The sequence below is a fragment of the Lynx canadensis genome, chromosome B1 (assembly GCF_007474595.2).
Source record: "Lynx canadensis isolate LIC74 chromosome B1, mLynCan4.pri.v2, whole genome shotgun sequence".
NCBI classification, from domain to species: domain Eukaryota; kingdom Metazoa; phylum Chordata; class Mammalia; order Carnivora; family Felidae; genus Lynx; species Lynx canadensis.
This window is the reverse complement of record NC_044306.2, coordinates 64,673,068-64,961,425: the sequence shown is the minus strand read 5'-3', so window position 1 is coordinate 64,961,425 and position 288,358 is coordinate 64,673,068. Positions and strand designations below refer to the sequence as shown.

Sequence of the window (288,358 nt, the reverse complement as noted above, 5' to 3'; positions counted from 1 at the left end):
TACTGATATATTATAGACAGTTTGTGTTTCATCAGGCAATACTGTCAAATCTCCAATATGTAGCAATAAATAAGAAATACCATTATGCTATTAATAATATTACATTATTAATTTTGTTTGAAATGAAAAAACTTATTATGGGGTATGATATTGGTATTATACATTTAACTTTAAGATATAAATTTTCCTTTGGCCATATGAATGTATTCAATCTTTTTAAAGCTGAAAATTATTTTCACTTTTTAAATTAAAAAGTAAACAGGTAATTTTTTTTTAAACACTAGCAGACTGCTGGCCAGTGGCTATCCTAATTCATGATAATCTGGCACCTCTTAAAGGACTAAGAATTGATCATGGAATGACTGCCATCCAGTATTGTGCACACGGAGTCAACAGTACAGCTTGATAAACACGTATTAAGTGCCTACTATATACACCTAAGTCCTGGGGTGATCTTTCTACACTTGAGAAGCTTAAATTTGAACAAGATAATATTTAAGATACTAGACACTTGTTTGAATTTTTCATTTTTCCATAAATATTTATTTAGCACCCACGATGGTGAAGTTATTGGGCCATGGATTGTGGTAGATGCCACAGTGAATAAAGGACAATTTTCCGCTTTTCCATTGCTTATAAATAAATAAGGGACGCCGCTATGCATTTTAATTGCATAGCAAAGCAAATTGTGACATTCGCATCAGACAGCTATAAACAGCAGTATGGGGGTTCCAAAGAGGAGATCACATCCAGTTGAGTAGACTAAGGAATACTTTAGCATAGGTGACTTTTAAGTTTGACCTTGATTGAAGTTGGAAATGAAGGAATATTTAAGGTAAGATTATGTGACCACACCATGAGTAGGCACCGTGACAGGATAAATAATAGCAATGAGCTGTTGTAAATTAGGTATCTTGAAACTCTTACATATATTTGCCTTTTCCTTCCCTTTCGTCATATCTACATAAATTTAAAGAACAAGGTTTGCTATTTTACAACACATTAACACACCACAGAAGTGATGGTAGGCTTAGGTTTACTGTAATTGTTATTGGCTGATATTTGCTGTGCTCTTAGAACCAGTTCAAGACCTCCCAAAACTTTTTTGGGAGATTAGTAAGGTAACAGGAGCAAATTGTAAAATTTAGTTTCCCTCTCAGTGTATTAATTTATAGTGGTCACGTAACTTTTTTTTTTAAGTTGGTAACTAATGTCTTTTTATTCCAAGCAGGACTGTGATATGGATTTAGAGCTCCAGGACTTTTATAACAAGACACTTGCCACTGAGAACAGTACTGGGGCCCCTCGGAGCTCTGATTTCCCAGTGTGGGATGACTATAAAAGCAGTGTAGATGACCTGCAGTATTTTCTGATTGGACTTTATACATTTGTAAGTCTTCTTGGTTTCATGGGGAATCTCCTTATTTTAATGGCACTCATGAGAAAGCGTAACCAGAAGACTACAGTAAACTTCCTCATAGGAAATTTGGCCTTCTCTGATATCTTGGTTGTGTTGTTTTGCTCACCTTTCACACTGACCTCCGTCTTGCTGGATCAGTGGATGTTTGGCAAAGTCATGTGTCATATTATGCCTTTTCTTCAGTGTGTTTCAGTTCTGGTCTCAACTTTAATTTTAATATCAATTGCCATTGTCAGGTATCATATGATAAAACATCCTATATCTAATAATTTAACGGCAAACCATGGCTACTTCTTGATAGCTACTGTCTGGACGCTAGGTTTTGCGATTTGTTCTCCTCTTCCAGTGTTTCACAGTCTGGTGGAACTTCAGGAAACATTTGGCTCAACATTGCTGAGCAGCAGGTATTTATGCGTTGAGTCGTGGCCATCCGATTCATACAGAATTGCTTTTACCATCTCTTTATTGCTAGTTCAGTATATTCTGCCCTTGGTGTGTCTAACCATAAGTCATACCAGTGTCTGCAGGAGTATAAGCTGTGGGTTGTCCAACCAAGAAAGCAAACTAGAAGAAAATGAGATGATCAACTTAACTCTTCATCCATTCAAAAAGAGTGGGCCTCAGGGGAAACTTTCCAGCAGCCAGAAATGGAGCTATTCATTCATCAGAAAACACAGAAGAAGATACAGTAAGAAGACAGCGTGCGTGTTACCTGCTCCAGCAAGACCTTCTCAAGAGAACCATTCAAGAATGCTTCCAGAAAACTTTGGGTCTGTAAAAAGTCAGCTCTCGTCATCCAGTAAGTTCATACCAGGAGTCCCCACCTGCTTTGAGATGAAACCTGAAGAAAACTCAGACGTTCATGAAATGAGAGTAAACCGTTCGATCATGAGGATAAAAAAGAGATCTCGAAGTGTTTTTTATAGACTAACCATATTGATATTGGTGTTTGCTGTTAGCTGGATGCCACTACACCTTTTCCATGTGGTAACTGATTTTAATGATAACCTTATTTCAAATAGGCATTTCAAGTTGGTGTATTGCATCTGTCATTTGTTAGGCATGATGTCTTGTTGTCTGAATCCTATTCTGTATGGATTTCTTAATAATGGGATCAAAGCTGATTTAATTTCCCTTATACAGTGTCTTCATATGTCATAATCCCAAATGTTTATCAAGGAAAGAACAAATGTTGGGATGGTCTAAAACACATTCACAACAACTATTTATGTATAGTAAACACGTTTTAGTAACATGAAATTCAATTTATGTATAAGAGTTCTGGATTTGAATGTCAATTCATAATATATGGAAGATAATTTTCATGTGTTATATATAATATGATGAGTTCATTTAGTTACATAAAGTCAATGTCAGTACACTCTGTAATTTCATTTTAAATATGGGGCACCTGGGTGGCTCAGTCGGTTGAGCGTCCGACTTTGGCTCAGGTCATGATCTCGCGGTCCGTGAGTTTGAGCCCTGCGTCGGGCTCTGTGCTGACAGCTCAGAGCCTGGAGCCTGCTTCAGATTCTGTGTCTCCCTCTCTCCCTGCCCCTCTGTCACTTGTGCTCTGTCTCTCAAAAACTAAATAAACATTTAAAAAAATTAAATAGTAGTTATATTAAGTTTCATTTAATCTTGTCTTGTAAACAAATAAATTGTAATTTTTATTTAAAATAAAAGTTATATCGAACCAACTCAGTATTTTTGGTTGAAAATTATAATAAGCAAAAATATTTTTCCTAAGGATCATTTAATTTCAAATGTGAGGAATATATATTATCTATTTATCTTCAATTCCACTTCACAGGCTTCTTAATATTTAGGTTGTGAAAATACCAAAAACATTTAGGATGCTCAGCAAATCATAACAAATGATACATGTATGCCCAAGTCATGATCAAAATTGTAAGCATTGGGTACAGTTTTGGCAGGAAAACACTTATTTCCTGTTATTGATAATTGGTCAGATTGTTCATTTACTCCCACTATCCTAGTAATACACAATTAATTTACCAAATAAAAGTGGATTTTAAATCTTTTCTAGTCTTATACCACATTGACACTATCGAAGAAAGATTGTTTTCATGTACATCTTTTATAATCTAAAATGTGAAGTGTAAATGGTGTATGTATTTCTAAATATTAAATAACTTTTTAAAAATACTTAGTGTCCACAAGAAAAAAAGGTTAATTTTTTTGGCCAAGATATAGAATGATTCATATACTTTGTGCTATTTCAGTAGTGAGGTCTCATATACTATCTTACTAAACTTTACAATTGAGACTTTTTGTTTATTCCAGCCGGTTTTTTAAAAAAACTGAGCCCCTGAAAATTGAATATTTTCACATATGGCTCATATGTGCAAAATGACATTGCTGTCTTCATTTCGTACAACTGATTTAACGTCCCTTGTAGTGATTTCTGTTCACAAAGGAAAACAACAAAACAAGAAACATCTTAGGTTTGCAAGTAGGTAATTCGGGTAGTTTTTTAATCTATTGAAAATCCAAAACCTCTATGGCGGCTTTCTTTCGCACACCCTCCGCCTCCTTTGCTACATGTTGTCTACACATGGGGGAAGCTGAAAATGGTGCTAGTCCACATGGTATCCCAAGCTCACTCCTACTGAACTCCAGCTGAGGAGTAACTGTTTTGCCCGGTCTCCATGTTATGTACGCCTGTGTAATTGTATGGTCCGTCCTAAGCAAGGTCAGGAGCTGAGAGTCCAACCCCAGTATCCTCCACCCCTACTGACACTGCATCGATTGTGTAGTTGCATAGACACTCCACCATGCCCTCCATTGTGTTCTCAGCCGGGCTCTTCTGCTCTATCGGGTCTTGTACCTGCCAAGTCTGGCGACTGCTGGGAAACTTTAAATTCGTGACCAAGAACTCTGCAGGAGCTTATGAAATTCTGTTCCTCACATAGATCACTGAGAACTGAAGCAGGCAGCATGGATGTACTGAGTTCTTCTCTGCCCACACACTATGAGCTGCCATATCTACATTGCTGTGCTCACCCTATGTTGCCACAAAAGCACTCTGCTTTTCAGTCTTTTTCTAGATTTTCAAATATGAAACTGTGTACACTCCCCTCTACTTTTAGCTTCTCTCTGATCTATCTGATGCTATATTAATGTCCTCCCCAAGTTTTTATATGGCCACAGATAGAAAAAATGAAAGAACTTTGGTTCACTTTTGCTTTTCTTTTTCTCTCCTTTTTTTTTTATTCTAAGAGCCTCTATTTCTTTCTGCCTACAAAGGTTGTTCCCTACTTATAATATCTTCGTTTTTCTCTTCACTATGCCTTACAGTAAAATTACGTTCGGAACATCAAGGTTTGCTTTTGGAAAAGGAAGCTTTTGTGATTTAAAACCCGTTTCCCCTCATCAGTGCTTAGATTCAAGTGTATTAAGCAATAAACCTTGACCAAAACCAAAAAGTCTAGGCTGAAGAATGACTTCTTATTTCTAAAAGCAATAGGATAGATAGATAGATGATAGATAGATAGATAGATAGATAGATAAATAAAAGCAATAGGTATTTTCACTTTCACTAGGGCAGTCAATTTCAAGGCATAATTTTAGTGGCTAGAGCGGGATGGGGGTGAGGGGGAACTCACTGATAAGTGCAAATATAAATGTATAAGGAGGTATTTTATCATGTTAGAATGAATTATATTAGTAAATGTACAATACCTGTCAAACTTCACAGATTTTATGGTTGCTGAGAGATGAGTTTAGTTAAACTGGATAGACTAATTTGAAGTATTTATTTTAAAGTTTATTTATTTTGAGAGAGAGAGAGAGATCGAGGGAGGGACAAAGAGAGAGAATCCTGAGCAGGCTCCATGCTGTCAGTGCAGAGCCCGACACAGGGCTTGATCCCACAAACTGTGATACCATGACCCGAGCTGAAGTTGGTTGCTCAACTGACTGAATCACCCATGCTTCCCTGAATGTTCTTAATAATTGAAAGTTGAGAAGTTTGACGGTATTGGTGGATAGACACCATAATGGTTTGGGAAGTTTATTATGAATAATAATTTCTTCCATGGAGTCTTGGTTAGAGAGTTAAACAATTTATGTTCAGTCAACTCTCTATTGCTCTGGAGCTGATTATCTTAAATCTCCTATTCTTTTCTGGTGTCTGACTTGATCACTTATTCCACAGCATCTTCACAAAGCATGGCTAGGGGAAATAAAAAGAGATGAAATTATAAACAGTCAACCTCATTACTTTTAACAATTATTCTTAAATATTTATTTCAAAAAGAGATGTTAAATTGAGTTTTAGTTGTTATTTAAATTCTTCTTGCTAGCTATGTTGTCCATTACTGTGGGTAATAAAACACTAAAACAAAACAAAAACTGAGAAGTCACAAAGAACAACTAAAATAATTAAATGACGAAGCAATGTATGTGAGGATTACTTCATTCAGATAGTATTGAGTACGTACTGTGTACCAGAAACTCTTGTAGGTGCTTTGGGATATAACAATGAAAAAGATCCCTGCTGTTCTTTGTTTGCCTTCTGGGAGAAAGGGGTCAGTGGCAGGAGGTGGACAAACAATAAACAATAAGACAATACAAAGTGAATTAGGTAGTAACGATATATAGATATATAGATATATAGATTAGTATATAGATAGACGCATTCATTTCCTAAGGCTTCCTTAACAGAATGCCACAAGCTGGGTGACTTAAAACAACAGAAAATTATTGTCTGACAGTTCTGAAGTCTAAAAATCCGAAATCAATGTGTCCACAGGGTAACGCTCCAATGAAAACTTACAGAGGAATCCTTCCTTGCCTCTTCTTAGCTTCAGGGTTAGCCAGTGGTCTTTGGTGGGTTTTGCAGGTGCATAAATGGTCTCTGTCTTCGTCATCACATGATGTTCTTCCTATGTCTGTGTTCAAGTTTCTCTCTTCTCTGTAAGGAGATCAGTCATGTTGGAGTAGCCCCCACCCATGCCCCCATTCCAGTAAGAACTCCTCCTAATTTAACTAATTACATCTGTTAAGGATCCTATTTCCAAATAAGGTCACATTCTGAGGTTCTGGGGTTAGGGTTTCCGCATTTCTTTGGTGGGGTATGTGTGTAGAGGGAGTGCAGGTAACTCCTAACAAAATGGTAGTGGATATTAGTAATGATAAGAGCCTTAGAACAATAAAGAGCAGAGTCATAAGGGGTGTGCATTTGTCAGGAGAAGCAAGAGAGTTGGATGTAATTTCTAATGGGATGCCTCCATCATCCTCATTGAGAAGATAACTTTTGTGCAAAGATTTGAAAAAGGCAAGAAGCTGTGTGGCAGTAAGGAAAAAGAGCACTCCAGGCAGAAAATATGGCCAATGCAAAGGCCTTGAAGTTGGAGCACATTTCAAGTGTTAAAGAACAGGAAGGAAAGCACTATACCAGAAGTATAGTCAAGAGAGAGAAATTAGATAAGGAGCTAATTCAAGGACGGCTCTTATAGGTTCTTACAGGCATTTGGAAGGACGTTGATTTCTACTCTTCAGAAAATTGAGAGCTATTGTGAATTTTGACCAGACTTAGGATACAATATGACTTACATTTTGAAAGGATCACTCTAGCTATGAGAAGAAACTATGTTCCTCTGTCTTCTTTTATGATGTCAGCAAACATGAATGCTTAATATCTATCTATCTATAGATATACACATTAAGGCATTAAGTAGAAGTATGTGTGTATATATACATACATAGGAACTAAGCATATTTATGTATGTGTAAAGAGAGAGACATTAAGCATTCCTTTTTTCCTAAATCATATATATGCGTATGTGTGTGCTTTAATTCCATAATTTCTTTTACACTTTTTACATTAAATGCATTAATGGAATGATACTTTCCTGTATCCATCATTTGGCTACCCAATGGTATAGTTCTTTCAGGAAAGACAAGATGAATACTTACTACTACCTCTTTATTTTTTGGATATCAGAAAATAAATGATATTTTATTTAAATGAAACATATTCATGTAAACTCATTTGATAGGTTTGGATACATTGCCTTTATTGTTATTATTAATAAGAAGCTCAAATAGTTTCATCTTTGGCTAATGGAAGTCTCCACAAATCGGCTCTGGGTCATTTTTTTTTTTTTTTGATCTAGTATTTGTAATTGTTATCTGTGGGAAGATCAGGTCCAATAGCTAGTCAGTCATCCACATCTAATGTGGAACTTCATTATGCACATTCTAAGTCATAGGTGACAAAGAGGAAATCTGAAAAAATGATAATTTCTCAACCATGGGATTTCAAATCTCTCTTTCTTTCTCTCAGAAGGTGTACTAAGGCATTGAATTTCAAGAGCTAGGCAGTATAATGTAGAACTTAGATAATTTAGGAAGTAACTTTTTCACATACTGTGGTGGCCAGAGTCCTGCACCACTCTCAAATTTACCACAGAAGTATTTTTGAGGATAGTGATTTAAGGAAAACTGTCTCTCTACCCAAAGAATATTTTGACACCAAATATGTGGGGTTTTCCCCCACACCAACCACCAATTCTCCAACTCTTGGGGTAATAGTTGAGTGTTCAATAACTTAATTCAATTCTGACACTAACTACCTGGAGTTAGCACAGATCTCACAGGCAAGGACTCAGTCCCAAAAAACTGCTCCTACTTCAGACACTAGTCAGAAATCTGAGGTTGTCAAATAATTGACTATAAATCTCGGGTTCCCACAACCCTTAGAGACCAAATATATATTTAATATTATATTAATATTACTTTACAGTGATAAAAGAATGCCAAGGGGTGCCTGGGTGGCTCAGTCAGTGAAGCGTCCAACTTCGGCTCAGGTCACCATCTCGCAGTTCATGAGTTCGAGCCCCTCGTGTCAGGCTCTGTGCTGGCAGCTAAGAGCCTGGAGCCTGCTTCAGATTCTGTGTCTCCCTCTCTCTCTGCCCCTCCCCCATGCGCACTCCATCTCTCTCAAAAATAAATAAGAACATTTAAAAAATTTAAAAAAAAGAATGCCAAGATATTATGACTTTACTCTTATGCATCATACATTAAAATCTTACTCCTAGTACTCTATTCTAAGTAACATGTCAACAAATTCTTATCTACAATTACTGACCTGATATGATCTAAACTTACATAAAGCTATGTATAGGCTTTATTTATACCACTTAGTAGATATATTCATGCATTTTGCTCCAGAAATATTCATATTTTTGATTGTAGAATGCAACCCCAGACCATACTGAAGGTAATAGATAATAGGTGGTATGATATCCTAATACTAAATATTTTTCTAAATACACTTGACTTCAGAGTTTTGGATGAATGCTTGTGGTTATATAATCTATATATGTACTACTTATTAATTCCCCATCAACCACACTTTAGCAAATAACTTCTTTGAATAATCTCTTTATCCCTTGTGTATATATGTATGTATTTAAAAGGATTCACCGTGGGTTTGTCACACAATTCTAAATCTCCTAGTTCTCTCAAGTTCTAAGCTTCACATCCTTTCTAGCTCAGGTAATCTACTGCCATTTAAATTCCCTAGTCCTTGGGTAAATTCCTAGCAGTGCTATTGCTGGGTCATAGGATAGGTCTATTTTTAATTTTCTGAGGAATCTCCACACTGCTTTCCAGAGTGGCTGCACCAATTTGCATTCCCACCAACAGTGCAAGAGGGTTCCCGTTTCTCCACATCCTCTCCAGCATCTATAGTCTCCTGATTTGTTCATTTTGGCCACTCTGACTGGCGTGAGGTGATATCTGAGTGTGGTTTTGATTTGTATTTCCCTGATAAGGAGCGATGTTGATGCTAAGTGAAATAAGCCATACAGAGAAAGACAGATACCATATGTTTTCACTCTTATGTGGATCCTGAGAAACTTAACAGAAACCCATGGAGGAGGGGAAGGAAAAAAAAAAAAAGAGGTTAGAGTGGGAGAGAGCCAAAGCATACGAGACTCTTGAAAACTGAGAACAAACTGAGGGTTGATGGGGGGTGGGAGGGAGGGGAAAGTGGGTGATGGGTATTGAGGGGGGCACCTTTTGGGATGAGCACTGGGTGTTGTATGGAAACCAATTTGACAATAAATTTCATATATTGGAAAAATAAATAAATAAATTCCCTAGTCCTTGAATCTCAAGTAGCAATAGCTTTTATCAGGCATAGCAAAAATTAGTCTTGGGTGCTTGGACACCATCTAGTAAGGGTTGTAAAGGCTCCTCTGGTCTCTGGAGGGAGGGGTACAATCACTGGTGATCACTGTCATCCCCAGAGGAAGAGAAGCCAGAACACAGAGCAGTGTTATTTTTGACCATCTCCAGTTGATTCTCTAATCCAGGCACAATCTCTAGTATGTCTTAAAAAATACTGAATTGAAACAACACTGCTATAGCACTGTGCTAGTAAATAGCAAGATTAAAAAACCGAGTAGTCATGTATATCATCTTAATCACCATCAACAATAGATGCTTATTATTTGCCAGACACACTGGAGGCACTTTACATGAATGTTCTCATGTGCAACGTTGCCTTCGAGGACAGTGCTATCTGGTACTCCTTTGACCCAGTGTATCCTTATTGTGGTCTGTAGACCTTCATGGAACTCATGGAAGGGTTTCAGGCCATTGAAATCACTGAAGATACAAATAAGTGCTGTTTAAGTGTCTATTAAAATAATATTTATTACACTGTCCACTTTCTTTTAAAAGACAGCTTTTAGAGATCCTGAATGCATACTGAGCCAAAGTTCATGTTAGGCAGTGTAAGCCAGAGGAGATACTGGTAACACAATAAGTCTGTTGATAAAATACTCAGCGGAACACTGTAAACCACAGTGGCACTTTTCACCATTAAAAAGTCTGTAACTCTTTAGTCTTAGACTCAAGTTGTTTCATATGGACTATTATTTCATAGGAAGCATAAGGAACACTGGTGTTAAACTACAAGTTAATGAGAGGGATGAACATGAAATTTTGCAAATTTGTCTCAAGATGCTCTTCAACAGTTTTAGAAGTTGCATTATCTAGTTAAAAATTTTATGTAGCAAATTAAGATGTCTCTATAACTAATAAAAACATTGTTAAAATAGAAAATAACCTGGCCTGTTTGGTGTTTGATTTATTGGGGGATAATGATTATCCAAATCCATGATAAAGTGTTGGAGTGAAGTGATCTAAATAGAATTACCTAGAATCAGATTGCTAAAATATTCTTATTAAAATGTTGAATTTATTAAGTGCAAATTGAGACAATTTGAAACATCAGATTATAAAAGCAGGGATTTTTTTTTGTATATGATTGACTTCACAAACATTTTGTTGTATCTAAATCTATAGGTTAATATTCATGTACCATTAAAAGTAAAATTTTGGGGACACCTGGGTGGCTCAGTTGGTTAAGTGTCCGACCTTGGCTCAGGTCATGATCTCGTGGTTCATTAGTTCGAGCCCCGTGTCAGGCTTTCTGTTGACAGCTCAGAGCCTGGAGCCTACTTAGGATTCTGTGTGTGTGTGTGTGTGTGTGTCTCTCTCTCTCTGCCCCTCTCCTGTTCACGCTCTGTCTCTCTCTGTCTCAAAAATAAACAAGCACTATAAAAAATTTTTTTAAAGTATAATTTTCATTTGTGAATTTGTGAAGCTATTCTGACTTAAAGTAAGTTAAAATATGTGTTAAATATAAAAAAATCTAAATCTCTCTAGAGATATAGTGGGTATTGTTAAAGCTCATCAAAAACAATACTCGCCTTTCCCATAAAATAAAATAAAATAAAATAAAATAAAATAAAATAATAAAAGTTTACCTTGAGCAATAGCTTTGGCAGTATCTATAAATACTTTTGTTGTGTACATGTTCATAGTGCTGAGCTAGGAGTTTTGGTGGCAATTCAGGAGATGGGAAGGAAAGGGGCAAAGTGGCTCACTATAATCTTGTGCTTTTTGATTATTTGCTTTTTTTCTCCATTCAAGCCCGCTGACTCAGGCTTCCCACACTCAATAATAACTGATTTGAAGTCCTCTTCCCCAATTAATCTGTCTCACCTCTCTTTTCTCCTAGAGTTACCCATCTTTTGTCTCGTTTCCTGTTACTCTTCCTACATCTTTTTCTCTTATTCTATTGTGCACCCTGAAAAAGCTGTGACAGGCTGCTCCCTGCCCTGATTTTGATGACTTTCCTTAAAGAATAGGATTCTTACCAGAAAGAGTTTCCTTCTTCGACTTATTAGAATGTTATAATGGAAAGATTTGATTTGAGTTGAATCTAGCTCTGTTTTCATAGGAGATTTTGGTCAGAAACAGTAACTCTTTTGAAATGACCATACTGATGATCTCAGAGTTTAGACAGCAGACACTTGAATTTAGATTCTCCCTGCTTAAAGGAGTATATGTCTACTCTTTCTAGCTACACTTTAACCAAAACCAAAGTGTCTTTGCTTCCTGTCTTTCAACAAGACAGATCATTTCAGACATGCATAAATAGAATTTTCTCATCCTATTTGCAAATATTTTAAAAGCTATAGCAATTTGATATGGAATCAGAAGTAATAGAGATGGGGGAAGGATGACATAAAGACACAGATAATCCAAAGATCATGTCCATTTGACTTTGCTAAGCCTTTTTCACTTTGGAAAAATTATTTTTTTTTAAATGTATTCACTTAGACTCTTGACAAAATAGGTATGTTTATTAACTTGAATAAGTTCTGCCAGGTTGCAGTAAGGAGCAGTAAAGAGAAGTCCTTCTACTGCTTATGTGGATGATGAAGGGTTTGTGGTGGTTAATACCAGACACTGATATTTCCACTATGTTATTTTCAGGTAGCTACAGAAAGCTATAACTACCTGATAGAAAAAAGTCAACTCACCAGGAGTATACTCATTTTACTCCTATCCTAAAAACCAAATTGAGATATGTTTTTTAATGACAACATTTTTGAGATGTAATTAACATGCTGTAAAATCCATCCTTTTAAAGGGTACAATCTGGTGCCCAGGCTGGCTCAGTCAGTAGAGCATGTGACTCTTGATCACAGGGTCACCAGTTGAAGCCCCACATTGGGTGTGGAGCCTACTTAAAATGAAAAGAAAATTTTTTTAATGAAATAAAATTAGATTTCAAATAAATAAATAAATAAATAAATAAAGTGTACAAGCCAGTGAGTTTTCTTACATTCACAGAATTGTGCAACCATGACCACTATCTAATTGTCGAACATTTTCATTATCCTAAACATCCCTGTACCTATTAGGAGTCACTCCACATTTCCCCCTCCTCCCTTCCTCTGGTAACCACTAATCTACTTTCTGTTTTTGTTTATTTGTCTTTTCTGGACATTTCATATAAATGGAATCATAAATGTAGTCTTTAATGATTGGCTTCATTCATTAGTATATGTTTTCAAGGTTCATCTGTCTATGTGGTAGCATGTGTTGGTATTTCATTCACTTCTATTGCCAATTAATATTCTTCTGAATTACTCTACCACACTTTATCAATTCATCTTTTGATGGACATTTAGGTTGTTGGCATGAAGTAGTGTCTCCTATAATTTTAATGTGAATTTCCCTCATGACTAATGGTGTTGAGCATCTTTTCATATGCTCACTTGAAATCAGTCTTAGGAATAATGTCTATTCATTATTTGTCTTTCGGTTGACTTGTAAGATCTCTTTATATATTCCAGTTAAAAGTCCCTCACAAAATATAGGATTTGCAAATATTTTTCTCATTTTGTAGGTTATCTTTTCACTTTCTTGATGGTGTTCTTTGAAGCACAAAGTTTTCTAATTTTGATGAAGTACAATTTATCTACTTCTTCTTTTCACTTGTGCTTTTGGTGTCATTGCATAATCCAAGGTTATGGAAATGTATTCCTAAATTTTCTTTTAAGAGTTTGTTGGGTTTAGATCTTACATTTTGTTCTATGATCCATTTTGAGTTTGTATTGTATATGGCTGTGAGGCAGAGATCCTTCTTCATTATTTTGCATACATACATCCAGTTGTCCTAGCAACATTTGTTGAAAAGACTGTTTTCTCCCCATTGAATTCTTTCTGTACTCTTGTTAAAATCCATTGACCATTAGTATAAGTATTTATTTCTGGACTCTGAATTCTATTCCAATGATTTGTAATTCTAGACTTAGTACCACACCATCTTGATTACTAGCTTTGTAGTAAGTTTTGAAATCAGAAAGTGAGTTGTTCAACTTAGTACTTTTTCAAGATTGTTTTGGGTCCTTGCATTTACATATGAATATTTTGCTCTCTCTTCTCTTTCTGGAACTCCCATTACGCCTATTTTGGTCTCATGATAAATTAAATTTGTTTTAGAAAATTCTCTATATTTTAATACATTTGCAATTTTTCCCAGGCAATTTTTATTATTTCATTTTGTTATGAAATGATATTATTGCTAAATTCTGAATGCTTTTAAAATTATTACTTTTTAAATTTTTGTTATTTTCTTTGATTTATGCTTTAGATAAGTTAGGTGTTGCATAAGCATATCATTTTTCTTTTTTCTGGTTATAGTAAATAATCTTCACGATCACTTCTTGCTCAGGGTAAGCCTGCCTTTCTGATGTGATGACAAGGTCAGGAACAGCAAACTAAATAACAGACTCCCAACCCTAGATTTCTGGCTAGTGTACACAAGAATAAGCTTCTGTCTTTTTCCATACCACAGTTCTTTCCATACATTAGTGTCAACTACATCATGAACAGGTGCATTTGACAGAACTGCCTTGAACCAACCAGAGAGCCCAAGAGAAGGAGGAATTCTTTAGGACCTAGAAACACATGCTTGGATTTACTTTTTTTTTTTTTAATGTTTATTTATTCTTGAGAGAAAGAGGGGGGAACTCTGAGCTGTCAGCACAGAGGCTGATGCGGGGCTCGAACCCACAAACCATGAGATCACAACCTGAGCCAAAGTCAGACGCTTAACCGACTGAGCCACCCAGGCACCCCCAACTTGGGTTTACTTTTAACAGTGCTGCCTATTTCAGTGCTCAAGTTTGGACTTACAAATCCATAGCTTATAATCAATGCCATTAAATATAGAGAGCAGTAGAATGTCTAATGTCAGCTGATTTTCTTATAAGTGTGAGAAAACCATATAAGCAGAGAACTGGATATTTGTTTTCATTATTATATAGAAACCACTGGATTATTATGTTGCCCCATCTAATTTTTCACTATCCTTGTAATTTTTTTCATCCAACTTTCCCCACTAACATCAAGTTTGTATTTTAAAATGTTATTTGAACATTTTTGAGAACATATTTTGAGAGACATATTTTGAGAGACATTTTTGAGAACATATTTTGAGGGGAGCATGAGGGGGGGAGGGGGCAGAGAGAGAGGGAGACACAGAATCCAAAGCAGGCTCCAGGCTCTGAGCTGTCAGCACAGAGCCTGAGCCAGAGCTTGAACTCACAAACCATAAATCCATGACCTGAGCTGAAGTCAGACGCTTAACCGACTGAGCCACCCAGGCGCCCCCAATGTTCACAAAATTTTAAGGAGGAAATTTTTTCATACAGTAATCTTCAGATATAAAGAAAAAAATATTTTTTAACCATATGAAATTGCCAGCAATCATTTTGACCTACAAAAAAAAATGAATTCCTTAGCTTCAATCTATAAATAAAAACCCAGAAGCTGTCCAACATCAGCAAGGCACAGAGGTTTAAGACCAAATCTCCAAGAAGTAGATTTAGTTTCTTCAACATTTTTATCTTTGTCTAGTGTTTTAATTAAGTTTATTAGCTATAAAAAATCTAAGTTATATTGAGCTCTATGGGGTTGAATGTAAAGATATATATGACAAGAGTGACCTAGGGATTCTTGAGAACATTTGTTAAAGTATGAGCTCCATGAGGGTAGAGATTTTTCTAAATTATATCAGTATAAATTATTCATCAGTATATCCCCAGAGTCTGTTACAGTGCCTGACATAGAACAGGTGATAAATAAATAAGTGTTGAAAGACCAAATCTATGAACAGATATATTGCAAGTTCTCACAAAGAATTAAATATATTTTGAGAGTTGAAAGTTTCCATGAAGCACTGGGGTGAGGTTGGGATGGGGGGATTCTCATCACAAGACAATATGAATCTTCAATCTAGGGTTCTGCCACTGAGATGATTCAACTATTTCTCACGTGTCTGCTTCTCTCTGTGTATCTATAAGCTCTGTATGCATTCAGTTTCCATATATATTCCCTTACTGCTTCCTCCAAATTCAACTGGCTATGACTCTCTTCTTCTCAGCCCCAGTTTCACCTGAGGATCCCAAATGTAATATTTAGCATCTTTCAATTGTACTCTCTTAGCATTACTTATGTTGCCAATTGCTTCATTTCTTTCATAATTGGGATCGAGCTTAGTACCTGTCTAGCTACATAGTATTTTTAGACACAGTGGAGACTGACTTTAACTACACACACAAAAACAAGAGATAGGAGGGCCAAAGTGGTAAGTTCAGAGATGAGGAGAGAAAAAATTGGCCAGCAGGAAAGTCCCTTTGGCAAAGGTATTGGGAAACTGTAGGCTAATGATCATCATTCTCAGTCTTCTATTGCCAGCTCTGCTGTGCTGTGATGTTACCTTCTTCCTTGTTATCACCTCCCCATTTCCTGAGAAAAATCTACAGAACACTAGTCTTGCTTAAGAGTTCACAGAGGGGATAAATGAAGTGGAATGATACTCCTTGTCAGGGGGATCCCAGACGTAGAAAGAGAATAGAAGCTACAGGAGCAAAGGACATTGGTTAGAAGACAAATAGTAATGAGAAGCAATGTTCTGTATGTATTAACTTGGGAGCAGATAGGAGTGGGAAAAAGCAAATCTTTCCCCCCAAAATATTAGATGAAGTTGACTCTTGTAAAGGTTATGCTTAAGACCATATGCTTCTTGTGTTTCTCTCTGATGGCTGATAGAATTTTAGTCACTCCTTTGTCCTAGTTTGCTTCAGCTTTCTCCATTCTACCTCACTCCTGACGTTGTTCTTATTGGGAAAAACAAAAATAAAATGTCCTGTCAAGTCAGTGAATCCTTACTACAAGGCAGAAAAGAATTTCGCAGTTTTATTGCTGAATAAGCATTAGACTAGACTTAATGAGCTTCACAGGCAATTTGCTAAAAAGATTGTAAAGACAGAAGGAAATCTCACCCTTTTATAAAAATAGTCAGACAGATGCAATCCATTACCTACATGACCTCAAGATGAATGATAATTTGCCCATGGGTAAGAGGACTTGACAGAACCATTTGCCCTACGTAGTTCACTTGGTATTGGCGTGACATCTGTATTAGCTAATTGTTTTTAACCAAGAGAACATAAAATGCCATATATCTCTACAACAGGCAGGTAGTGACTTCTTGGAGCCAGGCACCTAGCGTAAACTCTCACAGAGATGGTTGATAGGGTGCCAACTTCCTTGATGGTTTCAATTCAAAGAACGGGCTCCAAGGTCTTTAAGAAAAACTTTCCGGGGCGCCTGGGTGGCGCAGTCCGTTAAGCGTCTGACTTCAGCCAGGTCACGATCTCGCGGTCCGTGAGTTCGAGCCCCGCGTCAGGCTCTGGGCTGATGGCTCGGAGCCTGGAGCCTGTTTCCGATTCTGTGTCTCCCTCTCTCTCTGCCCCTCCCCCGTTCATGCTCTGTCTGTCTCTGTCCCAAAAATAAATAAAAAACGTTGAAAAAAATTAAAAAAAAAAAAAAGAAAAACTTTCCTGGGTTGTAGAATTGGCAAGAGTTTTTTGTTTTTGTTTTTGTTTTCAGTTTTTAAAAAGCCTTACACATTAAAAAGCCTTATGACATTAAAAATTTTTAATGTTGTTTATTATTTATTTTTGAGAAAGAGAGAGACAGACAGAGCGTGAACAGAAGAGGGTTAGAGAGAGAGGAAGACACACAATCTGAAGCAAGCTCCAGGCTCTGAGCTGTCAGCACAGAGCCCAATGCTGGGCTTGAACTCACGAACCATGAGATCATGATTTGAGCTGAAGTTGGATGCTTAACCGACTGAGCCACCCAGGCCCCCCTACAATGACATTTTTAAAGGAAATAATCTAAGAAAATGGAACGAGATCTCTTTCTCTTTGGGCATCAAAGAAAATTCTATTTTATTTTATTTTATTTTATTTTATTTTATTTTATTTTATTTTATTTTTGGAATTGTTTTGACCCTTAGAATGCATGACAGTATTCTCAGAAGGGGCAAATATCTGGAGACATTTTTAGTTGTCATAACTGGGGTAGAGGGGTACCCTCTAGAGCCCAGGGAGGCTGCTAAACATCTTTTAGAACAAAGGACAATCCCCCACAACAAATAATTATCCAGCCCAATACATCAATAGTGCTGAGGTTGAGCAAGCCTGCTCTATAGAGTAACCACATAATTTATCCTCTAAACTGGAATGCTTTTTAGAATGAAAAGATGGCATCATTAGTAATAAGTCTAGGATAGCAAATATATATATATATATATATATATATATATATACACATATATATATTTACACACACACACACATATGTAAAGTATACATGTATATGTGATGTAAAGTCACCTTGTCTACAAAACAGTTGTCAATGATGTGGCTGTCGAGAATTATTCTCAGAACACTTGTCATTGACAGAGTCTCTCAGAATATATGCTGGTAAATAGTTAACAATTGTCTTCCTGAAAGGAGTGATTTAGGGAGTATAAAGATCATCCACTTGGTCAGTTTCAGGCTACCAACATGACCTCACTAAATGTGGACTTGGGGAGAAATGTACAATAGCACACCACTTGTATAGTATTTTCACCATACAGATACAAAAGACATAAATAACCTTAAGAACAAATTGTAAAATTGTTAGAAAGTGATGAATTTGGAATACCTACACCTTTGTCTTTAATATGATTTACTTAATTATGAGTTTATTATTTTTTTTAAATGGTTATTTTTAACAACTGACTTGCAAGTTCCCATGCAAATTTGACAATGAGCTTTCATGAGACAGTACAGGCTGACTCCAAAACCTATTTGTATAGATTCTTTTATGATACTGGAAATAAGAATTCCCTCTGGGGGCGCCTGGGTGGCCAGTTAAGTGTCCTGACTTCATCTCAGGACTCACGGTTCATGAGTTCAAGCCCCATAGCAGGCTCTGTGCTGACAGCTCGGAGCTTAGAGCCTGTTTCGGATTATGTGTCTCCCTCTCTCTCTGACCTTCCCCTGCTTATGGTCTGTCTCTCTCTCTCTCAAAAATAAATAAACATTAAAAAAATTAAAAAAATAATTCCCTTCTGAGCTCTTAGGGTATATAAAATAAATAAAGAGGGTAAGGGCTTGTTTTTGCTTTTTATCACACCAAGCTTTTTATCACCCCACAGCTCAGATCCTTCCCATTTACCCCTATTCCCCCTCAAATGAGGAGAATTTACTAACTTAATTGTTCAGATGTCACAGTAGTTGTTGAACCATACTCTGTCAGTGAAAGGAAAAAGTTTTCCTCAAAAGCAGGAATTTTGGCTCCATATGGTCTGTGTTGCATCTCGCCCCAAGGTCCAAATTGGTAAGTCCAGAGATGAGGAAAGAAAAAGTTGGCAAGTGAGAAGGTCCCAGTGGCAGGATCCAAATTTTACATTATTTGGAAAAAATCTTTACAGTCTGTATAATTAAGTTGTGACCACTTCCTGATTTCATCAAAAGACGACCTCGGCATTACCATGGTATATTAATATTGCCAAACGTGATTTGCTAACATTTCATTAGGCTTGTCACACTCGTGTTAGTTCCATTTTAATTTTATTTTTGTTTCAATCAATGTGATGTTTGGCAAAAGAACTGTGAAAACATATTTAAAAGATAAAAACGATATTTTTATAATAATATAAACTATATTATTAATTTATTGATTAATTAGTTGTAAAACTTTGAATAATTTTCTATAAATTGAATAATTTCTATAATACTTTCAATAATTTCTATACAGCTCCTTTGGGAGCTGTATTTTATTATTATTTTTTTTAATATGAAATTTATTGTCAAATTGGTTTCTATACAACACCCAGTGTTCATCCCAACAGGTGCCCTCCTCAATGCCCATCACACACTTTCCCCTCCCTCCCACCCCCCATCAACCCTCAGTTTATTCTCAGTATTTAAGAGTCTCTTATGGTTTGCTTCCTTCCCTCTCTGTAACTTTTTTATCCCCCCATCTCCTCCCCCCTGGTCTTCTCTTGAGTTTCTCAGGATCCACATATGAGTGAAAACATGTTGTATCTGTCTTTCTCTGCCTAACTAATTTCACTTAGCATAACACTCTCCAGTTCCATCCACGTTGCTACAAAAGGCCTTATTTCATTCTTTCTCATTGCCAAGTAGAATTCCATTGTATATGTAAACCACAACTTCTTTTTTTTATATATATATGAAATTTATTGACAAATTGGTTTCCATACAACACCCAGTGCTCATCCCAAAAGGTGCCCTCCTCAATACCCATCACCCACCCTCCCCTCCCTCCCAACCCCATCAACCCTCAGTTTGTTCTCAGTTTTTAACAGTCTCTTATGCTTTGGCTCTCTCCCACTCTAACGTCTTTTTTTTTTTTCCTTCCCCTCCCCCATGAGTTCCTGTTGAGTTTCTCAGGGTCCACATAAGAGTGAAACCATATGGTATCTGTCTTTCTCTGTATGGCTTATTTCACTTAGCATTACACTCTCCAGTTCCATCCACGTTGCTACAAAAGGCCATATTTCATTTTTTCTCATTGCCACGTAGTATTCCATTGTGTATATAAACCACAATTTCTTTATCCATTCATCAGTTGATGGACATTTAGGCTCTTTCCATAATTTGGCTATTGTTGAGAGTGCTGCTATGAACATTGGGGTACAAGTGCCCCTATGCATCAGTACTCCTGTATCCCTTGGGTCAATTCCTAGCAGTGCTATTGCTGGGTCATAGGGTAGGTCTATTTTTAATTTTCTGAGGAACCTCCACACTGCTTTCCAGAGCGGCTGCACCAATTTGCATTCCCACCAACAGTGCAAGAGGGTTCCCGTTTCTCCACATCCTCTCCAGCATCTATAGTCTCCTGATTTGTTCATTTTGGCCACTCTGACTGGCGTAAGGTGATACCTGAGTGAAACCACAACTTCTTTATCCATTCGTAAGTTGATGCACATTTAGGCTCTTTCCATAATTTGGCTATTGTTGAAAGTGCTGCCATAAACATTGGGGAATAAGTGCTCCTATGCATCAACACTCCTGTATCCCTTAGAACAAGCATCTTTAAAGGGATTAATTTTTTACCCCCTTGAAAGAGTTGATTTTTTACAAACTTTCATATTTTTTCTGGTTTTAGACTATTCAGATTTTGTCCCAAAAATATTTTTTAAAATGTCTTATTTTAAAAAATATATTTAAATAAGGCATATATCCTAAGAATACAATTGCTGGATCATAGGCTGTACCCCCGATCAACTTTAGCTGATATGGCTAAAGAGTTTTCCAAAGTGTTTACACAAGTGTACATTCCCACCAGCCCAGCGGCATAGGAGAGTTCTATTTGCTCCAGATCTTTTCCTGCAGTGGTCATTGTCAGGTTTTTTACTTTTCTGTTTTTGTTAAAAAATTTTAGCCATTCCTAAGGGTATCTAGGGGTATCATCTTGCGGTTTTAATTTGTTTTTCTCTGATGATTAATAGAGTTGCACATTTAAAAAAAATGTTTATTTATTTATTTTGAGAGAGAGAGAGAGAGGGTGTACAAGCAGGGAGAGGGGCAGACAGAGAAGGAGAGAGGATCCCAAACAGGTTCTGCACTGTTATCACAGAACTTGATGCAGGGCTGGATCCCACGAACCATGAGATCATGACTTGAGCCAAAATCAAGAGTCAGACACTCACACAACTGAGCCACTCGGATGCCTCGACTCGCACATTTTAAAATATGTTTATTAGTTATTTGCATATTCTTCTTTGTGAAAAGCTTATCCAAGTGTTTTCCATTTTTATGTTGGATGTGCTATATTTATTATTGATTGAATATTCTTCATATATTCCTTATATGAATATATACCTTCTTTATTCTCTCACTGAGGCTTGTCTTTTCACTCTTTTACTTATTAGAGGTTCTTAATTTACTTAATTTGAATTATTTAATCTTCTCCTTTATGGTAAGTTGCTTTTTATGGTCTGATTGAGAAATTTTTCATTAAGGTCACAAGGTATGCTTTCCCCATAGCTCTGATAAGAGTTGCTGTTCTGAAGTTCTTGAAATTTGTTCTCTTCCTTCATTAGTATTTCCCCTTTGTGTTTATAAAATAAATTTTATAATTCCTACACTAGAATACAATAATAACAAGCTTTATTATGTTATTTTTGAATAATGAATAGGCTTGCAATCAATCTACAAGTCAGTTAAGTTAGAATTGATATTACAACAGTATTACATTTTCAAATTCATAAATATTTATTTGATAGTCTTTAAATTTTCTCAACTATGTACTATAGTCTTCAGAATAGCAGTTTTGCATATCTTTTAGATTTATTTCTAAGCATTTGGTGTTTTTCAATATTATTTTAAATATTAAAAATTGTAAACATTTCATTTTTGAAGTGTTCATTGCTAGTGTATAAGAATATTATTTTTATATTGGCTTTCTTACCAGTAAATGTACTAATTTGGCATATAAATTCTAATGATTTATACGTGAATTATTTTGAATTTTCTACAAATACCATCAGGTGATCTGCAAATATTGATGGTTTTATTTCTTTTTTTCCTCATCTTCATACATTTTGTTTATTACCCTTGGCTTATTACATTGGCTAAGTCCTCCAGCATAATATTAATAGATTTAGTGATCAAACACCCTTGCCTTGCTGCTAACCTCAGGGGAAAATAATTCATATTTATTTTCTATGTACACAGCAAACTCTATGCCAGACATACAAAACCTAAAATTAGATGAATAAATGAGAGCTTGCCACGTTACTCCTGTTGTTACATCCTAAGGTCCAAGGTATCCTTCTGATAAAACACGATTTAGGTTCTATTCAGCTCACCTGAATTATAACATGAACTTTTTCAAACATACTCAGGCAAGGGTTTTAATGACTAATGGCAATGAAACAGGGCCTGATTAAAGCATTAGTGCCAGCATTTTGGTATTTTCTTTAGCTTTGTATGTCAGTACAGCTTACTGATTGCCGTCAGTCTTAGACATGTATCTCACACTTATTTTAACTATAGTACTAGATATCTGTATACCTAAAAATGATGTTGTCCCTCTTATTTTAGTTTGTTGGTTTCCCTGGGTTGATTCAGCAGTCAGGTTTGGTGGCAACTGTAGACTTTCAACCAGTACAAGCCTGGATCAGTATCTCACTAGACTTATTCAATTGATATGTAGCCTTAGCCTGAGGGACTCATTTCTCGGAACCTCAGTAGCTTCATCTATTAAATAGGGATAAGAGCAATGGTATATAGGGAAACATGAATATTAATCAAGATAGCAATAAAATATCTAGTATAATGGTTGACATAATTAATAGGTCCCAAAAAAAAATGATCTATTATTAATGGCAAAGGCAATAATAAAATGTCTGAATTGATGCAATGTAATATAATGATAAAAACCAAGTGCACTAATGACAAACCGTGTAAATACACAGTATATATCTACACCTTGGAGAAATGACTTAACAGCTCTGAAAATAAGGTCGCATATTTATAAAGTAGGAAATAATACTAATCTCATAGACTTAAAATTGAAAATTAAAGGAGATTGGGTATGTAAGAAACAGCATGACTTCTATACATGAGAAGACTGCCACCAATGCTAACTGTAGAATTATCACTGCGGTTAAACACTGTGAAGATTAAGGCAGGGTACAGAAAGCCCTTAACAGGGTGCCCGAGCTAGGAAGTGTTAAAATCGTTCTCTACTGCAATTACCACCGCTGCTAAAGATCGACTTTGCGATTCCAAACTTCTAAAGGTCAGAACTGAACAAATGAGAACAATGAGTGGAGGATGTGAATAAAAGAATTCCCGAAATTTTCCAAAGTCTCTGCACACTCACCTGTAGCCTGGGGATTAACTCTTCACTGATAAGCTTATCTTCTCAAAATGCATTTGTTTTTGTTTTTAAGCCTCTATACAGAAACAAGGTCTCATGTGTTTGTCATCTCAGAAATTCGAAGTGGGCTTTCTACAAAAAAGCTCTTCAAAACTGGCTACCTAGGTGTACTCACCAAAACACAGCAAGACTGTGACTGTTACTGGTTGGAAATTTGAAAGCCCCTGCATTTTCTTCTTTTCAGCATCTTTAACCTGCTGGTAATCATATTGTCTGGACTCCAATAAGCTTCCCTGCCTCTTATTTAATGATCTAGGACCTTCATTTCCTGAACAGGAGTAGACACACATGAATGAATTGTACCCATTAGGACACATTGAATTATTTTCCTAAGAAACAGCTAGGTCCAGTATTGGAGAGAACCACAAAAGACTTCTTCATCTTTCATGCTGTGAAACTAAATGCGTACTTTTATTTTTTAACAATAAATTAGAAGAGGGTTTACTTTTAAGAGTGACTAAAGGAGAATCACTGGCCCTTACAGGAAACCGTGTGTCCCCAAGGGCACAGAAATGGACTGGGAGGTGGGAGATAGACTTTATCTTTCTGGAACCTACCCGATCGTCTGAGTAATCTAATTAAATCTGTCACTGGCAATATGTAATATTATTTTCTTATTGGTAGAATGGGATTAATTGGAAATCTGAAGAAAGGGACAGAGATTAAGAAACAGATGAAGATGAACTAGAGATTTTAACATCTGTTAAACATGTCTAACACTGTTTAACATTTGTAAAAATGTTAGCATTTGTAGCTCTAATCACTACAACAACTTTATGTGGTGTTATCTCTATTTCAGAGATGAGAAAAGTGAGGTTAAAATGAAATTATTTACACCTGTCAATAGTTCGCTAGTAGCAGAACCAGGATTTCACATTAGTTGTCTGAGTTCACGGTCACTATTACCTTTTGGTTCAATCCTATATTGTCTTTCTTTTTTTAAACCTGGCATCTCTGTGTCTAAATAAACAAGTGACTTTATCCACCTCTGCATCTACAAGGGATGATTAAATTCTGTAAGGATTGTAGGCAGAGGGTGAATAAACCCTATCCCACTCAACTCTACTTCACATTCCAGGGAGAACATGCCGGAACAAATGGACAGAAAACCACATAGGTAGGTTTAGATGAACATTGGGGGAGTTTACCGCCCAGGCCAAGCACACCCAACTCAAGCTCTAATTTGTAAGGGCTGCAGTTTACCTGATATACTGATTCCTGGGCATGAGAATCTTGATTGCTATTATCAGTTGAGGCCTGTTAAAAGTATAAGTGCTTTTATTTTTATTTTTTAAAGTTTATTTATCTATTTTGAGAGAGAGAGAGAGCATGCATGTGTGGGCAAGTTGGGGAGAGACAGAGAGAGAGAGGGTGAGAGAGACTTCCAAACAGGCGCCACACTGTCAGCCCATGCAGGGCTCTATCCCACAAACTGTGAGATCATGACCTGAGCCAAAATCAAGAGTTGGATGCTTAACTGACTGAACCACCCAGGCACCCCAAAAGGTTAAGTACTTTTAAAAGAAGTACTGCTAGGAAGGCATTAAACCCAGATGGGTTCCTTGTTTTGAAGTTTTATACCAACATGAAAGATTTGTGGAGCTGAGCAGCAGTCTGTGAATGTAGATCTTTTTGCTCTGGTTTTATTTGATGCTCATGCAGAAGTATCAGCTCTTCTTAGGATGATGGTCTGTGATGGGAGTTTATTACTTTGTGGGCTTGATAAGACTCACTAGGATATAACTATTTCAGATAGTTCTTTTTTATATATGAGGATGTTCCTTAAATCTTTTTATTATTTGGAACATAAAGCCACGTGTATTGGACAGAGAGAAGTATGGAACAGTGTTCAATGTTCATGCCAGTTGCATCTAGATGATAAGATGTGGGGTGAAGTTTTTACTTTCTTCTTTTGTCTCTCTGTACTCCTTGAATTCTTTAAAAGGAACATGTATTGTTTACATAACCAATATAAAGGTAACTCCCACCGTAATGTTATAAAAGTGTTCCACAAAATTCAATTTCTTAAAATGTATGCCACGTTACTGAGACGGGAAGTAAAAAATGCTATTTTTTTTTTAATTTTTTTTTCAACGTTTTTATTTATTTTTGGGACAGAGACAGAGCATGAACGGGGGAGGGGCAGAGACAGAGGGAGACACAGAATCGGAAACAGGCTCCAGGCTCTGAGCCATCAGCCCAGAGCCTGACGCGGGGCTCGAACTCACGGACCGCGAGATCGTGACCTGGCTGAAGTCGGACGCTTAACCGACTGCGCCACCCAGGCGCCCCAAAAAATGCTATTTTTCATTTAGACTGTATTATCATAAATGTACAAAAGTAAAAGTGGTAAAGGCTATCGTGTACACAGATGACCTCACATTGAACTGAGGAACTTGCATCCCAAATGATCACAGAGTAGTCACTTCCAAATAACCCCCACACATTAGCCTATCTCTGAGCATGGTTGCTGGGTAAACGATGTGAGCCTAATCATAATCACACAATACCCAAACGTGGATTACTGCAAGTGTGCTCCAGAGGTGCTGTGTTGTGTCTCATATGCTAAAACAATAATTTTTAGATGCCTCAGTATATATGATGCAAGTTAATTTAATTTAGAGACTCCTCTCACACTAAGAGGGAATCTTTTTAACTCTGTGTGTGTCCTAATCTTTACCTCAACTAATATTATGTGTTTATCTGGTTTTTGTGTGTGACGCGGAACGCACAGAATAAATAGAGCTGAGAGATGGTGAAGAAGCAAGTCAAATAGGCTAAGTTGACCTACACAGAGAAGAGGAAGAGGGAGAACGAGAGGCAAAACCATGCAGGTGGGTTTAGAGGAACATTTAGAGGGTTTAACATCTGAGAAGTTCCAAAGTAGCACACACACACATACACACACACACACTCACACATTATATACACACTATACACACACACACACACACACACACACACACACAGTAGAAGCAAAGAATTTGAAAGGTATTGTTGGTATTAAATAATTGCCTTTAGTGTTCTTTAAAGGACATTAGTATATGCTAACATTTCCTTTTTAATACTTTTGGATTTCTGGACTGCTCCACTTTGAACCTCACTTTGTACCAAACCTGAGTCACGTGGACTCCAAACTCCTATTCAATTTGAAATTCAATAGCAAGAGGGGCGCCTGGGTGGCTCAGTTGTTTAAGCATCCAACTCTTGATTTTGACTCAGGTCATGATCTCAGTGTTCTTGAGTTTGAGCCCCGCGTAGGGCTCTGCACTGACAGCATGGAGCCTGCTTGGGATTCTGTCTCCTCTCTCTGCCCTTCCCCTGCTTGCTCTCTGTATCTTTTTTTTTAAAAAAAAAATAAATTAATTTTAAAAACTTAAAAAAGTTTAATAACAATAAAAATACGTTTCTGGTATCAGCAATAACTCTTATTTAAAAGAGGAATAGTGACATGGTTAGGAATGTATAACTAGAAAATCTCTCTCTTCTGGTTTCCTTTGGATCCTCTTATTTATTCACCTGTTTTGCTACAATTCTTCATCAAGAAGGTCATTTCCTTTATTAGAATTTTTGGCTGATTCCAGAAGCTCTGAAATTTCTCTGTTCATCTCACAGTAGAGAGTACTTCTCAGCTGCCCTTCCATAATTTTAATTGTTGCTCACAGTTTGCTGCTGCAGTGATCAATTCAAGACCAAGAAGCCCCTTCACTTTTGAATAGAAGGACAGCAACCTGGGGGTGATTAGCAATGTTGGCTATTACCAATCAGGACTCCAAAAGCATATCATTGTTGAAACATGTCAGCTAGTCCCCCATGAGTACAGAGATACCAGGACAGGGCTTCCCAATGCTCATTGAAAACTAAAATAAATAAACAGACATAAATTATTCACTTACTGGTCTTTTCAGAAGAAGTTCTCTTAATGCTGTGTTCTTTAGAGTCATGAACTTTTCTTTCCAAATGAAAGTACAGATGGCCATGTGGAAATTTTTGACTGAAAGTCAAACTTTCATGTTCATTTGGATGGTGTCATGTTTGTTTGTTTAAGTTTAATAGAATAAATACATTCTTTTTTTTTTTTTTTTTTTTTTTTTTGGAGAGAGAGTACAAGTTGCGGAGGGGCAGAAAGAGAGGGAAAGAGAGAATCCCAAACAGTCTCCACACCAGCATGGAGCCCTGCGCTTCTGGACTCAATCTCACAACTGAGACATCATGACCTGAGCTGACATCGAGAGTTGGGTGCTTGGGGCACCTGGGTGGCTCAGTCGGTTAAGCGTTCGACTTCAACTCAGGTCACGATCTCGCGGTCCGTGAGTTCGAGCCCCGCGTCGGGCTCTGGGCTGATGGCTCAGAGCCTGGAGCCTGTTTCCGATTCTGTGTCTCCCTCTCTCTCTGCCCCTCCCCCGTTCATGCTCTGTCTCTCTCTGTCTCAAAAATAAATAAACGTTAAAAAAAAAAAAAAAGTTGGGTGCTTAACCGACTGAGCCACCCAGGTTCCCCAATATATTCATTTTAATAGATGGGTCTTTCTGTAAGAAACATAGAAGATACAGATGTATTGATTCTATTGCTTTTATAAAAACTTGGAGAATATGCACTTTTCATAACAAAATAAATAAATTTCTTAGTTCCTTTACTATTGTTATCAGGTGACTTTCCCAGAAATGAACTTCATTTTAATGATTTATAAAATAAATATTTTATCACTCTTATTACATTATTTTCAGTATTTTTCTTTTGAGGAAATTGATAGGGTTTTGAATGTGCATACCCACAAATGATTAATATATCTAACATTTCAATTAAATATATAATGGATGAAAATTAACTATCTAGTTCAAAAGTTCAGGGCCTAAATCAGGCCTTGCTTGCCACAAGACCTCTTGTTCAGTGTGGATGTCTTGTCTGTTTGGAAAAGAGCATCAACTATTACTCTATTAGAGTTTTCTTGTTTTTCTTTCGCTTTTCATTTCAAATTGTTTCTGTGTTCACTCTTCTAAAAACAGTCCTGCTGGTTTTAGTTCACTTCTTTGGCTTTCCAGCTTAGAGGAAGTTTTTAAAGAAAGAGGTCACATACCCTAGCAACCTGGTTTGAGGGAAGTGATGTATCCTGAAATGTAATAAAGCAAGGCCAACATCTGGAGGATTTATTATTGCTGTGAACTTCTTTTTATTTAAAAGATTTTGCCCTGGGGCGCCTGGGTGGAGCAGTCAGTTAAGCGTCCGACTTCAGCCAGGTCACGATCTCGCGGTCCGTGAGTTCGAGCCCCGCATCAGGCTCTGGGCTGATGGCTCGGAGCCTGGAGCCTGTTTCCGATTCTGTGTCTCCCTCTCTCTCTGCCCCTCCCCCATTCATGCTCTGTCTCTCTCTGTCCCAAAAATAAATAAAAAACGTTGGAAAAAAAATTTAAAAGATTTTGCCCTAATTTTTTTTAATGTTTTATTTATTTTGAGAGACAGAGGAAGACAGAGCACGAGTGGGGGGAGGGGCAGAGAGAGAGGGAGACACAGAATCCAAAGCAGGCTCCAGGCTCTGAGCTGTCAGCACAGAGCCCGACATAGATCAGTTGAATACTCTCGGAAGAGTAGGTTGTCAAGAAACTACTAGGTTAACATGAGCTATCTTGCTGTAAAAAAAATGGTCAAAATATTTAGACTGAATGTAATTAGGAATAGCCTAAGAACTTACAAAACTATAGACGGTCCCCCGTAAGAAGTTACAAATTAAATGACGGCGTTGCAGTCTCAGTGTACACATTGCCTCTTTTTGTTCATTATTATGAAAGAAGGCAAGAGCTCACATAAGGTGGCTACACACAGGATGCTCACAAATAACACAACAACATGGTGTTCTCTCTCCCAAGCTTCATCTGTGGTACTGTGCCCCAGACATGTATGAGTTTTTCCATCAGCAAACGGTTTCCAATCATGGATTAGTACTTTTTTTCCTTTATTTTATGTTCTGCAATTTCCAGATTAAGATTGGAGCCAAAAATGTTTACACACTTCTGCACCAATGTACCAAAAAATTAGAAAGACTTAAAAGAGCTATTAATGAAAAGGCAGAAACATTTCTCAACATTGTATATCATTCCTATTGGTATTTTCTTTTTCTCTTTATCATAGGATTTCAGTCTGGTCCAAGAGAAAGAAAAAAGATAAACAAACAAAGAAAATTCCAGCTAGATGAAAGAGACATTTTGGGCCCTGTGACAGCTGTATTATTGCAAAGCTAGCAGGCACTAGCTCTCTGGTAGCTGTCCATATAAATCATCTCAAAGTGATAATTGTCCAATTTTCCCTACACTAAGGAAAGGATTATGTTATCGCAAAATCTCCACCAAATTCCAACAGCAAATTACTTTTGGCCAAAAACTAGATGGACTCTTAACCACCATCTTATCTAAATAGCGTCAGTACTGATGGAATAGATTAGAAAAAGTGGACTGAGATTCTGAGTTTGATTTATTAAGAGTAAAAATTAAGAGTGAGTGCTCATGTCCTTGCTTCTAGGATAATTACATTTTGATTATTATGATGTTACAAGATAAGAATGTTAAGAGCAACAGATTTTCACAGGAATTCAAGAGCACAACAAATTCATAAAAAGTATGCATGGTCTCTGTTCTCTATGATGAAGACCAATTTTATGCCTTATTAACGTAAGGCTTAGTACTCACTTCCCACCTCCCCACCAACTCAGTTTTTTTCCTCCCATATGTCAGTGTTTTTTTCTGTGTCTGACCTTATTAATCCTTAAAAGATAGTGATCATTTAAGTATTGTCTGATAATTCCCACTTACTTCTCAAGGGTCTATAAAATCTGTGCAGACTTTCAGGAGTATAATCTACAAATACATTTCAAAAACCTTATTTTTTACCCAGAAATTATATTCCAAGAAATTTTCTAGTAAGAAAATAATCAGGAATTTACATAAAATTAGCTATAGAATAGTCCTGAAAAGTTGTGTATAACAAAGAAATATATAAATAATCAAAATTAAGAAAGTATTGTTAAAATTAACTTTGAGGAGAAGACTTCAGCAAGATGGCAGGATAGGAAGACTTAGACATTCTTTTCCTTCCACAGACACACCAATCCAACAATACTTATACCACTTCCCTTTGTGAGTGAGAAATCCAACTAGTTCAGAAGCTCCTGCACCCCAGATCAGTATGAAACCAGCCACATCAAAGCTGATAAAACAAAACAACACAAAACAAAAACCCTGAGACACCCTCTTACCATAATTTCACTCTTTGGCATGGAGTCACATGATTGGGAAGAAACCCGCACCTCCCAGCTTCTCCCTGGGGAGAGAAGGATAGAAGTGGAGATTACATCCAACATTTGGAGTTTTCAGGGGGCTTCCCAAAGAGCTCATTTCTTCTTCTTTTTTTTTTTAAGTTTATTTATTTATTTATTTTGAGAGAGAGAGAGAGAGTGAGAGAACAGAGGGAGGGGCAGAGAGAGAATCCCAAGCAGGCCCTGTGCTGCCAGCATGAAGCCCACTCAGGGCTCAAACCTGAGCCAAAACCAAGGTCTGAACCACCCCTGCATCCCCCCCCCCCCCCGCTGCTTCCAAAGGAATTTATCTCTGTCTTGCTTGAATCTAAGTCTCAGGAACTCAGGAGAGGGTGATTTGGACTAGGGTGTAAGCACTCACCAAAGGTCCCTCCCACAGCTCAGTGTAGAATGAGCAGATGATAAACTTTAAACCCTGGCTTCACCCTGGGGAGGGAAAGAGTTAGACCATGCATCAAAATTTTCTTTTTCCAAGATCTGCCCAAGGGACTGGCTTCTGTTTTGTCTGTTTCAGATCATTGCCAGGACCCAGTACACTCTAGATGCCTCAGAGCCACTGAAAACAAAGATGACAGTTTGGACCAGCACACAAGCATTCACCATTGTCCCTCTCCCTGGTTCAGCACAGAGCGAGTTTCAAAAAAAACTCCTACATCCCTACTTCTCCTTGAGAAAGGAGAGTTGGGCCATGTGTTCAACATTCCATCTTTTCCAGGGGCTGCCCATGGGACGGTCTTTTGTTTTGCTTGTCTCAGAACACTAATGGAACAAAGCATACTCTAGATGCCTGATGGCCACTGAGAACAAAGACAGGGTAGACTAGCATACAGTCGTCTACAAGAGGCTTTTCCCCAGCAAGACTCCAAGACCTTGGCTTATCTCCAGGGAAGAAAAGGGGGAGACTGAAGCATATACTCAGTGTTCAGACTTTTCAGGTGAATACCCAAGTCAATACCTTTAGTCTCTCCTGTCTCAAAGTATGCACAGGACCCAGCATACTCTAGATGTCTGAGGGCCACTGAGAACAAAAAAAGAACCTAGAAAATCCTGCTGACCTGGAAGACCCATAGTACGGCAGTTAGACACAAGAGGAAGCAAGATTAGAAACTCTTGAGGGGGTGGGGGAGGAATCAGCAAACCTCTGTAATTGGGAATTTATACACACAGGTCCAGAAAAGGCACACAAAGATTTGAGAGACTGAAACTCTTGCCAGACTGATCAGAGATGGTCTTATCCTGTACAGAAACAGTGTGTGAAGACTAAAAGAGGTGTCTGTTTTTCCCACTGCACAGATACCAACACAGAGTCAAGGAAAATAAAGAAACAGGGAAACATGGCTCAAACAAAGGAACAAGATAAAACTCCAGTAACTAACCCCAATGAAACGGTGATATATGAATTGCCTGACAGAAAATTCAAAACAACCACTATAAGGATGCTCAACATTCAGAAGAAAAACAAGTGAACACTGTAAGAATTTGAGCAAACAGATAGAAAACATAGAATCAAATAGAAATATTGGAACTGAAGAATATAATGACTGAACTGAAGAATTCACTAAGAAAAAAAAGAGAGAAGATTCAAATAAATATTAGAAATGAAAAAGGATACATTATGACATGATAACAGAAAGATAGTAAAAAAAATCATAAAAACTACTAACTTAGAAGAAAGGGAGAGATTCCTAGAAATATACAACCAACCAAGTCTGAAACATGAAGAAATAAAAAAGTTTGAACATTGGTTCAGTAATCAAAAACATCCCAATGAAGAAAAACCCAGGACCAGATAGCTTCACTGGTAAATGTTCTACCAAACATTCAAAGAAGAATAAATGCCAATCCCTCTCAAACTCTTCAAAAAGTTGAAGAGGAAGGAATACTTTCAAACTCATTTTATGAGATCAGCTTTACTCTGATAGCAAAACCAGACAAGGACACTATCAGAAAAAAAAAAAAAAAATTACAGGCCTATATCCCTGATGAATATAGATGCAAAAATTCTCAACAAAGCACAAGCAAACTGAATTCAACAGCATATTAAAGAGATCATCCACCATGATCAAGTAGAATTTATCACCTGCAAAAATGGTTCACCATTTGCAAAGCAATAGATGTGATAAAGCACACTAAAAAAGTGAAGAATAAAAATTTTATGATCGTCTTAATAGATACAGAACACGCATTGACAAAATTTTGAAAAAATAGAGAATAGAAAAACAGTTTTAAAAATCAAAAAAACTAAGTCGGTTTCTTGAAAATATTAACAAAATTAACAAACCTTTAATGAGGCTAAGAAAAAAGAGAGTGGAATAAGTAAAATCAAAAATTAAAGAAGAGACATTACAACTGCTGCCACATATATAAAAAGGACCTTAAGAGACTACTATAAATAGTTATATATCAACAAAACGGACAACCTTAGAAATGATGGATAAATTCCTAAAAACATATGGCCTGACTAGACTGAATCACGCAGAAATAGAAAATTTGAGTTAACTAGTAAGGAGATTCAATCAGTAATCGAAAACAAAGAAAAACCCAAGACTGGATGACTTCACTGATAAATTCTATCAAACATTTAAATAATTAACACCAATCCTTCTTAAGCTCTTCAAAAAATGTAGAATTTCTTCCAAATTCATATTACAAGGTCACTATTGTTCTGGTACCAAAGCCAGACAAGAGCACTACAATTAAAGAAAACTCTAGGTTAGTATCCTTGATGCATAAATATGCAAAAGTCCTCAACAAAATACTAGAAAATTGAATTTAACAATACATTAAAAGAATTGGACACCATGACCATGTGAGATTTATCTCTGGGATATAAGGATGCTTTAACATGTAAAAATGTGTTAATGAGATAAATTATATTTTAAATTTATAAATTGAATTTATATTTATTTGTATATTATATAAATATCAATATAGTGTTATAGAATGTTGAAAATAAAATATTAAGTCCTCAAATTAAAAAAAAACAAAACAGCAACATAGTCAGAAAGAGGGAAAGGCCTCAGATACAGGGAGATGGGGAAGAAAAAAAGGAGTAGGAATTTTCCCCTAAAAGACAGATGCTCTCATAACTGATTGTTATCAAATATTTAGTTGCTCTGTGAGGTCATGTGCTTATTTGTCCTCAGTGGATTTTATGTTGCTGAATCACTTCTTGCTCATTGCCTCATCTTCTTTCATGTTCTCTTGTAGTTTTCCATGTATTCATTTTGCTTTTAGCTTGACTTGTCTGACTTCTTTGTACTTTTGCTGTCTCTATTCTCCAGTATAAAAGAAATGGTAAATACTAACTCTGAGACATGAAGCTTTGGGGCCTGTGGCTCCCCAGAATAAATGCCTCATTGTAAAACACTCACTAAAAAATCATCAGTCTAAAATCAATTCCAGCTTTAGGTCACCAAGCACACAGAGGAAAAAAAAAAGGGGGAAACTACATTATCTTTAGAGACAAAAGTGTAAATATTAGTTTTTCTGGTAGAAGAATATTTGCTACTGCTCACTGTATTTGCCTCAGTGGAAAGACAAATTCATTTAACTGACTATTCTTTTTAGAAAGCATTGAAAAACCAGCTGAACAGAGACTCTGATAGGTCGCTATTCATTACAGATATAGAAATAATGGACTTATTTTTCCTTGGCCTCAGGAAATCAAGAAAACGAAGATTTGGCATTCTAGAGTACTTCAGAACAATCACCAGATCCTATTATGAGATGTGTAGATAATGTATGCTACAAGTGTGGCTAGGGATTATAATTGTTACATCTCTGTCAATGTGCGCCCCAAACAGTTGGTATTTGTAGAAGTGTTCAGCATAATGGTATGCCCTCTATTTTTACTTGCTGCCTCTGACTGCCTTGGGATAGCATGTGCAGAGTCAGCAGGATGTTAAAGAGATTATCACCAGCCCTGGATGGAGTGAGTTGCTATAGGATGCTTCTAAGCCTTTAGAAGCCAGCAGAATAACTAAATAAACCCATGTGCCTGTCAGTTCTAGACTAAGGGGAGAACTAGAGACAGCCAGTATAAACTATTCTCTTGAGAATCATGGATCTAAAGAACAGTGGAGAAATCAGGTGTAATTCCCTGTAGAAAATGACTGGTTTGTACTTCAACCACTACAGAAAGTTCATTTAGAGAGTCATTACCTATTGTATTGGCTCTGAAACTTTCATTTTCTTCACTATGCTTTGTGAAATACCTGTTGCCAGTTTTGCATGTGAGCTCTTTATCGGCAAGCTGTTAATGACTCTGGTTTTCTCTACTTACTGACTGCTTTCCGTTCCTTGGCCAGATGCCCCTGTGTTCTCTGTTCTTTCTGTGTTTCTGCTATGAGAAGTCATTTGTTTCTCGCTCACATTATGTCAACGTTTGGCATAAAGGATAATTTTCTGGTTGGGTATGAATTGAAAAGGAATCCTCATTGGGTAAAAACACGAATGCCATAATAGTTGCAATGTAATGTAGTTTATATCCTAAATTATACCTTCTCGTGGATTTTTCTGGCTAACCATTTAATGGCCATTGTATCAAGAGTGTAAAGAATAGTAAGAATCAGAAGGTCTGGGCACCAGTTCTATTGATGATACTTATTAGCAAGCTACTAAACACTGTAGATCCTTATTTCTTCTTTGTAAGAGGGCAGTGGTGATCTGGGTGTAACTTACAGTGCCTTTCTAAACAGCAAGGAGAGAATGTGTGTAAACATGATTTGTACATAAAGGGCGCCTGGGTAGCTCAGTCAGTTGAGTGCCCGGCTTCGGCTCAGGTCATGATCTCACAGTTTGTGGGTTCGAGCCCTGCATTGGTTTCTGTGCTGACATCTCAGAACCTGGAGCCTGCTTCGGATTCTGTGTCTCCCTCTCTCTCTGCCCCTTCCCCATCACACTCTGTCTCTCTCTCTCTCTCAAAAATAAGTAAATGTTAAAAAAAATTAATATTGATTTGTACATCAGAAAAACACTTCATAGACCCAAGGTGTTATTGTACAGAAAGTTTTACTGGTTGAATTTTACAATACACTTAAGATTATAATTAAGATAGGTCAGAAAAGGGTACAAGTGAAATGAGATCTCTGCATGAAGATAGTATAACAGAATATTTAAACATAACAGTGTCACACATTAGCAAAAAGACTTTTCCCTGAAAAACTTATTGTCTAGGAGACAACGTTGAAGATATTTGCAGGAATTGATCTTTCTGTCAATGTGAGTTATAAGAAATTCAACTGCCCAAATCACTAATGGCTTAAAAATGTATGAGCTGACCAAAATACACACTTGCCCATGGGAAAGAACACTACAGCCTTGTAAATTACTGAGGCCACAGTGATCTTGAAAAACCATCAAGCTGGAAGAAAGTCCTATTGTCTTTCTTCCCACTTACTGGAAGTTTCTTTAACTTCTGACTTCTAAAATTGCTTCTACAATAAAAAAAAACTACAATGAAACATTGATATAAAGAAAGAAATTTAGAAGGGTCATGGATATGACATGAGTTCAAGAAAATAAATAAAGAATTGATCTTAGAAGTGAATTGACCCCTTTAAATAAAGTAAAACCCAGAACTTCCAACAGTTGGCATTGACTGAGGAATCAGCAGATAGAAAATGGTATTTGAACCAAGTGGCACTAATTCTGTCCTTTTGATTTTTGCCTTCTTTCTTGGGTTCTCTATGATTCCACTGCCGTGAATATGCTGGTTGCCAGGGCCTTCCTTTGGCATGCAAACACCCTTGCCTTGATTCTTTCAGCCTGAATCTAAATCTGTGGGGTTTGGTCCAAACTAACACCCGAGTTAAATATGGAATCTCCTAGTAGATACTCATGCCATATTTTACATTCTTGACATCCTCGGTCACAATCTAAGTGCAAGGTCCCAGTATCTTCCCTGACCCATCTATCATTTCTACTCTGCCTGAAAGATCATTCACTTACATCCTAAACCTCTATACAGAATACTTTTTTTTGCTGCCTCAAACTTTTCCTTCTCTAAGAACACCACTTTTCCTGTAACCATCTCAGGTGGAGGATGTTCATCCTTTTAGAGTCAATATGCCAAATATACCCAAATATCAAAGAATGGGGAAATTTTAGTCTGAGTAAGATTGGAAGTCAAAGTTTTTGGACAGAGAAGTGATATGATCTGTGAAACATTTGAGAAAGGCCATCCTGGATATTGTAAGGGAACAAGAATAAATTGTAATGATGCAATTGATTGACAACGGTGTCTTGCACTAGAATATTAATGATAGAGGTGATGAAAAGTGGTGAGACACTGAATATTTTTCAAAAGCAGAGCTGTCAGTATTAATGTTGAATTGGATGAGGATTTAAGAGAAGAAGAGTCAGATATTTCTCCAAGGGGTGTGTGTGTTTCCACAATCAGCTGAGGGAAAGACAGTGTCATTTATTGAGATGGAAAAGGCTGGGGAAGTGGGGAAGGGAATGGTTGATTGGTAGGGATGTTATGTAGAAATTCAGAAGTTTTGATTTGGACATTTAGGTTGAAATGCCAATTAATTATTCATTAAGAGATGTTAAAAAAGCAGCTGAATTTTCAAATCTGAAATGAAGGGGAGGAGTTGAAGCTGGATATGTAAATTCAGGACTTTTCTGCTCATAGGTGCTACACAGCCATGAGAATAAAGATTATCCAGAGAGGGAATAAATATATCTCAGGAAGATTAGCAGTGTAAGAAACATGGATACACATGTAGAAGGGATGTGATAAAATAATTAAAGAGACTGAGAAGAAGCAATTCATGAAGTATGGAAGCCAAGAGACAACTAGACTTTTAGCACAAGAGGAAAAAAAAATTTCAAGCAGGAGGAAATGATCAATTAATGCTGATAGAGCAATATGAAGATGGAGTGACAGACATTTCCAGGAAAAATGTCTTTGGATTTGAGGAGTTTTTAGTGTGGACAATTCACTTCTTGCATTTAATTGAGGCTCTTTAAGAGCCCTGTTGTTGACTAAAGTCATATTTTTCCACTTACCAAAAACCCATGTTAAATGAAAATCTTAGTATAAATAATAACCTGCAACAACCACAAAAAAGATATCAGAATTAGGAATAAACAAAATAAGAAAAGTATAGGACCTGAATGGAAACAACTTAAAAACTTTACTGAGAGATATTCTATTAGGACAATAAGATGCCTCCAAAGATGTCTCTGATCTATTCCAGAAGCCTATGAACAAATTATTTTACATGGCAAGAGGGACTTTGCAGAAACGATTATGTTAAAGGAACTTGAGATGGGGAGATTATCCTGGATTATCCAGGTGGGCCCAATGTGGTCATAGGCTCCTTAGGAGAGAGAAGAAGAAGGGTGAAAGGCAAAGAAGGAGATGTGTGGACTGAAGCGGAGATCTTTAGCAAGGAAGGCAGGCAGCCTCTCGAAGCTGGAAAAGGCAAGGAAATGTTTTCTCTTCTAAACTTCCAGCAGGAACACAGCCTTGCCAATCCATTTTGGACTTTTGACCTCAAGAACTATGGGATGACACATTTGTATTTCTTTAATCCACCGTGTCTTTGGTAATTTGCTGCAACAACAATAGAAAACCAGTACAGATTTTACAAAACTCTAACCAATGGGAAGAAATCTCTCATCATACATACAGAGATAATTCTGTTTGTGCCTGGATTAGTTTCTGAAAGGACTCCCAACTGGTTGGTAAGACTCAGAACAACCTTAGGAACGAAAAATTTGCTTTATCTTTTATCCTCTTGTGCTGTTGAAATATTTTTTAATTAACCATATATATGTATTACTTTTTATAATTTATTTGGAATTGCCTCACATTAGATGAAATTGAAGCTGTTAATTTCCAGTCACTGCAGAAGGGCGGTTCTCTCACCATTAGTGAGTCAGATTGTCTCTGCCACTGGGATGGACAAGAAGGCTTGAACAAGAAATAGGTGGACCGTAGGTTTGCATTGATGCTTTTGAAGATACGCAGTCATGAATTCACCTTGGCATAGAAATATATGGAACACAGAACCACAGAATAAAAATATAGCTGAGGTTTTCATTCAAGCTTTTGCCGGATATGCTGTGATCCAAATAATAAGGAATCATTGAATAATAGTGCTTTCTTACACTTAGAAATGATAATAGCGTTGAGGCAAATTTCATATGTCTATCTGTTAGTACTCATCTTAGCCTAGAAAAAAATTGAAATGGTGGGAAAAAAAGAATGATATAAAGGTTCATGAATAGTAGCTTAACCGCATTGATAGAACTGGCATTTTGATAGAGACCTGCTGTTGTTCAATGTATTATATTTTGCCTGAATGGTAAGTGGGTGATGTGTGAAGGAGCATAAATGTGGCTGTTTAGCAAGTGGCATGTTTTGCTTAATGCAAATCACGAAGATGTAAGTCATTTTTGTAAACCTTCAGCATTTCCATTTTATTATAAAATGATGCTACTGATAATGATTAAAGCAATAACTGTTGTGTACAGGTAAAAAGAAGAAGGTACAATCAACAGGGTTTTTCTATTTGGGGACAAAAATATAATTCACAAAACTAATGTTTGCTTATTCTGATAGACAGTTGTTTCTTCCTTTTCTCAAACATAAACTAATCAAATTGCCGCTCCTTCTCTAGTATGCTAAAAACGGCTGTCCTTTCTCAGAAGGCCACACATATATGACAATTGTACTCATGTTTTCCTCTGATTACTTTACTTTGGTTCAACATAACATTATATGACAGTACAAGATTTCAGTTTTATTTGAGGCTATTAGAAACTCACAACAATTCATCAACTTGTATTCTCTAATCACTGTTTTTATATGAACAAACATAATTTTAGCACTTTACCCTTACATATTAAAATTATTCTTTTTTTCTTAACTAAGAAGTTACATAATATTTTACAAAAATGACCTAAAAGACTAGACATACTTATTTTTAAACTTGGAAAATCACTTGAACAAAAGGGTAATGTGTATTTCATTACTCTCCCACAGAATTTAAATATGAGAAGTATGCTTTTTGAAAATGTAAAATGTTTGTCACAACCAAAGAATATCTTTGTTGTTTTTTCCCTATTGGCATGAATTTTTTTCCCCAAAATTTTCGTTTAAAGCTGGGAATTTTAGAAGCAATGAAATAGCATTTAAGTTGTTATCAAATAGTAACAGATCTGAGGAATGTGAATTCAAAAGCTAAATATTACATAAAGATACTGTTTGAGTCCATGGGGTCCCTGGGTGGCTCCGTCGGGATTCCCGGTTTTGGCTCAGGTCATGGTCTCATGGTTTTGTGAGTTCAGGCCCAGTGTCCCTCTCTGTGATGAAAGTAGAGAGCCTGCCTGGGATTCTGTCTCCCCATCTCTGCGCCTCTTCCCTGCTCACACTGTCTCTGTCTCTCTCAAAATAAATGAGCAAGCTTAAAAAAAGAAAAAGATAGTTTGAGTCCTTAACAGAATGTATTTCTTTTTCTCTTTGTACAGTGTAATTCCCAAAGAAAATAAATAATGAAACTATGCTCATTGACAGGGTTTTTACCATGATATTTATTTTACTTTATGAATTAGGGTTTGCAAAAACCAGCGCTTAGAACTTTGCCTGTAATGACAATGTGCCACCACCAGGAGGACTTAGGCTGTGCCTTACGATGGGCTGACAGCACTTCCTGTAAAGATTTTACATGCTTTCCACTCAACAGTACTGCTAAACAAAAAAATAGAACATTTAAAAATAGCCATATATACCATTTTTCATATATTAATACTAAAATGTGAAAGTTTTTAAGCAAAAGGATTTGAAATTTAATATTTTTCTCAATATTACCAATCTTTACTAATGTAAGATTTAATTTTTCCATGTAGAAATAAATTTCATTAATGCAGCAATCTGCAAAGGGTGATATTTTCTTGTTCTGCCCAGCTGAAACAATACAGTATTGATTGCAATAGCCATTTGGACTTCTCCCCCTCTCTGTACTTATGAAATGAGAATCCTATGCCATGTATAATATAATTCACCAAAAACAATTAGATATCAAACAATAGAAAACGGAGCTGACATTGGTTTAGAGTTCTCATGACTAGGAAGACAGTGAAAATTCTTAGATATAACTGCTTCCATTCTGGCCTAGCTTCATTTTCTATGTTTGTCCTCAATTTTGCCTGCCTCCTAATTTCTGAGTATACTCTTGACAGTTCTGAAAAGGGATTGGAAAACTCCCAATTTAAAGAGAGAGCAGGTGTTACTATGGTCTAGGCACACGAAGTCGGATGAGAGTTCCTTCCTTCAATATGAGAATGAGAGAGAAGTAAATCTTGCAATAAACTCTAAATATGTGATCTTGAAAGACACATATCAGTTCCTCTCTTAAATCAGAGGGAAGCTTTGAGGCTACTTGACCATTTATTTTAGCCTTATATCTTTGTCTCAAAGCTTTCTAAAAATGTTTCTAATCTATGGTATGTCATCATATTAAATGCAAATTCTTAAGTTTATTTAACGTTTATTTATTTTTGAGAGACAGAGAGAGACAGAGCAGGAGCAGGGGCAAGGCAGAGAGAGATGGAGACACAGAATCTGAAGCAAGCTCTGGGCTCTGAGCTGTCAACACAGAGCCGGACAGGGAGCTCAAGCCCATGAAGTGCAAGATCATGATCTGAGCTGAAGTCTGATGCTCAACCTACTCAGCCACCCAGATGCCCCAATGCAAAATTTTGTAATACTTCAGGCTTTTTATAAAAAAAGTTAACCATGTTGATCGTTATTAATGAATGTATTCACAAACATTTCTATCAACAAACATTTATTTAATGTCTATTACAGGGAAAACACAGTGCCAGGCACTAGGGATACAAAGTGTAAGTCTGACCTGATTCCTGCTTTCCTGGAGCTTTTTTTTTCTAATGAGGCATAGACATGAAACAACTCTGCCTTGTCAGCCTTAGTGATTCTCTCTGCTAGAAATTGCCTGAGCTCTTGAGATACCAAATCTTAACAATTAGGGGTAAAGAACAATCTCCTTTCTGTTCTTTGCATTTCTCTTTTCTACAAATGTCCCAAAGTAGTGTTACTTGAGCCCCAAAGGATTGTACAAGTTAAGCAGATATTTCAGTATAGGCAATCTTCTCTTGCAGTTACCGTGGTTTAGTTAAATTATACTAGTTCCCCAATAGCACAGTTCAAATTTTAATTACTGTGGTATATGAACTTTGAGTTATTGTATAAAATACAAACTTCACTGCTAGCTCTTCAGCCCACACATCACTATGTAAAGAACAGAGGTAGGTGCATCATGATTAATGATCACATCACATCTTTCAAAGTCTGTTGGTGATTGGTCACTGCACACCTATTTTTCCCTTTGTGCCCAGAAGCCAAAGCATATAGTTGCATTGGCTCTCTGTCTCCCGGTGATAAACCCATCTGACATTTTACAAAAATGGACAAATGAAAGGGGAAATCAGCCAACAAAAATATAAGCACAGCAAAGAAATGAAAAATGATAATGCTGGAAGTGAAATTCAAATCGACCCTAAATGGAGTTATAAAAGAAATAGCTAACTATGGGAATATTAACCCGCCTGCTATTTGAGAGACTCTAGATATGTAGCCAGGTGGACTTATTAAGGTGAATTTATCAACACAAATGAGGAAAGTGGTTGTGAAGAGTATTCCCAGAGGAAGTGACACTAGAAATAAACTTCACATTAAAGAAACTCTCAGAGATACTTCATGACATTGGAAGCACTAAGGATAAAATGTGTGAGCTGATCCAAATTTGGAAAGAAGTATGAAGATTTACAAAGGCATAGAAAAGATGTGCACTTTGTATCATTATACAATTAGATTTCTGATAAGAAGATGGCAAACACTTTCCAAACTACTATTTTTACGATTTTTTTCATGTATTAAAAAAATTCTTATTAAAGTATAATCAGCATACAATGTTATATTAGCTTTGAGTGTACAATGTATTGACTTGACAATTTTAATTTTTCAAACGTTTATTTATTTTTAAGAGACAGAGACAGAGCATGAGCAGGGGAGGGACAGAGAGAGAGAGAGGGATACACAGAATCCGAAGCAGGTTCCAGGCTCTGAGCTGTCAGCACAGAGCCCATGCAGGCTTGAACTCATGAACGGTGAGATCATGACCTGAGCCGAAGTAGGATGCTTAACCAACTGAGCCACCCAGGCACCCCGACTTGACAATTTTATACATTACCCAGTGTTCAATATGATAAATGTATTTACCATCTGTTCCCATACAACGTTATTACAATATTATTGACTATATTATCTATCCTGTACTTTTCCTATCTGTGACTTAATTGATGTTATAACTGTAAGCTTGTACCTCTTAATCCCCTTTATCAGTTTCACTCATCCCTCCATCTACCTCCCCTCTAGCAAACAACTCTTGATAAGTTTTTCCAAAGAAATAAAATATGTTAATTCTCAATGTTTCTGATGTTTTACATTACAGTGTACTAAATAAATAAATATTAGTTTTACTATTTTTCATTTCCCAACATGTTTATGGCAAATGATGAAAAAATGCTTGTAATGTTTTAGCAACATTTTTAAAGGTCACAGAACGATTGTACTTTTTACTGTTAATTTTTAAGAATTCTTTTCATGGTTTCAGCTTGAAGTGTTTATTTGTTTTATGGTGCTGCACTACCGTGCAAAGCAGAGACTTCCCGTATATATTATATTCTACTCTCTTCATAAGACTCATAATACATGGGGCGTTGGTCCAGAAATGGTTCAAATATTGGCCATCAAACTCAGAACTCACATTCCTTTTTAGTGACTAAGCACCAAAAATGCTTCTCAGTCCTTCTGCAAAAAAGAGTTTCTTTGGGCAATTTCACCATTTTGGTTGGCACAGTGGAATGTACCTGAGATGTGGAAGAACATATTGTTTAAATTATGTTTCCAGGCAATTATTCAGCGCCTGTGTGCATATAATTGATTCTGATAGGCTGATCTCCACAGGTCGCTGAATGTTTCTTTTTTTTTTTTTTTTTTAACGTTTTATTTATTTTTGAGATAGAGAGAGACAGAGCATGAACGGGGGAGGGTCAGAGAGAGGGAGACACAGAATCTGAAACAGGCTCCGGGCTCTGAGCTGTCAGCACAGGGGCCCGATGCTGGGCTCGAACTCACGGACGGCGAGATCGTCACCTGAGCGGAAGTCGGCGCTTAACCGACTGAGCCACCCAGGCGCCTCTAAATGTTTCAAGTCATGACTACATTCACAGTGGTAGACACTGCCCCAGCGGAGATCCTTGCGCCATAAGAAACATAATATAAAAGAAGAAAGTATTCAAATAACATAAAAAATGTGTTAGAATTCCAGCTATCACTGCACAAGAGTTCCAGAAATATTTATTTTGAGAACAGTAGAAAAATACATTTATTTCTAGGACCTAAAAAAAATCTTGATTTTTTAAATGTAGTATAATTAAATAGAAAATATTGTCTTTTAGAAAGGAGTAGTCTATTCATATTTTCTCATGAGTCGAATACACATTTGTATCACACTCTGAATATTTTTCATCTTTATGGTCACCAATTGAATGCAGTTTATTTCTCATTTCCAATGTCAAAGCACTAAAAATAAACTAAAAAAAAAAGAGAGAAAGGGAGAAACCGTAATTTTTTTGTTTACCTTTCATAAAATGGAGCAAACACAATGCGTTTTTTTCCTCTAGCTAAAATATATTCACATAATTCAACTTCTGACATTTCCAGAGATATTCCACTAGTCACGGTTTTACTGAAACAGTTACATCTATTTGCTTGATTTTGAATGTGTTTTTGGATGTGCAGCCTTGGAAAAGATTACCTACAAAACAATTTCCAATTGCAATTTGATGATGGAGGTCACATATTTCACCTAATGAGTTTTGTGACTCAGTGCTATAGTTTGAAAGGCCTGGAAATGAGTTGTACCAGTTGATGGTTGCATAAATGGATAAACAAGGCTGGATCAGTTCAGCAAAGCACCAAATCACCAGTGAGAGGTTAATAAAAACAGCCTCAACCATCCAGTTACTATGCAGTAGCTGGAAAGAGCAAAGACCTCAGGTTCACTCTCATTTAATATGGAGGAAGGTCCTTTTTTAGAGTAAATACCCTTACCCTGCCATCATAGGTAATAAAACATGAATCCAAATAAGTGAGCTGTACGTAGATAATACTTTTAATGCTTATACCTTTCCAGAAAAGAAGCAAAGGGCATCTTGGATTAAACTATTAACTATCAATGGAAGAACATACACATTAAACAACAATGACAAAAATAGGCCTACAATTTGTAGGGAAGGGGTGCATGGGTGGCTCCATCGGTTGATTTTGGCTCAGGTCATGATCTCATGGTGTTCAAGGCCCCATTTGGGCTCTGTGAGCTTGGGATCCTCTCATCCTCTCTTTGCCCCTCCCCACGCATGCACATTCTCTTTCTCTCTCTCTCTCAAAATAAATAAATAAGCATTAAAATAAAATAAAATTTTGAGGCAATATGTATATTGAATACTGTGCTAAATTTTAAAAATAAAAATTAAGGGGCACCTAGGTATCTCAAAACATCCGACTCTTGGTCTCATCTCAGGTCATGATCTCATAGTTTGTGAGTTTGAGCCTTATATTGGGCTCTGCACTGACAGCAGAGAGTCTGCTTGGGATTCTCTCTCTGCATCCCTCTCAGTCCCCTGCCCCTGCTCACATTCCCTCTTTCTCTCTCAAAATAAATAAATTAATTAAAAAAAATAAAAATTAAATTAAAATAAATAAAAGCCTTTGTTTAGTCAAATGTATTAAAATTTGGAACTCCCTTGATTAACAGCAGTATATAGAGGAAGGTGCCTTGGAACAAGAGCGTGATGGGAAGATCCAAGGTCTAGTCCTGCCTTTGCCACTACTTAGAATTTGTGAAAAGAAAAGAAAAAATAAGGGAATGTTCTTCACTGAGGACTTACTCTGTAACAGGCAGTCAGAACCTTTTTTCATATGCCCTTCATTTAGTTCTCCAATAGTCCTGATGTCTTCACATTCCAACTATCAAGCCAGGGCTTCCCAAAGCATGCAGGAAGCTGGTAAGGGGCAAACCCAGAATTAAAATTCAGATTCATCGCACTCTAAAATCTGTGTATTCTTCTCAGAGGTTAAGTCTCATTTCCTCTTAATCCAAAATATGACAGATTCCTTTTTCCTGTCATGTTAGTTTCAAACATAACCCAAGAGCTTCTCTTTGGACCTTGAAGCTGCTCCCAGTTCTCAGTGGGGGCTCTCTCTACTGCATCATGTTGCCATCAATATTTGATGACCTTGGTTACATTCAAACCATTGTATTCTATAGTTTTCTTTTTACTCTCAGTAAAAAGATGTATCTCAATAGCTGTCTCTGACTAGTCCTATGAAGGTCACTTAAAATAGTCAGCATAAGTGTTCTGAAATTTGAAAGGTCATAGACAAACTGAGGTCATGATTATGTTTCACTTATGGGACAACAGAAAATATGCTTCCCAAACTTAAAAAAAACTTCAGAAAATTGTGTAGCCATATCCTTTATTTAATACCAAGAAAAAGTATTAAAAAGACCATATTTATCTGGTAAGAAACAGGAGGCATCTGTTGAATATAAGGGTAAATGCAAATTGAAATAAGAGGCTTAATGATCCCAGTTGGAAATAAGAAAGAGCCCTCCCCTCTCTTTTAAAGCATTTACTTTAGAAAACCTGGAACTGTGAGTTATTTCTCTGTAAAAGATGTAAATCTTTTAAAAGCTAAATAAGCCTCTTGTCAGCTTTATGACCCAGAAATATGTTTCTTAAGGAACTAGGGAACATCTCCTTGAAACGTTATCATCAAGGAAGAGAAAGCCCCTCTGTCCTCCTTCCCGTGGGAGACAAGGCTGCTGAAGTTAAACTCCTTGCTCTTAGTTGCAAAACTACTTCCTGTCATAAAGATAGGAGTATTTTTCTTTGGATAAAGCCAACTAACTAACATAGATGGTCACCCCAATCACCAAGTGAATTTAGGAGGAACTGTGTATGACAAATGTTGTCATCAAGTCCTCTCACTTGAAGAATATTTATTGTTTATTTTGAGGACATGGATATAATGGCTGGTATCTGCTTGGCTATACTACTTTCCATCTTTGTAATCCCTTAGCTGATTGTGATATGTGTCACATTCTTGTTAATGTTTATTCAATAATAAAATTGCTTTCTTTCTCTTCTACATTTATGGAGAGGTTTCCTGAATTGGAGGGGGGGGTAGATTTTGATTTTAATTATATTTCCCAACAACAGAAACTATGGCTTTCAGAGAATCAGAAGTCCTTATAAATTTGAGTCTCAAGTGCAATCAGAAAATGAGAAATACAAGGACAATAAGCAATGAATATTATATCAGTGGACATTTGAAAGGATGTACGTGACTGGTCAGAAATCTTGGATTCTTCTTTTTGGTATTGAAGAGGTGTGCTTGGTGCCCTTTCAGAATACTAGTGAGTCTATTCTACAAATGATGTGAATTTCATTAATGGGAAGGAGAATATGAGGAATTACATATTTAAGTGCAAAACAGGATAGAAAAGTGAAAGTGTTCACCAATGTTTGTTCTCTTGAATCCAGCCCATAGGATGTTCCATTAAAAACACAGGGAGGGAGAGGAAGGAGGGAAAGTTTTAAGAGATGACATTGTATATTCTACTTTAAAGGTTCACAGCAGCTCATTAACGTATTCAAGGGTCTAAGATATCTTGCAGTCAAGAAATTTGCCTCATTTTCTTTTATCTAATTTTCTCTAAATTTACCTGACCTTTCAGCATATTTTATTAAAAATTTTTTTAATGTTTATTTTTGAGAGAGAGATAGAGCATGAGCAGGGGAGGGGCAGAGAGAGAGAGAGGCACAGAATCTGAAGCAGGTTCCAGGCTGTAAGCTGCCAGCACAGAGCCCGATGCGGGGCTCGAACCCAGGAGTGATGAAATCATGACCTGAGCCTAAGTCTGACACTTAACTGACTGACTGAGCCACCCAGGTGTCCCGACCTTTCAATATATTTTATAAGCTACATGTTAATATCACCAATGATGCTAGTGTTCCACAGAATAAAGCTATAGACTGTGAAGAGTCACTGAGGATGTGTTTTTGTTTGGTTGTTTTGTTTTTTGGGTTTTTTTAAATACTGAAACTAACTATACCAATGGAACACATTTTGGGAAGTGTGGCTTTAAGGCCAGCACTGGACATTCAGATCTCCCATTCCCATTTGATTATTTGAACAGAAAAAAAAAAGACACAAATTTGATCAATCAGAAAGTGATGCAATAAAGTAGTTTGTTTCAGAGTTTAGCATATGACAACAGGACAACAGCTGCAGTTCAAAGATTTTGGCTAATGAGAATTAACAAACACAGCTGGAAACCCTGATTAATCATTCAGAAACAGTAATCTGTAGAAGTAAAACACGTTTCTTGAATTTTTGGATTGTGCCTTCACTAATGGATTTCTATTAATCCTTAAGGAGTAAAATTGACCTAATCCTTTTCTATAATTAAATGAATTATTTTTAATCAGATCTGCTATGCAAGCATTTTCCCAAGCTAAGTAGTAAAAAAAAAAAAAATCTCTTTGTGCTGAAGTGGTTGTTTCCCTAAAAGTTTAGTCTTCAGAATAAGTGAAACAATCTACTCCTGTATTGAACCTGAGGACTGAAACTATTGTTCCACAAGTACCTCCAATAAGAAGACTTGGGTACTCCACTGTCTTCATTAGTATTGTGTTATTTTTCCTGGAGTCTCTTGCACAACCAAAGGGTTTGATTGTTTTTACAGGAAGTTCCTGAAAGACCCACCAACTTTTCAATGGAGAGCATCAACAGTGACACCTCAAGATCCTTGTTTTGATTTTTCTTACAATCCTGGACTGATGTATCATGTCCCTACCCAATTCTGATCTAGTCCTCTGCTTTGAAATACTCACTTTAAGTGAAACCTCCAAATTCTAAATTAATTTTGGCATTGCTTTTTGATACGGGTTAAAATGTGTGTCCCCTGCCACCCAAATTTATATGCTGAAGTCATATAAATGACTTCATTCATATAAATAACCTAGGAGCTCAGAATTTAACTCTGTGTGGAGATGGTGTCTTTACAAAGGGTAACCAAGTTAAAATAAGGTCATTAGGGTAGGTTCTCCTCCAAGATGATGGGTGACCTTATTAAAAGAGGAAATTTAGAAACAATATGCACAAGGAGAATGCCATGTGAACATGAAAGCAGAGATCGGGGGATAGGTCTACAACCAAGGAACTCCAAAGATTGCCAGAAAACCAGCAGAAACTAGTGGAAAGGAATGGAACAGATTCTTCTCCATACCCCCCAGAAGGAACTAACCCTGCAGACCCCTTGATGTAGGACTTCTAACTTCCAGAACTATGAGACAATACATTTCTGTTGGTTAAGCCTCCCAGTTTGTGGTACTTTGTTACCCTAGCAAACTAATATGCTTTCCTTACTCCAAGACACTTCTAATGCTTGGTAGAACTGGTGTTCTTTCTAGCAGCAAGAAATAAATTTTAGTCTTAATCAACAGGTTGTGTTAGTTATATTTGAGGCACTAATGTTCAATAATAGCCAGTCACCGTTGCTACTACTAGTTCTCTTAGACTGTCTTCCTCAAATACAAAAAGACCTTTTGACTCAGATGCTACGTTATGAATTATATTATTGTAATTGCCTTTCTTCCACTTTATTCTTGGTCTTCCTGCAGCCCATGCTCAGCCCCAGAACTCGAGTCTATGCAGTCCTCTCCACTCCACTCTACCCACACACTCTTTGGGATTATTCCTGCCCCATTTGGCAGAAAGCTTCTGAAAGACACAATCTTCCCCTTGTGCACACCACCCAACCCTACCCTCTGCCCTTAGCTCCTGCAGCATATGTGACCACCGTCCCTCCCAAGTTTGACAGCCCCCTCCTGCTACATATACAAAATGGTACCTATATAAGATGATAGATATGCTAATTTACCTAATTTGGTGATATTGTGAAATAAACATATTGTATGTATGTACAATATTTATGTATACCAGATTATCATATTGTACATTTAAACTTATGCAATGTTATTTCTTAATTATACCTCAGTAAAGGTGGGAATAAAACCAGCCCCCCCTGGGCCTTGCACAGTGGTCCCAACCACTACGACTGAAGCCACAAGTCACAAAGCAGAACACAAGGGGTGGGCCTGGCACAGAAATGCCACTCAAGACTTTGGAGGGTTCCAGGCAAAGGTTTGGACAGGGGGGCCCAGGCAAGTGGGCCTGTTGAAAAGGGGCAAAGTTAGAAAAATAAGTAGGTAATATCACCTGAACTGTGACGAATGTATACTCAATAAAATTAGTTTGCAAGATACTGCTGAATGCGTCTTCCCAGTCCCAGAATATGGACTGACTCTAATATCATTCATTTAATACTCAGTTTAGTTTAATTGCAAAGAGGTTTACTGAGGAGTATATGACTAGGAGTGCATCATCTTCACTACATATAACTTCACATAAGTGAACCAAGGATGGCTACTAGAGATTCTTTCCAGCTTGAGCTGCAGAGTTGTACATTTTAAAATGAAAGAGTTGCTGGTTTCATTTAAACAACTAAAATTATATGCAAATAAAAATGATTATGAGAAAATATTCTGTAAAACAGTATCTTCACAGGCATGCTTTGAAGGAACATGATGAAGGTCTTGCCTCCACTCCAGGAGGGTTAAGAAAAATGTTTTCATATTCTATGGCCAATTCTTCTGGAATTGGAGCCAATACAGGGTTAGTGTTAAGTAGCATATTTTAATAAAAAACTTCCTTAGATAATAAGTTTTTGTTTCTCCATTTTTCTCAGTATTTCAGCACAATGAAATACTATGTGGTTTATATCACTGGAGCTTTCAAAATTATTTCAAAAACATGTCTGATAATTTTTAATGTGACTAAGTAATATTTCCTGATGGTATAAAATTCCCTGATTATCTCATGATATGGAAACATAACTCTCTTACAGTAGATGTGAGTCTGGTTTTAGAAGAAGCCCAAGTGAAGAGATCCAGTTTAAGCGACTTCAGTATATTACCTTATTATCTTTCCCCAAATCCTTGGGTTTGTTTCTTGTTTTAAGTAAGGTAAGAATAGAGTAAGGAGAATGGGGTATTCTAGATTAATGTAATTAGAAAGGTGAAAAGTGTACCAACATGGTAACATTGATATTACCTTTACCCATCAAATCTTTGTCACATTCTGATATTTCAGGACTTAATTTCCAAGTGAATTCTCTGCAAGAAAAAAAAATGACATACACTTCATGCACCTAAATGTTTGGGTATATAATAAATATTTTGGGGGGAAAAAGCCAGGCATATAATAGAATCTTGAATGAATAAATGGAAGAAAACACTGTATATGTAGGTTTTTCCTAACATGTGGAAAGCATGTGGAAAGCATGAGTTCTACCCTTTCTTGGCATATTTTTAGCTCTGAATACAATCTGGGAATCTAATGGAACCTACACTCCAATTTAATAAAATGATCAATCATAGATTGTTCTAAATTTGATTGTTCTTCTAAATCTAGCAGTTATGACATCACATGATCAACAATGAGGTTTTTCAGATTTGGCAATTTTCAAATTAAGCTTATTAAAAACTTGACTGGAAATATGGGACTTGGTGAAATCTAGAAATCAAAATCGACAGCCAATTTTCAAACAGCTTATTCCATCTGTTCAATAAAGCTGGTAAAAATACTAAACTTTGTTACTGAATCCAAAAAAATATTATACAATATGTGTATGGTGACCACAGCACTACTTCTAGACATGAACTGCTCTTACATCAAATTTTATTGAAGACAAAAGCACCCTAATTCAGGAAATATTGAATTAGAATGACTACATGCTTTATTCAGGTCACTGAGGAGACTGAATTTATCTGCCTAGTGAGAAGGTCAACTGGAAGTTAATTAATTAGGAGTGTTGGAAATGGGATACATTGTAGGCTTCTGTTTAAAATGTAGTAGAAAAGAAGAATCCATAAAGTAGACATAAATAGGTAAGAGCATGTCAGGCTAAGACTGATTAAATATAAACTTTAATGTAAGAGGGAAAAAATACATTTTCTGAGGTAGTTATATCCGGTGTAGTAGGTGAGGAGCTTAAGTTGGGACTTCATTTCGGGAGCAAAATAGATCAACAACTGGTTTCTGCAAGAACTATAGTTGTGAATTTGATCATTGGTTCTTTTCCATTCATAGTAGTCAGGCGATAGCAAGTTATCCATGACCTTGCAAGAGGACGAAAGGATAGGGAAGTAAGTCAAAATATTTATGGACCTTAAATAGTCTATGACTAGATAGACTCTTGTCTGACATTTAACTCCTTCAGAGTCTTAGCAACTGCCTCAACAGAATCACCTGCAAAAAATTTTGCATTTCCTGATTTTGATATATTGACTATTATAAATTTTAACAAATTTGGTTTGAGACTAGTGTTTTAAAATATTTCTTGTCCACAATTGCACCAAGAAGCATAAAATACCTAGGAATAAATCTAACCAAAGATGTAAAGGATCTGTATGCTGAAAACTATAGAAAGCTTATGAAGGTAATTGAAGAAGATTTAAAGAAATGGAAAGACATTCCCTGCTCATGGATTGGAAAAATAAATATTGTCAAAATGTCAATACTACCCAAAGCTATCTACACATTCAATGCAATCCCAATCAAAATTGCACCAGCATTCTTCTCGAAACTAGAACAAGCAATCCTAAAATTCATATGGAACCACAAAAGGCCCCGAATAGCCAAAGGAATTTTGAAGAAGAAGACCAAAGCAGGAGGCATCACAATCCCAGACTTTAGCCTCTACTACAAAGCTGTACTCATCAAGACAGCATGGTATTGGCACAAAAACAGACACACAGACCAATGGAATAGAATAGAAACCCCAGAACTAGACCCACAAACGTACGGCCAACTCATCTTTGACAAAGCAGGAAAGAACATCCAATGGAAAAAAGACAGCCTCTTTAACAAATGGTGCTGGGAGAACTGGACAGCAACATGCAGAAGGTTGAAACTAGACCACTTTCTCACACCATTTACAAAAATAAACTCAAAATGGATAAAGGACCTAAATGTGAGACAGGAAACCATCAAAACCTTAGAGGAGAAAGCAGGAAAAGACCTCTCTGACCTTAGCCGTAGCAATCTCTTACTCGACACACCCCCAAAGGCAAGGGAATTAAAAGCAAAAGTGAATTACTGGGACCTTATGAAGATAAAAAGCTTCTGCACAGCAAAGGAAACAACCAACAAAACTAAAAGGCAACCAACGGAATGGGAAAAGATATTTGCAAATGACATATCGGACAAAGGGCTAGTATCTAAAATCTATAAAGAGCTCACCAAACTCCACACCCGAAAAACAAATAACCCAGTGAAGAAATGGGCAGAAAACATGAATAGACACTTCTCTAAAGAAGACATCCAGATGGCCAACAGGCACATGAAAAGATGTTCAGCGTCGCTCCTTATCAGGGAAATACAAATCAAAACCACACTCAGGTATCACCTCACGCCAGTCAGAGTGGCCAAAATGAACAAATCAGGAGACTATAGATGCTGGAGAGGATGTGGAGAAACGGGAACCCTCTTGCACTGTTGGTGGGAATGCAAATTGGTGCAGCCGCTCTGGAAAGCAGTGTGGAGGTTCCTCAGAAAATTAAAAATAGACCTACCCTATGACCCAGCAATAGCACTGCTAGGAATTGACCCAAGGGATACAGGAGTACTGATGCATAGGGGCACTTGTACCCCAATGTTCATAGCAGCACTCTCAACAATAGCCAAATTATGGAAAGAGCCTAAATGTCCATCCACTGATGAATGGATAAAGAAATTGTGGTTTATATACACAATGGAATACTACGTGGCAATGAGAAAAAATGAAATATGGCCTTTTGTAGCAACGTGGATGGAACTGGAGAGTGTGATGCTAAGTGAAATAAGCCATACAGAGAAAGACAGATACCATATGGTTTCACTCTTATGTGGATCCTGAGAAACTTATCAGGAACCCATGGGGGAGGGGAAGGAAAAAAAAAAAAAAAAGGACGTTAGAGTGGGAGAGAGCCAAAGCATAAGAGACTGTTAAAAACTGAGAACAAACTGAGGGTTGATGGGGGGTGGGAGGGAGGGGAGGGTGGGTGATGGGTATTGAGGAGGGCACCTTTTGGGATGAGCACTGGGTGTTGTATGGAAACCAATTTGTCAATAAATTTCATATATAAAAAAAAAAAAAAAGAAAAAAAAGAAGTTCTGAGTTTGAGCCAAAAAAAAAAAAAATATATTTCTTGTCATAATTTTTCTGCTTCTAATGTTAACTATTTTTATTTATTTATTTATTTATTTATTTATTTATTTATTTTTTATATATGAAATTTATTGACGAATTGGTTTCCATACAACACCCAGTGCTCATCCCAAAAGGTGCCCTCCTCAATACCCATCACCCACCCTCCCCTCCCTCCCACCCCCCATCAACCCTCAGTTTGTTCTCAGTTTTTAACAGTCTCTTATGCTTTGGCTCTCTCCCACTCTAACGTCCTTTTTTTTTTTTTTTTTTTTTCCTTCCCCTCCCCCATGGGTTCCTGATAAGTTTCTCAGGATCCACATAAGAGTGAAACCATATGGTATCTGTCTTTCTCTGTATGGCTTATTTCACTTAGCATCACACTCTCCAGTTCCATCCACGTTGCTACAAAAGGCCATATTTCATTTTTTCTCATTGCCACGTAGTATTCCATTGTGTATATAAACCACAATTTCTTTATCCATTCATCAGTGGATGGACATTTAGGCTCTTTCCATAATTTGGCTATTGTTGAGAGTGCTGCTATGAACATTGGGGTACAAGTGCCCCTATGCATCAGTACTCCTGTATCCCTTGGGTCAATTCCTAGCAGTGCTATTGCTGGGTCATAGGGTAGGTCTATTTTTAATTTTCTGAGGAACCTCCACACTGCTTTCCAGAGCGGCTGCACCAATTTGCATTCCCACCAACAGTGCAAGAGGGTTCCCGTTTCTCCACATCCTCTCCAGCATCTATAGTCTCCTGATTTGTTCATTTTGGCCACTCTGACTGGCGTGAGGTGATACCTGAGTGTGGTTTTGATTTGTATTTCCCTGATAAGGAGCGACGCTGAACATCTTTTCATGTGCCTGTTGGCCATCTGGATGTCTTCTTTAGAGAAGTGTCTATTCATGTTTTCTGCCCATTTCTTCACTGGGTTATTTGTTTTTCGGGTGTGGAGTTTGGTGAGCTCTTTATAGATTTTAGATACTAGCCCTTTGTCCGATATGTCATTTGCAAATATCTTTTCCCATTCCGTTGGTTGCCTTTTAGTTTTGTTGGTTGTTTCCTTTGCTGTGCAGAAGCTTTTTATCTTCATAAGGTCCCAGTAATTCACTTTTGCTTTTAATTCCCTTGCCTTTGGGGGTGTGTCGAGTAAGAGATTGCTACGGCTAAGGTCAGAGAGGTCTTTTCCTGCTTTCTCCTCTAAGGTTTTGATGGTTTCCTGTCTCACATTTAGGTCCTTTATCCATTTTGAGTTTATTTTTGTAAATGGTGTGAGAAAGTGGTCTAGTTTCAACCTTCTGCATGTTGCTGTCCAGTTCTCCCAGCACCATTTGTTAAAGAGGCTGTCTTTTTTCCATTGGATGTTCTTTCCTGCTTTGTCAAAGATGAGTTGGCCGTACGTTTGTGGGTCTAGTTCTGGGGTTTCTATTCTATTCCATTGGTCTGTGTGTCTGTTTTTGTGCCAATACCATGCTGTCTTGATGAGTACAGCTTTGTAGTAGAGGCTAAAGTCTGGGATTGTGATGCCTCCTGCTTTGGTCTTCTTCTTCAAAATTCCTTTGGCTATTCGGGGCCTTTTGTGGTTCCATATGAATTTTAGGATTGCTTGTTCTAGTTTCGAGAAGAATGCTGGTGCAATTTTGATTGGGATTGCATTGAATGTGTAGATAGCTTTGGGTAGTATTGACATTTTGACAATATTTATTTTTCCAATCCATGAGCAGGGAATGTCTTTCCATTTCTTTAAATCTTCTTCAATTACCTTCATAAGCTTTCTATAGTTTTCAGCATACAGATCCTTTACATCTTTGGTTAGATTTATTCCTAGGTATTTTATGCTTCTTGGTGCAATTGTGAATGGGATCAATTTCTTTATTTGTCTTTCTGTTGCTTCATTGTTAGTGTATAAGAATGCAACTGATTTCTGTACATTGATTTTGTATCCTGCAACTTTGCTGAATTCATGTATCAGTTCTAGCAGACTTTTGGTGGAGTCTATCGGATTTTCCATATATAATATCATGTCATGTGCAAAAAGCGAAAGCTTGACTTCATCTTTGCCAATTTTGATGCCTTTGATTTCCTTTTGTTGTCTGATTGCTGATGCTAGAACTTCCAGCACTATGTTAAACAACAGCGGTGAGAGTGGGCATCCCTGTCGTGTTCCTGATCTCAGGGAAAAAGCTCTCAGTTTTTCCCCGTTGAGGATGATGTTAGCTGTGGGCTTTTCATAAATGGCTTTTATGATCTTTAAGTATGTTCCTTCTATCCCGACTTTCTCAAGGGTTTTTATTAAGAAAGTGTGCTGGATTTTGTCAAAGGCCTTTTCTGCATCGATTGACAGGATCATATGGTTCTTCTCTTTTTTTTTGTTAATGTGATGTATCACGTTGATTGATTTGCGAATGTTGAACCAGCCCTGCATCCCAGGAATGAATCCCACTTGATCATGGTGAATAATTCTTTTTATATGCTGTTGAATTCGATTTGCTAGTATCTTATTGAGAATTTTTGCATCCATATTCATCAGGGATATTGGCCTGTAGTTCTCTTTTTTTACTGGGTCTCTGTCTGGTTTAGGAATCAAAGTAATACTGGCTTCATAGAATGAGTCTGGAAGTTTTCCTTCCCTTTCTATTTCTTGGAATAGCTTGAGAAGGATAGGTATTATCTCTGCTTTAAACGTCTGGTAGAACTCCCCTGGGAAGCCATCTGGTCCTGGACTCTTATTTGTTGGGAGATTTTTGATAACCGATTCAATTTCTTCGCTGGTTATGGGTCTGTTGAAGCTTTCTCTTTCCTCCTGATTGAGTTTTGGAAGAGTGTGGGTGTTCAGGAATTTGTCCATTTCTTCCAGGTTGTCCAATTTGTTGACATATAATTTTTCATAGTATTCCCTGATAATTGTTTGTATCTCTGAGGGATTGGTTGTAATAATTCCATTTTCATTCATGATTTTATCTATTTGGGTCATCTCCCTTTTCTTTTTGAGAAGCCTGGCTAGCGGTTTGTCAATTTTGTTTATTTTTTCAAAAAACCAACTCTTGGTTTCGTTGATCTGCTCTACAGTTTTTTTAGATTCTATATTGTTTATTTCTGCTCTGATCTTTATTATTTCTCTTCTTCTGCTGGGTTTAGGCTGCCTTTGCTGTTCTGCTTCTAGTTCCTTTAGGTGTGCTGTTAGATTTTGTATTTGGGATTTTTCTTGTTTCTTGAGATAGGCCTGGATTGCAATGTATTTTCCTCTCAGGACTGCCTTCGCTGCGTCCCAAAGCGTTTGGATTGTTGTATTTTCATTTTCGTTTGTTTCCATATATTTTTTAATTTCTTCTCTAATTGCCTGGTTGACCCACTCATTCGTTAGTAGGGTGCTCTTTAACCTCCATGCTTTTGGAGGTTTTCCAGACTTTTTCCTGTGGTTGATTTCAAGCTTCATAGCATTGTGGTCTGAAAGTATGCATGGTATAATTTCAATTCTTATAAACTTATGAAGGGCTGTTTTGTGACCCAGTATATGATCTATCTTGGAGAATGTTCCATGTGCACTCGAGAAGAAAGTATATTCTGTTGCTTTGGGATGCAGAGTTCTAAATATATCTGTCAAGTCCATCTGATCCAATGTCTCATTCAGGGCCCTTGTTTCTTTATTGACCGTGTGTCTAGATGATCTATCCATTTCTGTAAGAGGGGTGTTAAAGTCCTCTGCAATTACCACATTCTTATCAATAAGGTTGCTTATGTTTATGAGTAATTGTTTTATATATTTGGGGGCTCCTGTATTCGGCACATAGACATTTATAATTGTTAGCTCTTCCTGATGGATAGACCCTGTAACTATTATATAATGTCCTTCTTCATCTCTTGTTACAGCCTTTAATTGAAAGTCTAGTTTGTCTGATATAAGTATGGCTACTCCAGCTTTCTTTTGGCTTCCAGTAGCATGATAAATAGTTCTCCATCCCCTCACTCTGAATCTAGAGGTGTCCTCAGGTCTAAAATGAGTCTCTTGTAGACAGCAAATAGATGGGTCTTGTTTTTTTATCCATTCTGATACCCTATGTCTTTTGGTTGGCGCATTTAATCCATTTACATTCAGTGTTATTATAGAAAGATACGAGTTTAGAGTCATTGTGATGTCTGTATGTTTTATGCTTGTAGTGATGTCTCTGGTACTTTGTCTCACAGGGTCCCCCTTAGGATCTCTTGTAGGGCTGGTTTAGTGGTGACAAATTCCTTCAGTTTTTGTTTGTTTGGGAAGACCTTTATCTCTCCTTCTATTCTAAATGACAGACTTGCTGGATAAAGGATTCTCGGCTGCATATTTTTGCTGTCTAGCACCCTGAAAATCTCATGCCAATTCTTTCTGGCCTGCCAAGTTTCAAAAGAGAGATCAGTCACGAGTCTTATAGGTCTCCCTTTATATGTGAGGGCACGTTTACCCCTTGCTGCTTTCAGAATTTTCTCTTTATCCTTGTATTTTGCCAGTTTCACTATGATATGTCGTGCAGAAGATCGATTCAAGTTACGTCTGAAGGGAGTTCTCTGTGCCTCTTGGATTTCAATGCCTTTTTCCTTCCCCAGTTCAGGGAAGTTCTCAGCTATTATTTCTTCAAGTACCCCTTCAGCACCTTTCCCTCTCTCTTCCTCCTCTGGGATACCAATTATGCGTATATTATTTCTTTTTAGTGTATCACTTAGTTCTCTAATTTTCCCCTCATACTCCTGGATTTTTTTATCTCTCTTTTTCTCAGCTTCCTCTTTTTCCATAACTTTATCTTCTAGTTCACCTATTCTCTCCTCTGCCTCTTCCATCCGAGCCGTGGTGGTTTGCATTTTGTTTTGCATTTCCTTTAAAGCGTTTTTCAGCTCCTCGTGACTGTTCCTTAGTCCCTTGATCTCTGTAGCAAGAGATTCTCTGCTGTCCTGTATACTGTTTTCCAGCCCAGCGATTAATTTTATGACTATTATTCTAAATTCACTTTCTGTTATATTATTTAAATCCTTTTTGATCAGCTCATTAGCTGTTGTTATTTCCTGGAGATTCTTCTGAGGGGAATTCTTCCACTTGGTCATTTTGGATAGTCCCTGGTGTGGTGAGGGCCTGCAGGGCACTTCCCCTGTGCTGTGGTGTATAACTGGAGTTGGTGGGCGGGGCCGCAGTCAGTCCTGATGTCTGCCCCCAGCCCACCGCTGGGGCCACAGTCAGACTGGTGTGTGCCTTCTCTTCCCCTCTCCTAGGGGCGGGATTAACTGTGGGGTGGTGTGGCCCGTCTGGACTACTTGCACACTGCCAGGCTTGTGATGCTGGGGATCTGGCGTATTAGCTGGGGTGGGTAGGCAAGGTGCACGGCGGCAGGGGGGCAGGCTTAGCTCGCTTCTCCTTAGGTGATCCACTTCAGGAGGGGCCCCTCTTCCGTGGGCCTCTTGTCTGCTCTTGGGTCTGGCGACTCCGTTCTGCTAATCCTCTGGCGGTTTTCTGGGTTATTTAGGCCGGTGTAGGTGGAATCTAAGTGATCAGCAGGACGCGCGGTGAGCCCAGCGTCCTCCTACGCCGTCATCTTCCCTCCTAGGTTGTGTGTAATATTAACTATTAATGAGTATCACAAACTAATACAGCTGTTTATCATAGGTAGTTTCATTTGAACTAAATTATCTAAAGAATTAAGGCTATGCGATAAGTTTTGGGGAACTAATTTATTAATAATCATCAGTTGTTCCAAACATTCCATTGTTTTGTGGCTTATTTTTTCTATTAAGTGCAGTATTCTTTTTATTCTTTTTAATAAAGAAAGAACATGGTAAAAAGAAATGGGCTTAGAAATGATAGAAATCTACAAAGAACTTGAATATTTGAAATAGAGTCAATTTCACATTCAGACAGGAAATTCAAAGGATTTTTCTTAAAGTTGAAACCTATAGCATAGGCTTTAGAATAAAACAGAAATTGATTTCAATCTATTTTCCACTACTTAATCACTGGAGAATTTGTACCATTTATCTATTTTTAAATAGAGTCCTATTTGTAAAATGAGATGTTGTTACCTTATTTTGTTGTTGGGTGGATTATGCAGAGAAAATGTATTTAATATCATCATTCTAAACTTAGACCCTATCATAAGTGGCAGCTATTATGTTTCTGTATTTTAATAGAGAGAAAACCTTAGGTCCTTTTAAAACAACTATACTCCAGCAAACTTACAAAAATAAGCCAAAGATGGAGGAATTACGTGTACCTGACATCAGAAAATTAATTGGAGCCCTTTTGTGTAAATTCTTCGTTAGGTGTGGTAAGTAACAGCCTTTTATGAAATATTAATAGGTATATCTCTGTGGGGAATAAGTTTAGGAATTCTCTGAGCTTGCACCAATAGATTAACAAGGCTAAGAGTGGAAAGCTTGTGAGAATAGGTAAACAGGGAAAAAGCACCCCCTGCATAAAACAAAAGCATAGAGCTGCTTCCACAGGATGAAAGCATCCAGAATAGGTAAATCGGTAAACAGATAAACAAGACCACCGCAGTAGGGTGAAATTGCCTGGCTAATTAGCAAAAGAAAGGTGACTTATTGACCCTGAGGTAGCATGCCCTGTCTCATCCCCTAGGCAATTTAAGATAACCAGACAGGGCACCTGTAAACAGCCATCTGGGTGGTATCAGGATTTTGTTTTGCGTTGACCCAAACCCCTAACCTGCATATCTTCGAAACCCCCTTTCTCTCACACTCTTAAGTTAATGATGACTGTTTCATTGTCTCTTTCTGCACGTCCATCACGTTTGTAAGCCTTCTGAGCCTAATAAATATGGAGCAAGTACCCTTACTCAGGGCTCTTGTCTCCTCCCAGACATTAGCCTCTCTCATATTTATGAAAGCCTCTCTTATATTTATGTCTTGCTGGACAAGAGAGAACTCCAGACTCAAAGTCTGCAACACATGTCCAAAATAAATTCCCCATTTAAAAAACAACACTTATTAACAATGGAAACCTTAGAATAACAAGAAAAACAGCTTAAGAAAACTTAATTTAGAATAGTTGGAATTCTATTTGCCAAGTATTACAAAAATATTCAACCATTTTAATACACATTTAAATTATATAACTACTGCATCATTGTATCAGTCAGACTCTTAGAAGAAAAAAAATGGTGGATTAAAAAAAGGTACATGAAGATTTTTTTTTTAATAACTGGAGTTTTTCCAAAGAAATGAGGAAGATTTAAAGGAATCAGTTAGGGATAATACCATATCCCACAGTTAACAATAGCAAAGAGCTGTTATCACATATAGCTTAAAAATGGGAGAAGGAGTGGAAATGGTAGTGTACAGAGTTACCCAAAAAGACCCTTTGGTGGAAGAATACTACCAACCTGCAACAGCCCTGCAGGGAAAGGGCCACAAGGACCCAGGCTCCAATCACTTCAAACCTAGTCTTTTGCAGTATGTGCCATTGGCTGACTTCAACTAGAAGCCAGAAAGCAAGAGACTCCTTTGATGTTGTCCATATTAGTCAGTGTCCTAGGTACTCAGCAAAGTGAACAAAGGTAAAAAGTAGATCTAGAAAGACATGAAAAATATTTACTGTAATTGTAATATGTCTGCTTTATAATAAAGTTTCTTTTGATGGTGGGACATGACATAATGACATTTGGATAGGTAAAAGGCTGAATGTTTTGCTCTATTCCAAAATGAGAGAAGGCTACCAGGGAGGAGCACACAGGGGGTTGTGCTCAGGGACAGAATAACAGCAAACTGGAGCTGTAGGGGAAGGGGGGGGACGCTTGATATATGACATGTGGAGCGGGGTTAGCTAGGCTTCCTGGACTCCTTGTTGGTCGATTAATTTGAATAACTTTATGGGCTCCAGACCATAGAAGGTCTCTCTAATTATCATAAATATATGTCCCAATATATTTTGTAAAAATAGATTTAGATAACTGAAATGCAATAAAACACATCATGAATTAGAAATTTTTTGACTGTATATAAATTTACATTTGTAACTTAAAAGAATTTGAATCATACTATAGAATTACTTCATAAACTTTTTCATTTATAAATCTGAACATTTTTTGTAACATTAAATATACTTCCCCAAAAATCTTTAATGCAAATGGACATTCTTTTGTATGATTGTTTCCTAATTTATTTAATTAATCTATTATTAGAAATTTAGGTTATTTTATTCATGTCTTCCTTTTTTAAAAAATTTAAAAAATATGATGTTATGGTGATGCTCCTTATATATCAATCTGTTTTGACATCTTTAATTGCTTTCTTGGGATAAATGCCTGTAAGTTACCATTTTTGATGTTCTTTATTCATTTCAGTAAATCCATATTTCCATCTAATGTCATTTTCTTTCTTCCTAAAAGATTTTCCTTAACATTTCTTATAATGAAATTCTGTTGGTGATTCATTCTTTTAATTTTTATATGTCTGAAAAGATCTTAATTTCACTTTCGTTTTTGAAAGATTTGAGTATAGTGTTCTAAATTGACAGGATTTTTTTCTTTTCATTCTTCAGAATGTTGTTCCATTGTCTTCTTGATGGCATAATTTATGATGAGAAATCTGCTATCCTCTCTATCTTTGTTTCTCTGTATGTAGCATGTTGTCTTTCTTTAACTGCATTTAAGATTTTCTCTTTAGAGCCAAAGCATAAGAGACTGTTAAAAACTGAGAACAAACTGAGGGTTGATGGGGGGTGGGAGGGAGGGGAGGGTGGGTGATGGGTATTGAGGAGGGCACCTTTTGGGATGAGCACTGGGTGTTGTATGGAAACCAATTTGTCAATAAATTTCATACATATAAAAAAAAAAGATTTTCTCTTTATTCTATGTTTGAGTAATTTACAGTGGGTCCCAATGAACTTTAATCTTGCCCACTACTGAGGCAAGAACTTCCTGAATAATATACTCAGTGCTCCATGAATTGAAAGGCTTCTAAACTGGTGACATCATTTCCAGCTCTATGTGAATGCTGAACATTGAGCATCCTCCAATCCTCTGATACCCTTTTCCCCAACCATGGCTGGTTTCCTCATAAATAGGCACTGATTGATACTATGCTGAATATTCAAGGAGTGGTGAATCTGCACCGTGCTATACTTCACTCTCTGTGCAGCTCTCTCCTCTTCCATACTCTGTCCTGCAAACTCTAGCCAACTTGGCAGCCCTGAATTCTCAACTCTCCTTAACTCAGAGAATCTTATATATTCCACCTGACTTCACTTTCCCTGGGACTCAACCCAGAAACTCTCTCAAGACAGCAAGTTGGCACAATTATTGAATTCACGTCATTTGTTTCTGTTTATTTGCATCACTATCCTCCTTTGACCGATGTCCTTTATCATGAATATCATCATTTCATATAATTTGTATAATTTTTTTTCATTTCAGATAGGAAGGTAAATCCAGTCACTGCTACTCCATATTTACAGAAGCTAAATTCTATGATAGTTTTTTTTAACTATGATTTTTGTCCCTTGTCTGATGTTTTCCATTGTTACAATGGGACTCACTGTGTTTTATGCCCTACTCATTCTGTCAGAGGAACTAGAACATCTTTGTTTTCTCTTTATTTTTCCTGTCCTGCTTACTCATTAACTTCCAACTCTTTTTTCCCTTCTTTTTTCACTCTTTCTTATTCACCTGGTGACAAGAAACAAAAGAAGCACAAAAATCACTATTTTCAAGTTGATAGCAGCTAATGACATTACATGAGTAGTTAACCATTAGGACTTAAATATGAACATTGAAAATAGATGGATACTTTAATATTTGCACTCTAATTTTAAAAATCCATAAAATTTACAAAATTAATACTACACACACACACACACACACACACCCATACACATGTATGATGTTACTGTGGTATATAGTAATAACCCTGAAGTAGAAAGGCACTCCTATAACTCAAATTAATATTCCTTTTATTTTGTCAAACATAGTTTTTATAGGTTGCTATCTTTTTTCTTTACTATATCTTAACAGAGTTATTGTGGACAATTTCCTGCAATGCCACAATGTATCTATGTGTATATATATATATATATATATACACACACACACACACACGCACACACGTGTATATATATATATACATATATATACGTGTATATATATATATACATATATATACGTGTATATATATATATGCACATATACATAGATACTTGTCCTTATCTCAACACCAGACTTTTCTATAACCATTTTTTTGCAACTTGGATTGAAGCACTCCTTTTTCTGTTATATATGGGTCATCTCTGATTATCTCCAACTGCACATGAAACAAATTAAATAAGGTAGGCTATTTAACATCATTTACATCTTGAGAAAAATTCAAGTATGTTTTTATTACATCAGTGGTAGATAGTTATGTTTTTATTTTTAAATAAACAGGAAACTAATTATTCAATATCTCTCTTTAAAAAACTTAACCAACGTCAGCAGCAATTTCTCTTACATGCAGCTGGACCCTTTGTTAGCTAATTTTATGGGTTTTAGCCTTTAGAAGGAAATATCCCATTTCCCATTCTATATGATGAAAGCAACCCTCCTTCATATCACATTATATATAGAGAGAGAATGACTTATTTTTAACTTGACACTGTCATATGATATTATTCTACTTCAGTTAAAAATACTGCTCAGTAGTGTTCACATCTCAAGTAGGCTCTTTAATGTTTCCTTTTATTGGAATACATTTGCATAATTTTATTTGCTCTCTCTGTGTATCTGGTCACTTGTATCATTTTCATCATTACATTATTTTCATTAACAAGTCTGACAGGTCATTCTGTGCACTTGCTAAGTACTAAAATATGCATACATCATTGTCTTCTAACAAATAAACTTCAAACAACGCTAATATGTTTTATCAAACGTTACATTTGCTGTTCAACACTCTATCCCCTCCATAAAAGAGGGATGAAGTATTATGAAAACAACTTTGATTTAAGTACGAAAAAGTCCTTGCTAGGGCTCAAGAGTGGGATTTTGTCACACACTTGACTGCTTTCAACTTTACACAGTGAGTAGTAATGCTCCTAGCTGGGAACAGAGGAGAATTGTATAGAATCAGAGCACAGTTTCTCAGTCATTCAAATTTGATTCTGTTGGTAGAAACCCTTCTTTTTAGTTTTTCAGTTTTCTTCTTACTAATCAGTCCAGTAACCTGGAGTCTAGAGGATCTCAATATTACCATCAGCAGGGAGCTGAAGAATCAGCATTGAAGAGGGAGGAATAAGATCACTTTTAATGCTCTGGAAATAGAGATCTTACTGTGAAATTTCCTCCAACTTGAGTCACAGTCTGGGAATGAAGCTGAAGGAATAAAATACCTGAGTTGGGAGGAGGTGGTAATTTATATATACATATATATATACACTCACACAGAAAGAATTATGTTTTCAAGGAAAGAACTTCTCTTTTAAAAAATGTTAATTTTATGCTGTCACAACCAAAACACTAAATTTGGTGATTATTGTGATTGACAGTTGAGGTAATTCTAAAGTAAACTTTTAAGATTCAAGCTAAGTGTTTTACCTAAGTGCTAAGATTTATTAATTTCAACTCTAAGCAGATGATGGTTATTTGCAGTTAATGATTAGCTTGCAATTCTGAGAACAATATTTTTTTCACAGTATTTCTTCATTTACAATTGCCTTCCTCAGAAATTTCAGGAAATAATTATTTTTAAAATGTATATTCCTGGGTCCCACTTCACAAGCTGGGGGACTGGGGATAGAGGAGAACTAAAAAAATGCCTATTTTTTTTAAAGTACCACAAGTTAATCTTACTTAAAATTTTGAGAATGAGTCTCTGAGGTTTTAACACAAATAGTAATTATATAGGGAAAATTTAACTTTTAAATCATTTTTAAAACCAGAAAATAAGGACCATTTCTTATAGCCAAATTAATAACAGTAAATTCAACACTAACATTTGTTCAGCTTAGATAAACACACAATTATTATTTCCAGTTTTGAAATCAACTCTGAGAAGGTAGCTTATTGGGTCTGTAAAGTTCAACCGTCAGCATTTAACAGGATTTGTTTCTCCATCCAATCTTGAATTAACTGGACTAAGTTAGCCATTCTTTAAATTTTTCTATCTCACTGATTTCTTCCTGCTAGAAACCATCATTGTCAGCCTGAGAGTCTTTCATCAAACTCACTCAATTTGGCCTGAATAAAGATTCTCTTAAAAACTCCGAATGCATATTTTCCCACTAAGATGCACGGCTAATAATTTTCAGTAGCACAGTTTTTCACTTCAAAATTTAAATACATTTCTTCTGTCAAGCATAAATCACTGTTTTAGGAGTGAAGAGTAATTTTTAAGACTTACCTTGATGGATTTCCATCATACTAATGTGAAAGTCTCTCTCAATATAATACATTTCCTCTTAGCAAACTTTTCAAAAATGGGCTCTGCCCTCATCTCTATCACAAGCAAGAGTAACTCTAGGCAACCTACTCAAGCTATTTGGTTCACTTTGTTCACTTTCATATTGAGGAGAAAAGAATTTGACATTGTACTAGATTTTGTAATACATTTTCTCCCCAGATATCTCCTCCTCAGGTCCAAGGAGTCATTCCCTAGTCCCTGGTGGTATTGACTGTTGAGGTCTCATAGCTGAGTCCCTACTCATAAATTATCCTTGTCTTATCCAAGCTTATACCCTTTCCAAAGGACAGCCCTCCTTCAATGTCAAGTAATGTGTGCAAAATCCCCCCTTCTTTTCCTCAACTGGAGACAAATCTAAAGGACCATCACTCTCTATGGGATTTGTTAAAACATTTATGGGAACTGTGCTGCAGTTTAATTTCTTTTTTTTTTTTTTTGGCCACACCCTCTGTTTTCCCTCATACACAGGTATTGTTTCTGAGAGTACTTCCCAATAATCCTGCTACACACAAATCATCATCTGTTTTTTGGGACATCTGACCTAAGACAGCTCTCATAATATCTGTGAAATTTTCAAAAATTGTGCCTTTGAATGGTTGATAATTTTAAATATTAAAATGTCATATTTATAACTGAAAAAGGATCATAGACCTAAATTTAAAATCTGAAGCTCTAAAACTTTTCAAAGAAAATCTCTGTGATCATGAGTTAGGTAAATATTTCTAAGATACAACACGAAAAAAGTACAATCCATAAAAGAAACAAATTAATTAATAGGGCTTCATCAAATTTAAAACTTCTCTTCAGAAGATACTGTAGAAAATAAAACAACAAGACCCAGACTGGAAAATAATCTTTTGCAAAGTACATATATATCTAGATGACACAAAAAACTCTGAAATGCAATAATAATAAAACAAAGGACACAATTAAAAATGGGCAGAAGATTTCAGCAGACATTTCACCAAAGATATACAGAGGGCAAATAAGCACATAAAAATGTTAAACATCATTAGCATTGGGGAAATAAAACTCTCATGAGATATATCACTGCACATTTATTAAAATGAGATATATGAGATATATAAAACTCTCATGAGATATATCACTGCACATTTATTAATTTATTAATAAATTAGAATGAGAGACCACACCACGTGTTGGTGAGAATTTGGAGGAACTGGAACTCTCATACACTACTCTTGGAAATGTGAAATGATACAAACACTTTTGAAAACATTTTGGCAGCTTCTTAAAAAGTTAAACATATACCTACCATATAATCTAGCCATTTTACTCTATATATCTATTTAAGAGAAAGAAAAGCTATGTCTGTACAAATATTTACATGTGTATTGATACAAGTTTTATTTCTAGTAGCCAAAAGCTGGAAATAACCCAAATATCAGTGAACAGATAAATGCTTAAACAAATTATGGTATGTCCATAAAATGGAATACCAGTTGGCAATAAAAGAAATTAGTTATTGATATAGATAATAGCATGAATTAATATGAAATTAATTATGCTAAATGAAGGAAAAAAGTATATATATATATATACTGTATGATTCCATTTATAGAAAACTCTAGAAAATGAAAATGAATTTATAGTGATAGAAAACAGATGTGGTTTTGGTTGACTATTGGGAAGCAGCTGGGATAGAGAAATTACGAAGAGACACAAGGAATTTTTTCAGAGATCTTTGTTCTTTCTGCTTATTTGTTTATTTAAGGTGTACAACTTGGTGTTTTGATATACATGTACATTATGAAATAATCACCACAATCAAGATGATTGGCATATCCATCATTTCACACAGTTACCATTTCTTTCCATAGAATCCTGCAGTTCTATGCTATGTACTGTTAAGCTGGAAGATGCTGAATGATGCAATTTGGGGAGATAGAGTCACAAAATATTGGAATAGCACGAGATGAACATGATGTGGTAAGGCAAAAAAGCCTGGCTTCATAACTTCTGCAAGAAAAATGATGAAAATTCTTAAGCCTAGAAAAATATTGGCAGATAAAATAAGCTATTAAATGAAAATACTCCTGCAAAAGGTGATCTGAATTCTCAGATAAAGGATTATCAAAACCAGCAACATATTAATTCAGAGTCTCTCATATGAAAGAAATTGGATACCAAATTACCTGTCTGAAAAATCTTAAAAGTAATAAAGGATAGATAGAATCTTTAATTTTTTTTCTTTCTCACAACAAGCTAAGTGGATTAAGTGAAGATAGTGGATGTAGCTTTGAAAGCTGGTTTCTGGCCACTTGTATAAATATGAGTCAGTCGATACTTCTCTAAATCACAGTTTTCCCATCTATAAAAAAAATGAGGTTAGTAATACCCAACTCAAGGTTTGTTGTGAGCATGTATTTATGTATATGGAAGTTCTATTTCACAGTAGGCACAAAACGAATATTGTTGAAATGATTCTAGTGCACCTTTTTACTCTTAAAAATTAATGTTTAGGGGCGCCTGGGTGGCGCAGTCGGTTAAGCGTCCGACTTCAGCCAGGTCACGATCTCGCGGTCCGTGAGTTCGAGCCCCGCGTCAGGCTCTGGGCTGATGGCTCAGAGCCTGGAGCCTGTTTCCGATTCTGTGTCTCCCTCTCTCTCTGCCCCTCCCCCGTTCATGCTCTGTCTCTGTCCCAAAAATAAATAAACGTTGAAAAAAAAAAAAGAAGAAAAAAGCCTGTAACCATGAATAGTGATGGATGTTAATTATACTTACTGCTGTGATCATTTCACAATATATACGAATATCAAATCATTATGTTGTACACCTGAAACTAATGTAATGTTAGATGTCAATTATACCTCAAGTACAAAAAAAAGTTAAATAATCTATTCCTGGTAGAAAGAGATGCTGCTTTTCTTTACTACAATTTGCCTAAATATTTCTGGTCATCCTTGAGGACATGCATCCATCTGCTTCATAGTGTCTCCATTGATAAGACCCAAGTTCCTGGCATCTCTGTCAGGTCTTATTGGAATTTTGTTCAGTGTATCCTAACCGATCATCCTGCTCCCACTGTTGCCCTCTAAAGAATATTATACACAGCAGCCATAGTGACCTTCTAAAAATCTAAATCAGATCATGTCACACTTTGGATTAAAGCCCTCCAGTCCCATTATACTCAGATTCAAATTCAAATTCTTATTTTAGTAAGAGCGATTAATATGAAATCTGCACCCTTGACAGATTGTTAAATGTACAATACAGTATTGTTAGCTATAAGTACAATGTTGCACATCAGATCTCTAGAACTTACTTATTTTGCATAACTGAAATTTAATACGTGTTGATTACAAATTCCCCATTTCTCCTTCTCCCTAGCCCTTGGCAACCACTGTATTATTCTTTGCTTCTATGAGTTTGACACCATATACAACTGGAATAATGTAATATTTGTCCTTCTGTGCCTGGTTTCTTTCACTTAGCATAATGTTCTCAAGGTTTATACACGTTTTGCATATCATAAAAATTTCCTCCTTTTTAAAACACTGAAGAATATTCCATTGTGTGTATATACCACATTTCCTTTATCCATTATCTGTCAATGGACATTCAGGGTGGCTTCCACATGTTGGCTATTGTGAATAGCGCTGCAATGACTCAAACTTTTACTTTGGCCTATAGAATCCAGCATATTTCAAGCACAAAACATGCCCAGTCTTCTTCCAGCTCGAGACTTAATATACATGGCTGCACGTGCACACACACACACACACAAACACATTTCTCAAAATCAGCTCTTTATCCACAACTCAAGGTATAGAAATTAGAAAATTAACTAAATTGATTGCATATCTAAAATAGGTAGTATTATGGTCTTGGAATCTTTTCTTTCACTGAAGTTGTAACACAGAGAAAAGGCTTATGTAGAAGAAATTAATTCATTAAGCTGAAATGTGTTGATAAAGGATGGGAAATATGCTTTCATATTGTTGCTTGAAAGGAAGAAAGAATGTGATGTCATTGTAGAGTTATCTTGGGCCAGTTATTGGTATATGCCTCCCTTTATGGTCTGTAGACGTTTTATCACTAAATGTTAATGATTTTGGTTGTGTCCCTTATCTTGTCTTATAAAGTACGACATTATTTTATTGGTAAGTTCTAAAGAGTTTCTTAGCACCTGTCCTTCATGTAAGATTTCTGATGAAAATATACCTGTTTTTGCTGTTGTCGTTGTTATTGTCATTATTTTGCATTGTTTTTGACTTCTGTTATATTTATTATAGTCTGAAGCATATTTCCTTGCTGGCAAGTTTTTTGCACATGGTTAGAAGGAATTCTTGTGAGGTCTGTTTGATGTATTTGGAACTCTTTCCCAAACCATTACAAATATTCCAAAAAAAGGTTGTTTTGGCATAATCAGATACCCTTTTATAAAACAGAACATAAAATGGAGTTTATCCAAATTAGATCTACTTCAGCATTAATGGACATAAATACATTTTAGATCACAGTAAACTATTTCCTCCATGAAGCTTTCCTTTATTTCCCCAAATTTGATATCCTCCTCCATATCATATGCTGCAATGTTCAAATGATAACACTTATCACACCTTATTCTAATTGCTTATTTACTGTTTGTCTCCTTACTAGACTATAAGCTTCCTGGAGTCAGGAACTATGTCCTGTTCTTTGCTATATAGTGTTTAGCTAAATACCTACACATGGCAGTGATAGAGTTGAATGATTTAATAAGTTAATAGGATATACGTAATGAAACTGCCACTACTCATGCCACTGGCAAGGGCGACATCAGCAACGTAGAGTATGTCTTTCCCTTTTATCACATATCTCAGTGATCTTTCCCTTTTTAAAATAATATCTGATGAACAATTTCTATCTGTTTACTTAGTAACTTATTTTTAATTATCTTTTTGTTGTCTAAACTCAATGGATTATGTTTCTTCACAACAGAAACCTTGTATTTGTTTTTATTCATAAAATATTTACTTTTGGGGCGCCTGGGTGGCGCAGTCGGTTAAGCGTCTGACTTCAGCCAGGTCACGATCTCGCGGTCCGTGAGTTCGAGCCCCGCGTCGGGCTCTGGGCTGATGGCTCAGAGCCTGGAGCCTGTTTCCGGTTCTGTGTCTCCCTCTCTCTCTGCCCCTCCCCCATTCGTGCTCTGTCTCTCTCTGTCCCAAAAATAAATAAACGTTGAAAAAAAAAATTAAAAAAAAAAAAATTTACTTTTAACGAACATCATATATTGTAGCTTCTCAATAAATATCAGGTGAATGCATACTAACCATGCAAAACTGATTTACAACAAAGTATAGTCCTAGACAGAGTTTAGAGAGTAGCAAGAAAACAAATTGACAAACTATCAGAGCTTTTAACTCAAACTTCATCTAAAAATAGAGAAATCAGGCTATTTTTCTGTGATATTCAAGGTCCAAACCCCATGGTCACTGAATTAGCTAGAAAATTTCGGTCTAAATTAATTCAGATTTTTCCTTTATGTACCAATTTATTTTTCTCCTACATCTGAATTTATCCAGGTTGAAAAGGAGGGGGAGCATTAGTATGGATTTTCAGCAAACAAAAGTAAAAACAGTGGAATGACCTGATCCACTATGCATTGTATGTAATTGCAACACCATTTACTAAAGACACAGTACCAACACTACAGAATGGGGGTTAAAATCAGGAAAGCATTCATTTTATAAAAATGAATATGAAAACTAAAGAAAATTATTCTCAATATGAATCACATTTTTGAAGTACATATTTTGTCCCATGAAAAGCTGATTCATTTCTATTACCATGGTGATCTATGAGAACATGAAATTGCCACGGATTTATGGTTTCACTTAGGGGCCAATTTTCAAACTAATAGGTGTATGTCCCTTTTTGTCCTTACTTTTGTTTACCAATGGTCTTATATCAAGTTTTAAGATGGATATAGTGTCTCATTGTTGTTGTTTTTTTTTAACTAGGAGGTGACATGTCCAGGTAACTGAAGCAGAACAAATTGTATGCCTCTGACAAATCCCTAAAAGTAACTAGTGAATACAGATGCCATTCCACTAAATGTATTTGTCTTGACATTGAAAAATGTGGCAAATGCTGCTAGTGGTTCATGAAAATCCATCATCCTTTTTGTTGGCACAGAGCAAGACTCCACCTTGCTGTAGTCCTATTTGGGTATGTGAGTTGAGTTCTACCCAAAGGAATATAATTGAAGGTCACATTCAATTGAATGTGCCACATTCAGAGACCATTCATAAAGTCTCCTAAATGTGTTCTGCCATGTTTCTTTCCCCTTCTGACTGATTAGGATGGTAATGATCAAGACCTTGGATGCAACATATCAAAGATGATAGAGAAGTTATCAGCCTGGTCAATGAATAATTGCATAAAGGAAAGCTACTATGCTGACATTTTATACCTGCCTTGTCCTGTTATAGAAGAAAGAAATTATCTTCTTGTTTTTTAAACCAATGAGTCTGTTTGTTGTTGCAACTTAGCCTATCCTAACTATCTTTGACCTCAGACTTGATGTGGAATATATGTGTGTATGTGTGTCTCATACAGTCATAATCATACATTGAGAAGAGATCTAATTATTAGGACCTAAATTGTGAAAGGAAATGATACATCTTCACAAATTACTTGGCCTTACGTAAAAATTAGGAGTAACAAAAAGTGTGTTTTATACTTGTACTTTTTGTTTAGTATAAACTAACTTAAATGCTTAAATTAAGAGTTTTAGGGATTTACATAAGTTCTCTATACTGTATCCATATATTTTCCTGAAATTTGGGGGTTTTGTCATTATTTAGAGTTCTCTATTTTCTTAATAATGTGGACCAATCAAAATGTGGTTATTAGCCAATATTTGTTTACCACTTTACGAGGCTCAAACAATACCATTTTGATATGCTAACAATTCCAAATGAACAAATTTGCATTTAGTGTACTAATAGTGATAATGATAATGCTAAGAGCAACTGTCACAGTAATGGTTGCTTACTACAATATAAAATGAATTTAATCTTCACACCCAATTTGAGGTTGATATCCATATATTACAGATGAGAAGCTGAGACTCAGAGAAGGTTAAATAACTTGTCCAAGTCTCTAAAAAACACAAGTCGCTGAAACCAGGATTTGGACTTGGCTTTGCCTCCAACGTTTGTGTTTTGAGTTCCCAACTCTATCATCTCAGAGAGGAGAATACTCTGCACAAGCACTTCACCAATTTTCCTTGGATGTTACTGTTTTACAGACAATTACATGTACTAGCAAGACACTAAAACAGCTCTGTATTGCTAAGCCAAAACTGGACCGTTAATCCTTTAGCTGTCTAGAACATCTCTTCTGAATCAAGGTCAAAACAACAATTTAAAAATGATGGGAAAATTGTCTTCAAACCTAAAATAATTACATTTTTCAAAATGTTAGAATTGTAAAATAACACCTTTGGTTCTTTATTATCTACGATGGAAGCTACATCTAACATCACTTTCATTTTTGCTTGTACAACAATCTGAATGTTTATCTTTAACCTCTACTTCTAAACTAGGTTTTGTAACATAATTCCAGATATTTACAAGACACTTACACCTACTCTTTATATTGAAAACTTTAACTCAATTGCTCTTTAAATAAAACACCCGGTTTCCCTCAGAACTTGGCTACCCATCCTGACATTTCTATTTATGTCCCCAATGAAGAAATCAATTTGTCACTGTTCTGTGCCTTCTTGTTACTTGGTTTATACTGTATGAGCACCGCTTATCAAATTCATGAATTCTAACTATTTTTATACATGATCTACCTCTCCTAATTGCTTGTAATATTCACTGTTTTATGCAGTTTAGAAGAAATTGACTTTAACAACTCGAAATCTGGTGATTTATTTATTTAACCACAAGTTTATTTGAAAATAAGGTGTCTTCTGAACTAGGTAGGAACCATAGCTTCATATTCATCTTTAGGCTTCTAATACAACCTGATGCAATGCCCTGATTTTAACTGGATCATACAAATATCTGTTGAACAACAAAGCACACTTAAGTACATTAATAAAGAACTTTAGTACTAACTGATCAGGTAAGTTCTAAAACAAGAAAGGGCAATTATATGAAACTGAAGTGCACATGAGTCAATGCCCAGTGGATAGGGAGTAGGTGAAATCCATTTTGGATTATGATTTGGAGAAATTTAACTTATAATATTTTTTTTTTTAATTTTTTTTTTCAACGTTTATTTATTTTTAGGACAGAGAGAGACAGAGCATGAACGGGGGAGGGGAAGAGAGAGAGGGAGACACAGAATCGGAAGCAGGCTCCAGGCTCTGAGCCATCAGCCCAGAGCCTGACGCGGGGCTCGAACTCACGGACCGCGAGATCGTGACCTGGGTGAAGTCGGACGCTTAACCGACTGCGCCACCCAGGCGCCCCTAACTTACAATATTAAGGTGACGAATAAGCATCCAACAAAAATACAGCTGATATAAAAAGCTGCACTCTTAGAAATTATAACATTTTACAAACCTGATATTTTGTAATGACAGGGGTTTTTAGAGATTAATAAGAAATAGTGAAATTAAGAACAATTGAATAAGTATTTGTCAGTGTTTATCCAGAAGTATGCAGATGACAGACATTCTTACTTATGTGAATGAATGAGTATTCAAGTCATTTTTAGAAAAATATTGTCTACAGAGGAATAAGAGCAGTCTCCAGAGTCCAGGAGGTAAGATTACTCATATCTTTTTGCTCAGTCTTGTCATTTCTTTCATTCAGTTAACAGATACATTAATGCTGAGAATGAGGCATTGTAGCCATTGGATTTGAGTATTAGGATCACTGGAAGCCTTACAGTCATCATTTTCCATTATAATCAATTTATTATAATGTAAAACAGCAGCTTATTGCAACATGTAAAGTCAGAATTTATGTGAAATCCTGATTTTATCACAAGAAACTATGTAAGCCTGGGAAAGTCACTTAATCCCTCTGGTTTCTTACTTCCCCATCCACAAACTGAAAAAAAAAATGGGATTAATATTGTTTATCTGTTTACAAAAAATTGTGATTAGAAAAGACTGTGTTATTAAATAGGTCTATTACCCCTACAGTCAAGATCTTTTCTGGAAGACCACATCTTTATTGTGATGAGGACATTCCAAGAGAAAACTAAAAAGTTCTTAAGAGGAATTTGTTCTTAAAAGATTTGATCCCACTTATCTCGTTTACATGCATTTAAGTTGATGTTTATGGTCAGGAACATATTTCTTCAAATTAAGTTTTCATTCAAAATATTAATCTGTCCTGTGGTTATTAGATTGATACTGCTTCTAATAACACAGCAATTCCCATCTGATTTCAAACACAAATGGCACAGTTATAAGGAGCTGTGACAGCTGCTGGAATTGTGGTCTTGTCTTCTATCCACATACTTTAAAAAACAAATCAGGAGGATCCCATTCATTCTGAATAGAGTCAAGACATCTGGTTCTGGATTTGACTTAGTGTAAATCCTAGCTCTACTCTGGTATTCTCCTTGAGGTTAGTTGTATTCCAGATTCCATTTTAGAAGTTTTGAATCCATCATGCTCTAGAGCAAACCAGAATTTCTGGCAATTCCTAAATTAAGAACCAGATGAAATTGAATTACACTGTATGGATTTCTCCTACTTTAGACTGTTTCTCAACTAAGGTTCGTTGATAGAGATATTAAGCCAGAATAGCTCATTTCACTAGGCAATAAGGTCAATTATCAGAGCAAAATAAGGAACAGAATGAGGCAGCAAGATTAAGTATGAATAAAGGGAAGCCCAGGGCATTTGCAACTTCCTAGAAAATCCCTTAAAGAAGAAACCTCCTAATCAAATGCTTTGTTTTCTTTTGTTTTGCTTTGCTTTGCTTTGTTTTTGATGAGCAAAGGCAATTTGACTATATTCGTAACTATTACAGCTAGCAAGCAAATTGTTCTACATCTTCATCTATTTTTGACTGAGATCAACATTATCTGTGATGCTAGTTTACCTCCAAATATAATAGCATCATTATGAAACCAGCAGGTCTTAGCCCCAATATTATAAGCCAAATATGCTTCAAGACCATTGAAACTCAAAAGTCTGTTGGATACATGTAGCTGGGTTTCCACAAACCTGTGTGGACAAGCATGACATATGTGAGTAACTGAAGAAATACATCCATCAGGGGCACCTGAGGGGCTCAGTTGGTTGGGCATCTGACTTTTGATTTTGGCTCAGGTCATGATCTCACAGATGGTGAATCAGAGTCCCACATTAGGCTCTGTGCTGACGGTGTGGAACCTGCTTGGGATTCTCTTTCCCTTTCCCCTTCTGTCTCTGCCCTGCCAGTGTGCTCTCTCTTTCCCAAAATAAATAAACTTAAAAGAGAGAGAGAGAGAAATGTTTAAAAAAAAAGAAATACATTCATCAAAGAAGATTAAGAATATGCATCATTAAAATATTTCTTTGTCAGTGAAGATTCTTTTAGGGGACATTTAATTTAGAATTTTCTGTAGTAGTGAGTCATATGGGGTTCTGAAGAAAAGTATCTGTGCTTTAGTATCCATTAATCAAAATTAAAATAATACTTTATGTGTATACGCACTCTGTGTAATCTGATTTAAACCACTTATAGCAAATGCTGTTAGACAACATTAATCCAAATCAACATAGAATCATTGCTTCTCTTCCTTCAGCCGTAAAAGTACACACTTACAGGACTCTCCTTTCCATTATCCTCATAAAGGGAAGAGATATAACAATACCTGTGATTTTTTTTTCCCTTTAGAGACAGACCATTTTCCAGGTCACAGACATGATATAATAACATGATAACATAATGAAACCCCACCCTTTCTTGCTCAGTTCTTTATCTTGGGCCTAAAGGGGACAGTAGAAACTGCTTCAGGTAAGATCACCTGGTCTTATCCATCCAGAGCATGGATCAGGCTCTGGTCCCCATGCTTCCATTTTCCAAAACTAAATTTTAAGTGCTCACTTCAAGATCCTGAATCACACTACTCTGAGTTATAAACTGAATTTCAATTTATTTGTTGCGAATGGAGGGGATGCTAATATTATTCTGGCCTAATAATTAGAGCCAATTATTTTAACAGGTTATTCCTGCCTGATGATTCTGAGAAGTACATTTTATAGAAAAATGTTGCTTATTGAGCTTCTTATTGTAACTTGCAAGGTGAGATATTCCTAAGGCACATATGCCAAGCTTAGCACTCTCATAAAATGATTTTCTAAATTTTAGAGATAGTTCTATCTGAACAACTTGGACCAGCTGTCTAGAATCAGAGCACTTCTCCCTCGTCACACACCAGTCTCCACTCCCATACTGCCTTTTTAATATTCTTTATCAGTTATTAACATTTCTGTCACTACAACACTATCTCATGAACAGGCTAGAGTTTCCAAGATTATGCTTTATCTTTACTTTCCAGGATCTGTGGCTTCCTGGCTTGTTAATGTAATCAGTGAACTATCTTATAAGCATTATCTGGGAAGAGTTATTTCTGTGAAGTTCTCTAAAAATAATTAAATCTATCTGTATTTTGTTGCCTCAGGTTCCTTTGACTGAGATTAAAACATATGTTCCTGACTTTTATCCATTTACTTCAGCCTCCATCTGTGTGTTGAACCAATACTTTGGACCTTACAAAGTACAAAATAGGCTAGATTCACAAATATGAATGTGTGGTATGAGATAACCATTCTATTATCCATATTTTAAGAATTTGGCATTAGGATCTGATATAAGAAAAAGACCCAGATTTTTCTATTGTGTTAGATGAAATAATTATACTTAGGACTAAAATAATTTTGGCATGCCAGTATTATTTGAATGAAGAGGGAACACTTTATTTTAAATGTCTGTATTGAATTCTTTCCTACCTAGTTCACTTCCCCTAATTTAAACATCATCAAAAGTTTAATAGAAATATTATAGAAAGTAAGCAAAAGAAGCATATTCTTTAAGCTCAACTACTGACTTCCCATATAATATGTAAGGGAAAAAGTACCTATTGGCTGTGATGCATTGTCTAATACAGTTTTAAAATTACATGATAACCAGATGAAGGAAGTATGGCATCAGAGATTTTGAAATCAGATTGTAATGGCTTGCAATAATAGCTTCTGCTTTTATTGAAATAGATTTGGACAAGTCTTATATCCTTGATATTTGGCTTCTGTATATATAGGTAGTGGCTCTCTTGATAAATTGTTTGGGGATTGCAGATGATGTGTATAAAATGATGTAGTAATTTCCATTTCTTTGGGGTTTTATGAGATTAGATTCTAATGTTTAACATGTAATGAGTACTTAATGGGCAGTATTGACCATTACTGAGACACTTACTCTGAAAGGTTATAGACAGGTAGCCTCTTATTGTTGGTCTACAGTCAACAGTGAAGACCATGCTTTTGGTAAGATAACTGAAAGCTGGTGAACCATTGCATTAACTCTTATTGGATATTGAGAAATTGGATATAGAGAAATATAGACAAAATTTGGAAATAATATTAACATATGCTTGTGTCATGTTTCTAACTTTCCAAATAATTTGCAGATCAATTTTAAAAAGGAATTTAGTCAGTAGGAATTAGGCTTTTATTTTATGCCCAGGCTGAAAGCAATGATGACGTGTGGTAAAGTGACATATATTTATAATTCGTACCATTAAGATACAGATAGACTAGGAGACAATTCAGACTTTTTTAAAATATGGAAACCTTTTAAACTCTTAAGGAGAAAATACAATAAAGAAGCAAAATGGTGATAAACGTAGTAGATGTGCAAGGAATTCAAGAAAACAAAAGACCACTAAACAGTCAAAGAAAGAGGTGGGAAGAGATGGACCATGAAGTGAGATTGTGGCGATGTGGACATGGATAAAGAAAGTGAAGAAAGGAAAGCCTGGAGGAAAACCATGTGACAGGAAGGAGCCCTGTAGGTGTAACGGAGGTAAGAAGACTAAAGACAGAAGGGAGAGGGAGAGTGCAGACAGTCAGGGCCAGAGGAGCAGTCATGGTGGGACAAGATGGTGGAGCATTTCAGCACTAAAATAACATGTCTGATTTAGGTCTAGTAAGCAGTTAAAACCAACTTGTTCTTGCAATCGGATCTAAGTTCAGATGCTTACTTTGACATCTCTTGGACTGGGACTTTTGGAATGCAGACAGACCTCTTTGGCATTCTGTTTCTTCATCTGTTATTTATGGAAAAGAATTCTTAAGTCAGAGCATTGTTATACATACAGTGCCATGATAGTTCCCAGACAATTATGGTTCACAAAAAAGTTCTTAAAAGGGAGCCAAGAACAAAAAAAGTTTAAAAGGCATGCCTCATGTCACAAAGCAGACTTGAAAAATCAAGAAAGCCAATGACTTTGATGAAATTCTTAAAGTTGAGTGTCAGTAGCTCTCCTTACTCTCAGCTCTATGTCCTTCCATTAAATTACATTTATTTTGCTAATTATGCTAAATTGCAAAAACACATGGAAATCACTGGACTAGGAGGATTATGTAAATTATACAAAAATAGTTAAAGGTTTGGGCACCTGGGGGCTCAGTCTGTTAAGCATCCGACTTCGGCTCAGGTCATGATCTCACAGTTTGTGAGTGGGAACTCTGTATCAGGTTCTCTGCTGTCAGCTCAGAACCCACTCCAGATTCTCTCTCTCTCTTTCTCTCTGCTCCTCCACTGCTTGCATGCTCTCGCTCTCTCTCTCCCTCAAAAATAAATAAAATTTTAAAAAATAAAAAAATATTTAAAAGTTTGTATTAGATAGTATTTTATATATTATTAGTAACATATATAAAGAATCACAAACCAAAATAAAGATTTGAGCATATGGGTAATAAATTAGATAATAGTATTAAATCAGTGTTAAATTTACTGAAGTTGGAAATTGGCCCATGGTTATGTAAAAAAAATAAATACATAAAAGACCCTTAATCTTAAGAAACCATACTAAAATATTTAAAGGTAAAGGAAGACAATGATATGTGCAACTTACTCTCAAAAGATTCTGAGAAAAAATAAATATATATTAATTCTCTCTCTCTCTCTCACTATATATATATATTCCTCTTTTATCCATGGGGAATACATTCCAAGACCCCCAGTGGATGTCTGAAACCATGGGTAGTACTGAAGCCCATATATACTATGTTTTTTTCCTATAATATATACCTATAATAAAGTTTAACTTACAAATTCAGCATAGTAAGAGATTAACAATAATAACTAATAATAAAATAGATCAATTATAACAATATGCTACAATAAAAGTTCTGTGAATATGCTCTCTCTCTCTCTCAAAATATCTTATTGGACTGTACTCTTCCTTCTTTTTGTGATGATGTGAGATGGCAAAATGCCTGTGTGATGAGATGAAGTGAGGTGAATGACGTAGGCACTGTGACATAGCCAGAGATGACCATGCCCTTCAGACTACACATTCAAGGGAAGATCAGCTGCCTCTGGGCCACTACTGACCGCAGGTAACTGAAACTTCAGAAAGCAATGCAGTGGAGAAGGGGGGGACTGCTGTCCATGTATGTGGTGTGGTAAGTATATACATAAGTGTATGTATAATATATAAGTATATGGGTGTTCTCTGTGCTATCCTTGAAACTTTTATGTGATTTGAAATTATTTCCAAATAAAATGTTTAAGAGAAAGAAGCATGGAAATGATAAATACAAGATCCAGCTAATGTGAGAGAGGCCGAGGAATCAGATAAGAATAATAGATGGATGTGAGGTATTAAATCTTCTCAGTGACATGTTCATGGCTATTCCTCTAATTATCATGCTTTGTAACTATATATATGTTGTAGATACTCTTGTGTGTGTGAGGTGGCGTATTAGAGAAGATAATAAAGGAAAAAATAACACTGTAAAAATGAATTTGAGCAAGAAAATTTACAAAATAATTTTGCTTGCAGTTTTGTTCAAATGATACAATAATATATAAGCAATTTACTTAGAAAAGGTGTGGCAATTTATGTAAGATAAATTGAATATTTGAGAGAGAATTTTCAAGCTATTTGAGCTATAATAAGATCTTCAAGGATAAGCGTTGTTTTTATCATGGTAGAGGTCAAGCAAAGTCTAAGGGAACAGAAGACTCATTTGCTTCCCAATGATGAATTCCAGGACCTTGAAAGATATGCTTTACTATGTTGAGACTTGCACTGCTCAGAAATTAAAGGTTTTTTTTGTTCATATGATTCTCAAATTTTAAAAATGAAAATATAAATTCACCAGTAATTACAGAATGATTATTTTATGCAAAGAACTGTACCTGGAGATATTGGAAATAAATCAATACAAAAACAGCATGATTTGCACCTTAAGGAATTTATATTATAAGCAGAAATAACTGTGTTATGAGGGAGAACATGAGATGTCATAAAAGAATAGAGCGTGAAGCACTCAGGAGGAAAAAGTGTTTGGGGGGGTCTTAAAAAACGTCAGCGGATCAAGAAAGGATTATAAAGGACGTTGCCTATGAGTAGACTGTGAAGTTTGGGTAGGATTGCAACGGGTACGTATTACTAGCAGAAATTCATACCAGGCAGCAGGGGCAGCATGAGAAAGATGAAGTTACACAGATCGCGCATTGTTCACACTGATAATGAATTGTCCAGGCTGACTGGAGATTTAGGAGAGCCACAGGTGTCACAGAGACCAGCTTGGAAAGGGGAGTTAGAGTGGATTGTGCCAAGCGTCGTGAGTGGGCTGAGAGAGGGGCATTTCCCAAACATGGCAGGCACATCCTTCAGCAGCATAGGCAAACACCTCAGAGGTATAGTGGTAAGTGCCCTCCTTCTGTCCGTCCTGAACAGCACCTGCTCTGCAGTGAAGAAACAGATTTCCAGTAGAGGTCCTCTATCTTGCTCATGGCCAAGTCACACCCATAATCCTAATACCTTCAAAGCTGACTTTGGTAGGGTCTTTCTGAATTTCCTCACTCCTGGCACTTTGCTCTGGACTCAGAATTACAGATTTGTATATCTCAAAGTTGTTTTTCAATTTGGTTCCTCATTGTTTTGTATAAGGCAGGCATTATTTAAGATATTTGTATGAAATTGTGGTTGTTCCCTAATTTCAGTATCGGAAAGTTTTCTTCTCCAGTTGTTTTGTTTTGTTCATTTTTTCCTTCTCCTTAAAGTTCAGGCAGGGGAGCTAAACAAGCATACACTTCTTTGCTATCTTACGTGGAAGTTAAATATCTTCCTCTTTGATTGAGCTCCATGGGGAGTTGAGAAACATTCTTGGTAAGCCTGTGGCTAGAATTTAATTTTATCAGCTCCAGAGCACAAAAGAGAATTTCCCTCTCACTGTACTACTGGATATGGAATGAAGCATTCCCAACATTTCAAAATTAAATTAAATCAAACTTTCCTTTCTCCTTTTGCATAAGGTTAGGGTTTTTAATAGATTTCCTAATTAGCCCAGGAATGAATTATTCCAACAGTTACAAAGACCAGTCCAATAGCCTTAAGTCATCCAGTTCTTACAAATACCACAATTTAGAATATCCCTAATTTCCGTCAAAAGTATTGGTCTTAGCAGAATATCTCACTTTAGAGTAACACTTTCCTCTAAAGAAAAAGAAGTGCTATTTCATTAGACCTGGCCACATTTTCCATGGTTTTCATGATTTCCTCAGGGTGAAACCTCTTGGTTGCAATCTCAGCAACTGTGTAAAGAGAAAATGTGATGACTAATCTGAATTGCTTAAATTTCTTGTTGGAGCAGCCCCTAGGCACTGTTACTAAAATGTGTTGAGTTACATGAGGAATCATAAAATGGAACAGTTGAGAAGCACGGTACAGCTAATCATTTAGTTAAACTTTTTATTGTATTCCTTAAATCAGAGAACTTAAATAACCTGGCCAAAGTTGACCAAAGCCAAATTAAAGAGACAAGATTAGAACTCAGGCTTCCTGACTATGCTCCTTTTTGCTTCACTATTCACAACTCCTGACAGTGAAGGAATACAGCCACTATTTGAACTTCCTCTTCTCTGGCAAATCCCCTCTAAAAGACTAAATGCCAATCCTTTAAAAAGCCAAGTATTTTTAAATATTTGAAATCGCCCCCCAAAACTGTGTAAACAATATGAAACTGGTTATAACCTTTGCCTCTAGAGAAGGGAATTGGCCAGAGTAGAAAGGGGTATGAGAGAAATTTATGGTTCCTATATACTCATTTTTTGTCTTTTAAATTTTATAGTATATGAGCAAATGTTTTTCTTAAGTAGTTCTACACTAAGATAGATACATTAAAAGTGATAGAGAAAGAAAATGTGTGTGCATGGACCAAGAAGATTCATACAGGTGCCAAGTTGACAAGAGGTGGACATGTAATGGTTAATTTTATGTGTCAACCTCAATGGACCACAGAGTGCCCAGGCTGCCCAAATATTTGATTAAACATTATTTCTGAGTGTGCCTGTGAGGGTGTTTCCTGATGACATTAGTATTTGAATTAGTGGACCCAGTAAAGCAGGCTGCCCTCTCTAACGTGGGTGGGCATCAGCCAATCCATTGGAAATCCTAACCGAACAAAAGATGGAGGAAAGGAGAACTCACTTCCTCTGTCTGGCTTCTGAGCTGGGACATTGCCTTTCTCCTGCCCTCAGACTGAGACATACACCGCTGGTTCCCCTGGTCCTCAGGCCTTCGGACTTGTTCTGAATTGCACCACCATCTTCCCTGGATCTCCAGTTTACAGACAGCATATTGTGGGATGTCTTGTCTTCATAACTGTGTGGCTAATTCCTCATAATCTCTTTCTGTCTCTGTCTCTGCTTCTCTTTTCTGGAAAACCCTGACTAATACAGTGCATTATTATTGTGTCAATACATTATATGCATTATCTCATTCAGTCCTCACAGTAACACTGGAAGATTTCTATGTGTTATGAGGTGGAAGAAGTTAAGGTCTAGTCTGTGATCCTTTCCTTTTCTCCCCTAACTGGGAGCACCTCTGGGGAAATGTAAAAGGGTGAATGACCCAGTGTAATCTCCTTGTCAACGCGTTAACCGAACCTCTGCGTAGACTAATAGATATATATCTATAGAATGTTTTAAACAAGATGTGCATGGTTAAGTATAATGTGTAGTAAAATAAAACCCAAATCTATGGCATTGTAAGCATGTCTCTGTGGAAAATTTCACATAAACTAGAATATAAAAATATATGGTGTGTTGTAAACCCACAATAGCTCATTTTGAAAACTCATATATTAGGAGTCAGAGAGTATGTGTCTGATGCAGAAAGCAAGCATGTGGGAAGTCAACTCAATGTTCCAAAGCTCACTCTTTATTGAGGTAAGCCTGTCTTCACCCAAGCCCCTTCTCACTTCAGAACTCTCAGGACAAACTTACTGATTCCTAAACAGCTCTTTCATGATGATTGTCACGTAGAAATTTTGTAAGATACATTATCTGCAAATGGGCGTTCCTCTAGTTGTTTCTCAGAGAGAAAAAGGCGGTAGAAAGAGATGAGAAAAGATTCAAAGGAACTACATAGCCACCTGAAATAATATTTATTTGTGCATGGCTTATTCAGACCAAACATCGAATTAAGATAGATATATTATTACCGTAATCACTAGAGACTATAGAGTGTAACAGCTATGAACTTAGCCTCTAGAACTCACTAGATCTGATCATAGCTATGTATTAGCTAGGAACTTGGCCAGGCTACTTAACTTCTCTCACAATTTTTCTTATGTGTAAAATGGAAACAACATTAATAGTACTTAGTTCATAGCATTGTTGGAAGGATTAAATAAAATGTCATATGTAGTAAGTATCATAATGTATATTATATGATTATTACAACATTAATATATAAGTAATAAGTAATATGAAGTAAGTGCACCATAGGTATTAGCTATTCCTATTCTCACTGTTACAACTGAGGTTCAAAAAGAAACATCGGGGCACCTGTGTGGATCGGTCGGTTAAGCATCCAGCTTCGGCTCAGATCATGATCTAGTGGTTCATGAGTTTGAGCCCCACGTCAGGCTCTGTGCTGACAGCTTGGAGCCTGAAGCCTGCTTCAGATTCTGTGTCTCCCTCTCTCTCTGCCCCTCCCCTGCTCACGCTCTCTCTCTTTCTCTAGAAAAAAATTAAAATGTTAAAAAAAATTTAAAAATAAAAAAAGACAAACATCTTGCACAAACTCAGTCAGTGACAGAGAATTCCAATCTTGCTTTTGTGAAAAGTTATGCTTAAATAAAATACAATTCTGTCTTGAAAAGTTTTGTAAATATTTTAACATTAAAACTATGCCTTGTGGCGCCTGGGTGGCTCAGTTGGTTAAGTGTCCAACATCGGCTCAGGTCATGATCTCGCAGTTCATGAGTTCAAGCCCTGCCTCAGGCTCTGTGCCAACAGCTCAGAACCTGGATCCTGCCTTGGATTCTGTCTTCAGCTCTCTGTCTCTGCTCCTCTCCCCCTCATGCTCTGTCTCTGTCTCTCAAAAATAAATAAACACGAAAAGAAAAGAAAGGAAAAGAAAAGAAAAGAAAAGAAAACTACGCCTTGCTCTCTGATCCCAGAGCACTTTCTGCACATATCTATCATGCCACTTTATGGAGGGTATTTTAGTTTTGCTTGGTTCTTTTGCAGACTTCTGAGCAATCTATGAATTCAGAGCTGAAGTGTGGAATGATCATCTTTGTGGTACCAGTGCCGGGGGCAGTGGATGTTAAGCAGTGGTTTTTAACAGATATTTGATAAATGAACACTAAGTGCAGCAAATAGTGATAAATATACTATCAGGTTTGTAACTTTCAAACTCTTTAAATCATATTACTCAATTTTTATGCTTTATCACATGCAGTTACACTTGAGCGTATCGTTGGCAAATCATTGCCAAAATTTTTAATGATATTCAGTGGTAAAGTAGAAAAGACATTTTCAAGTTGTACTTTCTCTAATCTAACCATAACATTCCACTTAGCAAATGTTACCCAACTCTCAGAGTAACTCAGCTTTATCTCATTACTTGATCAAAGAAACATAGTGTCTAGTGTCCAATTAGCATATCTTTCCAATAGTTGAGATCTTGAATTCCTCAGTGTTGTGAAAATAATTTAACTAAGGCTGTGAGTCTCCTCAAGAAATAAAGAGATAAAAATAAACATGTAGATTCCTTTCTTTATAGGAAATGTCTTCAGTTAAGTAAAAATAGAACATTCATACAGCAGGTCTTATTAGCATTTTTCAAATATTCTCAAACTTGTTCTTCATGGCAGCTTTCTGTTTTATGTAAATTGCAAAAGCATACACACACACAGGACCCTCCCCCCCCCCAAAAAAAAAATTGTGGAATTTGAAAGTACTAAAAATGGAAGAGTGGCAATTCTTTGATTAATACAGGAAAACTTGGAGGAGTGAGGTGGTGACAATGTCAGTAAGGACAAGTTAATATGAAATGTTTCAGGGCTGCATCTCAGTATTCCTATCACTATTGCAGAACATTTCTTTTTTGCAAGTACTCACCATGTCCACAAATGCAGGAAAGCTGTAATAGTGCTTAAGGGCTTTGCCATGCAAATCCATACCCAGGTGACCCTTACGTCTGTGAATCTACTTTCTTGGTTGAACAGTTGCCCTTAGCCTACAATATCCCATTAACCAGAAAGATAATCAAAATGGAGCAGAATCAGTGATTAGAAAGTATAAATATAAGGAAGTAAATATACGAACACATAAATATAAGCAAAATATAAGCAGGCCCCATGACTAAGTGGAACACAGATCGACACAGATTATTTTTATAGTATAGCTATAAAAAAACTTTTAAAAATCTATAAATCCAATTCTCAAGAGTCCCTATATTAAGCTCTAATTTCAGCATCAAAGTAGAATATTTTGTCCTAAATAACTGAGTGTCCAGGTACTGGAAGTATGAATACTGTTTTCACTGTTTCATTTGTTAGATGTGTATATACAGTGTATGTGTGTAACTGTATAATTAATTACATTGTGTCTGCTTAGTAGGGCTTATTGAAGATGGACTATTAAGGAATAAAGTCAAGGAAAAAATGAAAGACTTCTACTTTATTGGGTCAATCGTTTGGGATAAAAAGTATGTTTTAGAAGGCAAACTTTCATCCTCCCCTAAGCATTTATAGCATAAGACTCTTGTTTTGGACTGCAGAAAACATAAGCTTACTTATTATGTGAACATGTAAAGAACAATTTAACTAATAAAACCCACAAATGATTAAACCACAACATATTTAGAATGATTTTGTTTTCACGTTCTAGGATATATACATCTTATAATGCTAAATTGAGCATAAGCTCCTGTACAAATGTCAGCTCCTATAAAAATTAATGGGCTATAAGAAAGCCCATTGCTTACTAAATATTAAAATGAATTGGGATGATCTGTGAATACACAGAATTCATCATGTGTCTATAAATATCTTAGTGTCTAATGTTAAATGGAATGAGAATCTCATAATGTAGATTTCTGATAAAGACTGTCTATAATCTAGTTTATTTTACTTTTCAGTTAGTAGTCAAATGGTAGGAAGAAAAAATACAGCTGAAAAATTGTAAATATGTAAAAAAATAATAGCAAGTTTTTCAGCTCACACTGGTCAATGGAAATCTCTGTCTCTCTGTCTCTCTCTGTCTCTCTGTCTGTGTCTCTGTCTCTGTCTCTCTGTCTCTCTGTCTGTCTCTCTCTCTGCCTCTCTCTCTCTCTCTCTCTCACACACACACAAACACGCACACACACACACACTGACAAGTCATAAATCTTTTTTCTATGTATGTACAGCAGGGGTTCTTGACTTGTAGTCCAAGACTTGGGTAGAAATACAAATTATATATTTTGACTCAACTTCTAATTGAAGTTTAACATTTCTTTGAATTGTTAATTAGAGGAAACAAAACCAAACCATCCAACCAAACAAACAAAAAACCCCAGCAACTATCAGCAGTACAGCAGAAAAGATAGATATTTTTATATTACACAATAATAGTTGTTGCACCGAACAGTTTTACACTACTTTGAAATTATTATGGTGATTATAAGCCATTGCAATTATTATTTAATGCAATAATTTAAAAAGTGCACACTGTTATTTTTAAATTTTTGATTATTGTATTTTAATATAATTTTTCCCATTGTAATCTTATCTCCTTTATGTTATACATTTTAAAACATTATTTTAAGAAGGAAACCAAGGACCTTACCAGACTGCAAAAGGGTGTATAAATAGAAGATAGAAAATATAGCCACTCAATGTCTTAATCCCAAGAACCTGTGAATATGTTACCTCACATGGTAAAAGGGACTTTGAAGATATGATTAAATTAGGGATATTGAGATGGGGAGATTATTCTGGATTAATTATCTAAGTGAGCCCACTGTAATCACAGGATCCTAATAAAGGCAAGGCAAGGCAATGAAAGAAGTGGTGAGGGCAGCAGAGGTTGGAGTGATGAACTTGGCAAATGGGACTAGGGATCATGAACCAAGGGATGCTTTTCAGGCAAAGGAAACCAATTCTCCTCTGGAGCTTCAGAAGGAGTGCAGCCTTATGACACCTGATTTTGATCAGAATCATTTTGGATTTCTGACCACAGCTGTAATATAATAAATGTGTTGTTTTAAGTCACTATGTTTGTGGTGATTCATTACAGAAACGGTAGGAAGCCAATCCATCATGGCATCAAAAAATGCAGAACACCTGAGGATGGTGTTGATCACTTGTTCCACTAGTAATACCCATTTTCCTATGACCTAGAGGTGATTTCGATGTTTTCATATAGGAACATGTGCTTGGTTAGATAGACTATTACTAAGAATAAGTGCTTTGTTTTCCTGGAAATATTTCAGTGCCACATCTTTAAGGTTTTAGCACATTTATCATGGCCCCACACCAAAAATAAAAGAGTAGACATATTTTCTGTTATTTGGGGAATAATAATCACTCTTCAAATCTCAATCTGAATATATTTAAGACCTTGTATTTACACAAATGACATTCTTTACCCAAAGTCAATTTATTTTTTTTACAGAAAGTAATTTTAAAGGCCTTGATAGTCATTTGAATATAATTATAGCAATTTTTTTCAGCTGGGAAAATTCCATGTTTATAGATGCCTTATTTGTGCTCACACAGAATTGCAATAATAACTTATCAAAGGCAAAGTCCATGACCTGAAACCCTGGTCACTCTTCAGAGTGCATTGACCAATACATATAAGGCTATATAATTAATATAAGCCTGTAGACAACCACCGTGGAATGACATATTCCTTGCTGTCATCATCTCGATGTACACTTTATAAATAAATCCATATTGGTTGATAAAATTGCATATTATTTGTATTTTGAGATTATTTTTCATAAAATATACTGTTCTATCCACCTGCCAGTATTAAAAAATCACTTATCTCATAAAAGTAGCTTGAGAAAACAGCATAATTTTGATAATGAGAAGCTCCTTGTTTTATGAGCTAGTATAGCTCTCTGTTGAAGCCATTCAAAGGCAATTCAATCATTTATAAACATCATCTTCATAATGTTAAAGCTATTGTTGCTATTTAATTCATTTGAAATCACATTGTGATGACAACTGGTTCCTGACAACTAAAGATTTTTTTATACAAAATATGGAAAGAGAATTATCCTTTAATGACACAGGTTAACCATATGTTATATAATTCAATAAATCACTTCAATAAATCACAGGCTTCAAGTTGGCCTAGTATTGTAAACCTTTTTTGTATTCAAGGTAATGCAATAGACCCCAAGTTCATTGTATGAATTCTATTTAGATAAAAGCTTGTTAAATTATACTTCTGTTTTTTTAAGTCAGTGTGAGAGATCTGATGGCTTTGGGGAATGTTCTAGTTTCATAGCCAGATTTCTTAGTTAGCCCTTAGAGCTTGAATAAGAGCCTTAATGTCAATTATTGCTTTGATCTTCTGTGTCTAGGAATGCATTACTGCCCTTTATACAAAGTACAAAACTCTGCTAAAAAGGTCAAGCATGAAGCACATCAGTCTGAATCAGTGAGTATTGACTGTGAAAGTGATGTTAAAAATGAACCAGTATGAACCCACACCTTCATTTTTACATATTAAGAAACAAAAATGCACAGAGATTAAGAGACTCTACAAATGACTGTAGTTAGCATAGGTGAAACTAAAAATCTGGGTTTTCTGCCTTCTGATCCCATGTTCATTCCATTAGATCACTCAGTTTATCTTCAAATCAATTCAGTCCAATATATTTGACTCGGTATAATCAAACACCATTATGTGTTAGGTATTTTGCTGAGTGATGGAGACAGAAGAATAAGAGACATTATGCACTTTTACAGAGAAAGAAATATGTAGATAAATAGATGTATTCATTTGAGATTGATCAGTGCCTTAATAAAAACAGTGGGGGTCCAAAGAGGGAAGAAGTAAGCTCAATTTGGAGTCAGCAAAAGCTTCACTGAAGAGTTAATTCCTTTACTGAGTTCAAAAGAAGGTCAGTTGTTTGTCAGACCAAATGGAAGAATATTATACCTATCAGAAAGAACATAAGTAAAGGCAAGAATGAGCACATCGTTTTCTGTGACCTTCCCTAGCCAGCACACTTTCAAAGGTAGAAATCACAGAGCGAAACCACGAACTTCTTGTATGCCAAGTAAAAGTGCCCTTCCCCTGGCCTCTGTGACTCAATTGGCAAGAATTAAGTGTGTGCCACAAAGTACCTCCTGCTCTGGAGTTAGGAGGCAGAGTCGCAGACACAGGTGTTCTAGGGAAGGCCGTCCCTCCCTTGGCCTGGATATTATGAGGGGATTGTTAGAGTATTTGGACTTGTGTTATGTGATTTGGGAAAGGCAGCAAGGAAGTGTATTTTGCTCTGGATTAGGTGTTGTCAGAAAACGAGAACAATTCTTTGATTATCTTAATTTTTATGTAGGAGGCAGGTGGAATGAAGTGGGACTAACATTGTAATTAAAAAAAAATAGCAGTGGCTCGTGTAGCCTGCACAGATAGATGCTTGTGTGCTTTTGTGATTTGCGCAGTGTCCTATTTTTCTGTGCTCAGAAATGACGAAGGAATAGCCATGGTTTTGCTCACACCATCCCAGTCATCCACAGTGACTTTGGCTGTTGTGGATGGTCTATGAAATCATTTATAGTGAGGAAGAAACAGCATAGCCTTGCCGTAAATGCCAGGGCAGCAACCAGCTGAGAGCTCTCGGGATTGTTTCTTTGCTTTCTCCGTAGGCATCTTCATCAATTTTTTTTTCCTCCCTTAATGGGAATACTTCAATGTTTTACCACTAAGTATGATGTTTGCTCTAATTTTTCACAGATGCTTTTAACAAAGTTAAGAAAATTGATTTCTATTCTTACTAAGAATTTTTATTCCAAAAGGGTGTTAAGCTAACCCATTATGGGACAATGACTGAATGATGAATAGAGATGCGAGACTATTATGAAGGCCTAGATGACTATTTCTAATTTGTCCTATTTCCTAGGTCTCCCTATCTTTGGGCTCTTTGCTCTCTAAAGTATGCCCTCCTTTGGCATTTTTATCGTATTTCTAAAATATAAATCATAACATTACTTTAAAGCTTATTCAGTAACTCTCCATTACTTACATAATAAATTCTAACATCCTCTGCATAAAAATGCCTTCAAGGTATGATTGCTCCCCTATTTATATCTCTAACTGTACTTCTTATAATTCTCTCGGTCATCTTTCAATTTATTTATACCAAAATACTCATTAATTAAACAAATATTTGATGGTCACTGATCAGTGCCAAGCAGGGTTCTAAATATTATGAAGACAGCAGTAAATAAATAAAATAAAATTATAAGCCTTCACAGACTCCACAACCCCATAGCAGGAGAAGCTGAAAAACAACTCCTATCATATCTTTCCTTAAATTTTTTTAAAGCCAACGTGAAAAACTGATGAGTATTGAAGAATGACAATGGGTATAGTCAGTTCAATCAGAAAGCCACACTCCAATTGCCGCTGCTATCTTTACTGGGGTATATCATCACAAATGACTTTTCTCTCAACTAAGAGAGAACTCTAGAAGCAATGTGCTCTTCCCTGGAAGGACTGGCAGTACCTTGTAGCATTTTACACCAGAACTATGCCAACTGTGACTCATTGCTGTCATTTAATAAACAGGAACTTGGATCATCTCATCATTCCACAGACGTCTTACTATATGCTGACATCATGCTAATTGAACTGGAAAAGGAGGAAGTGTAAATATTCCAGATGTTTTGGTGAGATACAGAAGATTAACATAAACCCCTGGAAAATACAGGGAGGGGTCTGTCACTTCATTCAAGTATCTGGGGCAGAGGGTGGTAAAATGGTCTTCAACATGTCATGATTTCCCTTCTTAATGAAGTACATGTTTCTACATCTGGTAATCTTTCCTGAAAGACCACAATGCTTAGTATTTGGAAGCCGTGTATATCACATTTCTGAATGATCTAAAGGCTTATCTGTCAGCTTGCGGTGGAGCCGAGAAAGAAGAGAAGAGATTCTCCAGGAAATAGAGGCTGAAGTTTAAGTAGCTTTTCCATTTTTGCCTCTATGATCCAGCAACCCCAGTGATACTTAAATGTTCTATACATATGATCTATGGAGACTGTGGCTGCTCTAGTAGGAAAATTACAACAAAGCCTCAGAATTCTGGAGCAAATACAAGCCAGTTTTTGGAAAGCCATTCTCCTTTGAGATGCATTTCTTGGTTTGAACATCTGATCACTGGATACTGGGAGAAATTAGGAACTGAGAAACTCATTATGAGCTGAGCTTTATGAGATCAATTAAAAATGTAGATTATACATTGTAGCATTCAACTTGAATATACTTATTTTGGGAATATCGCCTAAAAGCCAAAGGAAGTTACATAAACAAGACGCTCACACTTCTTCTGGTCCTGCACTTTTCTCAACCCACTTCTAAGCTTTCACGAAAAATTTCTATGACCAATTTTTATTGGAGAGGAAATAATTAGAGTATGATTTACAAATGATTTTGCATGACATGCTGGCATTAACTGGAAGTGGACTACATTTATAGTGAAGGTATAGAAGATATGAAAAACACTATCAATAGATTTGAGCTGTTATTTATACAATGCTACACCCAACAATGACAGGAAATATATTCTTCTCAAGTACACATGCAACATTCATCTGGTTAGATCACATGGTAGGTTATTAAAAATATCTCAGTAGGTGCACCTGGGTGCCTTAAGTGGGTTGGGCAGCCAACTCTTGATTTCGGCTCAGGTCATGATCTCACAGTTTGTGAGTTCAAGCCCCACGTCAGCCCTCTCTCTCTCTTGCAAAATAAATAAATAAACTTAAAAAAAATTAAATGGCTAAGACTAAATCTAGCATATAGTTCTCAACTGGAGGTGGTCTCGTCCCTGCAGGGACATTTGGCAAACATTTGCAAACATTTTTTTTTTTCACAACTGAGAGTACTTCTGGCAACTAATGGACAAATGCCAGGAAGCTGTTAAACATTCTACAGTGACAGACAGCATCCCACAACAAAGATTTTTCTGGTATAAAATATCAGTGATGTCAAGGTTGAGAAACCTGATCTGGCATAAAAGATCTCTACACCAAAATGCTATGAGACCCAACTGAGAGAAACTTAAAAAGACCTACATCAGTTGAAAGTTATAATAGTTCATGGATTGTTATGATGAGTATCCTCTCTAGGTTAATTTTTTGATTCAATACAATTCCCATTAAAACTTCATCAAGTATTTTGTAAAGAAAGAGACAAGTTTTGTTTTTTTTTTAATTTTTTTTTTCCAACGTTTATTTATTTTTTTGGGGACAGAGAGAGACAGAGCATGAACGGGGGAGGGGCAGAGAGAGAGGGAGACACAGAATCGGAAACAGGCTCCAGGCTCCGAGCCATCAGCCCAGAGCCCGACGCGGGGCTCGAACTCCCGGACCGCGAGATCGTGACCTGGCTGAAGTCGGACGCTTAACCGACTGCGCCACCCAGGCGCCCCGAGACAAGTTTATTTTTAAAATGTTATAGAATCCTACCGGATCTAAAATAGCTAAAACAATGTTGAAAAAAAGAGAAAAAAAGCAGTCCTTACACCACCTGATTTCAAAACTCTAGTGTAGCACTGGCATACAAACAGACACTTGAACAGAATGGAGTCTAGAAATAGACACACACATATACAATCAATTGGTTTGCAGCTAAGGTGCCAAGTTCACTCAGTGAACAAAGGAAAACCTTTTTATTTATTTATTTTTTGATGTTTGTTTATTTATTTATTTTGAGAGAGAGCAAGAGAGCACAAGTCAGGAGGGGCAAAGAGAGAGGGAGATAGAGAATCCCAGGCAGGCTCCACACTCAGTGAGGAGCCCATTGAGGGGCTTGATCCCACAACCGCAAGATCATGACCAGAGCCAAAATCAAAAGTTGGATGCTCGAATGACTGAGCCACCCAGGCTCCCCCAAGGAAAGCCTTTTAAAAAGATGTTTCTATACTATAGCTAAAATCTACATGGAGAAAACAAAACAAAGCAGAAAAAAAGTTGTCTCCTATCTCACACCAAACACAAAAATAATTTTGATGGATCATGTGCCTAAGCACTAACCAAAAACTTAAAAATTAATTAAGTGAATTTCATAAAAATTTAAACTTTATGCTTCTCAAAGAAACACCACTAATAAAATGGATAAATAAGCCACAGACTGAGGAAAAATATTTATAACACATGTGACAAAGGATTTGCACCCATAATACATAAAAAAGCCTACAGATGAATAGTAAAATGACAAACATTGCAATTTTTTAAGTGAACCAAAGATTTGGACACTTTAACACAAGAGAGGTACTAATGTTCAGCAAACACACAAAAGAGTGCAAACTAAAACCATAAATGAGATACCATTTCATACCCAGGACAGTGGCTAAAATGAAGAGAACTAATCCCACTGCCTATTGGTAAAGATGGAGCAAATGGTAATGGCCCCTTGGACTTCCTTGGAGAGCTCTTCCCCTGCACTCTCAGGTCATGTGTTTCAGGGGGAGTGGAGCCAACCTGTAGACTTCACTGGTAGGCAGAAGATTTGAGCCTGATCCAAGCTGACCAACTAAAGTTAGGAAAGTCAGAACTGGATCTTTTAATTCTTGAGAAAGCAATGCTGACTTTTATATTGGCACCTGAACAGGCACACTGTAAACAGGGTACATTTGGTGGTCACTGTGATCATCACCGTAACAGAACCTTCATGAAAAGAAAGCTACCGCAGAGTTATCCAGAGCCAAGAGGTAGAAAGACAGATCATTTCAGCACTGAATCCAGCAATACATGAGCTTGCTCTAACCCTGGATTTGTCAGTTAGGAAAAACAATAATATTCCCCTTTACATCAAGCCAGTTTGAATCCTTTTTTTTTTTTACTTGCAACTAAAAAAGTCTTGATTAGAACTGAAATAAACAACATTCAATTTTTTCTTTTCCAGTAAACAAAACTAACCTACAATACATGTTAGGATCCATCTATGTGCTATATTCTTTTTTATGAAAAAGCTGGGGGGTATACATATTTTTCTGCTTTATAAGTAAAATATTTCAAAAAGTTTCTTCTAAAAATGTAGAAGATGTACTATAATGTGCTATACCTATTTTAAGCTGAAACTTTACTTGTGGGGAAGAAAATCAGTGGTTAAAATGAATGTGACCACTTGATTAGACTACAAAGAAACCAGCAGTGCCCCAAGAAATTAAAATCCATTATCTAAAGTGGTTGGGATAGAGAATAAACAGGAATATAGTGATGTGTATTACTTTCAAGCAGAAAAATCAAAGTATAACCAAGTTATTCTTGCTGCTGGTCGAATGAAACTGCTGGATTTAGAAAAATCTAATTCTATGAAAGTCTGAGAATACCTGCAGATGGCTGAGATAGAGAGTACTCAGAAATTTAAGAGAGAATGATCATCAAGGAAATATTTCTTAAAAGCCTGTAATGCTTGTATCTACCATCTATCACACAGACATTAAAAAAAACCTATTTTTTGGACTTTTATTCATTTTTGAGAGACAGAGAGAGACAGAGAGCAAGCAGGGGAGGAGCAGAGAGAGAGGGAGACACAGAATCCAAAGCAGGATCCAGGCTCTGAGCTGCCAGCACAGAGTAAGATGCAGGGCTCGAACTCACTTACCCGGAGATCATGACCTGAGCTGAAGTCAGATGCCTAACCTACTGAGCCACCCAGGCGTCCGTATCACAAAGACATTTCTAAAATGAGAATTAGGTATGAGGTTCAACATCAAATTAGTCAACTATAGTACAAAATCCACAACTTTCAGAACTAAAATATAATGAATATATATAATCAATGGTGTTATTTTTGGAATAAATTTTCAAAGACAAAAAAACAAATTAGCCTGACATTTTAATATTAAAGCACAATAATAGTCTTCTGTTCGTTGTATAATATTCTTCTAATAATTTCTTTTGTTTAGGTTCTAAGTCAGGCATACAGATCTAGCTCAGATAACAAGAAAAGCATCTTTCTTCTTTTTTTTTCTTATTAAGAAAAACATCTTTTATTTATTTTAAATATTTATTTATTTTGAGAGAGATCTAGAGAGAGTGCAGGAGGGGCAGAGAGAGAGAGAGAGAGATGGAGAATTCCAAGCAGGCTCTGTACTGTCAGCAGTGTGAGATCATGACCCGAGCCGAAACCAAGTGTCGACACATAACCCTCTGAGCCACACAGGCACCCCAAGAAAAACATCTTTTAATAGATTTCAATAGCAAGTTGCATTTGTTAAAAGCTTATTATTATTAAGCACTATGCTATTTTCTTTAAATGCATTATCATATTTAATCCTTACAATAACCTTGTGTTATAGATATCATTAAGGTCATTGCAAAAATGAGGAAACTAAGAATTACTTAAGTCAAATAAATATCTGTCATAAGTTATACAACATATGTAGATTTGGTTTGTCTCACTTCAGATTCCAAATATAAGTCAAAATAACAAAATTTCTTTGACATAAATTCAGGCACAATGAGTGAACTAAAAAATCCGCAAATTTAGGAACTACAGAAATAAAAATATACTGAATTAAAGAAAACTCAGTTCTCAACTTTCTGCTACTGGCTTTAACTCAGGTTTAACAGATCTGTCTCTTCAGGCGTGTAATCTCCATACTAAAATCTTTAAAAACTCAACTGCCGGTAATTTTTCTAATTCTGTTGGAAGAAACAAAGCTCAATTCCCTCTGTGAACATTTCTAAAAATCTAAATTATGGTCTGATATGAAAAAAAAAACCCATCAAATTAGTACAGATAATCTTGGAGAAAGCTACAACCATAGATTTGGCAATAGATGTGGAGAAAGGTAGACCTTTTTCTTTTTTTATTCATTTCTGTCTATAACAAAGCCTTCAACGTGTATATTCCTGTTTTCTCCTATTTTACATTCACATTTTACACATCTGCTTAAAAAAAGTCAAAGAATGTGATAAACTAATGTAATGAGGATTTTAAAAATGAATTACTTCATTTCCTTTCAGCAGCTTAGACTGTTATGTTTGCTTCCAGCACATGTGCGACTCATATTCCACCCCTGGATTCTCTTCCTCATCCATCTTCATGGCGCCTTCAGTTCCGAGGTGCTAACACAGACATGTGCGTGCTGCCTAGTGCACAGCAGTAAACAGAGCCATCGTGTTGGAGAGCATCATCTTTGAATATTGCATTGGCACATGTTTCAGAAAAGAAGACACATTTTCCAGACATCGCACACTGTAATTAATATGTGACTTTCTTCCCAATCTTTTCCTCCAGACACCAAAGTTCTGAGTTTAATTTGCTCATAAAAAAACCATTCATTTCCTTAATACTCATCTTAATATCCACCATTATTTATTTGGACCACAAAATCTTATTACTTTAGTTGAAATTTTCCCAAATATAAATTATATGAATATGAATAGAATTTGGGGGGGGCACAATTACTTACAAATAGTTATTCATGGCATTGTAAAATATTTCAAATCATAGAAAGCAAGGGAATTTTCTTTTTTTATTTTATTTTATTTTTTAATTTTAATTATTATTTTTTTAAGAAACAAATGGACACATTTTATTGTATTATTATATTCAATAATAGTTATTTTTTTCCTATGTGCCCAGCGCTGCTGATGTTTTTACTGTTGTATTCACTGTACATTTTTTGACTCCAAAAAATTTAAAAACTATTTTAATGTTTAATATTTCCAATATACAAAGAATTCTCAATAAAACAAATAATTGAAGGAAATGAGAAGCAAAAGATATAAACAGACAATTCACAGAAGAGGAAATTCAAACATCAACAGGCATATAAAATGATCTTCGATGTCTCTACTATTAAGGACAACACAAAATAAAACCATAATTGAGATGTTATTTTTAACGCATCAGATTGGCAAAATTTAAAAGAGTGAAAACATTCCCTGCTGACAGTGTTTCAGAAAAACAAGAGGGCAACTTACTAAAATTGTTTTGGAAAGAAATCTGCCAATAACTGTTGCTATAAAAAGACATACACCCTTTGACTCAAAAGTCCCATTATTCTTTTAATCTCACCTCCAGAAATAAATAAAAGAATACCTTCATATAAAAAATAATCTGCTTTTTGTAGCATGGTAGCACCAGAATGTCTATCAGCTAGAGAATGCTGAATAAATTATGTTATACCCATGCCCTGAAGCTGTAAAAAGTGTATCTATATCCACTGACCTGAGGAGATATTAAAGTGTACTATAACTAAAAAAAAAAACAAACAAAACAAAGTTTGAGTGTAGCAGGTAAAAAATGGTTCCATTTTAAACAAAACAAAATTTAAAAATTTACATGTGTTACATATCCAAATAAAAGAATCCTGGGAAAGCCCATTTAAGCAACAAGGGGCTGAACAAAATGGAATTATATGTGTATACACACACACACACACACACACACACACACGGGGGCTGTTAAACTTGGTTTACATAGGGGATAAGATCAGAGATGGGTTGAGAAGTATGAGATCATTTTTTTACTGATAAAAGTCTGCATCATTTTTCTCATTAAAATAAGTTTGCATTATCTGTTGTAATTTTAAAATCTAAAATAGAAAGACTTTTAAAAAATGATGCTGTAGTGACGATCTAAGGCCAATTTCAATGTTGAAGAAATCCCAACAAGATCTGAAGCCAGTGTGGGGAGTAAAATTTTGTGTCTACGGAGTGGGTCGCACACAGCTCCAGGGGACTTGCAGTTCTGCTCTGTGGATGGCCACTGGCAAGCATTCAGATTTGAAAATGCTGCATCAGCTCACATCCAGCTGAATTCAGTAAGAGGCCTCCTCCCTGAAGAAGAGAGTTTTGATATGCTTAGAGGGGAACTGAAGCACTGGAAAGAGAAAATTGAGCAAAGTTGTGGAGAGGTGAGTCAGGAGATGATGCCATCAAACCCTTCCTGAGAGGAAAGCCTAAAAAGGGGAGGGACAGAACTTATTCATGAATGCAAGTCAAGAAGTTTAGGACTCTTCAATCTTTATCCTTCACCAAGAACAGCTGGTGATGACACCGTTTTGCTGGACAACATTCTGAGGGCCTTATCCATTTAACTCATTTAATTCTCCAACAAACAGAGGAAGTTGGTCCTATTGTTATCAGCAATGTAGCTGAAAGACAGAGAAGTTAATAGTCTATGGTCTTACAGCAAGTAAGTGGCAGAGTGGAATTTGAACCCAGATAGATAGTCTAGCTACTTAAGATCTCTCTACAAATTCTACTTCCTAGAATATGTCAAATTACTTGATACCTTCAAGTCTGAAAGGTTTTCCCTTTGTATGTAATATTCTTTTCTGCTCATCCAATATTAGCATTTCCTTTCCCAGTCTCTTCACTGCCTAAGACCCAACAGCTGCCATTTTTCATAATACTTACAGCAATGCTATAAGAACATGTTATGATACTAAATGACATGAAACTGCCAATATTCGAACAATTTGGACCTACAAAAGTGGCAGTCTCATATGTTTCAATGTAATATGTGCCTGTGTTTGTGAATATTATAGATATATATTTCCCCGTGAAGAGGAAACTCCCTTGGTGTCCCAACACTTTTTAAAAATTTGTTTCTCCAAAGTCTATCAGAGTATCTTCTCCATAGTCTATATTCAGCAAACAGAATATTGACATAAATGCTGATAAAGAGAAATTCTGAAGTAGAAAGGGAGATGCAGAAATAGAAAGGAGATGATAAAGCAAAAGACTCTGAGGGCATGAGAATTGAGGGTGCAGAAATCAGTGTATCATTTGGCCAAATTCTTAAGAAGAGGCATCAACATTGTTCATAAAATATATCTTTCTATTGTACCTTTAGGGTCAAAGACCCTCTCAAGTCTATTGATTAATTGATGTATTTCCTGTTTGAATGTTGAAGGACACAAAAGCAAAAGAAGCAGAAATTCTAAATGAGTGGGAAATATAAAATCTAATTGAGTTAATTCTTTAAAAATGGGAAATGACGTGAATCAGTCTTATGAATGCTTGGAAAGTGCACTTAAGATCAAAGAGACAATAGTGAAAGGAAAGCTTTCAGTGGAAAATTTTCAGGATGAAGACAGTACTCAATGCAGTGTTCTCTCTTCCACTGAATACATGGATGGTAGAGTAATAGTCTTTACAAATATTGAATGTGGCTAAACTAAATAGAAGTTTTTAAGATAAAGGTGAATGTAAACCAGCACCAGTATCTATAATCCATTTCTTTTATGAGGGAAGAAATGAATTTTTAAGACACACTAGTAAGGGCAAAACTGGAAAGGGTTAGAATGAGGATGACTGATATGGGCATAGGTGACATTTTAGTTCTCAGAATTGTGATTTGTAAATTCTCTAGTTCGTGAACAAATCCATACAGTATGTCACAGCCTTTGAGTGGATAACGGGGCCTCTTAGATACCTGAGATGAATACTACCTCCTATCTTCTGCTTTCTTCTTTAAATTCAAATATCATTACCACTTCTCTCTTTACTACCTCAAAGCTTCTATGAAGTTCATCCTTTCTTTCTTCTTAATTCAAAGCCACAGTTTCTTTCAGTGCTCTGGACTTACTATATTTCTGCCTTCATCTTTAAAAAGTCGTAGCACTCTTTCTCCATTGATTTCCAAGCCTGATCCATGACCTCTGTCTCCCCTAATCTTAAAAACTTGCTGGGCCCTGGGTGGCGCAGTCAGTTAAAGGTGTTTGGCTCAGGTGATGATCTCACCGCCGTTGGTGAGTTCATGCCCCACGTCGGGCTCTGTGCTGACAGCTCGGAGCCTGGAACCTGCTTCGGATTCTGTGTCTCCCTCTCTCTGCGCCTCCCCTGCTTATGCTCTCTCTCTCTTTCAAAAATAAATAAATGTATTTTTTTTAAAAAACTCATAAAATTGTTATCTTTTTAAACACTGTACCATTAGTGGTAAAAATTCTCATAAGTCTTGTCTTATCTCACTGGCTTAATTTTCTCACCAGTAACTCCATCCTTACCTACTGTAATTGACTTCCACCTTCCTCTCATTATTCAGTGCATCTGTTCTCTTGAAGATTTCAGAAAAAAAGAAAGAATAGTTAATGGGGTAAGGTCTCAGACATCATGAGAAGTTATGTGAGCACAGAAACAAGGTTACAAGAAAGTCTTGAAAAGGGGAAGCAATGTCAAAAATGGGAAAATGCCTAGAGAGCAGAATGCGGAGAAAGGCTTGGTAAAGCCATGTCCAGGAAAGAGTATTGCTGGTCAACCTAAAATGACACTATATTGGGAAACAGTACTGTAGAAGGATCTGACTTTTGTGAGACCCAGCAAACGAAAACCTGCAGAGTCTGTCTTGACTGGGAATTCATGAACTACTTTCATGAACTACAAAGAGAAGTCATTATCACAATAACTAAAAGTGTCTGCATATAGGTCATGTGTTTACTGTATAATTTCAGATATTTTGGTTGTGGTGAGCGTAGATGAAAGTAGAAAAGAGAGAGAAGGATAAGAGCGACATGCAACCTGGAAGAGAGATAATAGTCTGAAGTTTCCATGTGTTTAAGAAGCCTCTGATATTTGTTATCCTGAGGCTAGGAATCCAAGTCCAGAAAACTCTTTGCTAGCTTTCACCATGTACCTAAAAACTGGGATGACTTCTTCCTTTCTCAAAGACTCTCAAAGACTTATTAAGTTTCCTTAACTTCCTTACCACCTATATCAGACCAGTTTTCCTGGGAGGACTTTGTAGGCATTGGCCCACAGGTGGATCAGTATTTGTTACCTGAAATGGCTTATCACAACTGATTTAATAACTACCGTTCTCAAGTAAGAAGCCCCAGGGTAAAATTTTGGTTGCATAAAGTAACCAATTATACAACTTGGTAAGAAGGAGGACAGCTTCTTATGAGATAATCAACACAAGATAACCTCGCCATGAAAAATACAGAAATTTAGTAAGAGTTGTTCAATTCTGGGGGTGGGGTGGGGGTGTGGGGAAGGGCCACAGGAATCAGATATTATTTTTAAATGTTTCACTTTCATTTACAAAAGATATATAAAATTGTTGTTTAGATAGTGTAAGGAATAGCCTCCTTATAGATCCAGAAAAATAGAGTGTAAAAACAAAATAAAAAATATTCCCAACAGATAACCACAATAAATTCTCCTTCATCAGTTCATTCAGTTGTTAACCATTTCCTGCTGGAGCTTGGGTTAGTAGTCACATTGGGCCACTTCTCAACTAAAACTGAGGAGTTTCCTCAGATATCCTGATGCAGTCCACTGATACAGTCTGAAAGTTGTCTAAATGATGTCTCTTCAGAAGCCTGTCCTCAGAATCTATTCTCTGAAATGTCAATATTAGTATTAGTCCAAGTTTTTAAGTTTCCTAAAGATCTTGGAAATTATCTTCAAGCTGACATACCACAAAACATGATTAGTCTTGAAACAAGGCTCACCACAATCATGATTCAATTAAGATAATAAAATTTAGTTTTTGATAATGGCAAACATTATGTAAGAGTAAAGGTAGCCTATTTGATCAGTAAACCTATTTAAGTTTAGAAAAAAACAAACTCAAATAGAACAAAATAGAACCTTTTTTACATTTAACATTGATGAATCAGAAGATGCAAGCCTTTTTTTAATTTTTTTTTATTTTTAAAAAAAATTTTTTTAACGTTTATTTATTTTTGAGACAGAGAGAGACAGAGCATGAACAGGGGAGGGGCAGAGAGAGAGGGAGACACAGAATCCGAAACAGGCTCCAGGCTCTGAGCTGTCAGCACAGAGCCCGACGCGGGGCTCGAACCCACGGACCGTGAGATCATGACCTGAGCCGAAGTCGGACGCTTAACCGACCAAGCCACCCAGGCGCCCCAACAAGCCTTTTTTTTTTTTAATTAAAATTATTAAACTGGTCCTGTTGGCTACAGAATTATCTTAATTATAGAAGCCTGGAATCTTAAAACATTTTTGAGTTAGTATTTGTAAGAAAGTAAATTTTAACATTTATTCCAACCTTGGGCTAGAAAAAGATGACCTTTGTGGGCTGAATTTATCCCTCACACAAACAGTTTATTATGTCTACATAGTACAAATGGGCTACCATTAACTAAAGACCAGGGGTGTTGAAATTTTTTCTTTACTTATTCCCAGAAAATTTAAGGTGACATCAAAAATTTTTTGTTATTAATTTAAAGATGTAATGTCTGTCATATTATTAACATTGCCTTTTAAAATTGTTATATCACATTTTTAATATATCTGATGGAATTAGAATGACATATATCTGAAAGGGATAAATGAATTCTAACTATATGCAGTGAGTTCTCTAGAGTTCAGGGCACCATGCCCTAGATTGTCCTAGATTGCAATAGTGGGAATATTTTGCCCTGGACCTGCATTTAATAAGTTCTGCTATTAAGAGAGCAGTTTTTTTAAATCTAATTTGTGGAAATTGGCATCAAAAATAAAACAAGGTATTGGACCAAAAGTAAAATGGAAGGTACAACAGGTATATTAATTATTATATTGTCTTTTAAATGCACTATTTATACAGTAGGCTCTACACAATAAACTAAAATTAGATTCCTCTAAATCTAGTAAGTTCATGGTAGCAGTATATACCATCAGAGATAATCACGACAATCAACGATAAAAAAAGAGAAACAGCTTATCAGTGACAACAAGCAGGAGTTTCACACCAATGAAATAATACATATGGCTGTGCATTATCCAGGAATCTGGTCACATGTAAAGGAAAACGTGTTTCTTATGCATCTAAGCAAATAGCACAAAAAATTAAACAATCTATTGGTCTATCAGAAATAAACATGGAACTTAACTTCCTCTACCTTGAAATCATACAAAGTATAATTTCATACAATAGACACAAATGAATGATAATCTTTACTTTCTTTTTTATGAGGAGGCTGAAAATGCCTTTCATCAATCTTAAATATTCCATTTCCAAAATCCATAGTTGAATAAGGCAGAGAGATATGTCAGGGCTTGTGAACTGGATGAAATAAAATGCTGCCATCTTCAGTATTTCTTACTATTGTTCTTTGCTTTGCTCTCCCGAAACTTTAAGCAACAATGCTTTGACAATAGTTGAAAGATAGGAGGAAAGACCTTGTTAAACCAAAATGTCATCATTGCCACCACGCCAAACCACAATATATCTTGAATTCAGAACATACTCATATGGGTTAAAGTAACTTTCTAATTGGCTTTAACTTTACCAAAATTAGCAGCAAGGCAAGGAAAGATGTAATGATTTATTGCTGGTTCATGGTGACTGCATTAAAGAAGGCTTTGCCAGAATCGATATTTTGAAATGTTCCTTTGTTTGACATTCTGGAAGATTTCACAACTGGTGATGAATGATAACAGTAGGATAGATGAAAGGTATGACTTTCTTTGAAAAGTGGTAACGGGGAATTATGAAAGAAGATATTGGGGGGAAAAATCACAGGGGTGTCCTCAGGCAGATCAATGTTAGGAACAAAAACATGGATTTAAGGATTTGGAAATAGGTTCACTTAAAATATTCCATGCTTACATGAAACTTGGAAAGTCTTCAAGCCCCACCCTCTGCAAGGTCCATCTACCTTAGTTTGAAGACTGTGAACATAACTTGCTAAAATTATTATGCTGAGATCTCTTTAGTTTAACTTCCTAAAGGACTTTAATAATGTAATATTTTTAAATGAAATATTAAAAGAGAATATAATCCAGATGTAATTGCATCAACAGACAATTAAATTTTTGTGGAAATTGACCATCTATTTCTAAAATTTATATGGAAATCCAAAGGACCAAGAATAGCCAAGGCAATATTGAAAACAGAAAGTGAAGGAAATGGAGGACTTAAACTACTAAATATTAGGACTTATGAAAAAGCAATGATAATTAAGGCAAAAAAGCATGGGCATAAGGATAAACAAATAGACCAATGGGACAGAAACAAACCCATGCATGTATAGTCACCTGATATATGAAAAAGATAACACTCCAGTGCAGTGAGGGAAGGATGTTTTGAGGTTTTATTTTTTTCATGGTGCTGTATGACTGTGTCAAAAATTGTATCTTGACCCCCACCTTCACACCACATACAATAATCATTTCAAGATGAATTATAGATCTGTATGTGAAAGATAAAAATATGAAGTCTGCAAAAGAAAACATGGAGAATATCTTCAGTAGTCTTGGGTAGGGCAAAGATTTTTTAAACATAACACAAAAAGTACTAACTAGAGAGGGAAAACCAATGATAAATAAGACTACATTCTGTTCATCAAAAAAAAGTCTTGATGGCGTGAAATTGCAGTCCAAAGAATGAGAGAAGATATTTGAATACATCTACCCAATAAATGTGGTATACAAAATATTTAAAGTACCCATAAAAGTCAGCAATATAAAAGCAAACAACCTACAGGCAAAGAATTTGAACAAGCCCTTTCAGGTGACCAATAAACATATGAAGATGCTCAACCTCATTAGTCAGTCGGGAGGTACAAATTAAAACCAGGATGCAATACCACTTAAACAATAAAATCCAATTAGACTAAAATAAAAAATATGAACAAAACCAAATCTTGATGAAAACAGCGCACAACTTGAACTTTCATATTCTGATGTGAGAGTTTAAATTAGTATAATTACTATGGAGAGTGTTGAAAGATTTAGCAAATAAAAAGATAGAATACTGTTTATGGAAAAATATTTGTCAGTATATGTTAAAGGTGAACCTGTGTACAGCCAAATGACAAAGGAATTACCCCTGATTTACATAACCAATAACAATAACTTCACATGAATCCTTTTCTAGGACCATCTCAAGATGATTGGAGCTTTGGCATTTCTGGTATGATGTCACATTTACATTTTTATTGCAGCACATGTGAACAAAATGCGATAGACCACCATGGAGCAAAAATCGTGAGCCTTTGTCTGCTGTCACCAGTGAAAGAATATTTTTTCTCAGTCCTGATCTAGACTTCTGTGGACTGCAGGGTGCTTCTTCTCCCCATGGTCCAATTATGGTTAGAGTTGATGAAACTGCCCAGTGAGGGAACACATGTTTGGGCATTTTTCAACAAAGTTTTGGACTTATCTGCTGTGCTTTTGTGGAGAATACTTAGAAAATTAAATTTATTAACCTCAGAATTATTGGAGAAGGTTCCCTTGCTCTGAAAACTGGCTTGCTAATGATACTGGCTATTATTTTTGAAACTAGTGATCTAGAGGCCTTTTATAATGTAATTATTTTATGTGGTACTAACGAAGTATGACTTAATGTAAGGCAGGCATTGCATAGTGGAAACGGAGATTACGCTTTGTGTGGTGTAAACGAGGCATTATTGAACAAAAGAGAACTGAGTTTACCTAACCTTCTAAAGCATTAAGCCCTGTATGTCTAAAAGAAACCTATACAGAAACTCTACATCAGTAATTCTAAGGATTGACATATTCTAGTTGAAATAGCTTTCTTGACGATAGGCTAACATATAATGTGAATATTTGCTTCTTTCTCCCTGAGTTGTAGCAAATGTTCTCTGAGTGCTTGATGCAGTTCATCAAATAAATCCCACTTTAGATGGTATAATTAATGGTGTGCCTTAGACACCAGGTAATATTTTCATTTTACTTAATGAATATTCTAATATCTGTACTTTTCATGTGGGAAAGGATTAATAATGTTCAAGGTCTTTTCAAGTTTCTCATTTAATCTAAACCTGGATAATTTCATAAATGCATCTCATGACAGTATTGCTAAAAAAAAAAGTACACACTTTAGAGATGTTTAATGTAAACTCAAAGTTCTCATTTTAGGAAACTTGAATAACATTCTTATGCAAAAAAAAAAAAAAAAGTCCAATAATTTAGCAAGTGGAGAAACCTTTACTTTGCCTTTTTAAAATTTGAGGAACATTTGTGGTGCCTGGGTGGCTCAGTTGGTTGAGCGGCCGACTTCGACTCAGGTCACAGTCTCACAGTTTGTGAGTTTGAGCCCCTCATCGGGCTCTGTACACAGCTCAAAGTCTGGAGCCTGTTTGGGATTCGGTGTCTCCCTCTCTCTCTGCTCATCCCTTACTAGTACTCTGTCTCTCTTTCTCTCAAAAATAAATAAAAACATTTAAAATTTGTTTTTAAATTAAAAAAATAAATTTGAGGAACAGTTTTCAAAGTTATCTACTACAGTCCAAGCAAAATATCTTATCATCTACATCTTCTGAGCGATTTTGGACAACGATAAATGTTGTCCTCAAAACAGACCTTATTCTTACCGAAGGCAACAGTTTTATGGAGCATTTATTTTAATACCGTATAAAGGAAACATTGAAATGTTTTAAAAGGTTTGCTCATTTCCTGATTTTTAAATGGATTACTGCTTTTGATTGATCTTGGAAGAGGAGAGAAAGAAAGAAAGAAAGAAAAAAGAAAGGAAGAAAGAAATCACAAATTTATAATGTGGGCATACTTATATACTATATATACTCTCACATCATAAATTTAAATTATTAGAATGTTTCACCTCAAAATTGTTTTACTAGGTTTTAGTTACAAAGTTAAGTTGCAGCTTAATTACATAGTTGCTTTAAAATTTAAATTCCTCATCATCTGACAGTCATTTGAGTTCACAAACTGTCATTTGGAAAAAAATTCAACAGGGAATTGTTGTGATGGTATATTATATATGTTAATTTAAAAAATTTTTAATTTTAGAGAGTGTGCACAAACAGTGGGGAGCGAGGGGGGTGGAGAGAATCTCAAGCAGGCCTCCTGCTCAGCATGGATCCCGATGTGGGGCTCCATCCTACAATCCTGGGATCATGATCTAAGCCAAAATCAAGAGTCAGACGCTTGACCAACTGAGCCACTCAGGTGCCTCTGTGCATGTTAATTTTTTACCTTTAACTTTGCTGGTGATCATCTAGGGGTGACTGATAAGAATTTTGGAAGCAGGAGGAAAAATTCATCTTTTTTTGTTTTTTTAATGTCATGCCTCTTGTGAGGAGTACAAATTGATATGTCTTAAAGTAAGAATTTAATAAGGAGGGAGATCCCTTTTGTCTCCTAAAAGAATAGTGTAGTGTATTGTTTAGACTTAAAGGCAGGTTAACTTTTATTTCTTTAAGTATGAGGTATCATTATAACATGCAATTGATAAATGTCCTAAGGTAAAAGTTAAAAACTAAAATAAATAAATACATTCATGTGTTTACCAAAATACTGTATAATAATGTTCATAGCAGCACTACTTTATAGCCTTAAACTGAAAACAAACCCAATGTTTGTCAATAATTTAAAGATATAAAGATCCTGTGGTATATCCATGATTTGTAATACTGTCCAGCAGAGAAATTGAATGAATGTCAAGTACAGTTAACAATATGGAAAATTCCATAAGCACAATGTTCAGGAAATGAAACCAGATATAAAATAGTGCACACTGTAATATAACATTTACATAAAGTTCAAAAACAGGTAAAAGTAATCTGTGGAGCTAGAAGTTAAAATAGTGGTTCCTCTGAAGAGAAAGAAGAAACAACACATGGGCGGGGGCAAGAACGTGGCTTCTGTAATGCTGCTATAATTCTTCACTCAGTGTGAGCTAGAAGAATGTTTCCACTTTGTGGAAATTCACTGAACTGTGCACCTATGATTTGTGCACTTTTTGATTGGATAATATACATCAAAACAGTTTGTTAATTTTTTAAATAAAAATGTATATGGAAGGATTTAAAGTACCTTAAAACCTTGGGTTGCAAACAACTTGTTCTATGAGTATACCTCAAGATGAGCAAACATTTTTAATAAATTTGAATTTGATAAATGAGCAATGTTTTGCAATACAAGTAGTACATGTCACTGAATGTCCCATGATTACAACTGAGCCAATGGTTGTTCTCTTTCCCGCTCTCCCATGCTGCAGGAGTGTGGGTGATCATCAATGCAATGCTACATTTCCGTGAAATTCTCAAAAGGAGGCAAAAGCAAGTGTCATTGGAAAGGTTCCTTGTTAGAGTTCCATGAAAAGAAAAAGATTCCATTGAGCTGGTAGATAGCAGTGATTAGTGATAGCAAAAGTCCTCCTACACAATAACCCTCCTCCTCCTCTTGGCTCCCTCACACCAGCCACAAAGGTTTTCAAAGGTAAGTGCAGGTTAATTTGTTTATTTTTCTTTATATTTTCTGTATTATTTTGTATTAAGTTACAGTATTGTAATCATTTTTATATGAATCTTTTTGGGTTGTGGAAGGAATCATCTGAGTTTCCATTATTTCTTATGGGGAAATTCACTTTGACACACAAGTGCTTTGGATTACAAGCATGTTTCTGGAATGAATTATGCACCTAATCCAAGGTTTTACTGTGTATGAAAACAATACCATTTATGTGTGAGTGGGTTGGTGTAAACAGAAGTTAAAGTGTTCTAACATCCTTGCATTGTCTAGAGAGAGTGAAACTACCAATTAACCAAATGCCCGTATTTTCAAATGACTTGTACAGCTGGTTGAGTTAGGTGGCTCTTAATGTAATTAATGTCTATTATTTATTTGGCCTCAATCTCTTACCTAAAGAGTAGATGCTATCAGAATAGTTCAGGGAGTGGTATTTAGCACAGGTGAAAATTTGAAATGAAAGTATACTTTTTAGGGTTTTGGGAATAGACTACTGTATACTCAGTAATTTTCAGAGGATGACTAACTTGGGCCAAGGGTAACTTTTCTATTCTGCCGTCAAACCTTTTGTGTATAAATGGAGCTTTAACACTTCGATGCTACCATAAGAATAGAGCAGTAGATACAATCCTAAAGAGTCAGATATCTGTAAGGCCAAGAGACAAAAAGACAAGACATCAGCTTAGCAGCATCTGGGTACCGAGGGAGGTTCCCATAAGTGTTTCTTCGATGTACAGATGACCCTGTCTCCTGAACTGACGAGAAAGCTCAGGTACCACACTATAGCTATTTGTTGTGTTTTATTTTTACAAAATCTCTGTTTATACTGAATAAAAAATCTATTTAAATCAGAAACATAATTCAGGAGGGGAAATAAAAAAGAAATGAGACAGGTATAATGGAATTTAGGAACCAGTTTTAGAAACAAAACCAGTGACATTCTCTTTCTGGAGAGTAAGTTTCCTCATCTGAGAAAATGGGGATAATAATAAAATACATATTTCAAGATTACTGCGAGAATCATATGAAACACATAACTTTAAAATCAGGCTTGGGGCGCCTGGGTGGCTCAGTTGGTTAAGCATCCGACTTCAGCTCAGGTCATGATCTCATGGTTCGTGATTTCAAGCCTCGAGTCGGGCTCTGTGCTGATAGGTCAGAGCCTGGAGCCTGCTTCAGATTCTCTGTCTCCCTCTCTCTCTGCCCCTCCGCCACTCATGCTCTCTGTCTCTCTCTCTCAAAAATAAACAAACACTAAAAAAAATTAAAAAAAATAAAATCAGGCTCCACGACATACTAGCTATGTTACGTTGGGCAAGTTATGCACACATAAGCTCTCTCCACTTTAGCTTTCTCATCTGTGAGATAAGAATATAGTAGAATTTATCATTCATGGAGTGATTTTCTTTTGAACACGTTAGTATAAATAGTGTGATGTACACACACATGTGAATGTATATGTCCATATGTGTGTGTGTCCACTTACTTTCACCTACATGTGTGGGATGCTTAGTTTGCTTTTGAAGTACACTAATGCATAATCCATACCACAATCCATTTGTTAATAACATATGGTTATTCAAATAACTGTTCATTGGTGAAATACATTGTATTTAAGATAATGGGCTTGACCATAAATTTTATGCATATTGCTCTCCCTTTGAAGGTATGAGATATAAGGATCTGGAAAAGTCAGCCATCTATCTTTCGGAGGAACAACACTCCACATCTAGAGCTCTGTGTCTTCCACTTCACAGGGTACTCCTGATCCAACTAAATGATGGCTATTTCTCCTTTTGGAATATAATTGGTTCCAGAGCTGATCATCAGTACACTTTACAGTATAGTCCTTCTGGCAGGGTATCTTCTGATTAGTTCAACATTCATTCTTAGCAGTAGGTGCCCAGACTATGCTGGCTGTTAAATATTTAGAACTTCACTCTTACTCATGCCCAACTTGGAGCAAACATTTATCCAGTGGGCTTGTAACACTGCCTTACAATAGAGAGCTTACAACAACACACTGTGTGACTGTTTTTTTGACTTCTTGTAAATAAATGTGTATTTGTTGGATTTTGGTTTAATGGCTTGCATTTATTCCAACTTATGACACAGAGATAAGGTTGTCTAAATTTCAGAATACTTGCACACGTGAAATAAAGGTACATGTACAAAGCTGCATCGTCAGCCTTAACCACTTTCCAAACTCTGCAAACACAACCTTCCAGCCAAGTAAGAGCCACTTCTCCTCTTACCTCTTTTCTGGCCTAAAACTCTAGCTAGCAGTTGACAAGGCTGGGAGAAGGAACAGGGGAAAGGAAACCAAGCAAAGACAATAACCCGCCTTTCACTGAGAGTGAGCAGCTGCTAACTATGGCCCTTTGTTTGGGTGAAATGAAGCAAAAGAAAATGGAAGCATTGCTTAGTAAATATATATATATATATATATATATATATATATATATATATGATATATTTTAATCACTGAATCCTGATTGGATTTTTATGATTTAAAATGATGATACCTAAATGTGGACAGGGATGTCATGGGATCTGTCAAACTTTCCATTCAGTGAGTCACAGTGAATTTACCCAGACTCAACACTTTTAAAAGGGATAGAGGGAAACAAAAATAAATTTTTTTTGAATTTAATCATAAATCCTTTTCATTCAATGTGCGTGATATAAACATATTTAAATATTATATTAAATTTATATTATATAAAAATATTAAGAATTATATTTCTTATAACTGGTTTGATTGAAGTGACTCAACTCTTGTGTATATAATCATAAAATGGTTTTATTTTTTCATTAACTGTTGTCTATATTCTTTTTATTTATTTACTTATTTTGAGAGAGAGAGTGGGTGTGTGCGCGAAGAGGGAAAGGGCAGAGAGTGAGGAAGAGAGAGAGAGGATCCCAAGCAGGCTGCACACTGTCAGTGTGGACCCTGACGTGGGGCTCAAACTCACAATTTTGAGGTCACGACCTGAGTCGAAATCAAGAGTCTGATGCTTCACTGACTGAGCCACCCATGTGCCTCTCATCTGTATTCTTTTGAAACACCCTTTGTCTCTTTCCATTATAAGTAAGCACTTTTCATGCTGTCTCTAACTAATTTCATAACACTTTCAGTCATTTTCACTTATTAAAACATCTTCCCCCATCACAGTAATATTTCAGGACCTCCTTTATGTATCACAATAGTAATGGCCACCAATACTTCTCAACTCCCCAAAACCAGACCTTCTCTGATTGAGCCCTGTAGAATGTAGTAATTCCTGTACAGTTCAGTAAACATGGATAAATAAATATCAGCCAGTACCTCATATTATTATGACTTAAAAATCAGAAACATCGACCCTTTTACTTTTTCTTTAGAAAACTATTCTTTCCCCAAAAGGAACCCTCAATTAAACTCCTAGGTGCTGGGGCACCTGGGTGGCTCGGTCGGTTAAGCATCCGACTTCAGCTCAGGTCATGATCTCGGGGTCCGTGAGTTCGAGCCCCACGTCGGGCTCTGTGCTTGACAGCTCAGAGCCTGGAGCCTGTTTCAGATTCTGTGTCTCCCTCTCTCTGACCCTCCCCCGTTCATGCTCTGTCTCTCTCTGTCTCAAAAATAAATAGACGTTAAAAAAATTTTTTTAAACTCCTAGGTGCTTAAGAGCCATTGCTGTATTTAAAAATTTAACCTTCTGATTTCTTCTTTTACTATCTGTAAGAAGGACTGCCGACAGGCCTTCTCTAGCACAACCATAAGCAAGGCAGCTGTTGGCAGTCCCAGCTGTCCCTGGAATGGCAGTTGGCTCTCTTAAATCTAAAAGACCTTTTTCTAGGCGAATCAACAAGTAGTAGACCAGAGGTAAGCCAATGATCATGGTGTTGATCAAAATCAAAACTGAATCTTCACAAGCGTTAGCAGTCAAGGGTTAGCATCAGTTAGGACTATTCTCTACTAAGATTTCCATGGAGACTTAATAGACCTCAGGATAGGGCCACCTGGCTGGCTGAGTTGGGACAGCATGTGACTCTTCATCTTGGGGTTGTGAGTTCGAGCCTCACATTGGGTATCGAGATTACTTAAAAATAAAACCTTAAGAAAAAGAAGATCTCGGGACAGATTCAAGGCTGGAACACATTCAACGTAACAAAACTGGATTTGATTTCATTTTACCTGAAAAATTGTAGACATGAAATAAGAAGTTTCATCTCCTATATATTCTCTCTAGAGCTGATGGCCACTAATTGATGCCTTGTGGGACAGAACATTTGCAGGAACGATTCATAAAGGTTTCCCTGCCTTCCTATAAAAAAATATTTCTGGTAGTCTCAAAGATCCCATTAGTCATTATAAAACAAAACAAAAGCAAAACAACCAAAAAAAACCAAAAAACCAAAAAAACCAAAACCAAAAAAAAGCAAAAAACCCACAAAAACCCCTGATCTATTGTCATTTTTAAAGGTGTGTTTATGCATGTAGGGTTGGAAACAGATAATTTTTCATCCCACAGTTATGTTTAAGCCCTAAAAGCTGAAGCTCCTTCCCAGTATGTGCAAATTATAACAAGTAATTTTGCATTCGCAATTTATTTTGTTGTGTGTCTGCATCAGTGTTATCCCTAAACTTTGAAAAAATTAGGGATGGAGACTATTATTCAGTACCCCACTCATAGATATATGTAATATTTGATTGATGTTACTATATGGGAATGACTATATGGAAGATTCAGTTATAGATCCCAGATGAGAAGTGCAATGAAATGGATTTGGGTTTTGGTGATAAGTGAGGGAATTTTTTTTCCCTTATTTGTAGTTTCTAAATTTCCGCAGTGGTCCTATAGCAACTTTTTATTTTTACAAAGTAATTTTTAAATCTTATGAAATAGAGTAACTATCACGATCAGTTTTCAAAAGAAGAAACTAGAACACGATCAAAGAAAAAAGGCACTAGTAAAATGAGCAGCCCCAGATCTCTCTGCTTCCTAGGTTAGTATTTTTTTTATCTCTACCATACCTTCTAGAACAATTCCTGACACAAATTGGTGATACCTCCAAGGAACTTAATAAGGGCACTTAATGAAAGCAATAAAAATACAGAATTAATCTGATATACCAGAGTAATTTTACATTTAGTTTTGGACCTCAGGTTTCCCTTCAGTTTATCTGATTGGCACTTTTTTCTTATATTCCAGCCAAATAATTTATGTTTTCACAGCTAAAAGTAAGGAGCCTGCTTCAGAGATGTTTTTCCGCCCACACATTATTCTCTAGTGATTTACCTAGAGCTTGGACCTTTTTCCAGGATTTCCGTGGGGGGGACACGCCTCTTTCTGCTTCTGATTTAGACAAAATATCAAGGAGAAGCCAAATCATACATGCATGGTACAAACTAAATAAAGCTGATGGTTTTTCAATGCTTTATTACATTGATGTCAGTATCCTTACATGAGTATAATCAAGTTAGCAGTCTGGTTTGGTCACTGACAAAAGGAAACATTTCTAAAACCTCACAGAACAGTGTAGGACACAAACGAAAACTAGTTATGCTTTCATCTCTTTATGGAACAGTCACCACATGCCGTCCAGTACATCATATACACATTTAGTGCTGCTCAACAGCTTCTAAATGGTAGAGGAGAGATGAGGCAGACATCAGAGGAAATTTTAAGGCAATTGCAGTCAAACATTATCCAGGAAGCTGCAGGTACAATAGCATTCCATGAAAGCTGGAACTTGCCTCAGAACCTGGACTATTGAAGTGTACAATTAAATTCTTTTTTTTTTTTTTTACTTACAAGGAAATTACATACATTTGCGAAACTATTACCTCTATGTTGATTCTCAGTGCAGTTATTTGTAGTCTTCCAGAAAACTTTGTTTGAGGTGGTTGTTTTGTTCGCTATTCCTGTTACCCAAAATGTTATAAGCTACTTTAATGATTAAAAAATGAGAGCAACATCTGTATATACAGTGACAGTTTAATGTCTCTCTCTTAAAAAAACCACAATGGCATAGATATAAATGATGGTTTAGTAACAACAATCATGAATGTAATATAAAGATGCCGTGTTTTAAGATCAAAGCAAAGCCAGCCAACAGACTAACTCTAAGAAATGAGCTATTTTAGTTCATTAAAGTATTTTTCACAGCTGCTATGATGTGTCTGGCACTGATACCAAACTTATCCAGCAATTCACCAGGTTTTCCATTTTGAGGCACTTCTGACACTGCCAGCTGATGAACAAGGATGTCAGGCTCTCTAGAGACAGCTGCACACACAGCTTCTCCAATGCCACCTTCCCGGTAGTGATCCTCCACTGTGATAACCCGGCCACCTGTAGCTCTTGCATTGGAGATGATGTTGGCAGCATCCAGGGGTTTAATGGTAAATGGGTCAATGACACGGATAGAAATACCTTGTTGAGAAAGACTGTCAGCAGCTGCTAAGGCTTCATGCAGAGTAACTCCAGCTCCAATAACTGTGACTTTGTCATTGACACTCTGGCGGATGACCTTGGCCTGCCCAATCTCAAAATTTTCTTGTGGGGTATAAATAACTGCAGTTTCTGGTTGGCTGGTCCGAATGAAGCACATTCCTTTGGTATTGGCAGCCAGATAAACAGCATACTCTGTTGAGATGGCATCACTTGGATAGAAAACGGTACAGTTGGGAATACTTCGGAACATGGCTAGATCCTCCAGGGCCACCTGGGAGGGTCCATCGTCACCAATGGATACCCCACAGTGGGAACCAATAAGATTGATATTGGTTTGAGATATGGCTCCCATCCTTATCTGATCGAATGCTCTGGCCAAAAAGGCAGCAAAGGTACTAACAAAAGCAATGGTTCGACCACGTGTGGCACAGCCTAGTGCCACACTCACCATGTTTTGCTCAGCAATAAAACACTCAATAAAATGCTCAGGGTGCTCTTTATTGAATATCTCAGAAAAGGTGGCGTTTTTTGTGTCACCATCCAGGACAATAACTCTTTCATTCGCATGGCCCAGTTTTGCCAAAGCCAAACCACATGCTTTCCTAGTAGCTATCGTGTCACCAACTATATATTCAGGCAGACAGGTCATTTTTATATTGCTGATGCTGATTTGAGGTGAGTCTTCAATGGGAGGTTTTGGTATGAGATTCCTGTTGGTCTGTATCTGACTCTCAATTAATTTGATGATTGTATCTACTCTTTCTTTTGGCATCGGCTTTCCATGCCAATTTTCTGCATCCTCAATATCTGGAATACCTCGGCCCTTGAAGGTCTTTGCAACTATGGCAGTGGGCTTGTTTTTCACTTGAGCCGCTTGCCAAAATGCTTGGCATAATGCCTCCACATCATGGCCATCCACTAGGTAAGTATTCCACCCAAAGACTTCACAGCGATTCTGATAGATGTCTGTGCAGTGCTCAAGAGGCGTGGCTCCACTTTGTCCTAAGCGGTTCACGTCGAAGACTGCCACGAGATTGTCTAAATTGTAGTGAGAAGCAAAGGCCAAAGCCTCCCAGACAGAGCCTTCTGAAGATTCGCCATCCCCTATGAGGCAGAACACCCGGTAGCTGGCCTTGTCGAAGTACTTGCCAGTATAAGCCATTCCACACGCGGCACCTAATCCTTGCCCAAGTGATCCTGTTGCCACATCAACAAACAGCACTCTTGGGGTGGGATGTCCCTCCAAGTCACTGTGAATTTTCCTCAAGTTCAGCAAGTCAGATTCGCGGATGTTGCCCACCTCTGCCCAAGCGGCATAGAGGATTGGAGCAGCATGGCCCTTCGAGAGGATGAATCGGTCGTTGTCGGGATGTCCTGGGTCTGTCTGTTTATACCTCATGGTGTGGAAGAAGAGCACGGACATGATCTCGGCTGCACTGCAACATGAAGTGGGGTGGCCGGAGCCGGAGGCACATGTGGCCCTGATGGAATGGATTCGCAGGCGGTTGGCCACGTCCCGCAGCACCTGCACGGTGTTCCCATCAGGCTTGCAGTCGTTGGCCATGACGGTAAGCTCACCTGTCGGCTCAGGGCAAACGCTGCCTGCGCACCCCTCAACGTTATGTCACGTGACCACCGCCCCTGGCCCCGCCTACTCCAGGAAGTGAGCTCCGCCAACGGCAAGAGCCACTGGAGGAGAGGCTTTGTCGCGAGACTCAGGGTCGCTGTGCACCTTTCTTCTTCCGCGCACGGCCGTGTCCTTCTGCACTCAATGGAATGTATTTTTATTTTAATTGTGTCACTTAATGTTCAACATTATTAAAAATAATTAAATTTATTTATACTTTTCCTCCTGATATAAATTCAAAAGGGATCATTCTCATTTCTATGTGTTATATGGAGAAATTTATGAGGTTATGCTTTTCTTTTAATGCATTCTGCGTATATCCAAGATTTGTCCACTGGTTCACAGCTGGGTATTAATAGAAATGACCCAAAGTCGCTTTCAATATAGCCAATATGGTAACACTATGCCAACAAAGACTTTTTCAGAACAACTGAAAATTCTGTCGCTAACTCAGAGAAGTACAATGACTTATTTGGACAAAAGTTGCAGGAAGAACAAATTTAAAACCACTCAGTGGCAGAGTATCTAGTACCACAATTTTTCCAGTATACCCTAAAATGCTATAACAGTTACCATGAGTAATTGTTTTTTAAGTTTATTTATTTATTTTGAAAGATAGCACAAACAGTGGAAGAACAGAAAGGGAGAGAGAGAATCCTCCCCACTGTTAGCGTGGAGCGCGATGGGGTACTTGAATTCACACATGGTGAAATCACGATCTGAGAGGAAATCAGTCCCTGGCTTAACTGACTGAGCTACCCAGGCGCCCCACTTTGAGTAATTTTTAATATAAAACTAATTTACTTACATTAATTATAAAGCTAAATTTGTGACTGAGCTCTTCTAGCAGGTGAGGGTCATTGTGTGTCATCAGAAAAACAAAAATACATTATATCCCTTTTCATGCTGCCATGGTAACTATCTTGATTCTTGAGCAATAGTATTTAGCATTGACTCCATATCAAAATCATGACATAGGGAACAACAACAACAAAACAATGCCCTGGTTCCATCCCAAATTGAGTAATTTGAATGTGTGGGAATAGAGTCTGGGAAGCTGTATATTTTTAAATGCACCTGTTGATGCTAATGTTTAGTCTTAGTTAAGAACAGATAAACTGCAAATAGACTTTAACACTAGTGGTTCTTAATATTGGTTTTAGTTTTGAATCATCTGGAGAGTTTTTTAAAAATCTCATGTCCAGGCTGCATTTCAAACAAATTAAATCAGAATTTCTGGGTGATAGGTAGAGATATCAGTAATCTTAAAAGCTCCCCAGATCATTTCAATACTCACCTAGGCTGTAAACAACTAATTCAGGGCAGTCTTGCTACTCTTCATATATCTCTTACATTATATCTCAGCTAAACATTTTATTTATTTATTTATTTATTTATTTATTTATTTATTTATTTTTGTTTTTAAATGTTTATTTTGAGAGAGAGAGAGAGAGAGAGAGAGAGAGCGAGCACGAGCAGGGGAGGGGCAGAGAGAGGGAGATACAGACTCCAAAGCAGCCTCCAGGCTCTGAGATGTCAGCACAGTGCACTACAAGGGACTTGAACTCACAAACCGTGAGACCATCATCTGAATTGAAGTCGGATGCTAACGGACTGAGCCACCCAGGCGCCCTTCTCAGATAAGCACTTTAAATATTATTTGCCATTTGAACTAATTCTATCATTTAAAATTTTAAGGATACCTATTAGAGTAAACCATATAGTATGACATTAACTAGATCTTAAGATCTGCTGAAGGAATGTTGGAGTTGGAAAAGTCCTTAAGGTCATCTTGGATTCATCACTCCCCATGCTCTTTGCAAATTAGTGTTTGTTTATCTCTTTTAGACAAATAAAGGAAGAGAAAATAAAAACAGCTTTGATTAGGGCTGAGAGCAATATGGGAATTAGAGACAAAAAGTTTTCACAGCATCATAACAGCACACTGCTAAGGTCAGACAGGAAAGCAATTAATACAAACAACGGTAGCTCACCAGTATTTTGGTTGAGGAGAGCTCTAATAAATCCAAACAATTGGTAAACAACATAGCATAAAAATGGTCTATGAGGCAGCGCTCACACGAAGAAAACATGAGAGATGTAGGAACTACTCAACATTTCTTTTCAAGTTCCTCAATGTTTCCATTCATTTAAAAATATTGCACAACTATTTCTCAAAGTATTAAATAGAAAGTTATTAACATTAGTATAGGTCATTTTTGTTAAGAAAAGAATGTGGTTTTGGAGATTTAATACCGTAGATAGTGAATTTCCCCTTGTTATTCAGTGAGGTTGTGTGGATTTTTACACAACATAGAAAATAACATTTTATAAATTATCTGTAAAATATTTTAAAGGATTGTGAGATTTTTTAAAAGGAAGTCTGAAAAGTTATATATAAATTAATATTTTCTTTAAGCATTATAATCTTTCAAAATATATTTTAAAATATACAACTGAAAATAGCAATATAAGTAGAAAGTATGAACAATTTGATTATGCAAAATCACCCAATGTGGCTGTGAACACAATTTAGTCAAATAAATCAAAGCAATGATACCACATTCTCTTTTCTTCATTTAGAAGTGGCTATTACTGACAAAACTTCTGCCAAAAAATTTTAAGCCAACATGTTAAAAATTCAGTTGTCTTGGAAAAAGTCCATCGCTCATTTTAGAGGTCATTTTGGAAGATAGTCAAAAGTCTTCTGAAATAGGAAGAAATTATTTATTAATTTTGGCTTATTCACACAAAGTAGAGATTGGCAAACCCAAGTGCCTCATGGGCCAGGAACTACCGTGAATAGTACATGAATGTTGGATATAAAGTAAGAAGATTGGAGTGGTTTATGACAAACTGGAGAATATAAGCCCACCTGAAGACACTGAAATTTGAAAAAAAAAATTGTGAACGTGTTGTTGGACAAAAAAAGCACGGAAACCGAAAAAATGTATCTTCAGGCTGCAGGTTTTGACCCCTGATTCCAAGTGTGTTAAACGTAAATAAAATGTATCATTTTATATTTGTTTAAATTTTCTGCTATGACTCTTTTCTCATGGTATGGAAAAGTATTTGTTGTAGTGTGCACTTCAAATGAAGATAAAGCCTAGGAGGATCACTCATACAAATAGCTATGGAGGGAATGTTAAAATAGCAGGAACTGGTAAGTAGAATTTCTACCAGCCTGCAGTAGAGAAAATAAAACAAACATAGTGATGACTTCGGAGCTCTACAGTGATTTGTGAACATACACATTCTTGTTACGTGAGAGTGAGTTATTTATTATTTAGAGGTTAGAAACATTGATGTTTCACTGATATCTTATCTGAACTGTTGAATTTTGTCAAAATGGAATTATATAAAAGAAAGGCACACATGCTGACTTCATCTTTTTTTCTTCCATTGTTTGAATCTCGTTAGTTTAGTAGGCTGACCACCAGAGCAAGTGAGGAAAAGTTACTTGTGTTAAGGCAATAAGATTCTTGGTGCTCTCCCTGCTTGAATTATTGTTTTGAAAATAATGGTTGGTGGTATTTTTGCCTATGACGCTTTTCCCATAGTTTATAGAGTTCTTATTTGGGGGAGGAGGGAGCAGGCAATAACATAGTTAGGAAAGTAAATCCTAACCTTACTGTGGTAATCATTTCACATTATATACCGCGTATTAAATTATTACATTGTATGCCTTAAACTTATACAATTTTGTCAATTATGTCTCAGTAAAGTTGGGGAAAAATAAAGTGCTTCTCTAAGTCTATTATCTCTGTCTTTTTAATCTGCTTTTGTGACTGATTTTTTTCTGTTCTGCTTTTTGAAATAGCTAATAATTTATTATTTTTAAATGGTGGACATTATTTTGCAGGGCTAGATTTTACTTTGTTAACATCTTTCAAAGAGTGTTGGAGTTCGTTCTATCGGGAAGCCTGGTAATCTTAAGAATTTTAAGTTTGTTAAGGCAGATCGATACAGAATATGCTTCACTCTGATGTTAGTTTATTTCCCACAAAACCCTAGCCTCTCTGGGGGTTCTCCACTGAATGCCCTGAGTGCCAACATGGACTCCCCACCCCAGTTGGTCAAGACTCAGATGTATCTCAGCCTTATGTGAGCTCTGGGAACTATTTGATTTATTGCTCTCAAGTTGTCACTTTCCTGGCATTTTGGAAATCTACCTTATGCAAAGACACACCTTTGAAGATGGCTGGAGGTCTTTCTCCAGGCATTTTCCTTCTTGTTAGCATACTCCCTCCAAAATTCTAGCCAATTCAGCCCTCTGGAGCTCCAGTCTCTCTTCCCTTACCTCCACAAATTGCCTTGCTCTGTCTAAGATAGCCTTCCCTGCAACACTGTCTGGAAAGGGCCTTCAGGAAGATGATATGGTTCACTCGTTTCTCTTCTTTAGGGATGACAGTTCTGGGCTGTCTGTTTTCCAGTCTATGCAAGTTTGTATAGTTTGTCTAGTTTGCTAGTTGTTTATGGTTGGAGGGTAAGTCTCACTCCACTTACTTGTTCGTAGCCTCTGGCCGGTATTTTATATGCCCCTTGTATGGGGCAGATAATCTCCAGATAACTATAACCCAAACTGCACCACTCTTTATTACAGCGACATTACCACTCTGACCCCAGAAGACTTTTGAGTTTAAGATTCCTACCCAGAGGTGGGGACAGGAGGCTTAGGGGAAGGATTTGGAAAAGGAGTGTCTGGGAGTGTCTAGTGTCAATCACCAGCATGTGGGAAGACTCTAAGTCCAAGAACTCTGAAGGACAGGGTACCTTGGGGTCTTTACAGCTCCAGGCTAACAGATGTTGGGTGATGCTTGGGTATGCAAAGCAAGGAGGCTCTAAATGGCTAAAACTCTCCCTTTTATGACACATGGGGAACCATGTGTCATACAATTGGATGCATTAAAATTTGAGTTTGGCACCATCAGGCTTTTGAGTCACCAGGTCCCAGCCTGCTGTAAAGGTAAAAACAAAAAGGCCCTTTATACAGGGGCCATCTTTAAACCATTTACATAACAACTAACTCCCTTTTGAAAGACATTTTATAATTTCTCTCCAGCAAACATTGTCACAAACAGGTCAAGAGAAAAATTACATCATATGTAACAAAAGGCTAATTTTGCTAATATAATCAGTACTTCTAAAAATAAGTAGGATAAAATCATAAAATAGCATAGGCCTACTCCTAAATCAACCCTGAAAAACAGCAGAAACAGGAAGGAATTGGCAGTTGGAAGTAAAATCACAACTGTGAAAACCCTCACGGAGGATGGGAACTAGCAAGTGATGAGGTGGGAGGCGGGCAGAGAACACAGCAGTCGCCCGTGAAGAGGACATCTGTGGCAGCTGGGGGAGGATCTGGAGAGCTTGTAATTTTAGCTCCTGTCTCTCTTACTTCACCTTCTAATGTGGAACATCACTGGCCTCCCGACAGTGTGAGGCACTGGCAGAGAAGACAGAGCCCAGCTAATGTAAGGAGCTGATGAAAGCGGGTGCAGGAACGCCAATGCCTTCGCACCTTCACACCTCCTGTGCTCCTGTCAGCAAAGGTTCTGCTGTCCCTGGAACTCTCTCTTCTGAGATTTGACCCTCCTTGTTCTCAAATTTTCCAAGAAGGACACATTTAAGAATATGACTTTCAGCACTTCCCCAATACACATTACAGGATAGGAGAGCTGATTCCATCAGTGAAATGTGATGCCACAGGTTCAAGAAAAAGACATACCTGAGGAGTACAGGTGCTAGAAAAGAATTTTAAAAATAATTAAATTTGGGGCGCTTGGGTGGCTCAGTAGGTTAAGCGTCCAACTTTGGCTTAGGCCGTGATCTCACGGCTCCTGAGTTCGAGCCGCGTGTTGGGCTCTGTGCTGACAGCTGAGAGCCTGGAGCCTGCTTCAGATTCTGTGTCTCCTTCTCTCTCTGTCCCTCACCCACTCGTTCTCTCTCTCTCTAAAGAATAAATAAACATCAAAAAAAAATTAAATTGAACAACACATGCCACATTAAGCACAGTAATTGGAACGGATGAACCAATACTTTTAAATGACCACAATATATATTCAAAAGAGTTGAGGAAGAATATGGTGACAAATCAAAAGGATAAGAAATTACTTTAAAAATTATATGTATACACACACACGTTAGATACATTATATATGATATATGTTAAAAATAAGAGTTGAAATGAAGAGGTCAGTAGATGGACTAAATAGCAGGATGATTATAGCAAAGAACAAAATAGTAAACTGAAAGACCAAATTAGGAACTCACCCAGGGGCAACAGAAATTAATAAAGAATAGAAGATATAAAAGAAGGCTAAAGGATCTGGAGAATATCAATATTCAGATAACACATCCCAAAAGGAAATTGAAAGGGACATAGAGTACCAAGATACACAAAGAAATACCAATACCTTGATACACTATAGTGAAATTGCAGAGCAAAGTCAACAAAAATTATTAAAAGATCCCATACAGAATAGAAAGCCACTCACAAAGGAACAAAAATTAGACCAGCATAAGACTTCTTAACAGTAATAATGGATTCAAGAGATGATGGAGTAATATATTTATGCCTAAAATGTCTTTTAACACCTCTTGCAGTGAAAGTATAGCTTACAAACACACATGTGGATGAAACATAAATGTGACATGTAAAGAAAAATTATAAAGCAAACATCAAGATAACCACCACTGAGGGTACGAAACATCACTGGCCACTTATGAGAGTATCTATGAAAACTGGAGTGTAGCTCATTTTGTCTGTTTTCTGATTTCATAAATGGAATTTTACTGTATGATCATTTTATCTTTATTTTTTACACTATGATTAAACACTTATCCATGTTTAAGCATAGTTGTAGTTTGTTCATTTCATTTGCTATATGGAATTTACCACTGTCTACTTTTCTGTCCTTTTGTTAATGAACAATTAAGTTTTTTTTTTTTTTTTCCAGTTTGGGCTACTATGAGCAATACCGCTATGAAAAGTTTGTATATATATCCTGAGATATGTATGCCAGAGTTCCTAGTACATGCATTTGGGAATGACAATGCTGGATTAGAGGAGGTACACATTTCAACTTTTTAGCTACTGCCAAAGGGGTTTTCCAAAATGGTTAAACAAAGCTTTCTCTTGAGATCAGGAATAAGACAATGATGCCCACTATCGCTAGTACTAATCCACATTTTTATCAGGTTAAGGAAGTGCTGTTCTATCCCTATTTGCATATAGTTATAAAATCTAAAAAATCTGAGCCTTTAGTTTTAATGTGGGAAGTTATGTGAGTAAGCATTTTTAAAAATGATAATGGGACTATTCGTGTTTTTTATTCCTCTGCATCCATTTTGATAGGTTATATCTTTTTTTCTAAGAATATGTCCATTTTATTTAAGATTTTTGGTCATAATATCCTCTTATGCTTGCATGATCTTAAGTAATGTTACCTTGTTCTATTTCTGATATTGGTTAATTATATCTTTTCTAATTACTTTTGAGTAATCCTGCAGGAATGTATCAAATTTATTATTCTTTTTTAACTTTTTAAAAATGTTTTATTTATTTTTGAGAGAGAGAGAGATACAGAGCACGAACAGGCAAGGAACAGAGAGGGAGGGAGACACAGATGCCAAAGCAGGCTTCAGGCTCTGAGCTGTCAGCACAGATCCCGATGCAGGGCTCGAACCCACGAACCATGAGATCATGACCCGAGCCATCAGGGCAGATGATGTCTGAGATCCGCGCTCAGGCCTGGGACGCCGCTAGCCAGCAGCTTCCAGCATTGGCGAGCCCAGCTCAAATGCCAGGCCTCACACTGGGCGCAGGACCAGGTTTCCCCGCCCCGCCCCAAACTCCCTCCCACTGCTCCTCGCAAACACTCAGGCCGGCTGTCGGCGGGTCCAGGGCTGAAAAGTCCAACACGGGATAAAAAGACTTGGTGTTGGTTCCCCGGGAAGTTTTAGAGAGCCGTACTTGCCCCTCCCTTTCCGGTCGGTTCCGCCCCAGTCCTCTCCGGCAACCACGTGTGTTTAAGCTGGAGTTTTTCTCTGAGCTGCTGCGACTGTTGGTGAGGTTTCCCGGGGCTGGGCTGCGGAGGTTCTCCGGGGCCGTGAGGACGTCACCATGGTGGGCCCCCTCCCCCTCCCCTGAACCCGCTTGGCTCTCTGGAAGACTCCCGTCAGGCAGGCGGGAGGGAAGGGGGCAGTCTTGGAAAACCGGGAGAGGGGAAGTGGCTAAGTGGTTTTATTACCCAGTACACCCGGGTAGGGGGTACTGGGCTGGGCAGCCCCGAGGCAGGTGCCCGGCCCAGGGTCTGGGCTTTAAAGTTTAACTTCTGGGTCCCGAAGTGTTCATAGAGTGCCCTGCCTCCTCGAGGGAAGGGAAAAGACTCACGTTTACACATTTTCTTGCCAAAATGTGGGGGGCGGGAGCATGGATGGGGGGGAAGGTAAGCAAAACTTGAGAAAGTGTTGCCTCCACACACTTGTGCTACTTCTTGCTGGTCTAGACTATTTAGTTAGGCTCAATATCCTCTTCTTGGCGTCCATTCGCGCCCTTGAGTGACGTCCTCGCTCCGCAAATCCTGTTTCCATGCCCCCCCCCCCGTGCCCCCCTGCACCCGTACCCCCTCCCCCGTCCCACCAGGAAGCTCGAACTGTTCTGTTGTTTTTACTAAAAATTGAGTAGATGCAAAAGAATGTTCACATTAACATAGTGAAGTATAAAGATTAGCAATATAAGAAACTCTGGTTTATTCATTATCTAGTTTAAGAAATAAAACTTCTGAAAGCCTGTATGTTTCTTTTACTTGAACCTGTAACCAACCTTCAGGAGCCCCTCGGGTAAACGGTATTTAAATTTTGTATTTATAATTCCCTTGCTTTTCTTTATAGTTACCACTTAACGTTCGTTGTATTCCAAAACTTGTTTCTTCTTGCCTTTTCTTTTTTAACTTCTGTTCAGTAGAGTAATTCTTGAATAGGAAAATGCTTTATAAATATGCCTTTTTGACCAGTTTTTAATAAAAACGACAGCATAAAAAAGTTTATAATCTGATGAAAAGTTAGGATACTCTGGCCACAATGTCTTGTCCTATGTTCTTTTTTTCATTGTATGCATGTCATTTTTGTCTTTTACATCCGTATGGTCTATTTGCTTTAGATTATACACGTTTGTATTTGCATAAATTTAGTCTTTTCGCCTCTGTGCACCAACTCTTTATAATTTTCTTTCATAGCCTTTCCATTTCAGAGTGGAATGTTAAAGCACTGGTGATGTGATGGTGTGTGAGTGATTGGGGGTTGGTTGGCATTTGACTATAGTTGTCCTTGACTCTGAGAATTTCAGTTTTATCAGGATGTATGGTAGGAGGATATTGCCTTGTCATATGAATCAAAAGAATGGCATATAAATCTGCTTTCATGGGCATATTCCCTGCCTTTTCATTTTTCTGGTATATCACCAGTGGCTGTGCTGTGTCCTTTCTTGAGTTTAAAGTCAGCTTGGCATTGGAGGTTTTCCCTCTTTAAAGAAAATTTGTTTTAATGTTTTATTAGTTTTTGAGAGAGACAGAGAGACAGAGTGCAGGTGGGGGAGGGGCAGGGAAAGTGGGAGACACAGAATCCAAAGCAGGCTCCAGGCTCTGAGCTGTCCTCGCAGAGCCCAACATAGGTCTGGAACCCGTGAACCGTGAGATCATGACCTGAACCCAGGTGGGTTCGCTTAACCAACTGAGCCAACTAGGCGCCCCTCCATCTTTTTATATCAGTTACTCTAAACTTCTTTCAGTACAGCTTGGAATGTGGGTTATGGAGTACCAGACGACTGAGTTTGGCACTTGTCTTTGCTAAATTTTGATCTTGGCGAAATTACTTAATCCTTCTAAGTCTCAGTTGCCCCATCTATTAAATTGGAATAATCATAGTAACTACTTCATAAGAGTTGTTGTGAAAATTAAATGTAAGCCACTTAGCCCAATGTCTGGCACTTAGTAAATGTAGTTTAGTTGTTATAATTAACTTCAGTAATAGTAGTAAATGATAGCAGTAGAGCTTGTAGTCCACTTTAGTTACTTTGTTCATTTTTTTCTTATTTTGAACCTGTCCTGGAGCTTTACAAATTCGTATCTTTTTCTCATGTCAAAACTTAATTCAACTAACATGAACAGTCTTTTTCAACTAATTGATCCCACATAACACTTCTTAATTCTGCATTTTAAAAAAGTTTTAGCATACTAAAAGTTACTAGTTTGGTGTATACTATACAGAAGACACTCATAGGTATATTCCTTTTTATATAAACCTGTTATAAAGTTTAAAAGTGTGCTTGTTTTTCTCCCTAGCTAGATTATAAAACATTTAAAAGTATGCTGTTACCCTTCTTGATTTATCTTTACATATTACTGTGGGCCTTAACTGTTAGTGACTACGTACATATTCCTTAATGACACGAATTGTGTACTTTTGGACTCACCTATAAATGTAGGCTATAGCAACAAATCAGCTTACTAAATCTTGGTAACTTTTTTTTTTCCAGGTGCATTGAGATATAATTGATTTATAACATTGTATAAGTTTAAGATGTACAGTGTTATGATTTGATACATATTGTGAAATAACTACCACAATAAATTTAGTTAACACAACATATCACATAGCTACAACTTTTAAGATTTACTCTTTAAGCAACTTTCAAGTGCACAATACAGTATTGTTAGCAGTAGTAACCATGCTGTATGTTTGATCTCAAGAACTTACTCATCTTGTAACTGGAAGTTTATACCCATTGACCACCTTCATACATTTCCCCCAACCTCAGCCCCTGGCAACCGCCAATCTACTTTCTGTTTCTATGAGGTTTGTTTTTTTTGGATTCCACATATATGTAAGATCATACAGTATCTGTCTTTTTCTCCCTGACTTAGCTGTCAGCATAGTGCTTTGAAGTTTCACAAATGGCAGGATATTGTCACAAATGGCAGGATTTCCTTTTTATGGCTGATTGATAATTCCATTGTCTATGTATATGTACATATATGTATACACACACACACACACACACACCGCATTTTCTTCATTCATTTGCTGACAGACTTAGGTTGTTCCAGTGGCTTGGCTATGATAAATAAGGCTGCAGTCAATAGAGGTGCAGATACCTCTTCAAAATAGTGATTTAATTTCCTTGGAAAAATACCCAAAAGTAGGATTGCTGGATCATACGGTAGTTGTATTTTTAATTTTTTGAGGAGCCTCTCTGCTATTTTCTATAGTGGCTGTATCCGTTTTCATTCCTACCAACAGTGTGCAAGTTTTCCCTTTTCTCCACATCTTTTCCACCACTTATTATCTCTTGTCTTTTTGATAACAGCCATTCTAACACGTGTGGAATGATATTATATTGGGGTTTTGATGTCCATTTCCCTGATGATTAGTGACGTTGAGCACCTTTTCAAGTCCCTGTTGGCCATTTGTGTATCTTTGGAAAAACGTCCTCTGCCCATTTTTAAATCTGATTGTGGGGTTTTCTTTTTCCTACTGAATTATATGAATTTACTTATTTTTTCTTTTAAGGTTTACTTATTTATTTTGAGAGAGACGGAGAGAGAGTGTGTGTACACCAGGAAGGGGCAGAGAGAGAGAGGGAGAGAGAATCCCAAGCAAGCTCCATGCTGTCAGTGCAGAGCCTGATGATGGGCTCGATCCTTTGAACTGTGAGATCATGACGTGAGGCGAAATCAAGAGTTGGGCCCTTAATGGACTGAGTCACCCAGGTGCCCCTGTATGAGTTTCATATATATTTTGGATATTAACTTCTTATCAGATACAGTTTACAAATATTTTCTCCCATACTGTAGGTTTCCTTTTAATTTTGTTGATCATTTCTGTTTCTGTGCCTTTTAGTTTGATGTAGTCCCTTTTGTTTATTTTTGCTTTTGTTGATTGAGCTTTCATGTCAGACACAAAAAATATTGCCAAGTTCACTGTCAAGGAGCTTTCCCCCTGTGTTTCCTTGTAGGAGTTACATGGTTTCAGGCGTTACATTTAAATGTTTAATCCATTTTGGGGCACCTGGATGGCTCAGTCAGTTGAGCATCTGACTTTGATCTCTTGGTTCATGAGTTTTTTGAGCCCTGCATCATGTTTGCTGCTGTCAGCCTGTCAGTGAAGAGCCCGCTTCGGATCCTCTGTCCCCCTCTCTTTGCTCGTCTCCCACTTGCACTCTCCCAAAAAATAAATTAAAAAAAATGTAATCTATTTTGAGGTAATTTTTTTGAGTAGTGTAATGTAGGGGTTCCATTTCTTTCTTTTGCATGTGAATATACAGTTTTCACAACACCATTTGTTGGAGACTGTCTTTTTGCCCTTGAGTACTCTTGGCCATATATGCATAAGTATATTTCTGTACTCTCAGTTCTGTTCCATTGGTGTATGTGTCTGTTTATATGCCTAAATCTTAGATTACTTGCTAGTGAAAACTTGCTCCTGAAAATTAGTAAAAGTAATGAAAAATGTTAATGAACCTGTTTCTTTTTGAAACAGTATTACATATGCATGGTTTAAAAAATTCAGACAGCAGTGGGGCTCCAGGGTGACTGAGTCAGTTAAGCATCTGACTCTTGATTTCTGCTCAGGTCCTGATCTAACGGTTTGTGAGTTCAAGCCCCACGTCAGGCTCTGTGCTGACGTGTGGAGCCTGCTTGGGATTCTCTCTCTCCCCTTCTCTCAAATTAAATAAACTTAAAAAAAATTGTTGTCCTTGAAAAGTGTATTAAGTTTTTATTACTGCTGTGAAAAATTAATACAAATTTAATGGCTTAAAACAATGCAGATTCATTTATTGTTAAATTTCTGGAATCAGAAGTCCAAAAGTGAGTCTTATTGTTCTGCTAAAATCAAGGTGTTGATAGGACTTTCTTCAAGAGGCTGTAGTGAAGAATCTGTTTCCTTGCTTTTTCCAGTTTTTAGAGGTCACCTACATTCCTTGGTTCTTGGCTCCTTCCTTCATCTTCAAAGCCATCAGTGTCACATCTTAACCTGCTTCTCCAAGAAAGGCCACAACCCCTTCTCTTGATAATGATTCTTCCTCCTTCCTAGAAGGGCCCTTGTTTATAGGGAATCAGGGATAAATTCCCTCTCTCAAGATCTTTGATCACATTTTCAAAGTCCCTTTTGTCATATATGGTAAATGATTTGCAAGTCTGTGGATGAGGGCATTAACATCTTTGGGAGGGAGATCATTATTCTTCCTCCTGCAAAAAGTAAGTCTTCTTCCAACTCTGTTATCTAATGCCTCAGTTCACTTGAGGAATGCCTGTTACCATTTTCTTAGATACCCATTCAGACATTTTATATACACGCACCAGCATATGTATATGTCTCTACTCCTCCTTTTTATATGAATACTATATTAGACACAGTCTTACGCCCCTTGCTTGTTTTGTCTTACTCAACTTTTGGAGACCTGTGTAAGTACATATAGTTCTCCCTCTTGCTTTTTATAGCTAATAACCCATTGTTTGCTTTTATCTAATTTTCTTAACCAGGTCTCTGATGGACACATAACCTGTTTCCATTCTTTCTTTTCCTACTGCAAACACTGCTGCATTGATTATTCTTGTTTTTGTTACATGTGTAGATATATACCTCTAGACTAAATTAATAGAAATAGAATGTCTTGGTCAAAAGACACGTGCAATTTTTAATAATGATAAGAACTATCAAGTTGCACTCCAGGAGGAGAATACTTACTTATTTATGAGACTGCTTATTTATGAGACCACTAACTCACCCACATCCTCACTAATGCAGTGCTAAGAAATTTAAAACATCCAGTCTTATACGTTAAAAATTCTATTTCATTGAAGTTTTAATTTACATTTCTTTTAAGGTAGACCACATATCCTTTCAAAACTTTAATAACATTTGTATTTATCTTTCTGTGACTTGTTTGTGTTCTTTTTCCTGTTTTTATTTGTGTTGTTGATCTTTTTCTTAATGATTTTGTAAATGTCCATTACCTTGTAGGTTCTCATCAAATACATGTATTTCATCTGAGCTTAGATCTAGGCTGTTTTCTCCTCTTACTCTTTGACTGAGGGAATCTTACTATCTCCAGTGGCTTAAAGTGCCACCTATATCCCCAAGTCATTCCAAATTTATATCTTTAGCCGAGATCTTTTTTTCCTAAGTGCCAGACTTGTATTTATCTCTCCTGTACTCAGCTGTCTCCTGGGCCTCTTGAACTAATTAACAGTGAATTCTTGAGGCCCCTTGTCTCCACGTTCCATTCCTATCTTAACGGTAAACGGTAATTCTGACCATGTAGTTGCTTATGTTGCAAACCTGGGGAGGCATACTCAACTCTTCCTTTTCCCTCGCCCTCCATATTCGAGTCCTGTATCATTGTGCCTCAAGATACATTTCTTCAAACCTTGCTGTTTTTTTTTCATACCCTCACTGTCACCATGCTTAGGCTACTCGACTGTCAGCTCTTCTTAATGACCGCAACACTACCAGTGGTAGTCTTACTCCTTTACCTCATTCCAAACTATTCTTTATACAAGCAACTTGTGTCAGCTTTAAAAAAAAAAAAAAAAAAAAGTCTCAAGTTACTTATTCAGGGAGGCTTTTCCTGATGTTCAAAAATTAGGTCCACTTTTTATATGGTTTCATTCAGGATCTTATACTTCCTGACCGTTTTCTGGACTTAACTGAAGTATATAGTTATTCATGAGATAGCTAGATTGTAAGCTCCATGAGGGCAAGTTGTGTCTGTTTTTGATCCTGGAGCCTTAATTCCTATCCTAGTACATGGTAATATATGCTCAGGGATTTTTTAAAAAATTAATCTAGTACAAGGTAGAAGTGTAAAGAGTAGTAGCAGGGAATGTGGGAGAAAAGGTTAATTCTGACTAGATGTTTGTGAGTGGTGGTAGGTATGGCTTTAGTCTTACACTTTTTGTTTTAAGTATTTGTATGCCTTTATGTACCCTAAGTGTGTTTGGTGGAATGGTCATTTTTCTAGGTTTCTAGTTACACTGAACAGTCTAAATGGCATTTCTGTCTCTAGTTGAGCTTGGATTCTATAACATAAAAGAAGTTGAGCTTGATGATAGAATTTTGCATGAAAGAAATTGAAGTCTGTGTTAGAGAATTATTAAGATATTCTTAATGTTAAGGAAAGTATTGTTTGGGGGCTATAAAAATTATTTTTATATGAGATAATTCACACTTTTAAGGACTATTTTTCATGTTTTTAATTCACAGTAGTTTAATGTACATTGGTTGCTCAGCATATGTTTACTTGGGGCAGCATCCTACTTTTTTTTTTTTTCTTTTACTTTCAAAGTATTATTTTCAAACTGAGAGGACACATTTACAGTCTTTAAGAAGCCACTGTTGAGAAGATAAAACACAAATATAAATGATTTTGTAAATGTTAAATGACTGGTAAATGCAGTATGATACTAGGTGCTGCTATGTGGCAAATGCTACCAAAAGAGAAAGGTTCTAAGGTCCAAATGATTATTCTTGGGTCGTTTCAAGGAGGAAGTAAACTTGAATTTGAAATGGTCCTTGGGAATTGGGTGGGTTTAGAAAGGATTATGTGCAGAATCACTTAAGTTCCTACTGGAAGCCATAACCAGTTGTCCGTCATTGGGGTCATGTTTATCTGTAAAGCAAGGAAAGTGCACTGAATTTCTTCATGGTAGATTTGCTAATCAACAAAGCAGCTTTTCTTAGTTGAGTCATCTCATTTTCATCTTGTCACTGGTATCGAAGGACTTAGTATTTGATATAGGTGTCTAGTTACACTGAGTAATCTAAATGGCATTTTCTGCCTCTAGTTAGCTTGAATTCTATGATGACTTTGATGGTGTTTTAGGAAAAGTTCCTTTTTATATATTTTTCTTTATTTTTTGAAAGAGAGAGTGCACACGTGTGCAAGAGGGTTAGGGGCAGAGGAAGAGAGAGGGAGAGAATCTCAAGCAGGCTCCACACAGGGCTCAATCTCATGATTGTGAGATCATGACCTGTGCTGAAATCAAGAGTCAGACGCTTAATCGACTGAGCCACTCAGGTGCCCCATCCTTTTTGTTATTTATGATTTTAACAGGAATATTTGAAGCTTATTGCCCCTGAAATACCTCTTTCTGTTTCTGTGTTTGAATAAACTATGTGTTTTCTTCTGTTACTCTCAATTATGAATCCAAAGATTAATTTAGAATGAATTTTCTTAAGTAATCGCCAAAGATTGTAGGAAGGAGACACTTTTGATAACTAATTTTATAACTGGCATATTTTTGTGGTGCCAGAAACTTCAAAGTAAGCATAATTAGAGGCTCCTGGGTGGCTCAGTTGGTTAAATGTCTGACTTCAGTCAGATCATGATCTCATGGTTCGTGGGATTGAGCCCCGCATCAGGCTCTCTGCTGCAGCACAGATTCTGCTTTGGATCCTCTGTCTCCCTTTCTCTCTGCTTCTCTCTCTCAAAAAAACAAACACACACACACAAAATTAAGCATAGTTATTCAAAACAGTGCCTTAGTTATGCTTATGAAAAGAAATACGATTTTGCTGTATCTTTCAAAGTTAAAACATAACTGTTAATCTTCTGTAGCAGATACACCTTAAACTCTTTCCTCCACCCCCAGATTTGTTTTTTGTTTACATTGTGTACTAGTCTATGAATCATCAGATGCTCTACAAATAAATTTGGAGAACCTCCAAAGGTTAGAGATTAATTGCTTTTTAGTTAAGGGATATTTAGTTTGAATAGACTGTTTAATAGATTAACATTTTGTTGATAGGGTTTTATTTCAGTTTTTCCCTGTTGAATATTTCTTTTTTATACTAATATATTGAAAAATACGAAAATGTTTTAAAATTGAACAAGCTATATTGTACATATTTCTGTGCCTTATACATTCATATCCTGCCTTGAGGCAACCTTTTCATGAATAATAGAAGGAATTGCAAACTACAGGTGAATCAGAATATAAGTTCAATTTTTGTGTCTTCTTTGTACTAAGTCTTAGAGGTTCTTTAACTGAGACTTCTAAAGCTCTGAGGACATATTCATACTCCAAGGATATCAAATCATTTCTTGTTCTAAAGAAAGTTTTTTATTAAATCTTTAAAGGAAGTTTTTTTATAGAATTGGACATATTGCTGAAACAGTGTTAACACACAGCTCTGTAACTTCAGTTAAGTTTTAGCAGCCTCTGAGCAAGTCTTTGACATGACAGTTGGTTTCCATCAGAGCAAGCCTGGTGAGAGAGCAAAAGAGAGAATAGGCCAGATGGAAGCCAGAGTCCTTACAAAACCTAATCTCACGATTGATAGATCATCCATTTGCCAAATGTTATTCATTAAGTGAGTCATGAGGTCCACACTCTAGGGGGTGGAGATTACACCTGGGCATGATATCAGGAGGTGGAATTCATTGGGAGACATCCCAGAGGCAACCTACCATGAGTTCTGACATGTTTTTTTATTGTTTCGTGTGTGTAAAGCTCATGTACAAAAAAATCCTTACCACACCTTTTTTGTACTCCCACCCCCACCCCACATATATATGCAGAGAGTAAAACAAAAGAATGCATGTGCAGGCATACCTTAGAGATACTGCAGGTTCAGTTCCAGACTGTCCGAGTAAAACGGATGTAACAATAAAGCGAGTCAAATGATTTTTTTTGGTTTGCCAGTACATAGAAAAGTTATATTTACACTAGACTGTCTATTAAGTGTGTAGTAGCATACGTCTAAGAAAGTGTAAATACCTTAATTACAAAAATACTTTATTGCTAAAAAATGCTAACCATCATCTGACCTTTCAACAAATTGGTTTTTTTTGTTTTTGTTTTTGTTTTTTTCTTTTGCTAGTGGGGTTTTTGCCTCAATCAGGCTGCTGACTTATCAGGCTAGAAGTTGCTGAAGGTTGGGGTGGCTGTAACAATTTCTTAATGTAAGACAATAATGAAGTTTGCCACATGAATTGACTCTTCCTTTCATGAACATTTTCTCTGTAGTGTGCAGTGCTGTTTGATAGCGTTTTACCTGCAGTAGAACTTTTTCAGAATTGTAGTCAGTCATCCCGTACCCTGCCACTGCTTTGTCAACTAAGTTGGTGTAATATTCTGAATCCTTTGCTGCCATATCAACAGTCTTCACAGTGTCTTTACCAAAAGTAGATTCCATCTCTCTTTGTTCATCTGTAAGGAGCAGCTCCTTAACCGTTCAAGTTTTATTATGAGATTGCAGCAATTCAATCATATCTTAAGGTTCCACTTCTAATTCTGTTCTCTTGCTGTTTCCATCACATCTGCACTTGCTTGCACTGAAGTCTTGAACCCCTTGAAGTCGTTCAAGAGGGTTGGAATCAACTTCTTCCAAATTCCTATTCATGTTATATTTTGACCTCTTCCCATGAATCATGAATGTTCTTCATGGTATCTAGAATGGTGAATCCTTTTCTGAAGGCTTTCAGTATTTTGCCCACATTCATCAGAGGAATCACTATGGCAGTTATAGCCTTATAAAATGTATTTCTTAAATAATTAGACTTGAATGTCAAAATCACTCCATGATTCATGAGCCATAGAATGGATGCTGTGTTAGCAGGCATGAAAACAACAATCTCATTGTCTCCATCAGAGCTCCTGGGCAACCAGGTGCATTGTCAATGAGCAGCCATTTTTTTTTTTTTTTTTTTTTTTTATGAAATTTATTGACAAATTGGTTTCCATACAACACCCAGTGCTCATCCCAAAAGGTGCCCTCCTCAATACCCATCACCCACCCTCCCCTCCCTCCCACCCCCCATCAACCCTCAGTTTGTTCTCAGTTTTTAACAGTCTCTTATGCTTTGGCTCTCTCCCACTCTAACCTCTTTTTTTTTTTTTTTCCTTCCCCTCCCCCATGGGTTCCTGTTAAGTTTCTCAGGATCCACATAAGAGTGAAACCATATGGTATCTGTCTTTCTCTGTATGGCTTATTTCACTTAGCATTACACTCTCCAGTTCCATCCACGTTGCTACAAAGGGCCATATTTCATTTTTTCTCATTGCCACATAGTATTCCATTGTGTATATAAACCACAATTTCTTTATCCATTCATCAGTGGATGGACATTTAGGCTCTTTCCATAATTTGGCTATTGTTGAGAGTGCTGCTATGAACATTGGGGTACAGGTGCCCCTATGCATCAGTACTCCTGTATCCCTTGGATAAATTCCTAGCAGTGCTATTGCTGGGTCATAGGGTAGGTCTATTTTTAATTTTCTGAGGAACCTCCACACTGCTTTCCAGAGCGGCTGCACCAATTTGCATTCCCACCAACAGTGCAAGAGGGTTCCCGTTTCTCCACATCCTCTCCAGCATCTATAGTCTCCTGATTTGTTCATTTTGGCCACTCTGACTGGCGTGAGGTGATACCTGAGTGTGGTTTTGATTTGTATTTCCCTGACAAGGAGCGACGCTGAACATCTTTTCATGTGCCTGTTGGCCATCTGGATGTCTTCTTTAGAGAAGTGTCTATTCATGTTTTCTGCCCATTTCTTCACTGGGTTATTTGTTTTTCGGGTGTGGAGTTTGGTGAGCTCTTTATAGATTTTAGATACTAGCCCTTTGTCCGATATGTCATTTGCAAATATCTTTTCCCATTCCGTTGGTTGCCTTTTCGTTTTGTTGGTTGTTTCCTTTGCTGTGCAGAAGCTTTTTATCTTCATAAGGTCCCAGTAATTCACTTTTGCTTTTAATTCCCTTGCCTTTGGGGATGTGTCGAGTAAGAGATTGCTACGGCTGAGGTCAGAGAGGTCTTTTCCTGCTTTCTCCTCTAAGGTTTGATGGTTTCCTGTCTCACATTTAGGTCCTTTATCCATTTTGAGTTTATTTTTGTAAATGGTGTGAGAAAGTGGTCTAGTTTCAACCTTCTGCATGTTGCTGTCCAGTTCTCCCAGCACCATTTGTTAAAGAGGCTGTCTTTTTTCCATTGGATGTTCTTTCCTGCTTTGTCAAAGATGAGTTGGCCATACGTTTGTGGGTCTAGTTCTGGGGTTTCTATTCTATTCCATTGGTCTGTGTGTCTGTTTTTGTGCCAATACCATGCTGTCTTGATGATGACAGCTTTGTAGTAGAGGCTAAAGTCTGGGATTGTGAGAGCAGCCATTTTTAAATGAATCTTTTTTTCTTAGGAATAGGTCTCAACCTTGGGCTTAAAATATTCAGTAAACCATGTTGTAAACAGACATGCTATCAACCAAACTTCATGGTTCCATTTATAAAGCATAGGCAGAGTAGAGGGCCCATAATTCTTAAGGGCCCTAGGATTTTGGAAATGGTAACTGAGCACTGACTTTAGCTTAAAGTTACCAGCTGCATTAACTCCTAACAAGAGAGGCAGTCTGTCTTTTGAAGCTTTGAGGCCAGGCATTGACTTCTTTCTAGCTGTGAAAGTCCTAGATGGCATCTTCCAGTAGAGGGCTGCTTTGTGTACGTTAAAAGTCTACACAAATTTTGTTTAGCATAGCCACCTTCATTAATTATCTTACCTAGATCTTCTGGATAACTGCTGCAGGTTCTACATCACTTGCTGCTTTACTTCACACTTTAATGTTATGGAGATAGCTTCTTTCCTTAAACCTCATGAACCAACCTTTGCCAATTTACACTTTTCTTCCCCGGCTTCCTCACCTCTCTCGGCCTTCCCTTCGTAGAATTGAAGAGAGGTGGGACTTTCTCCGGATTTGGCTTTGGCTCTGGCTCAAGGAAATGTGGCTGGTTTGATCTCTCCAGACCACTGAAAACTTTCTGTTTCTCAGCATTAAGGCTGTTTTGCTTTATTATCATTTGTGTGCTCACTGGAGTAGCACTTTTAACTTCCTTCAAGAACTTTTCCTTTGCATTCACAACTTGGCTAACTGGCACAAGAGGCCTAGGTTTTTGGCCTGTCTCAGCTTTGGACACGCCTTCTTCACCAAGCTTAATTGTTTCTAGCTTTTGATTTAAAGTGGGAGATGCATGACTTTTCCTTTCACGTGAACACTTAGCAGCCATTGTGGGGCTAGTCATTGGCCTAATTTCTGTATTGTTGTGTCTCAGGAAATAGACCTGAAGAGAAGGAGAAAGGGGAATGGTTGGTGAGTGAGAACAGTCAGAACACACACAATTCATGTTTGCTGTTTTATATAGGCATATTCATGGTGCCCCAAAACAATTACAAGAGTAACTTTTTTTAAAAAAATTTTTTTTTCAACGTTTATTTATTTTTGGGACAGAGAGAGACAGAGCATGAACGGGGGAGGGGCAGAGAGAGAGGGAGACACAGAATCGGAAGCAGGCTCCAGGCTCTGAGCCATCAGCCCAGAGCCCGACGCGGGGCTCGAACTCACGGACCGCGAGATCGTGACCTGGCTGAAGTCGGACGCTTAACCGACTGCGCCACCCAGGCGCCCCACAAGAGTAACTTTAAAGATTACTGATCACAGATCACCGTAACAAATATGATGATAAAGTTTGAAATATTGCAAGAATTACCAAAATTGTGACATCGAGACATGAAGTGAGCAAATGCTGATAGAAAAATGTCAATAATAGACTTGCTTAATTCATGCAAGTTTGCCACAAACCTTCAGTTTGTAAACAAATCAAAACCCTCACAATATCTGTGAAGCACAATAAAATAAAGCATGTTTGTACTGTTTTATGATGGTTTCACCTTATTCTCCTATACCTGTAACAACCTTCCCATGCCATTCTGGATTTCACAGTTGGAGCTATCTTCGCTGCTCAGGTTTATCAAGAAGTGAGCAGTAAATATTTGTTGTGTATTTCAGTATTGTTGAAGGAATGAATACATGTGTGAATGAGGAATTGATGGTCATTTTAATTAATTCTGCGAAAAGTTTTACAAGTGAAAACTTTGAGTTGTAATTTATGAAAGAACAGAAAGGAAAAGATTTTGCAGGCAGAGGTAACAAGTGCAGCTTCCAGAAGTTATGAAACAGCAAGGTGTATTCTGGGAATGGGGGAGAAGTTCAGTAAGAATGGGGTGAAGGATGTTTTGAAGAATGAGAAATAATGCTGGAGAATTAGGGTGGGGGTAGATTGTTTTCCACATTAAGGACTTGGGACCTAACTGTGAGTTTGTTAGCAGGGGGAGGGACTTTACTAGATTAATGTTGTAGAAAAATAAGCTGTATGACTTCCACGAAAAAAGAACTAGCAGTGAGAATCTAAAGGCCACCCTAATCATGAAAGATCACGAGGCTGATTTAAGGCAATGACAATAGTTTTGAAGAGAAGATTTTAGGAACACTTGACCTTTTCCAGGCTTCGGTATATTAGAGACTGTCAACTGTCCCCAAATAGGCTCTTTTTCTATTGTAGTCATGTTTTTTTTTTTTTTTTTTCTTCCTGAGAATAACAACTATATTTACTACTCACCTTTATATAAGCCACCAATTAAATTTTGGTCAATGGGGTATAAACAGAAGACTGCAGCTTCCGAGATCTTGCTCTTAAAGGGATATGCCTTTTGATTTTCTTTTCTACTTTTCACTGTCTAGAATTTAGACTTGGTATTAAGTCATCTTGAACTGTGTGGATATATAGGGGCCTAAGGATAGTAGATAACAAAATGGAAGGAGCCTGGATCTCTGAGGACTTTGTGGAGTGGAATCTCCAGCTCCTACTTTTTACATGAGAGAACCAAACTTTGTTGGGTTACGTACACCATTATTATTTTGGGCTTCTGTTGTTATAGGAAGCCAACTCCAAAATGGTAACAGGTGTGATAAAATGGAGAATTATGTGGGAATAAAGAATTACTGACATGTCTAGTTCAGTGGACTGAATGAATTGTGACCTAGTTAAACTGGCATAAGGTTTGAATGGGAAAGTAATTTGTTCTTTTTGATGTGCTGATTTTGAGATGGCTTCTATTATTTCCTCTATTCTTCTCTTTCTATGAATCCAACTTTGATTTTGCTTGATTCAGTGCCCACTTTGTTCCATGAACAACTTCTACAGTCAGCCTCCCATGAACATCTTATGTTCCTTCTACCTCCTTAACTTTCTTAACTGTAACTAACACACGTGTTTAACTGTTTCTCCTCACTATCTGGATTTTCTTACATACTTTGAAGATGGAACAGTTGAGGAGCTGGGTTTATTGACACTTTCTGCACCTTTTTTTTTATAGTGTTTTTGGCTTACAATACTTCTGTTATATTACTTTCAAAAAAATTTTTTTTGGACAGAAATCACTTATATATCTGACTATGTATGTAATATGTTTTCCTACATTGTAGCCTAAAGCCCTAAAGGGAAAACTTGTAGGACGGGAAAAAAAGGTCATCCATCCATATAGTAGAAAAGCAGCTCAAATTACAAGAGAAGCCCATAAACAAGAAAAAAAGGAAAAGTAAGTATCTTTTTATCATTTGTATTATGCATTGGTGTAAAGCTCATTTATACTTTTATCTTTCATCAATATTCCCTTGTTCTTTCTTTAATAGATGTTAAGTATGTTATGTGCACTGAAAAAACAGATTTGTTGTTCTTTTCTTACTGAGACTGGGCTTATTTTTCTTGAGAATACTCCTTGGATTCTTGCAAGCCTTTGTTTAATTTTCATACTTCTGAAAAAGTTGATTTCAATAAGTTTTGTTAGTATTCTCTGCTTTTTTTTTTTTTTTTTTTAATTTTTTTTTTCAACGTTTATTTATTTTTGGGACAGAGAGAGACAGAGCATGAACGGGGGAGGGGCAGAGAGAGAGGGAGACACAGAACCGGAAATAGGCTCCAGGCTCTGAGCCATCAGCCCACAGCCTGACGTGGGGCTCGAACTCACGGACCGCGAGATCGTGACCTGGCTGAAGTCGGACGCTTAACCGACTGCGCCACCCAGGCGCCCCTGTATTCTCTGCTTTTATGGAAAAGTAGATTTTCATAGGTCCGTATGCCATTTTGGAAGTTGGTTTGTATTCTTTTTTTTTAAAAATTTTTTTTTTTTTTCAACGTTTATTTATTTTTGGGACAGAGAGAGACAGAGCATGAACGGGGGAGGGGCAGAGAGAGAGGGAGACACAGAATCAGAAACAGGCTCCAGGCTCCGAGCCATCAGCCCAGAGCCCGACGCGGGGCTCGAACTCACGGACCGCGAGATCGTGACCTGGCTGAAGTCGGACGCTTAACCGACTGCGCCACCCAGGCGCCCCTGGTTTGTATTCTTGATGTGAGCAATTCATAGGAAAATTTTCTTCTTAGGAATACAGAATGCATATGTAATGCCCTTTCTTTTCCATTTCCTTTCCCTTAGTCTCCCTTCTCTCGTTAGCAGCCTACATTTTATAATTTGCCAATTCGCCCCTACCCTCCATCTTTGGCCTGTAAGCGTCCCCAGGAACTGCTGTAGAAACAAATAAATAATTTAAAATGAAGTTACAAACACAAAAGTCATCATTTTGGCTATTTTTAAATGGCCTTACCATTTTAATAAATGGTAGATACATTTCCATACTAGCTGATAGAAGCCAGCATGTTCATTGTTATGTATTAATTCCTTACCCAAGACCTAAAGGCATATTTAGTAAAAGTTAACTGTTCACAGTGATTTGGCTAGAAGTTTTCTGGAAGAGAATAGACAAGTGCTGTGATAGTATAATCAAATTTTTCTTTTTTCTTTTCATAAAGGTTATTATGATAGCAGTATTGCTTTAAAACAGTACTTTTCAAACTTAAAGTATATGTCACGTTCATGAATTTTGCTATGTCTTTTGACATAATTACCACTTTTGTGATTTTGCAGTCCTTTTACCATCTATTCTAGTATTTCACAAACTTAAGTGAACATGAGATACCCCTGTAGGGCATATTAAAATGGTTTGTTCCCAACCCTGGAATTTTACGTCAGAAGGTCTGGGGCAGTGCCAGGATTTTACATTTCTAACAAGCTTCCAGGTAATGTTGATGCTATTGCTGCTGGTTCAGGACTACACTATGAGAACCACTGACCTATAGTATTATTAACTTAATATTCTTTTGGAACCTTTTTTCCTTACATCTTTTTTTTTTTTTTTTTCCTTCAAGGAGACATTTGATCTGTATTAAAACCAAGTAGATACTGTTGCCTTCCCTGTATGGTCTGAGCCTGAGGCATGCTTGCTTTATCCTTGGTGGAAAGATTTGGCAAAGGTTGTAAGACTTGTAAAATAAACTAATATTGAACTAAGTTTTCTTTTTTCTTTTTTTTTTTTTTAGTTTTCTTTGTAATGTAATTAGGATCAAAAGACAATGAGGAAAAAAAGTAGCTTGCTTAAAGATGATTTAATTCTGTGTCCATAAGAAACTTAAAAATCAGCTTATGTAGTACTGATGGTATACATGCAATATTTTAGCAAATACTGCTTTAAATTTTTTTTTTTTAACGTTTATTTATTTTTGAGACAGAGAGAGACAGAGCATGAACGGGGGGAGGGGCAGAGAGAGAGGGAGACACAGAATCAGAAACAGGCTCCAGGCTCTGAGCCATCAGCCCAGAGCCTGACGCGGGGCTCGAACCCACGGACCGCGAGATCGTGACCTGGCTGAAGTCGGACGCTTAACCAACTGCGCCACCCAGGCGCCCCAAATACTGCTTTAGAATTTGGCTAAGTTCTTCAGTTCACTGAAGTGAGCTTAGTGAGCCTAGAATCTTTGTATATTTTCAGTTGTATTCAGGATTTTATGCATTGATTTACAGAATCAACATAAAAGAATTATAGAAGGCTAAAACTGAACAACATGCTACTTGCTATATAACTTATTCTATCCAAGGAGGTTCCATTATTGGCCAAAGCTCTGTTTTTATAGCACAGAGTTGAAAGGTAATACTTAATTTTTTCTGCTTGGACAGTGTTCTAAACAGGTTTTTCTCATTTATTTTAAAGAAGTCACCATTGTAACCATTAATAGCTCCAGAAGCAAACAAATGTACAGTTTTATTAGTGTCTAATGTATTTTGTGAAACAAGCTTACTCCTGTCATAGATGTCCGTTTTTTTCGAGTAGCAGCATCATTGACCATGAGTTATATTTAATTTAAATGGCATGATCACAAATATTATCCGAAAATACTGCTGATCTACCTGCACTAGAGTAGTACTTCCAGCAAGACAGAAAGGCTGAGTTGTATATTTTGGAGAGATGGTTGGTGAAAGATACTCAGACTCTTGGGACAAACTGTATGCAAGATGATAGAAAAGGTACCAGTAAGACGTAACTTGAAGTGCAGGTGCCCGTGGCTTCTGAGTAATGAATAACAGTTATCAAATACTGCTTTAAATACCTATTGCTGCATGAGAAATTATATGCCATTTTAGCAGCTTAAAACAGTTTCTCGGTCAAGAATTCCAGTGTCACTTAACTGAATGCTTCTGACTCAGTCTCTCACAAGGCTACAGTCAAAATGTTGACTGGGGCTACATTCATCCCAGAGCTTCATAGGGAGACGTTTTTCTTCCAAGCTTACTCCCGTGGCTGTTGACAGATCTCAAGTCATGCATGGCTGCCTATTGGCCGGAAGCATCAGTTCCTTGCCACATGAGCCTCTCCACGGGCTACTCACAGCATGGTAGCTTGGTTCCAACAGAGAAAAGGCTCTGAGATAGAACAAGAGAGGGTGGCCAGGATGGAAGACAGTCAGAGTGACATCCATTGTGCTATTTTATTTGTTAGAAGTCACTAGGTCTAGCCATCCACACTGAAGGACGTGAATATCAAGACACAAGAATCAGTGGGGACCATTTTAGATACTATCACCTTTTGTTAACTATCTGCCTACTAAGATATTTGGTTTTCTGAGGAACAAAGGCAGCTACAGTTCCAGTCTCTGTACTTTTATACAGAACTGAGGATTCTTTGTACTGCTTCCTAAGGTTTCTTTTTAGAGAGAATGACAAGTGAGGGGAAGATCAGGGAGGATATCTGTTATGTTGCATTGCCTTTGACTAGTGGTAGAAGGATAGAAAACCAGACCAAGTTGGTCACCTTGACTTTTATTGATAGACTCTGATTACTTAAAGATACTATAGGAGTGAATAGCAACAGCTGAGAGCTCAAACATGTGCTTCTTCAGTATTTGAATGCTCTGATTTAAGACTGTTTGCAATATTGCTTCTGTTTGTATTAAAAGAAACTAGTATGGTTTGCAGACTAGTACATTGCAAATGATGCACAATTACGGACAGCAAATGGCTATTCTGTGTCATGATTTTAGCTTTATTTTATGATTCTGAGCTTAGCGATATTTTGTTGGTGTATACTGTCATGTCTTTTCCTGCAGAGTAACCAGCAAAGAACTCTACATACCAAAAGAAAATGACTTAGTATGGAAAATTAACAGAGAAACTAAGCCTAATAAGTAAAAATCTAGGAAACAACTACTTTTGAGAATTAATCTCAAATCTCTCCACTTTTCTGTATCCCAACCGATACCACTCTAGTTCAGGCCTCCATTTAGTTCGTTCAGAATTATTGCAACCTGACTTCTTTTTAAAACAAATGTTTTTAATGTTTATTTATTTCTGAGACAGAGAGAGACAGAACATGAGTGGGGGAGGGGCAGAGAGCGAGGTAGACACAGAATCTGAAGCAGGCTTCAGGCTCTGAGCTGTCAGCACAGAGCCTGATGCGGGGCTCAGACTTCCAAACCCTGAGATCATGACCTGAGCCGAAGTCGGTCACTCAACCAACTGAGCCACCCAGGCACGCAGCAACCTGACTTCTAACTAGATTCTTTCCTCTAGGCTTATTTGAAAGGAATGAATTTTTCTCTTTCTTGTTATGAAGTATTATTTTTATTTTTCTGTTTACAATTTTTTTAATGTTTATTTTTGAGAAAAAGAGAGAGACAGAGATACAGTGTGAGTGGGGGAGGGGCAGAGAGAGGGAGACACAGAATCTGAAGCAGGCTCCAGGCCCTAAGCTGTCAGCACAGAGCCCAATGTGGGGTTTGAACTCATGAACTGCAAGATCATGACCTGAGCCGAAGTTGAGACGCTTAACTGACTGGTCAACTAGGTGCCCCTGAAGTATTCTTTATTTTTTATTTTTTTTAATTTTTTTTTCTTTATTTTTTAAAATCAACTTTGAAGTATAAATAACATTCAGTAAAATAGCCATATCTTCATTGTACAGATTTGAGGTTTTGACAGTACATTGGTGTAATCACCATGATTAGTGTATATGCATTTTCATTCTTCCAGAGGATTCCCTTGTGTATTGCTCAGCCCATCCTCACCCTGTACCCTAGACTTGGGGAACCATTGATTTGCTCTTTATTTTGATGGGTGAGATTTGTCTTTCCTATTGTTTCATATAAATGAAATGATTGTAGGGGCGCTTGGGTGGCGCAGTCGGTTAAGCGTCCGACTTCAGCCAGGTCACGATCTCGCAGTCTGTGAGTTCGAGCCCCGCGTCGGGCTCTGGGCTGATGGCTCAGAGCCTGGAGCCTGTTTCCGATTCTGTGTCTCCCTCTCTCTCTGCCCCTCCCCTGTTCATGCTCTGTCTCTCTCTGTCCCAAAAATAAATAAACGTTGAAAAAAAAATTAAAAAAAAAAATAAATGAAATGATTGTAATTTTTTGTGCCAGCTTCTGTTTATGAAATTTTCCCATGTAATTTCATATATTCTCTTTCTTTTTTATTACTGAGTAGTATTCCATTGTTTGGAAATGCAGTTTATTCATTCACCTTTTGGTGTTCATTTGGATTATTTACAGTACTGGGCTATTATCAGGTTCTGCAAAGTACGGGTCCAGCGATCTGTTTTTATTAAAAAGTTTTATTGGAAAACAGCTGTGCCCATTCCTTTTGTATTATTTGTGGCTGCTTTCAGGCTAAAATGGCAGAAATAAGTAGTTGTGACAGAAACTGACCACATGGCCCACAGAGCCTAACCTGTTATTCTCTGGCCATTTAAGAAAAAATTTGCCAGCCTCTGATATTGTAAATAAAGCTGCCATGAACATTCATGTACAGTGTTTGGGCATTTGTTTTCATTTTTCTTTCAGTTCCTAGAACTGGAATTTCTGGGTCATGTGGTGAATGTATGTTAAAGTATATAAGAAATTAAGTTTATATGAAATAAGTTATAAGAACTGCTGGTCATATTATAGGTATCACCTTTAAGTGTGTAAGAAATTGCTTTTTCCAAAGTGATAGTATTTTATATTTTCACCACCAGTGTGTAAGAGTTACATTCTCTCCATATCCTCTTACACATGTTGTATTATCAGTTTTTTAAAAATATTTTAACCATTCTGGTAGTTGTATAATAGTATCCCAGTATGATTTAATTTTGTACGTATTGATGACTAGATGATATTAAGTATCTTTTTATGTGATTGTTGGTCATTTGTCTTTGATTTGATTAAAAATCTGTTAAAATCTTTGGCCCTCTTTGGTATTGGGTTGTCTTCCTTTGTTAGTTTTTTGTATTATATATATTTTAATCTGTTCTGTGCCTAAAGTTTTTTTTAATGTTTATTTATTTATTTATTTTGAGAGAGAGAGAGAGAATACATGAGTGGGGGAGGGTCAGAGAGAGAGCTGGAGCTGGGAAGGGGCAGAGAGAGAGCGCGCCTGTGTGCGCATGCACACGAGTGAGGGAGAGAGAATCCCAAGCAGGCTCCACACTGTCAGCACAGAGCCTGGCATGGGGGTTCAAACTCAGGTACTGTGAGATCATGACCTGAGCTGCAATCAAGAATTAGATGCTCAACCTACTGAGCCACCCAGGTGCCCTTGTACTTAAATTTTTTTTTTTTTTTTTTTTTTTTGAAAAAAGGCTTCATTTTATTTCTCCAATTTTCTCATTGTTTAAAGTGGGAGGATAAATCTGGTCTGCTTTGTTAGGGCAGGGACAGTAGTTTTTTGTTCATTGCTGTATCTCTGGTGGGTAGCACAAAATGTGGCAAAAACTAGCTATCCAAAGGTCTCATCTGAATGAATTAGTATTTAGAATACCAACAATCGTGGGATCACATATTACCCATACTGTTTTCTGAGAATAGATGAGTTCTTTGTTATAATTCTTTGCAAATTATGAAAAGTAAACATTCTGTTTTATTCTTGTTGAAGTTTAAAAGGTGACAGTAAGGCATTTTAGCCTTGGTGCCTGCATTCCATCTTCTAGAAGGTATTCATTATTACTCTTTTGTGAACAAGTATTATCCACCTGAACATTCGTAATCCAATCAAGCCTTTTTTTGTGTGTTTTCAAAGGTGATTTGTTCTATAGGTGTCCTTTGGTCATTAGTCATTGAAGAGCTAAAGAAAAGTTTCTAGTAACATTGTGTTCCAGCGATTTAAAAGAAAAGCATGATGTTCAGTGTTTTTGCACTATCAGAATTAATTTCATATGTATCAAAGAATGATCCTTGAATTAAGGTTCTGTGGGCAGTTTTTTTTGTTTGTTTTTGACAGATTTTTAAAACTTGCTTTGGAAATTTTCTAACACATTATGCACCTTTTTTTCCCCAAGATTGAAGAATGAAAAGGCATTGCGTCTCAACCTTATTGGTAAGTAGATTTACTTATTTGACACTCTGGCTAGAGGATAGTGAAATTCTGCTATATGCCTATTTTTTTGATTCTTCTAGGCAAATACTATTTTTATCTAAGTGAATTTTTTTTTACCAGATTTAATTAAAACCCAACAAAGTAAAATCAATCATTAGCTCTTAGAAAGCGTTAATAATATCTACTCAGTTTTTTCAGAAACTATTTAGTTTATGTTTACCTACCTATATCTATCTATCTCTGAAGTTTAATTCTACTCCCTAATGATTAGAATTAGGAAGGATTATGGCCTAAGTATTTTGGAAACAGCAGCTTATGTTTAATGATGTGGATACGCGCATCCTCAGTCTGTATCGCAGTGTCATAATCTTTTTTTTTTTTGTCATATTTATTGTTAGTAAATTTTTACTTATTAGCCTGACTTAAAAATAGTGACCCTTAGGCTTTATTTGAACACTTCTCTCCAATGCTTTCTCAGTTAATAGAATAGTATTTCTAAGTAGGTCATCCATATCTGGGGTAGGGTCATTTCTTGATCTGTAATTTTGAGAAATCTAACTGAATATGACCCTGATCGTCAGATTTAGGGTGAGGTTTGTTAGCTCATTGATAATGTTGGTCACTCTTTGCACAGTGTCTGGCAGCTCTTGTATGGTTAATATATTTACTGACTTTGAGGCCCTGGACAGGTTACTTATTCTCATCTGTGAGTAGGGATAATAATGTACTGATCCTCATAGGATTGTAAAGCTCTTGACATAGAGCCTGATGCTTATTAAATGTTCAGCAACGACCGTCTTCACCATTAATCTAATCAGGTTTGTTTCATTATTTTAGAAAAGTTCTCTCCTTTGCTTTTGAAATACTTAGAACTTCATGTTCTGTTATTCTTTTAAAAAAAGAATTTTTCATTCTTACTGGACAAGAAATACACAGAAAAGCATCTCTTCCACCCCTGTCTCTTCCCCAAATTAAAATGTGACAATTTGATTTCTGACAGACTGGTTTAATTAGCTTTGAGCCCACACAAGCCTTTGTATTTAACATTGAAATAAATTTTGATACTATTTTAAACACAGTGATGTTGAAAATTATAATGAATACTCATTGCGTAAGTGATAACTTACGGTGTTGAATGATCTTGGTACCTGTTGTTACAGGTGAAAAACTCCAGTGGTTTCAAAGTCATCTTGATCCCCAAAAAGCAGGATATTCAAAGAAAGATGCTTGTGAATTAATTGAAAGGTAAACACTGGGCATGTTATGAGCAAAAGGTCAGAAAAGAGGGACTTGTTCAACCTGGTTCTTCAAGAGACAGAGTTCTATTCTGGATTTATAGAGGAGTAAACGGACTTTGTTATCTGAAAGGCTTTAAGATTCACACCCTGGCTTAGCCACTCTAGTAGGTTTGTAACCTTTCTGAGCGTGGGTGTGTTAGTTAACCCACCCAGTTAGTTCTTGGGGGTCAGGAAAGGCTTCCTAATGGAAATATTGTCTAAACTGACACCTGAAGAGTGAGTTAGCAGGTTGAGGTAAGTTAGCTGAAGAGCCTTTAGGCAGAGAGAATCACAGGTAAGAGCGACATATGTAGTGATCTGCCAGACATTTGTTAACAGGTTCAAAGAGGGCATTGTGACAAGTACAGCTAATTAAGGACCTCAAGTATCATTGTAAGTTTGGACTTTATCGAAGGACATTGGGAGCCACAGGAAGCTTTTTACAGCAGGCACCTGAGATGGTCATATTTAAACTTTAGAAATATCACAGTAGTGAGAATGAGGATGGATGGCCTGAAGGGGCATGGTTTTGGCCAGGACACTGTTGAGAGGCTCATGAAGCAATCCAGGCAAGAGATGATGGTGGTCTCTGCATCATTAGTAGCAGTATGGTGAAGAGAAATGAAGACTCTGGAGAAATTAAAGAAGGTAGAAAGTCTCGCTCTTTAGTGAAAACTTAGATGTGGCATAAAAGGGAGAGAGTAGCATCAAGGAGGACACGTACATTGTTCACTTGGCCAACTGGGTGGATGGCTATACTGTTTCCTGAGGTAGAGAGCCAGAGATGGAACAGGTTTGGTGGGAGATGAGGGGGACTGGGGTGAACGTAAGTTCACTTTTGATGTGTTAAGCCTCCATGGGACATCCAAATGGAGATGTCCAGGAGGTGGTTGAATATGAGGATCTGGAGTTTAGCAGATACTTGGAATAGCAGGCAGTGATTTGGTTGCTGAAATTTCAGAAATGGTTGGGTTATCCAGGAAAGGTCCGAAGTCTGAGGACTCGAGGAACTCAGAAGAATACAAAAATTTCAAGGACGGGTGAAGCCTGGGGTTTATATTTTAAATAAAGTAATGTCAGCCAAATGTACAGACTTGTAATTCAGGTTGCTTTCTCATTTCTCAGGTATTTAAATCGATTCAGCAGTGAACTAGAGCAGATTGAATTACATAACAGCATCAAAGACAGGCAGGGAAGGCGGCACTGTTCCCGGGAGACAGTCATCAAGCAGACAATGGAGCGTGAGCGGCAGCAGTATGAAGGATATGGTCTTGGTGTGTTTTCTGTGATTTTATTTTTTTCTCTCTAAAATTCATAGCCATATCAGATTTGTAATTCATTTCAAATGCTTAATTTTAAAAATTCTTTTATTTAGTTTGTTTTGAATTTCTTCCTCTGATTTCCTTTCGTGAGTATATCAAACAATTTTTTACTTCATTTTTTTCCTTACATTCTCAAAACTGTCACTTGTGACAGTGACATCGTATCTTTCTACTGTGACAATAAAGCTTTCCTCTCCCTCTGGCACATACCTAATTTGCTTTATTGTGGAGTTATTACTTGCCCGTCTCCAACTACATCTGTGTTCCTTTAGAGTGGGTGCTGTGCCCTCCCCGTCTTTGTAATTCTTACAGGACCAACCTTTATGGGTTGTAGTCATACTTGAAAAACTGTAAAATCAAACATTCATTCATTCATTGTGGCATTTCTGTGTTACTAGTTTACTAACATTTTCAGAAGAAAAGCACTTAAGTGAGGGTACTTAAGGCTTGCAAGGCCCACTAACGGTGATGACACAGAGGCAACATGGCCTGCAGATGGCTATTGATTGACTTATTAATTGCCATTGTAGAAAAAACCTGGTGATTGCACATGAAAAATGTAGATTTCTGGCTTCTTTTTAAAAAATGCAAATGGCCTGGCAGCATAATCCACTATAGTGGAGTAACAGCTGTCCCTTTTAGATTTGATCATATATTCTTAAGTTTGCCATGGTCCTGTACATTCCTTCATTCACATTCCATTCCTAGCCATGTTATGATTGCATTTATGGTACATGGATTTACTTTAAAAACATAGTATGAACGAAATAATAGCAAATTAAATTTTTAAATTTTGGTAATAATAACACTGAAACATGGGACCCTAAAGGAAGTATCTTGTGGATAACTGTTGTGTTGGTCCCAGCCTATTGATAGTGGTGCTGTCTGCTAGACATGCCTGAAGCACCCACCTGGGCCCCTGGTACTTGTGGTGAGCCCCCATGGGCATTTCCCCAACCGGAGCCAGTGTTGTGGTAGGACCAGGTTTTGTGGTTCTTATTAGGATTGCATGTTGCACCTCAGTAACAACCATCAGGGGACTTTGGGAAAAAAAGATTTATTACTCACAAGTCCTAGAGGGTCCACAGCACAACCCAGGACATACAGGGAGGACAAAGGTAGATAGAGGGAGTGTGGACCTGGGGCTCTACCTTTATTAGGACCTAAGGTGAGGTGCCAAGGGTTTCACAGGTTCATTCTGTATTGCCAAATTAGAAACACAGCAGTGGGAGTTAGGGCGCGAGAAGGGAAAAGTGGGGTCACTCAAGTGTTTGGTTACCAGGGCTTTCTGAAAGGGAACTTTCACGGATGGGGGCGGCCTGGTTTCTCATCTAGTTGTTTTGCTGTAGCTGTGTCATACAGCTGGCAAGACTTTTATTTGAGAAGGGTGTCTGTGATATGGATGTCTAGACAATCAAAAGCTTAACGTCAGGCACGTACACTATAGTAATGCTAGAAACCCTGAAGTAGTTGGTAGTTCCTCTTCATCATCTGTAAGAAGTGCGTTCCTAACTGAAAAAATAACAGAAAATAGTTTTAGAACTAGATAGATCTGATTTAAACCCTTACAGCTTACTATTAAACAGGACAAGTTATTTAAATCCTCCCCTCCTGCGGCTTTGTTTTCTTCAGTTTAAACGTTGCAATAAATAGCATACTTACTTCCACAGGTTGTTTAAAAGTTACATAAAGTTTGATTTATCAAAGTACCTGACACAGGAAGTTGAGGGAGAGCTTCAGCTACTCCCTTTCATGGAGTTGTCACCATCAGACTATAAAATTTGTTTGTTTGTAGTCTCCATTTTTCCTCATGTTCCATTTTCTTTGTAACCCACTTTAATTAGCTGTCGTTTCCACTCAACTAACAGTACTGGCAAATAGTTCCTATACTGGGCATTGATTCTCAGTCAACTTTTCTGCATCATTTGATACATATGATCAATCATTTCATTTTCTTGTCACACGTTTCATTTGGTAAAGAAGACCCTTTCCTACTTGTCTTTCTAGGTCACTGGCCGAGACTTTAGTGTCCTAAATTGACTCCTCTTCACAAACTAAATATTGGCCAAGGTCTCTATTTTGGGGGCCTCTTCTTTTTATCTGTCTATACCAATTCCTAATGGATTTCATTCCGTCTCGGTTTGAGATACTGTCTACATGCCCATAATTTCAAAATTTGTATCTGTCAGTGCTAACTTGTCCCTAGAACTCCAGATTTGCATTATCAAAGATGGGTTTCTTAAAATCTCTACTTGAATGTCTTATAGGCATCTCAGACCTGACCTGTTCCAAAGCAAAGTCCAGCTTTTCTCCCAAAACTTTCTTCTCCCACATGATCTATATTTCCGACAGTGGCATCAGTTGTTCAGGTCGGAAGCCCATGCATAGTCACTTTTACGCTCCGTCCATATCCTCAGCAAAATACATTTGCGTCTGATAAATTTTACTGCTACTGTCCCCACCTCCCTAGTTCGAGCCACCATCGTTTCAGCTGTACCATTGTAACGGCCTCCCAGTTGGTCTCTGTGCTACTGCTCTTTCCTTCTAAAGTCTGTTCACCATGTAGCCAGCAGATTAATCAACAGGACGTGGCCAAGGTCAACATGTATTGGTGATTGAGTCAGCCCAAAAACTCAGATCCGGTGTTGTTTCAGGCGTGCCACAGTGCTGCTTCCAGTGTCAGGGAGTGCGTCTGGTGAATAAGTCACCTTCTTAAACTAAGCCCTTTATACTTCCAAAACTTACTTTTCATATAGCATTACAGCAGTGCTTTGAAATTTTGTTTTGCTTTGGATGTTTTCGCTGTCACTTTTGTATGTGAGATAATAAACAAGGAAACTGTAAAGTGTTGTAATTTAAAGAACATTGATTAATGGATGTAAATTATTTTCTTTCCTAGAGATTCCAGACATTGTAAATGCAGGTAATCTGAAAACTTTTAGGTAAGTCTGTCTCTTTTTATTACTCCTTGAAGCTGCATGTAAAATACACGAGACATAAACTTTCTTCCCTTATGAACCTAGAACTTTGAACTTAGCTCTAATGAGCTAAAAAAAAAAAACAAAACAACTCAAGGGTTTCTTTTAACTTTTTCTGTTTTATCAAAGTAAGGCTTTTCCTAACTTGTGTTTCTTTGAAACACCTGATGTACACCGAAATGATAGTGACATGGTGCTTTTATTTATTTTTAAAAGAAAATTTAGATACCTTAATATAATACCTAAAAGAACTTGTTCTCACTGTTCTTCCCCAGTTCATACTTTTTAAAAGATAACCTAACAGCAACAGACTTGATGGCTCAGAGTTCTTTCAGAAAGGATGGTTATTGGGAAGTGATCCCAGAGAAAAAGTTAAGTCATCAAGAACTAGTTAGTCTGGTAATTGAAAGATTGATTTTTCTAGTGTAACAATAACATGTTTTTCGTTTCTGAAAATTACTGTGATTTACCACCATGTGTGAAAAGAAAAATCTTTTCTGACTGCATTTTGGAAATTTGCCAGGTATGATCTAGGTCCTACTTTTTATTTATTTATTAAAAAATTTTTTCATTTTTATTTATTTTTGAGAGAAAGACAAAATGTGAGCAGGGGAGGGACAGAGAGTGAGAGGGAGACACAGAATCCAAAACAGGCTCCAGGCTCTGAGCTGTCAGCACAGAGCCCCACGTGGGTCTGGAACTCCTGAGCTGTGAGATCATGACTTGAACTGAAGTCGGACTCAACTGACTGAGCCACCCAGGTGTCTTAGTTCCTACCTTTTAGATTCTTGAAACCATATGGCCAGACTGAAGATTCAGGTTAGGGAGAATAAAAGAATGGAACAGAGCCTCCTTCTAACTTCTGCCTAATATTTTCCTGAATTGCATTTTGGAAGTTTTGGATATGTGGGAATCTGTTTGCAGTTATAGCTATTGTAGGTTAATGAGAAGATGCAAGAAATATGGACAAAGCAGACCTCAGTTCTTGGGACTCTTTTTTTTCCTAATGCATTTATGTTGTTTGTTTCTAGTGCATTTGAATCTACTATACATTCATAAACTTTGTTCTACTGCTTTTAGAGTTTTAAATACATTGACTGTTTCCCCATCTCACACCCCAGCAACCCTCTGTGTGTACTCTCTTTTGTTTAGGGAGTGGGATTTGGATCTGAAGAAATTGCCAACCATTAAAATGAGAAAAATTTGTGCTAATGATGCAGTTCCCAAGAAGTGCAAGAAGAAAACTATTATAACCGTAGACAAAGATTTAGGGGAATTGGAACTAAAAGATGAATCCAGTGACTCAGATGAGGAAATGACTGCAGTGGCCTAATTGTCCTTTATTTCAGTTGAAAGTAAATAAATGGAAAGCGTAGTTATATTTGAACTGATTATGGTAAATAACTGTCTACATACAAGAATTTGCCATGTAGCTTATCATCTTTCATGATGAAACTCCCATTTGCAGTTTCAAAAAGTGTTATGATTTTCACTTAAAAATAAGTGTTACTTTCCATTTACATTAAGTTGCTAAAATAGATATAGTGAAATAAAATAAAAGTACAATCTCAGATCCATTTAACATGATTTTCCTGGGCATAGGGAGTGATCTGAATAAGGAAAAAAAATGTTTTAATTTTTTTCATGTTCACCTTGGATCACCTAATCTCAGATTGTGGGGTATGTACAGCAATGTGTTTTCTGAAAGGGTCCCGTGCATACTTCTTGAGTAGTGGTGATAACAAAATTGTCTTTCAGTAATAGTGTTTCACTAATCTTCCTCTTAAATTAAATCTATTTTCTTTCCTTGTAAGATAGGGAAAATGTGATATAGGATAAATACACACTGATGGATTGTACATTATTTTTATTATCTTTGAGCCAGAGTTTAATGGTAAAGAAAAAAAATGGTGACTATTTTCATAATGTTAGTCTCCCACACTGTAATTTGTTATCTTTTAACAAATAAGATAAGTGGTTGCAGGTTAACTCTTTTTGTTTGTATATTTCCTGCATGAAGGCTGATAGGTTTTATCTGTGGAAACAAAGATCAGAGCATCAGTTATTGCGATTGTGTTATTTATTCTTCTAAGTGATACACTGAATGACATATAATATAACTCAGTATTTCAAATATGAAAAACATGAATGTTAGAATGTTGTTCTTTATAGGACTTGTTAAATGCAGTTATCTTTTAGGCTGTTTTCTAAGGGATACAATGCAAGTGTCTTTGAGTATTTTCAAGAAAATAAATGTAAAAGGATGCTATAAGAGGTTTACTAGACATCAACTAAGTCTTGTTAACAACTTATTTAAAATATTACAGCTTTTTTTACTATTGACAATTAAAATATATTTCCATAATTTCACTTCTTAAAGTTCCAATTATTTCATTTTCAGTGTTTCAGTGTTTCAACTGATGCTGATTTGCTTTCTTTAGTAATCTTTGTAAGAGTATGGTTTTATGGTTAGAGAAGTTCCTGTCTCTTTAGTCACTGGAAAGTGTCCTTTTTTTTGGGGGGGGGGGTTCATTTTTGTTTCAAAATGGCTATAAACACTGAATCTTTTTTGTTCTTTCAATATATGAAGTTTATTGTCAAATTGGTTTCCATACAACACCCAGTGCTCATCCCAAAAGGTGCCCTCCTCAATACCCATCACCCACCTTCCCCTCCCTCCCACCCCCCATCAACCCTCAGTTTGTTGTCAGTTTTTAAGAGTCTCTTATGCTTTGGCTCTCTCCCACTCTAACCTCTTTTTTTTTTTTTTTCCCTTCCCCTCCCCCATGGGTTTCTGTTAAGTTTCTCAGGATCCACATAAGAGTGAAAACATACGGTATCTGTCTTTCTCTGTATGTCTTATTTCACTTAGCATGACACTCTCCAGTTCCATCCATGTTGCTACAAAGGGCCATATTTCATTCTTTCTCATTGGCACATAGTACTCCATTGTGTATATAAACCACAATTTCTTAAAAAATTTTTTTTTTCAACATTTATTTATTTTTGGGACAGAGAGAGACAGAGCATGAACGGGGGAGGGGCAGAGAGAGAGGGAGACACAGAATCGGAAACAGGCTCCAGGCTCTGAGCCATCCACCCAGAGCCTGACGCGGGGCTCGAACTCACAGACCGCGAGATCGTGACCTGGCTGAAGTCGGACGCTTAACCAACTGCGCCACCCAGGCGCCCCTAAACCACAATTTCTTTATCCCTTTATCAGTTGATGGACATTTAGGCTCTTTCCATAATTTGGCTATTGTTGAGAGTGCTGCTATAAACATTGGGGTACAAGTGCCCCTATGCATCAGTACTCCTGTATCCCTTGGGTAAATTCCTAGCAGTGCTATTGCTGGGTCATAGGGTAGGTCTATTTTTAATTTTTTGAGGAACCTCCACACTGTTTTCCAGAGTGGCTGCACCAATTTGCATTCCCACCAATAGTGCAAGAGGGTTCCTGTTTCTCCACATCCTCTCCAGCATCTATAGTCTCCTGATTTGTTCATTTTGGCCACTCTGACTGGCGTGAGGTGATATCTGAGTGTGGTTTTGATTTGTAGTGAATCTTTTTTTAAATTATTTTTTGATGCAAAAAGGTGATTTTATTAAAGCACAGGGACAGGACCTGTGGGCAGAAAGAGCTGCCAAAACTGAATCTTAAAGAGAAGAGAAACTGTTTTATCTGGTCTGATATTTAAAAAGTCTTACTATTCTGTTAGATAAGTAACTTATGAAAATGGCAGATTGTGCTCTCCCTTAAACATTTGTTCCTGGTTTTCCCTATACCATCAAAGCAAAAAATAGAACAAGCACCCTGGTTGGAACTAGAATAGGTAGGTATTTGTTGAATGGAAGAATTTACTTTATCATTTAGGATAGTAATTATAATTCATAATTTTATTATATATCATTATAAATAATTACCTGTTACTCCTGGCTGGACCAAAGTAGCCTAAGAGATAATTTGTTGTTACAGTATTGCTTTTAAGTGATATCCCTAATCATTATCTATAGAACATGTTTTTTTCCTGCAGGGATAACTTGTGCTGCCTTATGTAGGCTCCTTCCTTTCGGTCAGTAGATTGTCTTTGCAAGATGGCTTCTGCAGTCCATGGTCTTGGAAGAGAACTCACTGGCAGTTCTTTGTAAACCAGGGGTGGTGAATTTTTTTTTTTTTTTTTTTTTTTGTAAAGACCCAGATAGTAAATATTTTAGGTGTTGCAGCCCAAATGCAGTTTCTTTTTGCATATCTCTGTGTGTGTGTGTATGTTTTACTACCCTTAAAAAGGTAAAGCTCATTCTTAGTTGTGGCCATACACAAAATAGGCTGGATTTTTCCTGCTTGCCATAGTTTGTCAACAACAAGCGGAACTTCCACGGATATGAGCTAATGGTACATCTCTAAGCTCAGAGCCGTCAACTCTGACAGTGGTCTCTTTCCAGATATCCTAGTCACTGCTTTTCCTCACCGACATAGGTGTCTCCTTAGGACTCTGTCACCTCAAATAGGAGCTTTTACTATTCTTCTATCCCTGTGTTTCAGGAGCAGGAGATTAGACAGGTGTCCTCTTTGCTCTATTGCCACTGCCACTTCTCTGTTCTTTGAAGTTCTATCACTGTCACCCTTTCCTTATTATCTCACCTCCCAGAAGAACCTTCTCATTCATTGAAGACTTTACTTGGCTTAGTTTTCTTCTCCCTTATTTTAATCATTTCAGTGAATCCAAGACCTTGTGGATAACAAATCTAAAATTGTGACCCTTTTCTCCACTCCATTCAGACACTTCTCAGTGGCCACACCCAGATACTTACCAGCTCCTGAAACTCCCATAAAATTCGACTATTCTGTGCTCCATTCACTATCTCCTATCCCCCTCCACTGCTGAAGTTCTGTACTTTGACCTCATTCTTTCATTGTGCACCACCTGTCTCCTGTTTTCAGATTCTTTTATGTTTTGTTTAGATTCGGGTTTTAGAGTTGCCTCCTGTCACATGCTCGCCATCCCTCTGCCCCTGACTGCATAGTATTCGTCTTTCAAAACTCAGAGGAGCACACCAGGTTATCTGTCTCCTTTGTACCTGTTGTTCCCAAGTAGCTCAGCATTTGTGGAGAGTATCAGGTTTTTCCATTCATGTTTGTACATCTCAAGTGGGTTCTCAATCCTGCTTAGCAGTTTTACTGTGTACCTGTAATAAGTTCATTTTTCCAACGTTTAGATAATTTTCACTACTTTACAACATTTTTTTTTTTGATGTTTGTTTATTTCTGAGAGAGAGAGAGAGAGAGCCCAAGCGGGAGAGAGGCATTGAGAGAGGGAGACACAGAATCCGAAGCAGGCTCCAGGCTCTGAGCTGTCTGCACAGAGCCTGACACGGGGCTCCAAACCCACGAACCATGAGATCATAACCAGCCGAAGTCGGACACTTAGCCGACTGAGCCACCCAGGCGCCCCTCACTACTTTTTCATGTTCTAGCTTAGCTTTAATATTTGCCTCCTCAACCAACTTTCAGTTTATATACATCGTTGAGACAATGAAACTGCTCTCCCCTTTCCGTCTCCCTCCCCTTCCTTCCCTTTCCATTTTATGGATGTAGCAGCTTTTCTCCTTTCAGTGGCAAATACTCCTATTTGTGTCCTGGATCCCAGTCCCTGTTCTCTCATCAGGAACCTTGAATCTCTCCCAAGTTTTTCACCTAATTTCTGAAAACTGCTTGTAAATCATCTTTGATTCTTCACTTTCTCTCTTCCATACCCTCCCAATTAAATTTAATTAGTCGGTATTTATAGTTCTGTTTTCAGAAAGTCAAATCAGTCCATGTCAGGCCATCTCCACTCTTTGCCCTTACCTGTCACTTCCTCACTGGCCTTCATGCCACCATTCTTGTTCTTCATAATCCATTCTCTGGAGTTGCTGATGAATTTTTGAAAATGTACACTACAATATGCTACTCCTTTGTTCATCTTGTTATAGTATCATTCTGTCTTTTTTTTTTTTAATTTTTTTTTTTCCACGTTTATTTATTTTTGGGACAGAGAGAGACAGAGCATGAACAGGGGAGGGGCAGAGAGAGAGGGAGACACAGAATCGGAAACAGGCTCCAGGCTCTGAGCCATCAGCCCAGAGCCCGACGCGGGGCTCGAACTCACGGACCATGAGATCGTGACCTGGCTGAAGTCGGGCACTTAACCGACTGCGCCACCCAGGCGCCCCTCATTCTGTCATTTCTTAATGGTATGTTTATTTGATGGGTCTAATTTTGTTTCTAAACACTTATTTTTTCAGAACAGTTTTAAGTTCACATCAAAATTGAGGGGAAGGTAAAGAGATTATCCGCTCTGCCCCCACACATGCACACCTTCCCCCATTATTGACACCCCCTACCAGAGTGCTATATTTGTTACAATTGCTGAACCTACATTGACATCCATTATATTTGGGGTGAAATTCACATGACCTACCATGGCCAAAGAGGCCTGAAATAATTTGATTCCTAACTGCTTCTCCAACCTTTACTTGTTTCCACTTGCCCTTGGCTTATTGTACTGCAGGTACACAGACAGCTTCTGTCTATTCCTAGAATGGCCAAACTGTTTTCTATTGTGGAACAACTCTGCTGGCACCCTGAAGACCTTGTGTTTATCCATTTAGGCCAGGCTAGGTTCAGGCTAACCTGAGCCATGATGGCCCATGATCTTCCTGGAACACAAGGATTTGGGGCATGTGAGGAACTATCATGGGCCACTTCATGTATGCCTCCCTGTCTCCCAGAGAAGACGTGAGACAGTTGTCCTTGCCTCCAGATTTTTTTTTTTTTTCAACGTTTATTTATTTTTGGGACAGAGAGAGACAGAGCATGAACGGGGGAGGGGCAGAGAGAGAGGGAGACACAGAATCGGAAACAGGCTCCAGGCTCTGAGCCATCCGCCCAGAGCCCGACGCGGGGCTCGAACTCACGGACCGCGAGATCGTGACCTGGCTGAAGTCGGACGCTTAACCGACTGCGCCACCCAGGCGCCCCCAGATTTTGATGAAGTATGAGACTTTACATTTTGAGTCCCTTTAGGGCATAGCTGCAGGCCACAAAGTTGCTTAGCTACAACATGGAATTAGTATCTCAGCAACAAGGTGCCCCACCCCTTCTGTTGCATTATAGTGTCCTCTTTCATGTCTCATGCCCCCTCTTTTTGTGTCTTTTCTTGGGACAGGACTCATGGGGCTACTGGTGGTTTGTCTTTCTTCTGCTATCACTGTAAATAATAAACTTTGTGACCCTAACAAGGGCTTGCTGTTTCTACGGTAGCTGAATCTTGCTTGACAACCACTCGGGACTTTGGTTATTGTTCCCATTGCCTGCATTGCCCTTTCCCTGAGTTCCAAGTATTTCTTCCCATTCTCTTGCTTCCTTTGGTATCTCTATCACATCTCCCAGTTTTAGGATCATTAGCTGAACACACAGTGACAATGACTTGTGATCCAGGAATATTTGTTGTAATTCAGGAGGTGTGAGAAAACTGTAAGTTTGGATATCCAATGAGGCAGAATGAGCACATACAATTAGTCTACCAGAATGACCTGGAGGTGGCCTTGGGCTAGGCAGTGGGTTTACCCTGAATTCAGGTTTAGAAGTTGGGGCTTTGGAGAGAGACATTTTCTTCTCTTACCAGCAAACATCATAGATTAGAAATTGATTCCACAGTCTTTCTCCTATTATTTAGTATGTATGAAATTATCTAAATTTACTATTTTATTATGTCTGAGTAGACAAATGCTGTTAAATTCTTTGGTATATCCAAGCCTTATTTATGAGACAGTCCTTTCTTTACATTATGATTTTTCTTCTAGGGTTTTGCTGTTTTGTTTTTTTGTTTGTTTTTTTAACAGGTTTTGAAAATCTGTTTAGATTATTTCTATTGGTTTTCCCCTGTTAATGCACCTCTTTATTCCCTTCTGTAATGTCAGGGTGAATCTGCCTGTGTTGGCTTTAAAGTACTATGAATCTGTTCAGAAGCTGCTTAAACATCCAGACTGTTATAAAATCTTAAGAACTCAAGATTTTTTGAATGTCGCAGATACAAACCTGCAGAAATCCTGGTAAATTAGGCAAAGAGTACAGAAACCACAACAAAAATTTAGGTCACTTGTTTAATATACAAAGTCTTTCTTTCACAGATAATTATTTTCTTTTCCTTAATTCATCTCAGTACACATTATTCACAAAACAGTAAGTTGTTAATGCAAGAGAATTAGGTAAAACCAAAAAAGTACAAATGCTCAATCTCAAAAATTGCACACAGTTAAAATAATTTTTCCTCGTTTGTTTTAAATGTGATATCCAATTTCAAAATGGGCTTCAGATTTGGAGGAAACATTGCAGCCCAAAATAACAGCACTTCCTTTCAGCTGTATTGATATGTAAAATAGCACCTTTGGGCTGACTTAAGAAAAAAAAGGTTTTTATCTTTCTTAATTAAAGTGTAAGTCTTTCACAATTATTATATAACAACTACAATAATGAATAATAAGTTTAAAGAGCTCTACTTTGTTCCGAAATATTCATTGGCAAGGTAAGGAAAGGTAAACTGTCAGTCAAATGGAATAATCTTCCCCACCACACCCCCTTGGCAATTACAGTCTCTTAATGATGTCATTGCTCTAATGAGCTAATTTTCCAGCCAAACAGATGTTTTAGGGGTACCCAGGGACCTTTTGCAAAACAAAATAAACGAGGCTATCTCTGGGGCAATAATCACATGTAAATAGCAGCTCAGAGTGAGATTCAAGCCGGGGATATTTTAAAACACTTCTTCAATATACACCTATCTTCAGTGTCTCCACTGCTATATCCCAGGTTGATGGCATCATTTTTGTTTGGATTTTTAAAAATTTTTGTTTTACTTGTGTTTGTTCTCAAGCTTAATTGCCTTTTGGACTTCACTCTTTAAAAAAAAACTGGAATTTCATTCCTTTACAATTCAATCTTTGATACAATGAAAGTGAGAGTTCTTTTAAAAATTAACAGCGTAAATGTCTGTAGTTTATGGTATTGATACTACCAAATGCATGATTATAAAAAGCCAAGATTTTTAACAGAATTGTGTTGCCATTCTTCAATTTCAGTCCTTTGTTTCAATTCCATTTTTTTACATGAGCAGGAAAACATGCTTCAAAAAAACTGTCAGCCTGGAGAGTAGTTTTTGAAGGGTATATCCAGTCCACAACAGTATTGTCACAAAGCCAAATCCTTTCACTGAAAGGGCAGTTGCCACACAAAATATGAAAGGAAATCAACATTAGGTTTTAAATGCATGTAATTATTTCAGATTGTTTGAACTATAAACAGCCATTATAGGAAAACTTTGTAAAAGATTTAAATTCGGGAGTTCAGGGTTTATATATGAAGTTCAGAAGAGTAATAGCAGAATAAAAAGCTGTTAACCTTCTAGGGAGCTATATGTATTATTATATTCTCATTACAAGAAAGTCAAGGCTTTTGTAAGTTAATTTTGAGAATTTAGGTATGATCTTAAAACACTATGTCGTATTTTCTTGTTAAGACAGTAATGCTGATCTTTTCATTCTAGAAATATTTTCTTAGTGTTAGGTGTGACCCTTAATAAACAAGGCCTATTAGCCAGTCCTCTCCCATTGAGAAATGAGCTATGCATTTACCAATCTTTAGATTTGTACAGAATGTAAATAGTATTTTTGGTGGTAATTAAAGTAAATAATCATTTTCCTTCCAGAGCAGACAAAAGAGATAACATTTCATTGCTTGCTGGTGACAGATTCCCTCCCACTTCCTCCCCCACCCCCCCAGGGAATATATGTAAACAACTTGTTCCCATTGCTAAACTCCTGGAGAAATGGATTAGTAAAAAGCTTAGGGCAATTAACAGAAAAATTGAATCAAGGTTAATCTATTGGGTGATATGCCATGGTTAAATCACCCAAAGCTTCTATTCATGAGTATTTATCTTAAAACTTTAAAATAGAAATTTAAGAGGAAGTTAATACAAATTTTAGTCTGTTTAAAGTTCATTAATTTTTTATTACACCACTTTTGCCCTTATTTGTGCAGAAATTTTGGTACGCTTTCGTTAACTTCAACTGGGTCTTCCCTGTGCCTTTATTCCATACCCTCCATAACAAGTTTTAAGAAAGATGTTTTAAACCTTTTGTTTCCTGACTGACCAAAAACCTTACCACTTTTCTCATGTACATACATGAAATCACACACACACACCACACACACACACACACACACACACACGACATTGTTTACCTTTTCTTTATTTCTAGGAATTGGGACTATTTGGACTGTCAGCCACTACTAATATTCATATCTTTCTCCTCATTAAAAGGTTATTTCCTTTTCCTTTCTTATATGATAATCCGTGAAGAACAAGCACACTGATAATTACAAAGTGCATCGATGTGATACCCAGGTTTGTGCAATGCGATACCCATGCTTTGGTCCTTATGGCCATCACAGTTGCCTTTTCACAATAATAAATATGACAGCTAACAAAAATAAATCACCTTTTAAAATGTAGAACCTCTTTGACAGGTCACTACATCTATAATCATTAATCTAGCTCACTGCAGAATCTATCCACGCTTCAGTTTTACATGAATATGCAAGGAGCACGATAATCAGCTGCACATCAAACCTCAACAACTCAGTTTATTACTTATCACAAAATCTATTCAGTATCTTTACTTCCCAGCTGAGCAGGGAAATGCTGTCAGCTTTTTCAAACAGAGTCTAAATGCTTAGTCATAACTACTCCTCTGTCAAGTTGATACCACATGTGGATTAAAAAAAAACAAACACATTTGACCTAAGAAAAATATTTAATTTCTGTTTCCCTATCATCTGTGCTTCATAGTAGCAAACAAGCTAATTTCAGAACTTTGCCACAGATCATTTCATCCTTCCCTTTCTTTTTTTTTTTTTTTTTTACCTTTTAGAGAAATGGTAAGTTCACCTAACTCAGGATGTTTAATTTGATGAATGTAAGTGCTTCATAAAACTGTAATATTTGAGAGACTCTGAATAAAAGAATGAATTGAGCTGTTGTTTTTAAATATTCAACTGTTCGATGAAGCAGAGGTCCTGCCTCTAATTTTAGGGCTGTGCTATCCAGTACAGTTAATTCAAATGAAGATACGTTGTAAAGACAAAATACATACTGGATTTTGAAGACTTGGTTCGTAAGAAAAAGATGTAAAATATCTCAATTTTAATACTGATGACATGTTGAAATGATATATAGTGTTAAATAAAATATAAACATTTCATTTAGTTTTACTTTTTCTAATGGGGCTGCTAGAAAGTTTAAAATGTATGCATATGATATGTCCTGCGTTTGTGGCTCACGTTATATATCTGTTGGACAACACTGTCTTAAGAGGGACGAGATAAAATATAGAGCCTGATAGTTGATTTCAACTTCTGTAGGTATTTAACAGTGCTAATTACACCCAAAAACCTCTGAAAATCTTTTGCTCATGACTTAAACATAATTCTAAGTATTGATCTCTTCAAATGTGTATTGCATCTATTTTAAAAACATGCATCTGTTAAAACAACTGGACTCCACTATAGCCATAAAAATCTGTTAGCCGTCCAAAGTATAAATATCAAAATATGCATCCTCTAAGTTTGCTTCTGATATGACGTAAGGATAATGTAGACAATTTCAAGCTTAAAACCAAGTATGTTTCTTATTTCTGGATGAGAGAGTTAACATTACAAGGCCTTAGAAGAAATACACATTGCAATTCAAGTCTGTATTCTTAAACTTTGTCCTGCTATCGTGAAGATGCATGTGTCCATGTAGTCTTTCGTCATTGCCTGAAAGCATCCCTCGCTCCATTGGTTCTTAATTGTCTTAGAAATCACCTCTAGCAAATTTTTCACATTTCTGTATCACACTTTGGACTGCTTCATGGGATCCTGGTCATCGGTGCCTTTTGGTCCTTTCCTTTTTTGAGCAAAGTAAGGAAGAATGAGTCAGTAGGAGAAAGGAGAAGATAAAGGAGTGAATAATTCAGGATCACTTCTGTTATTTGTAGTGGCTAAGGGCTAGAAAGATACCCTTCAGTGAAGAAACTCCCAACTGTTTGTGTCACACCGGGATGACCTCAGGGGGGCCTCCCTCTGCAGATGGCAGTGAATTTGTACCCGTTTGTGATACAGGCACCACCACAGCATCTTTGATGTCCGTGTTTATGTTACACGAGAAATTCTTCTCCTGCTTTTTGGCAGTGTCTGGGCAATTTTGCACAAAGATCACACGGTTGTAGGCCTTCAGCCTGCGCCATAACTGAACGTAGACTTTACACTGTACGTACATGAAGACAAGACCTCCCGTGAAGCCAATGGCCACCACAACCAGTTTTGTCCAAAATGGCCATTCAAGAACACCTTTGAAATAAAAAAGAGAATGTTATCACCAAGTTGTTATCAATGGACTTGGTAATTTTTTTTTCTATGACTCCTTCAAAAGACCATGCCTGCCTACTAAATTTTGTGGATAAGAAATCTATTGTTAACAGGCAGTAAAATTCTAACCAGAATTGCTTAATTGCTTTCAACTCTTTTAAAGGTACTGTTGAAAGTCTACAGGAAGGAGCTCACCTACCACTATAATGGTCTTAATTCTCCTTATAGCATCAAGTATGTGACATTAGACTTCAGATACTTACTTTGACATTTATTCCTTATAGTGAACATACTAAGTGAAAGAGTCAGTTTAAAATTCTTTTAAAGGATTTTACCTTACCTAAAACCTTAAAGGTCCACCTTAAAATCTTTTAAAGGTAAAGTAATAGGTACTTTTATAGGATCACCCTCATTCCCTTTAAAATTAAATAAAAAATGTGAAAGAAAGAAGCTGTCACATCTCACCAGAAACAATTCCTGAGTAAAGGCATGCATCAAATTTAGTGTTTTAGTCATTTTTGTTTCACAAGTCTTTGTCGCTGAGAACCACTTTCTTACATATCAATATTTTCTCTTAATTTCCACCATAACTACAAATTGTCTTTCACAATTTTTAAAACTATTTCACAAGAGTTTCTGTAGCTACAATATTATGAATGTTAAATACATGAGAGTCAGGAGTCCACCTCTTGCCAACGTCAGTATGTGTGGAGGGTATAATAGCCATCTACGTTCATGTGAAAGGCTTTAGTATGTTGGGCCAGGAAGAGTTGGTTAGAAATCCTAGTTTATGAGAGTTTCTGATTCTATTTTGGGTTTTTATTTACTTATACCAATGGATAGAGTTATAAGAAGTCCTACCTATGTTTTGTAACAGTGACATATGCTTTATGCTTCTGTAAGAAAACAGACACAAGGGCTTGTTCAGCTCTTACCTTAGTTCTACCTATGCAAGGAGAACAACCATCTGACACACAGACCGAGGGTAGACCAGTGGTTCTCAACAGGGGCAAGTTTTGTTTCCCAGGGGACATTGGGGATGTCTGCAGATACTGTTTATTGTTACGCCTGGTGTTGGGGTGGGGTGCTACTGACTTTTAGTAAATAGAGGCCACAGATGCTGCATAAACATCCTATAGTGTGTAGGATAGCACCCCCCCCCCCAACGAAGAATTATCTAGCCCAAAATGTCAGTAGTGCTGAGGTTGAGAATTCGTGAAGATAATCATTTAAGCTTCTTAATTGCAGGGAGGATTCAGTATGCAGATCAGACATCTTGAAGTTCTCCAAATTTAGAAAGATTTTTGCTCTTGGCTACTATATTGATCCGTAGTTTCTATGTGTTTGGAATGTTTTAACCACAGACAAGCTGGAGAAGACGTGCTTTATCTCCCATTTGGGGGGAAGTCCCCATGGGTTACATCCAACTTTCCCCTCTGCTAAATCAAACTACCAGCTGTTCTAAGAGTCTGGAGGTTTTCCATTTCTGAGGCTTTGTCCATATTTCTTCCCTCGGTTTTCCTTCTGTACTTCTGCATGTCTACTGTTCCACAAAAGCCAACTAAGAAGTAATTTCCAGCTGGAAATAAACCCGCATTCTTCCAGTTTCATGTTATTTCTTCCACTTGTGGCATGTGTTAACTTTCTAACAAGTTATTTTTACTTTGGTACACCATAATCTTGACAAGCACAGAATTTATGTCTGGTTGTTCTTAATTTTCCACAGCGCCTTGCTCAGTAGATATTTCAAGGATGAATGAAAGCTTTTGAAGTTCCAACTTGGATTGCTTTGCCTCAGTCTTTTTAATATAACCAGAGGTGACAGCCTTTCTTCACTTGTCCATGAAGCCCTGCTTTCATTGGTGGATAATCTGAAGAATCCACTCTTGTCCTACCTCTCCTTCCTGAAATAATGACTGGAACACATAATATACTTGAGAATCTGGGCCATTTTCTCTAATTCTGGGAGACAGTCTGGTTCTTCCACTTTCTTTCACAATGTTCTCTGAATTGATTTTGTCTCCTCTAGTCATTTCCTTCGTATGTTTGGGAAGTCAGGGCTCCCAGTACATCCATCAACAGTTTAGAGTGTGCAATATCCCCCTACCCTACATCCAGAAGTCATTTGGGTACAAACCCACAGTCCACGTGACATCTTCTCTCAGAGACAGCCTGATCTTTCTCTTTGGTTTTGACTAAGTGGGCAAGATTTTTGTTTTCTATAAAGATATTGAGCAGTTATAAGATTTTACCTTGGAAAATTCACCTAAAGGACATTGTGAGAGGAGATAATAACATGGGGCTAAGTGAATTTCCAAGAATGTTTCCATTGGCAAGATGTATTTACCTCCTTTTATCGAGACTTAGAAATTTGTCTTCATGCTCAACCTTGTTGGACTCCTCAGTTCTATGGTGTCTTCTGTAAAGAAGAAAGAATGTACACAATAAGGGTGGTAGAAAAGTGAAGGCACAAAGTCTTGTTCCTTGTGGATCCTTTGTGTAAACAAGTAATTCTTGGTCCTCACTAATATATATTTGAAGCTGGAACCTGAACTTGGAAATGCCAAGAGCTCAAAGTTGTTTCTACCTGCCAGATTGGAAGAGGAATTTGAAATTCAACTTGAGGCAATTCAACCATCTGTTCATTTCTCTGAAGCCCAAGGATCTATCTGTAGTTTTGCCTTTGTGCTTGGGATCTTTCTTCAGAAATTTCTGTAGGCTTAGGAATAAACTCTCTGTATCCCTACCTTTTTAATGTTACCTTTTAAACATTAACAGGAAACTTGCTTGGAAATTCTTGGGTAAGAATTGGAGGAGCTTGGAAGAGCAGATGTTCTGTCCACAACCATTTTTTAAGGAAATGGAAGTCTTCTCTTGTCCCCTATAATAGGTAAACTTGACTCATTCACTGTCCATATTGTCATGCCAATCCTCCACGAATGGCCAGTACATTCTCAAGCAATCTCAACATATGATTATTAAATTCTTCCAGGCCTCTTTTTTTTTTTTTTAATTTTCTTCTTTATTTTTTAAAATTTACATCCAAATTGGCATATAGTGAAACAATGATTTCAGGAGTAGATTCCTTAATGCTCCTTACCCATTTAGCCCATCCCCCCTCCCACAATCCCTCCAGCAACCCTGTTTGTTCTCCATATTTATGAGTCTCTTCTGTTTTGTTCCCCTTCCTGTTTTTATATTATTTATGTTTCCCTTCCCTTATGTTCATCTGTTTTGTCTCTTGTCCTCATATGAGTGAAGTCATATGATTTTTGTCTTTCTCTAATTTCACTTAGCATAATACCCTTCAGTTGCATCCACGTAGTTGCAAATGGCAAGATTTCATGCTTTTTGATTGCCGAGTAATACTCCATTGTGTGTGTGTGTGTGTGTACATATATATACCACCTCTTCTTTATCCATTCATCCATCGATGGACATTTGGGCTCTTTCCATACTTTGGCTATTGTTGATAGTGCTGCTATAAACATGGGGGTGCATGTGTCCCTAAGAAACAGCACACCTGTATCTCATGGGTAAATGTCCAGGCCTCCTTTCTGTAAGGGCATGTGTATGATGCAGTACTGGAGAGCCAGCCAAACAACCAACATGCTAGTAGGTCTTCTGTGAAAGGCTTAAGGTGGTCTGTAGATTCGTCCTGGGTTATGGTATTGAAGATTTTGCATAGTAGAGTTTGATGAATGTGTGGTGCTACCAGAGCCACAGAAATCAGCCTACAATCTGTAGGGAAATTTATATTTAAAGAGCAAATAAAAGCACTCTAGACAAAGAAAAGCAAATGGGCCTTTCAGCTCATCATAGACTCTTGGGAATCTGAGTCTGTGCAAGATTTTTCTAGCAAGCCAGAGAGGAAAACTGGGGACTCTAGGTAAAGTTCTATAAATACTTGAATAAAAATAAAAATGAATGAAAGAATAAAATTTATAAATTGTTTTCTCACATAAAAAGGTCTTCCAGATATTCCTCACTCTATTCTCCATTGGGGTTGGGTAAGTAGACATGGATTGGGACTATTTAAAGGCATTTCCCCTTCAGGAACCTGAGACTAGAATTTATTGATCAACAGGACCACTGCCACTGACCATCTCTTACCTTCTTTATAATCACTTTCTTCATCTTCACTCCCAGAAGGCCCTCCTTCCTGGCTAAGAAATACCCTGATCCCAACGGATTCAAACTTTTATTCAATTTCTTTGCAGACCAGACCCCAAGAGGATGTTCCTTATTATGCTTCTCAAAGGCTGTTTTCCTGTGTAAAGTCCACACCCATTCTTAAGGATCATGAGTTTTATTCCCAAGAATCAGTCACTCCAGTCTTTATATCTTCATCTGTCCTAATTCAGAGTGCTATTTCATTTCCTTCAGGTATTGACAGCCTGTTACCTGGTATTCTCTTTGGTCTCAGTTTCCTCATCTTTAGTAGCTTGTTCAAAAATACTCCCACTTGGCTCACGCCTCCCTGTAACCGTGTCCTTGGGTATCCACCCCCTTCCTCATTGACTCTGGCTGTGGCCACATGACTGGTTTGGGCCAACAGGACAATAGCAAATAGGGCACAACAGAAACTTCAAAAGTGTTCCCATTGTGTGTGTGGTTTACTCTCTTGCTACTTGTTTAAACACTGCACTTGCCATGGGAAGAAGACAGGGCCAACAGGTCCTATGTGACGAAAAACACAGCTCAGTTGTTTCTGTCATCCAACCAATTGCATGCCCATTGCCAGGCATTTGGAGGAGGCCAGCCTTGATTATACAGCAGCCAGCCAATGTGCCAGCTGTTTGTAGACACATACGTGGATGCTGCAGAAAACAGCCAGCCAGGTCCTGGCCAGGAGGAATGCCCAACCGATCTGCAGAATTGGGAGTGAAATAAATGCTGTGGTTTCAAGTTAGTAAGTTTTGGGATAGTCTGTTATATAGCAAAAGGTAACTGATATATCAGTTAAAAATGGAGATATTGGTAGTATTTACCTCACAAGGTTGCTAGTGTGGGTTAAATGGGTAGTTCTTGACATAGAAAGTGCTATGTAAATACAAGTTATTTTTGCCATCTGGATGATTTTTTTTTTTTTTAAGTGGTGTTTTTTTTTTTTTTTTTTAACGTTTATTTATTTTTGAGACAGAGAGACAGAGCATGAACAGGGGGAGGGGCAGAGAGAGAGGGAGACACAGAATCAGAAACAGGCTCCAGGCTCTGAGCCATCAGCCCAGAGCCTGACGCGGGGCTCGAACTCACGGACCGCGAGATCGTGACCTGGCTGAAGTCGGACCCTTAACCAACTGCGCCACCCAGGCGCCCCTGCCATCTGGATGATTTAAATGCTACACACCTTTCGCTGATAGAGTTGTAGACTAAATGCAAAGCTTTCTGGTGCCTATGACTAAGACCTAACTTCAATGGGCTTCAACCTTTAGATGTCCCATCTGGACTCCAGGGCAATGAAAACCTCCACAACTAGGAGAGGAGAAAGTCCAGTTAGCTGCCAGCCAGGCCAATGGAATTAGAACTATACCTCCTCACTCTGGGCCTCTGGGCATCCTTCCCAATCGGTAATTCCCTTCATGGAGAAAAGCTCAGAAATCTCACTGTGTGTTGTTGGGAAACATTTATGCCAGACTTTCAGACCACAATGACAATGGTTTGTAAGCTGAGATGTATCCACTTTCAGACTCTTCCAGACTCATTTTCTAGCTATATTGTTTCTCTGAAAATATGTTTCTTTTAATAGAACAGGGTCCCCAGCTCTCTCCACTGGAGAAACACATGCAGGGTCACCTGTAACATCTTGCTTCTTGTTCAATTAGGTAAACCACAGGCTCCTGGGAGGGTGTTCATAATAAAGCTGAAGATGAGGCAAATTGCTTACTTCCTCATCTTTAAAACAGTGATCCCTAAAATCTCTTCCTGCTTTTAAACTGGAATTCTCAAAGTATTCTGCATATCTTGTGTAGATCATGTAACTGGAGACACCTGGAGTGTGTCTAAAAAGGGTTTTAAAATCCCCAAACAGCAGAAGAGAACCTGTCTCATTTAACAGCTGCAGGGACAATATATATTTAGAAAAAGTATCTCATTGGTAAGTTGGGATATTTTTGGCTGGGTGCTTAGGTTATGCAGAGTTATGAAATGTGTTTGCGTAAGGGTGTGTGTGAATGATGGGGCTAAGGAGATGGTTTTCTCCTTTACTTTTGTCCTGGTTGCTTCTCTCCTGTTGCTTAAATCACTAAAAAAAAAAAAAAAAAGCTCACACATTTGTAACATTTTCCTTAACTTGTTTTAACGGTGGTAGTCACTGTGAGTAAAGATAAAAATACAAAAATATATAAAAGTATGAGTATATATAAGAAATATATAAATATCGGGGCACCTGGGTGGCTCAGTCTAAGCGTTCAACTCTTGATTTCCACTCAGGTCATGATCTCCCGGTCCGTGAGATGGAGCCCCATGGCTTGGCTCTTCTCTGACAGCATGGAGCCTGCTTGGGATTCTCTCTCTCTCCCTCTCTCTCTGCCTCTCCCCTGCTTACCTTCTCTCCTCTCTCTCAAAATAAATAAACATTAAAAAAAGGAATATATAAATATATATAAATTATACAAATATATATGTGTGGTATTTGTATAAACACGATGTTTCCATTTATCTGATGCAAGGTCAAGTTCACAGTATCTTTGAAAAATGTATCAGAAAGCACCTTTGAAGGGTATTCAGTCCAACTTCGTTTTTCAGATGAGGAATCTGAGCTTCAGAGTGACTATTTTATTCAGCGTAACTGGTCCGCGACCAAGGGCAGGACTAGAAGCCTGGGCTTCTGACACGTAGCTCAAGTCAGTGTTTATCATCTTTGGGTTATTAACAATAACAGTGCATACACTCACTTTAAAAAGGAATGCTTAAACAGCAGTGCTCAAATGGAAAATATATGGATTGCTGGGAAGTGATTTTTAACACCCACTCGAAGCAGATGTTAACAGCTAACGAGTATGGCACAGCGATCGTGCCTGTCTGCTGGGATCAGCCACAGCTGGCAACATTTTTTGAACCTCTACTCATATTAAATCCTCTCTGAATAATGAAGCATGGCCCCTGCCCTGGAGATGCTTAGAGGCTCACAAGTGGGGCAGGCATGAAAAAAAAAATTCGATTTGTTATGCTAGCCCCTTGTGGTGTACACATTTACATAGTTCTAGGGCGAGATTAAAATTTGCACCTGCCATATGATTTCACTTCTGTGTGGAATCTAAAACACAACAAGCAAAACAAACTGAAAACAGAAAATAGACTCTAGACTCATAGATACAGAGAACTGTGGTTGCCAGAGGGGAGGAGGTGGGAGAAAGGTGAAACAGGCGAACGGAGGTATAAACCTCCAGTTATAAGTAAATCATGGGGTGAAAAGTACAGCATAGGGAACACAACCAGATTGCAACAGCTCAGTGTGGTGACAGATGGTGACCACACTCAACTACGGTGAGCATTTTGTAATGTATACAGTTGTCCAATCTCTATGCCGTACACCTGAAACTAATATTGTATATCAGCTATATACTTCAATAAAAAAAATACTCTGCACCTACTGTCTCTCTAATAGTATAAATTGCTGTGTTTTCCTGGTCTGTATTTTTGTGTTTTGTTTTCAACACACAAACAGTATACTGAAACATTTTTCTAGAATATGTAAAGATAAGGCAGGAGGACGTTGTTCCCCCAAATTAGAGTTAGTAATGGGTGATTGTGTTAAAGTTTCGAGTACCAAGTCTTTGATTTTTTTTTCTTTTTTGTCATTAAAGGCAACAGAGAGAGAAGAGAGAGAGAGCTATCTGTGGCACCAGGCTTATTTAATCTAAAAGAACAACCATTAAAAACACATGAAGGATTTTTTTTTTTTCCCTTTCAGTATTGTTATTACAGTTCAAAGAATTTTGCTGTTTAACATTCAACCTCAGTTCGGGTTTGAAGAAGGACAATTTGTTCCTCTTCCAATATTTTTGAAGGTTTTCGAAATGGATTTAAAATATTTTGACTTTTAAATTTTGCAGTTTTTTCAGACGTTAAAAGTAAATTCAGGCTCAGCACTCACAGTCCCAATGCCAAAGGGAGATTAAAATAATAACAACTCATACAGATGCCCACACTACCTACAAATGTGTACTTTGGGAAGTCAGGCTTTAAATACAATCTGAACATAAGTACAGACGGTACCCTTTGCAAAAGTCACTATAGTTTCCATCTGAAATTATCCAAGTTAGGTAGGAACTGTCCCACTGGCAAGTGGGTCTGTAGGAAGTCATGGATATGGTTTCCTGATGAATATCTTGCTGCCTAATTCAGAAGCTCTGAACACCAAAGATAAAAGTCATCTCATTTCCACTTGCTCTTAAGAAACTGAAAATAATTTTTAAAAGTATACAGTAGAAAGCTGACCTGACCATGTATGTATGTATATATATATATATATATATATATATATATCCTTTGATTATCATTCAGTATTTTCTTTTTGAAATCCGAGGGACCTGAGTGATAATTCATTTGGGAGACTCTGGCCTGAAATCCTGCATCCACCCAGAACTGAGGTGGGGGGCAGGCATTTTGAAGAAAAGTTCTACAAGAAACATGAAAGGTAGGAAAGTGTGAGCATGGGGTATGAGGCACTCACACTTCATCATTCCTTCTACAACTGGGCAACTTTCCAGGTCCCTGACACAGTACTCAGCCCCAGGGATATATGCTGGAGAGCGATCTGTCCTTCCCTGAGCTCAGAGTCTATTGGTGCCAGGAGACTTACAATTAAATGAGCAATTACAATAGTATGTGGTAAGTTTCCTGGTACAGCAGAGCTTCTCATCATGTCTGCAAATACCATGACATAGGGGATAATTAAATCTAAACCTCTGGGGATAAAACTCAGGCTTTGTAGGGTACAGAAACTCCACAGGTAATTCAAATATGCAATCAAAATGGAGTAAGCGGTTAAGTGCAGGATGCTAGGTAAGCACGTTTCTCAATGCTTGGCATCAGAATCACCTGTTGGCTTCTTAAGCACAGCCCTACTGGGCTCTGTCCTCAGAATTTCTGGTCCATAGGTCTGGGGTGCAGAGAGGCCAAGAATTTGCATTTCTAACAACTGCCCAGGTGCTGTTAATGCTATCAGTCCCAGGAACCATTTTGAGAACCACTATGGTAGTAACAATTGTTCTAGCTCAGGTTGCTGAACCAGGTGTCCCAGAGGAAGTGATATTTAAGGCAACCTGCAAAGGCTGAGTGGGAGTTGAGCGGTGTGAGAACACAGAACAGTGTTTGAATGTGTGGTGGACAGAAGCTGGAGGAAGGTTTCATGTAGAGGGAAAAGCTGAGCAAAGGTCTAGAGCCCCATTTGTGGGGCTGAACGAATGTTCAGAAAAATTGGCTACAACCAGGTCATGGTGGGGGCAGGGAAGGGGGCAATTTAGTCACATTAAAGAGTTTGGGATATATTTTAAGAGTAATGGCTAAGTAGGGATAGGATGTGATCAGATGTGTGTTTTGTAAATTTGCAAAGAATACCTTATTGGGCATGGGTTAAAGGTGGGCAGAACTGGAGAAGGTCTAGTAAAGATGCTGTTGCAGTGTTCAAGTAAAAGGATAGTTTGCACAAGGATGAGGGCAGTCAGGAAAGAGAGACAGGGACAGATTCCAGAGACCAATGAGGCAGAATAATAGGATTTGGTGATTGACTGAAGGCAGAAGTTGGGGAGAGGGAGAGGAGAAATGACAGTCCAAATGGATTTGGCAACAGGTGTTTGTAGTAATGCCTTTCCCACAGGTGTTAGGGTGGACAGCGGTAGTAGATTAAAAGTGTGGACACATTGAGTTTGGGGTGCTTGGAAGACCTTTAAATGGAGACGTTCAGGAGGTCGATGCCTGATCTGGAGTGCAGTATGAGCTGGAGATAAATTTGGAGCTTGGTTCTCAGCATAGAAATGACAACTGAAGGCATAAGGGTATCCAGGAGCACTGGAGAATGAGCAGGCAGAGTGAGATAAATGGAAGGAAGCTTGGGGCCAAGGGTTTCTTGGGTGCTGGAGACTTTGGTTGGCTGAAGTTGAGATAGTCCTGTTCATTGTAGGAGAAATGATCACTGTTCACTCACTTGTCTCAGAAGTGGGATTGAGTAAATGAATGTAAGGGAGAGGTTCTAGACTGTCTGTATATGGGTGACACAAGATTGCTTCTTCTCATTTTGTCCAGGACAGGTGCTCATAATCTTCCTTCCCTCTCATGTGGCCAGAGGAGAACAGGAGGAGCCCTGCTGGTATCATGGTGACCGCTGGGAGAAGGCAGGGCTACAGTGGGGCCGATCTATGATTCTCAAACATTGAACTCTAAATCAGACATCTACAACTACTTATCCCTGGCTGTCAGGGCTGCCCTTGATCGCTAGGAAAACACTTGAGTCTGAAGATCTTATACCGGGGTGTGCTAAGGTGAGGGTGGTGGTGGGGTGCCTCGCTGTTGTTCTATACATACATGACTGCTGTGTGTGGCACACTTTCTGTTACTTAGCTTGGGCCCGTACCTGTAAGTATAGGGGGCGTGGGTTAAAAAAAAAAAAAAAAGAAAAAGTCCTATCCTCAGGAAACTTATTCCAGGGATGTAACAGGCATTTTTAAAAATCCAGTATCTCAGGAGTAATGCATAATGTAGTTGTAAACAGTCTAGTCTGGTATACACTGTAAATATCACTGTCATATGGAACTGAAACACAAACACAACGTGCCCCGACCCGTTTTCCTAGCCACCACATCGCCGCGCAGCAGGCGGGTCCTCACAGTCCCTTCCTCCCCAGACGCTTCTCCAGCGCCCAGAGCTCGCGCTGGTGCTCCCTGCTGCCACCGAGCGGGCAAGCGTGAGAATGGCTCATTGCTCCTGCTGTTACGAACTCAAAGAAAGGCAGAAATAACAGATCTTTTCCTTTTAATATTCTTTTCCTTCTTCTTTCTTTCCCTCACTTCCTCTCCCTAACTTCCTGTCACCTTTTTATTTCTTTCAGTTTATTTTTGAGGGAAGCAATAGGCATTTTTGAGAATACTACAAACTTACAGTGTTATCATCTGAACAATTTCTCTTTTTAAATTCACCAGTGGCTTAATATTGTGTGTTTGTTTGTTTTTTTCAAGGGTTGATGGTGGGGGTGGTTCTGGGAATATTTCTCATTGTTTTACCAGCTATGATTTATGCCATATGCGGAAACTGGTAGAGCCTGATGAGAAATGGAGCTGAGTACATTCAGAAGTGAAAATAAACAGTCTATTTTTTATTCTGCTTTAAATGACCTATCTTTTTCAGATCCTAGAATCTGCCTTAATGATTTTTTAAACAGCTTTCTTTGTAGGCTTGACACCACCCTTCACAATTAAACTCAGTATGGCTAAAATTTCAAACCATAGTGCTAATCTACTCCTATCAAATTATATGGTACTAATTAATAAGGTGTAACACATTTCTCTAGTAGAGTATTGTCTTATTCATGGTTAAAAAGAAGCAATGACTATAGTGAATTAAACTAAATGAAAAAACTTCCACTTTCACAACTGTTTGCTTTTTCACATCAGGCAGAACATGCTTTTTAAAAATAATTTTTTTTAATGTTTATGCATTTTTGAGAGAGAGAGTGCAAGCAGGGGTGGGGCAGAGAGAGAGGGAGACACAGAATCTGAAGCAGGCTCCAGGATCTGAGCTGTCAGCACAGAGTCTGATGTGGGGCTTGAACTCACAAGCCATGAATGAGTTCATGACCTGAGCTGAAGTCAGACACTTAACAACTGAGCCACCCAGGCTCCCTAGGCAGAACATGATTCTTAATCAGTTCCTGAAAAGCCTGAAGTGATGCATGACACCTATATGTTTCTCTCTACCAATGTTTATATGGACTTGATAAATTTCGTACGTCAGCGTGGGACCCTAGGCATTCAATCAGAGAATTTATAACAACTGGAGATGACTTAATTGCCAGTACTGGTTTTTGCTAGCTTATCACACATGAAGACCTAACAGGGGAAATAGCTTCCCTACCCACCTCTGATGTCATCAGAGAAACCAATAGGAGGAAAAAAGAAGAGACATGCTCTTACCATTATCATTGCCTTGCTTGATTTCTTCCGCTGTCCGATCTATTAATACATACAAAGACCAAACCACACAGGTGATCGCGATTACGTGGAATGTGACAGAGCAGAATATTTTCCTCCTTTCGCTGGTGGTCATCTGTAGTTTCTCCCACTGAAATTGTAAATGAATCACTTACAATACTGAATTTCTGACTAGAAAACTTGGCTCCCCATTTATATACCAGACATTGAGCATGAATGGAGGAGAAACATAAGATATCTGCAATTTCAGATGACACAACATTCAAATAAGTCTTTGTGTTGGGAAAGATACGAGATCATAACCCCTGGAGTTATATATAACTTAAATACATGTTAAAATGAAAACAAATATTTTCCTAAACAAATTAAATCAAGTAATTTCTGTTTTGCTGGCCTGAAGTTTTCTTGTCTATAACACGGATGGGATAGTTTTACGGCTGTACAATTTTTGGAAAACATTTCCTTCAGGTTTCTGCATATCTCCCTCTTTTGTGGTACTAGATTATAAGTAGTAATAAGTAATCTCTTCTCAGATTAACACATAACCGGATATAGTGTTGCATTCTTGAACGTATGTACATTAACAGGTACTTGAACGGCTGAATGGTATCTGTGAAGGTCAACATCTGTTCACAGCCCTTTTCCGAGAGAACACATTTTATCATCTGGGCAATGGGAGAGAATCCGAGGAAGGCCCTTCAAGCACAATCTTGATTTTCTGCTACCACTACCGTCAAAATCACTGGCCCTTAGGCACACTCCTCAGGAAGTTGAGGGCTGATCCCTCTTGGGGGAGGAAGAGGACCACAATTTTTACTGTAGTAAGTTCAGGTTTGTATGAGGAAACATGTCCATTATTTACTTTGGAGAAACAGACTCAAAATTTTAATGCCTTGACGGTTACAGTATGACTTCATTTTTGTGTTAGGAATTGTGCCTTTATTTTCGCTGCACCATTTTTTTTTTAATTTTTTTTTCAACATTTATTTATTTTTGGGACAGAGAGAGACAGAGCATGAACGGGGGAGGGGCAGAGAGAGAGGGAGACACAGAATCGGAAACAGGCTCCAGGCTCTGAGCCATCAGCCCAGAGCCTGACGCGGGGCTCGAACTCACGGACCGCGAGATCGTGACCTGGCTAAAGTCGGACGCTTAACCGACTGCGCCACCCAGGCGCCCCTCGCTGCACCATTTCTAAAGGGAAATCAAATCGCTGTGATTTTTGTCACATCGATGTGCCAAACTTTGAAGAATCCGTGATTTCTTTTCCCCATTCTTATTATGCTCTTGCTAAAGCAAACTTTTTAGAACTTCAGAAGACCCCCATTCCTTTCCCACCCATCCCCACGTCCTCAGTTGAAAACAAGAGGGCATATTTTCATGCTCTGTAAGTCCTGACTCTGCCACCAGCTTGGAGACAGAGGTAAAGTTGCTTAACCTCTCTGAGCCAATCGCTTCATCTCTGTAAGATATAGATTGTGGCAGAGACTGTAACAGAGAGGTATGGGGAGAGGAACCTTCTTTTCTTCCTTTATTAACAGACTAATTCTGTGAGCATTGGCATTGTGCCCAGCTAAAAGCTGCCTTCCAACCTTCCCTGACAGAGGTGGACAATGACTGGTTTCCATCAATGACATGAGATGACTATCTACTGGGATATTGAGTTCTTGTCTTCCTGGCACAGGAACTTCCCCTTCTTCCTTTCCTTCAGTTTTTCTTCTTTGCTACCTGGAATTCATAATTAATGGTAGGAGTCCCAACAGCTCCTTGCAAGCTCCAGGGAAAGTCTTGAGAATTGGAGAGACCCCAGCCTGATGAGCAACAGCTCCTCTCTGGATGCCCACTTTACATGCAGGGAAAATAAAGCCCTGTCTGATTAAGCCACTGTTTCTCAGAACTCTGCTACTTGCTGTCAAATGCAACACCTGATAGAAGAGTTAAAGTGATACTTCCTAACGTGCCTTCCATTCTGACAATTAAGATCCTATAATTTCATTTGTAAGAAAGCACAATACTTAACATCTGGTCATGATGCGCCAGAAAGCTTTGTAAACACTTTAGAGAAATAAATGTTATATTTCCAAACACCATCCATTCCTCTCCTACTGGCTAGTCATCACGCAGTTTTCCTTATAAAGGGTCTGTTAGAACCAATGAAAAATTCACACTTCATCTTGTACTTTCTTTTTTGATTAAACTGTATTTTATATATTATATCAAACAAATAATGGAGAAATCTTGGTAATGCGGCTATGGGAGAACCAGATGCTTCAGTCTAGGCGCTACGTGTAATTAATCAACACTGAACTGAGAAGGTTTTCATATGTGTATCTTGGCTTTTATCTAAACTTCATACAATCTCTGTGAAAGACTGATGTTTAAAAATCTGTTTTGTCATTGATTTACTGTCACGTTAATCTGAATAACCTGTCTCATTGTAAAACAGAATATTATCATTTGGCAATAGCATTTCGTGATTTAAGGACCGTTGTGAATCATCTTTATATCCAGTATGACCAAATAAAAACTGCCGGGTGGTGCAGAAAGGCAGCTTTACACGTTCACATTTCCTAAATGTTCCAAGTGGATGAAAACATGTTCAGTAAAAAAATATCCCTACCAAATCAACCGTCACTTGTAAAACTGGCTTAAAAAAGAACCTTAAGAATTGTGTCTTCTTAAGTCTAAGGAGCATTTTGATGAGGTGGCTGAGAACACATTCTTCAAATTTAATGAGCCTCAAATAAAAAAAAAAAAATATGAGTGGGGCTGACAAGGATGGACCAACTCATTTGTAAAGATTCCTTCTGGTTCCAGACAATAGAAGGTCTGAAGTTGTCACTTCCTAATCTCAGTAGCATTTTAAGGAGAAGTCAAGTGTAAAGGGACCATCAAACTTCCCTGCTTTCCTTTATAAATTCTTACAGGGACTATTCTGGAATTCATGAGACATCACAATGCAATACCACAGTGGTAAATTGGTAAATGCAATTGGTGAATGCAATACCACAGTGCCCTCTTTCTAACAATTACATTATTGCACACAATATTCAGCACTGAGCATTAACAGAAATCAGTGTATTTTGTAAAACGTTCACCCGTATTCTTGTGTTTTCAGGTTTATATATAAAGTTTGAATACATTTTGTAAGGCTTTACAATGAGGAATGGATTGAAAGGCAAGGATAGAAATCTTTTAACAAAGCTGTCATGAAGGGCACCTGGGTGGCTCAGTGGGTTGAGTGGCCGACTTTGGCCCAGGTCATGATCTCACGGTTTGTGAGTTCAAACTCCGCATGGGACTCTCTGCTGTCAGTGCAGAGCCCCCTTTGGATCCTCTGTCCACCCCCCCGCCCCTCCCTGCGCATGATCTGTCTCTCTCAAAAATAAACATTAAAAAAAAAACAACAACACCAAAGCTATCATGAAAGGGCTCTAACTTAATATTTGGGATGCTGAAATTGAGTATCAGTTCACAAAATATTTTGTTACAGGAAAACGATAATCTGTAGGAATGCACACAGCATTTTCGCCACCCCCCCATCCACTTGTACAAAATAATGTGTGCTGATGCCCATCAGACCCCAGTCCGATGTTTACCACCGGGACCTCTCTGAAGGGGGATATCAGAGAGGAGAGCTGCCCACCCCCCCCCCACCCCCCCGTCAGTGTGGCCCCTGCTCAGCAGCAGTGTGGTGTCAGCATCACCTGGGTGTTTTGTTTGGGATGCAAATTCTCATGCACCACTTCTGAGACATCTCTGCGTTGGCCTTGCCCAAAGGCACACAGAAAATACTAACGTCTGGCCCGTCATTGATGACACACAGCTCTCTGCCCAGGGAACAACCTCACCTTTGTCTTACTACCAGCAGGGACAGCAGGGTCACTGCCATTCCTCTCTAGATTATTCAGGCCTGAGTCACATATCCATCTACAAATCCCTCAGTTTTAAGACGACACATGTCTCTCCAAGGAGACTCAAGGAAGCTGGTGGAAATAAATCAGCAGCTCCCTTTCCCTTCCTTGAGGGACAAGGGTCAGTGATACACCACAGCACACCATCCAGCTGTCTATGACTCTTTGCACCACCAACCCCCCTGTCCACCCCCGGTCAGTCGCTCAGTCCTCTTTTACACTTCCAAAATGAGGGATTAGCTGATGTTGGCAAAACCAGTGTGGCAAAATCTTAGCACCTCCTACGTGGGTGGTCTTGGACCTTGCTGTCTTTGGATCTCTAGGTCTTTGGTACCTGCTTTATTGCTCTTGGCCTTTGGTCCCTTATGGAAACCCCTCAACAATGGAAAGAATTGAGCAGAATTCTGTTATTCACTTAGAATTATACAACTAGATTTTTTTCTGAGGACTTCTGAATTGGAGTATAAATTAATGCATTTATACTCACATTGTTTCTGTGAAATGTTCCATTTGTGCTGGCTGAATCAAACTGAAGGTTTTCTAGTTTAAGTCACTTGTATTCTTATTCTGTCCTAACATATAAATTAAAAAGTACCATCCAATAAGAATGCTTTTGTAAATCTTTGTATCAGAGAATAGAGGACGCTTATTTGCACACTATCAAAATACACGGGCTAAGGAATGCTTTATCAAATCCATTTCTTTTTCTTCCTTGACATAGTTTCCACTACATTTTCTAATTTTCTTAACAGCCATTGAAACTGGATTATCAGCAAAGCTACAGAATGATGGAGCAAATAACTACCACCAGGTGGCGCCAGGCCCAAACTGTACTAGTACCGAGAACAGGGCCTTCCAGCCCACTGGTAGAGCCAGATCCAGGAGCTCCCAGCCAGCCAGCTGAGCAAGCTCTTCCTGGATATTTCAACAACCCGCATAAATGCAAAACCACACTTAACTGTCACTCCCTGTCAGAGCACTTAAAATTTTCCGAACCGACTTACATAGTAGAGTTTTACTTCATGTGAGTAAAAATAATATCCGGGGCGTCTAAAGTTTACTACATTATCTATATGCTTTAGTAAGATATATTGTGCCAGAGATAGTAAGTAAACGTTCTGAGGCTTATAATATTGGTGAAGTTTCTAGAGGGTCCACTGGTATGGGGCTGTGGTTCCTTCTTTCTTTCTTTTTTTTTTTTTTTTTTTAATAATTGAAGAATAGTTGACCCACAATGTTAGGTTAGTTCCAAGTGTGCAACGTAGTGATTAACAAGTCCGTATGGTACCCTACGCTCACCACAAGTGTAGCTACCATCTGTCACCATACAACACAATTATGACGCCATTGACTATATGCCCTATGCTGTATTTTTTATTCCTGTGACTTAGTCATTCCATAACTAAAAGCCTGTACATTCCACTCCCCTTCACCTATTTGCCCATCCCCTACCTTCTCCCTGGCGACCCTTTTCCCTCTTCTCTGTATTTATGAATCCGTTTCCTGGGGCAGTGATTCTTTTCTTTTCTTTTCTTTTCTTTTCTTCTTTTCTTTTTTTTAATGTTTATTATTTATTTTGAGAAGAGAGAGAGTGCAAGTGGACAAGAGGCAGAGAGAGGGAGAGAATCCCAAGCAAGCTCTTCACTGTCAACTCAGAGCAGAGCCTGATGCAGGGCTCTAACCCAACCGTGAGATCATGACCTGAGCCTAAATCAAGAGTGGCATGCTTAATCAACCCAGCCACCCAGGCGCCCCTGGGGCAGTGGTTCTTAAAGAGTGTTCCCCAGAAGCAGCATGAACTTGGTTCTTGTTTAGTGTTCAACTAAACATGGAGGCCGTGGGGCTGAGATGGCTTTAATGCCAACACAGCCTACCTAAGCAAACCAAAATCTAAGCCTATAAATGCCTGAAGGTTCGGAAATGGAAACCTAAGGATAAACCAATCACAGTCAACTAGGCTTTGAGCTGCAGCCAATCAAATTATTTCCATTCTTCCTTCCCGCCCTTTCTCTGTATAGTCTCTCCGCTGGATCCTGTGGGTAAAGAGCTCCTAACACTTCTGGTTTTGTACTGCCGGATTCAAACTGAGTTTTGCTCACATAAACTCTTACAAATTTTAATATGCCTGAATTGAGTTTTAACACTAGAAATGCAATATTTTGTGCCTAACACCAGACTTACTGAATCAGAAGCTCTGGAGGTGGGGTCCTACAACCATGTTTTAACTAGCTCTCAGGTGATTCTGATGCAAGGTAGACTTTGAGCACCACCTGTCTAATGACACTTGGCAGAGTTGTATGGTGACCTCAATGATGCCTACACTAGAAGTAGCACTTGTCACTCCCTGTCATAAACTGATTAGTAGTTCAGGGAAGGAAAATCAACAAACCAGGTTGGTTACTTGGCTGTGATACAAGTATTTCAGGTTGAATGAAAAAAATCACAACATCAGTGAATCTGTTTGAAATAAAATAAAATCATTTGTCATTAGCTCATTAATTACTAAACAAACCATTTTGCTTTTTATTTTAATTTTCAAATTAGTGTTTAGGTACATGAAAACATATTAAAACTAATAAAACGAAAACATATTAAAACTAATTTCATTAGTTATAATTCAAATACTTTGGGAGAGAACCAAACAAAAGACTCTTTACATCTATAAGGCCTAACTCTTGAGAACTTAATCAATTCCCAAATTCACAGACATGCCTTGGTAAATAATTTCTTTCTTAAAAATGGATTGGAGAACCCTGGAGGAAAACTGTGACCTCTTCAGGCTTTTATTTATTTATTTTTTAAATGTTTACTTATTTATTTTTGAGAGAGAAAGAGTCAAAGAGAAAGAGAGAGAGAGGGAGAGGGAGAGAGAATCCCAAGCAGGCTCTACACTGTCATTGTAGAGCCCGACATGGGGCTCAATCCCACAAACCATGAGATCATGACCTGAGCCAAAATCAAGAGCCAGACTCTTAACCGACTGAACCACTTCTTCAGGCTTTTAGTGATATTTACCACAAACCTGATGAAAGGTAGGAAACAAGAAAGCCAGGTTGAGATGTGGACGGTGGGTAGTTAAGCTCACTGATTAGTTAAGGTGCTTATTATCTGACACAAGTCAGAAAGAGTACATGATTCAAGCTGGTACATGATTCAAACTGTGTACATAGATCTCCTGGCTTTCTTAGTGGGAGCCCAGATCTAAAATGTTATATCCAGAAATTCTCTGTGCAACTACTATAATCTGAAATCAGCCTCCCCACTCGTCGCCCAGTTCTCTCTTCCACTTTTGGTCCACTGATACTAATTATTTAACATCTTTCATGCAAGGTCCAATGTGAAGGGGCATTCTATACTTTTGACTGAATGCAGCTCCTTTGTTTCTCTTGACAACAGGACAGAAGGAGATGATCTTGCACTGCAAGAAGGGTTAGGATCTATATCCAAAAAAATTGTGAGCGCGAATAGTGAGGTATGGGCCGTGTGTCCAGATGAACCTTCAAATCTCCACTCGAAATATACAGCATAAACAGCTACCTTCTGGGGGTCATTTGAGCATGTGGTGATTTAAAGTTGGGGAAAACAGTCATAGATACCCAGCTTAGGTAAAAATAATGCTGCAGGTAATTGGCCAGTCTTACTGAGACACGGTTTACACATTTTCCCACAAAGAGGAGGAACACTTGGGAACCTGGAATCAACGGCTACATCCTGCTACTGCTCGGTCGGTCTCCTTCGGCATTTAGAGTTACTAACTAATGGGCACTACCTGAACATGGAGGGAAGTAAGAATAAAAATTGTTCAGTTCTGGGAATCTTTTATAATTAGAAGTAGTTTTCAGACTTGGCTGTGTAACAGAATCCCCTGGGGAGCTAGCTCCCAATATGCATACCCAGGCCTGGCTGAATCCAACACTGAGGAATGAGCTGTGCAATTTCACAATGTACTCTGTGTCTTCGATTCAAGGTGTACTTGTTAAAAATGAGGGCTCTGGGTTCAAATCCTGACTCTACCACTAAATGCTGTGTGATCGTGGGTGAGTTATTTCAATTTTCTGTCTTTCCATTTCCTTACCTATAAATCGTGATAAGAATAGTACCTACTTTACAGGGTCAAGTTGAAGTGAGTTAACGCACATAAGTGCAGAGCAGTTCCATGTACTTAAAAAAGAATTCAATAAAGTTAGTGGCTACCCTAGCTTGGAACTTGCAGCACTGTATCCAATTAAACTTCAATTGTCTTTATCTTCTAGAGTGATGCTTCTTGTTGACAGCTGATCACCGAAGGATGAAGGAAGGATGAGCTGGGGTTTGTTCATACACAATTAAGGCAGCCAAAGCCACCCATCTCCATCTATTTTCCAAGTTCAAATAGATTTTTTTTCTGAATACTGAGTCTCATAGCAGGGAAATACAGTCTGTTTTTGTTAACTATTTGTACAAAGAAGGGCAAGTGGGTAATTTACTCTGCATAAACTAGGTAGAATCATATAAAAGGCTGCACGATGAGAGCTTCTTTTCTGTTAGGATTGGAAAAAATATATCACAGGTTGCAATATATGCGCCCGTACGTTTTCATTCTTTTTTGTTTGGAAATTCAATTCAAAATGTTATGTTAAGACTTCCCAAAGAAATACTATTTTGGGTGACAGTTTTTATAAAAGGTTGAAGAGACTCAAACATCCCAAATAAAAAAGCATTAATGTGGGTGTGTGGATTATAATGATGTCTTTCTTGAGGAATGGAGAACATGAAAGCCAGCCTGATAGGAGACATCCAGAAACCCGCCCCAGGGCTGCCATTCTTTCTTAGTGATTGCACAACCTAAGAAGTTACCTGAGAATGGATAAGTGAAAGAAATAGCTCATTCTCCTCCAAAAGTAATTAACTTGAATTTATACACAATTACTCTTAATATTTACTTTTCAAAACAAAATTTTTTGAGCCAACTGCTCTATAGTACTTTAGAGAAGAGTTCATATTACTTTGCAGTATTTACAGTAGTACTCAGAAACAGCCCAGTTGAGTAGAAACATAGAGATGTTATATCAGGGCAGATCTAACTTATAACAAAAATCTAAGCATCACTGAAATACCATTTTAAAGTTCTAGGAAAAGGTGCACTTCTTTATGCAATAGTAAGAAAAAAATTGTATGAATATGCTTATCACATTAGCTTATGGTGTGAGTAATAAGTTACTAAGAATCATGCTGATGCAGAGAAAGGTGTCAATTACCCGATAAGAAATGGTCGAAATGCAAAGACACTCGTAGAATCAGAGGCTAAGAGAACACAGAAGATGTTGGAAAGAGCCAGGCCGGGGGCGGGGGGGGGGGGCGGCGGGAAACAGGGAGAATTAGGGGCCGCATGGGGGGCAGGTGGTGAGGAGCATAAAGTGACAGGCCAAACAGGCAAGAAGCCACATGCTCAGAGGTGCTTTGGAATGAAGTGAATGAGAACACAGACTCTGGGGTCAGGCCAACCTGGACTAGAGTCCCAGGCAGGAAGTCTCAACTCTCTGATGTTGACTCTGATGTTGGGCAAGTAACCCACCTCCTCAAGCTCCAGTTACCTCACTGGTAAAATTGGGATGATCTACTATGTCTTATATAGGGTATTTGTTAGAATTATACACGGGAACATCCATAATAGTTAGCATTTAATTAACCCTCAAGTAAACCAGGGGTCCTTAACTGGTTTGTAAAACCAAGTTCCATATGGTTCTTAGGCCCATCGTGGGTTCACAAATATTAATTTTTGAATTCCTTGAAATGTAATAAACTCAGTTCTCCTTAGTCCCCACCACTCTCTGGTTTACACCCTGCTTACTTTACTCATTTATATTACCTGCTTGGTCCAACAGAATTTGTGATCCTTGAGGTTTTAGCCTCAATAAACAAGGTTTTTCAGAGATAGAAACCATGGGGTGAAAAACATATAATACTTTCTGAAAAGACCTGTGGATCTTAGGTGTGACTCAAGGGGTCTCAAGGACCACTAGGTACTAAAAGATGCTCAGAAGGAGCAATCTGGAAGACCCAAGTTATTGTCCTGATCCGCTGGAAGGCGTTTATGGAAACCGCTATGTGAGAGTATCAATAATACAGGTATAAATAGTCTAAACATTTGTGGTCAGTAGATACAAAGTTACAAAAATATATGGGGGCACCTGGGTGGCTCAGCTGGTTAAGAGTCCGACCGACTCTTGGTTTCTATCTCACGGTTTCTGGGACTGAGCCCTGTATGGGGCTCTGTACTGACAGCACAGGAGCCTGCTTAGGAATCTCTCTCTCCCTCTCTATGCCCCTCCTCCCTCACTCTCTCTCTCTCTTTCTCAAAATAAATAAATAAGAACTTAAAAAATTGTAAAAGCCTATTAGCTATCTTAAATTCAGTCAAACTTGCCAGGATTAAAATTCTCTCTTTTTGTAAAATGTGTGTATATTACATACTAAATATATATACATAAATATGAATTTGATGCTTAGTAAACATGTTTTCTTATAAACGCTCTCCCGAGCTCCCATTGTTTCCATTCAAGAAATTCATAAGCAATGAGATTTCCTTAGATTTGAGCAAGGTGTTTTTAAGTATAAGAAAAAAAAAAAAAATTACTGAGTACAATCCTCCACTAGAGGGTGCAATGATGTCACAAATGAAGATGAGAGGGAAAAAAAAGAAAGAACTGGACAGCTAGGTCTGTCTAGAGGGGAGATGTGCTAGGAGGTACTCTGGCAGATCCGCATCAGAATTGACATGGTAATAGTTAAAATGGTAAATTCTGAGGCTCTGTCCCAGATCTGTATGAGGATCTAGAAATCTGCATTCTCAATAAACATTCCCAACTGATTTTTATGTATGCTGAAATTTGAGGATTACTTTTCTGAGGAAATAAAAATTTAGGGAAATATTTTAGGGAGAAAGTGTAATTTCTAATATTTTTCCACAAGGGTGAAAATATTTCTACCTCCCTACCAACCCCCTCAACCCCCCCCCACCCCCCGCCAAAAAAAATTTCACCCTAATCTGGGCTGATTAGTATTGTCATGTAAGAACACAAATTACTTAGAGACTTAAGAGATGCACTTAAATAAAGTTTATTTTAAAATATTCAACCAATACTTGGTTGTCTGTCTTTTCTTGAGTTCATGGTGAAAAATACCATATCATACATTCTGGAAGAGAGATCAGTGTATTACCACTTCAGGCATGCTGAGCTGTCAGAAAATCTACGGTGCTGTGTCCGTGGGGATATTTCATTATGGGATGTGACTTCATAAAGAAAACAGAGAGAATAACTGGATCACATCCCATAAAATGGCATATTCCTTCTTCTCTACAGATTTAAGACCTTGCGTAGGACTCCTGGAATTGCCACTGCCCTCTATGATGTTCTTCCCCAGAAGAAATAAACATGCCTCAGAAATATACATTCCTCATGTTTATTTCATTTGTAAGTATCTCCTTTCCTCCATGTGCATGTGGGTCTTCATAGGCCATTGCTTGCTGGCTCTTTGTACCTAAAATGATCATAGCCTTGCAGTTTAGAAGAAAGTACCTATGTACTAAGCAGAATCATAGAGACTGGGAATATTAGAAGACCCAATTTTAAAAGACCCAAATTTAACCCCTCCCTTTCTACATGGGAAAACGGAGGCCCAAGAGAACTGAACTGATTTGCCCAGAGCAATACAGTAGGTTATATGTAGATTTTTTAAAACTCTATTGAATAGTAGATTTTTTCATTCAGGAGCTAATTACTGAAGCATCACAATGTGTCAGATATTTTCTAGGTGTAAGAACACAACCTAAATTCCTGCTTTCTTAGAGTTTACATTAGCATCATAATTGTGGAGCTTTGTGTATTAGAACAGGGAACTGTATTTGCCCATCAGACTTTGATTTCATAAATGCTTCTTTCTCTCAACTGTCTTGTGGTACATATGTGTGAATGTATATAGTTATCTTTCCAAACTATTCCTTCGGGTGGCAGCAAAGAAAAAAGCGAGTTTTCTCTGTGGCGTCTCTATTGTACAAAGTGTCAATTCTACTGACAGCTCATTGTCAATACTTATTTTTAGGAGTCAAAAAAAAATTTCTTCATCCTATTTCTAGCCTGCTTTAATAGTAGTGTCACATCTGAACACTGTATATAATGTTTTTATCATTGTAGCTGGTGTTTTTACTCTCATATAAAAATTTGAAATAAATTTGAAAAATAAATATCTCTTCTACTCCAGCTTAAATGGCAGCCAATGACCTTTACTCTAACTATTGATTCACATTTTAGATATAATAACGCAAAGATAACCAAATAAAAATCAGTTTTAGCAGCGTTTTGACATCCAGCATAATTAGTTGACTCAATATATTACTTTTAAGCTTGTTTTGCACTTTAGAGACTGAGCCTTTGCTAAGAGTGTTGTCCTAAAACTGAAGCCTTTTCATTAAAGAGCCAAGTTCCTTGGGATTTCTAGGGGTATATTAATTTTGTAAATTGTATGTAAAACGTTACATTTACTTTTTCTGGGGAGAGGTCCATATCCTTTCATTGAATTCTCAGAGAGGTCTGAGACACTTTGCAGATTGAGGGCCTTTGCTTTAAGCTGCCTTTCCCTTTAATTGATTTAATAGTAACCTATCCGCTTCTTACAAAATAAGGAAGCACTGGACCAGGGAAGGGTGGGAGGTACATATAATCTCTACAGGCTGGAAATGAAACTTATGGTTCGGGGACGTGACATGTTTGGAAAACAACCACAACTGGCCAGTTTCCTCATTTGCGGTACTCAGAATGAATTCCAAATCTCAAATGCCGATCCTCAGCCTACTGGTAGCTCCTTCTTGTTTGCAGGGGAATGTTCAACCGCATTCCTGCATTTTGCAGTATAGGAAAGGCAACCGTGTCCCGTCCTACCACACTCAACTCTTGTGTTCTTCCATTGAAGAAGTTGCTTTGAACCAAGGAAAGTTTCTGGGTGGCCAAAAATTTTATGTCCTTTTAGAGGATGCCGAAAACAACTTGTTCTGGACCTCCAGGTGCCCTTGCTGAGAAGTCTGTTTCAAGCAATGTATCCCTCATATCTGGTTGCTCTTTGTGTGGAATTTCTTGAGACACAAGTGATACTTGTTCACATTCTAGAATAGATTCCATTTTTCTTCCTAGCTTTTAAGACTCAGAAGTGAATATGAGAGTAATTCTTATTTAAAAGTTCTTATTTAATAGTTTATCTCCTCTCCCCCTGCCCCATCTCTTTGGAAATCTAATAAAAATGGGTTGGCCTGATTCCTTCTCCATGTCCTTAATTCCCAGTTATTAAAATTCTGATAAGACATCATTTTTCAGCAGATTCAGTTGTCCATTTCTCTGGTGCTACTGAATCCCTGCAAAGGGACAGGAATATGGTAAGCCAGTGGTAAGCCAATCTAATATTATTCTAATAATTTGTTCTTATAAAAACCAAGAGGTGAAGTTCAGTTATCCACATTGAAAATGGAGCAGGAATGTTTAATATTCCCATTTAAACATCCCCTTTCTATTAAAGATCATAAAATGCTTTCAATGCTTGAGCTGAGCATGATAAGAAGGAGAAAGAGGATAAGGTGAATTATGTGAAAATTTACACAGTTCTGCGGGATGCAGATTTGCTTGAGGAAACTGCAAAGACTCAGAGCGTGAGCAAGAGGTTAAAAGGCAAGAGGTGAGGTGGGAAGAGTGGGCAGGACCGGATGGTGAAGAGCCTTGAGTATCAACCCAAAGGCAGGGAAAATGGGGCCTGAGATTGACAGACATTCATGTGTGGGGAAAAGTAGATGTCCTTCCCAGATTTCCTTCTCAGAATTTGTTCAAAATAAATTTCTGTATGATTAGTTGGAGTGAAAATCAAGACCACAAGGAACATGGATGTGGGCTGATCTCTTTGAGTGAGACAATGGAGAAAGTTTGTCTATCCTGAGGAAAGGAGAAGATGGAGGGGTTGAGAGTGTTGTGGGGTAGCTGACAGAAGGCAGAAGCCCCTGGGCTTCATGGTGGGATTGCTCCCCCGCTACTGAGCTCACCAAATGGTGAGGTAAGTGAATTTGGGGACATAATCCACAAAGTGATTCATCTTGGAGATCAGATTTATATGAACAGAAGTGGGACAGTCTATATGGACAGAGTATGTAGAAACAGAAAGTAGGCTGCAGGCACTTCCAGAAAGCAGGTACAAGATGTGGATGGTCCCAGGCCATGGATTTGAGGTGTGGGCCAAGTTTAAGCAATCTCCAAGGACTAAGATAGAAAGGCTTTTAGAGCTTAGGGATACCAGGGTTTTTAAAAGGTCATTCTTATAGCTGTATGGAAGATAAAGTGGAGACAGAGAGTGATTAACTAGTAGTTTCTGCTACTAGTTTTTCCCTCCAGGAGAGGGAAAGAAGTGATGTCTTGACAGTGGGTCTTATTAAATATAACTTCTACTTTGGAGAACATTGATACCCTCATGCATAAATTCTCAACTTGCTGTCTTTAGACTAAATCCTCATTTATAACTGCATCACACCCTTCCTACTTCCTCTCCTCTTATCTAAGAGGACAAAGCATCCCTCTGCGGTCTAAATTAGTCACTTTCCATGACCCTTGACAATAGGTCTCATCTACAAGCCACTCTAGCAGGGGAGAACTTGGAGAATGGGTCTAACAGAGGACTACTTCGGGACACATGGTTCAAGAGACTGCAGAGTCTGAGTCACCTCACAAAGACCATCCATCCTGAACTTAAAAGACTCTGTCTTGTGCTCTGGCCTATCATTCATTCTATCACTGGAGCCCAGGAGGACAGGATTTTGTCTCCATGCACTGATCCCCCCATTGGCTACCAAAAAGGAGTGCCGCTTTCTGGGCCACAGTACTTTTCTCCTATCTGCATAGCAGGTACAGACACTCCCTTTTACAGTGTTCCAGAACATTTGCACGTATAGGGAGGGGCTAGAACCTTAAGTACAATGTTGAGTAAGAGTTCTATTTTTAAGTAAAAGGGAGACATTATGCTAATACACTTCAGTAAAAACAGTTTTTAAAAGGTAACGATATATCACGAATGTCATTGTATTTTATTTTTAATGGCTGCATATATGCTATCAAATAGCAACTGAAGTCTCTATTAGCATCTCACTAATAGAAATTTTGGTTATTTTGGTTATTTTTTGTCTATCCCAAAGTCATACAGATTTTCTCGTATGTTTTCTCCTGGAAGTATTATTGTTTTAGGTTTTACATTTGTTTGTTCACTGTTATAGCTAATACTGTGCCAAGAATTCATGTAGCAAAATATTGTGCACACCCATGATTACTTCATTAATGTAAATCTTTAGAAATAAAACTTAATGGAGACATCGTATTACATATTTAAGACTTCTGGTATGTGTCAAATTTGCTCTCTGGGAAAATTATTCCACTCTGAGCATGTTTGAAATGCCAATTTAACAGGATAAAATTGATACTAGATTGTTGTTGAAATGTTAATAGTTTAGATTGCTGTGTGTGTGTGTGTGTGTGTGTGTGTGTGTGTGTGTGTACTGATCATTTGCTTTTCCCCATATTTTTTTCCTCTTGGTTGCTTATTTTTGTTTTTTTTTTTTTTTTAATATTTAAGAACCTTATACATTTATCTCCAGTTAAACAACAACAACAACAACAACAACAACACAGTCTCTGGTTCTCTGCTCCACCAAAAGCCATTTACTTACTGCTTCACAGGCAACATTTTAGAATGCATATTCTACCTTTCTCTGAATGTCAACCCTTTCTTACTTTCTGTAGATTCTTCAACCCTCTGAAATCCAGCTGTCACAAATGTGGCCCCCCTGAAATGGTTCCTGCTAAAAATTACTGATGACCTCCTAATTTTATGTTTACTCAAAAGTCTTGTCTGTAGCACTCGACACTGCACTGCCGACTCTTCCAATTTCTTTTAAGCCTTAGGTTTCAAGAGTGTCACTCTTCACTGGTCTCTTGCCCCTTTCTGGCTGGTGCTGTTGAGCATGTCTGCTGGTTTCTCTTTTCCACTTGGCCCTACATCTGGGTCCCAGGGCTCCATCTTCCTCCACATTCTTATCATACCTCACTCCTCACTGATTCATCTGAGTCTGGGGCTTCCACGACCACAGATATCCTGATGACGTCCACCCACATTTCCCTCCGAGTCCAGATTCAACCTCTCTCAGACTCACCTCCTTTACTTCGCCGGCTCACAAGCATCTCAAACTCATGTGTTCTGACTGTACTTCTTATATTATTTCCCCAGATTTGTTCATCTGCATGTATATTCTTCCTTAGTTAATAATTAAAACCTTCACCTAATCAGTGGAGGCAGAAAGCTGAGAACCATCACGGGTTATTTCCTACACCTCATTTCTCATCTTCAGCTCTGGCAGTCGTTCAGTAACTAAACCCTATTAAGTTCCTTCCTCTCTGTCCCCTCAGCTACTGCTTTAATTAAGTCCATATTGTTTTCTAGCTTGCATGTTGTGCCTGGCTCAACTACATGGGCAATTCATTCTCCACACATTGCTGCAAAGCAATCTTTCAAAAGTCCAAATATATCAATTCATTATTTAATACCCTTACTGTCCTTCCCATGTCCTTCTTTAGCGAAGCATTGGATATAATCTGGCACTTGCTTCTGTTTAACTTCATCTATTATCTGTCTTAACAATAATATTAATAGCCTTACATTATTAATTTTCAAAAACTCTCAATGATGGGCATCCTATTATTACTTCCATTGTAGATGAGGATGGGAGGTTGAGAAACTTGCCTATGGTCATCCTTCTTTCTGGCAAAGCCAGCTATTTTCAATTTGTGAACTACTCATCCTGTGTGAATTTAAATGCACTGTTTTCTCGCATAGAATGTCTTCAAATGTTTACGTCTCATTGGGAGATATCTAGTTACCACTCATAACCAATTTCAACTCCCTCTCTACCTGGGAAGCATTTTCTAACCTTGCAGGCAGATGCGATCACTCCCTACTTTGACCTATAGAGACAGTGTAGAATAGTGCTTAAAACCTGACTTAGGCATAACATTGATTTAAGACTGAATCCCAGCTCCACTGGGTAAAAACAGACACCTCAGACAGTTTATTTAACTTCTCTAAGCCTGAGTTTTTTTCCCTTGTGACATTATGATAAGAATACCTATTTCATGTTTCTTGGGGGAGTTAAATGAGGCTGGGTACACAACAAAGCATGCAGCACAGTGCCTAACACCAGCAAACAGCCAGGAAATGCTGGCTGATTATTGTGGTCATTAACACAATGCATCTTAGAGTATAATTACTGTAAATGATATACACCTTTACCAAATTTACTTAATGGCAGCACAAGAGGAAAATTTCCCTAGGACCTCAGTGATCTGATAATCTATGTATTTGCTAAAATATTTACATTTGTATAAAATATTTATATCTGTATAAATTATTTAATTTACCACACTTCCTTCTTTGTTTTGGATGCTAAAACATTTGGAAGCAAATTATTCTTCCTGTCTAACTAGCACACAGGACCCGTGGTATGCATCTTCCTTATGTTTGTCTTAGGATTTTATTTCACTCGCTTCTTTTTCCTACAACCTCCTTAACCATTGGCTTCACTTTTTGGCATGTATTTCTGTAAGGAGGCTCAAATCCTTTGTGCATTGTGATGGAGTGCTAATAATTTTTGAAGGATATAACAGGAGAGGGCTGAGCTAAGTAACCTAAAAGGCTTTGTAGACTGACTGACGTTTGAATGCCTGACCTGTCAAATCACAATAATGGAAAGAAAATAATGCCAGTTCCTCAATAGTGGATATGATAATTTGTACTATTTTATATGGATAAAATTCTTTAGCTTGTTGAAATAAGAATGGCAGCTGAAAGGTGCCAAAGTAGGTTTTATCTAATAAACGTGCAACGTGAAAATGCTCTGAGCCATTAAGACCCACATAGAAACTTCATTTAAAGCCACATACTTGTGTTCTCAAACCTTTGGGAATCATGAAATGAAACATGGCTACCTTTTATGCAATCAACTTTTGAACAAAAATGTAAGGGGCAGGAAGTCTTATAAATATTTGAAAGACTAACTAGAAAGCCAGACCAACAGTACTGGATGAGTCACTAAGAATTACTTCTGATCACTACGTAAGTTAAATGTAGCCTGTGAGTTGTATTGCCAAGAGTAGGTTAAAAATAAAGTCTTCAAATTTTCAAACCTCAGAAAGAATCTTAACCTAACCCAATTTTTTTGTTAATAGTGAACTAGGAAAAGGGGTAAAATGATTCCTACTATCCTTTCATTGGGATTTTTAAAAAATGTTTGTTCATTTTGAGAGACAGAGAACGAGCGGGGAGTGGGGGGCAGGTAGGGGGGAGCAGGCAGAGAGAGAGGGAGACACTGAATTCGAAGCAGGTTCCAGGCTCTGAGCTGTCAGCGCAGAGCTGGATGCAGGGCTGTGACTCACAAACCATGAGATTCTGACCTGAGCCAAAGTCGGATGCGTAACCAAATGAGCCACCCAGGCACCCCAATTGGGATTTTCTTTTAAACCAACCACTCAAACAGCCCAGATATCTGAGGGAACACTTTCCGCCTGATGTCAGTCAGTCTCTGAGTTCCAGCATGATGCTAACCCAGGTTCTCAGAGAATAGTGGAGTCATATCAATAACATGGAAGAACGCTCAAAACTGGTCTTTGTCTCTTAAAAAAGGAGAAAATATACAACAGGTGGGTGATAGTAATTCCAGAAAGTACTTCATCTTTTAAGTGATTTAATTTCACAAACCATGAAAAAGCTGTTGATTGCAATCAATTTACATAGAAATTAGTCAAAATATGTCAACATTGTTACTAGAGCTTCAAAAAATGTAACTGCTTGTAGGAAACAACCTCACATCTCCTGGAAATGGGGAGATAGGACATAAATGCTACAGAATTATTTTAACTTCAATGCTTTAATACACACATTATCCCTCAAGTCAAATTATTCTACTGTAATGACACGATATCTTATAAAAAAAAAAAAGTAATAGCTTTGTGCATACAGGGGATGTTTGACCCTGTGTATTCTAAGAGATGATTGTGATTTAAGGTTTGCAACATGGAAATGGTTTTCTAGAGGGGAGAAAACATGAAGTGGGTTGCCTTGACAACATGGGTTAGTTGCATCAAGAAATCCATGGCAATGCAGGACCTTCTGGTATTTCAAGATTGCAAACTATCTACCAAATTATGTTAAAAGAAAACTAATCTCACGGTAAGGCAGTGTTACCTGACCTATGAAATACTAGTTCTCACTTTTTATCATGAACCTTGTTAGGAAACAGATGAAACATCCAAGTGGACAAGACATTCAGTCAGCAAAGCAGGCAAAAAAGCAGCAAGTGCAAGGTTTTATTTAAGAGTCTGCTCCCCTCCCCCCTAGACCCCGCCACATGCTAAGGGGAGCCCAGGAATTCCTGCATATTCTCTGAAAGTCCATTCTACTAAGAGGAATGTATCTTGCCCTGATTCCCTAGCAGTCTCCCACAAAGCCTCTCTAGGAGGAGTATCACCTGCCATATTGCATGTTCTTAAGTAATGAACATAATAAGGATTAACAACAAAGCTACTTATTAGTTGAATAGAAAACAAAACCTGTTAACATGTATGCCCTTAGTCCAATTATCTTGGCAGGACTGAGGAGAGATTTATCTGTAAATCATCAAGCCTCCAAGACAAAGCCTGTTTCAAAAACCTACGTTATTGAACAAGCTTGTTTCCCTCCCCCAGCAAGCACTGCTTTGTGGCACTGTTCTAAGTACACAATTTCGATACTCTGCTTCTAAAAAAATCACCATAAAGCAATTTTGAATGGGGAGTTTGGATTTTCCTTTCATAAATGATTTTTTCTAAGGTAAGCAGAACTATGCTTTTCGTTGGCTTAACGTGCAGTAGGATTTCGTTTTCAGCACAGTCTCATGCTGTGATTCATGTGATAGTGCTAGAGATGGGCTGAGTGAAAGAGACATACTGCGTGGCTGGGCTGACCTTCCCTTTTGTGCTGCCTAGCTTTAAAGATCATGGAAGGGAAGCGGGACCTGAGAGAGACATATTAGGAGCAGAGGAACTGCCTCTGTAATAACAAAGTTGAGAAGCACTAGCCCAAGCACACACGAAAGCTCGGAGAGTATAAATGGGTAGACAGAGACGGCTCCAAACAATGCAAGGCCAAGGTAACCTAGGGAAGTACACCACTGAATATGAAGGCTAAGAACAAAGAAAGGCTTTGTTCCAAGTTGCATTTATTTTTTTCTCCAGGCTAATAGGCAGCCTAATAGATAAACCCATCACCTGCATTAAAGGCCTGTGTTACTCATGAGGCTCTATATCTCTTGGAGGCAAAGCCCAACACTCCAAACCTATGAATAATTAAAAGGATGGCAAAGGATGAATGGACACTGCTTTTTATGAGCATGTTTAGAAGTGACAACACTACAGGCATAGCATCAACAATGGCTCAGAGACTAGATAGCTAGAAAAATGGGCACATTATTTGGGAAGTGTGCCAAAGAAGTAGTCATGGACAGCTTCTGATTTAATCCTAAACATAAGGCTTTCTCAATCAAGATAAGAATATCAGGGCACCTGGATGGCTGAGTTGGTTAAACCTCTGACCCTTGATTTCGGCTCAGGTCATAATCTCACGTCGTGAGATGGAGCCCTGAGTCCGGCTCTGTGCTGACATCACGGAGCCTGCTTGGGATCCTCTCTCTCACCCTCTGCCCCTCTCCCACTCACAAACTCTCTCAAAATAAATAAACATTAAAAAAGATAAGAATATCAAGAATTCAAGCAAATACCAAGCTATTACTTGCCTTCTTAGCCAAGTCCTTTAACCTTATCAATTGATACACTTTCCATGCAAACACTCATTGGACCACAGGAAAACAGGAATTTATCTAAGAAGACAGAACTCATCTTTCTCCAGTGACTTCAGTTCTCATAATAAGTGACCCATTTGATCTTTGGTTTACTTATTGTGACCACACATAAGTCAGTCTCACATGGGAGCTATTTGGGTGACATATGTGAGTCTATCTTGAGGTCACATTGAAGAAAATCCCTCTGTTTTAGAGAAGAAAACTAGATATATCTAAATAAAATCTATAGTTGGTGAAAATCAACAAGGATGACACAGAAGGAAATCTCCCATTCTGGTCCTTATTTTACACAAATGTGTAATTTTGAGTAAGACGGTTAATAATCTTTGGGTCTCGTGGTTTTTTTCCTTGTAAAATAAAAGGTTAGGGGCACCTGGATTGTTTAGTTGGTTGAGCGTCTGACTTCGTCTCAGGTCATGATCTCACAGTTTGTGAGTTCAAGCCCCACATCAGGCTCACTGCTGTCAGCGCAGAGCCCGCTTCAGATCCTCTGTCCCCTCCTCTCTGCCCCTCTTCTCACTCACACTCTCTCTTAAAAAAATAAATAAACATAAAAAAGAATGTTAGGTCTGCTGGTTTCCAATCTTATGTAGAGGCCAAAGGTTTTTCAGTTTCAGAAGCTATCAGAGGTCAAAGGGGAATGAAAAATAGGAAGGCTTCTGGGTCCCCCTCTTTTTACTTTTCTCACTGGTCTAATCAGAGTATTTCGGCTTTTACCTCTTTTGCTATTTACTCTTTTATTTAACATTTTAAACTAAACTTTTAATTTTGGAATAACTAGAAATTTATGGTTTCCCCTAATGTTCACATCTTAAAATACCATGATAACATTTGTCAAAGAAACCAACATTAGCTTCATAAATTTTAACTGAACTCTAGACTTTATTAGGATTTCACCAATTTTCTCACTTTTTCCTTTTAAATTTTTGTTAGATACTGTTCCCTGATGAAAGTTCCAAGGCCATCTTTCAGTGTTTGGCAACTATGGGAGAGATATAAAGGACAATCTCGTACCTGAGGCTTTCTTTCTGATACCATCAGAATGATTTAAAATTCTGAGTTAGGACTATTTTCTCCTTATTTAAGTCAATGCTACAGAAAGCATGGTTCTGCATTGGCATCACCCAGGAGCTTGTTAGGAATGCAAAATCTGAAGCTCCACCTGAGGTCCACTGAATCATCAAAACTTGATTCATATTTTGATAATTATTTCCATAAATTTATAGGAAAAGCTCATTTTAAAGGCTGCATAGAATTTCATTGTATAACAGTCTCTTGCTCTACCCTTCTGCACCCTTCTTTACCATCATCTAGAAGCAATCACTTAAAATATGGGAGGTGATGCTTCTGATATTTACCTCTAGCATTTAATATAAATTACTTCTGCTATTAACTCACTGATGCTACACATCATATTTTGATCCATTATTTTTTTTTTATTTAAAGAATTTTTTTAACATTTATTCATTTTTGAGAGACAGAGACAGAGTGTGAGTGAGGAGGGGCAGAGAGAGAGGGAGACACAGAATCTGCAGCAGGCTCCAGGCTATGAGCTGTCAACACAGAGTCTGACCCGGGGCTTAAACTCACGGACTGCAAGATAATGACCTGAGCCAAAGTCAGACACTTAACTGAGCCACCCAGGCGCCCCTTGATCTGTTATTGTTGTTGATGATTTAATGCTAACCAGAGTCTTCCTCACTCACATCCACACTCCCAGGGTAACTGAATGGCTATTTTGGTTAAATCAGTATAAGAAATTATATTATAACTATATAAAAGAGTATTCATTAAGAAGTCAAGTATTACTCTAGAGGACTGTTTTTTTCAGTGTCATCTGGGGGCCCTTTTAAGGGAGCAGGTGTCAAAACTATTTGCTAATTCTTAAAGATTTGTGAATGGTAAGATGTTCCAGGAGGTACGTGATGTATCACAACAGACTGAACGCGGAAGCACAGATGAGATGTCAGTTGTTTTCTGTTAGGCCAGACATGAAAGAGATCTGCAAAATGAAAACCAACTGAACTCTTCTCATTGAATAGTTTTTGTTTTGGAAAATACAATTTTTCACAGAAATAGACTTAACATGTAAATGTTTCAGGTTAACTTAAAATGATTTAGTAAGTATATGTGCGACCATTTCTCAGTTTCAGTTTCTAATACGGTAAACATTGATAGATATAACCCTCATAGACTAAAGCTCTTTGCTGTCTTCAATAATCTGCAAGAGTGTAAAAGAAGTATTGAGGCCAGAAAGCCTGAGAATTGCTTCTCTAGAGAAATAATTCACCTTATCAATAAAGTTCTATTGCTTTTTAAAGAGAATTCCTTTTTATTTGCTAAGGATGTACCTACCTTATTTTTTATACCCTTCATTGCATCTATCCAAAGCCCTTCAATTTTATTTCTTAAGCAAATCAGATATCCTATCAAACTGATTTTTTTCCAGGGACCTCTAACCTTGAGGCTTCTGTTTTATTCTACATTCTAAGCTGGTCACTGTCATGGTCTCTTTTTCTATTTTTTCTTTTTTCTTTTTTCCCCTTCTGCTCTCCTCTTCTGCATCCTTCCCTGTGGTGATTGCTTTCAAATGGCATAGAAATGGTTGGTGCACAACCTTTGTCCTGGAAGCTCCTTTGCTCCCCTGCTTTGTTGCTTCCTGTGCTTCTCCAATCCTAAGGTTTTTCCTGTATCCAGTTGCTTATTTTGCTCAAGCATTTCCTTGAAAAGTTCCCTAAGAGGGCATGGGATATAAGTTTCAGAATCCTTGCAGTGCCTGAACATCTTTATTCTATTCTTATGTTTTATAGGTGTACCTGCTGATTACTAAAGTTGTGGATGAATATTTCTTTAGAATATTCAAATTCTTACTGCATCGTCTCTTAAGCATGCGTTGTTGAGAAGACCACCATAATACTGATTACAATGGGGTTCACCAGAAGCTCCTTGGAGGCTTCCAGAATTTACCATTTTTTATTTATACTTTGTATTCTGATTTTTTACAGTAGCATACCTTTAGCTAAGTCTTTGTTCATTTGTGCTGGATAATCATACCCTTCGTGTTGCAGAAGCAACCTTGCATTATTTCTTTGATAATTTTCTCTGCCTTCTTCTTTATTTTAAGCACAAGGGAATTTTCTTAATCCAATTCTAGCCTTCTTTTATTAAGCCTTTATAAAAACTGTTTTACTCCTTTTTTTGCCCTTTTATTTTAGTTTCTGAAATACTTGCTCAACTTTCTTTTTCAAGCATTTCACTGAATGTTTCTTATTAGCTACTTGACTTCTAAGGGATTTCCAAAAATCTACTCTTTCATTTTTTCTAAATTGATGGGAGCTTGAAACATAAATATGCAACTTAACCAATTGAGATTTCTTTGTCAAGTTCTGATGCCAATGCTAGAGCAGCTTCCTGAAGAATACTGAAAAACTCATCCTTTCCCTCCCCACTGAAGTGTTTATTTATTTTTTTAAAAATTTTTTAACGTTTTATTTATTTTTGAGACAGGGAGAGACAGAGCATGAACAGGGGAGGGTCAGAGAGAGGGAGACACAGAATCTGAAACAGGCTCCAGGCTCTGAGCTGTCAGCACAGAGCCCGACATGGGGCTCGAACTCACGGACCGTGAGATCATGACCTGAGCCGAAGTTGGCTGCTTAACTGACTGAGCCACCCAGGCGCCCTGTGGAAGTGTTTAAATATCACTTGGGTTGTATGTTACAAGTTTCAAGCCCTGACACCATCCAATTTCCACAAAAATCTAAATGCTTTATGAAGGAGGTAAATGATGACCAATGAAGAGCAGGCCTTCTTAATTTGTCATGACTTTGGTTGGGGTGTCTCTGAACTAAACTCAATGGGTAAACTTGGAGCTTAATTTCTGCTACTTCCTCAAAGGGACTCGATCACTGTCTGATTCAGAAATTTGGATGAAGAGATACTCAATGGGAAGACAGAAGATACGGGCCCTGAGAAAAGGTGAAGGGATTATTTTTCTTACGGAATAATCCCTATGCTTGGTGCCTTTTGACTTGAATCAGCCCATTAAAGGTGTTAGGAAATACCTTTGTGATGATCAGGCCTTGGATCACAGGCCTTCCTCAAGAGCTGTGTGGCTGAGGTAGAAAGACCGAGGATCATGTCAGCCAGCCCCTCTTAGTTGGGGCACCTTAAGGAAGAGATACTTATTTAGGCTGTGGGATCATCTTCCCCAGGTGAGGCACCCAGTTGCACAGGGAATTGTGGTCTAAGGAAAATGGTGGGGGGAGCAGTTTAAGGTTCAGGGCCAGAAGGCTTAGGTGCATCAGGTGCATGGCACTGGAACTCAGGACTCACAGGACAAGTGTCCACAGCAGCTGTGGGTCAGGGGGCCTTTCCCTCTGTCACTGAAGTGACATGGTTTGGTGCTCTTGGTGACAGTAGTTGCTGTTTTTTACTGCTGTTTCTTCCACTTGACATCATGATTCTTGAACTAAAGCATTACCATTGGCTCATCAAGATTGAGGGTTGAAGTCATGTACCCAGTCTGTGTACTTGGTCTTTTAAAACATGTCTTCCAATACTCTACACTGTTCCAGGGCAGGCTGTGTGGACCCCAAAAGCAACTTTGGCTTTGCTGACATGAGATCCCTATGTCCTATCCCTATGAATGCCATAGTTCAATCAGCTGGGTCACTCCTGACTCATACTGCAGTGTGTTTCCTCTGACCACATTTAGAGTTATGGATTCTAAATAAAATTGCATTTAAAAAGGAGAGTTCTACTGCTTTAAACAGCTTCAGAAACCAGTTGTAATTGCAAAAAATAATTTTAACATGAAAATTTTGGGACCACAAAAAATACTCAAAAGTTGAAATTAAAGTCATTTAGGGGCACCTGGGTGGCTCAGTTGGTTAAGCATCGGACTCGGCTCAAGTCATGATCTCGTGGTTCATGAGTTCAAGCCCCGCACAGGGCTTTGTGCTCAGAGCCTGGAGTCTGCTTCGGATTCTGTCCCTCCCCCACTCACACTCTGTCTCTCTCTCAAAAATAAATAAACATAAAAAAAAATTAAAAAAAATAAATTCATTTAAAATTTACATATACTAATAGTTAACATTTACTCTCATCATATTCCAGATACACTGCTAAGTGTTTTATGTGTATTATCTCATTCAGACCTCCTACCAATCATATGAGGGGGTACATGTTTTTATTATCTTCATTAAGCACATGAAGAAATACAGGCATGGAGAAATTAAGTAACTTGCTACAATGACCACTATCAAGGACCCAAATCCTGATAGGCTGACTCTAGGGCTCAAGTTCTTGATCATCACATTAGTCAGGTGGAGTTAATAAAACTAACTGAATTATGGATTACTTTATATAAGAAGTCTTTAAAAGAAATATTTCAATGACCCTGTAAAAATGATTAATTACCATATCAGGTGTTCATATACAAATAACTCTTGTTACACTTAGTACAACCCTTTAGAAGGTAAACACAAAATAAATTTTGTTCAAATATGCCAGGTGAGAATAATTGTTTTAACATTTTGTATGAACTCCTGAAAAGGTTTTAGTATGTTGGTATTTTTCCTGTCTCAATTCTGCTTACTTTATTAATTTGCTCAGCAAATTCCCTTTAGAATTTGCAAGCTTAAACTATCCAACTCTTGGATGACTATATATTCAGAACTGCTGGACTACAAATTAATCAAGTATGCACCTTGAAAGTAATCCAATGTTCAATGAATAGTTCTTTAAAAACGTGCATGCTACTCTCTTGTTGGCCTTAAAGTGAATTCAATCCTAAATATTGATTTCGTAAGACTGGAAAAGTGAACTTGTCACAGTGTTGATAATGGAGAGCTGGGGAAGATATCACTTAGTAGGAAATTACTGTTTACAAAGTACTTTTACTTACATCATTTTATTTCTCAGGATAATCCCGAAAAGTTGGCAAATAAGATATTATTGCCGTCCTTCCATCTTCCATTTTTCTGACACAATGCATTTCAGGTCATGAGACTCAACTAAAGGCACAAAGCAATTTCATTAAGGGTTTGACTCCAGCTGTTCTGTACACCCCATCTAGGTTCTTTCCACTGTTCCATGTTATACCCCACTGGGCAATACTTGCAGAGACACATGGGCATTTCTGTCCAGAAGAGATCATCAACTCTTGGTCTGCAGGCTGATTCTGGCCTTCAGATGTGTTTTGCTTTGCCTGAATAGTTTTTAAGTTTGAATTAGTTACGGTTATTTTTTTTAAATTGGAAGAGATAAGTTAAATCTAGAATTTTAAGATTCTCCTGACAAAGTAGTTGATTTGACAACAGTCAACTAGAGATGAGTAGCTACTACTCTGTTTAGAGTAGGCACATCTATTCCATAATGCCATTGTCACCACTTCTCCTTATCATATTCCCTGGACTGCATTATTTGCCATTTATCATCATAAAATCAGACTTCTTCATTCATTTATATAACCTGTTTCCTGATATAAAGTAAATTATCTGTGGGACTGAGCAGCATTCCACAGACATTGTTGGTAAGTTTTCTCAGCCAATGTGGACAGGATTGTCTTTGTGCATCTTCTTAGCTCTGGTTCCTGACAGTCATTTGGCAATCTTTTCATCTTAATTTTCTTTATTAAATTGTTTCCCTGATGGACAGGGAGACAGTTGTGAAATTAAGGACTTTTTCACCTAGAAATCCCCATAAATTTTCTTTCAGTTATAATTTAGTAGTTGGAATTATATTAACCCTATCTAGAGTTACTAAAATTGTTTCCCAAACCCTTTTTAGGTCTATTTCAAAATATTATAACTAACTCATTTTCAAACTCCCTGCCTTCATTCCTACCCGACAAGAATGTATGTCCTCTAAGATCAGAAAATTTTTCTCGTTCATCACTATAATCTTATGACTGGTAATCTTATAGTAGGTACTCAGTAAATACATGGTGACTGAGTGAATGAAATGGGAGTAGTGAATCATAATGGACATTACTGGAAGCTCTCAGTGTGGTCCTTCAGATACAGTTGGCTCTGGGGGTGGTCTTATATAGGAGGAGTCCAATGGGAGTTTATCAGTGCTTAAGATATAAGTAATTTCCCAGATACTGAAAAGATCCAGCTCAAAAATTTGTTAGTTTTCTTCATTGACAAAAATACTCCATTGAAATATCAACTTTTATATTAAGCTAGCTGTGTATTTACAGAAACTCTAAGTTTCAAGAAAATATAATTATCTTTCATAGACTCACTAAACTAATTTGCTTAGACCTTCAATCTACTCTGGTTTTCTTTACTGTGCCAGGGAGAAAATGGCTTTCAGCCCAGCCTGCCTCTTTTCTTAGGGTCAGAAATCTTCTATGTATGTCTCAGGGCTGCAGAACAGCTTGCTGTCCAGAACTACTTTAATTTACTTTAGCCTTTAAACACCTGCTTACAACTCATGAGAAAAAATGAAGTGTGGCCTGGACCCTTATATCTAGCTAGCTTCTACTCACCTCTCAGGATGCCTCCTCATCCTCAATTGGCCTCAAACTCTCCTTTCCTCTCTTTGCTTCTTTCCTCCTTTTTCTCGTCTCCCTTTCTTCTCTCCTGTCTTCCTGTAGACATGCTTTTAATGGTTTTCTTTTGTTTGTTTGTTTGTTTGTTTGTTTGTTCTAACGTTTATTTATTTTGAGAGAAAGAGAGGGAGAGACAGAGATCATGAGTTGGGAAGGGGCTGAGAAAGAGGGTGAGAGAAAATCCCAAGCAGGCTCCGCATTGTCAGCACAGAGGCCGATGTGGAGCTCCATCCCACAAGCAGTTCACGACCTGAGCTGATACCAGGAGTCAGACACTTAACCGACTGAGCCACCCAGGTGCCCCATAATGGTTGTCTTTTCTTCAATATACAGTATATCTTATTTTTCTCACCATGATTTGCTTCAAAGGGTAATAAGAAAGATTAAGAAAGCACATATGTTACTTCTTTTAGGACCTGGACCTTGGACTTCTTTGTTACTCAGCACCCTGTCCTATGGAACTGTTAAGAGTAGGCAGTTAGTTGCAACTGTTAGGCTTTAAAGGGACTGGAGGCCGGCAAAGGGGTAGTCATGGCCAGCTATGGGGCAAGTTAGAGATCTGCCCTGGCAGCATTCCAAAAACAAAGCCTCAAGAAGCCAGATCAAGCCAGACAGGCTCAAGACAAAGAAGGCCCTCTAACCAAGTACCAAGTAAGGGAGAAAAGGCACAAAACCCTGCCCCCAAGATATCCCTTCCCCAAGTAATATATTTTCCACACCCTAGTTAACATCTGTTAAAAGACAGAGACCCTAACCCCGAGAGCAGCTATCCTTGAGCTCGCCCACTCTCACATTTCAAGAGTGTACTCTCCCTTTAATAAACTTTCCTACTTGCACCACTCAACTGTTGTTTCTCATCTCTCCTTGGATTCTTTATGGTGATGAGACCAAGAGCCTCTGGTGATATCATGGGATGGACTGGTGGAGGCCTCAGGGCCCAGAGTCTCCCCGGTCCACCAAGGAACACAACCTAAGCTACTGTGGATGTGAAGAATTCTCTCTATACCAGTTTTTCCTTTCCTTCTGAACATTTAAAATTCACTTGAATATAAAATTTCTTTGTTTTTATTTCCTTTTAAATAAGTGGATTCCTCACTTTGCTTTTTATGAAATCACAGAATTTTAAGTTGGAAGGAAATTAAAAGATCATCTCATTCAGTCCTTGTTTTACAGATGGAGAAACTGAGGCACAGCTCAGAATGATTAAGCTTCAGAACCAGAATTAAAATCTGACATCCTGACTCTTAACCCAGTACAGTGGTTTTTTTTTGTTTTGTTTTGTTTCTTTTTTTTTTTTTTTTTTTTTTTTTTACTGTTTGAATTGTTTCTTCTTTTTAACTTAGCTACTTTCCTTATATGTCAGTGAAAAGAGAATTTAAAAATATTTATCATTCTTGGTGTTTTGGATTCTCTGTGTTAGGGTTCTCTCTCTCTTTTTCTTCCCATCCTGTTTCCATGTGGAAGGGTTTCTGTTAGAATAACATAGCTCGTCTCTATCTGTCCATCACTCACTTCTCTACCAGAGGAAATGGGGGAAAAAAACTGGGTATGGACTTCTGCCTCCTGTTCTGCTTTCCCCACCTTTTATAACATTCCATGCTATACATTTCACAAGGGCAGGTTCTGCTACACCTGTGGCTGAGTGGGTAAATTCACCTAATTTGGGGCAAAACGTTCATATGAAAGATAATAGCACTGGTATGGCGAGGCAGTGGGTGGTATGTCTCTGTGGGAAACAAAAGGAGAGCAGCTACTTGATGGTAGAGAAAAATAGAAAATTGGATGGGAGCTGGTTTGTGAGAGATTAGGTCTCTTTGGAGTGAAATCTTTCAGACATCTGTATTATTAAAATGTTGATAATAGCATACAAGCATTTGATGCACAGACAATAGGGTTAGACACTATCATTCCAGAGAGATGTCAAAGTCTTCCTCATTTCTCTCTTGTCAATGCAATAGAAAAGCAATTTGATTTGGTCTACAATATTTGCTTTTGAAAAAAAAATGTTGATTTCCTCGGGCCTTAATTTTAAAAATTCACTCAAAAATTTACAAAGAAATTTTTCTTAGATTTTATGCCAAGATTTGAGAAACTGGATAAATGAATTAAGAAATAATTCCAGCTAAGAGAGAAAAGTCTTTAGCTGGAGGAAAATTTAAATATGAAAGTAATTTGAAACTCAGTTGTTATAGCATCTTAAGAAAAATGAAAGTGAAGCACAAATATAACTTCTTTCTCATTAAAAAAACCTCAATCATAAGATGATGCTTTGGGGAAATCTTTATTTGTAAATCTGTGTGTATGTGTGTGTGTGTGTGTGTGTGTGTGCACATAGATGTACATATGCTTCTGCACATTCTAATTTGATGCTTTTATGCTTTCCATATGGATCATTGTAATATTGATTCCCTCATTTCAACCATAGTTTATGTTTCAAATATCAAAAAACAAAGTATATAAAAGAAGTTCTATTTTGTGGGCCCTCTGTCCTGGTCAAAATAAAACTGTATTTTCACAAAGATGGAACTGTATCCTGTTAAAGACTTCAAGAGCAAATCTAATCAGGTTAAGTATTTCTTTTCATATCTAGAATAGTAACACAAGGTGACATTCTTAGCAAGGAAGTGAGGTTATGTTCTTCAAGCAATAATTTTCAAAGAAAGAAACAGAACTGAAGTCATATATAATTGTATCTACTAATAAGGAAGTACGGAAGAGAAATGTTCCAGCCAACGATGATTATTCAAGAATTGTTCAAGTCTCCTTTGTGACAACCTCTTGTCAAATCCTGTTTCTATATCCAAATTCTCTTTCCCCAGTGTCCTGGATATCCAATTGCTAAGTAATATCTTCTTGATTTGCCTATGTTATGTGAAGCTTGGGCAACAAGAGGAAAGTCATTTTTTTATGTATTTATAGTTACTGTTAAAAAAGAAATCCTTTTATATGGACAGTCCCACAAATAAACACCAAACATATGATGGCTTGCTCTCTTTGAATTACCTTCACCATTCCCTCTGGAGTTACAGAAAGTTCTTGATTCCCCCACCCCACCATCCCATTGACTACCATGCTTTTCAAATTTATTACAAAATATTGTAAGTAATTCATCTTTTTCCATCCTTCCTGCAGTGGGCTGTATGCTCTTGGACACCAGGTTTTTTTCTCTATTTGGTTCCCTATTGAACACAACTACCGTGGTAGATAGTACAGTGAGTTGAGTGAATAAGGGAACTGGGCATGACTGGAGCTTTCTCAGAGCAATCATTCAGAACACAGTCTGATACTGGTTGGAGTTCACATCTGCCTAGAGGGAGGACTGTTTATGGATGGAAGCTTCGCAAACGAATACGTTCTTCTGCTGCTCACAGAAGAATATTTGAACAAACTATTCTGTGATGCTGACCCCAGCTGCCTAGTCTTCTTGTTCTTGAAATTTTAAAGACGAATTCAATTGTCGGAATTCTCTCAAAAGACAAAAAGGGTGAGGCCCTATAATAAATCCCAAGTATCTATTAGAAAAAAGCATGAGACACTTACATTTTCCATCTTATTTGACATAAGACATGTTGGCATTGCTATCTACTCATATTTAATATTATTTTAATTAAAATGTCAGTTGTAGTTCTGAGGGGCGCCTGAGTGGCTCAGTTGAGCGTCTGACTTTGGAGCATTTTGTGAGTTCGAGCCCCGCCCCCCGTTGGGCTCTGTGCTGACAGCTCAGAGCCTGGAGCCTGCTTTGTGTTCTGTGTCTCCCTCTCTTTCTGCCCCTCCCTTACTCACACTGTGTCTCTGTCTCTCTCAAAAATAAACAAACGTTAAAAAATTAAAAAAATATATATATATCAATTGTAGTTCTGAGGGCATTGTAGAGGCTGCTTTTAGGCAACAGTCTTGAGCAACAGAAACTTAAGCAAGGGAAAAGGGCCCACAGTGACCGCCGAGGTGACGCAAACAGGCTCATTAAGCAACCCACCTTGAAACAGTCATAGACTCTAACCAGTTACAACCAGGCACGGTTCCTGAGACTTCCAGAAAAGAGAGAATTCCCTGTGTCTCCATACTCCCTTACTCAGCCCTGTAACTGTGGCTCCTCCCCACTCCCTCAATGCAGACAGTCTCTCCTTTGCTGTCCTGCCCACTGCTCCTTCGTAGTGATTCAATAAACTCCCATGTCTTGTTCTGCCTTTGGTGAATCCCCCCCTCCCCCGCCCCGTGCCACCGGCCCCATTCAGTCCAGACGCCCCACAGACATGAACGTGTTAAGGCAATAAAACAAACATAAAAAAACTAAAGCAAAACGAAACGATTTTAGTAGAAAAGATAATGCTCCAACTGAGTTGAAATGCTTCTCTTTTAATGATCTTTTTGTTATTTTGTGGTTTACCTGTCCTTTCCCTTCCCAGGGCTATCAGCTAAGGAGACTGTTGGGGTCCTCCTTCTCACCAAAAGAAGCCGTGAGAAGTAAGGGGACCTGTTGGTGGCAGACAACACCACCACTGGATAGAGAAATTTGCTGTGAAAAGCTTGCATGGCTCATTTGGAAAGTGTTATGTTGAAAACAAAATAATTTTTTGAGTGTTCTAAATCACTGCACTTAGGGCTCCTATAATAATGGAACTGAAACACAGCAAGATGACAGGGCTAGTATGCATTGCAAATGATGAGTATGGATAATTTTTGCAAGCATAAAGAAAGTTTTATCTAGCCTCATAGTAGGGCAGAGATTTTCATTGCTTCCAAGCTTATACATTTCTGAAGAAATGAAACAGCAAACCTACTCCCCAGAACTGGGCTCTGATTATAAGGAAACCTCCTGGAAACATCAAAACCTTATTTGATGGGGCACCCAAGTGGTTCAGTCTGTTAAGCATCTGACTTCGGTTCAGGTCATGATCTCACAGTTCATGGGTTCAAGTCCCATATCGGGCTCTGTGCTGACAGCTCAGAGCCTGGAGCCTGCTTCTGATTCTGTCTCTGACTCTCTGCCCCTCCCATATTCATGCTCTGTCTCTCTCTTTCTCAAATATAAATAAACATTAAAAAATATATTTTCTGAGGGCTTTTTTTTATCATGTAATTCCAAGTAAAACTGAGAAGTAAGAAGGATGCCAAAGAGGGAGGTCCAAGAATCCTGGAATGATGCCAAAATGTTCATACCCACTAAAACTCTTGCCAGTGATCAAAAGAGAATCTTGCAGAAGTTCATCTAGAACTGGGCCTTTTATAGACCTAATTTTATAACTCGTGATTATCGCTGTTGTTGTTTAAAGCAGAAGAGCAGTAGCTATGTAAAATTGTGAACAAGGGCTACTGAAGGAACGGAGACATAACAGCAGATTCTGTGAGGAGGAAGAATGAATAGAACAAAACAGATAAAAGGTGAAGGGGAGCAGATTTTGCCACCCTAAAATATGCTTCTTTGACATAGTGATTATTTTAAACTGGTTATTTTTAAAACACAGCAGACAGAAAAGCTCTAAAAATCCAGCAGAAGGTACCCTTTGGTAAGAAGCATTTACATTTATAAGGAAAATCTCCACTGGTAAGGATAGATCTCTTACTGTACTAGAAGAGCCAATTTCTAGAACTCTTACCAATGAAGAAGGCAACAACTTAAAGCTACTTAACAACCTTACCCTTGTTTACTATGTTTTCCCTGGTAACCTCCCATAACTGGTGTCCTCTTTATCCCAAACATCTCTTCTGTCTTTAGCTGAAGATGGTATTTAAGGTGATGGCTTTGGTCATTTCAGTGTTACTTGGTTTTCCTGGGTCTCTCCCATGTAGACATATTATTAAACTTTTGTTTGTTTTTGTACCGTTAATCAGTCTTTTTTAAAAAAATTTTTGTTTATTTATTTTTGAGAGAGTGCAAGCGGGAGGAGAGGGCAGAGGGAGAGAGGGAGAGGGAGAGGGAGAGGGAGAGGGAGAGGGAGAGGGAGAGAGAGAGAGAGAGAGAGAGAGAGAGAGAGAGAGAATCCAAATAGGATCCATGCTATCAGTGCAGAACCCCATGTGGGGCTGGAACCCATGAGATCAAGACCTGAGCCAAAACCAAGGGTGGGATGCTTAACCGCCTGAGCCACCCAGGTGCCCCTGGTAATCAGTCTTATATTGATTTAATTATCAGACCAGCCAAAGGACCTAAAAAGGAAGAAGGGAAAACTTTTCTTCCCCTACAAAGGGCGTTCAAAACACAGCACGCTGGCAGGTGCAGAATAAAGATGTAAAAATTAATAAAAGAAATCTTGTTTATAATGAAGACAGGAGGCGTTGCCTGGGTGGCTCAGTCAGTTAAGCCTCTGACTTTGGCTCAGGTCAGGTAGGATCTCCCAGTTCCAGAGTTCAAGTCCCGCATCGGGCTCTGTGCTGACAGCTCAGAGCCTGGAGTCTGCTTCAGAATCTGTGTCTCCCTCTCTCTCTGCCCCTACCCCGCTCACACACACTCTCTCTCTCTCTCAAAAAAATGAATAAAACTTAAAAAAAAATTAAAACAAAAATAAAACGGAGTCAGAAGACCAGAAGGGGGTAGTTTACACACCCTACTACAGTCATCAACAGGAAGAAAGGAACCTTGAAAGTGATATCACTTTGGCTACACTTTGCTACCTCAGCAGGAGGAAAAAAGGTGTTTCTCTGCTCCCCCCAGCTCAGCCAATGAGAGACAGCCACAAATCAGCTAATGAAAAGCCGTTATACTTTGAACTCCAAGTTTACTACAATGGACTCTTTTCTTTATAACCCCTCACAACTTCCCTTGTTGTTCTATAAAAGAGCATTCCTCTCCTTGTTCTCTGCACTTGCCTATAGTTTTGCTGTAGTTTGCTTGACCTAAACTGTAATTCTCTGCTATTCCTGAATAAACTCATTTTTGCTGGTAAAATAACTGACGGTGTTATTTTTAAAATTAACAAAGATAACAGCTTTCTATGTGTTTCAATCTAGTGAGCCAGTTAATGATTTTCAACCTGTAAAATAAGTGATGTATACGTAATGATGTAACTAAGTATTACGAAAATACCTTGGGTAAAAACATCCATGTTTAAGAAGAGAGATTTTAGAAAAAAAATTGTTTTAGAAAGGTTTATTCGGGAAGATTTCCCTTAAAGATGGTCTAAGTAAAAACTGAAGTTTTGATTCTTCAAGAGAGAGTCTATCAGCCACTTATGGGAGTGTGGCACAGTACAATGAACAAAGCTCTAGAATCACGGAGCTCTGGCATGTGAGATATATATATATATATATATATATATATATATATATATTTTTTTTTTTTTTTAATTTACATCCAAATTAGTTAGTATATAGTGCAATGATGATTTACCCATTTAGCCCATCCCCCCTCCCACACCCCCTCCAGTAACCCTCTGTTTGTTCTCCATATTTAAGTCTCTTATGTTTTGTCCCCCTCTCTGTTTTTATATTATTTTTGCTTCTCTTCCCTTGTGTTCATCTGTTCTGTGTCTTAAAGTCCTCATATGAGTGAAGTCATATGATATATGTCTTTCTCTGCCTGGCTAATTTCGCTTAGCATAATACCCTTCAGTTCCATCCATGTAGTTCCAAATGGCAAGATTTCATTCTTTTTGATTGGCATGTAAGTGTCTGATGTGTCTCATTTTCCTTATCTAAAATAGGCTTCATGTGCCTACAGAAAATGGAGTTGTAATGAAGATTAAGTTAGTTGGTATCTTCTAAATATTTGGTACACAGTAGAAATTCAGTATGTGGCGGTTGTATTAATGACATTGCAAATTCTCCATCATGGTAAGTAAATGAAGCGTTCTGAATTTTCTTATGTATGACTAGGCGATATTATTCAATAGGGTACTAGAAGACCCTGGCTAGGCATATGACCACATTCTCCGTTGTTTCCAATTTTAAGACTATGAACTGTGAGACCTCGAGATTAGTAAAGAATTATAACCTTTGGGCAGTTGGCCTGCTATGGTAACTTGCATTGGCTCTTCTGAAAGCCAGATGTCACATCAAATTAAGGAAGGGAAGGAATTAACATAGCATTTGCATTTGTCCAATACAGTTCTTTTTTTTTTTAAGTAGATATTTCAACTAAAGCATTGGAAGTCATTATGGTGGAAATGTAGAAATACCAAAATGATCATTCCTTTTTATTTGGCGTAATAAACTCACACAGAACTTATATTTTATGAACTTCCCAATATTCAACTGTTTTTGATCTACAAAAATGACAAGTGCATATGGTTCAATCTAATCATTGCTAAATCAAAGGTAATTGATTCCCTGATTAATTTAAGTGAAAAAATGAGACAAGGAATAAAAGGATGCATAGAATTGAATATTACATATTCAAATATTATATATTTGTCAAATAGCATGCATATGAAAAACTATATAAAGAAATAATTCAGGGGAGAATATAAAGCTGTCAGTGGCATTTGCTGGCCTCATAAGCTTAGGTTCATATCCAGCAACTGGTCTTTCCAATTCAGACTCAAATCTGAACCTCATGCAACTCTTCAGCTTCAGAATAGGAGAAGATTTTAGGCTTCCTAACTGATATGGTATGCATTTCCAAATCGCAATGCTTTGTATATTTTTATCCTTTTGACTTTTCTGGGCTCTGAGAATTACTGCTGACCCTGGGTAACCAGTAGAATAATGGGACTTTTATTGAGTGTTATAAAAGTAGGTGAGCTACTGACTTAAAGATGATGAAAATTGCTTTTTCTCACATAAGCCCTTGACTTTATTTATATTTTAAAGATTTTTTTCTTTTCTGGAGACATTAGGATACCTTGATGAATTTACTAACTGAAGATTTTGGTGTAGCAATAGTAGCAATTAATGAAGTAAGGTTTTACTGATCTCTTTCGAGACTATTAAGCCCCAAGGTTCATCAGACTATGAAGATTTGCACCTTTCTACTTTAAGAAGCCATTTTATCTAAACAGAATCTCCTGCCTGTATTGGCTAATGGTAGAAATTCAGAATAATTAGCTAAATTAATTGTTTCATGTGGCTGGTCTTTAGAACGTTATAAACTGTAATGGAATTACTGAGTTGAGAGCAATTAATGGAATGAACTTTGTATATATCCTAACCAAATGCTATACCTGTCATTTGTAATGACCAATTAAAAACTATCAAAAGAAAACTGTTGATGAATCTTAGTGCCATCAAAATAAGCCATCTAAAACAGTTTACACATGCCTTATATCTGTATAGTTCATATCACTTCAGAATCTGAAGTTGTTTTGGATACTGTCATTTAAGTATTATGCTAATGCCCCATACTTTTAAAGAAGAAAGTAAAAGTTTGGAATACTTCTAGGTTTTTAAAACCTATAAATCATAGAGACAGGGACAGAATGTATGTTTCTCATATCTAGGGCTCATGTTAGATCAGGAGTTGAAAATTCAGATCCTAACACTAGAGCCACAGAGGCATTCAGATGAGTGGGAATGAGGGTGGGGCCTGGGCGGCTCAGTCGGTGAAGCTTCAGACTTTGGCTCAGGTCAGGATCTCATGGTTCATGGGTTCCAGCCCTGTATCAGGCTCTGTGCTGACAGCTTGGAGCCTGGAGCCTGCTTCAGATTCTGTGTCTCCCTCTCTCCCTGCCTTTCCCTTGCTTGCATTCTGTCTCCCTTTCAAAAAATAAATAAACATTAAAAAAATTAAAAAAAAAAGATAAGTGGGGATGGCACAAGGTGTCAGGACCAGAGAGGGAGGGACAGTGAGAAATGCAGAGAACTTGAATGCAAATAGCCTTTTAAAGGCACTAAACACCATTTAGCTCCACTTAGCTACCCCTTAGATGTTGCCCTATGGAAATGTGGTTCCAGTAAAGCTAGATACTGTAGGTTTTCAAACAAATACAAATATGTGGAATTTTACATGAAATAATCACACATCTCAATGTTGATAACTAATTCAAATTTTAAGGCCCGTGGGTCAAATAAAACACATCTGTGGGCTGTCAGGAAGCAACTTCTGGATTAGATTCTAACATCCTCTATACATATACACATGCTATTAAAACTGGCGGATGTTGAGATGCTGTCCTTCATTAATATTTATGACAAAGGAAATGTTTTTAAAAAGAAAGTAGGGTATTTCATGAATTGACAGCTAGTAGGTGCCCACTAGGTTGCTACAACATATTCATTATTAAGAAGATTAAAAAAGACAGATGTATTCACTGCCATTCTCTGGTTTATAAATAGTTTAGTTGAGAAGAAAGGGATTTCGTGATAAGGTTGTAAATTATTGGGAATGGTATACTAAGAAAGGATCAAAGTCGTATATAAGGGATGATTCCACAAAATCTGAAGGTAGAAGAAGACTTTTCAAGTTCCATACAGCATCGTGTAATGTTTATTACACAAAAATAGGGGAGGGATAGATAGCATGAAGAAGAGAAAATCTGAATTTTTTTATCCTAGATTGTTGCTCTTGAAATGAAATATTACACTTGACAAAGTTGAAATGAAAATTTTATATGGATGCAAGTTGAAAAAAGAAACCCATGGAGAAATCTACAGATGCTATGAAACAATTTGTAGTTCCCTGAGGGGTATGAAGAGAAATTTACAGAATCACAGAGCACAATGTGTTATTTAGCTACTCCAGACATCACACAGCATCTGTTCAATGGATGAGGCAAAGGACAAAGAGTAAGGGTCCATTTCTATTTCTGGCATTGATTGCTCTGGGACCTGGAGGAACAGAGTGCCACCTTTTGTCACCCAAGTTACCCCATACATTAAAAAAAGACACTGCATAGCCCAAAGGCATTTTGAACATCAGTTTTGACATCTATAAACCATTTGGAGACTTTAAAAATCAAAATTGTGCAAAGGCAAGAAATGCTATTTTCCCTTTCCAGGATTTACAGAATTAATGAAGAATTGCAATGGGCAGGAACCAATCAGAATCCTATTGGAATATTCTTTTTTTGCTTTACATCCCTCCTCATCCTGGACCTCCTCATGTTTCTTTCTTTCTTTTTTTTTAATGTTTATTTTTCAGAGAGACAGAACATGAGCAGGGGCTAGGCAGAGAGAGAGGGAGTCACAGAATCTGAAACAGGCTCCAGGCTCTAAGCTGTCAGCACAGAGCCCAACGTGGGGCTTGAACTCATGAACCATAAGATCATGACCTGAGGTGAAGTCGGAGGCTCAACCAACTGAGCCACCCAGGTGCCCCTCCTCATGTTTACTTCTAAGCAATGTTCTTTTCATCCACTTTTGTTTTGCATTTAATTTAAATGAAAAAGCAGCTCTAGGCACATTCATTATTTAAATTGCAGTCTCTAGACTCTCCTTTGGAAATTGAGACATCCATATATGTAAGGCTGAAGTTAGGTAAAAAGAGAAGTTGCATGCTAAAATCCAGGGCCACAACTATAAGGCACGAATTACACAAAGTTCATGGTCTTCATTTGTGTCCTTCCCAAGTTGTCCTTTGCTAGCGTTGAATGAGATGCTAATTATATTTGACTTGTATTCTTACCTTCCTTCTTTAGAGAAATGTAAATGAGGAATTTGAAGATTAAGTTATTATCTATATTTTATAGATTATCTATTTTATAGATTATATTTAAGATTATCTACATTTTATAGATAAAAATATACTTACATCTCCCTTACAGCTTGATGCACAATACAGAAAATAATACTTTTTCTATCTACTGTAATTATACATGAACTAAATAAAATCCCCAAATAAAGGCCAAAGAAAGAGTTCACATCTTATGGAAGAAAACATTCTCTTCTATTACCTAATGCCTGATTATCAAGAAATTAGATGAGTTCATATTATTTAATGTAAGCTATTATCCTAACCTTCCAGAGAATTGACCTCAGTAAGTACCATGTACTCAAGTTTCCATCCGTTCAATTCTCCGAATTACTAGTATATTTGTTGTGTATGTGTGTGTATATATATATATCACACACAAACACATACATCGTACACACACACACACACACACACACACACACACATTTTTTTTTTAATTTGGAGGAACTGACATAAAATCAGAGGCCCAGTACATAAAACGGAGATAAAGGATTATTTGCAAACACTTGGATGTTTTACATACTGAGCCCAACACAAGACATGTATCTACGTGGTTATTAGCATATTACCAAATTCTATTGGGGAAAGAAATGGATTCTTAAAACATGCCTGCTTGCAAGTGCTCTCTTTCAAACCAACTCCTGCCAATACCATACCTTCCGGAGGGGTTTGAGCTTAGTCTCCATGATGAAATCATACTTGCAGAGCTCACAGCAGCGCGTGTCTGAGCTCTTGATCCACTGGTGGAGGCAGGACTGGTGGACAAAGCGCAGGGTGCCGGTGCAGCGACAGGGTGTGATGAGGGGGCTCTCTTCATCCCCCTCACAGTGACAGATCCTGGGGAAGGACAAGGCAGTCAGGATGAGCTCTCCCAGAGGACATTGCTCCCCAGTGGATTACTTCCCTCACTCATACGAGACTGTATTAGAAACTGCAACCTAAGAATTAGAAAGCATGGACATTTGACTCCAACTTGATGCTAGAATGGAATCTATGCCCAATATTAATTTCCTTTCACTTGCTACTCATGCTCATATTGTTAAGCATTAGATACTAGTAACTCAAAAATGCACTATCATATCATTCCGATACTAATGCCAGTTTTAACGGCACAACTATTGAGGCATATCCTCAGCTTAATCTATTTAATACGTCAGTGTCTGTGAGCATCAGCTTGATTTCATATATACAAGCATTGTGAGGAATGTTTTAACCTGATAATTTTGCTGTTTTATTTTGGTGACAGCTTTATAGAAGCATGATATATAGTTTAGTATCTGTGTGGAAGAATTCTGAAAAATTTTAACATGTTCCCAAAGAATAAAGTGAGTATTGAAAGTTCAGATTGGAAACATTACAAAGATTTTCCCAGGAAGATGCACATATATTTGGTCCCAATTAATGACCCAAACTGTCAATAATCACCATTGTTTAACAGTCACAAAGATTGCTGGTCGCATAAAGTTCACGTACAGTGAATTCTATTGCTTTAAAATGTTAATTACTACATCTTCCAAGGAATTCAGAATTCAACTGGTTTACTGAATTCTTATGAACTTGAATGTCATAGACTCACAGTCTATGAAATCTTCATTATGTTCATCTACAAATTAAAAAAAGTTTATTTCCACATTAGATGGGATAAGCTTTTCATACCTCAAGATTGTAATTCAAATCTCAGTACTTCAATAATGCTTGCGATTTAGAAGTTGTTAATAAATTTGATTAGAAGTATTTTTTGAAATCTTTTAAAAATATGAATGGCGCATTTCCAAAAAAAATCTGTAGAGTTACTTTTTTGAGCTGAGTCACAGCGGCAGGCTTGAAGAATGTTTGAATTGCTGCTCTTTCCTTTTAGGTCTATATGCCCTATTCTCCAGAAGCATAAGTTTTAAAGAATGGATTTTTAAAACGAATTTATCAATCTCAGCTGTCTCCCAGGGGAAATGAAATGGTTGCTCTAATTGTTACTGCAGTAAGATACAGGAATTGAAACCAAGCCCTTCCCTAAGCTCAAAATAAAGAAGTATGACACAGTACACTAGAGTTTGAATCTCTTTTTCTCTTCTTTTCTTTTTTTTTTTTCTTTTTTTAAGTAGGCTTCATGCCCAGTGTGGAGTTTGAACTCACAACCCTGAGATCAAGACCTGAGCTGAGATCAAGAGTTGGGTGCTTAACCAACTGAGCCATCCAGGAACTCCTTGAATCTCTTTTTCTTAAGTAAAAATAATATAATAAAAAAGGAACACTGACTTCTGAAGTCCTTAGGGTGGGAGTGATGAGATGAGAGCCTAGGGAAGTTCAAAGTCAGAGTCCTCGTTCTCCTGAACTGAGGTAGAAAGTAGTAGCGTTGGATATAGCAGCATATATAAGAGGCTGATGTGCTGGGGAAAAATTAAAAATTACTGAGAGTCTATTCTTTAATATAAAAGTGTGTACTTTGTATCACACTTGTCAATAGAGTATTAATCTCATGACAGGTGCTCAGTAGATGTTTGTTGAGTAAAATTATTTCATTAACAAACTATAACTTACAAGAGCAAACAGTGAAAGCAAATCTGGATTTCTATAGCACTTCATTTGCTTGCAATATTTATTTTTGGAGCCACTGAAACCTCATGACTTATATAGCATGAGAGGTTGATATTTCTTATGTCCTTGAACCTCTCATCTCTCTGCATCCACACAAAGATACTCCTTTAGGTTAGGGGTTAGTAAACTATGGCCCAATTCTTACTGCCACATGTTTTTGTAAATAAAGTTTTACTGAAACACACCCACAAACATTTGTTTATGTACTGTTTAGAGCCGTGTTTGTACTATAACTATAGAATTCGGAGTTGCTGCAATGACCATATGGCCACAAAGACTAACATATTTACTACTTGCCTTTTTACAGGAAACATTTGCTTACCCTTGCCTTAAATATGGTGATTCTGAGTTAAAGACAATACCTGAATATTACGAACAAGAATAGAATGAAGTTTACAAAATATATTACGCCAACAACTGCAAGTAACAAAAGGTGAAGTAAAGGTTACATAGAGAAGCAGACAATAAAAACAAAAGTCTCTCCTGGCCTGGCACTGAAGCCTGCTGATCCACGAACAGTCTGCAGGGAGAGCGGCAAAATCTCCCATTTGAAAAAGAAAAATTTGCAATTAATGCCATCTGATAATTCTTTACTAAAAAAAGACCACGTCAACTGCTGCACAGCTGCCAGGATGATTCTGAGGTCTGATTTTTTTTTTACCGATGTGAAAAAAGTAATTTATTCATAAGAAGATTTCAACAAAGACCTTGTTGATTACTGAGTTCAACCTGACCTGAACAGTTTACTGATTGTAGTTCAACTTACTACGTCTTACATATTCCTTTCTAAAATCTTTTGCAGAAACTGCTACCTGAAGCATCACCAGTAATTTCATTGCTTCATAAAATTAAGGTTATCTCTCACAGGGAAAATCAAAAGCTTATTTCGTTTTCATTACTATTTCACGAGACTTATTTTTACATGATTTTAGCATTTTGCACCTTTGCTAAATTATCCCAACCCAAGTTGAACCCCAAGACTCTTTTTCAAATCATGTTGAGACAGATTGTTGAAAACGAACTTAAGAACTAAATACCAACTTCAAATATCTACTAGAAATAAAAAATAATATGCCATTATGAAAAGAATTAATTCTTAAACTGACATATTTTACACTAACCACAACTGCTAAATTATAAATGAAAGCATGGTAATAAAACATAGACATGATTTTTCCAACAGAATAATTGTGCAGAGAAAATGATTTTAATAATAAAATTGCATTGTAAAATATTCATAATTTCAATGCATTTTTATCTTATGGGAAATAAGAGCTTGGGAACTGAGTGATTCTATAAAATTATTGGTGATTGACATAGGTGTCTGTCACCTAGTGACAAGAATAAGCTGAATTCACAAATTTTATTTGCACTGTACTTTTTTAACTGGTTGCTTACAGTCTAATCAGTATACGTTGAGATTTTTACCATTTATGACTTGAATAAACTTCTACTTCCATATAACTTCTAGCTTTCTGTGAAAAGCAGACCACCAAATAGTGTTTAGCAAATTAAATTCTGGAAATTGTGTGTGTGTGTGTGTGTGTGTGTGTGTGTGTATGCTTAGTCCTTTCCTTAATGTTTAAGTTTTAAGAAAAAGCAGGTTTTTGTTTTGTTTTGTTTTGGTTTGGTTTCACATACCTTAAAATGACCTCCACTACTCCCAACCCCCTCTCTTGCCAAGGCTTCTTGGCTCTGGTAGAACAGTATTTTTTCTCTACATAAGTTCTTTTTTTAAAAAAATGATTTATCACTGAAAAAAATCTTCATGAAGGTCATATTGATCATGTAATTTGGGGATTTTTTTCATTCATTCATTCATTCATTCATTCATTCACATTTTCTTTAGTTCTTGCTATAAGCAAAGAAAATCAGACAATAGCATCAGCATGTGGGGTGAATTACCAAGGAGAGAAAAGAACCTGGAGGCAGGTACACATTTGAGCAACTATTACGATCACCTAGGTATTAAGAATCTGAAACGGGAGCCTGGGTGGCTCAGTCGGTTAAGCGTCCGACTTCGGCTCAGGTCATGATCTCGCGGTCCGTGAGTTCAAGCACCGCGTCGGGCTCTGTGCTGGCCGCTCAGAGCCTGGAGCCTGTTTCAGATTCTTTGTCTCCCTCTCTCTCTGCCCCTCCCCTGTTCATGCTCTGTCTCTCTCTGTCTCAAAAATAAATAAACGTTAAAAAAAAAGAATCTGAAACAATGTTGTGACTCTGGGGAGGAAACTGGAGCCCCTCAGTCTGCAGAATGTGTGGAGATGCAGGGGACCTTACTTGCATTCTATGCCGGCTGTGGTAACAGAGACCATTTACAATATGTAACTCCCAAAGGCAATCATCCCTATTATTTTGAGACAGCCTCTTAACCTTCTCTTCCCATATTCCATGCTATTCCCCACCCCCCTTTTCTTTTGGCAAATCTTTCTGATCTATCTCCTCACTTCCCTGCCTACATTTTTTTTTTTTTTTGTAAAATTTCAATTTTATTTGGCCAATGTGTTCAATTCCAGTATTGTGGTAGAAATGCCTGAAAACATTCAGTTCGGCTCAAGCACTCCTGACCGTTACACAGCCTGGAAATGGAGGTTCTGCCTGGCACGGGCCTCAGGTTACCCTGGAAGTCACAGAACGGGGGTCTGGCTCGGGAAGGACAGGGGGCTGCCTGGGGCTCGGCCGGCACCCACCATCCCTCCAGGCACAGAAGGCCCCCCACCTCCTCCACCATGCCATACCCCTCCCCAACTAAATAATCTTTGAGCACAGTCATTACAGGTACAGCTATGTTTGTAATTACTTAATTTGGATGTTAATCTTTACTCAAAACTAATTATCATGCTTCAGACTTTGGCATTCATTCTTAGAATTCACTTTACTAAGCTAAAAATGATTAGAATACATGTAGGTGGAAGTCATATTGAAATGTATTAAGCAGTGGATGAGAAGTTAGTGCTCAAGTAAACAAGTGAACAGGTATAATTTCTCTTGTCGAGAAATACAGCATAGCAGTGAAAGAATAGCAGACTAGAGAAAATTTAATTTTTAATTTTCATTTCATTTCATTTTTAACAGGGAAAACCTGGACTTGTTCATAAGCAGAACTGAAGGGGCCATAGACAGGTGAAAGTTTAAAAAAATAGGCAAGGGAACACCTCATTGTTAAATGAAGATTTCTTGAGAAGTCAACAAAGTATGGGGAAAAAATACACAGGAGGTAAACACACGCTTTCCCTGTGAGCAAGAGGTAGAGGGAAAATGCTAAGTGAAAATGGTGGAGGCAGAGGGGTTGCAGTAGCTGGGTCTGGGGAGGGGCCTTCTTATCTTTCCTGACATAGCAGACAATGTGTATGTTCAACAGAAGGCAGGAAGGCATGGGGTTAAGGTATTAGAGAGGCTGTAAGTAATCAGAAAAAGCCACTTGGAGAATGTGATGGGAAATTGTTCAAGCATGACTATTAGAACCGGGGAGCAGCCGTGAGGTCCCTGGTAAGATTAGACAGCACAAATTTACAGTGGACATCCTTAACACTGACTGGAGGCAGCAGCATTCAGCAGTCAGAGAGCAACTGTAGCACAATCTAACGCATGATCTTGAGATCAGGAAGTCAGAAATGGGAAGGACAAAGGAGTGACGGATTCTAACGCATCAGGGAACACAGTGTGAAAACAGTTGGTCATAAGGTCTAGACTCTGAGCTGGGAGGAGAGTGAAGACATCTCGTGGTTCATGTATCATGGGGAAAGGATGGGTTTGAGAGACTGGAAGTTATGATACTGAAGAATTGATGTTGAAAGTGGGAGGAAATGGGACAAAGACTATCTACATAGAGCATATTCATATCCTTCAAGGATGAATTAATAACCTTTTTGTGCTGCTTTTTATTCCCACCATCACAGAAAAATTTAAAAAAAAAGAAGTTATTTGGTGTTTGGGATTCACAAGCAAACCAAATCCTGATTCACATGCTTGCTCTCTGCTCCAGTAAACTGGAGAGGTTCTCAGTTTACATGGTTTACTCATGTGTAAATGAGGCAAAAAATACCTCTTAAGGTGTCCTGAGGATTAAAGGAGATAAAAAGGTGCAGTATTTGGCATGTTGTAGGCAATCAAGTATTTGTTAATTTTGTCATGGGATATTCGGATCCTACTGGTACTACTACTAATTTTGTTTACCTATATCATTGCTTTCACTGTACTGGGACTAATTGTTGTTTTTAAGTTTATTTATTTACTTTGAGAGAGAGAGACAGAGAGAGAGAGAGAGAGAGCAAGAGCTGAACTGCAAATCAGGGGAGGGGCAGAGAGAATCCCAAGCAGGCTCTGCACTGTCTGCACAGAGTCTGATTTGGGGCTCGATCCCACTGTGAGACCATGACCTGAGCTAAAACCAAGAGTTGGATGCTCTTGGGTGAGCCACCCAGGTGTCCTGATGGCGCTATGTGTTTTTAACAGCTAGTTCGGTAAGTTGGGTAGAGTCAATCCTTGTAAGACCAAGTTCATGAATTCTGATTCCATACAGGTGAGTTAGCTTCTACCACATTTGAATCCTTACATCAGCCAAGTCACAGACATGTCTCAAGGAAAGGTAGGCAAAGCAGTGTATTTAGATCTGTATATTGGGTGGTCTCAGACAAGTTTTCAGACAGTTGGTGTTCTCATCTTTGAAATCTTACATCGCTATTATAAGGCTCAAATAAGATATATGAGAATATGATACAAAATGTAAACACCATCCCCAAGTAAGATATTATTGCCAATATATATGTGATCAGTAAAATCAACAAAAATTGCTCCTAGGTAATAAATGCAATGGATTGCATGTTTTTATAAAAGCAACTCAATTTTTCATGTCTGCATTTCAATTTGTAGGACTCTGTCATTCTTCGTTTCAAAGATCTGTAGTGTAAGAAAGGGAGATCTATCTTACTACTGAGATTGGTTTTCTGTTAAGCTACCAATACCCTCCATACAGTCAGGTCTGAAAACCTTTTCTAATTATTTATTTTTCCTGGTTTTCTTTTTGTTGTTGTTGGCTAACCCCTCCTTTTTGTAACTTTCCCCTTTTTGGCTTCTGCGGCTACTAGCCTTAAACTTGGGAAAATTGGAATTAGAAGGGCGTATAAGATGACCGTAGAGATAAAATAGTGATTACTTATGGGGAACAGACCAAAGATGTTAGGATTCTGGAGCCTAGGAAGGTGAGAAATGATAGGTGAGATGATACCATGATATGACTTTGTAGGTGAGATATCACGGTAAGAAATGACAGGGACATAATCTAGAATTCAATATATCTAAATTCATGGCTAAGTCTTTTCCACAAAGCCAAAATTGTAGTCAGGGGCATCTGGGTGGTTCAGTCTTTTAAGCATCCTGCTCTTGATTTTGGCTCAGGTCATGATATCATGGTTTGGGAGATCGAGCCTTGTGTTAGGCTCTGCACTAATGGCACAGAATCTGCTTGGGATTCTCTCTCTCCTCTCTCTCTGACCCTCCCTTGATTGTGTTCTCTTTCTCTCTCTCTGAAAATAAATAAATAAACATTAAAAAAATTGTAAGTCGAAGGGGCACCTTTGAAAGTATGAGTGTAGATGTCAGCTAGACTTACTGTGATCATTTCACAGTATATACAAATACCAAATCATTGTTTACACCTGAAACTAATGTAGTTATATGTCAACTATAAAAACAAGCTAAATATGAGTGCGATAGTTTGGGGACACATACAGAGAACTATTCATTCCCATATTTAACATTTTGGAGGGAGGAAAAAAAGCAAGAAGGGGAAATTACCTGACAACTGTTTATAGATATGTGAAAAGCTATTTTGTGAAATGGCAGCTGGTCTTATTTTGTCCCACAACTGCAGCTAATGAACAGAAGTTAGAGGAAACAGGGGCGCCTGAGTGGCTCAGTCAGGTAGTGTCTGACTCTCGATTTCAGCTCAGGTCATTATTTCATTGTTTGTGAGTTCGAGCCCCACGTTGGGCTCTGCACGGGCAGTGCAGAGTCTGCTTCAGATTCTCTCTCTTTTCCCATTCCCTGCTCTATCTCTCAAAATAAATAAATAAACTATAAAAAATTATAAAAAAAGAGTGTATTAGAAGTTAAAGGAAACAAATTTCCATGAACTATACACACACACACACACACACACACACAACCCTAGAGCTTTCCAAAGACATAATGAACTCCTCCCAGGAGAATGCAAATTTCCCATCATTGAAAGTATGTAAATATAGGGGTGCCTGGGTGGCTCAGTTGGTTAAGCATTTGAGTCTTGATTTCAGCTTTCAGCTCAGGTCATGATCTCATGGTTTGTAGGTTCCAGCCCTGGATCAGGCTCTGTGCTGATGGTGTGGAGCCTGCTTGGGATTCCCTGTCTCCCTCCCCGCCCCTCCCCTGCTCGTGCTCTCTATCAAAAATAAATTTAAAAACATTAAAAAAAAGAAAGTACTCGGGGCGCCTGGGTGGCTCAGTTAGTTAAGCATCCGACTTTGGCTCAGGTCATGATCTCATGGTTTGCAGGTTCGAGCCCCATGTTGGGTTCTGTGCTCATAAATCAGAGCCTGGATCCTGCTTCAGATTCTGTGTCTCCTTCTCTCTCTGTGCTTCCCCTGCTCGTGCTCTCTCTCTCTCTCTCAAAAATAAATAAACATTAAAAAATTAAAAATAAATAAAAAGAAAAAAAAGAAAATACTCAAATATAAGCAGGGTATTTATATGGCAGGCATTGTGTCAAAGGAGCTAATGCAAGGGTAATTAAACAACATGAACTCATATTTCTTTTCTAATGTTGCAATTATATTATTTTTTCTTTTCCACAGACTGATTTCCACTCCCTCCCTCCTTGGTTAGCATTTCTCCTTTGCTTGTCCTGGGAGTTTTGTACTTCATCTTCTAGCATTACTCCTAGACTTGTGGTTTTAAAACATCTATTGGATATAGATCCAATCTCTGCCTCTCCAATAGCCAGAAACTTCAGCTAGTTCTCTAACTTCATTAATGTGGTATCCTCAATAAGACACTTGATGCTTCCTATATCTCACCATGTCTTAAACTAGCTTTTCTTCCCAAAGATGCCATTCCTTAAGTATCTTGCTCTCAGCTTGCCTTTATCTTGGAACCTCCCATATACTTTAGACTCTATATTCAAATTGTCATCAACTTGCCAATATTTTTCTCCCTCAGTGTTTTCCATATCTTCTTTCTTTTCATCCTTACTGCTATCTCCCTAGTAGTTTTGAATTGTCAACAGGTACATGAACTGTCTTTAAGTCTTTGCTCTTTTCAAACCATTCTCAAAACATAGTTATTCAGATTTTAAATACTGTCACTCTTCAAGAACTCTATCATCATCAAATAAAATCCAAATTACTTCACCTGCTTTTTATATGACCTTCTGTAATTTGTATTTATCTTACCTATCCTACTGTATTTCCCACTAAATCCCAATATACAGGCATGGTAGCATGGTACAAATTTACCAGCTGATAAGCTGTGGGTTTTGCCACAAATAAGTTCCTACTGTGCCAAGATCTTGATTCCTATCAGCCTGGAGGTTAGGTAAAGGATACTGAGTGTATTCTCCCTTAACCCTCGTTGCTTCAGAAGTGTTATCATGCTCTACATGTGTCACAATATAGAATATGTTGGGAAACTCTGGTGTAGTTGTTAAAAGTACAATCAGCGTTAGAATCATGGTTCATAGAATCATGAAAATTTCTTATATTTTCAAGTTCCTAATCCATAAAATAGGAAAACAGCAGGGTCCATACTTTATAAGACTGTTTACAAGGATAAAATTCAGGGATAAATAAAGGTTAAATAGTATTTTTTCAATCAATACTGAGATGGTTATTGCATTCTGGGAATATCTACCTCTGGAAAAATCCTCAAATATGATCTCATACCTGTGATACCCTCCCTCTATTGATAATACCTCATCTAAATTGCAGCGGTTCTAACACTCACACCCTTAATGAAACAGCCTCTAGATCTTCTTTCCCTACAATGCTCCTTCCATTTCCTGGGGTTTCATTGCTCTTAAATTCCACACTACACAGATATGGTCCTTGGTGTTTGTTAATTATCTCATCTATGCAAGTTCTGATATTATGGGCTACATAAATTCCTGTTTATTTATTTTTGGGGGTAGGATTTTCTTTGTACAGAAAGAATAGCATAATACTGAGTAATTTAAGTGAAGGCAGTGTTAAAAAGTCAGGGTAAAAATGGTTAATTACTAGACCAGAAGTGGACTGGGAACACTCTAAGCGATTATTTAAACGTGTACAGAGCAGAAAAAAACAAATAAATGAAAGAAAACAAACAAAAAAACCCATGCATAGAGCAGAGACCAAAAGAGATAGCTTAGTGAGATATTTAGCAATTCTCAGAACTCGTTACCAACTACCAGTGTTTTGTTCGTGTTTTGGGAAAATCACTTAAACTGAAAGTGAGACATGTATTATCCTTACATATACCATGCACTCTTTAATTTGCATTTGAGGAACTAAACTGAGGTGAACCAATTTTGTATCCTATCTGAGTATCAGAGGAAGTCAAGCAAACTGATCTTTAGTAGAAAGGAGAAGTAACTCTTACTTAATAAGCAGCGAAGATGGCCACTATTTAATATTATTCTTACTAACATCTGTTTCCACCAACTCTTATTGATATGGAATCAGCATACATTTTTAGAATTAAGAAAAACCTTATAAATCAGATTTCTAAAATTTTCTTTACAGAGATGAAATATTTTAAGTTACCATTCAGCCCGAGATTAAAAAATCTTGATAACTCTGGGGCGCCTAGGTGGTTCAGTTGGTTAGGCATCTGACCTCGGTTCAGGTCATGATCTCACCGTTCATGGGTTTGAGCCCTGCATAGAGCTCTGTGCTGACAGCTCAGAGCCTGAAGCCTGCTTCAGATTCTGTTTCCCTCTCTTTCTGCCCTTCCCCTGCTCACGTTCTGTCTCTCTCAAAAATAAACATTAAAAAAAATTTTAAAAATCCTGAAAACTCGAATTAAAAATATAATTATGACAGAAGAATAAAAATATTCTACAGAGAGCTAATACAATTTTTGTAATCGTAAGATTGGTCATTCTGAATCTATTAGACAATCTGCAGATAAGTGACAGTTCTTCACACAAAAATGATTTTTTTCAAGTGTTTCGTTTTCTGAAAGGGATATTTTCAACTCAGAAACACTTGGTACTTAGCATGACTTCCTGAGTTTAATTTCACGCCCTAATTTGTCATCACTGACTTGTTCAAAACCTCAGACCATCCGCAGAGCTGTAGTCTGAGTAGTGACATAGCAATGTCCCTGGTTCCTAACTTGATCCCAGAGCTGATACAAAGTTGCAACTAATCAGCCACATTTTCTTCTCACCAGGTATTGATCACACTGATGGAAAACAGCGGAGAAGATAATGATCACCTTGCTGTGTCAATAATGGCAGCAGGGAGGCCAGTTCTTATTTGAATTTATAGGTATTTTGGTTGTATGAGCTTCAATGGGTTGGGAAGATTCTATTTGAATTGCTCTTCCTGTAGCTGTCATCACCTCTGGTGATGGTTTGATCTTGTTGATACTGAGTTTAAACTCTGACTGGGTTCAAGGATTCTCATAGGGACTCCTCTATAATGTACAGCCTAGTGATTTAGTCTCATCGTGGGCTAGGTCCTCTTTGAGGACTTTCTGGGAAGTTTGCATGGGTTCTTGGAGCACACTAGATTTTTCTGCCATGTACAGGCATGTATGGTCCCAAGAGTCCCAAGTGTACCCAACAACAGAATAGAGTTTCTCAGTAGTTTTAGGATCAATTCAAACTGTCCAAACCCTCCAAGTCAGGAGAGACCTGAGGATGGATAGTACCCTTTGGAATAATCCCTCCTCTGTTAACTATTACTTTGTTGCACTATCCTTACTCTCTTGTTGAGCTCAGAGTACAATCTACTTCTGGGTAAAGGAGGTGATTTTCCCCACTAGTATGCATCTTTTCAGATCCTACCTTATAATTCTGGTGACATACAGATGAGTCAATAGGTAATAAATGCTGAATGAGCATACTGATACACTGATTTTCTCTACATTCTCACACATGGCACAAACATTCATTTTATAAGTCAGTTTTGAGATCTTTTTTGGGTTTGTTTGTAAGACTGATAAAATTAAACTAGAGATACTCCTAAGCAGATATTCTTAAAGTTATCAGCTGCATGCATTGATTGATGTGACAGGAAAAACAAAAGGACACATACTTATTTGCCTTTTGTGTAGATGTAACCAAAGAAATAACATTTGCTCAGATACATAGTAGGGCTTTTGTACATACATAATAACAGAACTACCAGAAAAATTATCATTATAACTTTTTAGTCTTTTTATTTTCTGCATCTGGCAGAGATTCTTAATTCAAAGTGATTTTTTAAAAAGAACAAACAACACTCCCAAACAAATTCATTTGGTGATAGCACTTTCTTTGTGATTGCTAAGTGTCTGAATACTCATAACCTCATTCTCAACCATAACTTCCTTTCATTGTTTTGTCCACTCAGTAATCTTATCTGGTAGAGCATTACATCAAAGGAAGTCTCAAGTTGCCATGGATAATTTACAGAGCAGGTAATTTATTTACAGATAACCAAGCATGCATCGAATGAATTAGACATATGCTTCTGCATATGAAGTCTTCTAAACAGGCAACTAAGTGTCTTGGCAAAATACTGATGTTTTATAGCAGGTCCAGCTACTTTGAATGCAATGAATGAATCAGTCTTTATTCACAGTTATCCATTAATTCCTTCATTTATTAATCATTAGCTCAACAGTTTGTTGTATATGCACTATGTGTGAGGTTATATAAGGTACTGTGATAAACACACAGAGTAAGTCTCAGTCTTCGCCCTTCAAGGACCTTATTCTTTGACAGTTTATACACTGGGAAATGGCACAACTAGCTAGAATCCAAGTTACAATGTGACGTGTGCCATCTCAAGTGCTGTTGTATGCAAAGGAGGGAAAGACAATGTACAGATTGCGAGTTGGGGAGAGTGGTCAAAGTCCAATGGAAGACATAGTATATGAACTGGAATTGGAGCTTGGGTGGAATTTTGGCAGATAAACATGGCAGTTGGTGGGATACTCCGTATATAGCAGATATTTTCAGTGAATGTTTTGAAGTAGAATTGACCAGGTAATCAGGTAAAAAATGTTGATAGCAACATGAAATGTTGGATAAGTCTGTAGTGGGATATCATGCTGAAAAATAAAATAAGATTATGGAGAGCCTCAAATACATTTCCTTCATCCATTGCCAACACCTGCACACACACACACACACACACACACACACACACACACAATGCTTAAGTGTCTTCAGTAGGAGTAGGAACATACTAAAAAATTTGAGTAAGAAACTAGTATCATTAGGAAGCTTAATCTGTGTTACCTCAGAGATCTGAAAGAAAAAGAAGGGAATATTATAATAGTCAAAATCAACAGTAGTAAGAAGAGCTACAGTAATAGTTGTGAGAATGGAAAAGAGAACACTAGATACTGTACAAGTTGGTAAAGGAGGTACCAATCTGGGTAAAGGAGGTGGGGTGGGCTGTGGGACAATGGGAGTGAAGGACAGACTGACTTTAGGGTTTTAATGAAAGTTTCTCAGGACAGATGCTTAATCTACAGGGCCTCTGAGCATTTGTTTGTCACCACAGGTACCACTTAAAACCCATCATGTTTGTGAGTTAATTTTTAACTTCATTACATTGTATATGGGACAGTCATTTTGGAAAACAGAAGGAAGCAGTTTCACACTTTCTCATAGATTCTACTATCTTGGATTTGAGATATTTCAATGAAAAATCATATCTGAAAGATATTTTTTCCAAATAGCAGAACCATGAATAACAGATAATTAGTTCAAATAGTAATTACATTTAAAATGTTTTTCCAACTAGCAGTAGAATGACAAATATCTAATTAATAATGTGGTTCCTTACTCCCTCTAATTCAATTTTCCTAGTATGTAGTATATCCAGAATTATTCTCATACATTTCATTGTCGCAACCATTTGTTTCTCTGGGGTGGAAAACACAATTTTGTGGATCCAAATGAAAATGCCTTAAAAAAATAAAATCGTATAAATTTTATTTATTCATAATCTTTACAGAACAGAGCTTTCACTTATACCAAAATAAGTTTCTTTTAAAGGTATGTGTGTGAACATTATACATTGTCATTTGGAGAAATAACTGAAAACATAGCATAATCCTATTAAAAATTATGTGCATAAAAGATTAGAAGGGAATATATCAAATCTTAATATATCTAAATATATTAAAATCTAAATAGTGATTATCTAGCTAGGTTATTAAGTCTATTTTTCTTTCAAATGTTTATTTATTTTGAGAGAGAGAGAGAGAGAGAAAGGGGGGGAGGGACTGAGAGAGATAGGCAGAGAGATAGGATCCCAAGCAGGCTCCACACTGTCAGCGCAGGGCCTGATGTGGGGCTCGATCCCAACCGTGAGATCATGACGTGAGTCGAAATCAAGACTCATTCAACCAACTGAGCCACCCAGGTGACCCGCCAGGTAATTAAGTGTAAATCAAAATAGTTTTCTCTGTTTTTAATTTTCTTTACAATAACCGGAACTACCGTGATAATCACTAAAAGAAATATTAAAATAAACAAAAAAATAGAAAGGCTTAAGAATAATTCTCCACTTCTACTTCACTTTCTTTTTCTCATTCTCTAGTACTTTGACAAATTCATGAGTATATATTTGAACAATTTGGAAAAGTGTTTTGTCTTATTATCCGTAAATGTGGATTGCTCCACTGTTCCCTTCCTGTTCAGCTTCAGAAGCAGCCACTCTTTTTCCTCATAAAAAGCTTAAAAATCTCATTACTTTAATTTTTTCACTTTTTTAAGATTTTTAATTTTAATTCCAGTATAGTAAACATACAGTGTTATATTAATTTTGGGTGTACAATGTAATGATTCAACAATTCTATACATCACTCAGTGTTCATCATGATAAGTGTACTTTTAATGCACTTTACCTATTTCATCCATCTCCCCACCCACCTCTCCTCTGGTAACCGTCAGTTTGTTCCACTTTAGTTAAGAGTCTGTTTTCTTGGTGTGTCCCTCTCTAGGAGCAGCCCTTGTAACATTTTGGTTATGTAGTAACCAAAGGATTTCCACCCACTGTCATTTATATTTTAACAGAAATACAAACTTGCAGGTGCTAACCTTACCAGTGAAAGTCTCCAGTTTATACCCAATATATATATTGATTTGAAGGACAGAAAGTGTTAAGAATACTTTGTCCCTCATCTACACTCCACACATATATACCAATACCACAGATATCTTATATTATCTGAATTCTAAGTATATAAAACTTGATACTTCATGCAGCTATGGTATACATCTATGATCTACAAAAGTATGTGTACTCAAACATTCCATTTCTGTATAGAATTCTGCTTCAGTTCCTTAGAAGCTAAAACCAATTTACCCTGTTGTTTGCTAGCTGAAAGGGGTCTCTCAAGCTCCATCATCAGCATTTTCACCTGCCTGGACTTGTGGATATGTTTCAACTTTCTTTTTTTTTGGACATCTCTTTTTTTTTTATTTTTAACTTGTTTTATTATTTATCTTTTTAAATTTACATCCAAATTAGCATATAGTTCAACAAGATTTCAGGAGTAGATTCCTTAGTGCCCCTTACCCCTTTAGCCCATCCCCCCTCCCAGAACCCCTCCAGTAACCCTCAGTTTGTTCTCCATATTTATGAGTCTCTTCTGTTTTGTCCCCCTCCCTGTTTTTATATTAGTTTTGTTTCCCTTCCCTTATGTTCTCAATACTCGTCACTGCCCATGGAGTCTTTCTTGGTGCCTGGCTGTGATTTCATTTTGTATTCCTGTGATTTCATCACCTTTTGAACTTTTTCAACAGCATTTTTCACGACGACATAATCTAACCGATAAATTGATATCATTTTTCCTCCACACTCAATATATTTCATTAATTATGTACGCCAGATGCAATCATTTTGTATATCGCTTCCTTATTTTCTTTGCCTTTTTAAAGGTCTCTGAAGCAGCTGTCTTTATTTGAAGACAAAAACTATATTAAAAAAAGTGAAATGTGTAACTTCAACAAGCAGTTTGATGAAAGATAGATTAGAACTTTTTTCATGCACAAACTACAAAAGTGAAAAACGTAAGTGCAAACAAGGAAGTGCAGAAGTAAAACCTGAAGTTTTAGAGATAAATAAAAGGGTGTATCACTGTCATGACTAACTCCCAGTTTATTTTAGTTTCTGATGATGTATAGCTGATAGATAATAAGAAACTAGTAACATTCTTCTGCTTTCTTGATGTTGATGGAGATTGTATCTTTTTTTTTTTTTTTTTGATGCACACAGCAAGAAAGAAGGTAAAGTTCTGGGCTTGATATTTAAAAACATCTTCACTGTCATTGTAATGAAAGCTGCTTTTTGTTTTCAAATTTATTTTAATTTTCAAATACCATCTTAGTGTGGGTATTCTTGAAAGAAGTACATCGTGAATACAAACTGATAATATCTTTAGTTGGATTCATAAAATAACATTTTACTTGAATGTAACTGTAACAGCTTTACCTGTTGTAGATTATATATCTATTACATATATATGTTATAAACACAAGTGTGTATATTTCATATCATAATGAATATTCACATTATATTAGTGAATCACAAAGTTTGTTGATTTCTGCACTTGATCCCTTAATGGCATTTGACAAAAGGTAGGGGAATGAAATCATTGCACATGGAGCCAAAAAAGTCCATTCACATTACTCATCATATCATTATGATAAATATATTGAAAATTAACCTGCATGCAAACTTACCACTGGCAAAGGCATGAAGAAGCTACAAAACTTATGCACATTTGTGAGCCTTATTTTTGCATAGAGTGGAATTTAGGCCAAGATGTCTCCCAAGGGATGTTGAAGAATATGGTTGTGAGATCAGGTGAGAAATTGGCACAAATGCTCTTTTAACTGGGTAGGTGGCATCAACCTATGGTTGTACTTGGTCACATTAGCTCAGTATTTGGGAAGGTGGGTGGAGGTGATGTGGAAGAAGAAGCATATCCTTTTTTTTTTTTCTATTCTTCTTAAGGTTCTTAAGCAAATTTCACATAATTTTACCCCAAACTTTTCTCTTACCCATTAACGACATACTATATGTAGTACATGATGCAAAATGATAAAAAAATATGTAAGTCATGACTTTTATGATACATCTTTGTATTTCTTATGAAGTCAATAGTCATGATATAATTTAAAAACATCATCCTTGCAAGAATGTTCAAGTCATTATATGTCATGGGAAATTAAGCAGTTAAATAAGAGAGAATTGATCTTGAGCTATTTATCACAAAAAAGTGCAGGATGCCAGTGGATACAGATATTTGCTTCTGTGACATTTCTTTTCCCACAAACACTGAGTGTCTTAGAGTTTTGAAGTTGGAGAAGCCATCCTTCTAAGCACTTAACATAGCTCTCTAGCAGTAGGATAAGACCTTAACCCTGTTCTCTGCCAACCCTCATTGTTAAAGAAAGTGGACCCCTGTGGAACATGTTCATTACATGCAGGTAGATGAGGATGCCATCCACTATATGACATGTTCTCATTATAAGGACTCATGAAAGAAATTTTGCTTAGTCATTCTTCATTACTAGCAAAAGCTGTGTTTCATCTGAACACTTGGTGTGCTTTTCCGTGAAATCTGTTTCTTTGCTTTGGCCACTGTGTCTATGAAACTTAAGTTTGTAGTGTATCTCCATATATGCATTTTTGTAGATTTAGTATCATTCTACCCTTATTTTCATGTGTCCTGATTTTCTCAATTTCCTAATTTATCCTTTTGGAGTGTATGTGTGTGTATATATATGTGTATATACACGCACGTGTATGTATATATACATATACACACACATATATCTACACACATATGTCAAGTCATTGAAAAAAGGAAAAAGAAAATAATCAAATACAAACATATATCTGTGCCCTTTATTTACCCCATGTTTTCCTGTCTCTCATGTACATACTTGCAGCACGCTCCGTTTCCTTATACTCCAAAACTCCCTATATTTACCCATCGCAGCATGAACACCTGTATTACAATTTCTTGTTTTCTCATCTGCAGTTGCTACTTCGGTGGATCTCAAACTTTAGTGTGTATCAGAATCACATAGAGGTCCAGTTAAACTAGATAGCTGGGACTTACTCCCAGAGTTTCTGATTCAGTAGGTCTGGGTTGGGAGCCAATAATTTGCATTTTAACAAGTTCCCACGTGATTCTGATGCTAGTGGTGTAGGGACTGTATTTTGAAAGCCATGGATTTAGTTGTTTGTTTGCTTTTTCTACAGTGTCATTTGCAAGTGAATTGCAACTAGATGAGAAATTTGAGGTCTGGTCCAAGATGAACATTGTAAAAAGCAGCTGCATCTTCTATTTCCACCAATAAACTTCTCAAGTTTAAGAACCACTATCCCAAATGGTTTCAAGAGCTGAAGGGAAATAATCTGTACCAGTTGTTCACCCCCAGGCTCCTTTTTAGTGTTTCTGGGTTATAGAAGTGTTGCCAAGTGAACCTGCTGCCCAAAGTATGGTTCTTGCAATATATGTATCTTCTGGGCATCAGTTTGTTCACCTGAGATTGGGTTTAAAAAATCAGTGATTCTCAGCCCTGGCTTCATTAAAGTAATCTGGGTTGCTTTTAAAAATGTACCCATGTTGAGACATCACTTCCAGGGGGATCAGGATGGGGTCCTGGCAGGAACATTTTTTTTAACTTGCCAGGTGAATCTAACACACACCCTAGATTGAGAACCACTGGATGAAGTGATCTTTCTCATTCTTTCTAGCTTGAACTGGTTTAATTTTGAGGCTTTCAAACCAAGACTCCTCTCATTCATGGAACATTCTGACATTGTATGTGACTTCTATTTCACTCTAGTTATGTATTTTTCTTCCTATATTCTGCCTTTGTTTTCTCCATTGATACTATCTTATACAGTGGCAAAACATTTTAATTTGGTTACACCCTGTGAGAGTTGTGAGCTAGCTCAGATCAAAATACTTTTAAAATAAAGACATCAGAATTTATTCAGGTGAGGCTCAGAGGAGCCAAATGAGAGCAAAGTGGTACAAGTTAGGCAGAAAATGGAGAGGTTTCATGATCGCTTGTTAGAGAACCATGAAGGAAAGAAGAAAGTTTGCAGTATAATGTCTAAAGTAAAATCCACCTTCAGGAAGCTTTCCAAATACACCAGCTCCTGTATTATGACATCTTTAGTTCTGCATAAACCTGGAAGTGAGTGAATGGGAACAAACAGACTCCTGGAGGCCTCCTTATATCTGACAGAAGAGGCAAGGAGACCATCAGGCTGAGTTTATGGCTGTCAGAGTGCTATGAACCAAAGACAACTCACCCAGGCTGTGCCAGGGGAATTTTAATTTCTGAACCCAATTAGACACTGGTGTTTAAATTTGCCTATGTCTGAGGATGGTTGCAGAAGATTTGAAATGAATGTGTAACGACTCTGCAATGGTTGTAAGGAAGATGAAAACATAAACATGGTAATTAGAAATGGAGGAAATGTTCATGCTATAAATAAATTCTCACATATAAGTCATGAGGTGGTAGCAACAAACACTGCACCCAGTATTCATCAGTTTTTTTATACAGTGTTCATTACACTGTTCATTTTCTGTTTGCATATATATGTGTGTGTATATATATATATACACACACAAATATATGTTTAAAAATGAATTTGTATACGTGAGAGAAGACAGAAGGTGCTGCTTTTTTCCTTTTTCTTTTTTTTATTTCTTCCTTCCTTTCTCCCTCCCTTCTTCCTTCCTTCCTTCCTTCCTTCCTTCCTTCCTTCCTTCCTCCCTCCCTCCCTCCCTCCCTCCCTCCCACTCTCTTTTTCTTTTTTCTCTCTCTTTTCTTTCTTCTTTCTTTCTTTCTTTCTTTCTTTCTTTCTTTCTTTCTTTCCTTCCTTCCTTCCTTTCTTTCGGCAGGGAAGAAACTGCACCTTGCCAAACAAATATAAGTCCATTAAAGAAAGCTCATAGTTCAAAATAATTGTAATCCTGAACACATATTGTTCTTAAATTAGGAAGTAGATAGGGGCACCTGTTTTGGCTCAGTCAGTGAAGCATCTATCGATTTGGCTCAGGTCATGTTCTCACAGTCGCGAGATGGAGCCCTGTGTTGAGCTCTGCACCAGGCTTGGAGCCTGCTTAAGATTCTCTCTCTTTCTCTCTCTGCCCCTCCCCTGCTCACGCTCTCTCTCTCTCTCTCAAAAAAAACCCCCAAAAAACAAAAAACAAAAACAAAAAAACCCCACCTAATTGATATTTTTTCTTATTCAGCATTTTGTACTTTGATATAATTGAGTATTTAGCCAACTTAGAAATTAACAAAGAAAAGATAAATGTAGTATAGTTTAAACAGCTTTATAATATGTGAATACTGACTTCTATGTCTGAAGGACCACCATACTTCTATCTACTTTTTCCTGAAGTTTTCTGAGGTTGGAAAATTCCTGCTTAATATTCAAATTTACTTTTGGTTTTATAGGTAGAGAAATGTCCATTTTTTTCTTTTTTCTTTTCTAAAATCATAGCTTGTTAAATAATTGGCCTACAGAATACATGCTATTTCCCAAAGTCAGAGTGATTTACTTAGCCGAATTAGAAGAATATTAATCAATCTACTTGGCTTTTGATAATCTACCAATCAAGACAATCAGTATTATTGGTGACACTGTCATTCCACTCCTGGAAAGACTGTCTCCCAAAATGAGAACAATTGGGAAAAAAAAACCCAAAAAACACAAAATCTTGCTAAGAACAAAGTATGTATCTGAAAGATATATTTTGAAAAAGATATAAAGTGCCATTTCTGTAAGTCTTTCATGTTATTTTTCTCACAAATTTCATGTGTGTGTATATATGTATAAATATCAATGTCTTAATTCATTGCTTTTGTTCATTCAAGATATAAGTTACTTGGATAAATGCTGAAAGACTGTGAAATTGCACTATACATTCATAACATTAGAATGTGGTGCTAATTAACATTTTATTTGTTGGAGAACCCTCAAATCTGTAGAATAAAGTAGATAGTCTATGTCTGAAGTTTTGCTGAGGACTACAATAAGCATAATTATTCATTTCAAAAAAAGAAATTAGTTCTACAACACTATCACACTAGAAATGCATACATTTGCAATACACATCCATTTTTCTCATTTTTTCCATCGGATATATAAAGAGAGAGCCGTTTTATGTTTTCCAAGTTTTATCCCTCCCAGTAGAGAGAAAGGAAGAGTTGAAAGTGAGACCCTATGACTCTATATTGAGTAATTCCAATGATTCACCTGTGACAGGTTACTGATGGTGTTCATTTCTGTACTTCCTACCAATTAAGTTGTTATTAAAGTGAACAGAAGAAAGATTATTATTAATTCTTAAAAGACTCAGCAAAACAAGGCAAAGCCTAAGGAAGAGAATACATTTATGAACTTTCTGAAGAGTCGGTTACCCCTTGGATATAAATGGCTGCCATTAAGTCACTTAGGAGACCTCTCTCACCTAAATATTGAAAACTCTGAACAGTTCATCTTTTACTCACGGAATGGACTAGACAATAGAATGCCAGTCTCATTGTGGTACAAAAAAAGTAACAGAAAGAAGTAACACAATACATAAACAAAATTTAAATATCTATTACACAAAGAATATAAATCTAGGACCAACAGGTAGAAAATACAAGGATATAGGCTGATTAAACATGAGAAAGAGTGTTTTCACAGTTAGAGATTCTAAAAGGAAAGAGGCTGCCCCAGGAAGCCTTCTTGTGTCCAAGGAAGACAGAGATGGTAATGTGTGCTGATGTTCTAAGGGTCTTCAAAGATCAGACTGGAAAGTGATCTAGATGATCCATGAGTCTATGAGTTTTCCCAATGCTATAATAATTACCTGAAAGGGTAAGGTAAAAAGGAGTATGGGTTTTTTTTTCCTCTCTAAATAAATATGGAAAGCAAAACTACTAACTGAAATGTTATTTTACTAAAATAAAATGTTATTTTAAAAATCTTGTTTGTAAAGCATATTTGTGTCAGTTTTTAAATTTCAAATTTATCTGGAGATACTTGGGGATACGTATGTAAAGCTGTGCTAAATGTGAAATCTAGAGGTTTGATGATGTCACTGCTTAGGTCCAAGTTCAACTGCCTTCTTTGTGTCTGCATTTAATGATGTACTGCAGAGGTAAGTTACACTTCCTGCGATCTGTGGCCATATAAACACATAGTTTTGTCCCTCAACAGAGCTTCCAACAATGCTTTTTCTACCTTGCTATGCTTAGCACTGCCAGACTTAGCAAAATTACACGAGACACCCAGTTAAATTGGAATTTCAGAGGAACAAAGAGTACTTTTTTTAATGTTTAAATTTTATTATTATTATTTTTTTAACGTTTATTTATTTTTGAGAGAGAGAGAGACAGAGCATGAATGGGGGAAGGTCAGAGAGGGAGACACAGAATCTGAAGCAGGCTCCAGGCTCTGAGGTGTCAGCACAGAGCCCGACGCGGGGTTCGAACTCACAGACTGTGAGATCATGACCTGAGCCGAAGTCGGAAGCTCAACTGATTGAGCCACCCAGGTGCCCCCAAAGAGTATTTTTTTAGTATATGTGAATCCCAATGAGAAATTATTTGTTCTCAGAAATTCAAATTTCACTGATGTATGGCTCTGTAAGCAACCCCTTTGCTCTCCAAGGCCATCAAAAAGAAACTTCTGTAATCTGTAGATCTACATTTGTCCCGGTATCTGTCATTTCCTCTTTTACTTCTATTGCAAAGAAAATCATTCCTATTTTCCTTGCCATGGGAATCTTTTTATTTTGGTCTTTGGGTTCCATCCTTTCCTATCTTCTCTGTGGGGATTTAAAAAATAACAGTCTGATCAGTTTTCTTCATTGTCAACTTCTCTCTCTTCCTCTCTCTGAGCTCAAATATTCTCTAAATTGAAAACAAAGAGAGGCCCCTGAATTCACCTCTCTCCCTATTTATTACATTCTCTCTTTCCTTTATACAGTCTTAGGTTTTCATCTGCCTCTTTGGTCATTCTCTTCCTTCTCTCCGTTGGCTTCTTTTCCTCTTTCAGGGCCATTAAGTATTCCTATTCCCCAGGGTTCTTCGTGCCATCATCTCCTCAGTTTACAGATTTTCCATAGGAGATCTTGACAATAACTACCTATATGCTCAAGACTTCCTACTCTTCATGTAAAGTTGCAAAGCCTCTTCTGAACTTTCCTGGATATCTCTCTTTGGATAGTTGTCTTGTGCCTCAAACTATTATGTATAAAACTGAACTCATCTTCTTTTAAATCTGACTTTCAAGCAGCGTGTTCTCTCAATAGGAAAGGGTGCTATAATCTACCCAGTCTTCTAAATCAGAAACTTGAGATCAGATATAAATGTGAGTTGTCATCAGATTCTGTTTGATTTACTTTCAAAATATTTTAAAAATCCATCTACTTTTTATTCTCACAGCCACCACCAACTCTTCCCTGGGACACAGCTCTGTCTTTCTAATTGGTTTTCTTTCCCTTCAGCCTCACCCTCTCCAGTCTATTTTCCAAAAGCAGCTTGAGTGGTCTTCCAGAACACTAAAGTGACAGTGTCATCTCTTCCTTAAAAGCCTACAGAAATTTATCCCTGTCATTAAAACGCAGTCCAAACTCCTATCTGTGGTTGATTAAGAACTCCATGGTTGGTTACCATTCCCCTCCCCATCCTCGCTGCTAGGTCACATTGAAATCCTTTTATGCCCTACCTCACTCATCTTTGGACGCTCACATACGCCATATCCTTCTCCTTGAACAGGTTATCCCTTCTCTTTGCTTGGCTACTCCCCTTTGGGCTTCTTGTTAATTATTAGTTTCTCAGGGAAACCTGCTTTTTTTCTATTAGATGTAATGTGTTCCTTTAGCTTCACTCATGGATTGTTTTTTGTTTCACATTTGCTTGTTCAATTATTTGTTTTACCAACAGGAATGTAAGTTGTTAGGGGATGGGACCATTCCTATATTTTCCACTCTATTTCCAGCTTCTAATATGTTGCCTGGATACAGAGTAAATTCCCAATAAATAGTTGTTTACTGTGTGAATGAATGAATAAATGAATACACAGATATGATGGCAGGGATAAAAATGGTCCATTTTAAGCACACTTCTCTTAGGAGCTCAGGCTTATTATTAAAAAAATATCTAAATCAATCTTATAAATGCTAGTGCTTTGTCAAAAAGCATGACTGTGTTGCTCTCAGAAAGTAGTTTTCTTCTATGAACATTCTGAGTTTTACTTTTTATTTTATTTTTGAACATTCTGAGTTTTAAAAATGTTCTCTTTCCATTTTTCCTCACCTTGTTTAAAGTTACTGCAAATTGCAAGAATTCAACAAGTCAAAAATAGACTATTTTTAGAATTTTCTCATTTTCCTCAAACATTTTTCTTAAAGATGGGGTGCCTGGGTGGCTTGGTTGGTTAAGCATCTGACTCTTGGTTTTGGTTCAGGTTTGGTTCATGAGTTCAAGCCCCACATCAGGCTCCATGCTGACAGTGTGGGGCCTGCTTGGGATTCTCTCTCTCCCCTTCTGTCTGCCCCTACCCCACTCGCTCTGTCTCTTAAAATTAATTTTCAAAAATTTTTTTCTTGAAGAAAAAAATGAGAATATGAATAATGAAGTCCATAGCAAAACAATATAAAGTATACCTTCAATCTCATCATCTAACCCATGCTAGACTAAAACATTACAAAAAGTTATTTACTTTTGGGCTTTTCCTCTTTTAAATAAACCATTGATGGAATTAAATATATCTTTTTTTTTTTTTTTACCTTGTACCACCCAATTCCCATTGTTCCCCATGGTTTTTGAGTCTCCTCTTTTAGCACTCACTAATTTCGAAGCCATTCTGAGGATTCAGTTTGAGCAATTGCTAAATGCCAGAATTATTCTGAGTACTGTGGACAGCACAAAATAGATATAAGACATAATTCATACTTCAAGAGCTTATTATATAAGAAAAAGAGAACTACGAGAAAATAAAGGAATATTAGGGCATCTGGGTGGCTCAGTTGGTTAAGCCTGCGACTCAATTTCGGCTCAGGTTGTGATCTCAGAGTTCATGAGTTCAAGCCCCATGTGCGTGGGACTCTGCACTGACAGCACAGAGCCTGCTTGGGATTCTCTCTTCTCTCTCTGTCCCTCCCCCTTCATGTGTGTATTCTCTCTCTCTCTCTCTCTCAAAATAAATAAATAAACATTTAAAAAAAAGAAAAGAAGGGAATACTAAACAAGCACTACCGACTACAAAAGGTTGTGGGACTTTGAAGAAAGAAAAGATCACTGCTGACCAGAATAGTTTGGGAAAGCCTTATGGAGCCGATAAAAATGAGATGGATATTGAAGTACATCTAAATATGGGCATTTGGAGGGGCGCCTGGGTGGCGCAGTCGGTTAAGCGTCCGACTTCAGCCAGGTCACGATCTCGCGGTCCGTGAGTTCGAGCCCCGCGTCAGGCTCTGGGCTGATGGCTCAGAGCCTGGAGCCTGTTTCTGATTCTGTGTCTCCCTCTCTCTGCCCCTCCCCCGTTCATGCTCTGTCTCTCTCTGTCCCAAAAATAAATAAACGTTGAAAAAAAAATTAAATATGGGCATTTGGAAAGGAAGAGAAAGACACTGGGAAGGGGGACAGCTTCACTGGATGGTATTTGAATGCTATTGTTTTGTTTTTTCCTGCTTATAATTCTCTTTCCACTTTTTCTGGTACTGATGCTGTTCTTTTTGTTATTGAAATGTCTTTTCTCCAATTCATAAGGGTCTTGAGGGGTTGCCAATAGTCAGATTTAAATCCAAATTTCCCACCCAAGGACTCGGTCCAAGCATAATGCCTAAAGCCCCTGGTGACTATGATTAGCCCAAGGATGTGACCTAGAGCAGGCTAATTGTATTCCATCCCTGGGATTTCACATGTAACTGCTTGAAGATAACATGTCTCTCTTCAGTTAAGTTGAGGCTGGTAAGATTTAAGCCAAAAAGTCTCTCTACCCACACTGTTTCTTCCCTCTGCTATCTACAGGAAGCTTGCCTGCAGTTGGAGAAAATGAAAACAATACACAGAGAAGAGAGAACCATACTGTTTGAGTCTCTGCAGTCCCTGAAGTCATCTGTATATCTGGATTTCCTATGTCTGTGGCTAATACATCCCCTTCTTGTTTTTGTTTAAGCTCATTTGAATTGGTTTCAGTTGACTTTAATCTGGCAGAAGGGTCCTGACAAAAGCAGGTAATAGGCTAAAGAATGAATGTGAGAAAGAACGAAGTGTAGAGACGAGTCAAAGTGGGACATTACTATTGAGAAAGAAGGCACAGATCAAAAGCCATCTTGGGAGAAACAAATGATGGGTTTTGGTTAGCGACTGGATATAACCAAAGCAGAAGAAAAATAGTCAAAAACTGGAAATTCAGTGTATGTGTGAATGCACTGATAGAATTGGGGTAATTGCAAGAGGAAGTGGGTTTGAAGAGACACAGTAGACAAACCATGACATCTGAGTTCCTGGTAAAGTTGGGATTTTGTCAGTGTATGATTTAGAGGACCAGCACGTACTGGTATGACAGTGTAAACTACAAGAAAGTAATTTATTTTTGATTTGTGTCATCACTCAATAGAATACGATAGAAAACTATAATTATACTTCCCAAATTCATCCTTTCAATTTCTCTCTTCCCACTTAAGGCCCAAGAGAAATATAGCATAGAACAGTGGTTCTCAAAATGTGGCCCCTTAGATCACCACATTCGTATTGCTTTGGAACATTTTAGAAATGCAAATTCATGGACCTGACCCCAGAGAAGAGAATCAGAAACTCCTGGGAGTGGGTCCAACAATCTGTCTTTCAACAAGCCTTGTGGCCTATGCTCATGTCCACTAAGGTCTGAGCACTGCTGGTGTCGAGTATTCTTTGTATGTTGGTTCCATAGCAGGTGAGGTAAACTACCACCTAATGCTATGATTTCACACTGTAAGAATAATTCCCTTAGAAAAATTCATTTTCTCTAAATCCATTCATTCAGAAACTATATGCTGAATATATTCTATCTACCAGGTGCTGTTCCAGGCACTGTGGACACTGGAACAAATCTGAAACAGTCAATCACAAAAATACCTACATGTTAGCAATTAAAAATTATGCCATGGAAGTGACTAGGGGGCTTGAGTGTTGCTTAGATAATCATGAAGGTGTCCCTAAAGAAATTACATTTCAACTAAAAAGGAATGAGTAGGATTTCATCTGGGGAAGGGCAGAGGGGGTGCTGTGAAGACATTCTAGGCCCTGAAAGGGACAGGTCTGGGCACTTTCAGGGAACTGAAGACAGACTAGCAGGAACAGGTCTTCATTAATGGTGGGTGTTGAAGCTGGAGAGGCAGATCTGATAGATAGATCATGCAGGGACTTGTAAATCATATTAAGGATTTTGAACTTGCCTCTGAGGGCAATTGAGAGGCCATTGAAAAGCCTTAAGTATGGGCTAACATGATCTAATCCATGTTTTAAAAACTTTTTTTTTTTTTTTGTATGAAGAAGATAAAGCCTTTACCACTACACAGCTATGGGTGTGTTAGCATGATGACTTAAATTTCCTGTAAGTTGTAATTGGCTAATAGAGAAACTTTCTCCGAATAAGGCTTTGATGAGAGTGGGAAAGAGGGTAGGGTGTCTATATGGGGACCAAATGCCAGGAACAGAAAAGGAGGAAGGGCTTAGGAGCTTCTTCTGCTTTGTGGTTGTGGCTGAGGCGGGTTCTGCCCATGCGTGTCTGAAGCAGCAAGAGTGCAAGTTCACAGGCAATTGCTGTTTCTCTTCCTTGCACAGGGGACTCTGGTGCTCAGGCTGTGTCCATGTGGAGGCCTTTTTCCTGCGTATGAGCTCATTTAGAGATTTCATTCACTTCCCAGGCATCCCGGTTATCTGCCTGAGAATGATACCCAAATCTATATGTCCTCCCTGGCCTTGAGAAGATTTTCATTTTTAGTGTCTTTGTGCTATTGCCCTGTGCTAACGCATCATGTTAATGACAGTTGCAAGTATGCAATTGTTTAGTGTTGATCTGTGTATAGTTCTCTAATGCTTGAAAAATTATACAGAACCAGCTGTGATTGCTGTCCTGCCTTTCGCTGACATGTCTCATATTATCTGCTGGACAACTGACCCTGCAATGTCATTGCAACCACAAACAGCCTGTCTGTAATTGAACTCATCATGTCTTTCCCAAACCAGCTTGCTTCTGACCTCTTCTGACTTTGTCAGTAACAACAGCGTTTACTGTCTCCCAAGTTCCAAGGTTTGGAGTCCTCCTTGACTCCTTTATCTTACGCTGTTACCAATTCCAAGCACCAAGATTGTTTCCATTCACCCAGTGGAATGCCAGTATACCATCTGTTCTTTCCTTTCATTACTCTTTATTATCCTAATCCTACTTACCCCAAAGTTGGATACTTCTACCTTATTACAACTTGTTCTCTTAAATCTAGGTTCCTTTCCCAATACACCTACCCCCACCGGCCCGGACACTGGGACTACTCTGTGTATATGTTTTTCTTCATCAGGCCTATGCTATTTAGCAAAGGCTGTTCTGTATTATTTTTTGCAGTGAAATTTGTTTTTCTTAAAGGGATACTATGTAGAACCCCGTTACATACAAGAGATAATCATGAAGCTTCTCTGATTGAAGATGGGCTAAAGGGAGCACAATCTCCTTGATCTGTTCTCAGCTTTTGAGGCAGCCTTTTTGGTATCAAAAGGCTCATCAAGGCAGTTTGAGAACAAAGATGTGTAGAACATAGTTGAACTCTTTGGAAACATACATATGTTTCCTTTACAAGTCTTTTTGTTTGTTTGTTTGTTTGTTTGTTTGAATTGTTATCTATGTAAACTTTCCAACCTAGTCATATAAAGTCACACAAAATTCTTCAGTGCACAGTCATTTCCTCATCTCTGTCTGGGTTTATGGTATTTCCCCTGCCCTGAGTGCCCAGAATGCCTATCCATACGTCTCTGCCAATCTAATTCTACCTTTCTTTGTCCCAATCCCACCTCTTACGGGCTTTCCAGATTGTTCCAGCTCTCAGCAATTTTTCTTTCTTCAAATTTCTGCAGTATTCCTTTTTTTTTTTTTTAATTCACCCTGTACTGTCTTGAATTTGCATCTTTTCACGTATGTGTTCAATTTCTCCCACTAGATAACAGGCCACTGGAGGAAAGAATCAAGTCTTTTGTTGCATTTTGCCCTCAGCATCTAGCATAATATGCAGCCCTAGTATTGGCTTAGTGGATATATTTTGATGATAACCCACAGCAAGAAATAATAACTATAGGCCCATCAATCTCACTTTCATTAATAGAAGTCTAAGTTAAATATCCTGTCTTTGAAAATGTTCCTCCAGAGCAGTGCTTTTAAGTTAGGAGAACCAGCCACTATGACTTTAATTGCAAGCATTACTTTTTTCTCCAATTACCATTAAGCCTACAACTAGCTTCTTTAACTGACTTTCATTAAATTATGTTGGAAGTAGATTCGGGGAATGACGACAGATGGTTTTAAGTGGGGAGTTCTTAGTTTAGACTAGAAATAGTGTTTTATTCCATCCTCCAACATTTTAGCAAAGTCTCACTTAAATCATATTCAAAGGATTATAAGAAACTTCCATCAATATATAAATCAAATGGTGCCACTTCCTTTAAATCTCTGAGCATGTTTGACAAGGCCTTCTCCACCTCCCCCCACTCCTCTGCACCACCCATCCCCCTCGCTCACCACACCCTGGCCACAGAAGCCCACTTCCAGTTCCCTGGATTGCGAAACTCCTCCCCTCCTCCTGACTTCTTATTGTGCCACCTTCTGCCCAGATGATCTTCCCTGTTTCTTTCCTTGATCCATTCCTGTCATCCTTTGAGCCTCAGTCAGTTCATCAGCTCCTCAAGAGAGTTCTTCTCTCATCTTGCAGAATAGGTAAAGTTTCCTTGTTATGTGCTTTCATGTTCCTTATCACAATTGTAATTATATATCAACTGTGAAATTATTGTGTTCTTGTGTTTCCCATTAGACTGTAAGCTCTAAGATGTCAGACTGGACAAGTACTATAATATTTTTAATGCCTAGAATTGATGTATCACAGATGCTTGAATGAATCCATGAATAAACAATTTATAAATATCTTATAAAACTTTCAGAGAAACAAACTATTATAATATTATTTACATCCAGAGCTTAATTCCCCTTGTCTTGTCTTGAATGGACATGGGCAGCATTTTCTGGGTCATGTGATTCACATCACACACACACACACACACACACACACACACACACACACACGTTTTTTAAAGCAACTTTGACTTTCATAAAACAAGCCCAAACAACCAAGCATTACCCAAAAAAACTTCATATGCTCCCAAACAGAATCTAACCAATTTAAATGACTGGGTATAACATGAAAATGTAAAACTATCTGTTTTGTTTAAAATTATCTGATTTGTGCACACCAGAATGGATATTCATATAATTCTTATTCACATTAAGTTATTCTGAAAATGTATATGGATGGATGAAAAGTGGGAGAAAGGAGTCTCATAGCTATGAAATGTCTGCATGTTGACACCTTTTAGTACATGATTATCACTAAAGTTAATGTGTTTTCCTTCCCTGAAGGCTCCAGCACCCCCACTGATACGTCCATGACCTGTTTCTCTGTTCTTTCAGTCTTGAATTACCCTGCTGAGTCAGACAATTGGAGAACAAATTAACACCAACTGCAGAGGAGATTTTTTTTGGTACAAAATCTGACCTTAAAAAACCCAAGCCTTAAATATCTTTCCATCAGGATGCTAACAGTTCACCAAATTTGCATTAAAGGACCTAAGGTTTCATACACTCTCTCACTCATATTTACTCCACTCGTCTTGTCTTAAATAGAATGGGTATCAGATCCAACTGTTTGTCGATCCATTTAACAGGATCAGTCATTATCCAATTAAGGGAAAGGTAAAGGGGAAATCTAATTCTATTCTAGAACAGCTTTCAGACCCCTAGATACTTCCATATTCTTCTTCTCTCACACACCTTTTCTTGTTTTCTTACCTTATATCCAATCAGACAGATAACAGTATAAATAAATGTTATGTTTTGAGGGTAGGTGTCAAACACACATCTGACACACAGCGGGAAGAAACGCATGTGGATGGCATCAAGCCTTTCTCTATAGTGACTGACCTGCATATTTTTAAATTATCAGACCCGTCATGGTAGGTGGCAGGAGGCTTCTGCACAGAGTTAGTCACCTGGAACCCAGCAGCAGCCACATACTTGCTGCCTTCTGCAACTGCCAATATTTCAGGGCTAGAATCTGCTTCTGAAAGTCCTTTCTTGATGGTTTCATACTGCCCAAGACTATGCAAGAGCTGCGGATCCCTGTGGTGGTATCTGCCTTTGCTTTCCTCATGCTTCCTTGAGGATCTCTTAATCTCAAAGGATCCTCTTGGCAGGGAAAGGCTGCATTCTTGGTACCTTGTGCCTTTTCCTCTGCAGAGATGTAAAGAGCAACTCTCATGTTCAATCAGCTCTTGTTGCTTTTTACCTTTGGATTCCAAATCTATCAGATCCATTCCACTAGGAGCAGAAGACCCATCCAAGTTTCCACATGGTTTACTACTATTTCTCCTTCTTCTTCGTGACAGTCGGAATTTAACTTGGGCTCTTCTTTTTGCCTGAATCCAGTGACTCTCATCTGGGGAAGAGGAATCTGAAGAATCTGTGTAAAGCTCACTCCATCTGGGGCTTGCGATCTGGAGGTGAAAATCACTTCTCCCTTTTATTTGTTCTTCTGCATGCTCATATCTCTCGGAGGCCCTCCTCCTCCTCCTAGGCCTCTGTTTTACTGATTTCTTACCAGACTCCTTCCTAGCAGGGCTGAGCACCATGACAGGGGTGCATTGCTCAAATGCATCTTCTGACATGTCATGCAAGACGGCAGATCTAGACAAAGCAGCAGGCAAAGGATGGGAGATGGGAATGGAGAGGAAAGCCATGGGAAAACAGAGAGAGAGAATGATGAAAATGATAGCATGGACCAGAAGTTGGGAAATAAAGTTCAAATGAAGAAAATGCATTGAAGGGGGAAAAATTAAACCAGTATAAATTGTCCATGGACAATGCAAGGCAGAAGCAAGAGCCACACAGTCTCATAATACAGGAGAGGAATACAACACATTGCTCTAAAAAATATTTAAATAGGATAATTTGCTGAGCACTTACCTGCAGATGTCCTGAGTGGATGGACAGACAGACAACCTTGACTGGCTCCTGGGAGCTGTCCCTGTCGTTGGACTGCTTGCCTGGAGAAACAAGTTAGATAATTTGGCATCTTGGTTAAGGTAATACATGGTCGATATCTTGCTTTTTTTCCACATATTTAAAAAATTACAGCAAACGTGGCTGCCGGTCATGTTGCTCATAACACAGCTCACAACATATAGGAAGTTAGTTCGTTTTGCAAAAGTAAAACTTATTTGAGGAACTTGGAACAGCTGAGATGCTGTACCACTTTGCTGTTGCTTCATTTATGAGAGAGGAAGACGATTCCACAAGTTTCTGTTCTATTTACTGTAAACATTTGAATGGAATGGCTCAGTTTGCCTTGGAAGCAATGGGTAACACTTGAAAATTTCATAATACAAAGGACATGAAGGCTATTGTGTGACAAAGATCACACCAATCTGGGAAGCCTAAATAATCAAATAGCCATTAGCCTGCTAGATACTGTCTGGAATAAACATTAAGTCACATCAAGTCCCTAGGAGATAATGTATTTGAAAGCAGTTTGTAGTATTTAAAAGCCGGTAGTTACTACATTATTATTTCATCATTGAAACTAATAAAATCTATCCATCACACCATTATTGACCTTTCGTGACCATATTGAACCTGAGGATAATAGAGCCTGAAAAAATTCAGATTGTTAGCCTAGAGTTGAGCACATTTCACCAAACTCTTACCTTTGAAACACAGCATTTTCTTCACTAAATTTGACTTCTTTAACTTGTATTTAATACAGATGATGATGATCAATCAAAAGGTAGAAGGTATTGAGAATTTGCTGTGTGCCAGGCATTGTACTGTGGCTTTATCGACTGTCTCCTAAATCTTTATTATAATCTCACAGGTGGGAGATAATAACAACTAACAGTTTTGAGTGAATACTATGCTCTAAGTACTTTTAGAGCAATCACTGTTCTAAGTAATTTTCATGTGTCCATTCATTAATGCTCACAAGAAGTGAATGTGTTAAATGTTGTAATCATTTCCGTGTTATAGATAAGAAAACTGAAAAATTGGTGCTGCTTCATACAATTAGGTGCTAGGACAGAGGTTTGGGATGAGGAATCTTGCTCTGACATTTGTTCTCTTACCTACCTTGTAATACACTTCTTCACACAGGAGGAAACTAAGGGAGGAGGCCTAGGTCCAAATTTAGATCAGTATGACTGCACAGATGAAATACAGTTTTCACATCAAGAAATAACAGTTAAGGTGGAAAGAGTAACCCCAAATTTCAAAGTAGTTCTAAAATTTCCCATATTAGAGATAGATGGTTGTGGGTCCAGAGAAAGATAAACTAATTGTAAAACTCAAAAATTGAACTCAATAACTTTCAAGAGGAGGCATAGTAGGCTGAATAATACTGCCTTATGCTCCCCCTGCCCCCTCACCTGCCCCAAGATGTCAACACCCCAATCCCTGGGATTTGTGATTATGTTTCCTTACATGACAAGAGGGATTTTGCAGATATGATTAAGTTAAGAGTAGTGATATGGGGAGATCATCCTGGATTATCTTGATGGGCCCAATGTAAACATGAGGATCCTTATGAGAGGGAGCCAACAGAGATAGGGTCAGAGAGAGAAGATGGAAGGATAGGAGCAGAGGTCAGAGAGGAAGAAAGATGCTATACTTTTGGCCTTGAAGATGGAGGGAGGGGTCTTGACCAAGGATGTAAGTGGCTTCTGGAAGCTGGAAAAGGCTAGAAAAATGGGCTCTTCCCAAGACCTTCCAGAAGATGCAGCCATACTGACACCTCAGTTTTAGCTCAGTGAGACCCACACTTGACGTCTGACCTCCAAAACCATAAGACAATAGAGCTGTGCTGTTTTAATTCAACAAGTTTGTGGTAATTTGTCATGGTAGTCATAGGACACTATGGAGACACAATAGGAGATGAGACTTAAGCTAATCTTAAAGGCAAGCAGGAATTATTAAAGAAGAGATAAAAAATATTCTAGGTAGAGGAAACAGGATGCCCAGAGGGAAGGATGGTGTTCTCAGCACGCTCCCACAGACGGATTAACCTCTGCATGCTTCTGGTTTATAATTTTCAGAGGCTCCCCTATAAACCCATGAACAATGTATCTTTAAAATATGTGAATGCCATTTTTGAACACCAGTCCACGTTTGATTATGTTCTTCAAGATTTCTATCAAAACTCATTTATTTCCAATTTTTAATTCAGATTAACTTCATTTCTGCATCACCAGAATAGATACATAGTCAATTTTCATAAAGTATAAGCATTCCTGTATTTTATGCTGTAAAGAGTAAGTTTTGTTTGGTTGTGCACCACTTATCCTACATACATCCACTGAGATTAGTAGGGGGTTCTGCATACAGCAGTCACTGAAAAAAGTGAAGTTCACTACTCATTCTCTTTAAAAAAAAGCAATGCAGCCCAAAAGTAACCTCAAATTACCGATGACATTATAAAAATGAACTAAAATATGTTGAGCATCATAATGGATATCCAGGGCTACTTAATGATTTGTTGAGGCCGATTCTATAAATCTGCATATGGAAAAGATGTTGAAATGTAATAAACAAATTTTATAATCTCACATGTCTGAGCAAATGTATGTTCTACAATGAGAATATGATTTGTCAATGAATAATAATACAGAACATTAAAAAACACGGAGCTTCCCTTTGGACAGTTTTTGGTCCACCACAACACTGAATCAAATAACACTTATGTCTATAACTCTCATGTTATTTTAAAGGAAATAGAAATCATCCTTATTGTCCATCAAGAATCTTCAAATAGCTCATATTCAATATTAGTGTATACATGTTCAGCTTGGTGCTGGGGCAGATGCTGTAGTATCAGCTACTGTAGCTGATGCTGTTAACATCTACTCTGTCCCTTTGGCCTTCCTCTGAGTTCACCTATACACTGACTGATTCCCACTTGAGTGCCTGTGCCTGTTGGGTTCTATCCCCTGGGTCTTTGGTACCAGGTGTACTTTCTTGGCTGCACACAGGCACAATCTGGAAGTTCAGGCTAAGCTAAAACCTCTGGAGACATCTCTTGGACTGAAGTCCGTGGATAAATGTCAGAGATTTCCCATTCTCCCAAAAGGGCAGTCCTAAAGTGACTTTCAGTTTCTCAAAAGATCCCAAGCTGGATTAAGGCCCATTGACCCTAACTCATCCACACACCCCTTTACTGGCATTCCCACTTTTTCTGTCTTTCTTCTCCCAAACTCTATAGTGCCTCCTGGGATCACTTTCTAGAAGAACTACCTGCACCCAACTAAGACAGTAGAATCTATTTGATCAACTGACTGATATAAAATTAACCCCAGCTTGTGTTACTTTAGGTTTATTTGTTTATAAACATGAATTAATAAGGGTCTATTGTAATACATACTACAGTGAGTTCTTGGAATAAAGAAAAGATAGAAACCTGAAGAGGTTTCTTATTTAGTGGAAAAGAGATTCAAATGAACAGGCAATTTTAGTATAGTCTAGTATATCTTGATAGTCTAGGAATGGGAGTTCTGATGAAGGAAGGACACTTGATGTAGAGTGGAGCAGAGATTTAAAGCAAGTATCCTCTAGGACACTTGAACATCTGAACAAGAAAACGTGAAGGTGAACAAAGTGTTATAATGACTGGGGCGGGGAGAGTGCTGAGTGAGATAAGAAGTGATACAAAATCAGGATAAAGGAATAGACAGAGGTCCTATATGTCACATTTAAATGCTTGGATTGTATCCTCAAATGAATGGTATCACTGACAGATATTCAGCAACAAATGGAAATGATTAAATGTGGGCACTAGACACTACTTTGGCAGCTGAAAATTGGAAAGTTCAGGAGCGATTATAAGCAGGGGAAATATTTAGTATTCAATATATCCAGGATGTAGCAGGGAGTGAGAAAAGTGATAGTTTAAACAATATAATCCCAACTGGTTGTTTTTTTTTAAATGTTTATTTATTTATTTTGAGGAGAGAGAGCGTGAGTGGGGGAGGGGGAGAGAGAGAGAGAGAGAGAGAGAGAGAGAGAGAGAGAGAGAGAGAATTCCAAGCAGGCTCTGAGCTGTCAGTGCAGAGCTGGATTCAGGGCTTGATCTCACATATCATGACCTGAGCTGAAATCAAGAGTTGGATACTTAACTGACTGAGCCACCCACATGCCCCGGTTTATTTTTAAATATGATTAAAATTATCTCAAAAATGAGCTGAAAAAAGTAACATGGGGAAACATCTTTAATGTTTAATGAAAATTTTTTAGTCAAGTTAAGTGGGATAAGTGTCTTTAGAGTACTTTTACCAGATGTCAAAACATAGTATGAACCTTCAGGAATTAGGATAATATGTGTGTGTAAAACTATTATCTAGCTATCTATTTATCTCTTAGCTTTCCATTCCTTAGTACTTAATAAAGTTGCATTCCAAATTAGTGGAAAAAGGCCAGGTTATTAAATAGCATGAGGAGAAATGACTAGTCATCTGGAAAAATGTAAGGCTGGATCCCTGCCTTATTGCTTAGACTGAAGTTTAGGTGGAAACTTAAGACTTAATGAAAGACTTAAATGTTGTAAAATAAAAATAAAACTGAAAATATGAGAAGAAAACAAAACTGAGTATGTTTATAATATTGTGGAAAGGAATCCCTTTCTTAGGATGACATGAAATAAAAAATTAACATAGGAAGATTCAGGTAAGCATGATAATTAAAAAGATAAAGTCCTAATTTATAAAAAAAGAAACACACTCACCCTCCAACATTACCCCAGACAAAACTCAAAGCCATGATAATGCCATATTTCATAACACATATGATAGCCAAACAGCTAATTTCTCTAGTACGTGTGGATTTTTTACAAATTAAAGGGAAAAAAAAAGGAAAATTGGTAGATCCTAGAAAAAAATGAATAAAACACAAAGGTAGTTCACAAGGGAGGAACTGCACATGGTTTTTGGCCACATGTAAAAAGATGCTCAATCTCAATAAGCAAACATATGCAAATTCAGTTAACAATGGCACTTACTTTCAATTACCAGATCAGCACATTTATTTATTTATTTATTTTTAACATTTATTTATTTTTGAGACAGAGAGAGACAGAGCATGAACGGGGGAGGGCCAGAGAGAGAGGGAGACACAGAATCGGAAGCAGGCTCCAGGCTCTGAGTCATCAGCCCAGAGCCCAACGCGGGGGCTCGAACTCACGGACCATGAGATCGTGACCTGAGCTGAAGTCGGATGCTCAACCGACTGAGCCACCCAGGCGCCCCTAGATCAGCACATTTAAAAAAGATTGATAACACCTAGTGTAGCCAAGGTGGGGGAAACTAAGCATTGCCATATATTGTTGAGGTAATTGTAAATGGGCACAACTTATTTGGAGGGCAATTTGGTAAACGTCATTAAAATAAAAAAAAAATCTATGGTGTTCACATCAGAAAATCTACTCAGGAATCAGTTTTTTTTAAAACACCTGCAAAATTGCCCAAAGATATATTCATTGTAACAAGAATGTTCATTACAGCACTGTTTGTAATAGCAAGAAATTGGCAATCACCCAAATGTTTAGTTATTAACATGGAAATACATAAGCCATATTAAGAAATGAGATATACCATGCAGACACACAAAGTGACACACACATATGTGTAGGATATATTTTTTAAGTAAGAAGTCAAGCTTCAGAACTGTATGTAGTATGGTCTCATTTGGGTAAATAATGCTTTCATGATATGTGCTATCATATGAATAGGACACATTTGGAGGAGCGCACATCCAACCATGAGCAGTGATTATCTTTGTGAGATAGGATTATGAGACACATTTAGTTTTCAGGCTATATATTTTATAATATGTAAAATTTTAATTTTAATAAAAGGAAAAATACATCATTTTAGTGATGTCATAAATGACAACTATTAATATAGAAATCAGTAATAGTATTTTCCCCCTAATATTTATTTGTCTATTAATTATTTGTTTAAAAGTTAATTTATTTTGAGAGACAGTGGGGGAGGGGTAGAGAGAGAGAATCACAAGCAGGCTCTGTGCTATCAGCATCAGCGTAAAGCCCAACGTGGGGCTCAAACACACGAACCACGAGATGATGACCTGAGCTGAAATCAAGAGTCAGAAAGCTTAACCGACTGAGCCACCCAGGTGCCCCTCCTCTAATATTAAAAAAACATCATAATAATGTTTATTATTTATTTTTGAGACAGAGAGAGACAGAGTGTGAGCAGAGGAGGGTTACACACACACACACACACACACACACACACACAGAATCTGAAGCAGGCTCCAGGCTCTGAGCTGTGAGCACAGAGCCCAATGCAGGACCCAAACCCAGGAACCATGAGATCATGACCTGAGCCGAAGGCAGACGCTCAACTGATTAAGCCATCCAGGCGTGCCTCCCTCCTCTATTCAAGTGATGAATTCTTTGCTTATTTAGCCTCTTTGAATTTCACTTTCATTCTTCAATTACATGTACTCAACATGATATCTACACAATTCCAGTGTTCTCCCTCCCCATTTATCCACCCTGTGTTGAACAAGGTATGGGGAGAGGGTGTGGGGGCAGGACAGGATACACGCAAGACTCACCAGGATTTGTTTGTGGGAAAACCAAGAGCGTGATCTTGTCCTTCCTTTCCCTGGAAAGACTGTAATGTCTTTCAGATCAGCTTTTCAGTGGGTAAGGGAAGTGCCTAATATAGTGCCTGTGTGGTAGGGTAAAAGTGACAGAGGCAGATGGACCTGTGCCAGCTTTCCCATTCCTCCAGACGAGGGTAGACTGAGGAAATCCAGGTGTCATCTTGTACTTTCATGAATGTGTGAAAGATACCTGATATTGCTAGCCTGCAGAAGTAAGCAAGGGTCATGAGAGTTAAAGTCAATGTGACTTTGTAATAGAGGGCCACAGAGAAGACTATCAGACAAAGGCCTGGCAATGACAGTGAAAATCCAAATGGGTTGGAAGGTCAGCCTGCTTGATTGTAACAAAGAGCCAGACACCAGATCTTGGTGCCTTAGCAATAAGTCTGGTAAAAACTCTCAGAACAGAACTTTAAAGAGAGGTCCCTGCCCTAGTATACACTGAAAATTGAACGGGTAATGGGATGAAAGCTTGAAAGACTGGATGTGATTAAATTTTGAACTGGTAGAGACAGATCATTTTTTGAAAAAAAAAAATCAGATATTTCCCATACCAGCAGTAAAGAGAAATCAAAAGGAAGATAAAGGGAAGGCTCACTTTGAGAAAGTCACACGTTCCCCCCCACCCCCCACCCCCATATCGTGCAAAATATACCACACTTCATCCTGGGGGCCATGTGGGATCCCTAAGACACTATGTAGCAAATATCTGTACCATTGGCTGATTATAAAATCTAAATGTAGAAGAAAGTGATCTTGAAGTTGAGTCTATATAATCTTGTGGATTACAAACGGTGCATTAAGAAAGATGCAGGCTAGACAAAAAGAAAAAAAAGTGGCATGATAAGTTGTCTTAAAACGTTCCTTTCAGCACACCAACTTTTGGGAGGAATTGAATATCCTTTCAAAAAAGGAAAGCCAAATCTACCTTTGGCAATTCACACCATTAGGGGTGAGGCTTAGAGCAACACTAGATTCTTTGAGACGTATAAAAGAGAAGCGGCAGCTAATGGTGCAGAATCCAGCTTTCCTGGAAAGGCCTTGGAAGGCCAACAAGCAGAGCCCCACTGGTCTGCAGAGGCCAAGCTATGCCAGCCTAATGTCCTATTGGAAAGACAGCTGAAAACAGAGACGGAACAGAGATTGTCAACGAGGATTGCATAGCAGGGGATTTGGTTTGAAATACCAGCTTCATGGTACTTCAGGACCCATCATGGTACCCAGGCTACCTGGCAAAATTTATGCATCATGAGAGATAAAGAAACAGATTCACACAGCTGCCTTTGGTACCCCATGTCACATCTCCTCAGTCCACTCCTGATAGTTGCAGCCCTAGTGAGTAATTCCCTTGTGAGTGCCGATGGACCTCATGGTGAGAATGTCCCCTCAAGTGAGTGCAAGTGAGTCTCTACAATCTACTCCTAAAACCATGAGAACCCGTTTGGCTCTACAGAAGCCTGAATGCAAGGGAAATAATACCTCTAGGGACAAACTTAAAAAAAAAACGGGGGGTCAAAAGCTTCTGGATAAATGATCTATCCTGTCCCTCAGGTAGAAAGTTCTGAGAGACACTTTGGATATATCTCAGGAGTCCTATTAAAATCATAACTGACTTCAGGGCATCTGGGTGGCTCAGTTAAACATTTGACTCTTGGCTTCAGCTCCAGTCATTATCTCATGGTTCGTGAGTTGGAGCCCTACATCAGGCTCTGCTGTCAGCACAGAGCTTGCTTGAGATTTTCTCTCCTCTCTCTGGCCCTCCCCTGCTTGTATTCTCTCTCTCTCTCTCAAAATAAATTTAAAAAACTTAAAAAACCTTAAAAAATCATAACCGACTTCAAAATGCACTGTTAAATTGACTTTTTTACCCTTATTTGTGATTCCTGGGATCACTTCTGAAGTACACCACCTGCACCAAAAGTCTAGTCACCAGTATTGATTTGAAGGGAACCCAAACTGAGAGATAGTTGGTAGCAGAAATGGTACCAGAAAGCAGACTCACAAGATAGAGTTTAGGAGCTGAGTCACTCATGGTCAAACATCACAGGAACTCTTTCCTGGTAGTAAGTGGGGGTGGTGATAATGCCTTGTGAGCTGTAGCGTCACTGTTGCTGGGTTGTACAGGTGATGGGGAAGCCTGCAGTAGCTCTGGAATTTGTATTGTAAAGGCCAATGGTAATTATAAAGGATATGAACTTGCTTGGCTTTGTTAACTGCCTTGGAGGATTCAATGAAACAGAATGGCAGGTTCAGTTTGGCCAAATAGCAAGCAAGGGTATTTTATGAAAGCTTGTGTATAAGTATAGCCCAAAGTACAGAGATGCAAGTTACCTCTAGGCAGCCCTCAGCCAAAAGGAGCAGAAGCTGGAGGATAAGTCATCAGCCTCTTGTTCTTCAGGTGGTTAATCCTTGGAGACATTCTTTCCATTTCATAAGGAGAACCTGATAGAATTAAGCCCTGTTGTCACCTCAGTGACCTCTCTACTACCACCCTTCTATTGGCTTCTCCTTTTTATCTGTCTTAGTTTCCTTCTCCCTCACTCCTGATGCCTAGGGAACACTTCCCAAACCAGCAATCTGTACAAGTTCTTGTCTCACCCAGGCCCTGCTTCAGTGAGAACTTAAACTCAGACACTGGAGGTTTAGTGTGGGCTCTATCATCAGAAAAATTGGCTGGCTGTTGCCATTGCACCTGCTGGCCTGGACTGTCTCCCATGCTCCTGGAGTTGTACGTATTCCCCATCTCCTGAGTCCCCTACATGCAGGTCTGGTGCCCAATCTGAGTCCCACTGCAAGAAGATGAAACTCCAGCCCTGACCCTTTCCTCAACACCATGCAGGTGATTATCTAGAGAGAGGAAAATTTCTCATGGTTCTTACTGCCTCTTATTTTTCTACATTTTTAAATGTTTATTTATTTTGAGAGAGAGAGAGTGCAAGGGTGGGGGGAAGAGGTAGAGAAAGAGGGAGATAGAGAATCCTAAGCAGGCTCTGGGCTCTCAGTGGAGAGCTTGATGTGGGGCTTGAACCCATGAACTGTGAGATCATGACCTAAGCCAAGATGAAGAGTTGACTGAGCCACTCAGGTGCCCCTCATTTTTCTACATTTTGATCTGTGTATCTACGGAGCTTTGATATCTATCTTCTGAAGGTATAATTTCAGTCAGTTCCTTTGCCTTATCAAAAGGCTACAATGGTTCCTGACTACTTAATAAATACAAAGAGACTGGTTTGGGATTTTGGGGCCTTTGTGTTTTCACTCCCGTCAACGTTTCTGGTATACACGTCAACCACTCCTCTTAATTCCTAGGTTCCAGCAAAACCTAGCTTATTCGTTTGTCAGTATAATTACATAAAATTTATCATATTACCAAATGTGTCTCATACTTTTACTTCTATGCCCTTCTGCACAGAGAAAAGAGCAAAAGAAAGCTGCGGAATTTTCCTTAAGGCCTATCTTATTTTCTCAGCTTTACACACAGCCATTTTCCTTTGAACTTCAAGGCCCATTTAACTTCTCTTACTGTATCACCCTTGCTCTAGCATTTATCATCTGTGTTCCTGTCTAACCATTTCCAAACTGCCACAATGTTCCACAGTTAATCTTTTTTGCTTCTTTTCCAGATTGAGAAAAGAGGCCACGTCTTACTCATTTTAGAAATCTTCATAGTGTCTTGTACGTAGCAGGTAGCTAATAACAGGTTGTGGGGTTGAATTGAGCTTGGCGACAGTTGAATTGGGTTGAACTGAGCTTGGTAATAGTTGGACCGAGTTGAATTGACCTTGGTAAATCCTGTCCTGATTGCAGTAGAGATAGAGATGACAATCATATCACAGTGAACCAAGAGAAAGGGCTCCATTCTTCTCTGTAAAAGAGGCAATTCTGCTCTCTAACAAAATAAATGAACTGAGGCCAACGTTTTATATAATTTTTGAGACAATTTCCTTGGACTTTGAAGTCAAAAAGAATATCAAATGAATGATGTATCTTCTGTTTTCTTTTAAAGAGAGGCGTAACTATTTAGGAAGTAACGTAACTATATTGTGTAGAGAAGAGTATGTCTTTCAACAAATTTTAAGCTGGCAGGGTCTGTTTAAAAAGAAAACATAGTAATTGAGGAGAGAAATGAATTAAAATCTTTTAAATGCATGGCCCTATTCAGCAGCAATGAATTGTTTTAATTCACTAGTTGGTACATTATGAGAGCTTGATAATTTGTTCATCCCTTTAATAGGTGCAAGATTGAAATGTGGCTGGGGAGGAAAAAATAACAATTGGCTGGATGAGCAGAATAATATGTTCTTTGAAATGAAGCATTCTTTGTAATGGATGTTTATTTCAGATGATTACATTGTACAGTGCATTTAAGTGGGAAAAACAAACAAGAGGCCAGCTGCACTAATTTTATCAAAGTTATTTATATCAGCAGTATAATTAAAGGCAGTAATTTCAAATTAGGTTTCCTGAGAATCCATTTATAGGCAACACAAGACAACTTGTCTCTATGGCATCTAGGCCATGATTATGCTCTGGGGGCAATGTTAACTACTGCCAATTGGCCTTGGCATTTTGAAAATTAATTATTGTTTTGAAAGATGCTAAAGCTGTTGCCTCCCGCTGCCCTGACCAGTTTAGATCCACTCCACTAGGAGAACCCAATATATAATTTATGGATGTGACAAAGAATAATCATGCATAATCATTTACAAATAGCTTCTCTTATTTAGTAATACATTAATAATACCTTATGAAGAATGATTCTGGAGCCTCAGATGGGAAATGCTGCTGCAATTTTTTTTTAAAGCCTCCACTAATTTCGCAGTAGTTCATGAGTAACATGTTGAAGAATTTAGTATAAAATGAAATATTAAACTGGATGTAGGGAACAGAAATGGGCCAGAAGCTGAAAGATTCTTTTTGGCTGTGAAAATGATATTTAACGATTAAATAAAGTAATAAATATAGAGAATATATTTACACAATCTCAGGGCCAGGGGAATTTTATAAAGGAGTCTTGGTCTAGTCCCACCTGACACTATTATTCCATTTATAACACTCTCAATAGGTGATCATCCAACCCCTGCTTGGCCAGTAACAGAATTCATGGTCTTCTGAGAACATCCCTCCTTCTCTGACCGTATCATCTAGCTATATCATTGCAGTATCACATTGAAGCAAATTTCTCTGTGGCTTCCAGCACCAATTCTAATTTTACCCTCCAAAACCACACAGCATTTTCTTATACTCTGAGTCTGTCTTCCTTATTTTTATGGTTTTTTTTAAGTTTATTTTTGAGAGAGAGAGAGAGAGAGAGAGAGAGCGAGCGAGCGCAAGTTGGGAAAGAGCAGAGAGAGAGGGAGAGAAAGAATCCCAAGCAGGCCCGATGCAGGGCTCGAACTCACAAACTGTGAGGTCATGACCTGAGCCGAAATCTAGAGTCAGACTCTTAACCAACTTAGCCACCCAAGCGCCCCTCTGAATCTTACTTCTATATCAGGGTCCTTTACTACTTATCGACCCTCATGTCTACTGTATTCTTGCACCCTATCCTTGATCATATTCTTATGCAAGTGTGGAGTATACTTTTGGAGCAGTGAGTACTTAACTTCACTGGAAACACAGGATGCCAATGATAAATCTGTAAAGGAAGATTTTAGACAATGATAGGACTTCAGTGTTAGGTTGAGTAGTGTTCTACATTATTAGATATGGAATCAGTGAAGGTTCTGATTAGGAGATAACAATGATGACGTGTCCTTACAAAAGATTAGTCTACTTAAAAATAAACTTTAAAAAATCCATTTACAATAGCACCTGAAGTATAAAATACATAAAATTCATCAATGGGGCAGAATAGAGAGTCCAGAAATAGATTCACAAAAATGATCAACTGATTTATGACAATGGTGTCAAGGTAACTCAATGATGAAAGGAACATCTTTCAAAGAAATGGTGCTGGAACAAATGAATATCCACAAGAAAAAAAAATTAATCTCAATCCTTACCCTACAGCATATTAAAAATCACTTAAAATGCTTCATTCAAAACAGAAAGCTAAAACTGTACAACCATAAGAATACAATATAAGACCTTTAAGACCTCAAACTAGGACAAGATTTTCTAGATGAGAGACAAAAAGTACAGATAATATAATACATCAAATAACAATAAATCATATAGTAAACTGTTGGTAAATTAGGCTTTATATAAATTAAAAACTTTCGCTTTTAGAAAGCAAGAGAATATACAAGGTACATATTGGCTAAAAAATTTGTATATATGAAGAATCCTTAAGTGTTTGTAACTCAATAATAAGCACTCAATAAAAATAAGCTAACAATTTGACAGCCACTTAAAAATATATTAATTTCAAACATATATTTGAAAAGATATCCAAATCATTAATCATCAGTGAAATGTAAATGAAATCACAATAACATATTACCATACACCCATTAGAATAGTTACAATTAAAAATGCTGACAATACTAAATGCTGGCAAAGATGCAAAACCACTGGAACTTTTGTACATTCCTGGAGGAACTGTAAAAAGGAAAATCATTTGGCAGTTTCACATAAAGTTAAATATGCCTACCATTCGACTTCTATGTTATTTACCCAAGAGAAATAAAATCATATGTCCAACCACACCTAGACTTGCATACAAATGTTTATAGTAGTTTTATCAACAATAGGCCCAAACTGTAAACAGTTCAAATCTTCACCACCAGGTGAATGGATAAACAAAATGTGGTATATTCATGCCTTAGAATAAATACTACCCTGCATTACAAAGGGACAAACTACTAATATATGCAACAACATCAGTGAATCTCGAAATAATTATGCTAAGTGAAAGAAGCCAGGTACAAGACTACATATAGCACAATCTCATTCATAAATTGCAAAACAATCTATAGTAACATAAAGCAGATTGGTAGTTGCTGAGAGCATCGATGGAAGAACTATGTAGGAGTCTAAAGAATCTTCAGGAGGTGGATAGCAATATTCTGTATTTTGGCAGTTTTATGTCAAAACTCAGTGAACCAAAGGATTTAAAGGATGCAGTCTATTGTTCTGTTTATTTGAGTTAGAGAGAGAGAAGGAAGGGGAAAAAAGCAAAACGATACTTATATTCATATATACCATATGTTGTGGAGAGAAGTGTGGGTGTCTATGATTTTGAAAACTTTATACACTCTAGCCATGATTCCATAGTTTGGTAGAAAATTAAATTTTTTAACTTTGGTATTTTGTTTATTGTCCTAAACTGGATCTTATGAGATATGAAGGACTTTAGGCATACAGTAAACAGAATAAATAGATATGCTTCAAGATTCAAAAAGATTCAAATACACAATGTAAAATCAATTGCAGGACTTAAATATGCAGCAATGCTTATTGGTTTGGAGAGTGTTTAACAAATTGTGTCAAAAAGTATTGGATAAAAAGCAAAAAAGAAAAACAAAACAAAACAAAACAAAAACCCAAAACTTGTCTGTGTATCTCCTGATCTTGTTTAAGAATGAATTCAAGCTATCATCTAAACAGAACATCAACAAAGAAACAATAGCTTTGAATGACACACTGGACCGGTTGGACTTAACAGATATAATCAGAACATTTCATCTTAAAGCAGCAGAATATACATTCTTCTCCAGTGCACACGGAACATTCTACAGTATAGATCACATACTGGGACACAAATAAGCCCTCAACAAGTACAAAAAGATCGAGATCATAACGTGCATATTTTCAGACCACAACGCTACGAACCTCGAATTCAACTACAAGAAAAAAATTTGGAAACACAACAAATACTTGGAGACTAAAGAACATCCTATTAAAAGAATGAATGGGCTAACCAAGATGTTAAAGAGGAAATTAAAAAGTATATGGAAGCCAATGAAAATGATAACATCACAGCCCAAAACCTCTGGGATGCAGCAAAGGCAGTCGTAAGAGGAAAGTATATAGCAATCCAGGCCTTCCTAAAGAAGGAAGAAAAGTCCCAGATACACAACCTAACCCTATACCTTAAAGAGCTGGAAAAAGAATAGCAAATAAAACCCAAAACCAGCAGAAGACAGGAAATAATAAAGATTAGTGCAGAAATTAATGCTATTGAAACCAAAAAACAGTAGAACAGATCAATGAAACCAGAAGCTGGTTCTTTGAAAGAATTAACAAAATTGATAAGCCACTAGCCAGTTTGATCAAAAATAAAAAGGAAAGGACCCAAATAAATAAACTCAAGAATGAAACAGAAGAGATCACAACCAACATAGCAGAAATAAAAACAATAAGTGAATATTATGAGCAATTATATGCCAATAAAATGGGAAATCTGGAAGAAAAGGACAAATCCCTAGAAACACATACACTACCAAAACTGAAACAGGAAAAAATAGAAAATTTGAACAGACCCATAACCAGTTAGGAAATCGAATTAGTCATCAAAAATCTGCCAAAAAACAAGAGTCCAGGGCCTGATGGCTTTCCAGGGGAATTCCACCAAACATTTAAGGAAGAGTTAACACCTATTCTCTTGAAGCTGTTCCAAAAAATAGAAATGGAAGGAAAACTTCCAAACTCTTTCTAGGAAGCCAGCATTACCTTGATTCCAAAACCAGACAGAGACCCCTCTAAAAAGGAGAACTATAGACCAATTTCCCTGATGAACATGGATGCAAAAATCCTCAACAAGATATTAGCCAACTGGATCAAACAATACATTAAGCAAATTATTCACCACAATCAAGTGGGATTTATACCTGGGATGCAGGGCTGGTTCAATATCTGCAAAACAATCAATGTGATACATCACATCAATAAAAGAAAGGACAAGAACCACATGATCCTCTCAATAGATGCAGAGAAAGTATTTGACAAAATACAGCATCCTTTCTTGATAAAAACCCTCAAAAAAGTAGGGATAGAAGGATCACACCTCATGACCATAAAAGCCATATGAAAGACCCACCGCTAGTATTATCCTCAATGAGGAAAAACAGAGCTTTCCCCCAAACGTCAGAAATAAGACAGGGATGAACACTCTTGCCACTGTTATTCAACATAGTATTGGAAGTCTTAGCCTCAGCAATCAGACAACACAAAGAAATAAAAGGCATCCAAATTGGCCAGCAGGAGGACAAACTTTCACTCTTCACAGATGACATGATACTCTATATGGAAAACCCAAAAGATTCCACCAAAAAACTGCTAGAACTGATCCATGAATTCAGCAAAGGGGCAGGATATAAAATCAATGCACAGAAATCGATTGCATTCCTATACATCCATAATGAAGCAGCAGAAAAAGAAATCAAGGAATTGATCACATTTACAATTGCACCAAAACCCATAAAATACTTAGGAATAAGTCTAACCAGAAAGGTGAAAAATCTATACACTAAGTACTATAGAAAGCTTATGAAAGAAATTGAGAAGACACAAAAAAATGGAAAAAGATTCCATGCTCCTGGATAGGAAGAACAAATATTTTTAAAATGTCAAAACTACCCAAAGCAATCTACATATTCAATACAATACCTATCAAATTAACACCAACATACTTCACAGAGCTAGAACAAATAATCCTACAATTTGTATGGAACCAGAAAAGACCCCGAATAGCCAAAGCAATCTTGAAAAAGAAAACCAAAGCAGGAGGCATCACAATACCAGACTTCAAGCTATACTACAAAGCGGTAATCATCAAGACAGTATGGTACTGGCACAAGAACAGACACTCAGATCAATGGAACAGAATAGAGAACCCAGAAATGGACCCACAAACATATGGCCAACTAATCTTTGATAAGGCAGGAAAGAATATCCAATGGAATAAAGACAGTGTCTTCAGCAAGCGGTACTGGGAAAACTGGACAGCAACATGCAGAAGAATGAACCTGGACCACTTTTCTTACACCATACATAAAAATAAACTCAAAATGGATGAAAGACCTAAATGTAAGACAGGAAGCCATCAAAGTCCTCGAGGAGAAAGCAGGCAAAACCTCTGTGATCTTGGCCGCAGCAACTTCTTACTCAACACGTCTCCGGAGGCAAGGAAAACAAGCACAAAAATGAACTACTGGGACTTCATCAAAATAAAAATCTTCTGCACAGCGAAGGAAACAATCAGCAAAATTAAAAGTCAACCAACAGAATAGGAGAAGATATTTGCAAATGACATATCAGAAAAAAGGTTTAGTATCCAAAATCTATAACTTATCGAACTCAACACCCAAAAAACAAACAATCCAGTGAAGAAATGGGCAAAAGACATGAATAAACACTTCTCCAAAGAAGACATCCAGATGGCCAATCGACACATGAAAAAATGCTCAACATCACTCATAATCAGGGAAATACAAATCAAAACCACAATGAGACACCACCTTACACCTGTCAGAATGGCTAACATTAACAACTCAGGCAACAACAGATGTTGGCGAGGATACGGAGAAAGAGGATCTCTTTTGCATTGTTGGTGGCAATGCAAGCTGGTGCAGCCACTCTGGAAAACGGTATGGAGGTTCCTCAAAAATGGAACTACCCTATGACCTAGCAATTGCACTACTAGGCATTTATCTATGGAATACAGGTGTGCTGTTTCGGAGGGACACATGAACCCCCATGTTTATAGCAGCACTATCAACAATATCCAAAGTATGGAAAGAGCCCAAATGTTCATTGACGGATGAATGGATAAAGAAGATGTGGTATACACACACACACACACACACACACACACACACACACACACACACACACACAAAATGGAGTATTACTTGGCAATCAAAAAGAATGAAATCTTGCCATTTGCAACTTAAAGATGGAGAACAACCAGAGGGTTACCGGAGGGGTTGTGGAAGGGGGGGATGGGTCAAAGGGTAAGAGACATTAAGGAATCTACTCCTGAAATCATTGTTGTAGTATATGCTAACTAACTTGGATGTAAATTAAAAAAAAAATTAAATTAAAAAAAGAATGAAGTTAAGCTAACTCATACAACATATATAAATGCAAACATCACACAAATACATATAACAGAAGACAAATATGGTTAAAATAAATGTGAGAAACTTTTAGGGAAAAAAACAGAGGGAAAGGTTCATGACATTGGTTTTGGTCATGATTTCTTGGTTATGATATGAAGAACACAAACAATAAAAGTAAACATAGGTAAATTGGACTACATCAAAATTTAAAATTTCTGGGCATCAAAGAATACAATCAACAGAGTGAGCAGGCAACCTACAGAATAGGACACAATATTTGCAAATCATATTTCACATAGGGGGTTAATATCTAGAATATATAAAGAACTTCTACAACTTAACATCATGAAAACAAAAAACCCAAACAACCCAATTAAAAAATGGGGAAAACATTTGAACAGAAATTTCTCCAAAGAAGATCCTGAAATGACTGTCAGCATAAGATGCTAACAACACTAATCATTAGGGAAATGTAACTCAAAACCACAATAAGATAATCATACCCATTAGGCTGACTACCATAAAAAAAATAAAAATAAGTGTTTGCAAGGATGTGGAATAATCAGAACCCTTGTGCACTGTTGGTGGTGAGAATGTAAAATGGTACAGCCACTAGGGAAAATAGTATGGGAGTTCCTCAATAAGTTAAATACAGAATTATCATATGGTCCAGCAATTCTACTTCTAGGTACATACACAAAATAATTGAAAGCACGGTCTGAGAGATATATTGGTACACCCATGTTCATAGCATCATTATTCACAAGAGCAAGTGGTAGTAACAACACATATGCCCACTGATGGATGAATAGATAAATAAAATGTGGTATATACATGAATAATTCCTCAGCTTTAAAGAGGAAGGAAATTTTGACACATTATACAACACGAATGAACCCAAAGGACATTAGGCTAGTGAAATAAGCCAGTCACAAAAAGACAAATACTGTTTGTTTCCACTTATTTGAGATACCTAAAGTAGTCAAATTCATAGAGACAAGAAGTAGGAAAGTGGTTTTCAGGGGCTGTAGAGAGGGGAGCAATGGGGAGTTGTTTAATAAGTATACATTTTCAGTTCTGTAAGATTAAAAAGAGTTCTGGAGATTGCACAATGATGCGAACATATTTTATGCTACTGAAATTATACACTTAAAAATTGGTTGGTAGCACATTTTATGTTATGTGTATTCTAACCACAATTATTTTTTTTAAAAAAATGTAAGAAGAAAATGGGCTAAGAAAGAAATGAGATCAAGTAAGATGAGATATATACGTTTTGGTACACTGGCCATAATAATAAACGAACATGGTTCTAAAGATTTTAGTCCTTGATACAAAGAATCATATGATTTATACTCTCCATAATCATCAGAAGCACAATTGCTGGTGCTGAGACCAAAAAGAAGTTTCATCTCTGGGTGGTCATTTAAGAGCAATAGTGTTGAACATTTATGCTCAACACAAGTTTTATAATGAATGCACTCAGGAGTTTCAAACACATGTCCATGATTATTTTCCAATGGTATATAATGTCAAAGTAAACTTCAGTGTGACAGAAAAATTTTTACTTTGACATTATGCCATCGGAAGATAATAATGAACATGTATTTGAAATTGTTGCTGTGTTCATTATGAAATATTCTTAGCTCCTTCCCCTGCCCCCTCCCTTTTCAAATCTTCACTGCTTGTCTGCCATGTCTGTATCATGCCATCTGGATTGATAGATAGTGAAACTTAAGGGAGAAAGAGAGGTGCGATAGATTTCTCTACAAAGGAAAGTTTGAAAAAGAAATAAATAAGATCTATGAAGAAGATGGAGTAATGGCAGAAGGATAAGGAGCTGAGAACAGCTTTAAGAGTTTTGTGGATGAGATAAACATGAACAGCTGTTTTAATGAATGAGCATTTAGGGGATGGACGTAACGAAAGGATCTTTAGGAATTCTTACTGTGTGTTCTCTGCCCTGATTCCAACTTCATTTCCACTTCTGCCTCCTATCCATACATCACTACAAGAAAACCTTCATTTATGAAAGAGATCACCAGTGATTTCAGAATTGAGATTTCATTTCTTTTGCATAACATTTTGTGTTGACACAGTACTTAAATTGGGAGCAAAAAAAGCTGGACTTGGTGTACATGAAAAGCGGCCCACAGAACAGTAAAATAGGGGATCTCAAGTATGATTTGCTATCTAGCCTAATTCAGGAATCAACATTAGAATAGCTGGAGGAAAAGCCAGAAACCAGATAATACTTTATTAACACTGTGTCTCTCAACAGGGTTGTCGATTAAGAGGTGAAATGAGTTCAGAGTTATATATTCCCAGTCCTACGCTTCCATGAAGCTATTTCCTTTGGCTACAGTGTGGAGTCAGATGAGGTCAGTGAAATGTAAGCATCTTCTTGAATATATTATGAAGCTTATCAAAATGTGTGCTTGAATAAAAAGCTGGAAAATAGTCACAAGGAAATTATTCAAAAATGAACATATAGGCAGGGCCAAGAGCTAGCAGAAGAAACTTTTGAGGCACACTTAAGTGCATAGATAAAAGGATAGTGAAGATATTAAATTTCAATATCATGGGCCATGACTGTAGATAATTTTAGCCTGGAAAATTTAAAAAATTTGTCCAAACATGTTTATACAAAAAATTCAGCAAATTTCCTATAGTATATTTAACAGCCACCTTCTATTATACCCATCAAGTTAAACAGCTTGCAAACGCATGCCTAACTAAATGTTTAAGCTGGATTTTTATACATGATTATTGACATTTTACATAAGCAAAAGCACATTTAATTTTAGAATAGTTGATTTATAGATATTTAGACTAATAATCTAATAATTGAGCTAATTGTTAAGGCCACCCTTTGTTCATTAAAATCATATTATCTATATCACAGAGAATGTTTGCTTTTCTATTTCTAATGCCAAAGGTGGACAAATGGGCAATAATACAAGAAAATGTAAAAAAAAGATTTTATAATATTAGTCTCAGTTTTTAAGCTTCCTTCATTTATAATTTGTGTCTTTATGGTTTTAACACAAAATCTCATTATCATATTAACCTGTAAGTGCAGTCTCTCTGTTGTTCCTAAAATAACTTTTAGCATCTGGCAAATACAATACACTTGTTTAATGTTATAACATGTCATTCTTGTATTCCCTACATTCCCTATATAATATCCCATTCTTGCATTCCCATGTTAATTTTGTAGTGTCTGCTGTAAGAAGCTAAAGAATATTTCTTAACATGAGTTGTTATTTCATCAAAACTGTCACCTTTCAAGAATAAAATGACAGTTTAACTTTGATTGAGACAGCGTAGGGAAATCAAGTAATAACACTGTTTGGAAAAAGAAAGGAAAGAACTTAAGTTACTACAATTCCTGTAATTTAGTTATTATGACTAACAATACTTTAAGAAAATGATGACTGTTTTCAGGGAATAAAAGGTTTCTAAAGGAAATTAGAAAAACAATTTGAGTATAGTTGACACACAATGTTACCATTAGTTTCAGGTGTACAACTTAGTGATTTGAGAAGTTTATATACATTATGCTATGTTCACTACAAGTGTAGACCATCTGTTCCAATACATCACCATTACTATATTATTGACTGTATTGCTTATGCTGTGGCTTTCATTACTGAGACTTATTAATTATTCATTCCATAACTGGAAGCCTGTATCTTACTCTCCCCTTTACCCATTTTGCCCACCCACTCCCCTTCTGTCTGGCAACCATCAATTTGTTCTCTGTATTTATAGATCTGAATTGTGTGTTTTGTTTGTTAATTAATTTTTTAGATTCCACTTATGTGGAATTATATGGTATTTGTCTTTCTCAGTCTGACTTATTTCACTTGGCATAATACCCCCCCCAGGACCCTTTAGATCCAGCCATGTTGTCTTAAATTCTCACATAGCATGACTTCATCCTTTTTTATGGCTGTGTAATATTTCTGTAATATTTCTGTGTGTGTGTGTGTGTGTGTGTATGTACCTCATCTTCTTCATCCATTCATCTATTTATGGATACTTTGGTTGTTTGCATATCTTGGCTATTATAAATAATAGTGCAATAAACATAGGAGTGCATACACCTTTTTGAGTTAGTATTTTCTTTGGGTAAATACCTAGCAGTAGAATTATTAGACCATATGGTATTTCTACTTCTATTTTTTTGAGAAGCCTCCATACTTGTTTCCACACTGGCTGTACAAATTCACATTTCCACCAATAGTTGATGAAAGTTCCTTTTCTTCCACATCCTTGTCAACATTTATTATTTCTTGTCATTTTGATTTTAGCCATTCTAACTGGTGTAAGGTGATATCTCATTGTAGTTTTGATTTGCATTTCCCTGATCTTCTGCTCATTTTTTTTATATATATATGAAATTTATTGACAAATTGGTTTCCATACAACACCCAGTGCTCATCTCAAAAGGTGCCCTCCCAGCAATAGCACTGCTAGGAATTTATCCAAGGGATACAGGAGTACAGATGCATAGGGGCACTTGTACCCCAATGTTCATAGCAGCACTCTCAACAATAGCCAAATTATGGAAAGAGCCTAAATGTCCATCAACTGATGAATGGATAAAGAAATTGTGGTATATATACACAATGGAATTCTGCTCATTTTTTAATTGGATTGTTTGTCTTTTTGTTGTGGAGTAGTATATGTTGTTTATATATTTTGGATATTAGCCTGTTATTCGATCTATCATTTTCAAATATCTTCTCCCATTCTGTAGGTTATCTTTTTGTTTTGTTGATAGTTTCCTTTGCTGTGTAAAAGCTTTTCATTTTGACGTAGTCCAAATAGTTTATTTTTGCTTTTTTCTCCAAAAGGAAATTAACTCTGTAACATGCATAAATCTGGGGTTGACTAAAGGTCTTGGGATGCATACCTTCTGAAAACCTAGGGTTTATTATATGTAGTTATTACATATTACATCAGGAATAGAAAACTGCAAGGAAGATATTAATTCCCGAGCTAGCACAGAAGTTAATAAATATCTCTAAGTTTACTTCAATGGAAGGCAAATATTTATGTCAGTGAAGGAGTCAAGGACATGCCACCTCAAAATATGCTGCTTTGGCATATTGATTATCTTGAGCTGAAGGCATTTGAAAAACAGCAGGTCCAAGAAGGGCACTCTGTCCTCTCCTTTTCTTTCCGAAAGCAGGAGATGCAATTTCCACATGAAAGATGTCTTCCATATACCAGAAAGAAAGAAACATTCTTATTACCAGTAACAAGGAGTTGAGGTTGAAAGAAATCTGTACAAATAGACCTTGCTAACATAATTCTTAACTTCCTTTAGTCTCCCCATGCATTTTACTTGCTTTTCCACGATTGCTACACTTTGTTCAACTCAGTATATAAGCACTCAGGCCTACACACTTCTTTGGGTCTTCATTTTCCTGTGAGGACTCTCATGTACATGTAAAATCTTATAAATAAAATTTATACTTTTTTCTCTTGTTAATCTATCTTCTGTCAGTCCCAGCTGGAAACCCTAAGAGGTTAGAGGAGAGATTTTATCTCCCCTACACCAGGAGCAAATTTTCTCTTCTTGGGCCACAAGAGGAGTGGAACTTCGTTGGGAAACATAAATCAGATGGATACATTTAGGAACTCTAAAGAATTCCAAAAGGCAAACTTCTATGCTAGTCTTTCTCTCTCTCTCTTTGATTTCTATTTATTTTCTTCTTTTTTCTTATTGTTAGGTTCTTCCTCTCCAGACTGGTGCTAGAGACTAGTAGGACCAGGAACACAGTTGGTTTATCTAAGTTGGAATTAAATATTATACAAACATTTCTGATTTCTTTGGCTTGATTTGCCTTGTGTACAACTGTTCAGAAGCTGTCAAATTGAAAGTCAACATAAAACTTATATCTTGGGTCTACTAATGGAGACACTGTGTTCCTCTTCTTATGGAAGTCTTTCTACCCTCCACTCCCTTTCCCATAATGCTAACATTATCTCATTTCCACTGGCTGTACTGTCCAGGTTGAATTCCTGATTTGCTAGATCATCACAAAGTGTTAGTAACTTGACTTTATATTTGGATCAGTTACTCAACAAATTTAACTGAGCTTAGGTATACATTTTCTCATAAATAAGTATGTGGCAGAATTAGTGATTCCACTAACTTTTTGCCTTTCTCTGGATGGTAATTTTGAGATTTGGCTTTAAGTTTCCATTGTCCTACAGGAAAAGAAAAATGCATGACTCAATTTGTTCCTTTTTTTACAATAAACACAATAAAAAGCTGGTTCTTTTTTACTCTTGCCTTTCGATAGTCAACGGTGTTGAAATTTCCTATAGTGTACTGGATCACTTGGATTTATTTTCCCACCAAGTGGACAGTTGCTACGGGTTGCTTAAATGTCACTTCAGTTCTGGATGAACCATTCTCACTGGATTTATAAATCACTGCCTTGCATTTTTTTGGCTTTGTTGCATGTTTATCTTTTGACTAAGGAGACAAGTATGCTAGATCTCTTTGTAGAGTTCTTTCCATAGCTAGTGTTACAATTACATTTTTTCATATGTATGTGAACAAATGGATGCAAGTGTTTAATGGAAGCTTGCTGGATATACTACATACCCTTCTGGTTTGCTCCTCTAGAACTCCAGATTTGCTAAACATATTTTGGAGAGTTAGTGTATTATGTGTTCTGCGGACCTGTCAAAATAATCCTCCTAAAATACCTCTATCTATGGAGTGCTACAGTAAGTATTATTTGATAACAATGAATTGAATTCTTTAATATCATTATTAGGCAATCCTGTAGATTAAGAATAAGAAAAAAATCCCTTTCGTGTAGGCTAAGCACTTACTGAAATACCACATTTCTATATTTTGTTTTTATAAAATATAATTTTTTGCTAACAATGGGGGTATAATGGACAAGAAAGAAGAACTACATTTATATGAATAAAAGATACCCAAATTCTGATTTTGAAATAGTTAATGAAAGGGGAAAATTACTAGAGTTGCTCTTCTTGTTAATTCCCTAGCTGTGATGGTTATTTGGTGTGTTACCTTGATTGGGTGAAGGGGTGCCCAGAATGAACATTATTTCTGGGTGTATTTGTTAGGCTATTCCTTGAGATTAGCATGTAAATCAATAAAGCAGATTGCTTTCCTCAATGTGGGTGGACATCATTCAATTTGTTGAGGGCCTGAATAGAACAAAAAAGTGGAGGAAGAAGGAATTCGCCTGTTTTTGCTTTCTTCCTGCCTGCTTGACCTGGGGCATTGTTGTTTTCCTGTTCTTAGACTGGATTTTACACCATTAGCTCCTCTGGTTCTCAGAAACCCAGAATGGAATTATATCATTGGCTTTCCTGGGTCTCTAGCTTGCAGGTGGCAGATGGTGGGATTTTTCAGCCTCTAAAAATCTCCTGAGCCAATTTCTCATAGTAAATCTCTTTCTATCGGTTCTGTTTCTCTGGAGAACTAAGACTAATGAATTAAGATTGGTCCTGAATAATTAGCAATGATTTCAATGATTTACATTTCTTTAGACATTCCTTTCTCTTGGAAGTGGGGGTAAGAGGGGTAAGCAGTGCTTTTGGCTTTTATGTTTTTGGTTTGTTTTTCATTTATTTTTTTGTTACTGTTTTGTTATAACAGAAAGAAATGCTTAGAGGGAAATCATATGGAAGAAAATCATCTATTTTTTAAATAAAGATGGGATGGAGATGGTACCAAGGAAGAGAAGAATGCAAGAGCAACCACGACAATGTTATTGCACAGCATTTCTCCTATGACCTCAAAATTAAAATGTGTTTTTCTTACAATATATATTCAATAGTGCTGTTATAAGTTATCCTATCCATGCTCCCTTTTAAATGTTTTTAATTACAAAATGTATAACATTTAGGCAAAGCCAATATTTCTATATGCTAATTCAGACCATGTTTTCTAAGTATTTTTTTCTAAAATTGTCCTTCAAATTTAAGTTCTCAACAAAAACTGAAGCACATTCCAGAGCTTATTTGATAAGTTTTGATCTATAAGAAAGAATATCATCTAATAAAATTTTTCTGTTAACAGGAAAGTAGGATCTTTCTTTCTTTCTTTCTTTCTTTCTTTCTTTCTTTCTTTCTTTCTTTTCTTTCTTTCCTTCTTTCGTCATTTAGGTAGTAAAAATGTTTCCAAACTGTGTTTGGAGAAAAATTATTTTTCTGAGTCAAAACACAGGAAATTGAGGCTAAGTAAATATTTACCTTGATACAAATCTTAGTTTCTAGATATTAGGTTTGATTGTTAGCAATTAGTGACAGAGACTCTAGATACTGAAAGTAATGTGCAGAATGCTGCCCAAGAATTAGGAATACTGTGTTCAGCTTATTTATATTAAGAAGTTTGGTGAGTCAGCAGTCTTAATGCAAATCTCCTATTTGCAAACATTTGAAGTTTGGTGCATGAAATTAGGCAGGTTAGGCATTTTTGCATTTTTCCTAGTTATTTGTGAAGATTTCACTTATTTTCTCATCCTGGCATCGATAGTAGGTGTCATGTAACTATGGCCCATGAGCTAAATCCATCTTGTTACCTGTTTTTGTAAGTACCATTTTATTGAAATAAAGCCATGTTCATTCATACACATATTGTCTATGGCTGCTTTCACATGACAATGTCAGAGTTAAGTAGTTGTGATAAATTGTGTGGCCCAAAAAGTTGAAAATATTTACTATCTGGTCCTTTACAGAAAAAGTTTTCTGAACCTTTTCCATATTAAATGTAAACATTCATGGGGAAATTTTGGCCACTTTCAATGCTAGGTACTAAAAAAAAAGTTGGAAAGAAAAGAAAATATATAATCTTGTAGAGAAAGTAAAAAATAATAAGAGCTGAAAATTTTTATGGAGAAGGAAGGAACATAGGGCGCCTGGGTGGCTCAGTCAGTTAAGAATACCACTCTTGATTCTGGCTCTGGTCATGATCTCATGGTTGTGAGTTGGGCATGGAGTCTACGTGCTGAGCATGGAGCCTGCTTAGGATCCCCATGTCTCTCCCTCTGCCCTTCTCCAGCTTGCACATGTGCATGCTCATGGTCTCTTTCTCTCTTGCACCGACCTCTCTCCTTCTCTCTCTCTCCAAAAAACATAAATACATACATACATACATACATACATACATACAAAAAAAGCACCAAAAAAACCCCCCTGCAACTCAATTAGTAAATAACAACTCAAAGAAGAATGGATGTGGGAGGAAAAAAGAATAAAGGAATTCAGATGTCTGGACAAAGTAAAAGGAAACATGCAAACACATTTCTAATTTAAGAAGCTTATCCCTGTCCTTTCCTGTTATGCTCTGAGGTACTGTTACAGATACCATCTTCGGGCAAGACCATGTAAAAGCACAGGGAGTTCACTGTAGCCTATGTTCCCAGTGTGACTATATTGTTGGTTTTTCTCAAATCATCATGGCTGTAGAAGGCAAACAGTGCTATTTAAGTTGAATGCACAGCACAAGATCCAAGCCTCATGTGATTCATTTTTCTAGAATATGCTGAACTTAACTTCATTTCTGGTAAATTATGTACCTGGTTCAGCACATTCCTGAGAATGAGTTTTTCTTTGAGCACAATATGCTCCATTAGATTGGATATTCCATTAAAAAGAATGGATTCTCTGCACTGAAATAAGCTACCAGAGCCCTCATACTGACTTACATCATACAGAAAGAACATTTTCCTGGAGAATTTTTGGAATTTAACTACTCTAAGCTTCATTTCCTTTAAACTCACAGGAATACCTAATTCTACAATAGAAGAGAAATTTATAGGCAAAGAGTTATAAATCAAGACATATTGCACAAAAGAAAAGATATTGGGGAAAATAATTGGTGATAATCCATGTTTTTTGTTTCCAAATCTTTCAAAGAGACTGATCTAGTGAAATTTTAAATCGATTTTTTAGGACGTAAATAACATCTGCAACATTGAAGCTTAGCCTTGCTGGTCCTCAGTAGCTAAGGATACAGAGTCCATCCACAGAAGAGTCTCAGAAGTAAATCATCACCTCTTGGCTTGATGTCAGTTTCAAAATGAATGATGATAAAATAACAACAAAAGAAAAAAATCCCAGCATTTTCCCTCAAAATGACTAACTGAAAGTCCTCTCATGATACACCCTGGAGTCTCTCTTGTTTATACCTGGTTCTGTCATTGTGTCCTTGATACAAATGCTCAACGGCTATCCTCAGTTCCACCTCAAGAAAACAGAGGATATCTCTATGAGGATAGAGGCAAAATGAAGAAGGAGCTGAATTAAGTACAACCCACTTACTGATTATTAGAGACAAATAATGCATACCGATTCACCTGTATGAGGAGGTTGGGACAAGGACTCAACAAGCCAGGAGGCTTTCTAAAAGAAGACAGATAAATAGTCCTTGGTAGATCTTTAGGTGGAAGGCCTGATTAGTGATGGATTAGGGATTAAAGTTAGCATGTAGAGGAAAAAAAATGAGTAAGCATAGAAGATATTATAAAAGGTCATGGGATATGAGTTTTATAAAAATGCTGGGTATCATTTTTTTGAGGTCACTGAGAAGGATGAAGTTGGAATAAAAAATGGTTCTGGTATTTCTGTGACAATTAACATAACCAAGCACTGAAACGTTTTTAAGAGTAGCTGTTAATTAATAAAATATAAAAAAGGGAAAACAAAGCCATTTTCTAAGTTTAATGTTAGAAAAAATACATATTTATGCAGTGGAAAATATTAAAATATCCAGATAATATAAGACTATGTGGCATGGGCTTTGAAGTCAGACAGACTTGTGTTTGAATCCTGGCTCTGCCACTCACTAATGTCATGGCTCCTGACCCCCTGAAAGTTAGTGAATTTCACCAAGTCTTAGTTTCTTTGTCTGTAAAATAGGGATAACACTGCTTGCATTGTATGTGGTGATAAGGCTTACATTAAATCAGGTGTAAAGTATCTAGCACACCTACTATATTCACTCGCTTCTTTCTTAAAGATGATGATGGAAGTTACATTCCACAGAGAAGCAATACAATGCAATTAAAATCTTTTCATTTACTTACTCATTTATTTAATCTGGAAAACAGATAATTCCACTATGGATAATCCATTTTCTTCACAGCATTCACCACTCCCTTGAGATTACCTGGTGCATTTATTAGTTTGGGGTGACTTGCTTACTTTCCACCCTAAAATGTCATGAGACTGTCTTTTGTCTTTGCTTATAATCCTAAAGTCTGGAACACTGGGACACGTGTGGTAACAGAAGAAGCAGCAAATACATATTCTATACTCATATGCCAGGAGTTTAAAAATATTAATTTGAACTTTATATCAACCACATGAAATGAATACTTCTATGGTCCTATTTTACAAAAGAGAAACTGAAGCAAAAAGAAATGACACATCCTCTTTAAGGTCACACAGGTAACAAGTGTCAGAAGTGGGGTTTGACCTGAAAAACAAATAATCCAGTGAAGAAATGGGCAGAAGACATGAATAGACACTTCTCTAAAGAAGACATCCGGATGGCCAACAGGCACATGATAAGATGCTCAACGTCGCTCCTCATCAGGGAAATACAAATCAAAACCACACTCAGATACCACCTCACGCCAGTCAGAGTGGCCAAAATGAACAAATCAGGAGACTATAGATGCTGGAGAGGATGTGGAGAAACGGGAACCCTCTTTCACTGTTGGTGGGAATGCAAATGGTGCAGCCACTCTGGAAAACAGTGTGGAGGTTCCTCAGAAAATTAAAAATAGACCTACCCTATGACCCAGCAATAGCACTGCTAGGAATTTACCCAAGGGATACAGGAGTACTGATGCATAGGGGCACTTTACCCCAATGTTTATAGCAGCACTCTCAACAATAGCCAAATTGTGGAAAAAGCCTAAATGTCCATCAACTGATGAATGGATATAGAAATTGTGGTTTATATACACAATGGAGTACTACATGGCAATGAGAAAGAATGAAATATGGCCCTTTGTAGCAACATGGATGGAACTGGAGAGTGTGATGCTAAGTGAAATAAGCCATACAGAGAAAGACAGATACCATATGTTTTCACTCTTATGTGGATCCTGAGAAACTTGACAGAAGACCATAGCGGAGGGGAAGGAAAAAAAAAGTTTGGGGGTGGAAGCCAAAACATAGGAGACTTAAAAAACTGAGTGCAAACTGAGGGTTGATGGGGGGTGGGAGGGAAGGGAGGGTGGGTGAGGGGTATTGAATAGGGCACCCGTTGGGATGAGCACTGGGTGTTGTATGGAAACCAATTTGACAATAAATTTCATATTAAAAAAATAGAAACAATGAGCATGTGGAAAAAGAATACATCAATGTAAAAAAAAAAAAAAGAAGTGGGGTTTGAACCCAGGAAGTCTAGTTCCAGAACCAATGATCTAATCATCATGTTATATTGTGTCAGTATGTAGTTCTTGAGTAAATGGGTAAATGAACAAATGGTTTGTTTTGGGTGCCACGTGAAACCAGCTGCAAGTGGTTTCTCATAGTTACTTGCCATGTTTTTGGATTTTTGTTGGCGAGGATGTGTAATTAGGAAATGTAATAGGAAATTTTCCGTATTTGTTGAATTTTTCAGTACATTCAAATACAATATGATCTGAAGGTTTCACAGCTTCTAAAACAGACTTTTAACCAGTACGAGTACTTTTACCTCCACCTTCATCCCCAGCTCAGTTATCAAGTTATCAAAAGGTTATCAGCTGACCTTTTAGGAATTCCTTGTTGTGAAAGGAGTGGCTTCATTGTTTTTTCCACTAAAACCTTAGATGTTTGCTTTCTTGACTCTGCTTCTTCAATTCCCATAGATCCATCAATTTTTCAAATAGCATGTTTTTTTTTTACTGCATTATTTATTCCCATTTTAATAGTTTTATACTTCTAAAAACTCCTTTAGTTTTATTTTAGTAGCAATGTGAAAAAAAGCAGAGGTGAGTAGATGGGGTCTGCCATACCATCTTTAATAGAAAATCTAGGTTTCATCTTTAGCTCCTTTCTCTTTATACTACCCTCCAATCCACTTCCAAGCCATCATCGAGTTCTACTTTTTCCTCCTCAGTGTTTCTAATCTGGTCATATTTCTCCATTCACACTTAAAAAAAATGAGTTCAAGGTATTAATTCTTGATTAAATGACATCAGCAGCCTCCTAATTGGATCTTCTTTCAAAGATACTCCATTTTCCTGAAAACAAAATCATGGTTTTTGTTGGTAGCTAATGAGGCTTTATGATTTGGCCCCTGGTTATCTTTACAAGCTCTTCCCTCCCTCCCTTACATGTTAGGCTTCATTTTACTGAACTATTTGTAACCTTATGATTAATACCTATGAAGCTTTCTCTGATTCCACTGGGCTTTTAAAGATGTCTCTCAAGCTGCTCCCATAACAGTCTGTACTTACTCATAACATTGTACCTATCATACCAAAATGGCATTGTCTCCCCTAATTAAGACATCTATGTGGCTTTCTATTGCATTTAGAATAATATTCAAACTCTTTCCCATGGCTGAAGAAGGTCCCACATGAGATATATCTTTGTGATATTGTCTCCTACAACATTCCTGTTATTCTCCATGTGCCAGCCACATGCTCTTCCTTTCTGTTTCTTCAACACAGTTTTCTTCTTTTTTTTTCTGGAAGAGTGACTTTGCATTTTCTCTTCCTTCTGACTATGATGTCTCTCTTCCAACTTTTGGTGGAACTGACTACTGACTGACTACTCAGCTTCATCTCAAGTCTCTCCTTAATTGCTGGATCTAAAATAGTTTCCTTCTCCAGCTACTCTGGAGCACATAATTTTGCTTATTGTCGCTATAGAACTTATCATAAATTTCATCTATGAGGGCAATATCCTTGCCTTTATCATTCGACATATCTTTTATTTATTCTAAATGTCCCAAAAGTGACTAGAAATGTTTTACTCCCAAATTAAGGGAAAAGAACTAGGTAACTCCACATTTTTACACATATTTCCAAATAGTATTTTCATATCGATCTTTTAATGGAGACCAGTAGCTCATCTAACGTCCAAATTTGTTAATTCAGCCAACATTAAACAACTATTTATTGAGTCCCAATTATGTCCCTGGTATTGCTCTATGTATCAGTGATAAAACAGGAAAACCAAGTCCTTTCACTTATGGAGTTCATGTATTTTGGGGAGAAGGGAGGTTGGAGATAGAACATTAAAATAACGGAAACAAGAAAATGCATTAATGATCATCAGGTAAGGATAAATACTATTAAGGTAAGATAATCATGCCAATAGGATGGAGAGTTGTTGGAGAGGGGGTTACAATTAAATAGAGTGGCCTGGAAAGTCCTCTCTGAAGAGGCAACTGAAGTAAGAGAGTAGGTCATACATGTGGAAGAGCAGTCTAGACACAGGGAACAGCAAACCCTGTTACAAATGAACATCAACCAGCCAAGAGGACATGACTATATCAGAGCAAGAGAGAAGCAGAATGATTGGAAAAATGGTGGGAGAAATAGCTAGGGACCAGATTACAAATGTATCTTGTAGGCTGCGGTGAAAACAATGGATTTTTTCCCTGAGTCTGGCAGGAACTCACCGGAGGGTTTTGAGCATGGTAGTGACACGATATGATTTATATTTGAAAACTGAACACTGTGTGTTGTGTAGAGAGGGCAGCTTAGGGAGGTAGAAATGAAAGTGAGGAGATGAATTATGAGATTATTGCAACAGTTGCAAGAGATATAGAAGCTATGCCCAGGATGGTGGTGTAGTGATAGAGGAAGCAAAAACAGGATGGATTTAGGATATACGCTAAAGGTGAAGCTTATTCCCATAATTTAACAACAAATTCTGGATCTCCATTGGTTCCCTCTCAGCCACAGGTAGAGAATGATGGCGTAGCTTGTTGGGTAGGAGAAAAAGGAAAGAAGTAGATATCAAAATTTTGGCCCTGAGGATTCAATGAATGGAGTAGACTTTTGTGTTTTTGGCTTTGTTTTTCGAAGATGAGAAGCACTGTGAGAGATATATCAGGGTTTTCTTTAGACATGCGAGAGTGTATTTTAAAATTTGGGAATATTAAGCTTCAGATGCCTGTTAGCTATCCAAGTAAAGATGATGAGTAAATAGTTGATTATAGAAGATCGGAGTTATACGTTTTGGAATCCCCTGCTCATATACTCCCTCAGCAACAATAATTTGGCAGTCGTCCATAGATAGAAGTGCCTTTGTGGGAGCTGCAGATCCAGATAAGAGATTATGAAACCCTAGTGGAACCCAACTGCGGAGGAACATCTTGAGAGAGATGCCTAGGTGGCAGGCTTGCTAATCATGACCCAATTACAGAAATGGAAACAGCTCTGCTCCCTGTAGACTCAGCTACAGAGTCGTTTGGCCTTGTCCTGCCACCAGCACTAAAGGACCCAGCAAGAGTCGTATCTGCCTGTGTTCCTGGTAACAAACCTTCTGGCCTCAGTCCTGGCTGTGGACCCTGGAGTGAACCTATGACCCAGCTTGAGACCCTCACTTCCTAGGTGGGAACACTTCTGTCCACTCAAAGACCTACTGAAAGACATGCCCATTAATGCGCCCAAAGGTAGGCCCACTAACTTCTGTCTGACTATGGATCTTGAAGTGGCTCCAGTCAGGCTCCAGCTCTTCTTAACCTGGACCTGAGTAGTCCTGCCTGCCCAGGGACCTGCTGGGAGACACAGCTGTTTATGCCTTGAGGCAAGCCCTCCAACCTTGGTCCTACTGCAGATATAGAAATGGACCTGTAATTTGGCATTCGTTTTCTCTCAGCCACAGGCAGGGAATATTCCCACCTGCTCATGAACCATCCAAGAGACATGCCATTCCATGTCCCCTGGAGGCATGGCTACAGATCTTGAAGTAGCCCTGTAACACATCTCCAACCCCTCTTAGCCATTATTCTGGAGTGGTCCTGCTCACTCAGGGACTTAGAAGGAGACATGCCCATCTGTGGTGAATAAATGACTTTATAGTGCATCCTTATGGATATCAAATTCTATGCATTGTCTTTGAGGTTTTGTTATTGACTTATAACTGGACTGTACCCTGAATTCTTCTAGTCTCTTCCAGTATCTGGCTATGATTCTCCAAACGAATGTTTCCAATTTCCCCCTACTTTTTGACTTGGAATCACTAAAAACAAAAACTGTGCTTTTCCAAAAGTCCTGAAAGCTGAAGCTGGACAACTTGATATATGCTTTAGGGAAATCACCACAATAGCTCATATACTGACAACCATTGTGCCTACTGCTATATAGCAGAGAGTTCACTGTAACACTCAATGACACCACCAGAGACATTCAGACTGCAAAAGGTGCTTCAAGCCCAACATCTAGAAATCTTGACAGGCTGCCCTCCAGGCTCAGAAACTGGTTTAGAGTCTGTTCTAATGATTAACTTCTGTTTTTCTTTTGTTTCCATAGAAATGCTTTTTATTAAATACCTGCTTTCTAGCACCATATAGGTCTATGATAGAAGCCTGCCTTCAGCCCCATCTCCTGAAATGAGACACAACTGTTAAACTGAACTGATCTATCCTCAGGACTAAGGGACTGGTTCAGTGAGATATAGAGCAATATATAGCTTCCGGACTATGAAACTTCTTGGGGAAGTTTCAGAGGTAGAAAATGAAAAGTATCAGAATATGCCTTCCCATAATATGCCACTTTGGTATACAGATAATTTTGAGCTGAAGGCAACTGAGTAGACGTAGATACAAGAAAAGCTCTTCCCCAACAAAGGACAGAGATTTACAAAGGTGTTCTTCTTCCCCCCTTCCACTTCCCTACCACGTAGGACAAAAGCTAGTCCTCAGAGACAACTGTCTACACTTATCAGTGAAGAAGTCACTCACTTAAATCTGCATAAAAAAATCTTATTCTTGTTTACTGTGCTCTACCGGTAACTGCCTTATAACTGCCCTCTGCACAGCTTTTTCTTTTGTCTTTAGCTAAAATTGGTATTTAAGCTGGAGTTCTAAGACATTGCCTTGAGTTACTCATTTTCCCTGAGTATCTCCCATGTACATGTGGTACGCATGTCAATGAATTCCTGTTTGCTTTTCTCTACAAATAAATACACTGAGATGAGAGATGAGAGATATATCAAGATGAGAGGTAAGGATACAACCCCGGAGCACTGAGATCTTTGAGCTTAGAAAGATGAAGAGGAACCACGATAAGAGATTTAGATAAAGTGACCATTTGGGTGGGGGAAAAAGGACCTTGTAAATCAAATGATAAAGAAAAAGGACTTTGAGAAGGATAGAGAGAAACACTGTGCTAAATGTCCTGAGAAGTCTGATAAGATAAATACTGAGAATTGACTATTTGGCACTATGGAAGTCATTAGTGCCCTTGACAACAGAAAAGCTTTGGTAAAGGGCTGATGTGAATAAGTTCAAGAAAGAGTTGAAAGGTAAGGAATGGAATTATTAGCTATAAGAAGTGCTGTCAAACAAAACAAAACAAAACAGGGTAGAAAAATGCAAGAGAAAAAACAAAATTTGAGGCTGATGAAGTTTGTGTGAGATGTTAAGTTTCTGCCTTTTGAAGTAGACCAGAGATTATAAAACCTACCTCCACCCATATAGCCCCTCCTCTTCCCTTAATATAATTGTATAATAATTTTGGCAATGTAAATATTGAGTGATGTATTTCACTAACTTTTTGCTACTAGTATGCATGATTCCTCTCATGTCTCTCCCATTTTGGAAGCCCTCTTCCTGGATCCAATATCTTCATTTTTCTAGTGGCATTTCTTTGTTTCTAGAGAATACAGATTTCAGTAGATACCAGAGAACGGGCTGTGAATTTTTGACACTTTTATTTTGGAAAATATTTTTATCCTACCTTGTCATTGAATTCATTGCTTAACTGAATACAGAATTCTAGATTAAAATATTTTATTTCAAAAATTTCAAGTAATTGCTCCTCCACCACCCTTGATCCCAGGGTTACAACTGAGGGGTTAGAGGCCATTCTGGTTCTTGGTTCTTTGAGCAAAATAATTTTTTTCCTCTTTGGATTGTGTAAGATGTCTTTGTCTCCAGTGGTCTAAAGGTTTTAAAATCCAATTTGCAGGGCATTCAGTTGGCCCACTGAGTCTGCAAATCTATGTCTTTCAGCTTGGGAACATCTTCTTGAATTATTTCCTTGATATTTTCCATTCACTTGTTTTCTTT

The 288,358-nt window shown here is 37.5% G+C and overlaps 4 protein-coding genes, 1 long non-coding RNA gene and 1 pseudogene across 7 annotated transcripts; 4 read left to right on the top strand and 2 right to left on the bottom strand.

Moving 5' to 3' along the window:
• Nucleotides 1–1,210: 1,210 nt before the first annotated feature.
• Nucleotides 1,211–2,826, top strand: NPY5R (neuropeptide Y receptor Y5). The gene has a single exon (XM_032593039.1). It carries the CDS (start codon nt 1,211–1,213, stop codon nt 2,579–2,581), a length of 1,371 nt encoding a protein of 456 aa, XP_032448930.1. The 3' UTR covers nt 2,582–2,826.
• Nucleotides 2,827–81,183: 78,357 nt separating this feature from the next.
• On the top strand, nt 81,184–107,752 carry LOC115512977 (annotated as a pseudogene).
• An 8,908-nt stretch (nt 107,753–116,660) lies between these two features.
• Nucleotides 116,661–118,538, bottom strand: TKTL2 (transketolase like 2). 2 transcript variants are annotated; one of them, XM_030311891.1, is made up of 2 exons: nt 118,315–118,538; nt 116,661–118,200 (listed from the first exon to the last, which is right to left on the bottom strand). In XM_030311891.1, the coding sequence occupies exons 1-2, from the start codon at nt 118,536–118,538 to the stop codon at nt 116,661–116,663; spliced, it is 1,764 nt and encodes a 587-aa protein (XP_030167751.1). The 2 variants fall into 2 exon arrangements, with proteins under 2 accessions (XP_030167751.1, XP_030167750.1); XM_030311890.1 differs by having other exon boundaries at nt 116,661–118,538.
• An 8,078-nt stretch (nt 118,539–126,616) lies between these two features.
• Nucleotides 126,617–157,117, top strand: TMA16 (translation machinery associated 16 homolog). Its single transcript, XM_030312800.1, has 7 exons — nt 126,617–126,729; nt 141,914–142,026; nt 149,126–149,163; nt 150,324–150,408; nt 151,566–151,714; nt 154,662–154,704; nt 155,893–157,117. Exons 1-7 carry the CDS (start codon nt 126,727–126,729, stop codon nt 156,071–156,073), a joined length of 612 nt encoding a protein of 203 aa, XP_030168660.1. The 5' UTR covers nt 126,617–126,726; the 3' UTR covers nt 156,074–157,117.
• A 5,754-nt stretch (nt 157,118–162,871) lies between these two features.
• MARCHF1 (membrane associated ring-CH-type finger 1) lies at nt 162,872–252,630 on the bottom strand. The gene is made up of 4 exons (XM_030312799.2): nt 252,398–252,630; nt 219,983–220,163; nt 179,323–179,470; nt 162,872–167,173 (listed from the first exon to the last, which is right to left on the bottom strand). Exons 1-4 carry the CDS (start codon nt 252,595–252,597, stop codon nt 166,875–166,877), a joined length of 828 nt encoding a protein of 275 aa, XP_030168659.1. The 5' UTR covers nt 252,598–252,630; the 3' UTR covers nt 162,872–166,874.
• LOC115512110 lies at nt 249,941–278,153 on the top strand. 2 transcript variants are annotated; one of them, XR_003968281.1, is made up of 3 exons: nt 249,941–250,099; nt 272,390–272,489; nt 277,769–278,153. It is a non-coding gene; the product is annotated as an uncharacterized LOC115512110 (long non-coding RNA). The 2 variants fall into 2 exon arrangements; XR_003968280.1 differs by lacking the exon at nt 249,941–250,099 and adding an exon at nt 251,766–251,934.
• Nucleotides 278,154–288,358: the final 10,205 nt, after the last annotated feature.

Bases quoted from the DNA above. Each gene is read 5' to 3' on its own strand.
- TMA16 (XM_030312800.1), top strand. The intron at 150,409-151,565 runs GTAAACACTGGG...CTCATTTCTCAG, and splicing joins GCTTGTGAATTAATTGAAAG to GTATTTAAATCGATTCAGCA. The intron at 154,705-155,892 runs GTAAGTCTGTCT...TCTTTTGTTTAG, and splicing joins GGTAATCTGAAAACTTTTAG to GGAGTGGGATTTGGATCTGA.
- TKTL2 (XM_030311890.1), bottom strand. From the start codon at position 118,538: ATGGCCAACGACTGCAAGCCTGATGGGAACACCGTGCAGGTGCTGCGG.
- MARCHF1 (XM_030312799.2), bottom strand. From the start codon at position 252,597: ATGAGCAACATGACCGGCAGCCACGTTTGCTGTAATTTTTTAAATATG. The intron at 179,471-219,982 runs GTATGGTATTGG...TTACAATTTCAG, and splicing joins AGCTCAAACCCCTCCGGAAG to TGGGAGAAACTACAGATGAC. The intron at 167,174-179,322 runs GTAAGAGCATGT...TTTATTTCAAAG, and splicing joins CAAGCAAGGCAATGATAATG to GTGTTCTTGAATGGCCATTT.
- NPY5R (XM_032593039.1), top strand. From the start codon at position 1,211: ATGTCTTTTTATTCCAAGCAGGACTGTGATATGGATTTAGAGCTCCAG.